The sequence below is a fragment of the Microtus pennsylvanicus genome, chromosome 7, assembly GCF_037038515.1.
Source record: "Microtus pennsylvanicus isolate mMicPen1 chromosome 7, mMicPen1.hap1, whole genome shotgun sequence".
NCBI classification, from domain to species: domain Eukaryota; kingdom Metazoa; phylum Chordata; class Mammalia; order Rodentia; family Cricetidae; genus Microtus; species Microtus pennsylvanicus.
In genome coordinates this window covers 103,630,754-103,919,111 of record NC_134585.1, presented here as the reverse complement: position 1 = coordinate 103,919,111, position 288,358 = coordinate 103,630,754, and positions in this window count along the sequence as shown.

Here is a 288,358-nt window from a genome sequence, read left to right as displayed (position 1 = left end):
CCTCCTATTTAGGCCCATTCCATGTGATCACCTTTAATCAAAATGGCAGTGAAATCAAGTACTCTAGCACAATGACAATCCAAAATCCAAAATGGAATCATGCCTTTTGGTTTCTTTAAAATTACCCATGCATTATTTTTAAATTATCAATTCCCCCGTTGCTAATTAACTTTTAAGTAGTTTTTTTTTATTTTAACAGATTTTGACCATATCTAACCAAATAAGCTTATAAATCTGAAGGTACAAAATGATCACATAAACTAAGTCCAAATTTCTTGACTGTTCTGCTTTGTTTTCTTCTCTTTATCATTGTGTCCAGGGCTCAGACTGACAAAGTATCAGAAAAATATTTTAAATAAACATTGGTCTAGCCAAAGAAAAGCCATAATCCAACTCTATAGCCAGATTTTCAATAAAGAGCATCATGAAACAGTTTTAACATTATCTATTTCAAAAAGTCATCTGAATTTCTGCTAATGAAAATCTAGTAACCTGAGCTCAGAGATAAATTTTGAAGTTAGCCCATATATGTGGCCACAGCACTGATGGGTGGCAGAGACAGAAAAATTATCCAAACCATTTCTATCTCAGCTTCATGCTTTCAGGAGGAGGCCACTTGTTCATCCTGGCCACCCAGAACCAAAATAACAGCACAGAAACTGTATTAATTAAAACACTGCTTGGCCCATTTGCTCTAGCTTCTTATTGGCTAACTCTTACATCTTAATTCAACCCATTTCTATTAATCTGTGTATCACCATGTGGCAGTGGCTTACTGGCTAAAATTCCAGCATGCCTATCTCTGGTGTCAGCTTTATGGTGTCTCTCTGACTCCATCCTTCTTTCTCCTAGCATTCAGTTTAGTCTCCCTGCCTACCTAAGTTCTACCCAATAATAGGCCCAAAGCAGTTTCTTTATTCATTAACGGTAATCACAATATACAGAGTGAAATCACATGCTTGCAAGAAAACTTATGTAGACAAATATTTTAACAAAATAAGCATATTCAATATCTGCAGGTATAAGAAACCATATCAAACATAGTTCAAATCCCCTTCTGGCCTTCTATAACTTTTTATATACCTCTTCCTGTTTTCATTCTTTCAGTCTCTTGTTTCCTCCCTTGCTTTCCAGACAACATAAAAACTCTTACCAATGTCTGTCTTATTTCTCTGACAACAGAAAAACCACAGCCAAACTTTTCAGACAACACAAAAACTCTTATCAAAGTCTTTCTCACTTTTCAGACAATGTAAAAATTCTTAACCAAAATCTTTCTTGTGGTTTCCCTCAATATTTTAAACAAGAACAGAAAACATGCAAGTTGGTATTGACAAGAGGACTTATGCTCTCCACCTGTCAGTTTACCGCTTGATTCTGGATGAAAAGACGCAGTAACAGATTGTTTCTTTTGAATGCTTATTTGATTTTAGAGGTCTTCTGCCATATTTACTTGCCTGGGAGATATTTTACTTGATCCTGAGTGATGATGCAGTAAGGCTAGAAAATTTATAAGGTGCACTATTAATTGCAAAATTATTAAAAATTCTAATTGAGGAATTGGTGCAATAATAATGTATACATATAGAATTTGTTTTAACTAAATAGTTGTAAGAGTTGAAGAAAATAGTCAGAGTTGAAACCATATTAATGCATGATCATGTTGTTTTTAGAAGTACTTAGTAATATACACATGTACTCTTCTATGCTTCTCAAACACAAAGACAATATCCACTGATATGCAATGTATACTTCAAAATAAATTTTATTCTAATTGTTTTTAACTTGGTCTTTAGAACAATTTATTAGAAATATTAGACATAAAATGATCAAAATTTAAGTGTGGATAATCTTATCCATATCTTACAGTAAAATGAAAACTAAAAGTTTGATATAGAGTGTCTAGAAATATTAACATGTAGCAAAGTAAAGCTGATATAATTGCAGCAATAATCAAGCAACCTTTGGTAATCCTAAATGGGTAATATTTATCAAACTAAAATAAAAGTTCTTATAAAGCTACATAAGGCAAAGTGGAAAGAAATGTGTCGATAATTAATGCAATCTGTTTCCTGCGTGAAATCCATAAGTTTCTTGTGATTTTCATCCCTGAATTGATATTAAAGTCAGCAGCTATCACAGACTCTTAATTTATAACTTGTTCTTCAGGGACATAAGAATAAAGATATACATAGAATGTTGAGGTCCTTGTTCTCTAGTGACCTACTTATAGTAGCTTTGCTTTTTATAATTTATAAATTTATAATTTATAAAATATAATTTATAATTCTAGTGATTTAACATAGTCTATACTTTCATACTCAAAAAATTTAAGATATTTTTCAAATTTGTCATTATATTTTATGTGGATCAATGTTTTGTCACCACATATGTATGGACAACATAGTTTTACAGTGGCCCCAGAGACCATGGGAGAGTGTCTAAACTTGAAAGTAGGTTCAGACAAATACACGACATTCAGAGCAACATTGAAGATGCCAGGAAGTGTAGTAATAAGGGGAGCGGCGGGGCTGTGTTCCCCAACACCCCAAGCCACCTGCCCGGCTAGCTTATGCCCCAAATAATTACACGGACACTGTATTCTTTTAAACACTGCTCTGGCCCATTTCTAATAATCTATGTAGCGCCCCTAGGTGCGCTTACCGGGAAGATTCTAGCCTAAGTCCATCCTGGGTCGGAGCTGGGGCATGGTGTGCGTCTTCCCTGGAGCAGGCAGCATGGCGTCTCTCCTGCGTCTGCTCCGGAGAGCGGAGCTGTGGAGTCTGACCTCACTTCCTCTTCCTCCCGGCATTCTGTTCTGTTTACTCCACCCACCTAAGGGTGGGCCTATCCAATGGGCCTAGCAGTTTCTTTATTGCTTAACCAAGGAAATCAACAGATTGATATATGACACTCCCCCATCACTTCCCCTTTTTCTGTTTAAACAAAAAAGAAAGGCTTTAACTTCAACCTAGCAAAATTACATATAACAAAACAGTTATCAAGTAAAAGTTACATCAGAAACATTTATACATATAACAAAATTGACCGTAAATCTCTATCAATAAAGCAAAATCTATACTAATGCAAATTATTCATGTCTATATCATATCCCCCTTTAAATGTAAAAGAACATTTATAAACTATATTTGGGAACATGGGCGCAGTTTTTTCTCTCCAAACTGCTTCCTGCTGAATGGGGGCGTCGTTAATGATTTTAGGGTGTAACCTGTGTGCCAGGTTTATCTCAGTTGGCAGTTGAGCAAGGCAATTTTCTGAAGATGTTCACAGCAACCCTTCAGGAGGACGTGGTCCATCATACCAAATCGGAATAGAAGAAATCCATAGAGTCTCATCCTCTGTGAAAACAAAAGAAGACTCTCTCCAAAGCATCATATCCTTAGACCCAAATTCTGAAATCGTAATACCCTTATATCCATTCTGGTTTAGCTTGGCAGCCCATGTAATGAAATATCTCTCTGTACTTAGCTCCTTCACAGTCAAAAATTTTAAAGAAAACACAATAATACAAAGAATCCAGACTCTCTGTGAATTTTTCATCTTTACGCGGCTTATTTTTACTCTATCACTTTACTTTATTCTGTCTCTTTAAAGACTTTACCTTTTTTTTTTTAACCATTAACTTTATTCTCTATATTCCTTTTCTTCTCTCTCTCAAGCCTACGTACATTCATCCAACAGTGTGACTCGTTTAGTGGTCTGAATCTGTCCTATTGTGAATCTGCAATTTTTTACTATCCAAGAGCACTTTTGATTTACACCTTTAAATCACTAGGCGCTAAGCTGCAACATTTCTAGGTTAACTTTTTGCTTTTTGAGCGCATATCTGTAGACCAGGCTGTCTTTGAACTCTCAGAGATCCGCCTGTCTCTGCCTCCCAGGCATTGGGATTAAAGGTGTACACTACTATACCTTGAACTCACAGAGATCTGTTTATCTCTGCCTTCTAAGCACTGGGATTAAAGGCGTGTGCTACCACACCTTGAAGTCACAGAAGTTTGCTTTAAGAATTTTAACTTTTAGTCTGCATATATTTTTAACACTGTAAATCATTTAAAATTTTTCTTTGTCTTTGAATCTCTTTACTGTATCTCTCTCTGTTTTTCTGACCACATGAGTCTTTAATTTACCAAGCAATATCAGTAGGACTAAAGGCGTGGCTTTGCCAGCTAGATCCAGTCCATTCCTTAGCTTTCCAGCCTCATGGCGGAAATACAGGCTACAGCCATGTTTATAGCATTTCAAGGTCCCTGCCAGCCAGCGAGCTACAACAGACAACACTCAAGTCCTCTCTCGGTAGCCGGCCCTCCTGCCTCAAACAGTCAGAGTTTGCCCTGGCAGGATGGCCCAGAAAGCTGGCATTTTTAAACGGCGCAGCTTTTTTCCTGCTACGGCTGAAAACCGAAAAGCATGCGTTCAGCTTTTCGTCAACACCGTTTAAGTGTTTCGTGGCAGGACCTCTTAATGAGCTGCAGGGTTTTGCAGCTAAAGCTGAGTCAGGAAGCCTCTTGAGGCTACCAGGTAGGAGCGGCACTCAGCACTTTAATTCTGAGACTGAGCGTGCAGCACAGAAATTCTTTTCATCCAAGTTACATCCAGATCTGACACGCAGAGCACTACGCAGTCTGAAAACACATCTCTGTATGGCAGCAGAAATCCGCCATGCTCTTCCGCCTGCCTAAGCCTGATTCTGCCTTCTGCCCAGGAGCAGGCGCGGAGCTCTGAGTCATCGTCAAGGTCTCAGAGCACTCTCCTTCAGATCCCAAGCGGGAACACAAACATAAAGCCAGAGTTTGCACTGGCGGCACAGCCCCAGGAAGCCACTCTTTGAAATGACACAGCGTTTTTTCTGCTGCTGTTGCCGAATCAGGAAATCTCTCTACAGCACGCCACCAACAAACAGCAAAAATCTGTGTTAAACTCTCTCTCCCTTATTTTTAAGCCTTCTCAGGTTTTTTTAAGTGGGTTTAGTCCATCACGTGGGCGCCATTTGTAGTAATAAGGGGAGCGGCGGGGCTGTGTTCCCCAACACCCCAAGCCACCTGCCCGGCTAGCTTATGCCCCAAATAATTACACGGACACTGTATTCTTTTAAACACTGCTCTGGCCCATTTCTAATAATCTATGTAGCGCCCCTAGGTGCGCTTACCGGGAAGATTCTAGCCTAAGTCCATCCTGGGTCGGAGCTGGGGCATGGTGTGCGTCTTCCCTGGAGCAGGCAGCATGGCGTCTCTCCTGCGTCTGCTCCGGAGAGCGGAGCTGTGGAGTCTGACCTCACTTCCTCTTCCTCCCGGCATTCTGTTCTGTTTACTCCACCCACCTAAGGGTGGGCCTATCCAATGGGCCTAGCAGTTTCTTTATTGCTTAACCAAGGAAATCAACAGATTGATATATGACACTCCCCCATCAAGGAAGTATTCTTTTTTGTTGTTTTTTTTTTGCATTCATACAATGAAATTTATTAAAATAGAGTTAAATCCAGAGTAATTTGATAGAACTAAAAATATTCATCTTTGGTGAGGTAACCCAGACCCAGAAAGACAAATACAGTATATATTCTCTTTTTTTTTCTTTTTCCTTCCCCCACTCCTCTCCCCCTACCCCCACTCCTCCCCCTTCTTCCTCCTACTCCATTCTCCCTTCCTCTCCAGTCTGAAGAGCAGTCCAGATTCCCTGCCCTGTGTGCAGTACAAGGTCCTCCCCCCTCCATCCAGGTCTAGGAAGGTGAGCATCCAAGCAGGGTAGGCTCCCACAAAGCCTGTTCATGTAGTAGGATCGAAACTTAGTGCCATTGTCCTTGGCATCTCATCAGCCTTCATTGTCCACCATGTTCAGAGAGTCCGGTTTTATCCCATGCTTATTCAGTCCCAGTACAGCTGGCCTTGGTGAGCTTTCAATAGATCAGCCCACTGTCGCAGTGGATGGATGCCCCTCCCCCTTGTGGTCTTGACTTCCTTGCTCATGTTCTCCCTCCTTCTGTTCCTCATTTGGACCTTGGGAGCTTAGTCCATTGTTCCAATGTGGGTTTCTGTCTCTATCTCCATCCATCCCCAGATGAAAGTTCTATGGTGATATGCAAGATATTCGTTAGTATGGCTATAGGATCGGGCCATTTCAGGCTCTCTCTCCTCAGCTGCCCAACGACCTAGTTGGGTATATCTCTCTGAACCCCTGGGAACCCCTATAGAGTCAAGGGTCTTGCCAACACTAAAATGGCTCCCTTAATTAAGATATATACTTCCCTGCTCCCATATCCATCCTTCCATTATCCCAACCATCCCAATCCCCCAAGTTCTCCCTATCCTCCCCTTCTTACCCGGATTTTAACCCACAAACCTTTGAACACCTGATTTTGGATAAATAAGCTAAAAATATACAATGGAAGAAAGAAAGCATCTTCAACAAATGGTGCTGGCAGAAGTGGTTATCAACCTGTAGAAGAATGAAAATAGATCCATATCTATCACCATGTACAAAACTCAGGTCCAAATGGATTAAAGACTTCAATATCAGTCTGAACACACTGAACCTGATAGAAGAAAAAGTGGGAAGTACTCTAAAACATATGGGCACAGGAGACCACTTCCTACATATAACCCCAGCAGCACAGACATTAAGGGCAACATTGAATAAATGGGACCTCCTGAAACTGAGAAGCTTCTGTAAAGCAAAGGACACTGTCACTAAGAAAAAAAGGCAACCCACTGACTGGGAGAAGATCTTCACCAACCCCTCAACAGACAAAGGTCTGATCTCCAAAATGTATAAAGAACTCAAGAAACTTTAAAATGCTAATCAACCCAATTATAAAATGGGGCACTGAGCTGAACAGAGAATTCTCAATAGAAGAAGTTCAAATGGCCAAAAGACACTTAAGGTCATGCTCAAGCTCCTTAGCGATCAGGGAAATGCAAATCAAAACAACGTTGAGATATCATCTTACACCTGTCAGAATGGCTAAAATAAAAAAACACCAATGATAGCCTTTGCTGGAGAGGATGTGGAGTAAGGGGTACCCTCATCCATTGCTGGTGGGAATGCAAACTTGTGCAACCACTATGGAAAGCAGTGTGGTGGTTTCTCAGGAAATTCGGGATCAACCTACCCCTGGACCCAGCAATGCCACTCCTGGGAATATACCCAAGAGATGCCCTATCATACTACAAAAGTATTTGTTCACCTATGTTCATAGCAGCATTATTTGTAATAGCCAGAACCTGGAAACAACCTAGATGTCCTTCCACGAAAGAATGGATGAAGAAAGTATGGAATATATACATATTAGAGTACTACTCAGTGGTAAAAAAACAATGACTTCTTGAATTTTGCATGCAAATGGATGGAAATAGAAAACACTATCCTGAGTAAGGTATCCCAGACCCAAAAAGATGAACATGGGATATACTCACTCATAATTGGCTTATAGCCATTAAATAAAGGACATTGAGCCTATAATTTGTGATACTAGAGAAGCTAAATAAGAAGGTGAACCCAAAGAAAAACATATAGTCATCCGCCTGGATATGGGAAGTAGACAAGATTGCCGGGCAAAAACTGGGAACTTGGTTCTGGGGTGGGATGGGGGTAAGGAAAAATGGGGTGATAAAAGCCAGCAAGTATTCTTGAGTCTTTTGTAAGAAAAGCAAACTTTCTTAATCTTTGAAACTTCTTTCTAGTCCCTTTTCTAACATTTATAAAGTATTATAATTTTCTACACTACGGAGATGTTGGTTTTTAATAAGAACTGAATCATGAAAGACCAAAAGTAGTAATAGTTATTCTTAATCTCATGTATAGTTCTAACTTATATAACATTTAATGTCACATAGCAATTTTCCTTCTGTACACATATACACTTTTATATATAATTTTGATTTTATAGAACATTTTAAAGTATTATAACACTGGGCAAACACATAATAAATTATAATAGATCCCTCAGATATTTGCTAAAATAATAACAGTTAAAAATAAAGTCTCAGATAAAGATACAGCTTCTGAAGACAATACTCACTTTTAATGCCTGATGCAGAGAACTCAACCTGAACTAGCAGGGACAATTTATTTTTTACTGACTCACTTGCACAGTGCCATTAGGTGCTAAATATTTTGCTGGTAGAAAAAATTAACAGCAATGCTTGAACCCTGGTCTGAACCCTTCACTCTCTAATGCTGAGTAAATTCTGTGTAGAATCACTGATGTTATCAAAGAGCAAGTTGCTGAAAGAGAAGGTGACGAGGACGATGAGGTGCCTTAAACCTTTCGAGGAACACACAATATCCTTCTGATGTGGTGGATATTTACCGAGTGCCATTTCCCAAATGCTGAGCCACTTCTTAGCAATTTCTTAGAAACAACACTTGAATTACAAATGGACAATGAAGGTATATGAAAAACGATGAAGCAATGTAATAATTCAGAATAAAGACAGCTGAGAATTAGAGAAACATAATTTCAAAAGTGCAGGTTTCCAAGCAATAAAGGGAAGATACTGATACCAAGAAGGAAACAAATAATTTTACCAACAGAAGACACATTTAAAAATGAGGATTTGAGGATCTTTGGGGCCTCCCTGACCAATAACTGCTAAGGATGGATCACATGCCTTGAGCTGGGATTTTTCTCTTATTAACCTGTATCCTATGGGATCTGCATTTTTCCCTCCAATAAAGGCATAGTCTATTCAAACCTTCTCAGTTTTAAAGTCTTTTTTTGAAATTTGTTGAGCACTGGGTTTACACAGGGTTTCTCGTACATCCTTAGTTTTGGCTAACCCATTCCCTTACTCCCTTATCTTCCTTCCTCATGAGTAATCCTTTAACATTCAGAAGTACCATCTCTTCTTTCTTTTCACATAAGACATACTATTCTTCAATTTATATTTATTTTTTTCCAAACTGGATTGTGAGATAGTGGTAGGCTGCCATACTGCTCTATATGCCCTATGTCTTGGTTTATCCCTTCTTTTCCCTTTGATTTAGTCTATATTCTTTCAACACTCCATGATTAAGCCTTCCTGCCACCAGTATTTTCCCCCATTAATTTTGTCCTTATAATCTACAGTCATATACTCCTTTAACATGCCCTCATTAAAATGTAACTCTCTACATTCCTGGCTTTCACTTAGGTTCCAAATTAAAAATTTAAAAATAATATGCATAAGCATCTTGAATTGTTTCTTCAATCTAATTTTTTCATTTATATACATTTACCTTTTGATATCATAATTTTAAGTTATTTTAAAGAGAATAATATCCCATTGTGTATATGTGACTTTTTATTTAGTAATCTCTTAATGGACAATTAATTTATGAGTTACTATAAATATAGCATCAATGAATATGGATTGTAAGCTTCTCTTGTCATTAGAAATACAGTCTCTTGGGTCATACCCATGAGTAGTAGAAGAGGGTCATTTGGCAACTCTGTTTCTACTGTTTTGAGTAACCACTAGAATTATTTACATGATCTGTATAATAATATATACTTCCATCAAGAGTGTATTTCTGATCCCATTTTCCCACATACACACCAGCATTTGTTGTCATTTTTGTTTCTGATGATGACCATTTGGACTGGATTGAGATGCAATAATTAAAAAGTTTCAGTTTTCATTGTATTTATAGGGTTATATTATTATTATTACAAATTTTCACCTCCTCCTCTCCTTTCATTTCCCTCCCCCTCCCCCAATTTTCCCTCCCTTTCCCTCTCCAGTCCAAAGAGCAGTCTGGGTTCCCTGCCCTGTGGGAAGTCCAAGGTCCTCCCCCTTCCATCCAGGTCTAGGAAGTTGAGGATCCAAACAGACTAGGTTCCCACAAAGCCAGTACATGGAGCAGAATCAAAACCTAGTGCCTTTAAACGTGTTTTAGAGTCACTTGATTTTCTTCTTTAGAAGATTTTATTTTCAGTTCTATTACTTGTTATTTTTTAACTTTTGTTTTCTTTAACTGTTATTTTCTTAATATTTTTTGAGTACTGTCAGATAAATAGTTGGCAAAGACTCTCTCCTATTCTGTGGGCTTCCTACTTATTTGCTTTAAAGTATTCATTACTCCACAGATTTTTTGTTTGTTTTTTCATGGTATTACATTTGTTGATTGTTGGTATTATTTCCTGTGCTACTAGAATCATAGAATTGTTCTTGCCTGTGTCTATAAATTGAAACATTCTCTGTCCTTCTAGAACTTTAAAGGTATAAGGTCCTCTGTTGAGGTTATTCATTCATTTGGCATTGAATTTGTGCAAAGGGAAAGGTAAAACTGTATTTGTTCTGCATGATGAATTTCAATTGCCCCATCACCATTTGTTGAAAATATTGTCTTTTTTTCCAGTGAACATCTTAGATATCTTTGTCAATTATCAGGTAACTATAGCTTTATTAAGTTATATATGGATCCTCAATTATATTCCACTGACAGACGAATCTGAGTCTATAAAAGTACCAAGCTTTTCTCTCTCCTTTAAAAATTTGTTATGTCCGTTGGTTTCACACAATGACTACATGGTGAGACATTCTTGCTGAAGAAACCATATACTTTGTTTACAGGATACAGAGAAATAAAACTTCAATTGATAAGGTAAATTCCTCCCTGCTGGTTAACATTTATAGTAACTACCACAAGATGCTATTCAGAGTAAGAGGGGTGGAAAAAAATCAAAGTTCTTAATCAGTACCAGAAGTTTCCCTCTATATTAGTGACCTATCAGGCAAGATGTGCCTATTGATGTATTAATATCACATCTCTTATGGGATGACTAACATTTTGATAATTGTATTTTAGGATTGATCTACAGGAGAGAATTTTATGGCAGGTAATATTACTCTAATGAAAGGTCATGGGTATGGGTTCTTAGCCCCTAGGCTAGATAAGTATTAGTTATTCTGATTGTAGTTCATGTTTGTCAACTAACTATAAAAATATTTTTGCCTCTTCTCAAAGTCCCAGGCCACTCTCAACTTCTTTAAAGAAATTTCATTTTGCAATTGCATTAGTATATTCAGTGATATACAGTTTGTCAATTTTGAGAATAAAAGCCTAATACAAAGTCATAAGTGGGACTTATAGTTTAATAATCACTTTTGTCTCCACCACATATCTGGCATATCAATGAAACTGAGTCAGGAAAAATATAGGAGACAGAGAATGAAAAGGAGTGTTGTGACATTGTATGTTCTAGGCAAGAGAGAGATTTTGTTGCCATAAACTCATATAAGCTATGGTTATCAGAGGAACCATAGATATAATCTGTATAATTATTAATATAACAGAAAATTGCCTATAAATGAATTCTATGGAGAAACTTCTGCACTAATAAAGTTTAAGTAATGTGAGAAGCCAAACAAAATTTATGAGGTATATTAATAAAAGAATAACATTATTTTTAACTAGATTTGTTCCAGTTTTTTTACAAAACTAACCTATGAATTCATATAAATTATAATTTTTCTAAAGCTATGAAAGAAAAGATAAACCTTATATAGATGTGAAAACTAAAATCTACATATAAGGGAAACCATATACTAATTGCCTTTTGGGGTCTTGGTTACTTCATTTTGAAGGATTGGTTCTAGCATCATTCATTAAATTTCAAATTTTATATTATCATTTTTAACAGTTGAATAATATTCCAAAATGTTTATCCTTAATTTTTCTTACCCATCCATCAATTGATAGGCATCCAAGATGTTTCTAAGTAATTGCAATTATGAACAGATAAGTTACAGTCATTAACAGGTAGTATGTTTTCTACAGGACATTGCAGAGTTCTTTGGGTATATACCCAAGCATCATATAGCTGGATCTTGTGCTGGACAAATTTTCAGGTTTTCGAGGAATGATCAGATTGATTCACATACAGATTGTATCATTTATACTTCAATAATCAATAAAGAAGTGTTTTTCTTTTCTCAAATTCTAACAAATATCTCTGTCATTTGATTTATCTTGGTCATTCTGACTGGGATAAGATTAAATCACAACTTAGTTTAAATTTTAATTTCATGAGGGTGAGACTATTCTACATGTTTCATAAGCATTTATACATTATCTCCTGGGAAATTTCTGCTTGGATTTCATTCATTTTTAATTTTTTCTTGATGTTTAGTTTTGTCTGTTTTTTTTTATATTCTAGATAATAATACTCTATCAGATGTGTAATTGATAAAGATTTTTCCCATTTAGCAGGCTGTTGTTTTGTTTAAATATCTGTGTGCTATTTGATCAGAAGTTTTTATATTCATATTATATCACTTACTAATTGTTAGCATCTCAGTATAGTATTAATAGGCATTCAATGCATTGTATAACATTCCATAAATAATACTTTTTGAAAAATTCCTTTTCTCAGTAGATATCTTCATTCCTCAAGTAGACATGTTACTCTATACTAAATATATGATTGCCCTGGAATTCTCTTTCAGGATATTCTACCTGATACCCAAATATCATTTCAGGATATCTCAGCATTCATTACACATCTTGTCATCCATTTCAGTAGGGTAAGACATCACATTATGTCATATCACATGCAATAATGTAATTTATGGTATTTAATCTTAGATAGATTTTTCTCTTTTGTATATAACAGTACAGATTTAATGCCTATCCAACCACTTCTCCCTACTCATCTTTGATTCTATCCATTCCAGTTCAGATAAAAATTGTGTTGCATGATTGTTTCTGGAAAATCTCAAACTTCTCAACACAGGTTAAATAATATATTATAGAAAAGTCCAAATATTTCAGGTTCCCTATCCTCAGCTGCCCAAGGGACTATCTGAGGACATCACCCTGGGCTCCTGGAAGCCATTCTAGGGTCAAGTCTCTTGCCAACCCTAAGGTGGATCCCTTAAATAAGAATTGTGTTTCCATGTTCCCCTGTCCAACCTTCCTTTATCCCAATCCTCCTGTTTCCCCAAGTTCCCCCCTTCCTCCCCTTCTCCCTTTTCTCTCTCCATCTCCCCTTACCCCCATCCCACCCCACCCCCAAGATCTCAATTATCTCCCCGGCAACTTTGTCTACTTCCCATAGCCAAGAGGATAACTATATGTTTTTCCTTTGGTTCACCTTCTTACTTAGCTTCTTTAGGATCACCAATTGTAGGCTCCGTGTCCCTTATTTATGGCTAGAAACCAATTATGAGTGAGTACATCCCATATTCATCTTTTGGGTCTGGGTTATCTAACTCAGGATGTTTTCTATTTCCATCCATTTGCATTCAAAATTCGAGAAGTCATTGTTTTTTACTGCAGCGTAGTACTCTAATGTATGTATGTATATATATATGTATATATATATATATATATATATATATATATATATATATATATTCCATACTTTCTTCATCCATTCTTCCATTGAAGGGCATCTAGGTTGTTTCCAGGTTCTGGCTATTACAAATAATACTGCTATGAACATAATTGAACAAATGCTTTTGTCATATGATAGGGCATCTCTTGGGTATATTCCCAAGAGTGGTATTGCTGGGTCGAGGGGTAGGTTGATTCCGAATTTCCTGAGAAACAGAAACACTGATTTCCACAGTGGTTGCACAAGATTGCATTCCCACCAGCAATGGACCCTATCCTATAGCAATAATGACGAATATCTTGCATATCACCATAGAACCTTCATCTGGTGATGGATGAAGATAGAGACACAGACCCACAATGGAGCACGGGACTGAGCTCCCAAGGTCCCAATGAGGAGCAGAAGGAGGGAGATGATGAGCAAGGAAGTCAGGACCACGAGGGGTACACCCACCCACTGAAACAATGGGGCTGAACTATTGGGAGCTCACCAAGGCCAGCTGGACTATGACTGAAAAAGCATGGGATAAAACCGGACTCTCTGAACATGGCGAACAATGAGGACTGATGAGAAGCCAAGGACAATGGCACGGGGTTTTGACCCTACTTCATGTTCTGGCTTGTGGGAGCCTAGCCAGTTTGGATATTCACCTTCCTAGACATGGACAGAGGGGGGCGGACTTGGACTTTCCACAGGCAGGGAACCCTGACTGCTCTTTGGACTGGAGAGGGAGAGGGAGAGGAGTTTAGGGGAGGGGGAGAAGGGTGGGAGGAGGGTAAGGGAAATGGGAGGCTGGGAGGAGAAGGAAACTTTTTTTTTCTTTTTCTCAATAAAAAAAAAAAAAGAGAAGTCCAAATATTTGAACTGATAAAGTCCCTAGAGTTTATCTCAAGACTATTGATTAGGGGTTATTTATTAGAATGTGGACATCTCAAAGGCAGTTTAACCACAAAGAGTCCTACTCCAAAAATTATATTGTCTGTGGATATTGCAACCTTGAAACATTATTTATCACTTACAGGAAAAATGACAGGTTGAAACATTCCCTCACCTAGGCAGGTGTTAATGCTCATATAATACCAGCATAGTGATGCCTTTGAATCTAGCAAGTTTCAGGAAATTCTAGAAATATCAGTTAATTATATCATAAATCTTCATAAGCATTCAGAATTGAAATATTCAATTCAGAGAATATTGTTTAACAACATGAGATTCTAAGGTTTTTGTTATGAGTAAATTAAAAAAGAATACTTTTTCTTCTTAATATAAGAAACAGAAGAAATGATTAAGTTTTACAAAGGACAAATTAAGAACATGTTTTGATAGGTATTAAATGTGAGATACTTACGAATAACTCATAGTTTTACATTCAGTATAATAGCCCAATTATGAAGAAAAATAGACCAATTCTAAGTGTGAAATTACAATATAATAGTGTATTTTAAAACACTCTTTCTTAGCCTCAATAGGAAATGGTACATGTCACCAATCCTGATGATCTTAGTTCAATTCACAGACCAACATGGTTAAAGAGAACTGACTCCTTCAATTTGTCCTCTGATAAGTATATTTATGCTTTGGCATGTGCATGGCCACACACAGAAATAAAAAAAATGTTATTTTAGAAAGTCATACAGACTATATAACATCATCTAATGTTGTGTAAGCAAGAAAGTATAGATCAAATATTAGTAGTCATAGATGAGTTATTTCCATGAATAGCCACAATTGTCCCTGAATCCAAGAAAAAAGAAATTTTTATACAGTTGTAGGTTTTATATGAGTGTGTAGGTGTATATAAGAACATGTGTATGTGGGCTTGTTTGAATTCTTCTTTGTATCTGTATGTGTATCTGAGTAAGATAATGTATTAAGTAATAAAGTAATATAAATATATAAACTAATAAAATATTTAGTTTTTTCCTTCTAAATGAGAGAAAGTAGCATATTTATTCTGTCAATCAAGTAGAATCCTCTTTCATTTCTCCTTTTAGAATCAGTGTTCTTGGAAAATATCTCGGCTTATTTTTGGTGAAACTCACTTCTTTTATTTGATGTTCTGAGTGTTTACTGCAAGCCGCTCTCAGAAGCCATCTCCCTCCTGTAAACAAGGTGCTGCTCACTTTGTTTGAATTCCCCATGCCTTGTCATTGCTGCATACAGGCATGCCGTGTTGATGATTTCTGAGTTCTGTCTTTGCACTCACCTTATCCCAGTGTCTCTGCACAACACAGTTGGATGTTCAGCAAGTGGCAGTCCTTCCAAAGATGTACTGATTTAAAGTTCCAAACGTCTCATAGTTTTAAGCAAGTATCTGTCATATCTTCCATTTTTGACATGGACTTAGAAATTAAAATGGCTTCAGAGTGATTTTAAAGTCGTAGTGAAGAAGCACTGGAGGATGAAAATATATCATTTTCTGGCTTATGATAAAAGGATTTTATTTATTGTTTCAGGACATATCTGTCCTTTGTTACTCTTGCTACTTCAGGACAAAGAAATATTAACTTGGTTTGACCTTAACAACAGCTTATGAAGCTGTACAGTTTACTTAAATTCTCTTTAACTGACCTTTACTAGACTGAGTTAAGATGGATTATCCTGCTCTCACTTGAAGAATAATGTTAACTCCTAAGATGTCCTTGTACACACACACACACACACACACACACACACACACACACACACACACACACATATTCTCGAGAGTAGCATTATCAATAATGTGCTGAATATACATTTTGAATTCATTTATTTTCATTGATTTGTAGAGTTTCACTGCGAATGATTTATGCTCCAAGATGCAGCAGGTTTTACATTTCTTTTGCAATTACTTCATGTCCCTGACCCCAGGCAGTGTGAAACACTGAGCTAAAGTTCATCCGCTGCCACACAAATGAAAAATTTTGCAAAATATCTGATTAGAAAGTATCTTCCGTATAGTGGGTAAAAATAAATAAATACAAATCCAGCATTTTCCAAAACCTGAAAAACAATTTGACTATATAACTATCAAATATTGGTCTTAAGGTTTTTATATCACTACGTGCTAAGCATTAAATTCTGTGTATTATTTTTTTTGCATTTCAGAGAAGTATAATATATCATCTACTTTTATGTCTATGTTTTTATATGATTTGCACAGGCTTTTAAATCTACTTATTTTATCATTCCAAAAAGGAGTATAGACAATTTTTTTTAACTTTTCGTTTGAGTATTTTCATGTAATTGGCTATGGTCAGTAAACATTTGTTTGCTTTTACAATGTTCACATATAAATGGTGGTGTTTATGTTTGCTAGGTATGATTAACTAGTGAAAAATTCATCAAGCATCCTCAGATCTGCAGAGCTTATTTAAAAATTATGTATAAAGTTTTGAAGAATAAAAATGGTTTGACAAGTAGGCAGCCCACAAAGAAACTGACACATCAAGGGAAGAAGATCAAACAGGAATATAGCTAGCATATTCACACTGTGGGCTCCAGTGCCTGGCTTTGCTCCAAAGGGGTTGAAAGAACAGACAGAGATGAAATACAGAAAAAGAATAGAGATGTGAATTTCAAGGTGCAGAAAGGAAAGACCATTTAACATTCAAAAATGACTTTTTTATTTTACATTTTTGACATACAGTCAATAAATTCACATCAGTGTATCTTAGATACTTCAGTGCAACTGCTTTCCTAAGCCTGAGCAAAGATATTATCAAAAATTCTCACATGAGAAAAACATAACTTTATAAACTTTCAGAAACACAAATGGTATCAGTGGATTATATTTTCAAGTCTGAATTTAGCATGCCAATTTTCAGTTTCTTATTGTTTTTGTTTTGTTTTTTTTTTTTATTTTTTGAGACATGGTTTCTCTGTATAACAGCCCTGGATGTCCTGAAACTAGCTTTTGTAGACCATGTTAGCTTCAAACTCACAAGAGATCTGTCTGTCACTGCCTCCTGAGTACTGCAATCTTTATTGTGTCATATTTACTTTATTGTTTTAAACATATATTTTGATTTTTCAAATAATATATGTATAGAATGCATATATTTAATCACCCCCTTTGCCATCAGTTCTGTCAAGATAATCCATCAACTCCCTCTATCAATTGTACATTTCTTTTATATTTATGTAAATTTTAAATAACCTTTTCATACAATTCCTATTTCTGAAATTCAGTGGCTGTACAACATCCCATAGGATTGTGGGGAATCTACAATGAGAACACATCAACATGAAAATGTTTTTTCATTGTCAAATAAGCATCAACTTTCTGCAACTGCTTAACTTGTTGTTAAACCATGGAAGTCTTTCTAATACGTCTTAAGAAAAAAAGCATAACTCTTTTTCAAAAGTGAATATAATAGCCATTCAGGTCTAGAACCTATCATCTGCCTGAATTTTCCCCAACCACTTGTCTCTTACAGACTTTCTAGTCTCCTCCACTCCCTACTTCCTTAAAGTTCTCTGAAACTTGGGGAAAGGGATGTGATATACATGCATTGTTTGGGGATGAGCAATCCACAGTCTCCTATTCTCTGAACTTTGACCTATTTATGAGCATTTTTAAAAATATTGCTTTGTACATTTATTCCAGTAACATCTCCTTGTTTAACAGTAGTGTTTGAGGACAGCCCTCTTAAGGACTCATAATTGGATGTTCCAGCATCCAAAATGACATTTTCTCTGTCTATCAGAGGATGAACAAACAAGCTGTGCCATGTGCTTTTCCAAATAAGTCTTGTTATTCTTCTACTTCTATTCCAATTCTCCAGTCCTATTTCTAATTCTTCCTAGCTTCTTCTCCCTAGTTTCTTTCCTCTAGCATAAAACTTCTTTTTCCTCCTAGGAATCTTGAAATAATAAAAACAAATTACAAGAGTTGCCTCTCATTGGTCAAAAGTACTTTCCTAGAATAAGCAATAAGGAGCTGAGCCATTATGATGGCAAAACAAGTTTCCAGGGTTACAGCAATAAGACTGTGATGAAACGGGATTGGGTAGCACAATGCACCATGACAACCTTGAGAGATACATCTATTATTACCAGACTGGGAAGTGAAGAATTAGCATGGTTTTCATAGGATGTTTTGCATGGTTACCTTGGATGGACGTCTGCGACTCTGATGTTGTGCATAGCTGTAAGGTCTTTTTTTTTTTAATTTATTTATTTATTAAGGATTTCTGCCTCCTCCCCGCAACCGCCTCCCATTTCCCTCCCCCTCCCCCGATCAAGTCACCCTCCCTCATCTGCTCGAAGAGCAATCAGGGTTCCCTGACCTGTGGGAAGCCCAAGGACCGCCCACCTCTATCCAGGTCTCCTAAGGTGAGCATCCAAACTGCCTAGGCTCCCACAAAGCCAGTACGTGCAGTTGGATCAAAAACCCACTGCGATTGTTCTTGAGTTCTCAGTATTCCTCATTGTCCTCTATGTTCAGCTAGTCCGGATTTATCCCATGCTTTTTCAGACCCAGGCCAGCTGGCCTTGGTGAGTTCCCGATAGAACATCCCCATTGTCTCAGTGTGTGGGTGCGCCCCTCGCGGTCCTGAGTTCCTTGCTCGTGCTCCCTCTCTTTCTGCTCCTGATTTGGACCTTGAGATTTCTGGCCCGTGCTCCTCTGTCTCTATCTCCTTTCATCGCCTGATGAAGGTTAATATTCATGAGGATGCCTATGTGTTTGTCTTTGTGTTCACCTTCTTACTTAGCTTCTCTAGGAACATGCATTATAGGCTCAATGTCCTTTATTTATGGCTAGAAACCAAATATGAGTGAGTACATCCCATGTTCCTCTTTTTGGGTCTGGCTTACCTCACTCAGGATAGTGTTTTCTATTTCCATCCATTTGTATGCAAAATTCAAAGTAATGATCTACTTATAAGAAGTGTTTAGTTTAGTTCGAATTTTTCTTGAGGTAAAAGTAAAAGCTTTTGTTATACTCAGAAAATTGTTAATTTTTGATATTAGTCTGATTTGAAAGGAGGAGAGTATGCTTTTAAGTGTCCACAGTCTTCATGGGACAAATAGATCTACTTATCAAGTATGTTCTAATAAATATCCTATATATCAAAATTATACATGCAACTGAAACATCATCTTTCTGACCATCCACACACATATATGTTATCCTAAGATTGAGATGTAATCATGAGATTGCATATACACATCACATGACACTACACACAACAATGCACATATTGGGAATATACCAATCTGCTTTAACAATATTTAGCAACAATCTCCAGAGCCAACGATCCTGCAGACCTTCTCTGGACAGGATTTATCTCCACTAGATACTCATTCCTCTGGTGGGTTGATATCTAAACACTAGTTTTCACCTGTTGTAACACTCATGGCCCTGAGACTTATACTTTTGGAAATTTGTATTGTTTCCTATATATAGGAACTTTCTATATGTATGAATGTATACCAGATGCATACCTGGTATCCTTAAAGGCAAGAAAATGATGTCAGATTTGCTGAATTTTAGCTATAGTGGAAGCAGCCATTTGGATGCTGGGAATTGAATAGGGTCTTCTGGAAGATCAATCAATGGTCTTAATGGCTGAGCAAACTCTCTAGATCTTTAGCGTTTTGGATATAATTTAGCATATGTGGTGGTTTTAATGAAAATGGCCCCATAGGTTCTATACCCCAGCAGCACAGAATTAAGGGCCTCATTGGGACTTCCTGAGACTGAGAAGCTTCTGTAAAGCAAAGGACACTGTCACCAAGACAGAAAGGCAACCCACTGACTGGGAGAAGATCTTTACCAACCCCTCAACAGATAAAGGTCTGATCTCCAAAATGTATAAAGAACTCAAGAAACTAGACCGTAAAAGGCTAATCAACCCAATTATAAAATGGGGCACTGATCTGAACAGAGAATTCTCAATAGAAGAAGTTCAAATGGCCAAAAGACACTTAAGGTCATGCTCAACTTCCTTAGCGATCAGGGAAATGCAAATCAAAACAACTTTAAGATACCATCTTACACCTGTCAGAATGGCTAAAATAAAACACACCAATGATAGTCTTTGCTGGAGAGGTTGTGGAGAAAGGGGTACACTTATCTATTGCTGGTGGGAATGCAAACTTGTGCAACCACTTTGGAAAGCAGTGTGGCGGTTTCTCAGGAAATTCGGGATCAACCTACCCCGGGACCTAGTAATACTACTCTTGGGAATATACCCAAGAGATGCCTTATCATACAACAAAAGTATATGTTCAACTATGTTCATAGTAGCATTGTTTGTCATAGCCAGAACCTGGAAACAACCTAGATGCCCTTCAATGGAAGAATGGATGAAAAAGTCTGGAATATATACATATTAGAGTACTACTCAGCAGTAAAAAAACAAGGACTTCTTGAATTTTGCATGCAAATGGATGAAAATAGAAAACACTATCCTGAGTGAGGTAAGCCAGACCCAAAAAGAGGAACATGGGATGTACTCACTCATATTTGGTTTCTAGCCATAAATAAAGGACATTGAGCCTATAATTGTGATCCTAGAGAAGCTAATTAAGAAGGAGAACACAAAGAAAAACATATAGGCATCCTCTTGATTATTAGCCTTCATCAGGCAATGAAAGGAGACAGAGACAGAGACCCACATTGGAGCACCGGCCAGAAATCTCAAGGTCCAAATCAGGAGCAGAAGGAGAGAGAGCACGAGCAAAAACTTAGGACAGCAAGGGCTGCTCCCACACACTGAGACAAAGGGGATGTTCTATTGGGAACTCACCAAGGCCAGCTGGCCTGGGTCTGAAAAAGCCTGGGATAAAACCGGACTCGCTGAACATAGCGGACAATGAGGACCACTGAGAACTCAAGAACAGTGGCAATGGGTTTTTGATCCAACTGCACGTACTGGCTTTGTGGGAGCCTAGGCAGTTTGGATGCTCACCTTACTAGACCTGGATGTAGGTGGGTGGTCCTTGGACTTCCCACAGGGCTTGGAACCCTGATTGCTCTTTGGGCTGATGAGGGAGGGGCACTTGATTGGGGGAGGGGGAGGGAAATGGGAGGAGGTGGCAGGGAAGAGACAGAAATCTTTAATAAATAAATAAATTAATTAATTAGAAAAAAGAGTTGTGGGCTTGTTAAATGATATGTGTGATTTGGGGTTGGCTTTGAGGTTTCAAGTGCTGAATCCAGGCCTATGGTCTCTCTCTTCCTGCTGTGTTTTGATCGTAATATAGAATGCTCGACTACGTGTCCAACGTTATGTCTTTCTGTGCATCATCATGGTGATAATGGAGTATACCTCTGAACTGTAAACAAACCTCAATGAAATGTTTTCCTTTATAAGAATTGCTGTACTTGGGCAGCTGAGGATAGGCAACCTGAAATGACCCTATCCTATAGCAATACTGACGAATATCTTGCATATCACCATAGAACCTTCATCTGGTGATGGATGGAGATAGAGACAGAGACCCACAATGGAGCACTGGACTGAGCTCCCAAGGTCCCAAAGAGGAGCGGAAGGAGGGAGAAGATGAGCAAGGAAGTCAGGACCACGAGGGGTGCACCCACCCACTGAGACAATGGGGCTGATCTATTGGGAGCTCACCAAGGCCAGCTGGACTGTGACTGAAAAAGCATGGGATAAAACCGGACTCTCTGAACATGGCGAACAATGAGGGCTGATGAGAAGCCAAGGACAATGGCACGGGGTTTTGATCCTACTTCATGTTCTGGCTTTGTGTGAGCCTAGCCAGTTTGGATGTTCACCTTCCTAGATATGGACGGAGGGGGGCAGACCTTGGACTTTCCACAGGGCAAGGAACCCTGACTGCTCTATGGACTGGAGAGGGAGGGGGAGAGGAGTTTGGGGGAGGGGGAGGGAAATGGGAGGCTGGGAGGAGGCGGATACTTTTTTTTCCTTTTCTCAATTAAAAAAAAAAGGATTGCTGTGGTCATGCTTTCCCTTCACAGTATATCTTTTTATTAACATTACAGAACCCATTAGTTATTGATATCACTGCATGTAACCTATTTGTCTTAAATGTTTTATGTATTTACCAGTCATCCATGAATTTGATTTTATCATTTGAATTAATGTTGGCTTTGTTCTAAATTTCAAGGCTACCAAATATATACATGGCCTCATTATTTCTTTGAATTTATTCACTTATAATGCCCTTGAATTAAAGCATACAAAGAAGACAGTTGGTTAAGTAACCCATATACCATGTCAACTAAACTACAATAAATTAAAATCAGACAGACTTTATATTGAATTGTCTTTTTATAAAAGATGGCTTTTAGGTAACATCATGTTTTTGGAGTTTATACTTCTTGTTTATTATTGTTGTATCATTTATGTAGATTGGGAATTCCAAGTTTTTGTCTTTTTATTTAGAAATCTTTTTATATCAATGTCATATTTTTATTAATTTTTTAATTGAGCTATTTTTCTTTGCTTTTTTCCCTTCCTCATCTCTCCCTTTCTACCTTCTCCCATGGTCCCCATGCTCTCAATTTACTTAGGAAATCTCTTTTTTCTACTTCACATGTACATATATACATATCCATATATATCTCTTTTAGGGTCTTCTTCGTTGTCTAGGTTCTCTGGGATTGGTAATTGTAGGTTGTCTTTTCTTTACTTTATGTTTAAAAGCCAAATATGAGTGAGTACATAAGATATTTATCCTTTGGGCTCTTGGTTACCTCACTTAATGTGATGTTTTCTAGATCTGTCCATTCATTTGCCTGCAAATTTCAAGATGTCATTTTATTTTTCTGCAGTGTAATACTCCATTGTGTAAATGTACCACATTTTCTTATCCATTCTTCAGTAGAGGGGCATTTAGGTTGTTTGCAAGTTCTGGCTATGACAAATAATGCTGCTATGAAAAAAGTTGAGTATGTGTCCCTGTGATATGATTGTGTATTTTTTGTTTTTATACCCAAAAGTTGTATTGCTGATTCTTGAGGTAGGTTGTTTCCTAACTTTCAGAGAAAATGTCATACTGATATCCAAAGCAGTTGTATCAGTTTGCACTACAACCAGCAATAGAGGAGTGATCCCTTTTCCCCAATCCTCTTCAGCATAAGTTGTCATCAGTGTTTTTGACCTTGTTCATTACTGGTATAAGATTGAATCTCAGGGTTGTTTTGATTTGCATTTCTCTGATGGTTAAGAATGTCTAGCATTTCCTCAAGTGTCTGTCAGACATTTTAGATCCCTCTGTTGAGAGTTTTTTGTTTAGGTCTGTACCCTATGCTTCTGATATAATATAACCTTTTTTAACTATTGGTAATTAGGCAAGTGTAATTACTCTTTGAAACTTCTGTAGTACTAGGGATATGATTTCTAGATTATGATAGATATTGGCAAGGAAACTTTCCCAAAGGTTCTTATGAGTTCGAGTTAGTTACACTAATTGTCTTCATTTTTCCAATGCACAAGCAATAACCATTTATTGTAAATTTCTAGTTTTAGTCATAGATAATTTCACATATTTATAAGACTTTGACATGTTTTGGTAAATAGTTCATATTCTTATTGGTAGCTCATGTTTATTTTTGTTAATTAACTATTCTCCTCATTCACAATTTTAGCAAAATATTTATTGCTTTTCCAGTTAATATTTATTGATGTCTTGTAATTTAAAAGTGATTTTATCCTACTAATACATAGTAAATAATTGCATATTTTAATTTCATTTTCCATGAATTTTTATCATAGTAAATAAGAAAATAATATATTGCAATACTTAGTTTTCACATTAATGTGTAAGCACACAATATAATCCATTTTCCCTAATGCCTATCTGAATACCTAATTCATAAAGAAACTTATACCTACTTCTAGAGTTTATCATTGAGTTTGATTACCATTTAAAAAAATCACTTCTTGCTACATTGTTGGAATGATTTGAACATGTAATAGTAATTTACATTTTTAGTGCAAGTTTGATCAATATCATGACAAGAACTTTAATATCATCAGATTATTTTCCCTAATTTTTGGTTTACCTCACTGTCCAATATAAGACTGCAAATTCTTTTGTTTTGATCTAATGATTCTGAGAAATATTTCCTTTGACGTGCACCATGAAACTTTTTGCGAATCAATTGAAGGCTCTCTCTCTCTCCCACTCTCTCCATCTCATCATATCTGTTTCTCTTACTTTCTTGCTTGCTTACCTAATTTTTATTGCTCTCTGTAATTACTCCTGTACTTGAGTTCTGGAATATCTGAAAGAAAGCCAATAAAGCTCATAGGTCTTAAGGTACACATTCAAGAAAAGAAAACTTGTTATTTTCTTAGTTAACAGTTAAATACAAACATTATGGCATTGGTGGGAAGTTGTGCTGTTTAACTTAGTTCTGCTTTAAAATTCTGGTTCCTTATTGTTTCCTTCAAATGGAAAGCTATGGCATATGCATTTTAAAATGCTACTTAGTGTTTAAAAATGAATGTATTTGCTATTATAATGAAACTGTAAATATGTATATGCATGATACTTATGTGGAGTCACCTATGCTGCTGCATGTGAGGAGTTCACAATATAATTCTGCATAGTAAATTTTGTTAACCTTTACTTGGGTCTTGTAGCTTGAACTCATGCTTTGGGATTGGTTGAAAAATACTTTTACCTGTGTCCCCTATTGTTAATCTTATCAGAATTTTTGGGGAATATTTCGCCTGAATCAATATTCAAAAATATATTATCTTAATTTCATTTTAAAAAGTGGATATTATTTCAAATAAAGTCAAGCAATTCACTTGGTATATCCATAATTTTAACCAATCAGAAAATGTCTGCTATTTATCTACGATGCTTCAATGCATTTTTATTTATGCAGAGGAGTAAAGGTTTGCCTCAATGGACCAATGTGTCAAAAAAGGGTCAAGTTATTGCACTATAGGGAAGAGAATGTAGCCAAATCTTTGAGTTCACTGGACCTGTATATTATACAATAAACTACAAAAACAAACAAAAAATATATTGAAAACAATATACTAAATATGTTATTACCAATATAAAGTTTGATAATTATATCCATAAATCTATGAAAATCTCAGCCATCTGTGAATATATGAAGAAATGTATACTTTCTAAATACTGTAAAATAAAGTAGATTCATATCAAGTAAAATCATTTGCCATTTATGAAATGAGTATAATTATCGGAATAACCCTTGGCATTAAGTCATTACTAATGTCCCATTTACTTTTTTAAAACAAAAGTTTAATAACTTGGACATCATATTTTCAGAATTAAGAAGTAGCTATGGCTATTCATATGACTATAGTATGGCAGTGATGAATACCCGCTACCGTTTTTGTTGTTTTGCTTTGTTTCTTCTTTTGCATGATTATGAATTCTACACTGTTTTTTTTTTACTTCATTAATTTTATTTTTGCTTTGTTAACCAGGATGTTTTAATTAACAGCAGAGTAGGTGCTGTTCGTTTTGGCTTTCTCTCTTAATGCCTTCATTTTAATAGGTTCTCACTATAATGTTTAACCAATAGACTCTATTACACTTCATTTATGATCAAAGATCTGCTTCAAAATGTTTCCTATTCTGTATCTTGTTTTGATATTCCCAGTGTTGCTTTCATTTCTAACAAGCTTCACCAATGGAGAGTTTCAGCAATGTTAGTGATAATGCATGTTCTTCAGTAGCATTTTCACTAAATATAAACATATTAGCCAATTTAAAAAGTTTAAACCTATGAAAATCAATTTGCCTCGTGTACTTTTGACCTACCATTTTTTTCCTTCATGAAAGATGCTACTGTCTCTTCTGTAATGTTTTGACCTTTTTTTTTTGTTTTTCTATTCAATCTAATTTAAGTTATAATTGAATCTAAATTGCACTCACCTTATTCATTATAAATTTGTGAGGAGCCTTTGGTTCAATGTTCAAAGTAACCTTTACTCTTTTCCATAAAGTTATAAATATGCAGCTTTTCCTTATTTGGTTGGGTATGCAAATCCTATAAAAACAGAAAAGAATTATTAGCATTATATAGTATGATTTTTAAGAAAAATAAATATTGACTGAAGTATGAAGTCTAAAATAATAGTAACATAAATTTATTTTCTAAACGAGCTTATTTTTGTTCTTCATAGACTACTTTATTCTTTAACATTTGGCATTTATTTATTTTATATATTCATATTTTTAATTATAGAAATATAATTTAATTCATCCAATCACTACATAATTTTAAATTTTGATTTACTTTCGAAACACCTTTTAACCTAGCATATTTTATTGATATTTATTGAACTTTACATTTTTCTCTGCTTCCCTCCCTGCCTTTCTCCAAAATCAGTGTCTTTTGCATCTGTTACTTATGTTACTTTTCATGATGTGTAATATTTAATATAAAGAATATTATACTGTCAACTTTTACCTAAATGGGAGAATTCCAGAATACATTTTAATACTATTTGCTATCACATTTATGTAATTAAATATTTACTTATATTTGCCTGTGTATAGGAAGAAATGTATGACTATATTTGTTGAAAAAAAGTGATATATATATATATATATATATATATATATATATATATAGTTAACCTTGTAGAAATTATAAACTAGTGTCATAAGTATGAAGAACCTATCAATATTTTGTTAAGTAAATAAGGTTGATGAAATGTACTCTCAACATGAAAGCAAACATATACTCCAGATGTAACTGTCTTACTTTAAAAAATCTATTTGTTATCCAAACACCTTCGTTGTTCTTATGTTTATGTGTTGTATGTCCTTGTAACTTTTTGATGTTGGATAATGTCTTCACAATAGTCTTCCTTAATTTCTTCTGACTGTTGACTATTTTCTGTTTCATCCTTTTTCTCTTTGGATGTCTCCCTGTCAATCTTTGCGTGTCTGTCTGTCTCTCCTTATCTATCCCTCGTTCTCTATTAGGTAAGGTCTCCTATGTAGAACAAGCTGGCCTAGTCCTCCGAGTTCTACCTGCATATCTTTGTACCTTTGTCCCTGCATCTCGAGTGCTGTTATTAAAGCTACCACATCAGCCTAACTATATGACATTTTATCAAGATCTTTAATGAAAGTCAGTATTGAAGATTAAAAGCTTTGAGGTTAAAATTTTGTTAGAGTTAGTCATTATTTCAATAATTTGAGTTAAGGAAACTAACCAAAGACAAATTTTAGAGTGTCCATTAGATATAGAAGAAAGAGACCTTATTTTTGTCAGAACATGCAAGATATTAAACATACCCCAATCCTAAGAACTAGGCTTTGAAACTATTCCTTAAAATGAATTGTCTTTTTGGCATTTTTAGTGGGGTAGTTTGTGCCTATTTACTCAATTTCATTTTTCCCATCTGAACAACTTTCTCATGTACTAGTTCTCTCCACAGGTTTTTGGAAATTCTCCCAAATATCAGCTGTTATGAATATGATTGCCAGAACAACGAAAGAAAATAAAATACATTTCACTAATTTACAGACAATAAATTATTCAAGTTCAGTAATTATTAAATAAGAATAGGAAAACACCGTTGTCTATATAATTCTATAGGCATTTTTGAATAATCTGGTCTATCTAATAAACTGATTCCTCTCTATTTCTCTTCCTCTCTCTTCATTATTTTTCAAGGAGAATGTAAATTTCCTAAAATGGATGTAGATATTTTTTTATTTTCAAGGTCACCCATGTTTTGCTTATTTTATCAAATTGCCTTCCAGAATTCTTAAAGTTCTTGTTGAATACTTCAAAGTCAATTTCCATAAAGATCATAAAATGATTTACATCGTAAATTTTTCATAGTCCAAACCTTTTATCTGCGTTCTTGTTTCTTGTTCAAGAAGATCAAGAAATTTCAAAACTGCTGCAAAATACTAAGAAAACTCAAGCCCATTTTACACATTATCATGGCTACAAAAGTAGGCTCAATTTAAGGGTAGTTAGAAATATTAAATTAATGTAGTGCATTTAATTTATTTTATTTAATTACTCTACTGTGGTGCTACCAGTATATAAAGCATTTGATTATCCCATGGAAACTTAGTTCCCATAATGACATGGAGCCACCATCAGAGATAGTTAATATGCAAAGAAATCAGATTTACTATATATTGTCTATTCACAATTGATAGTCAATCTCATCCTTTTTAAGTTCACCATTTTGCCTGTCATCCCTTGAATCTTCTTTCTAAGATCTTTCAGTTTTGCTGTATTCTCCATGAAATGAATATTTTTGTCTTATTTATTAAAACAATCTTTTCTTAATTTACATGCTAATCCCAGTTTCACCTGCTTCCCCTGTCCCTCCATCTTTTACCCAACCTTACTCCTATCCACGCCTCAGAGTCAGCAAAGTATGACATTTCTCTTTGAGGCAGGAAGAAGGCCCTCTCTCCTTTATCTAGGCTGAGTCAAGGTAACCCTCCAAAATAAATGGCCTCTAAAATGTCAATTTATGCATTAGGGATACATCATTGTCCTACAGCCAGGGGCACCAGCCAGATACACAACTTTCACCCACATTCAGATGCTAATGGATGGAACTAGAAAAAGAAAAAGAAAAGAAAAGATCCTGAGTGAGGTAACCCAAACCCCAAAAGACAAACACAATATGTACTCATTCATATATGGATGTCAGAGATAAAGCAAGGGATAACCAGCATATAATCCACAACCCCAGAGAAGCTAGGTAACAAGGAGAACCCTAAGAGAGACATACATGGATGCCCCTGGGAAGAGAAAGAGACAAGATCTTCTGAGAAAACTGAGAGTGTGATATAGGGGGGCTGAAAAGGGAGTACATAGGAGAATATGAAGGAACAGGATAGTCCAGATGGGGAAAGGACAGAGAGGGAGAGCATGAAAAGTGGTATCTTGATTGAGGGAGTCATTATGATATTAGCAAGAAGACTGGCCCTAGGAAAATTACCAGGAATCCACAAGAATGACCTCAGCTAAGACCCTAAGCAATAGTGGAGAGGGTACCTGAACTGGCTTCCGCTATAATCAGATTGATGACTGCCTTAGTAGCCTTCATAGAAACTTTATCCAGAAACTGCTGGAAGCAGATACCGATATCCACTGCTAGAATTGGGTTGACCTCCCAGAATCCAGTTGAAGAGAGGGAGGAGTGATAATATGGGCAAATTGGTCAAAACCATGATGGGATATCCACAGAAACAGCTGACCTCAACTAGTGGGAGCTCACTGAATCTGGATGGAAATGGATATTGAAATCAAAGTAAAAATTCCAAAATAGTGAAAGAAAGAAAGTACAATCCCTGTAAGTCAAGAAATCCTCAGCAATGATTTTGGGATTCCAAAACAAATATGGTCAGTGAGAGGAGTCCAGTGTTCTACAGACATGGGTATGCCCTTGCACTGGTTGTAGCGTTGTCATCAAGGATAAACCACTCTCGACTGTACCCAGTTCTTTGACATTGGCTCAGAGACTCCCTGGAAAGTATATGACCTTCTTGCTCATGTGGGCATGGATTTAGTAATTAACAGCTTCACTCTTTCAGAAACCATTCTTCTCACAGCTGAACAGAAAAAAAAACATCCTTGAATAACAGTATGAATGAGCATTTCTCAAATTATTTTCTGTCAAAATACAGAAATCAATATTATTGTAATTGTCAGTCACAAGGTTTGTTTTCTTGTTGTGGTTTTTTATAGTGACCTAAATATCTACTAGATATCCTTAGAGAACATCAGTACTTAACTATATGATACTTATATTAAAGAAGTACAGAAATTTATAAGGACAACATAGAATTGTGTAAAGAGGATCAAGGACCATTTAGTTTCTACTAAAGCTGATTCATAACATTCCCTCTATAACTCTCCATCTCATATACAAAAATATGCCATCTTTATTCTACCACTATTTAGTCTTAGCAGGGGGACTGTGAACAGATAGTTCTCTCAGAGACCCAATACTCAAGACCTATTTCCTTCGCTTACTAAATTTGAAATTGGAGAATTTTGGAAAATTATGTAATATTGTTATATAAATATAGGGTTCTTTATGTTTTGTATTGTTCTGATTTTTTCAGCTCAGCATTGAGTAACTTTGAAACATCAATGGAAACAGAAATATTTTTCCATTCCTAAGTCCTGTAGGTAGCCATGACCTTGTTTCCTTGAATGCTTTATTTTACTTTTTCTATGCTGTCCTTTATTCGTTTGCAGGTGGTTAAGGTGAACTTTCAAAAATTTTTCATATTTCTTCCACTTTCACATGCAGAGTGAGATCCATCTGTCCTATTTTTAACTAAAATATTTAACATTTTGTATTAAACTGATTTTGTTATCCCCTAGATTTCTGATGTCCTCTTTTCTTACATCAAGTTCAGGTGCATTCACATGTGTGTTTTAATGCATGTATGTTGTTTTTGTGTGTCTTTCATCAACTACAGTAGTACTTTTCTTCTGCCCTGCTCTATTTTGTTCCTCCATCTAGGATGATACTGGGACCGCAACCAAAGTGCCCAGAGAAGCTAAGAAGGATGAATATGAGACCAAGGGAAATGCATATTCATTCTTTTGTGTCTGCATTATTCTCTGCCTACTTCTAATGTCTTCCTGTATTTAATGCTCTTGCATCATTTAGAGTCTCTCAGTCATTTATTCATAAATGAGTTTTAATTTTGTTTGAAGTTGATTGTATTATACATGTTATATTTTGGATCTTAAAGTATTAATGACTTCAAAATCAGAGGAGTAAAATTCTTCCCTTCCTTCATACTATATTAGTGAGTTTCTATAACATGATTATTTTGTCCTTAAAAATCTAAAATAATAAATAAATTTGAATTCTGTGTGTCCTTAATTTAAAAACATTGCTTCATATATGTGAGCCATTTTTTTTAAAAATGAGATTCATCCTAAAAATCTAATATTTTATTGTTTTAATAACTATACAGCTCTTAAAAATATTTATTATTCTGGGTGATTCTAAAATGAAACATGTTAAAGAGAGAACTTAAGGAGAACTTTACTTACTACGGTCTTCAGAGACACTTGAGCTCCAAGGACAGTAGCACCTTGACAACACCAAGAATAACTGCTCCTCACTGCCCATGTGCTTATAGCAGTAGAAGGTACTCAGCTGCTATACTTTGCTGTTTGCTGCTTCACCTTGTGGTATGATGGACCCTGAACACTAAATAAATAAGTAAATATGAGTTGAAGTTTCACCTAGGCACTATCACCTGATATTTCCTGATCTAATAACAGCTGATGAATACATCAAAGAAACGAAAATCAATTTAAATACTTTTAAGACCCTTGTTTTAATGTGCCTACATGTGAAAAGTCATTTCATGGCAGCAAAGTTGATTTTCCATAATTAGAAAACAGCTCAATGCCTTCAAAAATGTTCATCTTGAATATTTTAATCATCTTACAAGGAAAGTTTCTACATCATATACTAAAGCTCTATCGTCAATAGTTTATGTTTTAAATTGGTGTATATTGAGCACCTAAAATTGGTTTCAACGAGTATTCCTGGTGTTTTATGATGCAATTTTCTTTCTTGAGACATAATATTAATTAACTTTTCAATCTTGTTGATGTTAGTTAGCCTCAATTTTTAAAAGGATACCATTTTCCCAGGTCATTTGATACAGAGAATGCTTTTCTCCTGCTTTCAGGTAAAATAATAAATGGTAAAACTAATTAAATGCCAACTGTGTAATAAGAACTATGCTGAAAAACATTTTCTTTATTAATTCTCACAGCAACCTCGTGTGGTATTATTATAATATCTGCTTCCAGATAAGGGAACAGTGCAAGGAGGCTTTGTTATTTTCCTGCAGCTATCTGACCCATAAATATTAGGTCTAGTATTTGAATTCATGTTTGCTCTGACTCTAAACTCATGCATTGTGTAAAACTACTTTCTCTACCCTCTTAGGTAACAGTATTCAGGGGTCACAAATAGAACTGATAACTGATGGGTAAATAAGAGGCATGGAAAATAGACTAACAAAAAAATTGAAGGAGCTGCTAGAGATGGAGTCATATATAGTATTTTAACAAAGATCAATAGATCTGGAAAAAATGATAAGGCAAATGAGGGGCTTTGGCTTGCTGGTCAGAGCCATTGACTTTTTATCTGGCATGGCAATCTACTTGAGATATGGCAAATTGTAAGAACAGAAAGTTTTCGAATTTTAGCTCCAGAGATTGCCTCCTATGGCACCAACATGGGAATGGGGTTGTTTGTGAGGGACTCATGCTGCCTGTATTCATGGCTAACGAGCAAAGAGAAAGCAGGCACATATAGAAGGGCATTCCTTTGAGAAAAGGGGACAAGTTGTTGTGCTTTTTCACAACAAATTGTCATGGTTATTGATTCTGTCCTTTTATATCTAACTCACTCTTTTCTGAGTTGATCAAGTGTGCAGAGCTTTAGTCAACTCTCTTAGAATCACATCCATCTATTGATAAACACAATCCTTTGACAAAATCACTGTCATCACATGTCAGTGACTTTACAAGAGACCCCAAGATTCCAGCACATGATTTTTGTTATTTAACTTGTAGCCAAATCATGGCCTATGTAAATAAGCGTACAAGATAAACTAATAAAAGACAAAGCTGATTTTAGGAAAACTTGGTTTTTGAAACCAAATCAAAAATCTGATTCCTGTATCTAGAGATAAGTGATGATTTATCCATTCAAATGTGGCAGCAGATAAGAGACTCATTTTTAAAAGGATGTTTGTATTGTGTCTTTGTGCAGGAAGGGAGGAAGGTGGCTTATTGGTTCTAATTTGTTCTCACATAGGAACTCAAAAAACATATTGAGAATAGAATGCTGTGACAGTGTTTCTTCCACATGTAGTACTCTCTTGTATAAGAGAATAATACATAAGCCATCATTTCATAAAATGAGTTTTAAATATTTTTCATTTCTAGAATTACATGATTACTTCTTTTGTATTCAGTGCTGTGGAGAAAGGATTCTTTCTTTCTTTCCTTGCAGGGTTATTCCAAGAAGGTTATTTATATTTATAACAAAATTTCACTGAAATTTATATAAATGAGAATTTTTTTATTGATCTTGCCATCAGTATGACAAAAACACCCTCATTTCATAAACAACATGCATTTATTATTCTTCAATGTGTTTCAAAGAACAGCATCACATTACCAAATATTTTAAGTTCTCGGAAATAATCCTTGCTGTCATCTTTTGTAACATTTAGTCTGGAATTTGATTCATTTTCTCCTTTTCTTTCAAACTCCCAGAAAATATGCAAATATTTTAAGGTCTTTGGAACTTCTTTTTCAATAGCATAACCAAATGGATAAGCTAATGTAAATTCATGTTTCACAGTAACTCCAAAAACATCAAAATTATAAAGCTTTCTGTACTTTCCTGAGTGTTGCATTTAAAATGTTACATTTGTTGTCTGTCTGAAATTTGGATACCGCCAAACCATATAATCTCATATTCATAATAATCAAAACCAGTTTACTATTGAAAAATTCAATACATTATTCATTTATACTTATGATGTTGTATTTCATGTGTATATGCCTGTATCTCACTATGTAGCCATGGCTGCTTTTAAACTCTTTGTGTATTCTAAGCTGAATTCAGAAAGAAGAGTTGTTTCTGCCTCTACTGCATAAATGCTGGGATTAAAGACATCTGTCAACGTGGACAGCCAGGCAGTGCCTCTTAATAAAATTAATAATAGTTTTAGTATATTTCCATGTCACTGTTTTATTTGGTGAAACTAAGCTATAAAATATGTTTGCTGTTTAAAATGATGAGTACATGTATTATTAGTGAGGAACTTGAAGAACATCAAATGTCACTGAGATATATGTAGGTTTTTTTTAACCTGAAACAAGAAGACCCACTCAAAATTTTCTATATAATTGAAGGAGGATTCCGTACTCAATAAAAAGAGGTTATAAACATGGACTTAAGCATTCATTTCTCTCCGTTTCCTGAATGAGGATGCAATGTGATAACCTGCCTCTTGATCTGCTCACATTCATTAATACCCATGATGGAGTTTATTTCCAGGAAGTATTAAAATATGCCTTTACCTTCCCTTCTATTATTGTGCCAGACATTTTGATACAGTAATACAAAAAGTAACAAGCAACAAAATGTAAAATCAAGATACTTATTTCTGAGTGAATTATTTTATTTTATTCTTTTTTTAAATTTATTTATTAAAAATTTCTACCTCCTCCCCATCTTCCATTTCCCTCCCACTCCTTCCACTCCCCCTCCTCCTCCCTCTCCAGTTCTAAGAGAAGTCAAGGTGCCCTGCCCTGTGGGAAGTCCAAGCCCCCCTCCTCCATCCAGGTGTAGGAAGGTGTGCATCTAAACAGACTAGGCTCCCAAAAAACCAGTACATGAATAGAATCAAAACCCAGTGCCATTATCATTGGCTTCTCAGTCAGCCCTCATTGTCAGCCACATTCAGAGAATATGATCTGATCACATGCTCGTTCAGTCCCAGTACAGCTGGCCTTGGTGAGCTCCCATTAGATCAGTCCCACCGTCTCCTTGGGCGGTCCTGACTTCCTTGCTCATATTCTTCAGCTGGACATTGGGGGCTCAATGGCTCCAGTCCTCCAATGTCGGTCTCTGTCTCTATTTCCATCTATCGCAGGATGAAGGTTCTATGGTGATATGGAATATTATTAAAATTTTCAGATATTGGCAAAGATGATACCATTTCAGATGAAAAATTGCATTTATCTGCCATTAGTGGTTTCTTAGTAGACTTGAAGGGTTGCTGCTGTATTTCTGTTTAAAGAGGTGTTGTCCTTCAGATTCATAATCAAAATGTACTAAAGCATATGTAGAATTTCATTATATTACATTATTAAGATATTTGTAGAAATTTAAAATTGTAACATATTTTAATTTACCACTTTATATATTAAGTTAAAATGTTTATCTGAGCCAGAAAATTATTTTTGTTATGTTTATTTTTATAGCAATACAAACTGTTTAATTTCTAGAATATGTATTCTAAGTTCTACTATTTTGCTAGTAAAATTTTTGAAATTCAATCAGAGAAATGGTTAAGACAACTGGCTGATTTTGGAGAAGTCCTGAGTCCAATTCCCTGCACCCACTTGATGCCTCACAACCATCCATAACTAGTCTCATAAGATGTCATGTGCATACATACATACATTCAAGCAAAACATCTATGTACATGAAATATATAATTTATTTTAGTGAAATGTAAATTTACACATAAAATTCAGGTAGGAATATTAAAATGTGAGGTATTATTTTAAAAGAGAAACAAAGGATACTTTCAACTTTGTGGATGATTGGTGTTTAGCAAATATCTTGGATTTGGAATAGTGCATCTTAGAAGGAAACTCCTTTAAACTGATGAAATAAACAGCTTGCAGATCTGAGGAAGTATCAAGAACTTAACAGATTCCAAATCCTCTCCCTTCCAAATAATACTTAAGGAACAAGGAATGCTGAGATTAGACTCTCTGGTCTTTCCTATGGCAAGAAAATCCTACAGAATGCTTTAATAATGTAGCTCTCATGGGTTATTTCATTATTCAACTGTCTGCAAGGCAACTATATTCCTGCAAATATTTTAATCCTCAATATCTTATAAGTAATTAAAATAAAGTCATTATTCATATCTCCCCAGTAAATGGCTCAAACAGCATTAATCAAGAGTGAATATTGGAAATAAATATTTATTGAGCATTGCTGTTATTTTTCTTATATTTTTTATTTTATTGAGCTTTGTATTTTTCTCTGCTCCCCTCCCTTTCAACCTTCCCCAAAGTCCCTTTGCTCCCAATTTACTCAGGAGATCTTGTCTTTTTCTACTTCCCATGTAGATTAATATATATATATATATATATATATATATATATATATATATATATATATATGTCTCTCTTAGGGTCCTCATTGTTGTCTAAGTTCTCTGAGACTGTGACTTGTTGACTGGATTTCCTTGCTTTATGTTTAAAATCCACTTATGACTGGGTACATGTGATAATTGACTAAACCCACATCAGACAGAGGTCTGATCTCCAAAATATACAAAGAACTCAAGAAAATGATTATCAAAAGAACAAATAATCCAATGGAAAAAAAAATGGAGTACAGATCTAAATGGAGAACTTTCAACAGAGGAATCTAAAATGGCTGAAAAGTACTTAAGGAAATGTTCAACATCCTTCGTCCTCAAAGAAATGCAAATCAAAACAACATTGAGAATATATCTTACACCTGTAAGAATGGCCAAGATAAAAAACACTGATGACAACTTATGCTGGAGAGGTTATTTGGTAAATGGAACACTTCTGCATTGCTGGTGGTAATGCAAGCTGTTAGAGCCCCTTTGGATGTCAGTGTGGTAATTTCCCAGAAAATCAGGAAACAATCTTCCTCAAGACCCAGTAATACCACTTTTGGGTATATATCCAAAGGATGCTCAAACATGCTCAAACAAGGACATGTGCACAACTATGTTCATAGCAGCATTATTTGTCATAGTCAGAACCTGGAAACAATCTAAATGCCCCTCAACCGAAGAATGGATAAGGAAAATGTGGTACATTTACACAATGGAGTACAGCAGAAAAAAATTATGACATCTTGAATTTTGTAGGAAAATGGATGGAGCTAGAAAACATCTTTTTGAGTGAGGTAAACCAAACAGAGAGAGAGATCATTACTTTTAATACCTCAAATTTGTCTTCAAATTATGGCCATACCAAATCCAGAAATTCATTTTTAAATGCACTTATTATTTGAACAACCATAATTAAACAATTTTGTAATTCAGGGTACAAGTTTATTTTATAACAAACAATCATTGAATCTCAGTTAATTCAGAAATTATAAGACAATCCTCTTATAATAAAACCTTAAAATACGTAATTCTTCAGCTGGAAAAAGTCATTTATTAAAAGTTTACAACTAGTTATGTTTTGTTTTAAAGAATGCTTTTCCCTAATACAAAATTATGTATTCCTTTCTCATGATCACAACTCTCTTAGAAGGTCAGTACATCAAGGTTTATTCTGTATAGTATTTTTGAAATTCTAGCATGCCAACCAGACTAAGAGGATAAATGAATATGATCCTGAAGAAAAGGGAGGAGAAATTCTATATCTATTAATTGATGTCATGATTTAAAAGTAGAGATCTCTATGGTTCTCATATGTAGACACAAGCCCACGAGTGCCTTCAAAGAACAAGCTTAATCTTATACTACAGACTACGAAAGTTGATGAGTTGAACTTGAAACCAATACTCATTGACAATAAGAACCACATAGGATCAGTTCTATCATGTGAAATATACCCTACTATTTTTTTTCTAAAATTAGAATCAGTAACCTTAATGAGAGTATCTTTTTAGAGTGTGAATTATGATTTTGAAGCCAATGTTGAGACCTATAATTAAAAAGGTTTATTTACAAACAGTACTGTTTATTAACAACATAATTAATTACATAGAGCTTTAATAGAAAGGAACAATTAAATTATTTGATTCTTTTATTCCATGATTAGAAGTTCATTTGTAACCCGTTATTTAATATATCATTTCAACATTCAATTACTCTACTCTTGGAAATAATTTTTAGGGAATAATATCTCTTAATCTTTGAGGAGTACTTTATTAAAATTTAATACATATATAATATACAATAATCATTTCATAATAATTATTTAAACTCAAAATAACACTAATTTTTGTGCTGAGGAATTTATTCTTCCATTTAATTTGAACAATTTCATAACAAACAAAAATAGCACCATACATTACTAGAGATAAAGAAGACAAAATCCTCACATCTGTTTTGATGTCCATAAGTGATTTCTTTCCATAATTCATTCTTCATATATTTTTTTCTTGGCCCCTATTCCTCTCAAGTCATCTAGTATATTGACCAGAAATCCATTTCATAAAATCCTACTTGCTATAAGAAATCGTTATTTGAATTGGTCTGTACAAAGTATGCTAAAATAATCTTGAGAGTATTATCATTTTAGCCAACACTTAGGAGCATAGGTGCTACACGGGAGGGTGCCAAAACACAACCTTTCACAGGTACTTAGAATGAGGGCGATTCAGTGTTAGTAGATAAAAATAAAGTTTCTTCAAGTGCTGCGCAGGAACCCTGCACAGGTGCTGGAAAAGGAAAAGAACAACAACTTGAATAGATCGTAATGTCAAACTGGATGTAAACCGAAGAAAAAGTGGGAGTGGGAGGCAAATATGATCAAAGCACTTATGAAATATAAAAACAATCATGCAAAAAGCACAAAAACAACAATGCTCAGAGTTGCCTTGCTTCTAATGAATTTCCTTCGGATGTGATTCATGTGTGTGTGTGAGTGTGTGTGTGTGTGTGTGTGTGTGTGAGTGTGTGTGTGTGAGTGTGTGTGTGTGTGAGTGTGTGTGTGTGAGTGTGTGTGTGTGAGTGTGTGTGTGTGTGAGTGTGTGTGTGTGAGTGTGTGTGTGTGAGTGTGTGTGTGTGTGAGAGGGGGGGGGGAGAATCTTCTCATGGAGTAATGATTAGTGTTCTTGGAATTCCAGTAAGAGTTTTATAGAAAATTAATGTTTAAATCAAAGGAAATGTTTGAAGTGGTTGACTCAAGTGTAAAGGAATCTTTACTAAATGTAAAAAATAAATTGGTAAATGGCACAGGAAAACTGATCTTGCACACCACACTGTTTTAAGAAAATTATCACTTATTCTTCAAACTTAAAGATCAATGTCCTTATCATGAGTAGATAACAACATAGAGGTAAAATCCTTCACCCCTAAATAAAAGTGTACTACAGTGTGAAATAGCAGATGACTTAATATTTATTTGAAGAAAATAATTTTCACGCTGAGAATACTCCTTTTAAACATAGTAACAGTACACGTAATTTGTAGCACGAAAAGATTAATACATGAGTTGAACAATCAGAAAAGGCCTTTGACTTGCTTCTGCAGGGTCCTTGCTTCAGTGACAGCTGGACCTGGTAAGACTCTGTCACTGAGGTATGCCACACTTTGCTCACATACCTTAATGAAGATACTGGAATCCATTAATTCCTTATGAAATACTTACATTTTAAGTATGTGATAGACTCTTTTGAACCCTCATAATATTTTTAAGGCTCCGTCACAAGGAAAAAAATTATAACTGTTCTTTCAAGAGACTATAAGAAGTGTTCTCCTCCAGTTTTACCTACATAGAGGCACAGTCCAATTTTTTTTCTATTCTTTGTTTTATCAGTATGTTCAAATATGGACATATTCAATATTGTAAAGTCAAATGATTTTAGTTAAGAAATCGAATTTTATATATTAATGTTTTTCATAAAAGGCAAAGATGGTCAAACAACATTTTTCCTACATTATCAGAGTCTAAATCTGAAAATAAAAATAATTTGATAACCTGATAACTCTTTCAACATAAATGAATTCCCTAGTCTGGAGATGTGATTTGTCCTCTTTTGAAAATGGTTTGAACACAAATCCTCAAATAAAATGAACAAATATTTATGCTTTTGTTATAGGTATGGATTTTTTTTTTTTTACTGATGCTCTCTGATGCCCTAGGCAATCAGTGACATACTTCTGGGAATATAAAGAAATAGACTTGCAAAAATATTACTGATGTGATACTTAATGTATTGGGACAGAAAATTTAATTAACCTCCAATATTAAAAATGACCCTTCAGAGGTAAATATACTGCCTGCATAATTTTCTGCTTTTAAAGGTTATAAAATTTTGGAACTATACAAAATTAATCTTACATTGATTATCCATAAAAGCCTGATGAGTGTTGAACTTTTAAGATACTCAAATGATATTCACAACAAACACTGAAATGTAGTTTGGGTATTAAGTACCTGTGGTACTTGGAGTATTTTGGCAAGCCAGTACTTTTTCTGGTTTATTTGTTACTTAATCCTGCATCTCATTTTAACATTATTGAACTAAGAGCTACAAGTTTATATTGCAAACATAAGAATTCATTTTTAGATTGACTGAAGTCATAATTCTTGTTGATTATATATTACATTAGTTTGTGTCATTGTTTATTTAAAGTTTCTTATAAAGGATAAAATGATATATCTTTAAATAAAAATATCTAATTTTAGTAGAACTAGATCCTTTTATATTCTATTTTGTGATAATTCTAATTTGGAATTATAATAATTGATACTATTTTAGTTTACAAAATACAAACAGGTACAGTGAATTGATTGTTTTCATTCTGTAACATACCACAGAAGCAACTATATTCTTGTCAAATATGTTTTGGCATTCCTTCTGAATATGCTCGCTCATATTTTTGAGTAATTGCTCTCTGAATTTTTATCTTGTTCAATTTAAATAATAAATATATTGGTTTTATAATTACAATTTGAAACAAAGCCTGACAAAATTATTCGTAAGAGCCTTAGTCAGTACAATAACTTTTAATTCCATTTTAAATGCAAATGTATACATTCAGCAACACATGTATCCCCAAGATTCCTGAAAGAGTTTGATGTGCTAGTCAGCATTACAGGAAAATGGTATGCACTAAGCATTCTGCTGATTTGTTTTAATAAGATAATGTAAATCTTCTTAGGATGTAGCATAATCTCATTCTGAATGCCTAGATTTGTAGCATGCTCCTGACATCCTAGGTAGCCTGAGGCGAGTTAATTACCCTTTCTGTTTAACACATTTTTAAATTAAGAACAAGAATGATCTTAAGAATTCCTAGGAAGTTTAATTAGAGTAATATGAGTAAGATGATTGACAAAGAGCCTGACACATTAAATTCACTTTTAATAAATATTAGTTATTCTTATGAAAGTACTAATATGAATTATATATTAATATTATTTAATATACATAAAAATTCCAATAAATATGAGCCTTTCTTTTTGTCTTGGTTTATGCATTACTAACTTGCTCTAGCTTAAGGAAAATGAGATAAGTTTTGTATATTTTTAAAATATGTAAAAACCAGGTGATTTTATAATTAATAAAAAGATTTAGGTAGAAATCAGGGACAGAATATAAATAGTTGTTAAGATATGTGACCATATAATGTGAACTAATTATGCTTAATAAATTCCCAAAGATATGACTTCTCAAGAAAATATATTGAGTAATAAGTAAAAAGGAAATGTGCCACTCAACTGTGTATTGTACTCTGTAATTCAGTTGAGGAACTGACTAGGAACTGTTAGATTACCCTGTGTTAAGAAAAAAATGTTATCAAAGTTTGATAAATCCCAGCAGAATATGATCAATGCAAAAACTGGTTTTTGTGTGTGTGTGTGTGTGTGTGTGTGTGGACTTATAATGTCAAATGTAAAGCACGAACATTTGCATTATGAAAAGCAGATGGCTACTTATCATGACTGAAGAATATATGTAATTTAATTATATAGGTAAGAGTTAATCAATAAGAAGCTAGAGCTAATGGGCCAATCAGTGAATTAATTAATACAGTTTCTGTGTGATCATTTTGGCTCTGGGCAGCTTCTTATCATGACTAAAGAATAGTTCATTTAAAGGAGACATAAGAACCCAGAGAAGACTCTGAGTCACTTTTAAATAAGCTATATCTACCTCAGAAATTTGGCTTTGATTCTCACTTGAGCTTTGAGTCAGTATTATTAATTAAACAACTTCTTAATTAATTTAATTTGTGTTGGGAGTTCTTTTACTTTTTTAGTGATTGTCTTACTATGTAGGCCTGACTCACCTGGTCAGATCGGAACAGACTGGCCAGACTCATAGAATTCTCTTGTCCTCTCTCTCTCTCTTTTTTTTTTTTTTACTGATATTAAGTGGAAATATCACCATGATTGGCCCTGGAGTTAGTGTTTATTTATATTTTATTGATTGGAAAGAGAATGTGAGAGGTGAGACAAAAGAAACATGTTCAAATTGAATCATAATATATTTTTCAAAACATTTTTTAGATTGAATAAGAGGAGCTATATAATGAACTCAAAAATTTCTAGATAAACAGAAAATTAATGACCTCTACCCTCTAAGATATTTGGTAGAACATAGTTGTTTTTGAATTATTTTCTAAAATATATATTTATTTAATTTCCTTTTTTCATTTTCATCTATCAAACCTTACCATAAACCCTTGCATCCTCTTTTTTTTTTCAAATTTATGGCATCTTTCATCACTAATTGATGTTACATACAAAGATATATGCATATATACACACATACATATGTATTAAATATGTATTAATATATTAAATTGCATATATGTCCTAAATCCTACCTCTTCAGTCTGTATAATGCTACTTGCAAACATTTTCAGGCCTATCCATTTGTTTTGAATACCAAATTGGTGTGCTCTTCCCTGAGTCAAACTACTTATCCAAATCTCAGCATCTTTTAGTTATCTGTAGTACTTTGTATAAAGTTTAAGGAATAATAAAGATAATAAAATAAAGGTGAAATCCCATTGTATGTGACTACTATATTTTGAAATATATTAAGTATAACATATATAACTATAGCATATATATATATTCATACAAACACAAATTTATCTACATTCTTTACTTCTTTACTTAATATTTAAAGAAATGATGTGAGTTAATTCTTATGGTTTGTCTTCTTGACTAATTTTTATTAAATGCTGTTAAATAAATATACATATAATGATAGGCATATATACAGTACCCATTTTAGAATATATCCATTGCATATTAAAATTTTATGACCTAAATATTTTATAACCTAAATAATTCCTAAATATAATTAGCAAGAAACATTCCCTCAACACTTTCAGTGAATATCATATAGATTTTGGGAGTCTAATATTGCCAATTTATCTACAGAACATGCAAAATCCTTGTGATTTATGCACTTAAAATATTAAAATATGACAATCAGAAAAGACGACTTAAATTACAAATCAAACATGAGCTAAGTTTTAACAGTCATTGAATGATCCCACTAACATTTCTGATTTTTGGATAGATTGTCAGAAACATGAGAAAGCTTTCACCATGTGCTAGCAGAAAGAGAAATCTGACTTATCCTTTTTCTGAGTTTTACTTATTTTATTTTTTACACATTGGTGTTTTGCTTGCATGTATATCTGTGTGAAGGTGCCATATTCCCTGGAACTGAAGTTAGATACAGTTTTGAGCTGACGTGTGTGCTGGGACTTGAACCCATGTCCTCTGGAAGAGCAGCATAAACTCTGAGCCATCTCTTTAGTGCTGTGAGTTGAGTTCAGCCTTTAAAGTGGAGCTGTTTCTTACTACCAAAGTAGAGGGAGGTAACTGTGCACATCTGGAAAGAGGAATTATAAATATGGCTCAAGGAAGTAGATGAAACTTACAACATGAGTACACAGTATGTTAGTTTATTAATTCATTTATTTATCTGTGTTCTTAAATTATTTTGAGATGGCAACCATAATTGTTTATATATTGCATTTTTATTATATCTTTGTACCATATTATGTATGTATAATACCATTTTTATATCTCCCATCTTTGTGGGTTATGTGTTGTTTCTGTATTCTGACATAAACAAGTGCATTTTTTAAAAAGTTTATGTCAAATGATTTCTATTGCTGAGTGAAAAAACATTTATTTTTTTTGTAAATATTCAATATTCACTGACATGAAAATGGAGAGCCTTAAAATAAATCTAATTCAAATAAGAAGATGTACATATCTTGATTAACTGGTTACCTTTCCCTCAACAACTTCCAGTCACTGTCAAAGAGAACAGAATATAAATTAGAATACATGGTCCCATTGCTAACCAAAAAATAAATTAAAGCAGTAAAGACTTTGGCATTCTTGCAGCATATTTTTGGATATATATGTATATATATATATATATGCACCTTTTTTGCTCTTATGATCAAAAGCTAAATCTTTCTTCTGTTAAATTTAGCAGACCACGGCATTGTAGCATACATTCGGAAAATTTTGTATAAGCTTCTTCAATTATATAGTAGTATAAATTAACAAAACACGAACATTTTAGAATATCAGGAAAGGCATTGGTAAACTTATGCATAACTTGGATTTCGTTTTATCTCCTCCATGCTTAACTGACTCAAGCTGAATGTGTGATTGACTCACAGACCATTTCCTATAATGTATTGTTCAGCTTGGTCTTCGGTTTTAGACTATTTTGAGAATTAGTCATTGATTTTGTAGGGAAGTGTTGTTGGCTCCTCTAGTAAGGTTCAAATTTCTCATACAAGTACTCATCTTACTTCCATAGTTAATACACATGACAAATTCAATTCCTCTTTTACAAAGGCAATTTTTGATTTTGGCTGAAGATATTGATTCAAGCAATTCTTTAGTTTTTTCCTTTATTTTCACACAGAAATGTACAAAACAAGAGAAATAAAATTCAAGCTACTTTGTATATATAAATGTACAAATGTTTAAATTGTGTACATATATGTAAATATACATATAAAATACTATGAGATGCAATTTGTAGTTTGGAGTCATTGACTTTTATATCTTTTCAATCTTCTCTCACACTCTCTCTTTAAGGGAAAATTCAAAGAAGAGGATGTAAGAATGGAGGACAAACTACCCTCTCTTCCTCCCCACTCTCTTTTTTTCCCTTTCTCTCATATATATATATTTTATCTATCTAACATAGATAGACGAGAGAGAGAGACAGTTGTTGACAATGCTCATCAATAGTCTTAGAGTTTCTACAAGAAATGCCAGTGCCTTGAAAGAAAAACTTGGCTTTGAGTTGTTGATCAGAGAGATCTAAGAAACTCAAGAGACTTCAAAAACTTTGTAGTTCTTCTGCAATGTTGTTGGTTTCCTTTGAGAACCTGAAGGTAATATTGTATTACTGAAAGCACTATACTAATGCAGACACAGGACGTGGGTTTATAAGATGAAATATATAAGCGGGAAGCCATCTGACTAGAGCCTAGGTCACTTAGTATTACAAGTTGCTATATGAGTTCTCAAGGGAGGAAGCTATTCCTACAGACCTGCTTCCATGTGTGGTACAGTTATTTCATTAATATATTAGGGTAAACCCACAACTGTTTAATTGTATTTCAAGATTATTAATTTAATAGAAATTAATTTCTGAAACTGTAAAGATAACCATCTACCCTTGGTTATAGAGATCATTTTTTTGAAGCTTCCCGTAAGTCACTGGAATCACAGAGCAATCTACGATCTGCTCTGTCTAAGAATACAAAATGTATCTTGAAGGAGTTTATATACAGAATGTCCATGTTACAATTAAATTTAGGAATACAGAATGGGGTAAACTAAAAATCAAGTGTTGTTTGAGCATCTGTTGAGTAAACAAATACATGTGTCACCTTGGGTTTTGATTAAAGGCACTCTAATTAAGTAGATAGATGGAAAGGAATTAATGACTTGCTCACATAAAAATTATAGAAGAATGATTTGCCGAAGACATAAAACTACCTGCTTTTATTTCTCTAAACTTTACCTCTAACACATGGAAGAGTCAAATAAAGAGAATGTGAATAATATGTTGTCACCCATGCCCACAGGAATTAGCCAGACTTGAGCCAGTGCCCCTATATCCAAGCACTCTGAGATGTCTGGCCAAAAGTGAGATCCCAGGCTTCAACTACTCCTATATTTAAATAGTATTGAGTGTAATATTGAGTTGGAAGCATCACTCCAGTCCCTGGTCTAGGAGTTGCTTTGGTATTAACTCCAACTCCCAGCCTGATGAGTGCTGACTCCTCCCTGGGGAATGTCAGAGCCACTCCAACAGGGTATTTAGGCTCAACCTTGAAAAAAAAACACACGGTCGTCAGGGTTTGCGTGGGTTCCTCTCCCTGCCATGCTGTCCTGATCCACTCAGGAGTGTGACATTTATTAAAGGTGAGCATTTTAATTTGGTCTAATCAGGTCTGATTGGAATTATTTTGTGTTGGCAGAGAGGCTCTTGGAAATATTCATAACACATAATCCCCACAAATTAGATTTACAGTTATCTAATGCATATGTATCGCAAAAGGTAATATGTTACTCATAAATATAAACTCGCAATCTACATACAAATATAAATACTTTTATGTTATTTATTAAATTTATTTTCAAATGTGTTATATATAGTTAAAGATAATATTAACAACTATTTTATCTTTTCCTGCAAATTACTAGCTATACCACTATTCCTCATGTATGGAGAGTTGTGCGTTAACCCCAGTGTCCTATGGACACTGGATAATCATCATCACAACAAACCTCATTTCTAGTCTGGCATATTCCCAGATTTCAAATATATTTTTGAATGGAAAGAGCTTAGTTCTTTTTTCAGGCATTCATAAAAAAAAAAAAACTCCACTGTCAACTTTATGCACACTATATAAGGACTTTATTTGTAATTAACCTTTAGAAGTTGTTTATCACTTTCTCCTTCTGTCAGAAACCATGGTATTTATTCAAATCTCAATATGAAAACTAGTTTCCAACTTTCATTGAATGAATTAGCACTTTCAAGACTTAAGGATAGGGATATTTCTTCCAATCATCCATGATCTGAAGAGATATCTCTAACTTGGATATGAAAAACATATGCTATACAACAGCTCATGTTTCTTATGAGATTTTGAATTCTTATGTTTCCAGATATCAAGTAGGGAAATAAAGAATGGGTAATATCAATAGTATAAGCATGTTTTCTAAAATGTCTTTTTAAAAAAGAATCTTTAAGTCTAATACCTTTAGAAATTTTAGAATTTAATCATCTGTCAGAAGAATAGTTGGCAAAAACTGTCCTACTCTGGGCACTGCCTCTGTATTCATTTGATGATTTTTCTTGCCACAGACCATATGGCTGATGATACCATACACTTTGACTGTGAGACATAAACAAATTAATCTCAAACTGACTGGAAAACATCCTCCCTGTTGGGTATCTTTCATAATGCCAGAGGATCTATACAAGTTGTTGAAAGAGAAAAAAACATCCATAGTCCTAAAAGTACTGGACTCTGCATGACACAACACTAAATTGTCAGACAGGCTATTCTAAATGATGCAACAATAGTAAGATGTTTATGAGATAATCAGCTGCCTCCTGTTTGGATTTGAGGCCTGATCCAGTGAAGGAAACGTGTGCTTGGTACGGTGAATGTAGTCAACAGTGCATGATTAGGCAGATGTAGGTCCTTGAGTTGAACCTACTGTTACTATTTTTTCTAAACAGTCACATTATGTAACGTCCTTCTAAATATATATGTGTACACATATATATTTGTGATACTTTCTACCTTGGATAGATGAATTTGCTTTCAAAATAGACTAATAACCATTCAAAGTATTGAGAATATGCAGATTAAAAGTGATGGGTTAAATTAACATGTAAGAGTTAGCCAATAAGAAACTAGAGCTAATGGGCCAAGCAGTGATATAAATAATATGGTTTCTGTTGATTATTTTAGGTCGAAGCTAGCCAGATGGCTGTCAACCAACAAAAAGCCCTTCTCCAACAGGAGCTAGTCAATAATAAGCCAGCACTAAAAGCTAAACAGCTTGTAATTAATATAAGTCTCAGAATTGCTACTCCAGACCTGGTGGGTAGGAAAGAAACATCCAGCTACAAATATATTCATATATTGTATGTTTTATCAGATATTTAAAATGTATTGAATATGAAAGTTTTCTCTATTATCATAAAAATGGTTTATAGGTCTGGAAATGCATAGAATATGAGATTTTTTATCTAAAAACATTTTTCTTAGTTAGAGAAAAATAACAAATTGTCTGTATTATCTTTCATTGAAAAAAATAAAAATATTTCCTTCTTTCATGTTCTTAATATAATAGGTAGAGGAATCATTTAAAAGACAAATTGATCCTGAAATTTCTAATTCATTCTGCAAGAAATTTGTTCACAAAATCCACAATTTTCATGAAACCTGTGGCTTAGGGAATGTAACGTTATACTCAACAGTGTTTTAAATTTTAACTTTGTATCATTTAAAATGCAGTACTGATTTTAATCTTAATGATTAGTGTTTGCAATTGAAATTCTAAATAATTCTTAGCCCAGATTTTAAGGTAAATTATATAAAAAACCCAAATCATCAGGGAATTTATTTTATTTGTTTATTTGTGAAAGCATTTCACTCAATTAACCAAGACTGAATTAAAAGTCACTATTCAGTTCATAGTATCCTCGAAACTCAGAGATTTCTAAGTCCTTAGCAAACACTTTCTTTAGGACATTTGACATTGATAAGCAGTGCTGAACAGCATTCCCATTATTTACTATAGTGATGGATAAGAGGAAGAAGCAGAGGTGAGACAAACATGAGCTCATTCATCTTCCTTCTACAAGGTAACCTCATTTTCTCATAGTGCTTTGATTGGTAGTTTTTCTGTTATACATATTGTTTCCCAGAATCTGGTTGAAGCAGAGTTGAAGACTACCCCATTTAAGTGGATACAAAATAACCAAAATTATAAAATATTTAAACAATAGAAACTTCAAATTATTTTCCTAAATGCTTTACTTTCTTTACAGCTCTTACACAGTAAGCCTACATTTTATCATGCATTAAATAAAAAAAAAACCTTAAAGAAGAAATTTTGAAATAATACAAAGTAAAATGTGACATGCATATTTAACTTAATTTTATACAAATTGAAATAATGCTAATTTTAAATAGAGAGAATCATAATCATTAGTATTAATTTCTGTGTTGTATTTATAGGTGGATCTCCTCACACAAAGATTCTTTATGTTTTAAATTGATCATGGTTTAAAAATAAGTCAATAAACTGGTTAATTCTTTTGTATTGGAGAAATAAAATACGTCTTCCTTGATTAATCCAAAAACGCATCTTAGGGCATCTACATATTTCTTTACTCATGTAAAATATATAACATATACAAATGACAGAAGGATATACTTAACATATGACACTGAAACTGTTGAGTTTCCCATAGCAACTCTGATTCATGTAACCTATCTGTATTAGCATGTACACATAAAAGTTTCAAACAGCTCACTGATAACAAACTTTAGACAACATACAGTTTAAAATGTATGTCTCAATTCTACTTATAATAAGTAATTCTAATATCTTAATATATGCTTGTCATTGAAAATAAGCAGTATTTTCAGCTAAAGCATGCTCCTAAGAGTGAAATTATTATTTAATATCTGTGCAACAAATTTAAAAGAAGGGAATTTTTTCTGTTGTATGTAGCCTACTTTACAGTTCTTCTTATAACATCTATGAATCAATAGTTTCTAATATTTCATATGACCAACATCTCTATTTTCTAAAAATTGACCAGACTTAAATTATAACTGACTATGGATATATTTCCCAGATATGTCTTATATGTAAGCATCACATACTTTCTGTTCTCTGAAATCCTGCTAATTTATTTCGCTAGTCATAAGTTTTGGTACTATCCACTAAATTTTTGATTTTATAGAAATTCTTTCAATTTCTCTAAGACTTTGGTCATTGTTTATTTATACCACTTTCTGCCTATTTTGAAATGTATATTTTCAATTTTTCAGAATAGACAACTGGAAACGTCTTCTGTTAAGAAGCATGGCTACTAAGCTCACTACGCTTTGCTAAAACAAATTCTTCCTTTATCAAATTGCCAGTGAGTGAATATTTCCTTAGTAGAAATAAGGCCCTACATTCAAAACAGCACCGGAAATTTGATCAGTTATCAGCAACTAATCTGTTCATCAATACTGCCATAATCTGATCATTTTTAATGTATTCTAATATATTTCCTTTAGTTAATTTTATGCTGGAGACTTGATTGCATTTAAAATTGTGTTCAGTCTGTCCAGAAATTATCATCTGCATTTGGGATTTATTGTCAGATACCATTTTTTTGTATTGTTTCCTTCTCTTATTAAGCTTCCAAATTAGTTCTCTGAGAAGATATTTCTGGAATGCACATTCTGTTCATCCTGTCCATGCTCTTTTTCCATTGATTATTTTGTTTATGAGAATGAAAATATTGCTTTGTAATATATCAGACTTTTTCTATATTATTAAAATTTGAAATAACCCTTACCTCACTTTATCGCTTGCTTTAGGGTTAAATTTGTATCTTCTCATGTATCTTCAGAACCACTTGTCCTTTTTGAATGTTTCTTTGATCAGAATGAAGCACTGTTAACCATCCTAATTAATTTTAGTTTCAAGGCTATTTGGTATGCTTTAAGATAGGGATACATATTTGGTTCATGTTCCAGTTTACGTAAAATACTCTTTTTATCATTTTACTCTACATGGTATTATCTTTAAGAAAAAAATTCTTATATTTAACAAAATTATAGGTTTTCTTTTTTTTTTTCTTTTTTCTTTCTTTTTTTTTTTTTTTTGGATTTTCGAGACAGGGTTTCTCCGTAGCTTTTTGGAGCCTGTCCTGGAACTAGCTCTTGTAGACCAGGCTGGCCTTGAACTCACAGAGATCTGCCTGCCTTTGCCTTTGCCTTTCGAGTGCTGGGATTAAAGGCGTGCGCCACCACTGCCCAGCCTATAAGTTTTCTTTTTAAGTCATTCAAGTAACCTTTGTCTCTTGACTTTTGACAATTAATGTTTAGTTACTATTGATAGGTTTACATTATTATACTTTTGTTGTTCATCTTGATGTTTGTGTTTTAAGTCTTATTTGTGTTTTAGTAGTTATAAGTCTAATAGTTTCCTCCCTGTAACTCCTTGGGTATGCTTATTACCTTCTCTTTAGCCCGAGGAATGCCTCCACTATTCTCTATAGGGCTAGTTTGTAGAATGTGGATTCTTTGAGTTTGTTTACGTATTGGAAAGTTTTTTCTCTCCCCTTTGTGGTGTTCTGAAACAAAATGGCCCCAAAGGGAGTGGCACTATTCAGAAATGTGGCTTTGTTGGTGTCAGTGTAACCTTTGGAGGAAATGTCACTGTGGAGGCTGAGGTTGATAGTTCATATATGCCCAAGCCACTGCCAGTGTCCCAGTTCACTGCCTGTTGCCTGTATGAAGTAGGACTCTTAGCTACTTCTCCAGTACCATGTTTGCCTGTACACTACCATGCCCCACCACCCTGATAATGGACTAAATCTCTGAAACTGTAAGCCAGTCCATTGTTTTCCTTTATAAGATTTGCTGTTGTCATGGTGTCTCTTCAGAGCAATAGAAACCCTAACTAAGACCGTTCAAGTGTAGGAGATAATTTTGCTGGGAATATAGTCTATGTTCATAAAGTAGTCTTTTACAATTTTAGATACATTTCTTTTCTTTCTTTTAAAAATTCTATTGAAAGTCAACTACTAATTTAATTAGGATCCAGAAAAAAAAACTATAAAGAATGGTTTAATTCAGATGTAGATGAGGCAAATAGTCCCTGAGTATTGCAACATGCTATGTTATAAAATTTCATGAACTCCAAATCAACGTACAACTGTAAAAGTCTATTTGGTCAGTGACAGAAACAGCAGATGCATCTTTTGCTATTGTTTTTTAAGTTAACACATATAGAATTGCATCTCAGTCTGCCATTTGTATTTAAATTAAATGAAAATGGTGGTTTATATAGACAAGGGCATTTTAGAATAAGCACAATGATAGATTGTGTAGACATGACTATAATATTACTTTTTGATATTAAAAGCTAAAGATATTTATGTATATGCTTAAGGTAGAGTCAGTTTTTAATTATATTTTATGTTTTTTTGTGGTTTGGGATTTTGGCTCTGTATCAAATTTTAAAATATAATACTGGGGCATGAAAAAACCCAGAAAGAGGCAGAGTCTAATTCAGAATTTATTATGTCATTTTTCTCTTAGAATCAAAATGTCTCATACAAATTAATTTTCTCCTTTCCTTTAACCAATAAATTCATTTTTAGTTCTGTGTTTAATTGACAGGAAATAAAATATGAAGACAAGAACATGAAGAGTTGCTTTGCATTGACATGTTGTAATATAGTGCTCTTGCTTGAAAAAATAAAATATGATTAATATATTCATTTGAGGTATTGAATTATTAGTATATATTTATTTTATTCAAATTAGCAACTCCAAAGTACAAGTATTTTACAAAAATATGCTAAACATGTTATTGATAATTGATATCAATAATAAAAGTATGTTAGATATTTTAAAATAAATGCCACTAGAGAAAATTTATGCATTCAGAAAAATTTATTTTAAGTAACACTGTAAATACATGTTGCACAGGTGAAACTAAAGGACAATATAAATGTTTCAGTGTTTGAGGATTAATTTTTATATTGATTTTTAAATACTCAATACTTTCTTAACACTTGTTTCAGCTAGGTAACCATCACCCTATCTTAAAGAATTTTGAAGAGTGACCTACCTTCTCTTATGATTCCTCCAAGTCAATGAGATATTTACTTTCCCATGGTCTTGCCTGTCCTCAAAGCGACTACTGACCCATGGTGATGCCTCTCCTGGGGGCCCAAGTACTGGATTTGGCAAAGGTCTAAGTTTTCATTTCTAATGACTTCCTTGTTCAGTTGCAAAAGATGACTCAGAATATAAATTTTGGGTATTCTGACTTTAAAATACAGGCTTAAGGATTTAATGCTTTGGAAAAGAGGTTCTGCTTTTGTCTCTACAGATGATGAGACAGAGACCCCCTGATATGTTGCTGTAAAATACCCTCAAAAATGCATTACCCCTGCTCAGCAGGAAGTAGCCAGACAGGTTGACAACATCCCAATGCCCTAAAAGATTGTTAAAATGGGGCCCCTTCAGTAGTTCCAAGACAGTAGGCTTGCTTCCCTGAGTTCTTCTCCACTCCATGCACCATTTTGAACTCAGAGCGAATGTCGCTGGGGCCAGAAGGCAGCTGGAGCAGAGCTTTAGTAGGTGGCTGCTCAGAAGGTACTTTGCCCCTGCCCAGTCAGTGCCTGGCCTGAGGGACATTGTGATGGTGTTAGAATTATCAGCAGAGGAGAGATTTTGGAATCACCACATTCGTGATTGCTGTTATTGCTATCTCTGCCACCACAGCTACTGCTGCCGGAATTGTTCTCTTTCAGACTGTGCAGATGGCTGAGACTGTCTACCAGGTAGCTGATATTGATCTTGAACCAACAAGTGGCTCTTTTTTCAGGAGTAAGTAAACTATCTTTGAACTTTTCAACAGTTAATCATATTATGTGTGTTATTCCTAGCACTGTATTGCATGCTTCTGCTACTGTTATGGAACTCAACCATCATATGATGGTTCAGGTTCTCCTTCCTTCTGCTCCTTGGATGGAGGAAGGGTGGATATGGGAGCAGGGAAGTATATATCTTAATTAAGGGAGCCATTTTAGGGTTGGCAAGAGATTTGACTCTAGAGGGGTTCCCAGGTGTCCAAGAAGATGTCCCCAGCTAGTTCCTTGGACAGCTGAGGAGAGGGAGCCTGAAATGGCCCTTTCCTATAGCCAAACTGATGAATATCTTGCATATCACCCCATAGAACCTTCACCTAGCGATGGATAGAGATAGAGACAGAGACCCATATTGGGGCACTGGACTGAGCTCCCTAGCCAAATTTATTTTTATCATACTGTATGCATGCATGCTTCTACCTCTGCTTAAAATATTTGGTATATTGATACAATTTTAGAATACATTTATCATATTGCAATGTACATTTCTACCTCTGATCAAGATATATATACATTGTTTACATTTTGACGTCATTGTCTTCATTTGTTACACAGTTGTTTATTGTATAAACTTCTAATATAAACTCTTAGTTTTTAAGTTATTTATGTATTAAGACTTATATATCAAGAGTCATTTATGTTTGTCATAGTTAGACTAATCAGTTCTTTAGAAACGTAGAGATTGTTTTCTGAATTGACAGATAATCTTGATCACTTCAAAGAAGTGTAGAATATGGCATTTAAATAAGTTAAGGTTCTGTTGACGTGAGACACAATTGCTCCTGGCAGCACTGATCCTCTTGAGAGAATGTTGAGCACCAAAGATACTCCACTTGGAGCTTGTTTTCTTCTTGGAAAAAAATGGCCTTTGGGCAGAGAACTGCCCATGCCTCAGCCGCTGACAATGTATTTGCTATCCATAAATGGATAAGCAGTACCCAAGGAAAAAGACTGTCACATCTTTCCAAGACAGGATAAGATGATTTTGTAAATTTACCTCTCTCTGAAAATCATATGTCAGTTATGGTAGGCCTTAGCCAAAGTTGGTTGCTTCAACTTTACAAATGAGTAAATGGGTGATTGCCCATATAGACAGTTGTCTATGTCATTTGTTGTGCATTTTTGGAAGCCGCTAGATTGTACTTCCTGCTTACTCAAGTAATATTATTTCCCTTCTCAGATCTCCAAGGGGGTTGAAAACTATATATTTGTAGTTACCTTTTTTTCTCATGACTTGGACAATTTATTATATAAGACTTAAAATTATTAGGATAAGATAATTATTGAAACGTTTATCACATATTTCTTGTTTGATATATTTTCCTTATTGTATATAATTTTGTATTAGGGTTAGAACTCATATTTAAACAAAAAGTGGAGGTGCTGTAGGAAACCCTACAGCAAATAACCTTTATGTTACCTGTCCACTTGGGCGTGGCCTCTTATACTATTTATGCTGATGTAAAACAAACCTCCAGTCTCTTTCTGGCTGCGGAATTCAGTTGCTGTTCTCCATTCCAGCAGAGAATTTGTGACTTGTGAGTCTACCTTTTAAGCATCCATTTTTAATTCTGTTTGTCCAGGTCTTGGAAAGTTTTATATGTTGTAGGGGACTGTTTTCAATATTGTCTTATGGAGTGTTGGGGAGCATAGATAAACCCTAGTAATCATAGTCCTACTACTCTTGATATCTAAAACTGAATAATCTTTTAAAGAGGATTCATGGGGAATATAGTAGGAATTGTGAAGCATAGGTCCTCAGCACTGAGAACTCTGAGCAGCAACACTACAAAATCCAGACTTATTAATACTCCAATGACTGGAAAGGTTGTCAATGTTGGTAGAAGCCCTAGGAAGAATGTGTTGAACTTACGTTTTCCAATATTATCTACCCATCCTTCTCAAGCAAATAATAAAGTCGTGACTTTAAAATATATAAAGTTCCTTATTAAAAACAGCAAGAAAGAAAAAATATATCGGGTTGCCAAGCCATCCTGTGTCTTCTATGCTCTTGCCTTTCTTAGAAGTTAAACAAACAAACAAAAAAGATGCTTCAAAGTCAATAATTGAGCTATGTCAGGAACAAAGCATTTAATAATTTTTGAGTGTGTATTCAACACTTTTGAAACTCAAAGCTTGATATTTTATTACACAGCTTTGTTCTGCCAACACTACATCCAATTTTACATTTAAAAGTTTCAGTGAATTAAATATCAGTGTTTTACAAAGAGGTTATAAGTAAAACGTACAATTCATTAAGCAAAGGATTCTGGTTCTCAGGAGACCACCCTATCTATTCTTGCTTTTCAGAATTCACTTAATCTATGGGTTTAATCTCTATAAGGTGTTATGAATAGTGAGTCAGAGTCCAAAATAAAATTCATATTATTCCAAGAAAGTTATAAATTACATATATGCTTTGACAGTAGTTGCTTGGTATCTGTTTTTTGCATAGCACGTGCTATGTCCACCGACTGATTTGCAAAGGCCCTGTACTCAAATTTATAATGTGTTGTTGAAATTGAATTGTATGACATATATTCTTTGATATATACTTCTGTTAAATTATAAATATTCCATTCTTATAACTATAGATCTCCACTAGTTTTAATTTCAACAGTTAATCTATTTTTCTACAGAGAACATTGCATTTTAATGATGAATTTAAACATATAGGTATGTAAAGTACTCACATTATGTTCAACAACTATTAACACTAACTTGATCGATATACAGTAAAGAAGAGTTTTTTTGGAATTGGATTTTTTCTAAAGTTTCACTATCAAATTATTCTTATAATTATATATTCTAATAATAATATATTTTAAAGTAGAATATATTAAAACAGATTAATTAAAAACTATGGTAATTAAATAAGTTTGTGTCTTCACAGAAATCAATGAGAAAGTTGACCCCATTTATTTATCAGGATAAGACAGCCTTTCTTTACAAAAATGAAGGTATGTAATGCATTGCTATTATAGAGAAAGATTACTGACAATTAACTTAGAAAATATTTATTTCATTCTTCAAAAAGATAGAATATTTGAGTGGGAGCAAAGCAATTGAAATGTCAGATAAAATTATAGCATAGAAAGGTTATAATGTAAATTGAAATACTGGGGAAAGCATATTTTTTCAGGTAGGCCAGAATTTAAAAATTTGGGAAGATTGCAGGGACATGCTATTGTCTGTGATATGCTTAAAGTGTTTGTGACCATATACAAAAGTAAAGGAATGAATAATCTTAAAACATATAAATTAAGATTAGAATTTATAGAGTTTTCAAAGATGGAAAGGAATGACAATGTTAGGATAATCTGGTGGATTACCACTGACCTGGAAAAGAAACCATCATAGACTTCAAGGGAAAGCAAAGCTATCCTACCCTGCAATAAGTGGAATAACAGCATTTGAGACTGAAATACAGGTTTTTTTTTTGTTTTGGTTTTTGTTTTGTTTTGTTTTTGTTGTTGTTGTTTTGCTATTAAAAGCTTATCTGCTTTTCTGGAGTGAGGAGGGAAGACGAAGAGATGGTGATAGTTATTTTGTATAGCCTACAAAGTCTGAACAAGACAGAAGTGTTTCCAAAGAAAACTAAAACAAGGTTAAGATTGATTCTTACCAACTTTTATTGTTTCAGTCAAAGGTTCTGTATTTTTCTGGAGAATGAGGGAAGGTGGAATCATTTCTATTATACTCAGTAAACATGAATGTAATAAATCATTTTGGGTAGGAAATATCAAAAATTAAAAACAAAATAACTTTTATTAAAGCCAATAGTACTATGTGATTTTCTAGGATATTACCATGCACATAATTTCATGATTTATGATTTTATCCTTTCCACTTAAGGAAAACTGATGTGAATATAATGATGATGTATACAATTAAGTTCACAAATCTGTAATTGCAATATACTATTATTGGCTTTTAACATTTTAGTATTCCTTAAGCACATTTATACCTAGATTTACTTAATCATATGAATAATGTAGGTTATTAATCATATGAATAATGTAGGTTATTAATGCCAATTACTACAAACAACAAAGCTAATGGGAAAAAGGAACTATATACAGCAGTTCAACCCTGTATTTGCACCATAGTCCAATGAGTCCTTCATGTTGTGGAAAATAAGAAAACATATGTAGATTATGTATATGTATTAGTTATTTTTTTGTTGCAATAAAAAAGCTGACAAAAGCAACATTACAAATAAAATAGTGGTTTATTCTGGCTTACTGTTAAAGTGATCAGTTCTTCACAGCAGGAAACGGTTGTGAACTTCATGAATTCTGGAATTAAATAAAACTCAAATGGCTAGTTACACCTATAAAGAATTTTTATATTTACATCAGTTGAAGTGGTAGAATGAGGCAGGCATGGGACTGAGACCTTATATATCCTCTTCTTATGGAATGTAGAAGAAAAAGACAGAAAGAGTCACTGAGAGAGAGACAGAGAAAAAAGTATAGAGACCACATGTGTGTGGCATGAGCTTTGATACCTGACAGATTACCCCAATGACTCACATCCTTCAACAAGGCTGTGCCTAGGCCAACAACACAAATTGTTCCTGAAAAAGTAGAGGAGAGTATATTAATTACCTAGGCTATAAGATATGTTTATAGAAAGTTCTACCACAAAAAGAGAGAGAGGGAAGAGAGAGAGGAGAGAGAATAATGATGTGCAAGAGACAAGAAAGACAAGAGAAACAAGGTTCAGAGACATAAAACCTTAAGTTGTTTATATAAGAAAATATTCTGAGCTCTTAAAGATATTTTTCAGGTTGGCCATACAGTTCTGATAGAAAGTGTTTGAGGTATAAAACTTTGAGTTCACCAAAAGTAGGAAAAGAAATAGAATACTTTCTGAGTTTGACAAATAATAGTGGGCTAGACATTATGAATTTAATATTCACCTGATAATTGTTCCTATTATATTTAGTTTTACTGTTAAGAGTTAACAAATTTCCTTTCTATTTAGGCAATACCTGACATTTCTTCTCATTGTATACACTTATACTGTTAGAGTAAAACCTTTCCTTTTAATTTAGACAAAAAAAATCCATAAATATTGTGGGGTTTGTGATAACACTGGAAAATTCCGATTGTGTTAATAAAATTAACCATGCATCAGATGTTGGCTTCAACAACTAGTTGATAGTAATTAGCCAAAGAAAGTACAGGGACACAAGAAGAGGAACCAAGTGATGCAAAGAGAGAAGGAGGGAACGAGTTAAGTTTGCATGGGCCATTTTTTGTTTGAAACAGTTAGAGATATGCTCTCTTCATGGATCTTTGGCCATAAAAGAAATTTCACTGCTAATTTCTTTGCTTGTCTGAGGTAGTGTGTTTTTACCACAACATCTGACTCCTGAGTCATTATTGGTAAATAGAACAACTTAAGTAAAAATACCAAGTTTATACTGGCCACTCTCATTCAACCACCAAAACCATAAACTATTTTGGTCAAGTCCCTCTGTTTCAAATCCTCCCACATTATCCCACCACTTTTTCTTTTCATCTTCCTGCATTTTTGCTTGATTGTTTTCTTATTTTAATTCATTTCTTCCCTACAGTGCTGTCAATATGTACTTGTGTATTTGCTCATCTGCAAGATTGAACAAAGAACTCTGCTCCCAATGAGTGCCCACGTTATAAATAAAAATGGATGAATATGTAGGAAGTTAAGGCCTTCCAGGCTGAGAGGAACCAACCTGGCAATGTCAGTGGTCCTGATACATGACTAGTCAATGAAGGTTGACCATGCGATGCTACCTGAGGGCTTGGCAACAGGTGTCAGAGGACCTGATAGTGTCTAGCCAGTAAGAGCTGACCATGCAATGTCAATGGATCAGAGCAGCTGGGAGGATATATACGTTTTTACCCATTTGTTAAATAAAAGAGTCTGGTGCATGCCTTCTACTTGACTCCTGGTGCCTGAGACATAGAGGCTTCTCACTTCCTCCCCCAAGGCAAACATTAGAGCCCTGCAACATCGGGCAAGTGTTACAGGGACTTTTAACAAGGGTTCTGAGTTGCCTGGTCGGAGTCCTTTTTAATTGTTATTGTGACTCTAATCTCTAGGTTTTTCATAGAGCTGGTGTTAGTTATCTTCCTTTCTCGAATTGTGGCACTGGACAGTGCCCTCAAGATAGTGTAATCTCAGTGAAAATGCCCCTCAGTCCCTTTGGCAGGTGAGCTTTGGTACCCCCCCCCCAATCCTTTCCTTCTTTTTGTCTCGTCTGTCTGTTTTTTCCCATTCAGTTAGGAAGGCTTCTTTTTTGGTTTGGTTTGGTTTGCCCAGCATATGCACATAAGGGCTGATCCCCCAAGAAGCAGAACAGTCTTGGCTCCTAAATGCCATCCCTCATCCAGAGACACTCTGTGGGTATACAGCTGTGGCCTAAAGAACCACAGAAATTCTCCACTAATCAGAAGACATAAATGTCCATTACATTTCGACCCCTGTTGACTAAGGGTCACCAGCTGCCCTCTCAGAGGGGTGCTGATGCATAGAGTAAAGTAACCTTCTTTCTGTGGAAGTGTCGTTTCCTTCTCAACAGGTTGAGCTGCTGTGTGGCTGGCAGTGAGCAGCACAGGAGTGAATACCCTCAGGCCACTGCTGGCCAGGTCCAGAGCCTGAGGCCCTGGGCAGCACATTGAGTGTGGACTTGCTAGGGCTGCCGGGTCAACTGGCACACACCTTTGTGCTTCTGCTGCCAGTGTACACCCTTGGTTACCTGGGTTGATCTTTAGTTGGGTGCTGCTGGCACGTGGGCTTCTCACTTGGTATTACTGGAGCTACAGCTTCAAGGACAGCCGCCTGTGCCATGCACTGGGGCTGAGCCATGTGCTTGGGGGTTTGCATCTGCAATCTGCACACCTGGATTCATTTTCCAGACACTGAAAGAGTAGAATAGACATAAGACAGAAAAGCATAGGTGGCCCGTTCTTTTTGTCAATTTATGAAGAAGCTCTTTCAAGAAACCATAGAAACTGCTGTGTGGGAAGCAAATGCCTCCTCATTATCTTCACTTTCACAAAAGTGAATGTAGATCAGCACTCCCTTAGAGCCAAAGATGTTGAGATTTATATTAAAAATGTAGAAAAAAGACAAATTATTCTGGACCTTCAGATTAGTTTTGTAGGAAATTGTGAGACTGATTTGAAGATCAAGTGATATTTTTGAAGAGCTGGTATGAAAAATATTCAGATTTATGAGACAATGTGGATGATCCTGGACACCTTGATTGGAGGTATATATCCAAAGGATGCTCAATCGTACCACAAAAATATGTGCTCAACTATTTTCATAGCAGGTTTGTTTGTCATATCCAGAACTTAGAAACAAGCTAAATGCCCCTCAACTGAAGAATGGATAAGGAAAATGTGCTACATTTACATACTGGAGTACTACACAGCAGAAAAAAATAACGACATCTTGATTTTTGCAGGAAAATGGATGGAGCTAGAAAACATTATTTTGAGTGAGGTAATCTAGACACAGAAAGAGAATTATCACATGTACTCACTCATAGTTGGTTTTTAAACAAAAAGCAAAGAAAAGCAGCCTACAAGCCACATCCCAGAGAACTTAGACAACATGAGAATATTAGGAGAGCCTTACATAGATCTGATCAAGACAGGAAATAGAAAAAGACAAGATCTCCTGAGTAAATTGGGAGCAGGGGACCTTGGGGGAGGGTTCAAGTATGGTGGGGAGAGGCATGGAGAGGAACAGGGAAAAATGTAGATCTCAATAGAAATCAATAAAAAATTAACCATGAAACACAGATTTATTGTAATAAATGGAAAAAATTTAAAGGAAAAATTCTGTGAATTATCTGGTTATATATATTACACTTATATATAATATCTGGATATATTACATGGTTAATATTAAGCAGTTGCTATTTATTGTTAACACATTTCACAGGTATGCAAATTTTCACATAACCTATTTTCAGAGAGCCTAGATATGCTATTTCCAGTAGTCACTGCTTTCTGATGGCAGAGGTTAGGTATTGTGAACAGATAAAAACAGTTTTGTACAATTATCCATTTTTAACTGCATTAAATAAGATAAAGAAGCTGGGGGAATCTTTAATGTTCTCTGCTGTTCATGCTGTAAGTTCTGAAGAATCCATGTCTTTATTATTTTTTGCTTTACAGTTCTCTCTCCTTATTTTCAAGTTTGCATCCTCAATCCTGTCTTCTCCCAGGAGAGACTTCAACCAAGAGACACAGATTATTTAAGCAAAAAGTTTACTAGGCAAAGCAAATTCCCACAGGAGCAGATAAGCCACAGGAGTGATAAAGTTAAGAGAAATATTGAGGATCCTTTACATTCATCCGTACATAGAAGTTCCTTTACTTTTAAAATCAGGTTTATTAGATCCTTAACCCTTCTGGATTAAAAATAAAACTGAGCTCACTGCATTTTCTATGCATTAAGATATTGTCAGTATTTTATTTTTATTAATTCTAAGACAAAATATTTCAAATAGTTTTACTTAGAAAACTTATAAACACACAACAGTCATTTATAATATTTCCAATACTCAAATCCAATTGTATTATTTCACAGAAATAATTTACCAAGAGTGAGTTCACAGCACAATGATGTACAGTCATCGGTATATCAATCTCCAATATGTTCCCACAGGGCTACACAAATACTATACTCTCATTTATGCTCCTTAGAGCAATATATCCAAAAAGAGCAATTCAGTAACATTAATGGGCATTACTGCAATCATTGAGAAAATTGTTAACATTTCAAATATTGTAACTTATCTCCCTGATTATTTATCATTGGATTCAATAGCTGATATATCTGTAGAAAAACATGTTCTCTTATTAACTTATTTGAAGTTGAGTATGTTCATATGCATCAATTTTAAACAAGCATCAATCAATAATACATTTTCAGGATAATACATCTAAGATATTTAATATAAAAAAGTACCTTGTGTTAATTTTTCCAGAACTTTGTGGAAGCATCAAGGAGGTGACCTTCTGTTCCAAGTGATTTGTGACTCTGAGTGTATCACTGGGGGGTTAGTGTAGCATGTATACTTTGCATTTATTTACAGTAAAAACAGGGTTTTTTGTTATAAGAATTCTCAGAGTCTTTATCTTTCTGTAAGAATATACATCTTGATAAAAAAATTAAGGTTTCTTATATTTTCTTGTTTGAAAAAAAAATATTTTGAGGTTTTCCTCCCCATCAGCCTCTTGCTTTATCTGCACCAGAATCAGATTTTAGCAGGTGCAAGCATTTTTGAAAACAACAATAAGAATATTTTATGAAAGCTCTACTACTTTTATATTGTGACTTTTTTGAGTTCTAATTTGTAAAAGATCTCTTGATGCTATAACTTTCTGTAGTATGAGCACACCAAAGCTACTTTTTTTCACATATATTTTTTCTTTTCATTTCTGCTAGAAAATTTGAAGTTTCTTTGCAAGGTTGTAAGACTGTCTCTTGTGAACTCTCTTTTATATGTTTGGTTTTGGGTTTAATATAAAGGGTTGAATATTTCTTACTGTTTTCTCATTAGATCAGTAAGATGCACAAATCATTTCCTTTGCTTCTACCAGCAGGTTACTGAATAGTGATTTTTCTCTCCCATGGAATTGTTCGTGATTAAAATATTGCTTCTGTAGGAAAAAAATTATTTCCCAAAATATGGAAAGATTATTTACTTATATTTACACATCTGCTGTTATTTTTACAGTTTTCAAATTTCCTAACATTCTAAAAGAATACAGACAGTTTACTTACATTTACTTACATCTTATTTGAAAGATTATTACACTGGACGGATAGTTTGCACCTGTATGTTTTTCTTTAAAACTTAAGGAAAAACATAAGTATTTAGTTAGATTTAGGGTCAAAGATTGTATAACCCTAGTGAGAATTTTGGCACTCAGTCAAACACCTCAAGGGAAATGTAAAGAGATTTTAGCTCAGAATTTCAGGATTATAGTCCATTGCTGGTGGATTTCATTTCAGTAAGGCAGGCCTGAAGAGTAGAGAACAGCGTGCATGTGATGTCTACTTTCTGAATTCCCAGAATCAAAGATGAAGAAACACAAAGATAGACCTTGTACAATATATTGAACCTAAAGGTACATCACAACTGACCTACTCCTGAGTCAAAATTTTAAGCATGTTATGACTTGCAATAAATGTCATCAAATTATATACCTACCAGAGGAAAAAATAATTAGAATCCATCAGTTACTTCCTGGTCCAATGACCTCTAATTAACTATCTGTTCACCATACCTTCAACACATGAGCTCTCAAGGGGAAGGCTACTTCATATCTCAGCTATGAGAAGAATTTGGCTAAAGTGACCAAAGGTACCTTGTGTAAAATATTGAGCAATAGTAAAATAGTGACTTAGACCTCTGTGTGGGAGACAGGAAAATCTAATCAGCACCTATATTTTGTAGCATTATAATTTAATAATATAAAGATGAGTAAATTTTTGGCTATACTTCATTTGCTTAGGTGTTCCCTGTAGAAAAGGTTTTGGGTGATATTTTACTAAGCTTTGGTGGCTCAAGCGGGACACATTTTTTTTTTTCTGACTTCTTAGTGGCTCTCCTACAGTCTACTGATTTGTGAAGTTAATAAACTACTTATTGTTTTCAGATGACACATTTTATCATAGAACTACAAGATTAAAACACAATAACCACATAAAAATCAAAATATAACACTCTCTCAGAAATTCTTGAATTGAACCAAATCATTCACTTAAGACCAACCAACCAAATCAAACAAACAAGAAGAACAAAAACAGTCAAAACAAACAAAAACATTAGGATCATTTAGAACACATATTTCATGGCTTGGTAGGTGTGACAATCAATTCCCGTATCAATTTCTTAGAAACCTTATGAAAGATATGTCCAAAGGTTTTGTCAGATTGAGCAATCAGTATGCAAGCCAGAAACTGTGGCATCTACAACCAGAAAATAACATAATTTAGCTGCAACCAGAAAATAACCTAAATTGTCTAAAATTGGATTTTTGCTGTCTTTTAAAGTTTGCATTTTCCCGAAGTATTTTCTTGGTTGAAAATTGTGAAGGAGTCCCTGTATCTTGTTTGTACACATCCATACACCAGATCCAGTGTATATTTTTACATGGAAAATTAATGCTACAGAAACAGAATTTTAAAACTTATAATGTGCTTAAAACATTTGTTATATACAATAGGGTCTTACTAGTGTTTCGTAAATGAATTTATGATACGGGACAGTCTTTCAGCCATAATGAAATTTTAGTTAATGAATGGTTCTATATATAAGAGTGGCAATGTTTTACTCATTATCAATGATAACCCATGTTATACATGGAGTGTCTCAGTGTATGTAGGCTGTGTTTCATTTTTTACATGAATAGGTCATATCAAATGTCTGACCTACCATATATAGGTCTGCAGAATTCTGTTATTCTTACATAATGGCAATATCATTTAACAGGGAATATAAAATGTGCCTCTTTCACTCAATAGTGACTGGTTTTATAACTTAAAAAATACACAGAATATCTACAGTGATTAAGAGATTAACATAAAGGCAGCATCCCCATAACTATGTGACACAAAGCAACTGCATAGACAGATGTTGCAAGAAACATCTGTCAACATTAGACACATCCTCAGTGTTTAATTCTTTATCTCTTGCTGGAATTTCTAAAAATTATTTGAGTTTCTAGTAATATTATTTTTTCCTCACCCCTTCCATTCAAGACAAGGGTTTCCAGAGAAGCCCTGGATTTCCTGGAACTCGCCTTGTACACCAGCCATACAGCAACATACTGAACTTGTTTTCTTTGGGGTTTTTTTTTTGTTGTTGTTGTTGTTGTTTTATTTTTCGAGACAGGGTTTCTCTGTGGCTTTGGTTCCTGTCCTGGAACTAGCTCTGTAGACCAGGCTGGTCTCGAACTCACAGAGATCCGCCTGCCTCTGCCTCCCGAGTGCTGGGATTAAAGGCGTGTGCCACCATTGCCCGGCTTTAACTTGTTTTCTTAAGTTATTAATTTTTCTTTTCTTTCATTAATCTTAGGTAGAATTGCCAAACAGCTAATTATCCATATTCTGATATTAACTATTTCATTTTGTATCTTGCTTAGGTGTGGAAAATTATTTCATGACATCATATTTATTTCACTGATAGGAATTATAGTCTTCCATTACGAATTATCTTATTGTCATTAAGCAATTCATTTTTTATGCCTAAGATACACTATTTTTGTCATAAACATATCACATAGATAATACTAAATGGATTTGCTAGAATATATGTTGCATGCATTTTTATATTTTTAAGACAATTTCCATTTTTCATAGAGTATTTAACTAAAACATCCTTCAAAAATAGATATAAAAAGGTATTATGCTATAACTTATTACATATATATGCTTGCCACACAGTTTTAAATTAATTATTAATTTATTTGCTAAGTGACATTCTTATTTTTGCAGTTTTCAAAGAAATTAGTTAGAAATTTAGTTAAGACATTCTAGCTTAAAACTTTTTATCATGTTATAAAGAAATACTTTCTGGGAGTATAAACTTATAATCCTATAAAGTGAATCTCAAATAGTTCATACATATTTTGACATGAAGGATGGAAGAGTAGGCAGTGATATAAGCTGATAAATGGCAAATTTGAAATGAAAATTAAGGAGTGGCGCTCAATTTCTTTCTAACTTCCTGAGGTATTCTTAAGAATGACATCTTCAGGACTGGAGAGATGGCTCAGAGGTTAAGAGCACTGTCTGCTCTTCCAGAGGTCCTGAGTTCAATTCCCAGCAACCACATGATGGCTCACAACCATCTGTAGTGAGATCTGGTGCCCTCTTCTGGTGTGTGGGAAGCAGAATGTTGTATACATAATAAATAAATTAAAAAAAAGAATGACATCTTCAAAGGCAATCAGAATTTAAGCCAGAATGTATGATTTTTACAATATTATCTACAAAACCAAAATTTACTTCATTTATATTCTGTTGGTCATTCAAATCAGCTCAATTTGAATGTAGTACAGAGGCACACATATCCCAGGAAATAAGGCTTACCTGGGGCCATCCAGAGGTCAAACACGTCTACATTCTTCCAGCTAAGAATGTTGTTTAGGCATGTGAACTTGGAGTGTTTATAGGTCTATGCGCTTATTTCTATGTTCTTCTTTGCTGGATGGATACATTATTTGTTTGGTTTCTGTTTCCTCTCTGGTCTTCTGTTTGGAGTTGTCTGTGGTTAAATAGAGGGTCTTTGCCTTAGATGGGTGCTGGACTTCTGATGGCCTGTATGTCCCCTAGTTCTGCCTGTGTTTGCTATCTAATGGTGTTGAAGTTTTGCTGATGTGCGTGACATCAGATCTGCCCAGGCATCCTCTGGTGTTTAAAACACTGGGCTTCTGGTGAGATAGGAGGCTTCTGTCTGGGTTTAAGAACACAACCTTGGTCTTTGAGGTTCAGGTTGCTTTTCTGGCCTCTGGTAGAGTAAGTGTCTTCTACCAAATGTGTGGACTAGAATATAGTTATCCACACTGTATAATACTATATCATGTGAAGTAGTTGCTTCATTGATAGCTTACAGCTTATGTTTAAGTTGAATTATTTTCCAAAGTTTTTATTGCATGCTACCTCTCTGTCTAATATTTTTTGATGTAATGTCCTCAATACTAATAAATTGACAGTAAACTTAGCAAGGAAATTTCCTTATAGCATGTGACCTTTTATTCAACTATTGGATTTTACAGGCACTAACAGCCCCCCAAAATAATTAGAGACATACTTTTGGAAATACTAGAGTCTTATTTTTACGAAATTAATTCATGCACTGTATAGAATCATCTCAATTGGGTGCAACTGTTTGCAATTTATATAAAATAAATTGTAGAAAGCTTTCATTTGCTTATGTGCAAAACATGCCATGACTAAATAAAAATGACTCCTAATCCGATAACTATATTTTGTTGTTTAAAAAATAATACCCTTTTCATATTTGCCTACAATGGAGTACTAAAATTTTAAAAGTACTTTTATGTCATAGTGCACCATTGAGTAAGTCAATTTTTGAATATAATTGGGGTATTTTTTAGTATGTAGTACAATTATAAAGTTTTCAAAATCACAACTAATATGTTTGCATATGGTAACAATTACTCATGGCAGTTTAAATATGATATTTTCAGTATGATATAGTATTATACAACTAAAAAATGCAATAGAACTATCACTGGCCTCAAACAAAATCATTTCAAAAACTTTATTTCTTTTTAAGAAAACAAAATTTGTTTCCTTGTCAATCATGTTTATTGTTTAAATGCATCCTTTGTCATTTGATCATAATCAAGTACTTTTGAAATCTCAAAGCGTTTTCTGAGTACTTTTTCTCCGCATTCAGGCTCTTGTCTCGGTCTTTTCAACTGTGGACTTGTGAAAATATCAAACACACCTTAATTAGACAGAGACTCTTCTTGGATTTCATTTTAGAAGCACTTTATTTTTATTTATTTTAAGTGTCTTAACCACATAGCTTAACAGAGTCATTTTCCAGGGATTAGGGATTGGACATATTTATTAGGATTATTATTAGTTTACCTCTAAACCAAGCTCCGATTGTTCAGTAAATAATCACAAGCAGTTAATATTTCAACCAGATGAGAATGTCTGTGAACAACAAAAATATCATTTTTGTGATACTATGAAATAAATATGAAGAAATAATTTCATGAAAATTTGCATTGATAGAGTAGGGCTTTCAAAATTTATGTATAGTTTCAGTCAATAAAGGAAAAAGTTCCTAGATTGTCATTATATATTTACATCAATAACACAACCTACTTAGTGTTGTTTTGTTATGCTATACATGGGATGTTTTCCTGTATTTTCTATGGCTATATTCTTATTCATTTAAACCTGGGACCTATGTACTCAAAATTCTAATATTTAAATTATCCCCACATAAGTCATGTGTATTCCTGACTCTGTAATGTTCTTTGAAATGATGGTGCATAGTCTTATTATAATCTTATCCACCTTAGGCTTTCTTTAGGCATCATAGGCACAAGCAATAATCCTTTTAAGACATATCCAAATTATTCTGGTCATACCTCAATTATGGGCATTAATCCACTGAATCCTATTTTATCCCCTATATTTCTCCTATTAATGAGCTTTCTGATCTCTGGACTGATGACTCATCTTTTCTGTCATAAGGCCTAATATCATAGCTCAAAGTTAGTATGGAATTTTTTTGCATAGAATTGAATTAATTATTTGAATATGCACAAAAGCAGTTTGTCCAACCAAGAAATATTACATAATATTTACTGTCAATAAAATGGACAAATATCTATGCTTATATCTGTGAATTTATTCTTTGGTAAGTATGTAAAATACACTTAGGTAATTTAAAAAATAAGGGAGTTCCTTAGATGGGATATTCTCTGATTTTCATGTTGTGGTAGTAATGTTTCTGTGACACCTGATATTTCTACCAGACTTGGATATCAGAAGTTTCAGGTTTTTGTTTTATTGATTTGTTTGTGTGCTTGTTCTTCTCAAATATTACATCTCAACTTTAGTTTCTTCTAGTTCCAACTCTCTCAGTCCCTCCTTCACTACCTTCCCTTATCCACAGATCCACTCCTCCTCCATTTTCCTTCAGAAAAGAGCAGTCCCCTCCCATGGATATCAATTGAACATGCCATGACACATTACATCATGACTAGGCACAAGCCTTCATATCAAGGAAGAGTGAGACAACACAATAGCACGAAAGGGTCCCAAAATCAATTTGCTCAATTTTAAGGGTTAATATATTTGAAACATTTTTGAACCATATGTGAAATCCCTTTGAACATTTTGAGCTAAGCATTATGATTCTGCCATTGTATATTAATGGTCTCAATTTATTTTTTTTATGTATTTTTTTTATTGGTAAAAGGAGAATAAAGAAAAGAAAGAAAAAAAAACAAATTTCCACCTCCTCCCAGCCTCCCATTTCCCTCCCCCTCCTCCCATTCTTCTCCCCCTCCTCCCACCCCTCTCCCCTTCCCCCCACTTTTCTCCCCCTCCCTCTCCAGTCCAAAGAGCAGTCAGGGTTCCCTGCCCTGTGGTAAGTCCTAGGTCCTCCCCCTTCCGTCCATATCTAGGAAGGTGAACATCCAAACTGGCTAGGTTCCCACCAAGCCAGCACATTGCATAGGATCAAAACCGCGTGCCACTGTCCTTGGCGTCTCATCAGCCCTCTTTGTTCGTCATGTTCAGAGAGTCCAGTTTTATCCCATGCTTTTTTTGGTAACAGTCCAGCTGGCCTTGGTGAGCTCCCAGTAGATCAGCTCCACTGTCTCAGTGGGTGGGTGCACCCCTCGTGGTCCCGACTTCTTTGCTCATGTTCTCCCTCCTTCTGCTCCTCCTTGGGACCTTGGGAGCTCTATCCAGTGTTCCAGTGTGGGACTCTGTCTCTATCTCCATCCATCGCCAGATGAAAGTTCTAGGATGATATGCATGATATTCGTCAGTATTGCTCAAGGATAGGGTCATTTCAGGTTCCCTATCCTCAGCTGCCCAAGGAACTAACTGGGGGCCTCAGCTTGGGCACCTGGGATCCCCTCTAGGGTCAAGTCTCCTGCCCATCCTAAAGTGGGTCCTTTAACTAAGAAATGGGGTTCCGTGCTCCCCTATCCAACCTTCTTTTATCCCGATCCTCCTGTTTCCCCAAGTCCCCCCTCCTTTCCTTCTACCTTTTCTCTCCCCATCTCCCCTTACCCCCATCCCACCCCACCCCCAACATCCCACTTTTCTCCCCGGCAATTTTGTATACTTCCCTTATCCAAGAGGATAACTATATGTTTTTCCTTGGGTTCACCTTCTTACTTAGCTTCTTTAGATTCGCCTATTGTAGACTCCGTGGCCCCTATTTATGGCTAGAAACCAATTATGAGTGAGTACATCCCATGTTCATCTTTTTGGGTCTGGGATACCTCACTCAGGATAGTGTTTTCTATTTCCATCCATTTGCATGCAAAATTTGAGAAGTCATTGTTTTTTACCGCAGCGTAGTACTCTAATGTGTATATATTCCATACTTTCTTCATCCATTCTTCCATTGAAGGGCATCTAGGTTGTTTCCAGGTTCTGGCTATTACAAATAATACTGCTATGAACATAGTTGAACAAATGCTTTTGACATATGATAGAGCATCTCTTGGGTAAATTCCCAAGAGTGGTATTGCTGGGTCGAGGGGTAGGTTGATCCCGAATTTCCTGAGAAACCGAAACACTGACTTCCACAGTGGTTGCACAAGATTGCATTCCCACCAGCAATGGATGAGTGTACCCCTTCCTCCACAGCCTCTCCAGCAAAGGCTATCCTTGGTGTTTTTGACTTTAGCCATTCTGACAGGTGTAAGATGATATCTCAAAGTTGTTTTGATTTGCATTTCCCTGATCGCTAAGGAGGTTGAGCATGACCTTAAGTGTCTTTTGGCCATTTGAACTTCTTCTGTTGAGAATTCTCTGTTCAGTTCAGTGCCCCATTTTTTAATTGGGTTAATTAGCCTTTTAAAGTCTAGTTTCTTGAGTTCTCTATATATTTTGGAGATCAGACCTTTGTCTGTTGTGGGGTTGGTGAAGATCTTCTCCCAGTCAGTAGGTTGCCTTTGTGTCTTAGTGACAGTGTCCTTTGCTTTACAGAAGCTTCTCAGTTTTAGTAGGTCCCATTTATTCAATGTTGCCCTTAATGTCTGTGCTTCTGGGGTTATACCTAAGAAGCGATCACCTGTGCCCATCTGTTGTAGGGTATTTCCCACTTTCTCTTCTATCAGGTTCAGTGTTATCGGGCTGATATTGAGGTCTTTAATCCATTTGGACTTGAGTTTTGTGCACGGTGATAGATATGGGTCTATTTTCATTCTTCTACAGGTTGACATCCAGTTGTGCCAGCACCATTTGTTGAAGATGCTTTCTTTCTTCCATTGTATACTTTTAGCTCCTTTATCGAAAATGAGGTGTTCATAGGTTTGTGGGATTAAATCCGGGTCTTCTATACGATTCCATTGGTCGACTTCTCTGTTTTTATGCCAGTACCACCCTGTTTTCATTACTGTAGCTCTGTAATAGAGTTTGAAGTCAGGGATGGTAATGCCTCCAGACAATCCTTTATTGTATAGGATTGTTTTGGCTATCCTGGGTTTTTTGTTTTTCCATATAAAGTTGATTATTGTCCTCTCCAGATCTGTGAAGAATTTTGATGGGATCTTGATGGGGATTGCATTGAATCTATAAATTGCCTTTGGTAGAATTGCCATTTTTACTATGTTGATCCTCCCAATCCAAGAGCAAGGGATGTCCATCCATTTTTTGGTATCCTCCTCAATTTCTTTCTTCAATGCCTTAAAGTTCTTATCAAATAGATCTTTCACTTCCTTGGTTAGATTTACCCCAAGATATTTTATGCTGTTTGTGGCTATCGTGAATGGAGAAGCTTCTCTGATTTCCCTCTCTGCTTCCATATCCTTTGTGTATAAGAGGGCGACTGATTTTTTGGAGTTGATCTTGTATCCTGCCACATTACTAAAGCTGTTTATCAGCTGTAAAAGTTCTTTGGTGGAGTTTTGGGGGTCGCTTATGTACACTATCATATCATCTGCGAATAACGAAAGTTTAACTTCTTCCTTTCCAATTCGAATCCCCTTGATCCCATTATGTTGTCTTATTGCTATTGCTAGAACTTCCAGCACTATATTGAAGAGGTATGGTGAAAGTGGACAGCCTTGTCGTGTTCCTGAGTTAAGCGGGATGGCTTTGAGTTTCTCTCCGTTTAATTTGATGTTAGCTGTTGGCTTGCTGTATATAGCTTTTATTATATTTAGGTATGACCCTTGTATCCCTAATCTCTCCAAGACTTTTAACATAAATGGATGTTGAATTTTGTCAAATGCTTTTTCAGCATCTAATGAAATCATCATATGGTTTTTTTCTTTCAGTTTGTTTATATGCTGGATTACATTGATAGATTTTTGTATGTTGAACCAGCCCTGCATCTCAGGAATGAAGCCTACTTGATCATAATGTATAATTTTTCGGATGTGTTCTTGGATTCGGTTTGCCAGTATTTTGTTGAGGATTTTTGCGTCGATATTCATGAGTGAGATCGGCCTGTAATTCTCTTTCCTGGTTGGGTCTTTGTGTGGTTTTGGTATCAGAGTAACTGTAGCTTCATAAAAGGAATTTGGTAGTGACCCTTCTGCTTCTATATTGTGGAATACATTGAGGAGAATAGGAATTAGGTCTTCTTGGAAGTTCTGGTAGAATTCCGCATTGAAACCATCTGGCCCTGGGCTTTTTTTGGTAGGGAGGTTTTTGATAACAGCTTCTAATTCTTCGCGACTTACAGGTCTGTTTAGATTGTTCACCTGGTCCTGGTTTAATTTTGGTAAATGGTATTTATCTAAAAAAGTGTCCATTTCTTTTACATTTTCCAGTTTAGTGGCATACAGGCTTTTGTAGTAAGATCTAATGACTCTCTGAATTTCCTCTGTGTTTGTGGTTATGTCCCCCTTTTCATTCCTGATCTTATTAATTTGCGTGTTCTCTCTCTGCCGTTTGATTAGTTTGGATAGGGGTTTATCAATCTTGTTGATTTTCTCCAGGAACCAGCTTTTTGTTTCATTGATTCTTTGGACTGTTTTCTGTGTTTCTATTTTGTTGATTTCAGCCCTCAGTTTGATTATTTCCAATCTTCTACTCCTCCTAGGTGAGTCTGCTTCTTTTTTTTCTAGAGCTTTCAGGTGGGCTGTTAAGTCTTCAATATGTGCTTTCTCTGTTTTCTTTAAGTGGGCACTTAGTGCGATGAACTTTCCTCTTAGGACTTCTTTCATAGTGTCCCATAAGTTTGAGTATGTTGTTTCTTTATTTTCATTGAATTCAAGGAAGACTTTAATTTCTTTCTTTATTTCTTCCTTAATCCAGGTATGGTTCAGTAGTTGACTGTTCAGTTTCTATGAGTTTGTAGGCTTTCTGGGGGTAGCATTGTTGTTGAATTCTAACTTTAATCCATGGTGATCTGATAAGACGCAGGTGGTTACTAAAATTTTTTTGTAACTGTGTAAGTTAGCTTTGCTACCGAGTATGTGGTCAATTTTCGAGAAGGTACCATGAGCTGCAGAGAAGAAGGTATATTCTTTCCTGTTCAGGTGGAATAATCTATAGATGTCTGTTATGTCCATTTGCTTCTTCATTACCTCCATTAATTCTCTAATTTCTCTGTTAGGTTTCTGTTTGATTGACCCGTCCATTGGTGAGAGAGGAGTGTTGAAGTCTCCTACTATTAGTGTGTGTGGTTTGATGGCTGCCTTGAGTTTTAGTAATGTTTCTTTTACATACGTGGGTGCTTTTATATTAGGGGCGTAGATATTCAGAATTGAGACTTCATCCTGATGAATTGTTCCTGTTATGAGTATAAAATGTCCCTCTCCATCTCTTCTGATTGATTTAAGTTTGAAGTCCACTTTGTTAGAAATTAGTATGGCCACACCTGCTTGTTTCTTAGGTCCATTTGCTTGATAGGCCTTTTCCCAGCCCTTTACTCTGAGTAGGTGCCTGTCTTTGTGGTTGAGGTGTGTTTCTTGTAGACAGCAGAATGTTGGATCCTGTTTTCGAATCCAATCCCTTAGTCTGTGCCTTTTTATAGGTGAGTTGAGCCCATTGACATTAAGTGATATTAATGACCAGTGGTTGTTAACTCTGGTCACTTTTTTAGTAGTAGGGTTTGTGTGTTTCCCTTCTTTGAGATGCGCTGGTGAGAGGTCTCTAGATGACTGAGTTATTGTGGGCATTGTTGGACTCCTTGGTTAGTGATTTTCCTTCTATAATTTTCTGTAAGGCTGGATTTGTGGCTACGTATTGTTTAAATTTGTTTTTATCCTGGAAAATTTTGTTTTCTCCATTTATAGTGAACGAAAGCTTGGCTGGATATAGTAGTCTGGGCTTGCATCCATGCTCTCTTAGTTTTTGCAGTACCTCTATCCAGGACCTTCTGGCTTTCATGGTTTCCATAGAGAAGTCAGGTGTAAGTCTGATAGGTTTACCTTTATAAGTAACTTGGCCTTTTTCCTTTGCGGCTCTTAATATTCTTTCTTTATTCTGTATATTTTGTGTTTTGATTATTATATGGCGAGGGGATGTTTTCTTTTGATCCAGCCTATTTGGTGTTCTGTATGCTTCTTGAACCTTCATAGGTACCTCTTTCTTCAGGTTGGGAAAGTTTTCTTCTATAATTTTATTAAGTATATTTTCTGTACCGTTGAGCTGCACTTCTTCTCCTTCTTCTACTCCAATTATTCTTAGGTTTGGTCTTTTTATTGTGTCCCAAATTTCCTGAATGTTTTGTGATGAGAATTTGTTGGTTTTGCTGTTTTCTTTGATCAGTGTGTTTATTTTCTCTATGGTATCTTCAGTGTCTGATATTCTCTCTTCTATCTCTTGTAATCTGTTGTTAGTACCTGTCTCTGTCATTCCTGTTCGTTTACCCAGATTTTCCATCTCCATTCTTCCCTCGGTTTGTGCTTTCTTCATTGCTTCCATTTCATTCTTCATGTCTTGAACCGCTTCCCTAACCTGTTTGATTGCTTTTTCTTGTTTCTCTTGGTTTTCTTGCGTGTCTTTGAGCGATTTATTCATTTCCTCTACCTTTTTGTTTGTAATCTCTAATTGTTTATGGCAGTTTTTCACCTCCTGTTTAAGGTCCTCTATTATTTTCATATAGTTAACTTTTGAGTCGATTTCTTCTATTTCTTCAGGAGTAGGGTGTACAATTCTTCTTATTTCGGGATCTCTGGTTTCTGGTGGTGTCATGTTGCCTTTCAGGTTGTTGGAGGAATTCTTGTATTGGCGCCTTCCCATCTCTTCCTTCAAATGGAGCCAGGAGAGGCCTGGTCTCTTGGTCCAGTCTTTGCTGTGATTGACTCTCTGGGTATATCTCTTCAGTGTAGAAGTAGGAACCGTTCCCGCCCCTGGATAGCACACACTCACCCGTCCTGATGGGATTCCTCAGCAACTAAGCAGGGCCGCCAGTAGCCCAATGATCCAGGGCCAACAGGATGAATGGAGCAAGGGGGGGATGGTATCCAGGAGCGCGCAGGAAGCCTGGCGCCAGAGCTGAAGGTGCCCGGCTCCCTTACAGGGGACCCTGAGGTCTGCCCGGTAGGCAGGCACTCACCGCTCTGGGTGGGTCGCCTTAGTTTAGGAGCTTAAAACTGTACTTGAGCACTGGTCCTAGCATACAGCAGGGCAGGGTTGGGGAGGGGTGCTGGGGGGGCTGGATCGTGGGAGAGAAAGACAGCCCTGCAGAAGGAGCTGGGGGAGGGGGTTTGTGCTCTCTTCCGGGACAGTCCGCCCCTGGATAGCACACACTCACCCGTCCTGATGAGATTCCTCAGCAACTAAGCAGGGCCGCCAGTAGCCCAATGATCCTGGTCTCAATTTAAAAATGAGAATTTTACTATCTAAAAAGACGGAGCCTTTATTATTAAATTAATATCATCACTAGAATTTATGCCGGAATTTCTAAATAATAATGATTATGATCTAGGTAAAGTGCATATCTTTCTAATTATTTAATAATAACCTGAGTATGCTCAATAAAATGTAATTATTATACAAAGCACTCTAATATTTCATAAATTAATATCAACAATTAATTTTTCCTTTATATTCAAAGTTTTATATTTAACTATTCAAACTACTTGCTGATTAAATAAATAGCTCTAAGAATACTTTTTCACAAAGGAAAATTAGCAATGATAAATAGTTTATAAAATGGCTTAGTAAATCTCTAGAAAACCTTAATTCAAGTGCTATATGTAATATGGTGTATTATGTATTGCTGGGACAAGGTAAGTATTTAAAACTTATAATTAACCATTATCCATCTAGTATCCTGTGCAGAATCTCCAGTTTCTAACAATGGAAAGGTTCTGACCTTACTTTATTTTTTTTTTAGATTTTTTTGAATGAATAAGAATGTCTTTATTATATTTGTGGGTACAAGCTTTTTTTCTTTGTATCTTTTTATGTATTTTGCATATCACCCACAGTTTCTTCTTCTTTCTCTCTTCCTGTTTCTTCCCCCCACCTCCTTTGTAAACCCTGTCCATTGCTCAGAAAGGCTAAGGCCTCCCATTGAAGTAAACAAAGCATGACATTTCAAGTTGAGGCAGGACCAAGCTCCTTCCCTCTGCATCAAGACTGAGCCAGATGTCTCACCATAGATAATAGGTTCCAAAAAACCAGGTCATGTGACAGGGACAGATCCTGGTCCCACTACTCTACAAATAGTTTGAGCTACACAACTGTCCCTCACATAAAAAGGGCCTAGGTTGGTCCCATTCAGGATCCCTACTCTCTAGAGTCCATGAGATCCCAGGAGTTAAGCTCAGCTGTCTCTGTGGGTTTGCTCATCATGATCATGATTCGCTCCTTGCTCACACCTCTTTCTTCCCTTCAACTGGACTCCCAGAGTTTGAACCAGTGGCTGTAAATCTCAGCATCTGCTTACTGTATGAAGGTTTTATGATGACAATTATTGTAGTCACCAATCTGATTACAGGAGAAGGTCAGTTCAGGCACCCTCTCCACTACTGCTAGGAGTCTTAGCTGACACCATTGTTATGCATTCCTGTGAGCTGCACTGTCCGCAAGTTTCTCTTTAACTCCATAATGACTCCTATCAAGATATCTCTTTCACTGCTCTCCTCCATCCCTCCCCCAATTCAACCACCTGGATCCCTCACATTCCCTTCATCCACTCCAGGTTTTCCCAGAAGATCAAATCTAGCTCCCTTTCCAGGGCAGTCTAAGCATCTCTCTTAGGGTCCTTTCTTTTATTTAGATTCTCTGGGTCTGTGGATTGTAGCTAGGTTATCCTTTGCTTTACATCTAATATCGACTTATGCGTGAGTATATACCGTGTTTGTCTTTCTGGGTCTGGGTTACCTCACTCAGGATTTTTTTTTTTTAGTTCAATCCATTTGCCTGAAAATTTCATGATGACAATTAATAAAGACAACCTCCTGAAGCTGAAAAGCTTCTTTGAGGCAAAAGACCTTACTTTAACAGTGGGTCATTTTAAACTTATATCAAAAGTGTACTCATAAGTTTCTAGCCCCAAATAATTCAAAAGCTAATGCCTTCAGAGAGGGTAAATTCTTTCATGCACTTAATAATGTAGATACTACTAAGGACCAACAGGAAGCTATTGATATACTAGGAAACTTTGGAGATGCTGCAGACATTAGAGTTTTAATTTCTTATTTGATATCTCTCAAGAAACCATATCATACTTAACGTAGTCAGTTGCAAAGACCCTGAGCTGTGGTAATCATACAGATGTTGGGGAGGTAAACACAGCATGAGGGGAACAAAAATGATATTTGGGTAAAATGTGAGGCTTCTGTATTTCCTGTATTAGTGAAAAACACTTTATTAAAAAGACAACCAGCAAGAAAAACAAAAAGTAATATTTCCAAAATTATTAGTACAGGAGACAAAGAAGATTGGAGATTGTTATGCATGTGCATAAAGGCAGAAATAATATGTGTTATTGTGACTATCTCCTAAATATAAGGACATTTGATGCATTTGGTCTCACATTACCCTTAAATCATATAACTCAAAATAGGAGCAGCACCCTGTTAGAGAAAACAAAATTGGATAAAATTCAATCTCAGTATCACTGAGGTGTACCAGAATGAAACCTAAAATCTCAATTCAAATGCAATGTACTTTGATAATTGACACACACACACAGAAACGCACATAGACACAGAGATGTACATAGACACACACATATATGTGTATATATAGTCTATATAGACAAACATAATAGTATTAAAAAGAGACATAGAGCCATGACAAGTTGAAAATTCAATTAGGTGAATAAAACTTATCACATTTCTGACATTCTCATTTTATCAGATTTACTTGGAAATAAGTGAGAATTGCAGTCCTACTAAGCTTTAAGTGTTCATATAGGTGAATTAAAGAGTACTGCATTTTGATGTCCTTTCTAATCACGTTGAGTAAAATTTAGTTTAAAATGAAGAAAATTTTAAGAAGTGTAATTGGATATAATTTCTCTATTTCTTTCTTTTTGATAAGAAGAAGCAATTTATAGCAACTTCAAGGGCTACCTCAAATTTATGTTTCTTTATGGAAAAATATGTTAGAAGTATGAGATGATATAATTAGTAAAATATTGTATTAATGAGCAAAATTACAATTAAGTTTAGTAGTGGTAGAAAATAATTTTTAATATTTTGTTTATGACTACAAAATTTGCAGAATATATATGTTTTTACTGAATGCATCATGAAACTTGAAAGTCAATGAATGTATAATTCCCAGTATTGTCTTTTTTATATAGGTGTTGGCACAGGCCTAATTACAGAGAAATTTAGTGGCTTGTAAAACGACAATATATGGACTGGACTCTGTAGTCACCTTCCTTTTCCTGCTAAGGAAAGTTCATATCATGCAATAACTTTTGGGGTTGTCTGTAAGTAGAGATATCATATGAAATTTCAACAGCCATGTGGGAGCTTAAAATGAAAGGAGGGGCAGTTTTGAAATTAACTTTAAAAATAGTTCTTGTTATGAATATTTGATGGAAAATGGTTCCACCAATTAGCTCCTAGGTGTGCAGAGCCCTGATAGTGGGATGCTGCCCGAGGCACACATGACATTTGGAGAATAACCAGCTCTGGAGGATTCAGGGGACAGGATTTAACAGGAACACGGATGAAGTTATACAACTTCAGCTTCTCAGTTCTATTTAAATTTGCTAAGAGATCGTAAAACCTAATTCTCAGTGGCTGGATCTGTGTAATTGCCTGGATACCCACGAACAAGAAGACTGGCAACAGATGTTGGTCTTTTATTCTCACCCTATGGATTATGTCATCTGAATTTATTATTGCTTCCTTCAAAATAAGTGCTCACTTGGGTTTAGATTAGAGAGGAATCTTGGCATGCTGTTTTGCTTGTGAATCTTGAGATCAGAGGGTTTGGCAAATGCCTCTCTCTGTTGGAAAATTCTTCAAATCAGAGTCTCCCAGTGGACGTGTAAGGAGTAGTTATTTTCTTAAAACATGGACGCATTCTATGATAAGGGAAATATTCTGAAGTTTTATATTTAGATGTTTCAGGTTTAAAGGGACTCAAAGTTTTGCAATGTTGCAAAGAAAGCTGGAGAACTGTCCATCACATTTTTCAATTTTGTAGGAAATTCATTTTGATATTTGGAAAACATATGTACTGATAATGGAGCACTTGCTCAGATCTTCTTTCAATTATTAGTTTCACCCTTCATATGTCCATATACATTAGTTGTTAATGGACATTTGGATTGTTTCACTTTAGATAGTTCCCATTTATATAGGCTATTTTGTTCAGAACTTTGGAATTTCACTTCTATTCAATTTAATGTGGCCAGCATTCTAAATGTATATAAAAATATCATGTTTCATTACTTTAGCTATTACTGGTAAATGATATCATAATATAATAGAGAAAGGTATACCTAAAATAACATATAATAAACCTTACACCATCAATTTATGCATTAACATATTTATCTGTGATAATTTATAATTTTCCTTTTATCCTCTTTGTATATCATTTTCTGGGGATCCATTATGAAAATCATAGTTCTGTACTAACAAAACTTTCAGTTTAATTGGATTTAGGAGTTTTTACATGTATGGATATAAAATTCTCTTTGAATATTTTTTTCTAAGAGAAGAATCAGAAACCTGTTACATTAATAGAAATGGATTTAATCTGGTAAATGGATCTCAAATTTATTACTGTTTGTTTAACAATGATATTAGGCCTCAAAATAAAAAATATTTGCTTATTAAAATATGCACATGACTCTGTTTTACACATTACACAAATAAACAATGCCAAAGTGAGTTTCAACAGCCAAAATTTAGACCATGTTGCAGTATGATTGATTGAAGCATAGGAAGCAGACCACCTGTAATAAGCAATCATCTAGAGGTGGACAGAATCCTCTATGAAAATGGTGTAAAACTTGACTAAAGAAATCTTTATTAGAATCAATGAAAGCCATGTACAAACTTGACTAAAGAAATCTTTACTAGAAATCAATATTTGCTGAAGGAGTCTTTCATATAATGGATTGACTAAAAACTCTTTCTTCTGAACCCTGCATAAAACTTCCTCCAATCAGCCATCTCTTTTCTCCCCATGCAACCATTTGCCTTTATTTCCTTAACATGTATTTGATCCTCCTTACTAACTTTTTTTTGGAAAGCTTTATTCTCCCTTTGTCTTATACCACCAAAATTATTAAAGGCGTCTGAAATATCCCTTCTCCAGTCATATCAAATTATTGTTGTTTCTAGATATGAGAGAGAATAAAATATTTTTTTCCTAATTTAATTTGATAGAATACTCTCTAGTTACATGGATGTTTCTGTGTATCACAAGATTTTTTTCTATTATTATTTAAGAAATACCAAGAAATTAAACTTATTACTTCATTATAAAGATTGTTCTAGGGGCTGGAGAGATGGCTCAGTGGTTAAGAGTACTGACTGCTCTTCCAGAGGATCTGGGTTCAGTTCCCAGCACCCACATGGCAGCTCACAACTGTCTGAAGATCCAGTTGCAGGGGATCTGACACCTTCACACCAATGAACATAAAATAAAGTTAAATAAACCATAGAAAATATTTAAAAAAAAAGATTGTTCTATATGATAAAGTTGGATTTACTTCAGGCATGTGGAGTTGTTACAAGAAGATAATAAATGACTTATGCACTATGCCACAAGAATGAGGGTTAAAAATCATGTGCCCATTTACAGTTGTAGAACAAATAAATAAATTGAATACTTCTTGATAAAAATTCTGGAACAATTTCAAGACAAAAGGAACATATTACTTTAATAAAGGATGCATGTGATGATCTCACAACATTATTATACTGTGTTGGGAAACACTAACAACTTTTCATCTAAGTTCTAAGACTTGGAAAGAATACCCATTGTTTTCTATTGTCTAACGTACAATTTTAAGTTCTAGTACATGCAATTATCAAGACCGAGGAAAAAAAAAACTAGAGCAAGAGAGATACCTAAAGTTTAAAGGTGGTTGCTGACACTCTGGTCCACCTGAGTACAATCCAAAGTCCCAGATAGTCGAAGGAGAAAACCTACTCTAGTCATACTTAATCTCATAGAAGAGAAAGTGGGAAGTTGCCTTGAATGCATGGATACAGGCGAGCACTTTCTAAATATAACACCAGTAGCAGAGATACTGAGGGCAACATTTAATAAATGGGACCTGCTGCAACTGAGCAGCAATAGAGCAGAAGCTTCTATAAGGCACAGCACACAGTCAATATAGCAAAACAGCAGTCTACAGAATGGGAAAAGATTTTAACAATCCCACAACACACAGAAAACTGATCTCCAAAGTATATGAAGAACAAAAGAAACTAGACTTTAAAATATTAGGTAATCTAATTAAAAATTGGGGTACAGATCTAGAAAGAGAATTCCCAAATAGAATAATCTCAAATGACTGAATGACACTTAAGAAATTGCTTAACATCTTTAGCCATCAGAGAAATGCAAATCCAAATGACTCAGAGATACCATGTTACACCTGTCAGAAAGGCTAAGAACAAAAGCATCAATGACACCTTATGCTGGAGAGGATGCAGAGAAAGGAGAACACTCCTGTATTCCTGGTAGGAGTGCAGACTTGTACAGCCACTGTGGAAATCAGTATGGTGATCTTTCATAAAATTGGGAAGCAATCTACTTCAAGATTCAGCAATATCACTCTTGGGCATATACACAAATGATGAACACTCATGCCACAAGGACATTTGCTCAACTGTTTTCATAGCATCACTATTCATAATAACCAGATTCTAAAAACACCCTAGATTCCCCTTAACCACAGAATGGATTTAAAAGAAAAATGTTGTACTTTTATACAATGGAGTATCCTCAGTGGCAAAAGCCATGACATCTTGAAATTTGCTGGCAAATGGATAGAACTAGAAAAAAAAAACAACCTTAGTGATGTAACATAGACCACAAAAGACCAATATGGTACATACTCACTCATATGTGGATATTAGACGTAAGGCAAAGACATAAGGCACAATAGACTATTGCCTATGATCCCAGAGAAGCTAGGTAACAACGAGAATCCTAAGAGAGACATACTTTGATCCCCTTGTGAAGGGAAAAGGGACAAGATCTCCAGAGAAAATTGGGGTTGTGGTGAGGAAAAGGAAGGGTGGAAAGGAAAGGTAAAGGGGGAAGTGGACGGGGAAGGACAACAGAAATGAACAGGATGGTAAAGATGGGGGAAGGACAGAGAGGGCGATCAAGGAAAGAGTTGTCTTGATTGAGGGAGCCATTATGGGCTTAGTGAGAAACCTGACACTAACAAAAGTCCCAGGAATCCACGGGATAACCGGGCCTAAGATCCTAAGTAATATTGGCGAGGGTGCCTTAACTGGTCTTCACCTGTAATCAGATCGCTGACTACCTTAAATTCCATCATAAAGCCTTCATTGAGCAATTGAAGGAAGCAGATGCAGAGATCCACAGCTAGGAACTGAATTGAGCTCGAGAGTCTAGTCGGAGAGAGAGAGGAGCAATAATTTGAGCAAAGAGGTCAAGACAATGATTGGGCTACCCACAGAAACAGTTAACATGAGCTAGTGGGAGTTTACCGTATACAACCTGAATAGGATGAAACTACCTAGTTTGTTTACCTGTGGGTTACAGCTATGTGGCTTTGGCAGTCTGTGGGGCCGCTGGAGGAGTGGATGAGGGGTAGGTAGGAGAAGCTTGGGGAGCAGGAGAAGGGGAGGGAGGACTTTAATTGCTACATTTATGAGAAAAGTTGGTTGTAAAATAATTTTTTTAAAAAAAAATTAGAAAAGATATGGGGCTGGAGAGGTGGCTCAGAGGTTAAGAGCACTGCCTGCTCTTCCAGAGGTCCTGAGTTCAATTCCCAGCAACCACATGGTTGCTCACAACCATCTATAATGAGATCTTGTGCCCTCTTCTGGTCTGGTGGCATACATGCAGACAGAACACTGTATACATAATAAACAAATAAATCTTAAAAATAAATAAATTAATTAATTAAAAAAGATAGGATGGAAACTACTATATGACAGGGGCATCTCCACACACATGATTTGTATGACCTTGAATTAACATATAATATAAACATATGGACTCATAATAAAATGAAAGTTGTAAAAATATAATGTATATATATATATATATATATATATATATATATATATATATATATATATTAGATTTGTGCTTGGGATTTTTCTAAGTTAGAATACTTTTAAAGTGTGATTAGACAACTTAAAAAAATTTCAGTAAAAACAAAACCAGAATTTTACAAATTGAAGAAAGCAATATTCTAGGATATTCCAATAAAAATATGCATATAACTCTCAACAAAATACTAGAGTGAGTATACATGTCTCAGATGTTGAATTAAAATATTTATTAAATAATTTTTTTATTTATACTTGAAAGTGTTTAATCAGTGTGTCTTAAATACATAATTAATAATAAAACTTAAATGCAATTTAGATAATTATATATAATTTTGGTTATTTACAAGGGTAAAGTTTCACTTTTCAACTTGATTAAATTAATGTTATATATTTTGTCCTAAAACGATTATTACCAAATTATTTATTTATAGAATGCAGTTCTTTGTTTTAAACAGGCAATCAGTCATTATATATGTATATATATATATGTCTAAAGAAGTATTTAGCTATTGTTTTTATATTTTTACAAGTTGACCTTTGATGAACTATTTTATTTTCTTTATGTAAATTAGATTTAAAGTAAATCAGAAAAAAATAACAGTATGTAAAATTATAAACTGGTATCCCCAAATGTCATAGATGTCTCAGCAGTTAAGAACAAAAAACTGCATGTCTATAGGACTGAATTTTGCTTCCCAGCACCACAATTGGGGGGTGTAGGTTCTAAATTGACTGTAAGTCCAGCTCCAAGGAATCAAATGCTCTCTTCTGGATTCCCTGGAGAAATGCACACATGAAGAAAGACAGACAAACAGACATTGATCACAATAAAGCTAATATTAAAGAAAAATTATAATAACCGTTTATCTTCCATGACATGAACAGTCTGAAATAGAATTCAAATAGATATAAGCCGTACACAAAACATTCCCTTTTTTTGTTTTCTGAATTCTACAAGGGTTCCATATTAAACACCTAAAATAAGACCTAGTAATAACAATAATGTAAAACACATGGTCTGTGTGTCTGTGTAGTTTTGATTTATTTCCTAGTCTTGTCCATTGATCTACAAATTTTATGATTGCATTTTCTCTTGTATACAAATCAGTTCAGTTTTAAGATTTCCCATTTTTCAATTGTTAGCCTTAATTCCTGACTGTCTTTCTAAACATATAAATCAAGATGAATGTGAGAGTTACATTAAGTAATGTGAGAATTAATAAGAGCATAATATCAGAAATGAGTATATTGAAGACACTCAATATGCAGGGAGAAAAATAAGGACTCCAAAGCTAATTTCATCATATTGAAAATTACTAAAAAAAATCTATGCATCCATTTTTACAAAATATATAATTTATTCTTTTGATCATCTATCAAAATTATGAAAACAATAGTCTTATTATTCACAAAGTAGCCAGATATAAAAAGACACCCATAAAATTAATTCACATCTATAATGTGCTCTTGAAACATTAAAAGATATCTTACCAAAGCAATAAAGGTTATAAAATATGTTACTTATAATTGTAATTTTGTGCTAAAATTAATGTTAGTCATTTATTATTAGAACATAAGTGCTACAAAATAATGCATTTATATAAAACCGGCAAAGATTCAATTGATTTTTTTAATTGCAATGAGGTATTCTAATAAACCTTTGCAAATATAATCCATCTGGTTAAACAGTATCCAAATAAAATAATGTTCAGCTTACTCCTAGAATATGACTGAGAACATAGTCATACAGAATTTAAATCTTGAAATTTTGAGAATTACAGTTCATAATGCATTTCAGCACAATGTATTTTCAGTTATTGTTCTACACAAGGCAATGGAGTTCCCTAATTCTTTCCATCACCTACAATGCACTGAAATACACCTGAGTAGTTCATGGTTATATCTAATTAAACTGTGCAATTGGAGAAAATTATAATGATCTGTGCCGCTCAGGTACAATATTTACTTATAATTAGTGAAATTACCTTTGAGTTGTGGATAATAGCATTCGATTATTTTGTGACAATGTTATGTCCTATTCATGCAAATTGTTTTAATAATGTTGATTTCATAATAGATGACTCAAATTACTATCAATAATACTAAATACTTATAGATAATCTTTGTTGTCTTCATGCTAACTAAGAATTTGAATCATTTTATCAATAAAAGTAAAATAACATAATTAAAAATAAAACAGCATCGATTAATAATAAGAGAAGTGTCAAGCAATCTGAGATTCTCATGTAACGCAAAGATAAGTGAGTTTGAACAATCCAAGAGAATATTGGATGTAGGTAAAGCATTACAATACTGAAAAAGCCCCAAATCAAACAAATATAATAACTAAAATAATACAATTAGCCGGGCAGTGGTGGCACACATGTTTAATTCCAGCACTCAGGAGGCAGAGGCAGATAGAGATTTCTGTGAATTCAAGGCCAACCTAACCTAAAAGAACTAGTTTCAAGACAGGCTCTAAAACTACAGGGAAACCTTGTCTCAAGAAACACACACACAAACTAGAATTATCTCCTATATTAACATTTATTTCCATGTGAAATAAGTGGGTTTTGATAATATATACTAATAGATTGCTAACAGAGGGTTACTCTTTTGGTTTGCAGGCTATTTTATGCACTGCTAATTGTACAGAGTAGTAAGTATTTATAGGCTTTCTCTCCATTCTTAAGCCAGCCATGCCTCTTCAATTCACACACTCCATTTTAAATACAATGCATCTAGACAAGCATGTTGCATCATTCCTTAAACACAATCACTCAACTCATTAATGGCTAACAGTTTCATTAGGAATTCATCATTATTTTCCAAGTGTATCTAATTGATGTTATTTGTTTCTTCGGTGTTGGTGTTCAGTCAGTGCGCAAAAGTAAGGAAATGAAAGGAGAGGAAGATTTATCTTGTTCTCTCTTTCAAAGGTATCAATCGACAGTTTGTTCACCTCATTTCAGGGTCTGGATTACTCAACACAGTATTCCAAAGAGCACTTGAGATAGAAAAGTTTCTCACCTCATAGTGGTCAGTGTCTCTGATAAATTATGACAAAATAGACAGAGATCTTTATATAAACTTAGGGTTTAGAAATCATCTATTAAACGAATAATTTGCAGAAATAGCATATGCTCATATTTTTTGAAATTCCATAATGTTGACTTGGTCAAAATCTCTCAAAATACAACTTTTGTGTTATGTTTCCTGGAAGACAACATCAAGATAAAAAGGCTCCCCCCTTTAATTTAAGTAATTGAAGACAATTGACATGCCAGGATTCTGAGATAATACTTGTTAAATCACACATGTTATCAACAAAATAGGACTTATTTATGTTCTTTGCATATTATATAAAGCTCATGTGACCAACAAAATTTATTTATATTTTAAGTATATGACAAGTAGGATACCATGTTAAAAATGAAAACATGGAAATTAAGGAGCAAAAGAACAACAAAGTTTAAGAGAAGATATCTAGATTCAGAATTTCATTTGGTATTTAACAATAATAATGTATATATGAAATTAGTTGCCTTATGTATTTTACTAAAACAGATGAAATTGGTTTTTAACGCCTTCAGAATGATTATAGTTCAACTCTAGTTGTGAATAATTGGGCTCTATATATTTTAAATATGAAGAAAAGCGATTTAAATGGAGTTTGTAAGTACTTAAAAGAAAAATCAGAGTTCGCTGCAAAACTAATTCTATGAAAGAGGCAGGACCAACTCTGTGAAGAGGTTTGCAATGCCAAGTGAATTAAAGATTTATAAGTGAATTAAATCACTCTAAGGAGATAACTTCCCTTCCAATTTGAAAATCATTCATGCATTCTTTCATCATTTGTGTTTTTAATCACTATTCTCTACTGGGCAATCTTCAACACACAAGAATGTGTCATCGAAAAAGGAGAGAAAAAACTCTGGCTCTGATATTTTTCTTGTGTTTTGGGAATGAATTAAAAATAAGACATTTCAATAAAGGGCTAAAATATAGAGTTTGAAGGAAATAACTGAACAGTAAAAAGAAAAGTCATATATGACAAATGTTATGGAGAAAAATATTAAATAACACAGCAATCCGTAGAAAAAGATCTGAGCAACAACAGAAGTAATCAAGTAATTGAACCTTGAGGAAAGAAGGAACGAGTTCATTACAGGAGCATTAGTAGCACGTTTTCTGTATGGTGAGTGTGTGTATAGCTGTACCAATGTGCTCTGTTGAACAGAAAGAGTGGGAGGTTTTTCTGATACATCAGTTGGAGTCCAATATATGACACTGACACTTCTTCTGCAGAACTTGAAGATCTAGGGGCTGGTATTGGGGTGGAGAAAGAGTTAATCAGATTTGCCTTTTAAAGAAGTACTTTTTGTGTGTAGTGAGTATGAGAGTAATCTCTTCTGGGGCTGGGGGAGAATGCAGAGAAGATAACCAACTGTGAGTCTATTGACAGTGTATTACTTGAATGGAAAAGAGATGGAGATACTTTTTGGATGTTTTTAACTTGGGCATCTGTATCATTTACTGTTTGACAAAATAGAGGTTTCAAATGAAATGAGGAATAAGGAACGAACCCTGCGTTCTGTGTGAATGCAGTAAGGAATTAATCCAGTGTTCTGGTTGAATGGCAACGACAGAACATTTATGAATTATGATGGAGGCCATACACGGACCATATGTGGGTCACAAAATTTTTCTCCTTTCTTCCTACTTTCCCTCTTTCCTCCCTCCATCTTTCCTTTCCTTCTTCCTCCTCTCCCTCCGTCCCTCCCTCCCTTGTTTTCTTCTACATCTGGACCACAGTTTCCCTTCCCTTCTATCCTTCTTTTACCTCCCCAACCTCTACTCCCTGTCCTTCCCCTAATCCACTCCTACTCTGTTTCTACTCAGAAAGGGGCAGGCCTAACTGTGGATATCAACTAACGTCAAGTTGTCATGTTGCAGTCAGAATAAGCACCTCCCCTTGTATTAAGGCCGTGCAAAGCACTCCAGTATGAAGAATAGGTTCCCAATAACCAGCCAAAGAAAGCAACAGCTTTCTTTCAAATCTCCTATTGTTAGGAGTTAAAAAGTAGACCAAGCTACACAATGTTCACACACATGTAGAGGGCCTAAGCTGGTCCCTTTCAAGCTCCTTGGTTGCTGGTTCAGACTCTGTGATCCAGGCTAGTTGTTTCTGTGGGTTTTCTTGTTATTCCATTGACACTTCTGGTTCCTATAACCCTTCCTCCCTCTCTTCATCAGGGTTCCCTCAACTCAACCTAATGTTTGGCTGTGAGTCCCTGCATACGTTTCCATTAGTTACTGGATCAAGGCTTTTTATTGAAAATTGGGGTAGTCATAGGAGATGCATAGTTCAATACATGCATTCTATGTATTGTTAGCAGTCTTAGCTGGGTATATCATCCTTGTAGATTCAGAGAAGTTTCTCTTCCTTTAGGTTTTTACCTGACCCTGAAATGTCCTTCCTCCTATCCAGTCATCTCTTTCAGTAAGTCCCTCCAATACTCATCCATTACTTTTTTAAAATTTCCCTTTCCCAGGGAGACCCATGTATCCCTCTTTGTGTCCTCCTTGTTACTCTTGTTTCTTAGCCTCCCTGTGTCTATGGATTGTAGCACAGTTATTCTTATATTTTTTTTATTTTTTTTTTACAGTTAAGTTCACTTACGAATGATATCATGTTTGTCTTTCCAGGTATGGGTTGATGTTTTCCAGTTCCTTCCATTTGCTTTCCTTTTTAAAAAAAATATTATCGCTATCTTTCTTCTCTATGTATATCACTCGTAGCTTCTCCAGTTTTGTGTTTTTATGGGATTCCTCACCATACAACCAAGTGGGTCTCTGGCTCCATATCTATTTTTTGTACCATTTCCTGTGTTCTTTTTCTTCTTTTTGTTTTGTCTTAGTTGAATATTTTTGTTTTCTATATTATATTTAATTAAAATATACTTTTCATATTTAAATATATATTTATAGATTATGTTGTATTATATCTTACTTTCTTCTTATCTTTTAAAATGTCATGTTTTAGCTTGTTCATATTAAGTATAAACACATATTGGACATCCAGCTTGCCTGCACCTATACACATACAATGTTACATGTAGCAGTTCATTTACACTCAGACAATAAATGTGAGCCATTACCCAAGAATTAACACAGTCAATGATGGCTCTCCATGTTTAAACCCATTTCCCACCAAATAAGCTCATCTGTTCTGACTGTGAGACTGATCTTGAGAGTGGTTTAGTGGCAGGTCAGAGCAGGAAATGATCTCAGGAAGCAATTCTTTAAGTGGCCCAGTTAATGAATGTGAAGGAAACCTGTGTAGCCTCACTGCATGCTTTGTCCATAGCATAAGCCTGTAGTAATAGGAGCAGTGGGGCTGTTTCCCGCCACCCAGCTAGCTTTACCCCTGAAATAATTACACAGAAACTGTATTCTTTTAAACACTGCCTGGCCCATTAGTTCCAGTTTCTTATTGGCTAGCTCTTACATATTGATCTAACCCATTTCTAATAATCTGTGTAGCTCCACGAGCTGGCTTACCAGGAAAGATCTTAACCTGCATCTGTCTGGAGTGGGAGAATCATGGCGACTCCCCAATCTACTTCTTTCTCCCAGCATTATGTTCAGTCTACTCCACCTACCTAATTTTCTGTCCTCTTAAAGGGCCAAGGCAGTCTCTTTGTTTAACCAATGAAATCAACACAAAACAGCAGACTCCCACATCATAAGCCCCCAATTCTGGGCAATTTGAGAAATTAAAATTTCTTTAAAGATCAAAGGGAAGAGGTAATCCTGAAAAGCTCTTGGATATGGGCTGAAATATCCCAGGTCACAATGGAAAATGAAATGGAAGGCAAGAAACTGGAATGATCATGAGCGTTCTTATTAATAGTGGCACCTTTACAGATTTACAATTCTCTAAAGACTTTGATGCTTGCAAGATTTCAAAACTGTTAGATTTTATATAAAGTACATATATTTACACATATATAACAAAAGTATAATAAATTAACTTTCACAATTACTGATGAGGCTACTACATAGTTTTTAAAAGCAGTTAATACTACTATGATTTTGTTTAAAATTAGAGAATAATTTTACTTATATTTTAAAAATAATGAATTTAGCACATCTTTACTGCAATGTCTTATAAAGGAAAGATAAAATATATGCTAATGAAATAAAGTATATGATAATATGAATTAAGAGATTAAATTTACCAATAAGTGTCCACTAAAACTTAAACAGTTTTAATTAAAAGACCAACCTTAACACGGGAATTCTTTGAATATAAAATCAAGCTAGACTAAACTAAGTAAAGCCCAAGATGTTTTAGAAATCATTTCTACGTCATTGGCCATAGATTATTTCCCACATAATTATGGTATTAAAATTTTTGTTTTAATATTTGATCACAAGAATTTGAATCAATATATAAAGAAATAAATGGATTCAAAACTCTGCTTATGCATTTCAATACATAAACACTATATATATAAATTATATGACATGTGAGAAATAAAATCACAGATTAATATTTTCGATTAACTCATAAAATCTAATGTAAGATATATTCCTTTATCTACATTTGGAGTTTGAGACAGTGTCTTACTCTGAAGACCACACAGCTTTTCTATGCAGCTGATTTTAGCTTTGAATTTCTCATTCTCTTGCCTCCATTATATAATTGTTATGATGGCTGACCTGTGCCATCCTACCCAGCCTTAAATATCCCTGCTTCACAAAACGGGATCTAAATGTAGTATTAGGGAATATTATTTGCAAGATTAATTAAAACTATTTAAATGTGTTACAATAACTAATGCTGGCCTATCAGTCACCTGAGTCAGTATTTTTGAAATGAACTTATACTACTTCTCAAGTACTGTATTTTATTTTGGTGAACAGATATGCTACATGACTAATTTTTTTTGAAATTTCATTTTATAAACATTTTATCCTTTTTATTTATTATATAAATTTATGACATATATTTACATATGATGTGATAAGATAATTATTGACATTATAATATGTCAATAATTAAAAGATAATACTATTTATGGTAGTTACACATATGGAATATATTTTCATTATAATATCATGATTTAGTTGAGAACCAATTTATGCACTGCCATTTTCAGTTTATCAAGCTGATCTTCAAAATACTGACTTTTATTTTTAACCCTTCTACTTTCCTGAAGGTAGACATTTAAAACTGCCTATGAATGTAAGGAGGGCATTCAATGGAGCCCCATTATTCTGCCCTCTGTGTAAAGTCAACAGAATCCTCACACTGTTAGAGTGAGTTCAGAGACAACTCATTTTCCATCTAAACCAAGACACCTAAGGAAATTTGGTGCAGCAGAAATGATGGAAGACTTCTCAAAACTTGACTATTTCTTTTGAAATATTTAGGGTGGCTTTCAAAACTACACCCCCCAAAAAATATCAGTGCATTTTGCTTCCATCTTATAAGCAGTTTCAACTGATTTTAATTCCAAGTGTTAAGTAAAAGTAAATATTTTATCTCTTTATTTAGGCAGATAAATGAATTTACTCTTGGAAGCTCATACATGAATTCTAGAACATGAGAGAGGTTGAACACTGTAGGTGATTTCCAGTTCAGTCACCACCTGTCATGTCCTGCTTTAGGTTGAACAGAATGGGTTGAACTATCAAACACTTCTTATGAAACAGAATAAATATCAAGGTTTCCTATAATAGGGTCCAACATCCAGTAGCTAAATAATGATAAATCTCATTGTAAATACATTGTCATTTCCACATTAAGACATTCAGAATTATATAAATTTATGAAATTAAAGTAACTTCTGTTTACAAAAAAACCTAGGAATACACTAATATCAGAAATATTTTGATAGTTAGTTCTTAAAATAAGATTGGCAGCAAAGTGAAATCTGAGTTACTATATCCATTGTTTAAAATTTTATATGTACAGAACTTACTACTATCACTTAGAATATTTTTTATTTAATCAAAATATAAAAAAAACATATTTGGTATCACTTTGGAACTATAGTTCTAAAAACAACAATTTCCAAGAATAAGAAATTATTTAAATTAATCATGAAAGAAACAACTCATATTATATACATATATAGTTTTAAGGTTAGTGTAATTCTCACAGATGAGCTTATAAGGATGTTTAAAAATTAATATGTAGAGTTAATTAAAAATAAGACGCACAAATACTTCAAACAGATATTATAAAAGCAAGAAAAATAACTTTAATTAAAATGATATGATTTTCACAAATCTACAAGTTTTTATACGTAAGAAAAATAAGAGTGACCCCATGAGCTGTCCATTCTGTTAGAAAGCAGAGACTCAGAAAGCCCACAGTTTTCCAATTTTAATATAACAATTTTTAAAATTAATTTTATAAATTTGTATTTAAACAGAGACTAGTTTCACACAAACAAGTATCAAATATTTGTGAAGAGGAATTAGTTATTTTTCAAATATTAAGAAAAGTAAAAGTAGCATAAAAGGTTTATTTTTTTTTATTTTTCAATATAGGGTTTCACTTTGGAACAGCCTCAGCTCTCCTGACTCTCTGTTTAGACCACAAAATCATAGAGATCTATCTACTGCTGCCTGCCAAGTGCTGGGATTAAAGGTGTGTGCCACTTATGAAATAAAGCTTATTATGCAAGTTTTTAAATTATATTAAGTATGAAAAAATAAGTTATGTAAAAGCATTTTAATGTTTTATTAAAACAATACCTTGTGACAACTAGCAAGAAAGCATAGTTTTTTGTTTTTTTTTTTTACCATCATGACTGCTTTTCTAATTTCTCTTTGAAGGACTGAATGCATTCGTTTCAAATACCCTTTCCAATCATACCTTCAAGTCAATGAAAAGTTACAGCAACTACATTTACAAACATAATGTGCAATAGTTGGTATTAGGACTTGGTGCCTGCACCTCTTTAAGTGGAGACTGCTCTTTCATTTCCTGCCCACCCAGACCTAAATAATCACACAGAAACTATATTAATTCCAACACTGTTTGGCCAACCACTCAGGGGCATAAGTAGTTAGCTTTTATATCTTAAATTAACACACCTTTATTACTTTGTATTGCCATGAGGCTGTGGCCTACTGGTAAGGTTCTGTCCAGCATCTGTCTCCTTCGGCAGCAACAATGTGGCTACTCAACTTTAATAATTGTTTCTACATATCTCTGTTTAGATGTCCTGCCAGGCTTTACTCAGCTAAGCCCCTAGTCAAAAGAGATTCTTTATTAACAAATGGTAGAAAACATATTTATTGCATACAGAGGAGAATCCTACATCATCTTGTTTGGGTCTGGGAAGGCAGGAAACATTCAAGAAATCTCCACTTACAAATAACGTCAGAACGACTAAGTAACAGGCATGGCCTAACCTCATCCACTTTGGTTCCGGGTCTTTGTATAACCACTCAAGTTTATGAGGAAAGACGCTGAGAGCATGACAGTAACTCAGTACTCCCTGCCTGGGCAATCAGTTGGCTTGGGTCTGCTAGGCGTGAGCAGACAGGAGAGCATGGCAGATTCCCACACAGAGATATTTCCAGGTGGTGCAGTGCACTGCATGGCATATTTAGCTTTTACTCAGATCAGCTCCTCCCCAGACATACCAGAGTTTGTGGTAACGGTACCACTGCCATACTGAAAGGCTGAGTGAGGCCGACTATGCATCGAGGGCTGCTGTGACCACACTGTTTACAATTTTAAGAATGTTCTTTGTCAGAAAAGAATTTCAGGTACACAATAGGGCAGAATCAAACATAAAAGACCTCTAAATGAGATATAGTGTGTTCAAAAAGTGTACAGACTTGGGAGAGAGAAGAAAGAGAATTTACACAGTTATAAAGAGAAATAAATAGCTTTAAGAAAGTTTTAAAAAGTCTTTAAAAGGACAGGATAAGTAATTTAAAAGAGTACTAATAGCTATAGATTAAAGGAGTAAAGAAAAATAAGCCATGTAAAATGGAATATACACAGAGATAATGGATTATGCATATTATTGTATTTTTTTGATTTTTTGAGTTTTTAAGGTATCTTGCTTGACTTTAAATTTAGGTTTAAGGATATATTCCTTAGAAAATAGGTTCTGCTAGAAGATAAGAACCTGTGGATTCCTTCCAAGCTACTGTGGTTTAATGGAACAGGAACCCCTGAAAGGTCTTCATGAACCCTAAAAGTACTTCACCCAACAAAAAGGAAGCAGTTTGAAGAAAACTGTGCCCAAATTCTCAAAATGATTGTTTATAAATGTTGGTTGTCATTTAAAGGGGGTTGATTTTAAGTAATTAATTTTCACATTTTCTAAAGCAATTTCTTAAAAAAACAAAATAAGGGAGAAATGATATAGAGATGAATACATTGTATTGGTATGGATTCTGGTCTATTAATGCAAATTTCAGGTCAATTTTGTTACACTCTGTGTATGTATTTCTACTCCTATTTAATGTATTATATTTGTGCATCTCATTTTAATGTAATATATAATTTAAAAATACAGATTAATAGTCTCCCATAATAATAAAAATTTTAGTCATTCTAGGTAGGTTTTATAGGTATATATAGAGAGATATTTCAGTTAGATAGATACTCGTCAACACTTCAGAGACCTGTAGAATATAGTAATTAAAATGTTTTATGAACTTAGACTTTTCTTTATGATGACACATGTCTGCTCTTGACAACACCAAGTACTTCAATTGGAAAATGGGCCCAATTAGGCAAGAAATTGCTCTTGTCTGGATTACTTGATGATATGCTCTATGATATAGACATGTAGGAGGCACATAAAAGTGACTGCTGAACTTTCTAAAAGATAGGTTGGCTCATCAGGGCTCCTGATTCACAGAAGAAACTGTCAAATATTCTGCAGGACACAGGAGAAAGTAACTGATGAACTTTGCCATTACAAGACTGGACAGATCTTCAAATTTCCTGCTTTGTGGAAAAGTCTGCTGGATACTATTAGCCTGTAGGATGAGGATGCATTTCTCAGGGTTATTGAAGAACTTTGGGTGACTGTCCAGGCATCAAGATGTCTCTGTCAATTCTAGAATTTTGAAGTTATTTACAATGCACTCCTTTACTTTGGTAATGCTATATTTTTCCTAGGTATTTGAATAAATGAATACAGATAGTTATAATTTTCCATAGTTATGATAAAAGATAAATATAAAACTTTAGACTTACAAAGAAATACTATAAATAGATGGGTGATGATAATGCATGATTTCAATCCAGGACTTGGGATGCAGAAGCAGTCAGAGGTTTTTTTTTTTTGTTGTTGTTGTTTTTTTTTGTTTTTTTTTGCATTTGAGGCCAGCCTAGTGTACAAAAGCTAGTTACAGGACAGGCTCCAAAGCTACAGGGAAACCCTGTCTCAATCCACCCCCTCAATATTGTAACTTTAATTCTCATTTTATAACAGTTTTGTCTATGTAACTCTGCTGTGTTGAAGTAAAAGTCTTTCTTTTTAATTAAACATAAAAAGGAAGATGATGTGGGATGTCATTCTGTATATAGGTTATATTTATTGATTAATGAAAAAAAAACTGTTTGGCTGTTTGGGCTAATGATTTAGCAGAGTAAAGCCAGGTGGGAAATGAGAGCAGAAAGAGAGAGAGAACAGACAGAGTCAAAGAGACATTGGGTAGCTGCCAGAGGAGAAACATGACCTAAACCTTTACTGTTAGGCCACAGGCCTCATAGCAATACACAGATTAATAGAAATGGGTTAATTTAAGAAATAAGAGTTATCCAGGAATATGCCTAAGCTATTGGCCAAGAAGTATTGTAATTAGTATAGTTTCTGTGTGATTCTTTGAGTCATGGAAACTGGGAAATGAATAAGCAGTCTTTGTTTGCACATCTCTGATTAAGACCAGGAGCTTTTATAAGCTAAAGTAACTATTCAACACTGTACCATGTCAGGAGTATAAAACTTTTCTGTTTTCAGCATGTGATAGAGTGACTCATGAGTCATTCTTACTAAAATTACTTTCACCCACAAATAAATACATCAACTATATAAAAAGAGCATGCTGCCACTGCTTTTGTCTTTCAGGAAGTGCTCAGCAGGGAAAGAATTTAATATAAAGCTTTTATTAAAAGACAACTGTGGTTTAATATAGAAGGTAATATATGATTTCATTGAAGGAAGGAAAAAAATTAAACCTGCATCAAACTTTCCAGGTATATTGTCTGCACTCCCACAGTTCCTCCATCCTCCCACTGATTTCTTCCTTGTATTCACTCTTATTTGGGATTTGTGAGGATGATGATAACACTTGTTTTAAACTGCAGCCAAATAATGTTGCCAGTCTTGTATTAATTCATCTTAACTTTGCACAAATCACCATTTGTGTCCTTGAGTAATTGTGGTAGTTATCTAAAATCCTCTATTTATTTAATTTATAGGTGAGATATTTAATTTTTTATAAATAAATACTAAACACTTTGAAACTTTCATTAAAGAAGTAGTTCAGAAACAACATACTTCGAAGCACCATGGTTATTTAAAAGCTCCATGTTAGTTTAAAAGATTAAACTAATAAAAATTGCTTCATTTATCTTATAGAAAAATACATGGCTGAAAACGTAGTTAGATTATTAATAACTATCAGATGGTTTAGTTTTTAAGGAAATTATAAAAGTACATAAATATCATGTGAATAATATGGATAGTCATACGATGTAGGCTTTAATTTAGCATTCATGTTAGTAATATGAATATGAAGGTTCTTATTTCAGACTTGCTAAGGAACTCATGCTGTATATTTTGGATATTTGCTTGTTTGTTTTGATAGCCATGTATCCATCAGAAAGCTTTCAACTAAAACACTTAATGTTTATGAATAATTTTTAAAGACACAACATTTTAAATAAAACTTTATGACAGAAAAAAGGAAAAAGTAAGTAGTGAAATCAAAACGCACAAAACCATAATCATTTAGCAGAGTTAATACTTGCCTCTTTAACATTCAAGATTCATACATACCTTGATGAGGGTACAGAACATCTGAGACCCATAGTCAGGATAAGAATTGAGAATAAACCGAGGATTTTAAAATATCAAGTAAATCTTATTATCATAGAGAAAAATGCTTTCAATCTCTGTTTTCCATTTTTGGATTTTAAATAAATTCATGTTTCAAAATTATTAAAGGAAGGAACATACATTCACATCAAGTTGAAGCCTTGTCATAGTATTACTGTGCTCTAAATAATTTCAGAATAGTTTGTAGTTTTGTGACTGATCACCCCTAAAGCCACAATAAACTAGATATAAAGTTATCTTAAAAATAATTGGTTATCACTGGAAACATACTTCCAAAATAAAATATAAGAAAACCAGTAACTTGAACTACTTTTTAAAATATGGAATAGACTAGTTAATCAGTAAGTGAATCATAGAGTCTCCCAGAAAAATATATTTTCTCTCTCTCTCTCTCTCTCTCTCTCTTTCTCTCTCTCTGTGTGTGTGTGTGTGTTTCTATCACACACAATACACTCATACATACTCACAAATAAGATTAAATTTAAGTGACTAACTTTTTCAAGTATCTAATTAATGACTAAGACTATAATAATGCTATTTGTGAAGTATTAATTTTGTCAGAATATCTAACACATTGTGCTTTGTCTTGTATTAAAGTGAATGCAATTGTTGTTAATATTGTGATAATTGTAAGTCTTCAAGATATTAGAAATTAAGTACTTTGTTAATTCACGAAAAGTATAGCAAACCTAAAAGTCTTTAAAAGCAGGAACAAATATAATTTAAACCATGAAATTTAATGTAGAAAGAAAATAGACCCATTTATGTACTTCTGCAACACAGGATCACTTTCAATAAATTTGTCCTGACTTAATATACTAATGTATATTAGAATTGTGTCATTAGGTGACAAAGACTTTTTGTTTTATTGTGTTTTATTTAGCTCATCTATGTCAAAACATTGAGGAATCAGAAACTTAATTTTAGGAGGAAAACAGCAAGTTATTCTGGGATGAAGTTGGCGGGATACTAAAATGTATTGAGCTGGGGAATCTTCTACATGACCTTGGATAGCTTCTACTTTTGAGCCTCATGCTTGTAGGTCTTTTTCAACATGAAATAGGCTTAGACATACATTAGGGAACCTCAGCTGAAAATTTTTCATTGTCATATTTGCCTGTGAGCAAGGCTTTCGACCCTTTTTATTGATTGTTCTTGCCTTGATTTTTCTTAGTGATAGACTGGGATCTGAATGTGAAAATCAAAACCTTTCTTTACATATAGTTTGTGTGTGTGTGTGTGTGTGTGTGTGTGTGTGTGTGTGTGTGTGTGTGTCTGTGTGTGTGATGCTTATCATGGAAATAGAATACAAACTATTTAAACACTGCCATTTGGGTCTTACTTATTCTATTTATTACACAGGAGGTCTTTTGTTCATTAAAATTGTCACATATTTTAAGACAACTCTTTAAAAATGTCAAACACAAATTAACATTTGACATATGCATTTTGTTCTGGTTGTTGTCTGGTAAGACGTTCACTATGAGAAAAATAAAGCTATGCTCAACCAAAATTTTTATCCTTAATGTTATAAATTAAAAGTTAGGCAAATAGCCTAAGAGTACTTGCATATTTTTTCCATCAATGATCTTTACAACATATTTATATGTTTATTATATATCATGTATCATATTACATATTATAGACTATATAATAGTTTTATACTTTATGTCTAGAATATAAAATGAATTCAATAGCTATAAAAGTTATTGGTAAGTTTTAATAAAAGCATTATTAAACACCAAGGGGGTGATTATAACCTGTCCAGATGTTTATAAATAGTTTGTTAGGACAACACATAGTATTTTACTTAAATTTTTCAATTTTGACATAAAGTGACAGAAATTTTATCCCAAAGGCAATGATCTTCCAAATGGTGTAACAGTGTGAGCTAAACCAGGAAAAATTACAGCATTTCATACATCATTGATTCTCAATGTTTTTGGAGCCATTTTTCAGTATCCTGTGGATGCAGTTAAGAAATTCATTACTGTAGAATATTAAAATATCTTTACCTCTTAAAGTTTGTTTAATTTCAAACAAGTCACCATGTCATAAAATTACTAGTGATGATCAACTACTCTCATTTTGGATGGAATATAAATAAAATATAATTTGGTACAATATTTGCTACAGAAATCACTTTTAATTATATACTGTCCTTTTACTTTATTTACAATTATATATAGTTATTGTATTGAATTTTGCTTTGTTACCTGTTTTTTTAAACTCAAAACAAATTTTAGAAATTATACTGATGTTTTTAAATTGTAAACATTAAACCTTTAGAATACCCACATTTTAAAATAATATATATATATGTATATATATATATAAATTTTGAGTACAGTTTTAAGGTTTGAAGAAAATATAATTTTTAATGGCTAGATATGCTACAAGGTATGTTTTTGTCATAGGCAGTCTTTAATATGGTAGAATAAGATCCTTCAATTTAGGGAATGTATTTCAAGAACAATATCAAATTATTTCCTCTAGTGAGATTTTGCTACTTTTCTCTTTTAAATTTGACGTTGTTAATATGTGCATCATAATTATTAATTTTTATCATTCCTTGCATCAGTAGGATAAGCATCACATTTTACAATGACCAGATGCCTTATAGATACATTCTTTGATGTTATTTACAAATATCTTTTGTTGTTGTTGTTGTTGTTGTTTTTTGTTTGTTTGTTTTTTTGAGACAGGGTTTCTCTGTGGCTTTGGAGCCTGTCCTGGAACTATCTCTTGTAGACCAGGCTGGTCTCGAACTCACAGAGATCCACCTGCCTCTGCCTCCTGAGTGCTGGGATTAAAGGTGTGCGCCACCACCACCCGGCTACAAATATCTTTAATATAGTATGAGGATATTATGCTATATTATTCATCAGTGATATTTCAGTCATTTTCATTTTGTATCTTTTTATTTAGCATCAGGATGATGTACTTTAAGAAAAGAAGAATATTGATCTTTATTTTTCTTCAAATGACTTGGCAGACTTATGTTTTAAAAAGAGATGTACTTCCATCAGTTGCTGGATGAAGGTTCTAAGGTAACATTTAACATATTCATCAATCTGACTACAGGGCAATGACAGTTTGGGCCACCTCTCCTCAGTTGCTTAGGGCCTTAGCTGGATTTGAAAACTTCTCTTGTGCCAGGTTTCTTGTTAACCCCATAATGACTCCCTAAATCAATATATCTCTTTCCTTGCTCTCATCTCTGCCCTTCATCTACCTTGAATATTCCATTAGCTCAAGTTTGTCTCCCCCCTCCATTTCTGCCTTTCTCTTTCCCTTATACCCTCCCTTCTCCTTCTATTCCCATGTTCCCAAAATTGTCAAGTGAAATATCACCATAGAATGTTCATCCAGCAACTCATGGAAACAGAGGCAGAAATGCACAGCAGAGCACTGGACTGAGTCCCAAAGTCCAGTTGAAGGATAGGGGGAGTCAGAATATGAGCAAAGAAATCAAGACATGATTGTGACACCCACTGAAACAGTTTTCCTGAGCTAATGTGAGCTCACCAACTCCAGCTGGAGAGGGAAGGAACTAGCATAAGACCAAACTAGACCCTCTGACTGTGCATAACAGTTGTATGGCCTGGTGGTGGTGCACGCCTTTAATCCCAGCACTCAGGAGGCAGAGGCAAGCAGATCTCTGTGAGTTTGAGGCCAGCCTGGTCTGCAAGAGCTACTTCCAGGACAGGAACCAAAAGCTAGGGAGAAACCTTGTCTCGGAAAAAAAACAAAAACAAAAACAAAACAACAACAACAACAACAACAACAAAACAGTTGTATGGCTGAGGCAGACAACTAGGTCACTGGCAGTGGCAACAGGATTTATCCCTACTGCTTGTACTGGCTTTTTGGGAACCCATTCTCTTTGGATGGATACCTTGCTCAGCCTAGATAAAGCAGCGGGGTACTTGGACCTTCCACAAAGCAATGTGCCTACCCTCTCTAAAGAGTGGATGAAGGATGAGGTTGAGGGTGGGGAGGAAGGTGCATGGAATGGGAGCAGGGAAAGGAGTGGGAACTAGGATCGGTTTATATAATCAAAAAAGATAAAGAGATGTATTTTGACTCAACTTCATGAATCTGCCAATGGTTTCTAATTCTTCATGATTCAATCTTGATAGTATATAATCTTCTAAAAATTTACTCTATTTACAATAACGGTAGAAGTCATTGTCAGAATTATTAGGGAAGACAAATAAGCATGTACCCCAATTACAGAGAATTACCTCAATTGTCTCCATTTACAGGTACAACAGCATGTATTTGGAAAACTCCAGAGAATCAAACATAGTTGAATAAAGAGGTACAGCTTCATACTACATTCCAAATACACAAAACCGTGCAATACTTTTAATTAAGTAAATAAATGACAACTAAATGTTTTATTTAATTTTTTATATAATACATTTTGATTGTATCATATAGCATTGTCCAGAATCTCATGAATTCTCAACCTTCTTGACCTTACAAACTCATGCTCCTCCTTTGTCACAATCTGCCACCAAGCACCAATAATGACAAGATAAAATAAACAAACTAATATCAACCATACTCATGACAATTAGATAGCCAACACAAAAAAGCCTCCATGTTTGTTATGATTTTATTTTGTGCATGTATAAGATTTTTATTTTGTTTTGTTAGAGTTTATTTTTGTCTTCTTGTATTTTATTATCTTGGCCTCGATTATCTGGAACTCATTATGTAAACCAGGATTGCCTTGAACTCAACCAGTCTAATCTACATGAGAAGTAGCAAAAGACAAGATCTCTTGAGTAAACTAGGAGAAGGGAAATAATTGGAGGGACAAAAAGAGAGGGGAGAGAAAGAAAAGGGAGCAGGGAAAAATATGTAGCTCAATAAAAACAATTTTAAAAAAATCATAAAGAAATCAACTCAAATAAAAAAAAATGTAAAATAGGCCAATAATCTGAAAAAAAAAACCTTTCAAAGGTTTTTTTATAAAACATTAGGTTTATAAAATTGGTAAAAATTACCCATCACTAATATGAAAATCAAATCTATAATCTGCCTTCAGGGGGTTGAAGCAGGATTGCTAGGATCAAAGGAACTGGGAGAATGTGAATATTCTCTCACTGTTTTTATTACTATGAATTTAGTAAAAAAAGCATTAAACACTACTCCAAAATATATATAAAATCACAGTGAGCCCAAATGTCATTACTAATTATGTATCTAAATAATTTGATGCTCATGCACTTCTAGGAGATCATTGAATTTCTTGCAGTCCTTGCCAGGGCTTCCTCAGACAAGACAACAGTGCTAGTGGGTTGGTGAAGGGTCCAGAGACATATCACTATGAAGCCAGTTTCTGGGAATGGAGTCTGCTTCATTGCACATGATCAGCCACTTAAATAGTGAACGCCCATCCACTATGAGAGGTTAGCAGATTATCTCATAGTGGAGAGTGAGCACTCATACCACCAGTGTCTATGTGGAAAAAAAAAAACACCAAAGCAGATGAGAAGAATGCAAACTCATCTGCAGGCACGCTACTTAACTACTTAAGAATTGTGTTTAGAAAAGTGTTTTGAATTCTGGAACGTGGTGTTCATTGCTTGATAATATTTAGAAGAATATTGGGGCTGCTAGGTCATGCCTGGATTTTCTATTACTGTTCTTATGTCTTTTAAGGCAGTCTTCATAATAGCCAAATTATGACATGAGCATTGTATCTATTACTGATAAATGAAATAAAAAATGTGTAAAAAGATGAACTGATTTGAAGAGAAAAATACTTATTTTATCGTTATACATTTTTTTCTGATCCCCTCCTTTCCTCTCCCCTCCCATTCAACCCTTTCTCATGGTCCCCATGCTCTCAATTTACTCAAGAGATCTTGTCTTTTTCTACCTCCCATTTAGACTAGATCCATGGATGTCTCTCTTAGGGTCCTCATTGCTGTCTAGGTTCTCTGGGATTGTGATTTGTAGGCTGGTTTTCTTTGCTTTATATTTAAGAGCCACTTATGAGTGAGTATATATCTTAATTGTCATTCTTATTAAGTTACCTCATTCAATAAGCTATTTCCTAACTCTATTCAGAATAAATAATCCAATAAAAAATGAGGAAAGACATAAACAGAGAACTCTCAACAGAGGAATCTAAAATGGCTAAAAGACACTTAAGGAAATGCTCAACATCCTAAGCCATCAAAGAAATGCAAATCACAACTCTGATATTCCATTTTACACCTGTAAGAGTGGCCAAGATCAAAAACACTGATGACAACTTATGCTGAAGAGGTTATGGGGTAAAGGGAATACAAAAAAATAATGACAACTTGAAGAAATTTTTTTTATATTATAGCATAGCCATATCATTTCCCTTCCTGTTCTTCCCTCTGAACCCTCCTAAATACTCCTTCATCTTCAAAATATACACCCACAGCAATTAATGAAAAAAAGGTGTTATTTTTAATGAACTAAATCTGTTACACACAGCCCTATACCAAGTAATTTCATATAAATCTATGTTTTAAAAAATCTGTCTTCCAATGGCAGAAGGCAGTTCTGGGAACCAGGAATTGGGGAAATGATCAGGATAAAAATGGCACAAAGTTTTAATTAGTTGGGGGAACTGAGTTCAAGTGATCTAATTATAACACAGTAGCTAAAATTAAAAATAGTGGCTTCTTTAAAATTGCTGAACTTGGACTAAGAGTAATTTCCCAGCATAAAAAAGAAGCTCATACAAAGCACTAGGCATCTTAATTAGCTTGATTTAGAATGTCTACATTAGGTCATGCATCATAATACAATTTGTACTTGTCAATCACAACTTAATTAAAAAAATAAGCTAAATTAGAATTTTTTTATTGAATGGATGCCCTTTATACTTTCAGGAACACATTTGAAATAATAATTGCTGCAGTAAATTTATTTGATTAAAGGAGAAAACAGTTTAAATTAAGGTAGGACCAAGCCCCTGCCCCTTCATTAAGGCTTAGCTTCACTTACTCTGACTTAGAATTTGTTGACTTTCCAAGAGAACCTTTATATATTAAAAGAAGGAAATGAGTGGTGGGTTGGGGGACAGGTGAGGGAGGGCAGGATGAGGTTTGTGATGGTGAACTCTGCTTGGAATATTACATAAGGGGGAAAAAGGGTAAAACACTTTATATTGTCTTACACATCTGTGTCAAAGGACTGAGCCCATGTATAGTAGTGAAACTTTCACGAAAGCTTTGTAGGGCAGCACATTTGTTCAAACAGAGGTATAAGCAAGAAGCTGATGATGTCTACACTCACTCCTGATACATCATATTGTGTCTCAATATTTGCATAACTTTAAAAAACTAGTCATAGTTAGTCAGTTATGCTAAAAAGTTAACCTTAGTTATGCTAACAAGTTAACCTGTCAGTGAATAAAATAGATTAAACTTCAGCTAAAGCATCTTTCGGTATACCATCCTAACTTTAGGAGGATGATGGAGACATTTAAAGAGGAAATGAAAAAGTTCCTTAAAGAAATGGAGGAAAGGACAAATAAAAAATTGGAAGAACTCAAGAAATCTCTCAAAGAAACCCAAGACAACCAAGCAAAATCAATCAGACAGGTGAAACAAACAGCATGCAATTTCATATGGAAAAACAAAATTTACAGAAAAGCCTAAACAATCCTGTACAATAAAGGAACTTCCGGAGGCATCATCATCCCTGATGTAAAGCTCTATTATAGAGCTACAGTAAATGAAAACAGATTGGTATTGACATAAAAACAGAGAGGTTGACCAATGAAATAGTATCAAATACCCAGATATTAATCCATGCACCTGTGAACACATGATTTTTGAGAAAGACACTAAAATTATACAATAAAAGAAAGAAAGCATTTTCAACAAATTGATGCTGGCATAACTGGATGTCAACAGGTAGAAGTATTAAAATAGATACATATTTATTGTCATGCACAAAACACAAGTTTAAATGAACTAAAGTTCTCAATATAAATTTGCCCACGCTGAACTTCATAGAAGAGAAATTGGGAAGTACACTTGAATGCATTGGCATAGGAGACTACTTATTAAGTGTAACCCTAGTAGCACAGACACTGCAAGCAAAAATAAATAAATGGGACCTCCTGAAACCAAGAAGCTTCTGTAACACAAAGGACACAATCAATAACACAAAAAGATACCCTACTGAATGGAAAAAGTTCTTCACCAATCACACCTCAGAGAGATGACTGATATAAATATATAAAGAACTTAAGAAATTTAAACATCAAAATTCCAAATAATCTCATTAAAAACTGAGACAGAGAACTAAGCAGAAAATTCTCCACAGAGGAATCTCAAATGGCCAAATGACATCTAAGTAAGTGTTCAACATCCTTAGTCATCAGAGAAATGCAAATCAAAATGACTCTGAGATGCGATCTTAAACCAGTCAGAATGACTAAGTTCAAAAGCACAAATGACAGCTTATTCTGGAAAGAATGTGGAGGAAGGGGAATACTTCTTCATTGCTTGTGTGCATGCAAGCTGGTACAACCACTCTGGAAATCAGTATGATGGTTTCTCAGAAAATTGGGAATCAACTTACCTCAGGATCTAGCAATACCACTCTTTGGTATTGTTCAATTATAATACAAGAACACTTGTTCAACTATGTTTATAGCAGCATTATTTGTAATACTCAGAAGCCTGAAATAAGCAAGATGCCCATTAATGGAATAATTAATAAAGGAAAGTGGCACATTTACACAACGAAGTACTTCTCAGCGGAAAAAAAATGACATCCTGAAATTTGCATGCAAATGGATGGAAGTAAAAAAAATCCCAATGGAGGTAACTCAGACCAAGAAAGGTGAACATGGTATGTACTCACTCATAATTGAATAATAGCTGTAAAACAAAGGATAACAAGGCTATAGTTCATGAAATTAGAGAAACTATGTAACAAGGTGAACCCTAAGATAAACATACATAGATCCACCTGGAAAGGCAAAATAGATAATATCACTGGAAATATTGGGAACATGGGGGTAGGGAAGAACGGAGGGTAGAAAAGGAGGGGAGAAGAAGATGGGTTAGGAGAATTGAGGGAATGAGATAGATGAAATGGAGCAAGTACAGAGATGAAAGCAAAGAAATAGATATTTTGATTGAGGGAGCCATTACACCGATAGCAAGAAACCTGACAATAGAGAAATTCCCAGGAATCCACAAGGATGACACCAGCTAATACCCTAAGGAATAGTGGAGAGGTTGCTTGAACTGACCTTTCCCTGTAGTCAGATTAATGAATATCTTAAATGTCACCATAGAACATTCCTCCAGCATGTGATGGAAACAGAGGCAGAGACCCACAGCAGAGTACTGAACTGAGCTCCCAAAGTCTAGTTGAAGAATAGGAAGAGTAAGAATATGGAGCAAACAAAGAAGTCAAGACCATGATGGGGACATCCACTGATACAGTTTACCTCAGCTAATATGAATTCACCAACCCTAGCTGGACAGAGAAGGAATCAGCAATAGGGCCAAACTAGACCCTCTGACTGTGGGTGACATTTGTATGGCCGTGGTAGACTATCGGACCACTGCCAGTGGCACCAGGATTTATCCCTACTGCTTGTACTGGCTTTTTGGGAGCCAATTCTCTTTGAATAGATATCTTGCCCATTCTAGATACAGTAGGGTGTGCTCTGGACCATTCCCATGCCTTACCCTCTCTGAGGAGTGGATAGGGTTGGATGGGGGATATAGGTGAAGGGAATTGGAGGAGGAGAGGGAGTGGGAACTGGGATTGTTAGATGGTAGGAGGAAGTCAAGGTTTCATATCATAGCAAGTGCCCAAATATGGGACATGAGCCAATAGATCCTATATTCTTTTTGAATAGATGAAGGATGACAAAAGAGAAATATTTATATAAAAATTTCTTCTTACGTATCATATATGGCAAAAAATGTATGCATGTGATTATTTTTACATAAATGTTTTACCGTGTGCTTAAGAAGTATGGAGACAGTTAAAAAATACATCCAAAATGAATATATTATATGATCATCCTGTATCCTAAAGCAAAAGCTATTTCATAAAAAAATTATTCTTTTCCATTATAGCCAAATTGATTTGCGTTTTTCATACTGCTTAGACAAATACGATAAAATAATATTTAAATATCTTCATCAAATATTAATATCTCTAATGCTATAAAGGCTATTCTTCAAGGGCAGGATATAATTACCTTTTCTTATTCCTTTTTTTGTGTTTCTAAACTTTGTGTTATTAGTAATGAATTCTTAACAAAGTAATATACAAGAAACAAGAACTTAGTGTTAAAGGCCAAAAGTGAACATGAGTCAACTGTGACCAAAGTGATGGGGCCTCCCATAAATGTAGAGTGAGAGAAGAGAAAATCAAGCACATCAGTTCCGAGATAGTGACACATACGGAAAAACAGATGAGCATTATTAAAAAATAAATTTCTTGAATGGAAACATCTAATAAAGGAAGACAGAGATTTACCAGAATATTTCAAGTCTTGGAGAAAAGACTTTAAAACAAAGCTACAGGTCTGTTCATAGAGTTATGCATATATTTGAACAATTTTTAATAATGCGTATTTTTTTCTGAATGAGTTTTTTGGGGACTCATTGCAGGAATACAGAAGAGGTGGTACAGGAGTCGAAATGACTCAAAGGCATTTGAATCACCAAACGCTTGTGCCAGCATATTTGACAATTCACAAATGTTGGAAACCTGGAGAGAACTACAATAACTGGCGAGCAGCCCACAGGGAAGAAGACTTTCATTTCTAGGAACTTTAGTTTCCTGAGCCACTTGCAAGTACCTTGGGTGACCTTTGCTTCTTTTAGAAGGCTCATCTGATCTCGGTGGCACTGCTAGTCTGCATATTTCTAGATAGTTCAGCGTGTTGAAGAGTGTTACTCAGTAGTCTTTACTGCCAAATATTTGCCTAGGGACAAAGAGTCCTAGTGAATCTGTCCATGCTAGGATGCCTCCTGTCTTAAAGACACATCTGTAGCAGATGTGGAGATCCACATGCAAGCACTGGGCATAGTTCTTGGAGTCCAGTAGGAGACAGGGAAGAGTGATTATATGAGCAAGGAAGAGTCAAGATCACGATGGAAAAATCCAGAGACAGCTGACCCAAGCTAGTGGGAGCTCATGTCTCTGGACTAAGAACACGGGACCCTGCATGGGACTGAACTAGGTCCTCTGAATGTGGGTGACAGTTGTGTGGTTTGCCTTCTATGTGGATCCCTTGGTAGTGGGTCAAGAATTTATCCCTGGTGCATGAAATAACTTTTCGGAGTCCATTCCCAATGGTGAAATACTATTCTTAGTCTTCATACAATGGGATGGGCTTGGTCCTGCCTCAAATTTGTTGACTCTCCATGGAGGCCTTACCTTCTGTGAGGAGTGGATGGGAAGGGAGAAAAGGGGAAGAGAAGGAGGGGGAACTGTAGTTGGTACATAAAATGAATACAAAATGAAGTAAAATAAAATAAAAGATTATTTCTTAAAGAACTTACATCCTGACTGGGAAGTGTTGGCACATGCCTTTAATCCCAGCACTTGGGAGACAGAGGTTGGTGGATCTTTGAGTTTGTGGCCAGCCAAGTCTACAAGAGTTAGTTCCAGGACAGGTGCCAAAGATACAGTCAAACACTGTCTTGAAAAACAAAAAACAAACAACAACAACAACAAAAACCTAAACCAGAACTTTCCTCCAATTAGGCAGTTTTACCTCATTGAATATATATCTCTTGAAGAATGAAATAATAATGAAAAAAACATTTTACAATAGCATTTAATTCTCACAATTCACTACTGTCATGTTTTTCAACTTTGTTTAAGCAAAAGATCACTAAAGCTTCCTCTTATTACATTAAAAATTGATAAATAATATAATTAATATTGGGAAATAAAACTGATTTTCAGCTATAATGTTAGGAAAATATGATGGTAATGAGTGTAATTCTTATGAAGAAAAGTTGTTTTCAAATTTTTTCAGACATCTCTTACTCATACATGATCATAGGCATTTTCCATTTTTCAAGTGAGCTTTCACGGCAGAAAGCGTACACACAAACTCATTAGAACAATGTGTGTCAATGAGCTATGACAGTGGAACTGTGGGATCAGTTTAGGAGGGGTATGCCTGTGGGTACACTATGTGTTTTAGCTTTACACACATCATATAAAACCACATACACATTCACAAGCACAAATATATTTATAAACATAAAGGATATACTAAGCTAAATAGAAGGATATTTTCTGATAATTAAGTTGTAAACAATAAAATTACATTAATAGATGATAAAGACTGTGATCTTATCTTTTAAACTTGAATCAGTTCTAAGTACATAGACTTTTTAATAGGTTTTACAATTTTAGTAGAGAGGAAAGTACACATAAACATCATAAGCTTTGGTTCTGCAGCTGGTAGGTCTATAATCTTATTTCCTCTGAGGAATACTAGCATGATATATGGGTACTTCTTGGAAATTAGTTTATATAAGATGGAAAAGTTGATTTTTTACAGAATATAATAACAGCCAGATTCCAAAGTGCTGACAATAAAAGATTTAAAAATATATGCAAACATTTTCTGTCAACTTCAATGACTTTTCTTCTATATTTCTTCTTGTAATGATATATTTATTTCTCTTAGGATATAAAAACAACACTAACTATATCTGTTTTGGTTATTATTGTGGTATATTTTCATTGTACTGCAATAGCTGTCAGAGTATTAATAATAAAATATGATTTTTGTGCAACTTTACCTGTGATGCTACAAAAGTATTGTGTTATTTACAAATATATTTAAATAAGGAGATTTTCTTTTAATTTTCTGGGTTTTTATTAGCAAATGAAATATAGAATGTTACCCCATAATTGTTAAGTTAACATATTATAGTTTTTATATTTGGTGCAGTGAAGACTCTAGTACAACACTCAGAGTTTCTATCTCATCAAAGTTCTTGCGAAAAAAAATTTACTTTTCTCATAACAATTTTATCTATATTGTATTTTTCATTGAATGTATGTCTCTATGAATAATGTTTATATTTTCCCCAATGAACGACAGATTTTCCTATGGTAAGCTTTCAAGTTTCTAGGAAGAATATGGTGCCCCACAACAACAATTTCACTTGGTTAATATAATGCCATGATGCTGATAGTGCTACATTAAGATAGGTTTTGGGTACCAGCTGCCCAAGATGGTTCGAAATTTGTTAGCTGAAATGGTGCACATTCTTACAGTGTTCTGGCCAGAACTCCAAATAGAAACTTCAGAAAAAACCACCCTATTGATAATTTGCAATTATACCAGACAGTAATCTTGAAAATTAGCTATCATTTTACTTTTACAGGACCCCATAGAAAGAAAATTGCCCCAATGACAACAAGAAGTTTTTCTAGAAGATGACATTCCCTCTCCTCAAAAAGTTTTTCCTCAGGGTTCATCTATTGGGTGTTCATTATAATTGGTATAAGTTTGAGGATTAGGGAAGAAGCTTTGTAGGTTCAGGTATCTCTTTGAAATAAAAACAAAAATTGGATGTGATAATAGATTAGTGTGAGCTTATTCACACTAAGAATAACAGTGAGTAATAGAATGAATACTTGTGAGATATTATCTATAGGTAATTTACATTGGTATAGATTCTTGTATATTGATAGAAATTAAAATTTTATTTGAATTGCCTTAACCACTTACAAAATTCATGATGTCTGGACAGGACAAGCAGGATACAAGAAAAAAGACAGCCAAATCTTGCCAAGACAGGGTAAGATGGCAATGAAATTTTTCCTGCCTTAGAAATAAGTCTGTCAGTTATTCTAGGCCTTAGACAAAGTTGGTTGCTTCAACACTGCAAATGAGACTTTGGGTGATATACCCAGGTATCCAGCTATCTCCATCTATCTATGTATGTATCTATGTATGTATCTATGTGTCTATCTATTGATTGTCTTTATGTTAATCACATGCAAAGATCTCACATACAAAAAAATACACACACACACACACACACACACACACAGAAACACACCACTTAGACTCCGTGCTGTGAGAAAATTAGGATAGTTTTTTTTTTCCAATGGAAAGTATACTGTAATAATATTAACTATTTCTTACTCACTTTAGCCATATAAACGTTGGGAAATTTTTCTATACTTAACTTAATTACATGCAAATTCCAATTTATAATTAAGATTTTGTTCTTGGGTTTGCAAAATCCACTAACATAAAAAATGTTTCAAATGAGTATTTTCCTGCACCACCAACCAATTAAACAATAAACAAATAGTCCAGCAATGCATTATAAAACATTGTGCTTTTGTACAGTTTGTAAGCTAGATTTAATATTTATTTCAAATACTTAGAAACAATTAAAGTATATACAATATCTCATTTATTATAACAGAGTGACTGGTATAAATGAGATATAGTATATTATAATTTAATATTATTTTTGTTATCCTCAAAACTGTCATGTGTATACATTGAAATAAGATTTAAACCACTTTCAAGTACTCCCAATTAACTCTACCAAATTGACCTCAGCAAATCCCATCTCATATTCACATCTTCTCCTTTAATATTAATATTAATTGTACTTGAGTATGCTACATAGGTTTACAATTAAACATAATCATATCTACCAGATTTTTATCTTACATCTGCACCCATGTTTTCCCCACATCACACCCTCAAATTTATGTATTTATATCCCAAAGCCTAGTAATTCTACCTAGTGTTGATCACATGTGTATAATTGTAGGGCCATACTCAGGAAATGAATTGTCTATCCTTAGACAGATATGGAAAAATAATTATCTGTCCCTGACAGCTATTCACTGCCAATAACTCCTGCTGTGTATGGGATAGTGCTGGAGAGCAAATTCTGCATCTATGCTGTAATTCATATTCCTGTCAGTAACCACCCAAAAAAACTTATTGGTTAATTTAATTGGACGTTGGTAATAGCCATATATTCATCTGTAGTTTCCCAGTGAATATAAATTTATTCATATCTTACAGGCAAAGTGTAATACAAGAAGTGGATGCTAAGAATGCATGTTCCATAGATATTTACATTATATTGGGCTCTATATTTGCATTTTTATTGGTTTCATTGTTTTTTAATGGTCTCCTTTGCAGTAAGATTCCTTGACATAACTGATTATAGTTATCTTACCTATATATGGGTCAAAGTAGAAATATTTAGAAATTATATTGCTTTAGTCAATGTTGAAGCTGTAGGTTTCTTCACTTCACCATCCCTGAGTAGTTAGGTTTCCCAAATCAAGCATAGTTTCCTAATTTTTAGGTGAATCTTAAGGAAAGTTGAGACTTTTTGATAATCTGCAGGGCACTGTGCTACTATTATAGTCTTGGGTTACTGTGTTGTGCCAGTCATTGCTGCAGTTCATAGGCATGGTAGATGGGTACTACTTTTGGTTGCTTCCCTTCCCTAGAAGCTTGCATGCTTCCTTCTGACACTAGGAAAACTAGTGCTCACAAAGGAAGCACTCAGGTCACTGACAGCTCCAGGTTCTTTGTACTCAGTGTCTAAAGTTTATGCTCTCTTCAGCACTAGGGACTTACCTTAGATGACTAGGGGAAATTCGAGGATAAATTTAATACTTAGAAGATTTTCTTGGAGAGTTCTAATCAACAGCTCTAAAGAAGACCTCTTAGGGATGGGGATATGTTTTTTGTTAAAACTATTTGGCCTCCAGATGGAGGATTGTCAATCCAAGTGAGACCATTTCATTTAAAAGTTAAATGTGTATTTATACACAGCTTTGCATGTGTTGTATTTTAGGGGGGATTTAAAAGTTTAGCAGCATTTTTCAGACACCCTTACAGTTACATTTCCCACAACTCAGTTTCTCCCTTACTTATCTTCATACATTTTCCCTAATTAAGTCATTTTAGTGAAACCACAAAGCTTTAGTTTAACAAAAATCACATTTTTATAAAATGGAAAGAGATTGAGAAAGATGCTTGATATCAACAACTGATCTTTACATACATAAATGCAGGTGCATTTACCGGCATGCACATGAGAGACACCACACAAATTTAGAAATAATACTGAAAATTAAACACTGTGTTTATGATTTTAAAACATATTTCACTGTTTGAAATAACCATATTTCAAAGTTCCTTAATCTAGTATTTCTATACTATATGACATTATAAAAGAAAATATTGGTAATATTATGAAGGAATATTTAGCAGGACTTATCATCATCACTTCAATCTTTTCTGAAAATATAAACACGACACTGCAACAGACACATTTATGAAAAGCAAAGTTGCCTAGCTACACTGTAAAGTATTTTAGATTTATTGAATCCCATTTTTTATATTTCATCATCCCAAGAGAAAAGTGGAATTTGTTATTGTATTATTAAAATTAGGCTTTTAGTATATTTTGCATACCCCAAGTTTTTCAGTATTATGACATTTGTTTACTTATTCAATATTTTAAATTTCGCTCTTATGCATCAAAGCCTCAGGAAAGGATGGATAAAACCTTCGATTAAATATTTAAATAAGGAGAAGAAACAATCAAACAGCAACATTATAACCAAATAAACGGGCTCTCAGCATAAAACAACAGATCTCACTTATTGAAACACGCTCCTATTTACAACACAAGACTTGTACGTGGTTTCCTTACTATGATGTATTATTTATGCTTAAATTGAGTACAATAAAATATGAAATTTTTAGATGCGATTTTATCTTCAATTATTAAAGAAGTTGATCAGTTTGTCATTCCTTGGCTTACTCTTTACCCAATTTGTTAAATAATTTAAACATTCTATTAACAAAAAATGATTTATGGATAGATCTTTTATAAAATTTATTCTGATTTGATGAGCAATTGTAAGAAAAATAAAGCTCCTGAAATAGTTTCGTACATATACAAGACTTCCATCTTACTTATTGACGTCATCATATAATGTGTGTGATCGCAAGATAATATGATAGTGAAACACACTCAGAAGAATAAACATTTCTGGTTAAATGATATTCAGGCTAATGAGATGGATTGCTTTATCAGTTGTTCAGAATTTTACATGAAGACTTGTATGTTCTCTCATGACTCTTTAGAAGGCAGACTAGTATGTACCAGCTTTTCAATAAATATTAACTTCCATGAAAACATCCAAGAAGATTATGTGTATTAAGAAAATGTAATCATTTAATATGGGAATAGATATTTTTGCTGCATCATTTTGCTTTTTCATATAAAACATTTTCAGAAATTTTCGTCACATGACTGACATTTACTTAAAATTTTCAAACAAGTATGATTACCAGGAATTATCTCTTTGTGTACAAAAGTAGGATGTTAGATATACTAGTAGATGATTTTAATGTTGAATTTTACAGAGACTCTTAATCATGGCCAAATTTTTAGGCTATTTCCAAAGACTTACATTTATAAACGGTGTGAGTCTATTAAAAGCGAGAGAAGCAAAAGAATGACATGCACTTTGAAGTTAAAGGAAATCTCCCAACTTTGTAAAGGACATTGTAAGAATGAATTATTGAGAGAGAAAGAGAGAGAGAGAGAGAGAGAGAGAGAGAGAGAGAGAGAGAGAGAGAATGAGAGAGAGGGAGAGAGAGAGAGAGAGAGAGAGAGAATGAGAGAGAGGGAGAGAGAGAGAGAGAGAGAGAGAGAGAGAGAGAGAGAGAGAGAGAGAGAGAGAGAGAGAGAGGTCTGTAAAATGCAAAGGGTATTGGAGACTGTGCAGAAAAAGCACATGGTAGGGGCTGCCTGAAGGCAGTGGTAGATGGTCTAAGACAGGTAAGTCTTGTGGCCTTTGGTGCCCCAGGTTTGTCTGGAGTTTTGATGGCAGCTGGAGTTTAATATTACAAAATAGTTGTATTATATCACACCAAAGAATCAGAAAAAAAGTGCTCCAATATTTTTAAGCTAGAAAAATAATTGAGTATATGTATTGTTTTATTTTTCATGTAATATTTTAAATTCATCAATAATCTTATAGTTAACATGTTTTCTATTATGGTGTCTTCAAAGACTTATAAAAGTTTCAAATGAACGATGAAAATTAAAATATTTCAAGTATTTCCCTCCAAACACTTAACTTCATGCTTCTAATAAATTAGACAAAAAATATATAATTATTGACTGAAACTAAAATTGTGATTTATGACGTGATTTCTTATTCTTTTACCGATTAGTTGGAATATTAATTTAATTGTTATTTCTTAGTTTCTTATATTAAAAATAAAATAAGTCATTTCTTCGAAACAAATTTAAAAATTTGATGATTCTGCATTAAACTGATAAATAAGTGATTAAAAATTCATTAATTTTGATATATTAAGTGTTTTTTGATATATGAGTGTTAAGTCTTCTTTTAGTATAATCTTATTAAGGAGTGATGATATGGCAAATTTCTAGGTAGGAGGAAATGCTCCCAGGTTTTACACTTCCCAGTTGTCATCTGTTTCTACTAAAAATAGAAACTGTCTCTTGCCTTTTCTGACATCATGGATACCTAAGTCCCTGATAAAAGTATGTTGCCTGAAAACAATCTAAATGCCCCTTGACCAAAGAATGGATAATGAAAATATGGTACATTTACACAATGGAGTACTACACAGCAGAAAATAAATTAATGACATCTTGAATTTTGCAGGCAAATGGATGGAGGTAGAAAACATCATTTTGAATGAGATAACTCAGACCCAGAAAGACAATTAACACATGTACTCACTCATAAGTTGTTTTTAAACATAAAGCAAAGAAAACCAACACACAAAACACAATCCCGGAGAACCTAGATAACAATGAGGACCCTAAGAGAGACATCCATAGATCTAATCTTCATGGGAAGTAAAAAAAGACAAGATCTGAATAAACTGGGAGCATGGGGACCTTGGGACAGGGTTAAAGGTGAGAGGAGAGGCAGGGAGGGGAACAGAAAAAAAATGTAGAGATCAATAAAAATCAATAAAAAAATAATAATTTTAAAAAGTATGTTGTTTTTCTTTGTATTTTGTCTCTCTAAATGCTGTACGTTCTCATTCAGGTTTACTAAGGTATTTTCGAACAATGACATCATTCTCATTTTTACCTAATCTGTTATTATATCATTTAACAAATATAATAAATGATGTTATATTTTTAATTGCCAAAATAAGTTAGACACTTTAATTTTATTAAATGCACCATAGAATATATTTTCTGTAAGGATATCTTAGATGTTGCATGCTTTTCTGAACACTGTGTATTAACACTATTCTTCTCTCTATGTCTCATTATATTCTCTGTGAGGCTGATATAGCAGCCACCATATATTTAGGCTTAAAAGAAAAACAGGCAGATATCATTCACTAAAGGGCATATACTCGATTTAAAAATGAAAATTTCCACTCTTTTTTGTTTTATTTGTTTTAACTTCCTATATGAAACCTTGATGATCAAGTAACCTTTAACCTTGAAATGCAAAGATACATAACAAAAAAGAACATTGTTTCACACAAAGTATGTTTTGTTTTATGTATGTAAATTCACTTTGCTATTTCACAGTACTACTCAAAGCAGAACATTGCATTTTCAAACATGATGGGGCTAATTTATGGTGTAGGGAAGGCACAAGCTTGATCTCTAGCAGCAAATTTGATGTTTCCATTTCGGCAATAATGCCTAACACAATAATATCAGGACAGCAAATCTTAGCTATAAGTTAAACTAACATGATCCATCGCCTTATACAGCTCAAGTACCCTGTGGAATCATTCTGAATATGTCAAGTGATTTTTCAAAATTTAATCATCCTAAATGTCAGATAAAGGTGCATTTGCTGTCATTCTTTAAAACTGAAGGGAAAATCCCAGTTGTCTACCATTCATAGAAAAAGCCTCATCTTAATTTACAAATTAAATAAACATTATCCTCTATAATCACCTTTTAATATGCTATTCATAGTATATACAAGTATAAATAAAGGAACAAAGCAAGTTCAAGACAAATAGGTGCTTTACAAAGGTAAAAATGCAATCATATTTCCAGCAAAACAACAATGTCCATTTGCTACTAAGTGAATCCGAACTTCTTTTATGTCTGATTTTTGATGGGCTGACATAATATGTTATCTTTGCAGATAGCTTATCATTATCACAAGAAATGTTATTTTAAAATCATTTTGTGTAATGATACTCTTTTCTTACACTTAGTACAAAGTTTCATGCAGAAATGCTTTGACAGAAAGGCATACATACTTTTATTAATCATTTAATTAATATTGGTATATAGGGTATGTCTGTGTGTGAGTGTCATGTGTGTGTGTGGGGGGGGTGTTTCTGTGACTGTTTATAGGATTGTGGCAGAATAAGTGAATGTGTCCATATACAAATGGTACAGGAGGACAACTGAAGTCTTTGTTAGCTCTCTCTTATGCCATTGGATGCTCTCTCAATGAAGTTGAATCTTGTGATTTGGCCTCCACAAGCTAGGCAAGGATAAACTCAGTTTCCACCTGTTTCTGCTCGTCAATGCTGCAGTCATAAATACAGGCAGCCATGTCCAGAGCATATACCCAAAAAGTTGATTTTAGAGGATTAAATAACTTGAAAAATCAAACAATTCAAATTGTTTTGTCTTTGTTGTGGGAAGTACTACCTACAAAATTATTATCAAAATTGCATTAAATATTGATCATTTTTAAATTATTCCAAGATCCTTTAAGAGATCATATAGCAAAAGAAAAATAATTCAATACACAAAATACAAGTCTAACTCTCAAGTGGAGTTATTTAATTTTATAAATCAATTTATCAAGTTATTTACTTATATAAAGTAATCATTGTCTATCAACACTTTAATACTTCAGAGTGACACATTATATTAAATTTTAATAAAATATCGATATGAACAATATGACCACTTTTTAGAATTTATATTATGTAATCAGTTTTACTGAACTGCTTTTATATACAATATACTCATTAATTATTGGCAGGCAGTTTAATGAATTTCAATAAATAAATAATACAGTATAATAATGACACAGTATTTTTTGGACAAGAAAAAATATAGTCATACGAAACTCATTCTCAGTGTACATTGAATTCTCATTATAGGTTTCCCAACCCTCATAAGGAGAATCCTTTTTATTTAAGTTCTACGTTTGTGCCTTCTACATTGTGGAAGTTGATGTGTTTCTAGAACTGATGGATTGGTCACTTTTGACAATGCTTAGGTGGTCCTAAACAGCATTCCTTTTCAAAGTATTTATTTTATTGTTGTTAAGTATATGCATGTGTACCCAATTGTGGGTCTGCATACGTGAGTGGAATGCCCACTGAAAACCAGATCAGAACATCAGTTCCCCTGGCGCTGGATTTAGTGGTGGCTGTGAGCTGCCAGAAGTGCTGCAGCAAACTGAATTGGAGTTTCTGCCAGGGCAACAACCTGAGCCAGTTTTGTAAATCTCTGTGAATTTTTTTCCTACCTCTTTTTGGATGATATTAATATTTTATATATTCTCACTTACCAAGAAATTTAAATGCAATAAAACCTTTTAAACAATTTTAGATTTTAAACTGGTATCAACAGAAATTTTGTTTCATGTAGTTTCTTACTGCACATGAGTCCACCCTTCACTTCACTGTAGCACCAATTTTCTGACAGTGACTTTATAACCTCCAGTTTTTTTAATATCTAGAAATATGAAAATAAAAAATGCCCTATAACTTCCATGTGCGTCAGAAACTGTATAAGAAACATATGAGACCTAAAATAAACTCTCTGAAGTCACAATAGTGGTTACTATTTATCCCTGATTTCTGAGAAACAGAAACAACAAAAAGCATAAGAAAGTTTACCAACGACAAATATTCTAGAACCTTAAACTACTAATTCCATCATGTGAACAGACCAATTGACTAAGATGTTTAAAATAGTAATTATCTGACAACGTTTTTGATGTAATTAACAAATATTCTACGTTTTTGGTACATTTTGAGAAGGAATTGATTAAATCCTGAAAAATCAGGTAGAGGTTTTATTTCATTTTATTTTCCTATTTTAATGTTGCAAAGATAAAACTATGTAACTGCTTATGAATACTGTCTATCAGCAAAAGACATGTAGTGAGAGGTCATTAAATCCACCCCCCTACCATGCCCAGGTGTTTGAAGATGCAAAATACACTTGCACTCCCACAGTGTTGTAATGTCATTTTACCAAGTGGTGAAGTCTTAAGAAGCCTTGAACAGCTCAAAAGGATACAGTGTGAATTCAACACATACTTTACAACTCCAACAAGTTTGCCGAAACTAGAACTCAAATATCATTATTGTCTAACGATGAGAGTTATTACATTGGGTCGTCACATGTTTTGCCTGGTGATTGTTTCCTGACAAAGAGGCTTTAATGTTTGAAGAAAGTTTATTTTCTTAGAGTAGTGAAAACAGAGAAAAATATTTAATCTGTGCATCTTTACTAGATGTAAACTATGAAATATAATATCTTCTAGAATCATAGGTTTTATACTTCAGTTGAGCGCTACTTAAACATGAGTTAAAAGTTGGCATAATAAATGGGAATGGGTTTGTTATTATTTTATTATTTTGCCCTCTTTGAGGATATATTTTATCAGAACTTGAAATACTTGTAGATTCATGCAGTTTTGTTTTAAGTGAGCTCCAGTATATGTAAATATACTACTTTAGAATACTAATATTTTTTCTTTGCTCTTGCCATTTATTAATCTAAGTAAACATTTTGAAAATGGTGTGTTCAATGAAATTATTTATGGAGGCATATACAATGAAGCAAATTTAGTAAAATTGAAAGTCATTTACTTATCCACTCATGATTGGATGAACATTTGGGGTCTGACCAGTTTTTGGTTCTCATTAAATAGCTACCTTGATGATTTATGAGCAAGAAACAAGTCCAAGAGCCGAGAGAAAGCACACGTTTCTACATCTGTTTTTATAGTACCCCAAGGCCATGCCCAAAGTTGTCCAGCATTGCAAAGGCCATTGGCTGAAGGAGTTCCCACAGCAAGGAAGAAGTTCTGAATATCAACTTCACTAACATAACTCCACCAACTGGGCTACATATACAAACATATATACATATCTGTGTTTGTTTATGTGTATTTTAAACCTGTCAGAACACACCAAACAGCATTATTAAAACTTAAGTATCTCTTTTCCTGAGCATTATGATGATATTAATACTTCTAAATTTTTATTTGGGTGATAATTAATGACATCCTGTCATTTTTATGAGATGTTTATATTTTTTATTTTAAATGAAAATTTATAGATATTAGGGTCCTAGGAAGGAAAGACTTTCAGGCAGATTTTCTGTAGATAATACAAAAATTTTAATCTCTCAGTTTCATAATGTGCATTCTTGTTGTATTTTACATATGCATATTATAACATAATTTATATAGAAAAAATCTCGTATGGTAATTGATATGTGTTATTCTGGAAGAAAAATATTTTTCTCTTATCTGCTTTTTGGATGATACAAATATAAAATAATTGAATTTGCTAAAATATTAAGATATTTTGCTATGATTATAAAATTTAATAATCATAGAATCATTAATTAGCATAGCTGAAAACAAATAAAAGAGAGAAGAGAATCTTTGCTAACCGTCTGGGCTTATTATCTTAAGAAGCAGGATGTCTTTCAGTGGACTAGATTAAATACAGTCATGAATTTCATTGAATGCCTAATTAATTCAATCTGTCAATAGGAATATTGCAAACAAACTAAATGTGAACTATTTTAAGGACATTTATTGTTAACTGTTTATCTTTATTGTCTTGTCAAAAGTGGAAGTAATTAATTGATTTTTCCAATAAAAATGTTAGCATTCCTGAGTGGTAGTTGGTAGATAACATTGTATTTAGTTTAAGCATAATTTTAAATTAATATCGTTAGTTTCATTGTACAAGTTAATGAAGTAACTTTTATTTTGAAAAAGCATATTTCATATAGACCTGTGTGAATCATTTGTATGATGATGTTAGACTCATAATTGGAAAGACTCATGATGCATGTTAGAAATCATTATATGTGTGATAACTTATCATTGCGTTAATTGGACTCAATTGAGATATCATTGAAATATCTCATTGAGATAACTTGTACTTTTTATATATTGGAATAATTACATAGGATGAAAGAATGGGCTTCTTTCAGGAGCAAATATCACTTATTTGACATCTCATACTTCAGAAAAGACGACTATTCCATATAAGACATCTTTTAATTTCCTATGAAAGTCATTCAATAGTTTATGCAATAATCTAAATTCTTCACAATAATATACCTTTCCTTGTTTTTACTCATTCAAAAACTTGGCACCTCATTTTTAGAAGTCACCACTGCTTTTTTATAGTCATCAAAATTGGTATGGGATGATAACTCATATTGCTCTTTATTTATGTCTTGTTGGTTGTTAGGGTATTAACCTTCTAAAATATACCTGTTTTTACATAGTATATTGTCAGATGTTTTTGCATTTGTTTATGTTGTGAAATATTTGGTTAATGATGAAAAGATGTGTTGCATTCTATTATCTTGCTTTTGTTTTACTTTGTGAAGCTGTGTTACTTTGCCTGTTTAAAATACCCTATTGGTTTAAAAAAGAACCAAATGGCCAAAAGGGGGTGGATTTCAGGGGGTGCAAGGTATGGGGGACTTGGGAGGATCTGTTATACCAAAATGATGAAAAGCATTTCCAACTAGAAAAACGAAAACATGTTATTTCACCTCAAATTTATAAATATATGTATTATTATATTTATATACTTTATATACATATAAATATTTTGAAATATAATTTATTCTCCCCCAACTACTATAAACAACAAAAATATAAGAGGTCAATGAAAGAATATGAGACACACATATAGACAGTGGGACACAAACAGGAAAATAATAAATCGAATTCCAAAATCATGAGCTATTAGAAAAAATACCCGTAAAGTTAAAAAATAGGAATAAAGATAAATACAATTCTTCTATAACTGAGGCCTAAGCCTAATAAAATCTTAATTTAGAAAAATGAAAGAAAATATTAACATTTTTCTGTAATATCTTTATTCATTGTATACTTGTCAAGAATTTATTGACCACATATAATGGAGTAATGTTTGATCCTTCTAATTTTTCACTAATCCAATTGAGGTTTTACCCATATTTGTTTGTTTTCTTTATGTTGTGGTTTTGTTTTCTTTTGCTTTGTTATTCCCTCATATACTACTACGTCCTGACCTCATTCTCCACTCAGTCTCCTACTTCCAGTTCCCCTTTGCAAAATCCACTGCTCCTCTGTTTCCCTTCAAAAATGAACAGGCTTCCTATTGCTGAACATTTGATCACACAGTGACACGCCAGACTCTTAATCAAGTTAACTGTAACTCAGGGGCAGAGCCAGTTGACTAGAGGACTAGACTTAGCCATAGAGAAGCCAGGAATACTTGTAGAGCAGATGCACAGACAAGAGTAGGGAGGAACTTAGAGACTTTTATGATCTCTTCAGTCCTGTAAGTGTGGAGAAGATCAGCTGGTTGCTTCTCAACCACTTCTTTGATATATCAGGTTTACACACCAATAACTAACTGATTGGTCTATAAGGAATCAACACATTCCCTATTAAATATCCAATCCAATTATTTACAAACCTTGAAAGAACAATCCTCAAGCCAAAAAAAAAAAAAAAAAAAAAACAAAAAAAAAACCCTCAGGATAGTTGAAATAATACTATACAATAAATGTCTAATAAAGAACATCTAGCCGGGCGGTGGTGGCGCACGCCTTTAATCCGAGCACTTGGGAGGCAGGCGGATCTCTGAGTTTGAGACCAGCCTGGTCTACAAGACCTAGTTCCAGGACAGGCTCCAAAACCACAGAGAAACCCTTTCTCGAAAAACAAAACAAGAAAACAAACAAACAAGAACATCTAGAAGTATCAATATTGTACCGTGAATAATAAAAATCCAAAGACAGATAATGGAATTCAACTCAAAGATCAGAAAGGCAAACCAGCCAAACCATTAGAAAATTCTTACATTTATGAAACCATCAGACTGAAAAAGAGCATATCCCTTTCTCATACCATCTTATAGTCCTCTCTAGTACTGGGGTTAAAACTTTGCACTACCTCTGCCCCACCTCTTTGAATAACTAGTGTGGCTTATTTCTTCTTTTGGTGACAAATTTCTTTATTTCTTTGTATATTTTGGAGATCATCCCTCTGTCTGATGTGCGGTTGGTGAAGATCTTTTCCCATAAAGTAGGCTGCCTTTTTGTCTTATTGACTTTACAAATGCTTCTTAGTTTCAGGACATCCCATATATTATCTGTGCTACTGGAGTTATATTTATGAATGCCAATGCATTCAAATGTCCTTCCCACTTTCTTTTCTATGGGGTTTCGTGTGGTTGATTTTTTGTTGAGGTCCTTGTTCCACTTGGACTTCAGTTTTGTGAATGGTGATAGATTTGGATCTATTTTTTCTTTCTTTCTTTTACTTTTTGTTTTGTTTTGATTTGCATTTTGGGTTTTTGTTTGTTTGTTTTTTGAGATAGGATTTCTCTGTAACTTTGAAGCCTGCCCTGAACTAGCTTTTGTAGACCAGACTGACCTCAACTCACAGAGATCCACCTGCTTCTGTCTCCAAAGTGCTGGGATTAAATGTATGTACAACTACCACCTGGCTTTATTTCCATTCTTCTACTTGTCGATATTCAGTTACACCATCACCATTTGTTGAATATGATATTTTTCCATTTTATGTTTTTTGCTTCTATTCAAAAATCAGGTGTTTGTATGTTTGCGGTTTGATATCGAAGTCTTCCATCTTAGGTTCCATTGGTTTTCCTGACTATTTTTATGCCAATGCCAGGCTGTCTTCGGTAGTGCAGCTCTGTAGTAGTTTGAAATCAGGGATTGTAATGCCTCCAGAAGTTCCTTTACTGTAAAGGATTGTTTTAGCTATCCTGGGTTTGTTTGTTTGTTTGTTGCTTTTGCTTATGAAGTTGAGTATTGTTTTTCCAAGGTCTGTGAAGTATTTTGCAGGGATTTAATGGGGATTGAATTGAATCTGTAGATTCCTTTGGTAAGATTGCCTTTTTTACTATGTTAATTCTACCAGATTAAATTGAAAAAATCAGTAGCCCTCATTTACACAGATAATTAATGTGGGAGTCCCCTCTGTGTGTTGCTTGTATTGGTTAATGAATAAAGAAACTGGCTTGGCCTGATAGGGCAGAACTTAGGTAGGCGGAGAAGACAGACTGAATTCTGGGAGAAAGAAGACAGAGTCGGAGGACACTGTGGATCCGCTGGAGAAGATAGAAATGCTTTGTTGGTAAGCCATTCCCACATGATGATACTCAGATTAATATAAATGGGTTAAATTAAGATGTAAGACTTAGCCAATAAGAAGCTAGAGCTAATGAACTAAGCAGTGTTTTAATTAATATAGTTTCTGTGTGATTATTTTGGTTCTGGGCAGCCAGGATGAACAAGTAGCCCTCTCCCTCCAACAGATAATTAATGGACTGAGAAATAAATCAGAGAAACATCATGCTTTACAATAGCCACAGATAACATAAAATAATAACTTGGAGTAACTCTAACCAAACAAGTGGAAGACCTATATGATAAAAACTTTAAATCTTTGAAGAAAGAAATTGAAGAAGACACCAGAAAATCGAAAGATCTCCCATGCTCTTGGGTAGGTAGAATTAACAATGTGCCTAGTATTTTTGTAACATTTTAGGCCATGTTGAGTGGATATCTCTGATAGACCTGCTTTTTGTTTAAGTAAAGAGAGGAGGACTGGTTGTTGGGGACAGAGGATGTGGGGGGGAAATAGGAAGAGTGGAGGGAGCTGAGACTGCTGTCCAGATGCAATTCATGAGATGAAGAATAAAAGATAAAAAAAGGTAATTATCATGTAGTAACTATATGAGATGTCTTATAAGCTAAGGCTTATATAAATCCTTCAAATATTCTCATTTTAGCAATTACTGTTTCAGGCAAGTAATAAATAATTGCTCTCTTTCACTATATTCTGAGATGATTGTATAGCATATAAAATTTTATTCTGAGGAGCAAAATGTCAGAGGTATGTAATCATAAAATTGGGAAAAAGACTGAAACATATTTAAAGATCATAAACTGCTCTAATCATAAAATATAAATTACTATAATTTTTAATCACAAATTATTATTTATGCATTTAATATAACATGCTAAGCTTTCACCTCTTCATAAATTTTGTGATTATGCATTTTTCCTTCTGCTTTTTATTTTTTATTTTTATTTATTTATTTATTATTTATTTATTATAGATTTCTTCCTCCTCCCCGCCACCACCTCCCATTTCCCTGCCCCTCCTCCAGTCAAGTCCCCCTCCCTCAGCAAAATTAAAATACAATAAAAAAAAATTTGGGAGAGGGGTGTTTTTTTTGAGACAGAGTTTCTCTGTAGCTTTGGAGCCTGTCCTGGAACTAGCTCTTGTAGACCAGTCTGGCTTAGAACTCGCAGAGATCTGCCTGTCTCTGCCTCCCAAGTGCTGGGTTTAAATGAATGCACCACCACTGCCCGGATGAAATACAATGAAATGTAATCATTTTTAAACTACGTATATTATAAAATTTTGGTTTTAAATTACAAAATTATTATGTGAAACTTAACTGATAGTATTGTGGTTTTACTTTGTTTGTGATTTAAGAAATAAAACTTGCCTGAAGATCAGAGTGTGGGGAGCTAGCTACACTAGTTAGTCATAGCAGCTAATGAGTAGTTACCTTTAATCCCCACACTTGAGAGGCAAAGACAAACAGCTGTCTGTGAGTTCAAGGCCACAGGGGGTTATTCAATAATAATCAGTCTCAAAGAGAAGCAGAGCCAGATGATGGTAGCTCATACCTTTCATCCCAGCACTGGAGAGGTAGAGATGCTAAGTGATAGGGCTGGGTGGAGAGAGGACTATTAGTTGGGAGGAGACATTAGCTGAAGTTTCATTCTGAGGTTTTGTAAAGATAGCATTAAGTCTGAGGACTTTTAGAGAGAGGAACCCCGTTCAGTCTGAGAATTTTGTAGAGGTAACAACTTGTGGCTGACTAGTCTGCTTCTCTGATCTTTCAGTTTTCACCCCTAATATCTGACTCCAGTTAGAATTCACAAAACATAGTGTTTTAAATAAAACAAATATTCTTCAGCCTGGAGTCTAAGATATTTTATTTTACTTAAAAATTAGAATTATTGACCTCAAAATACAACAAATAACCTAAGTTCTACTCTTCGTACACAGCCACAGGTGTTCTCAACACAATGCCATTCTTGTATGTATGAATAAAATGTAAAATGACATGAATTCTTTGAATAACCTATGAGCTATTATGAAAAAAAGGAGTAAACATATACCTGCAGCAATTTCCATAACTCAATGCTGTAGTCTTTAACCAGAAAAATTAATTCAAATGATAATGCACTTACTTGTAGAGAAATATTCACAGCTAATTTTTTTTTTAGTTCAGAAATGAAAAGGACAAAAATGACAATTATCAAGTAAGTCAGCAGCAAGCTTATGGTATTATACACATTGAGAATCTCATCTGCTGGAAAATAAACTAAAAGTGAACTGAAATCTATCTTTGAAAACCATACAGAGGCATTTCTAAAACATTCTAGATGAATAAGCTATCCCCGTTTACAAAAAAAAGGGAATCATCTTTATTTATTTTTTTATTTTTCCATTCAAAAATTTACACTTTCTCCCCTCCTCCCATTCCCCTCCCTTTCTCCCACTCAACCTCCTCCCTTCCCTCTCCCTGCTTGAAAGAGAGCAGGGTACTCTGCCCTGTGGGAATTCCAAAGTCCTCCCCCGCTACATCCAGGCCTAGGAAGCTGTGCCCTTTGAAATTAACAGTATAAACAAATATGTAGGTATTTATTATTATGTATTTCATTTCAGAGTTTCTTCGTAAAAAAGTGCCACATTGGGTGGAGTAGAGGTTATTTGGACAAAATGGGAGTAGGGTAGGGAGTGGGAACTGGGATTGCTATGTAAAATGAAAAAAGATAGTTTGCTTTCTTTTTTTTTTTTAAAAAAAAAAAAGGAAAGAAATTTGAAAAAAAAGTGCCACAAAGTTTTTTTAACCCTCTTGTAATTTTATCGCATTATCTTTGTGCTTGATAATATTAAGCTTGTTTGTTTCAAGTTTCATAGTTCTAAGTTAAAGTGTATTCAGTATGAAATAAAGAAGGAGCCCCTTAATACTGAATCTACAAATAAAACCACAAAAGGTTGCTTCGTCTTATGCACAAAAATAGTTTTGCTAAAGTTTCCCCTTACCACTATAATGTTTACTCATTGAAATATTGTGATCCGTATAAAAATAAGCAAAGTTTACTTTTCATCTGCTAGATACAAATCAAATTACAGTGAAATTTGAAAGTTTAGTTGGTTATTATAAAATAGACAGAGTTAAATACACTGGAAAGACCACTCTAATAGGGAAGCACTTATAAATCATCACTGCATGTATTGTAAGTTCAGTCACTATAAAATTAATTGTCTTTCAAATATTAAAAAACAACAACTGTAATGTGATGAAGAGAGACGCAGAAGCACACACCTTATTTGTTATTGAGCAGACTGAGGAAACATAAAAAGCAAGGATCATCTTTCTTTCTTTTCTTAACATGACATTTCACAAATCCATGTCTTTGCTTTATATCATAATCACAATTATTATACGGTTATAGAACCATTAAACATGATAAAGAGATATAAATGTAATTACTTTGACTTGACCTATGCATATATATGTATACAAATATATACTTAGATAATTTTTAATATAAATATGACATGTAAGCTAGTTAGAAGTTGAAACTCATATTCAAAAAATACATATTTGTTTACACATTATATCCATTTTATTAATTTAACATTTTTAAAAGACCAAGTCATAACTCCATATTTTATTCAATTTTTAAAATAGGAATACTATTAATTAGTATATATTAAAATTATATATGGTGATTATAGCATATTATATTAAAAATGCATACTTTTTAATAATACCTTTCACTTTTAAACGACCTTGGCAATATGACATTTCCGTTTGTGAAAATTTAATGTATGTCTTGTTTGAAGGCAGTGTTGACCCCAAATGCAAATTCTAAATTTACATGATTTTTTTAAAAATGTGATTTAACATTTTGTTTTATTATTCGATAATCAGATTAAATCTTCTCTAAGACTTTTGAATGTAATTACTTATTAATCCTAACCTTTATTGCTTAATAACTTCTAATAAGTAATATAATTTAATTTAATTCATAAAGATTCATTTCAGGTGACTAACTTTGATACACAATTAAAAGCATGCACCAGAACTTTGAATGTGAAGTTACTGTTTAGCCTCCTATGGATAATCAGATTCACCTTTCTAAGTAAATCCACTTAGACAGAGCATCCCCACAGACTTACATCATGAGCCCACCACAGCTGGTTTTTATCCTCTACAAAGGTGAGATGTGCGGTACTTTGGCAGCTCTTTTATTACCATGATACAGCTGTGTGATTTTTGAGAATAGAGACCGTTTGTGTTTAAGTGCTTTGTTCTAAACTCTCAGGTTTTCCAGACACTCAGTGTGTAGTGATTAAAGATGTTCAAACTTCCTGGAAATAAACAAAATTGTGACTCACTAAGAAAACATTCAACATGAAATAGAGGAGGTTGTATGACTCATATCTTTGGAGATGTCATTATACTTCCATTCCTATTAAAGTTCAAAGCAGGAAGAGCAAGATGTTTGTAATCTCAGCATTTTAGAGGCAGAAGTCAAAAGATTATGAGTCTGAGACATGATAATTACAAAATAGTAAGACCCTGACACAGCACTAACAATAATAGCAAGAGTTTTATCCCGGTTAAATATTTAAACTTCTTTAATGTTGTTAAATTTATGCTCTTATTGCACACACAACCTTCTTTATTAAAATAAGTAATTACATACAGTAAGTAATAACAAACATTGAACTATGTATTTGAATATATTTTAGCTGCAATCATTTGCATTTATTGTTTCATGTGATTAATTTGGAAAAAAAATGTGTCCACAAAACTCAAAGTATCTAGGAGTTTGCTATTATAGCCCAGATTTTAACCTTCCTGGGCAATGATCAAGTGAGGAGATTGTCAATGTGAGTTCCACAGCATCCACTAATTAGTTATTTATTTTTATCATTATTTTATAATGATAAAATCAAAGAAAATGATTTTCACTCTCCCATCTATTCCTGAAATAACATCTGTTCTTTTGAAATAACTTTATGGGATCTTCAGAAGTATAATTCAAAAGCAAAAGGTATCATCTATCCTTTACCTTAGTTGTCATTAGAATCTTCAGAAACAAAAAGCTTGTATATTCATTTTATGTTGAGAGAAGACAGGGTTTGGATTAGTAATATTTTGGCAGGCTTCATTCAATGTATTACAGACAAATGAACACACTTGTATGTCATGGTTTTGTCATCCTTGAAATTTCTCATGTTCACAGTACCAGTTTCCTCTTGGATGCTCGTTCCTTTATATCCTAGATGGCATAGGCTAATGATTATCACAGAATTCAACAAATTAAATTCAATTTGTGGTTTTATGTCTTCACTATTACACTGTAAATGCAAAGAACTACATGAATATTCCTATTTTTACTTTTGTTCATTTATGTGTTCCTGTTACTAAAACACCCACCTAATTAATTCAAATTTATCCTTTATGTATTACTAAATTTAACTATGAGAATTTAAACTTTGATTTTATATGCACCATTTTAAAGTAATTTCATACTTAAATAAGCATCTTAGGTATTTTTTCTCTTGCTACGGCAACCATTCCTAAACAAATGACTATCTTGCACTGCTTTAAGATTGGTTCCATTTCATATAAATTTCAAGTGATTTTTTCTTTTCATATGCAAAGGGAAATTGATTGAAACATGCAATTATTTTGAAAATGGGATAGAAATCTGTTAAATGTATTAGATACTTTTTTTATACCAGTGAAAAGAACTTTGCTTTATCTCTACTAGAGTATATTACATTAAGCTTAAAACCAGGTCACAAAATTCACATGAGTACACTTGTTCCTCAAGAAAAATGCATACTATAATTGTTGCTGTGTTCTTGTGTTAAAAAAAAATCGCAAATTGCTCAGTAAGTGCAGCCTGACTTTTAAGATTTTTCAAGACATATGTACTGTAAATATGAGAGTATTCAAAGAAGTTAACGTGCAAATAGGATATTTAGTTTAAATACCACTTCTCTCATTTTCATTATCTTTGAAGTGATGGGGGTTTTCTGTGCTCTGTGACAAGCCCGTTGTATCTGTCAATAGAATTTATCACTTAGAATAGCAATTAAGCTCTTCTCCATCTCTGTCTCCTTTCTGAAACTGAGGCAGGATGTTTATGCACCATTTATTCTCTGGTTGTAAATTTTTTTCATGTGGTTTATATTTATATGTTTTCCGCCATCTTCTACACCATACTCAAAGTTCTGCAAAATGTTTGGCTCTGCATCTGATCATATAAGTTTCTGAATGAAATCACTCTGATAACAACTATTCCAAGCTTAGTTCTACAAGTATAGCAGAGTATTTTTAGGAATCATTTCATTGAGTTTTTTGTCAGACATGTCTGGTTCTTTCCTATCTCTCTCTGGTCTACCCATGCTCTGATTCCCAGCCTTTCAGATAGTGTCAGACTTGGACTACCTCTCATGGTGTGGGTCTCAAATTGGTCCAGTCATTGGCTGACCACACCCACAAGTACTGCACTATGTTTACACCTGCACGTCTTGCAGTCAGGGCAAATTGAAGATCTAAGGTTTCACGGATGAATTGATGTTCAAGTCTTATACTACTGGAAGTCTTATATGGTTACTGTATATGGCAAGTTCAGGCTGTTTATCTCCCATTACTAAGACTTTTCACTATAGTCACTTTTATAGATTTCTCTGAGGTCCCATTGCACTATGTTACTACCTCACCTCCAAAATGCCCCCAAATTCCACTCATCTGTCCCAGTACTCTATCCCTCCACCCACACCCATCAGTTTCCCCCCTCACTGTTCCAAACCTGATCTGTGACCAGAACACCATCAAATTCTATTTTCCCTTCCCAGGAAAATCCATCTGCAGCCCTGAAGAAAGTTAAGGCCTATAAAGCCAAAAAGAGCCAACCTGGAACCTGCTTGTCAGTGTCAGCGGTCCTGATCATGCCTAGCCAATAGGTAGCAACCACACTGTTGTGATCCAGCTGCCCTCACTCCCCCTGACAGCAGAACTTCCTTGTGGTCTGTAATTGACAAGAATGTTTGTGTTCTTTCTGGCCGGTGGGTCTCCACAGAAAGAGGAGAGATATAAAAGGTGCTGGGCAAAATAAAGGGTGAACATGCATTGTCAACAGATCAAAACACTTGGGTGCTGGGAGAGTATATAAGGTTTTGCTTGTTACTAAATAAATGAGTCTGTTGTTCTTTCTCTTGACTCCCTGCATCTGTGACTTGGATGCTGAGACTTCGCACCCCCTCCACTGAGGAAACTGTTATGATCCAGCAATATTTGTTACCCAGAACTGTGACTTCTAACATAGGTTTTGAACTTGCCTGGTCAGAGTCCTTTCTTCATTGAGGCTATAATTTTTGGGTTTTGCCTGAAACTGGTGTTAGTCATCTCGCTCTCCTTACTCGTGGTGCTGAACCAGTACATTGAATTTCATTGAGAAGACCCCTCAATGTGTTCTCGGTCCCTTTGACAGGTAAGCATTAGAACCCAGTCCTTTCCTTCTTTTGTGTTGTCTCTCGTGTTTTCTGCCTGTTTAGCTGACAAAGCACATTTTTCTGTTTTGGTTCAACCTGTGCCTCTACTAAGCATAAAACATGAAGGCCTGACACAATTTTCCACCCCCGTTTACTGCCATATTTTTCTGACTCTTGCCTGCCTGCTATCTCCCTCTACAAAATGGGTAACCAATCCATTATCTTCACATTTCCATGTCTTATATCTTTATGACATCTGATGATTGATGTGGAAGTCCCCTCTGTGTGCTGTCATTACCATTAATGAATAAAGACACTGCCTTTGACTGTTGATAGGACAGAACTTAGGTAGGCAGGGAAGGCAGAACTGAATGCTAGGAGAAAGAAGGGTGGAACCAGAGAGACACCATGGAGCTGCCGCCGCCACAGTGAGACGCGCCAAATCTTGCCAGTAAGCAACAGTCATGTGGCGATACACAGATTAATGGATGGGTTAAATTAAGATGGAAGAGTTAGCCAATAAGAAGTTGGAGCTAATGGGCCAAGCAGTGATTTAATTGGTACAGGATCTGTGTGGTTATTTCAGTTCTGGGTGGCGGAGATAAACAAGTTCTTTGCAACAGATGATAAGGGAGCAGACAGCTCAAACTCAACAAAATATGCTGAGGAGAGTGAAACCACAGTTAAGGTCACCTGTGCTGCGTCCCTGTCAGCTCAATTCCTGCCACTCCACTGCTCTCCTCCACCCCTCCACTACCAGATGCTTGGAGTAAAGAGCCTCAATGTCCACCTGCAGCTGCAGGCAGAAATTCTGTCACACTTTGGTATAACCCCCAGATGCTGCAGCATCCTCCATCTCTTGCCTCGAAGGCCAGCAGAAGCCTTCTTAGTCAACCTGGGGTGAAATGGCATTAACCAGACCTGAATTCCCACCCACAACATTGCCAATATGGTTCCTGGTAAAAAGATTTGCACCTGACCGTGGATCAGCCTGCTTCTACGAAGAAGAAAATAACCCAGAATGGGTAATGTATGTACTCCCCTTTATCGTTCTCATTGCCTCCTCCCCCAAAAATAACTTATTAAAAGCAGAGGTTAAGGCTTTTGACTCTTCATGTTTTGAAAAATTTTGACATAATATGAAAAGGCTATTTGATCCCTCCTAGCTGCTCACATATGCATTAATTGGTTGTTGGCCTTGTTAATCCTTATTCTCTTTAAATGTCTCCAGCAACAGATCTGACATCAGCAGGTAGCAACTAAGGTGACTCTCCAGGAATGCATCTTAGGCATCCTTCTCGCAGTCCTCTGCAGGAGGTTATGCATGTCTGTTAATCTGAAATTCAAAAGGCTACTTCCTAGTTCTCCAACCCTGGCAGCAGCTCTCCAGGAAGGAATGCTCATGCAGGGCTGTTAGTCAATGACAGGTAAAATCTTGTTAGACAGGCCATTCTAAAACAGAAACCTTTCAGTTGCTGAGCCCTCCTGAAGTGAGGTTAATAAAATCTGAGCAAACAACTCTGGCTCCAGCTTAGCCACCATGTAAAAAATGAAAAATGATGGAAATGTAGGAAGCTAAGGCTTACCAGGCCAAAAGGATCCAACCAAGAGTCTGCCTGGAGCTGTCATATGCCTGATCATGCCTAACATGGCTTACATAGAAATAAATTTATGGAGATATGATTAATATTCCTTCCGTCTGATAAACAAACCATAACTAATGAGTGTTTCTGCTAAAATATTAATGGTATTGTAAAAACAGTCACTGACCATTCAGGTTCTACAAGAACAGGGCACAACATTGATGCGCATCTTTTATTGCTGTATGTCTGAAGTGTTTGTTTTATTTTATTTTTTATGTTCATTCATTCGATGGAAAACAACTATATGTTTTACATATTTTGTCTTTATATATGAAATGCATTTTCTTTCTTTTTGTTTGTTTTTTTTTTTTTTTGAGACAGGGTTTCTCTGTAGCTTTAGTGCCCGTCCTGGAACTAGCTCTTGTAGACCAGTCTGGCCTCAAACTCCCAGAGATCCGCCTGCCTCTGCCTCCCCAATGCTGGGATTAAAGGCGTGCGCCAGCACTGCCTGGCTGAAATGCATTTTCTTATAATTGTTAATGATAAAGCATTATTAATATTGATTAATACTGACCTTTGAAGCTAGCAGGGTCCTATGGCTAAGCTATACCACCAGTTTTAGTCTTCTTTTGTAATGTGTTACATGCTGCTTTTAATGTGGGTATTTTATTTCAAAAATTAAATACATCCACTTACCCCATCTACTTACCTACAAGTGAAAATCAATTTCCTTAACTTTCTGTTACCACAATAAGGTAGCATTTTATATAAGACTTTAGAGGGAGTTTTTTTTTTCTCAGAACTCTTTAAGGATATATTGGTGCCATGCTCTAAATGGCCATTAATATGAATGACATTATAATAATATAATTGCACATAAGAATCTTCACTGGTTTACTTCATTTTCTGTTGGTATAAAAGAATAGCCGAGGAGCACATCTTTATTTGTGTGTAAATATGTGTGAGTATGTGTGTGAAGGAATTAGGAGAGCAAGAAAGTTGCACCCGCATTGTTTTTTGTCAGTGCTTATAATGGAACTCATATTTCTATGCCTTTCCTGCAAGCTCTTTATGCATAGATACCTTTCCCAGCCTAATTATTTATTTTTTAAAGTTTATGTCATTTATTTTTCTGGAGGCTGAGAGACCTAAAACTACTGCCTCAATATCTGTTTCATTTTGGATGCGGGTTTTGCGATGACTCAACTGATTACAGAAAGTGGAAAGAGTAATAGGAACATTCCAAGTCACAAAGAATAGGGAATAATATCACCCAATAAGACCTGTATTTAGAGTAATTAATCCAGTGTGTCCTGAAAGAAGAGGCAATCATTCTTACACAGTAGATAGTAACCAAGCCAGAAAACTCTGTCCTTTGGATCAAGTTCTTTCATTGTCATAAATTTCTTAACACTACCTCACTAAGCACTTATTTGATTGTTTCTTATTACATTTTTTTCAGGAATTATTTTAAAACAGTATCATTATTTGTAATAATTGTTGTTTTGAGTGGGGTTACAGTAAGAATATGAATAGTGCTTTTCTTTAAGGACTTATTTTTGTTGATGTGCATGTATTTGGGCTTATTGGGCAAGTGAAGGTGATTATATATTTCCACAGAGACCAGAAAAGGTCTTAAATCCCATGGAACTGAAGTTATAGGTGACTGTGAGCTGCCCAGCATAGGTGCTCAGAACCTAAGTCTTATCCTCTAGAAAAGCATCAAGTATTACTCAAAGTAGGAAAATCACTCCAGCTCGTCGAGCAGCATTTCGATATTTTTGTTTTAAGAACTCCCAAAAGTTTTTACTTTACCTATTCTATTGGATTTTTGCATTGTATACTGCAGTATTTTATCAGTCAGTTTGCCAGAATGTCTTATCTGTCCCATCTTTAAACCTTCCTGCTTCAGTTCCTCCTGAGAGATCATATCTCACCTCTCTAACATCAACAGTAGACTGATCCTAGTGATTGCTTTAAGTTGTAAGCAGGGATTTGTCTTAAATGGAAAGGTGGGATGAGCTCTCTAAGACAGCTTCACTTTCATTTTTCAAAAGTGGATGTGCCCATATATGTGAGTTTTTTTCATCCCCCACTGTGTGAGAATCATTTTAGGTGGAGGTCATTTAAGTGATCTAAATCCATCATGCTGAAACAGAGTCTCTTGAAGCAATGCCAGTGTTAGTATTTACATATGCTACAGTGATTTTCCTGAATGAGAAGGAATGGTAGTCTCATTGGTGCCTCTGTGACTACTCTGAAGTTCTTTCTACTTATTGGACCTTCTCTTTGTGCAACTGTGTGGGTCTTAAATAACCCTGCTTGTCTTGACCACAGCTGTAGGAACCAAAAAGGGAGCATCTTTTCATTTGTCCACTCTTTAAATTTTGAAGATGAACACGAGGAGAGCAGAACTTGCGGTCAGTTTTCCGAATACAAGTACAAGATCCTGTGCCATAAAGTCTTGTCATCAAGACTTTTAAATTGTGATAAGTCATCACATTTAACTATGAGCAAAGCTAAACCCTTATTTATCTAAGTTTATTTTGTCAAGCATGTTGTCATAGCAAACAAGTAAAATAACAATGAGACAGAAAACTACTTCTAGGTAGAGGGATCTTTCTGTTTGGTTTCAGTCTGAGGATAGGAGAAAGTAGAAGGCAATGTAAATGGGATTCACTCTTTGCTTGCACAGCTATTCAGCTTCAGCAGGACATTGACAGGACGCCCATTCAAACCACAGAAAGCATAATTAAAGCGGAATGCAGATACTGCAGGTGGATAGAATTTCTCTCAGTATCTGACTATGGACGCTCAGGCTATCAGTCTAATATATTCTTGGATTTTAAAATCAATTAAAACTAAAATTTTATACTTCTTACTTTTTTTTTCCTGATAGGTGATGCTCAGTGATACCCCAAACAATGATTAGAATTTCATTCATTGACATTGTCTTTCAAGAACTGTATGTGTACTAGTTGTTCTATAACAGCAACTTTTCAAGGGTCATGAAAAATCCTGTTCTTCATATGAGGCCTAGATTATTATCTAGTTAACATAGACAAATACCATTGTGCTTTCTGATTATTAGGCAGCAACCACATGTTCATCGGAATGACCTTTAACTTTTCAGGCTTCTGTGACTTTTAATTTTTAGGAATTCTGCAAACACATCAACTTTGCACATATTAGACAATCATATTTGATCATATATGTGTTTCTATACAACTAGTGTTTCTATGTCTTCTTCTAATATTGGAGTATTTTACATATATGTTTCAAACTATACGAAAATATTTGTTGATAAAGCTTCATAGAATATCTTTTGATCTAGTGGAGGTTAAAACTTTCTATTTTCTTTTCTCTCATGTTAAAAATTCAAAGATTTTAATCCTTCCCTATAAAGTTTAGATAGGTTATAATGAAATAGAACATTTTTTTCTGGTGTAAATTCTAGGAATATTTGCAATGATGAGATTACCTTTAAAATTTAGGGTTATCACTGAGGCTTCTGTCCTTTTTGCAAAGATGAGAGGTTTTATTTTTCCCAATTGCATCTCTGTGATCCAGAAGCTAGCCTCTACATAATCCACATGCTAAATCTTTGTTCTTGTATTTCTGTTTGACCTTTGCTACTACTAACCAAAAACTAACAATCAGAATATGCCAATGGTGCAAAGTCAGGACATGCAAAGCTATTTATTTATTTATTTATTTATTTATTTATTTATTTATTTATTTATTTATTTATTATTTTTTATTTATTTATTATTTTTTATTTATTTATTAAAGATTTCTGCCTCCTCCCCGCCACCGCCTTCCATTTCCCTCCACCTCCCCCATCAAGTCACCCTCCCTCATCAGCCCAAAGAGCAATCAGGGTTCCCTGCCCTGTGGGAAGTTCAAGGACCACCCACTTCCATCCTGGTCTAGTAAGGTGAGCATCCAAACTGCCTAGGCTCCCAGAGTGGGACCGGACTGTGGTGATACTTGATTTCTTGTGGATGTCCCTCCGTTGTTGAAAACTTGGTGTCTACACAATAACCCTTTAATGTGCTAATTTCTTCCATAGACATGCAGATTCTGACCCCTCTTACTCTTTCTTGAGCTTCTCTTGTGGGTTTTCCTTAAATTTCTGCAAAGCATGTATTATATCCAAAGTCCATAATTTGAAACTACCGATCACTTTACCTCTTTTCAAAACAATTTTATCACTTTCTTTCTTCAATTGTGCCTTGGCTTATTGGATCAGAATTATATATATATTTGAGACAGGGTTTCTCTGTAGCTTTGGAGCCTCTGTAGACTACGCTAGCTTCAAACTCACATAGATTCACGTGTCTCTACCTACCAAGTGCTGGAAAAAAAGGCATGCACCACCACCACCTGACTATTTTGTCTCTTCCTTTTTTTTTCTTTAAATTTTATAAATTTTATAACATGACTACAGCAATGGGTTACACAATGATGTTTCACTCACCAGTGAACCTAATGTTCCCTAAGATTATAAAAGATTATAACACAGATTTGGTATATGGCAGGCTTCATTATCTCGGTTTCCATAGATACATTACATGTTATTTGTACATATAATGTACAATGTGGTGATACTTTGTTTATGCTTTAACAAATAAAGTTTTACTGGAGATCAGAGTAAGAACTAGCCACATTAATTAGCCATAGAGGCCAGGCAGTGGTGGCACACACCTTTAATCCCAGCACTCAGGAGACAGAGGCGTACAGATCTCTGTGGGTTCAAGGCTACCATGGGCTTCATGAGATTTAATCAGTCTAAGAAACAGAACCAAGTGGTGTTGACTCACACCTTTAATCCCAGGTGTAGGGGGGGCAGAGATGGAAAGTTATATGGCTTAATGGAGACAGGAATATAAGGTAGGAAGAGACATGAGCCCAGAATTCACTCTGAGGCTTCATTGAGATTTTATTAAGACTGAGGACTTCTAGAAACAGGATACCACATTTGTCCTCAGGATTTTATGGAGTCCAGAACTAGTGGCTAGCTGCTCTAATTCTCTGATCTTTTAGTTTTCACCCTCTGATATCTAATGCTGTTATTTTTTATTAAGACCAATAAGATTTCATGCAACAACTATATCTATCATTAAATGAAGTACAAAAGAATTTTCCACTACTTAAAAATTGAATAGGTATACTATCAGGTATAATTTGATTAAATTTTTATTTTTCATATAATTAGCAAAAACTTTAGGGTTGGAGAGTGTGCTAGATTACCCGCATGAGTATCTTAATTTGATCCACAGAACCTACAAAGACATATAGGATATGGATTTACATGCTTTAAATTCCATTGCTAAAGGGAAAAAGACAAGGTGATTGATTCTTGAGGCAGTCACCAGTCATTCTGGCATATGTGCTAAGCTTTAAATGAGGTAAAGGCTCTATTTCAAAGAAGTCATGCCAAATTTGGAGGCATCTGACAGAAAACTTGCATACCCACCAATACAAACACTGTATTGGTATTTCTGTACTACATTTCAATCACTTGTGAGTTTCTGGATTATCTACTACATAAAGAGCCATCTTGGAGAAGATCTGAGAAATATACTATAGATATTATATTTTAAAATGTTCATACCAAGGAGTTTTTTATTGTGGGAATACCATTATAAATTAGCATAATTAAAGTGCTTTATATAATGAAAATCAGTCAAACTATACTAGTTTCCAGTTATTAATATAATTGGCTAGAAAGCAACAAATTTTGTAAATGACAGTGATAGCATCTAGGTTTTGTGACATTTAATAGTGAAATTACTTGAAATTCAGTTTGTAGACTTTATTGGCCTCATTTGAGAAATGAACAAGTATCTTCTATAATTTGAAATTACAGCCATTTCAAGATGTATAATTTTTTTAATGAAGAGGTTGGGATAGATCAAATATTTATAAAGGAAAAAATGTGTTATATTATCCATTTCAAAGTCAGACAAATTATATTGATCTTTAATGTTTAAATAATTTTAGTTAATTTAGTGTTACCATATAATAAAAATAAATTCACCTATTATCTTCTCGCCACTTTTTAGCCACCGTAGCTTTTGATTCGAGTTCTATTTGAATGAATCAGTGTCATATTTTCTCTCCAATATAGACTCCCACTCAGTGCTAGCAAACATGATAAATTCAATACTTTTCCACTTTTACTACCTAATATTTTATATTCAACATGTCTTCAATGGAGCAAAACTGGATCACATATAAAACCAATCCTATTTTAACAATTTTACACCGTCATGCATGGGAGTTCAAGATATAACCGGAAAATGAATGTTATAATTCGGGTTTCCCCTAGAAGAAAAATTTAACACAATCACTTATGAATATCATTTTAAAACTTTCAGCTAATCCTGAGTAAGTTCTATGGGTTGTCTTCTGATTTCCATATGCATGTGCAAAGTGCAATATCATAAAACTAGCAACTGATTATTGGTAAATTAAGTTCCTAGGGTACTCAAATTTATCAGGATCTAGAATACAGTTATTGCAAAATCACTAGCTTTTTAAGATGGACATAGGACTGAAAAGACACAGCTAATGATTTTTTCATTGTAAATGCCAAATATAAATTAGAATAGAAGGAATATATTGAGAAAGAGAGATATATTAAAGTGTGATTTTTAGTACTTAAAAGTCTCAATAATTCTTCAGTCAAAACAGCATAATCAGAATTTAAAAGACTGAATAAACTAGCCCCAGAAATTAAGTCAAGAATAACTTGACTTGCAAAGCATCTCTGCATGTGAATAGCTTAAAGTAAGCATGAATGAGAAAGTTGGTGAGCTGAATTGCTGTCCCTCAAAAGAAAATCAATCACAAAAAGACAAAGAAATACGAATAATAAACAGTAAGCTAAACTCCACTCAGTGAGTGGAAGGTCTTAGGAAGGTTTGCGTTTTAGCAAAGCTCTAATGTACTTAGGTAATGTTACTTAAATCTTCTGTACTGTATGTCAAGTACTTAGTTCCGAATCAGTGGACCTGGAATACCGATTGAAATGCAGTTCAGGAAGCAAGTAGCCAACACTTTATCCTCCAACAAATACCTCAGAGAAGGACACATCAATTGGTTCGCATATCTACTTTTTTTGTAGTCCTTCCTTCCTTCCTTCCTTCCTTCCTTCCTTCCTTCCTTCCTTCCTTCCTTCCTTCCTTCCTTCCTTCCTTCCTTCCTTCCTTCCTCTGAGTATTTATTTTTAAAATAACTATCTTTTCTCATTTTACAGGCCAATCCAGTTTCCCATTCCATCCCCCAAATTCCACCTCCCATCTACTTCTCAGAGAGGGTAAGATTTCCCATGGGGAGTTACCAAAGTTCAGCAATATTACCCATCTCTTCCTTCAAATGAGGCCGCAGTGTCTTTGTGTCTTGATCCAATCCTTGCAGTTACTGTTTGGAACTTTTTCTTGGTCTGCTCTGTACTGTCAATGTCTGTCTCAGAAAGCCTCTGAGGTCTCTATATGCCTGCTCTCTTGATCTTCTCTTCTGGTTTGCTCTCTTGTTGCTCTCTCTTAATTCCCTCAGTGTTATAGCAAGTTCGTTGTCCCCTCAGTAGCATAGTAAGCTCTCAGCTCTTATGTGAGGTGTGGTTAGTAGCTTGCGGGATCCAGTGGATGGGTTTGGGTTTTGTGGTAGCACAGGCACAGGAAACTACCTGCTGGCTGGCCAGGAAAGCTGAGAGAGTTAGGAGAGGGTCCTGGGTTTCTTTCCACTGTGGAGGTCATAGAGAGTGGGGCGACCTGCCATGTGACTGTTCACTCACCTCTTAAGTCCCTTCAGCATTGGGGCAAATTGTGTGTAGGAGGATAGGCCAACATCTGTTATTTTCTTAGTTCTCTGTTAAGTTTCTGTCTGGTTGACCTGTCCATTGGGAAAGACTATGGTATTGAAGTTTTCTATTATTAGTTTGTGGGGTTTGATGTGCAGTTTGTGCTTTTGGAATGATTCTTTTACATATGTGGGTGCTCTTGTATTTGGGACATAAATATTCACGTTTGAGACTTCATTTTGATGGATTTTTCCTGTCATGAATATGAAGGTCATTCTCCATCACTTCTAATTGATTTTAGTTTGAAGCTATTTTGTTAATATTAGGATCGGTACAGCCACTTGTTTCTTGTGTCCATTTGATTAGTAAATCTTTTCCTATCTCTCTAAGGATAGGAAAAGATTGTTACTCTAAGACAACGTCTGTCTTTGAGGATGAGATGTGATTTTTTGTACAAGAGAAGAATGGATCCTATTTTCATATCCATTCTGGTAGCCTTTGTCATTTTATAACGAATTGAGTTCATTGATATTATGAGATATTAATGACCAGTGATTTTTAATTTCTGTTAATTTTTGATGGTAGTGTTTGTGTGTTTTCCTTCTTTGGGGTTTTCTGGTATGTGGATATCTGTTGCCTGTGTTTATGTGGGTGCAATTAGCTTCCTTCAGTTGGAGTTTTCCTTCTAGTACTTTCTGTAAGGCTTGATTAGTGAGTAAGTAGTGTTTAAAATTTGTTTTGTCATGGAATGTCTTGTTTTCTCCAACAATTGTGAATGAAAGCTTTGCTAGGTATAGTAGTCGGGTCTTGCTTCTGTGGTGTCTTGGTGTCTGCAGCAAATCTATTCGGGAGCTTCTGACTATGATTGTTTCCATTGAGAAGTCGGTAATTCTGGTAGATTTTTCTTATATATTACTTGACCTTTTTCCTTTGCAGCTCTTAATATTCTTTATTTTTTATGTTTTATGTTTTGGTTAATATATGGCAAGGGTACTGTTTTTAGTACAATCTATTTGATGTTTTGTAAGCTTCTTATACCTTCATAACATATCATCCTTTAGGTTGAGTGTAATGTGTCCTTTGTTTTACAGAAACTTTTCAGTGAAGGTTCCATTCATTTATAGTTGCTCTCAGTGTCTTTACTACTGAGGTTATATGACTGGTAGATGTCCATCTTCACATCCTGATATGTTACGTGATGATTTAGTTTGAAACTTATTCCTGTTTCTGCAGTATGTGGGTCTACGTAAGAAGAGGAAATATTATATCCTTATGGGGTCTTTGATGGAATTAAACTCAGATAGTTGTATTTATAGTTTTCCTTAGTTATGATAAGAGATAGATTAGATATAATACGTTCCAGATACAAATAGACTAAATATTGTAACTGTAGTTCTTACTTGATACCTATTTTGTTATATGTAATTTTAATATGCTAAAGTTAAAACCTTAAATTTTATTTAGACAGAATAAGTAAGATTATGTGGGATTATTCTCTGTAAACTATGATTATGTTTTTTTATTTATTTTATTTTTTATTTTATTTTATTTTATTTTTACCATTGGTTAATGAAGAAGCTGTTTTGGCCTATGGCATGGCAGAATATAGCCAGGCAAAAAAAATATACAGATAGAATAGGCAGAGTCAGAGAAACACCATGTAGCTGCTCCCCCAAAAGAGGTAACAAACCACAATTATGGAAAAGTAGAACATAATAGAAATAGGTTAATTTATGATATAAGAGCTATCTAGAATATCATTTGACTTTGAACAAACAATGTTGGAATTAACATACTTCATGTGCGATTATTTAGGTCTGGGTGGTTGGGAAATGATGCAGTCTTCATCTTCGAAAAGAAATTAAAATTTAGATATATTTTATCATATTAGTAACTGTTAAATATTTAACAACATGTATTTTCAAAGTTATACAAATGATGACAATGGTATCTAAAATTGATATTTGTTAGCTCCAATCCGCAAGGTGATAAACCAATCAATTTGGAGAAATGTTGTCTCTTTAGGGCTCATTCTCATTTTATGATATAGCTTATAATCTCTTAACTGATAGTATAAAGAAACAACATTAACAAAATGGATGTATTCCATCTTTGAAATAATTCCTTCAAAATTCAAGTTTTGGCTTAATTTACTGAAATTTTATAGCATAGGTCCTGACTCTAGATCTGACTCCTCAATTCTGACCTCCACTTTATTGTCTTGAGTTCCTTCATCTTATTATTTGAAATTTCTTTGAGTGTTTTTGAATAATAATTGCTTCTTATTATTTTTAACATTTGAATTGTCCAGCAAAAGGGTCAACTCTATTCCACCCTAGAGAGATTAACGTTTAAAACATGAAAATTTGAGTGTTATGTTTTTCTTTTTTTAATAGTTGTTTTCATTTTACGAACCCACTACTATTCCCCCACATACACACTCTTCTTCCACCTCCCCCAACCCTACACTGCACTCCCCATCTCCTCAGAAGCAGTAAGTTCTCCCTTGGGGAGCCAATCAAGTCTGGCATAGCAAGTTGATGCAGAACAAAGCCCTTCCTTTCTGTATTAAGGGTTTGGAAAGTATCCCTCCCAGAAGGAATGGGGTCCCAAAACCAGGTTATGCACTCAGGGTAAGGTCTGGTCCCATTGATAGCTCCTCCTATACCAAATCAAGCCTCATTAGGGACATGCATACTCAGAGGACCTAGTTTGACACCATCCAGAATACCCAGCTGTCAGTCCAGATTTTTGATCTCATACTAGCACATGTGAGCTTTCTCTGTTGGCTTTCCCAATTATGATCTTGATTCTCCTTTACTCATATGATTCCTCTCCCTCTCCTCATCTCAACTCCAGGAGCTCGGGCCAACGCCTGACTGTGAATTACTGCATCTGTTTCTATCAGTTACTGAAAGGAGGTTCTATGATGACAAATAGGGTAGTATTTGATCCGTCCTTGTGGATTCATGGGAATTTCCCTAGCACCCGGATTCTACCTAACCCCATTATGGCTCCCTCTAACATAGTAGTTCTTTCATGGCTACCGTTTTTATCCTTCCCCAAACTCAGCCATCTGGAGTCTTCATCCTTCCACCCCACCCATCCACTCCCTTCTACCTCTTCCAGTTTACCCAGGACATCCTAACTATTTGACCTTCCTAGGATGCTCCCTCTTATGTTCTACCTTGTTACCTAGCTTCTCTGGTTTGCTATGGATTATAGCCTGGTTTGTTAGAAGGAGGCCGCTAGTTAGTTCCCGGTCACTTAACCATGAAATAATCACACAGAAACTGAATTAATTAAATCACTGCTTGGGCCATTAGCTGTAGCTTCTCATTGGCTAACTCTTACATATTATTTTAACCCATTTTTATTAATCTGTGTATCACCATGTGACAGTGGCAAAAAGTTTCAATGTCTGTCTCCTGTGGGGCTACAAGGGTCCTCCCTGATTCTATCTTCTTCCTCCCAGCTTTCAGTTTTGTTTTTCCCACCTAGGAAAAAGAGTTCTTTTTTTTGAACTTCATGATGGCTGAGAATGTTGAACAATTCCTTTAGTGTCTTTCAGTAATTTGGGATTCTTCTGTTGAGAATTCTGTTTAGGTCTATACCCCATTTTTACTTGGACATGTGGATTAATGGAATCCAATCGAAGACCCTGACAAAAAAAATCCACACACCTATGAACATCTGATTTTTGAAAAAGAAGCCAAAAATATACTGGTATGAGACAGAAAGAAGAAAGAACTTAAGAAAATTTTTACTTCTTCCCATACTTATTTTTATCACTAAGCAGCTTTCAATGAATATATGGCTATATGAATAATGTTTAACTTTTCCTTAATGAGCAATAATTTTCCTGCATTAATCTTTGTAGTTTCCAGGAATAATATGGGCTCCTGCAACAACAATTTCACTTGCTTGATATGACATCATGATGCTGATAACACTACTTTAAGATCGGTTTTGGGTTACAAGCTGTTCATTATTCCAACTTGGCTAGCTGATAATAGTGTATCTTCTTGCAATGTTCTGTCCAGAACTTTAAATAAGAACTTCAGAAAAACTCTACTGACTACCCAGAGACTATTTGCAATTATACCTGGCAGCAGGCTGGAAACTTAACAATCATTTAATTTTTTTATAGGATTTTATAGAAATAACAGCACCCCATGCAGCTGGAAGTAATTCTAGAAGATGAAGTCCCCTCTCCCAACAAAGTTTGTCTTCACAGTCAGGGTCATCTATTAGGGATTTATTATAAGTTGTATAGGGTAAGAGGTTGGGATAGAAATTAAGTAGGGTCAGGGATCTCTTTTGAAAAAAGAAGAAAAAGAATTTGGATGGGATAATAGGTGGATTAGTATGAGCTTACTCACACTAATAATAATAGTGAGTAATAAAGAGAATACTTGTAAGCTATTATTTATAGAAAATTTATGTTGTTATAGATTCTTGTATATTGAAACAAATTCAAATTGTATTTGTTGTATTGAATATGCTCCTATTTTTGTCTACATTATTTGTGACCTATGCAAAGTTATTTTGTCATATTGTATACATGCATGTTTCTACCTCTTCTTAAGATATTTTCTGTATTGATTCAGTTTTAGGATATATTTGTCATACTGTACTATACATTTCTACCTCTGATCAATACACTTAAACACTGTTTGCATTTTGAAGTCATTGTCCTCATTTGCTGCACAGTTGTTTGAAGATTGTTTAATATTCTAATATGAAGCCTTAGTCTTTAAACTAGGTATTAAGAATTAGAAGTCAATAATCATCCATGTTTGTCATAGTTAGTCTAATCAGGTTCTTTAGATGCATGGTATCTAAACTGGACAAGTAGGATACAAGGAAAAAGACTGCCAAACCTTGCCAAGACAGGTTAAGATGGGTTTGAAATTTTTCCTGCCTCTAAAATGGTCTGTCAGTTACTACAGACCTTAGCCAAAATTAGTTGCCTCAACTTTGGATGATTGTCCAGGTTGACAGTTATCTCTGTAATTTATTGCACCTTTTGGAAGCTGCTTGTTTTTGCTTCCTATTTGCTCAAGTATTATTATTTCCCTTCTCAGGTATTTGATAGGTTTGAAGACTAGATATAGTTACTTTCCTCTGATGACTTATCTAAGTCAATTCTAATATAAGAATAGGATTCCTTAGGATAGGTTAACTGTTGAAACATTTAGCATATGTTTCTTGCTTGATATTGTTTATGCTGATTGCAATTCTAACTTTTTAAATAACTTGGTATTTATTTTTTATTATATATAGTTTTGTTTTGGGCTTAGAACTCTCTTATTTAGACAAAAGGGAGACATGCTTGGGAACTCTTTCAGTCAATAACCTTTTGATACTAACCTACTTTTGTCATGGTCACAGAGAACTGATGATCTGTGTGTCCACTGATAAATAAATAAACCTTTATTATACTCTATTCTGGGCTAGTGTGGTGCTATTTTATTTCAAGTTGCAAAAATATACAATGAAAAAAGAAAACATCTTCAAGAAATGATACTGGAATAACTGGATAATAGCATATAGAAGAATGCAAACAGACATTTATTTATTGCCCTACACAGAAATTAAGTCCAAGTGGATTGAAGACCTTAACATGAACCCATTTACACTGAAGCTGATAGGAGAGAAAATAGGAAGTAACATTGAACACAGTAGCACAGGAGACTACTTCCTGAATACACCAGTAGCACAGACATTGAGATTGACAATAAATAAGTGGGAACTCCTGAAACTGAGATGCCTCTGTAAGGCAAAGGACATATCAGTAAGAAAAAAATGGGAAAAGATCTTCACCAACCCCACGTGTGATAGTGGTTTGACTTCCAAATATATAAAGTACACCAGAAATGAAACATCTAAATAACGAATAATCTAATTCAGAAATGTGGTAGAGATCTAAATATAGAATTCTCAACAGAAGAATCTCAAATTATGGAAAGACATTTAAGTAATTATTCAACATTATTTTCTTTAAAGCCTAAAGGAATTTCAGCATACCAAACAATACTAATGAACCAACATTTGTGAATTGAAAACAGTTTGCCTCTTCAAAAAATACTCTGACATTGCGTGTTTACTGCTGCAGTTTGGGTATATCCTAGCTGCTGCTGAGTAAAAAGCAGTAAACAGAAGAATCATTTTATTTCCATGCTTACAATATTCTTGGTTACATCTAGAATGTTTAAATATCATCTATTTTAGTGTCACTTCAAATTGTTAAAATAAATTAAACAGGTTAAAGAAATAATGAGCAATGAAAAATATTCAATTTAAAAATTGATCTTTCAGAATAATGCATAGATGAACTTCAACAAAATATCATTTATTTTAAAATGACTGCTGGAAAGATGATTTAGTAATGTAGATTAAATATTTCTCTCGCAGAGGATACACATTTTATTTTGATCAGTTACAGGATGGTTCCCAACAATTCTTACTCCAGTTCCAGTGATCTGTAGCCCTCTTCTGACCTCGGTAGACCCCAGATATACACCCAACACATATAGATATATGCTTGGAAGATATTAATTTACTTACAATTAATTAAACATAAGATAAAATAAAATTGAACAAAAATATGTATTACAGTCTGGAAAACATATATCCAAGCCAGTTTGATCTTTACTATTCTCTAAGATCAAAGAAAAGATTTTGATTTTATTGGGAAATGATGGCAATTATAAGTTATTGGATGGAAGTGATCTGGTTCTTGTGTCTCTATTTGAGAACGGGATGAGAAGAACTGATACTAACATTTCCTGGTAGAGAGTTTTATTTGCCTGGGCTTGTCTCTCAATGTGTAGAACAATCATTCTGGTGTAAGTGAGGAACTTCTCGTGCTGTAAACTCTTTTTGTGTGTCTCATGCAATAAACCATGATTTGGAAAATTTTTTGTGGCATTTCTATTCCTTTCAAACCACCTGTGAGAGCTTTACTGACATGGCCATTCCAAGCTTCTGTTGCCTGCAGTTGACACAGGTGACTTCAGCTGTGTGTTACAATTTTAGCAAAGATCAACAAAGGAGGCAAACAAAAATCTAAGCAGCTATTGGAAGAAGAATGTCCCTACTACAGCAACAAGCAAATACAAACCACAGGGGAGGAATTACTACACAAATTTCTTCAAAGATGCTAAAATACTCCTTCTGTTCCTTTGAATTATATTCAAAATTGTCTCTTGTCCTGAATTTTCATTTTTAATTTTGAAGATGTATTTTACTAACAATACATCTATTAATATTTAATTCTCATCTATCATAATCTTTCAACAGCAATGTAGTTAATGTTATTATGTAATGACCTAAGTAAGAGTATAGAATGGCTTTTATGCTCTGCAGTATTGCATGGCTTTAAATAAATAGTTTTATTTTACACATAAAATTTTATTTCCCCAATACACACTGCAAAATGATTTTAAATATATTTAGTCTAATATTTTAAGGAGAGAAAGAATTCAATTATTGTTGTAAGTTCTCCCACTTTGTAAAAATATAAGAATGAAAGGAGTAGAAATAGTCCAGAAATGAACTAAAATAGCAGGTTTAAGTAGAGATGTAACCTTCCGTGCTTCTGTGGGATTTATGACCCATTTAAAAGAGGCACAGTTAAAATAGGAAATATGCTTAAGAAGAACTTGAACATGAAAGTGAAATGGCTAACTGGAAAATTAACATTGCAGGTTTCCACACAGTTAATTTGGTTAACCATGAAATTATGACTTTCTGCACAAATAGAAGAGACTATAAGAGACTATAACAGGAAGGCAACCAGAACATAAGCAAGGGCCTGAAAGCTCCTGACTTCCTGGTATAATGAACTGAAAATTTTCTTATACTTCTGGAAGTGATGATTGTAAGATTAGGGAGATGGCTGAAAAAGATTATAAAATGACACCTAGTATTGAGTTATTCAAATAGTTTAGACAGAAAATTGCATTATTTGGAAATTTATTAAACAAGGGTGAGTTTGAATATGAGGGTAATATTTGAAGAAGGAGCTAGTTTAGAATTAAGTAACAAAGGGCAATTGTTTAGAGGTGAAAGTTGTCTCAAAGTAGCCCTCTGATATATGTACATGCATTAAGAATTTTATACTTTCGTGTGTGTGTGTGTGTGTGTGTGTGTAGTATCTATTTTTTAAAACAAGGAAGGGACATGGTCTCTCCTCATAAGATGGCTTTGAATATTTGTTTATTAATACCACATTCTGTGAGTCCAGATCCAAGGGAAGCACCCAGAGTAGTAGAGAGAATGCCTTTAAAGTATCAGCGCTTAGTATATTTTTCATCTAAAGGTCTTTAGGAATAAATTTCTATCTGAGAGAAAAAGACTCGCATATGCAATCTGAGGATAAAGCTCATTTTATTTCCAGCCCTCATTCTCCAGTTTCAATTCTCCAGCTTTAATTCTCTTACTCCAATTTTCTCTCACTTTATTCTTCACCTAGCTTATATATACACATTCAACAACAAACTTCTTTCAATAAAAAGGTTACAAAAGCTACATCTGAGGTGTATGAGTAACCATGGCAATGCCTGATCTCAAGGTTCCTGGTGTGTAAGCATCAGCTGTGTATAGGCATTAGCTTTTGTGACCTTTTTATTGTGAATCGTTAAACCCACAGTAGATAAGTTTCTTTTGGATGGGAACTAGCATAGCTTAGAAATGGGCAATGGGTATAAAGTAAAAGGTATTAGAACACTCATTCCTAAGAACAATGTTTCATAAAACTATTTTCTCAGGTCTTTTAGGTCTGTACAAAACAGGTGGAAAAAGATTGCTAAGAACCAGAGGTGATGCGTGATTCCCAGTAAATAGTGTCTTCCAGACATAGTAAGACTCATGTGCATATGAATTCAAAGATGGTGGAAGCATGCACAGGGTGTACACAAAGCCTGCACAGGTCCAAGCCAGATGGTATCCCAGCACTAAGACCATCAAACTGGCATGGTTTTCCATCCTTAAGATGCTACCTGAAATTGGAACCTGCTTATAAAACAATTAGAATGTGACTTACTATGTACATTAAACACCACACCAGGAGAATGACCAACATAAAACAAACTCAATGGTGTAATGGTATGGTGTAGGTTTCTTTATCTTATATGGGATTTTGCATACATTTACTTGTTTTACTAATCTTTTGATTGTTTGGATTTTGTGTGTGTGCATGTGTGTTGTTTGCTTTTTTGGGTCTGAGTTTTTCTTGCTTTATAAAAGAGAGAAATGAGGTGGAGTTGGATGGGTAGGCAGATGGAGAAGATTAGTGACGATTGGCAAATATAAAACACATGATTAGAATTTTTTGCATGAAAACAAAATTCAATTACAAAGAACCTCTGTAATGATAGACAGCAATGTTTCCTTCTTGGATTCCTAGCAAAATTTAATGAAGAACATTATTGTCAAGATATAGACATCATTATCCAAATAAGAAAGCAGTTGGAATACTTACATATTTTTGCTCACTTAGTAGAAATGTTATGGATTAGGTTGTCAGGTGACTCAGTGGTTGAGGGCACTATGGCTCTGAAAAAAAAAAACAGATTCAATAATAAGGACCAAAATATTGGCTAACTACCATCTGTAACTCCAATTTCAGGGGATCTAAAATTCTCTACTTACCTCTCTGGTTCAGACACTCACATGATAATACACTGATACATATGCAGGCAAAACACTAATCCATATAATATAAAAAATCCAAATCTGCAACGACTTAAGAATTGATATGTTAATATGTGAACACTTGCCTAGCACAGGTGACTATTAAGGTTCATGATTAAGAAGTTTAAAAGATAATCTAAATATGCTAAATATTAAGATTTTCTGCAAAGACAATCAATACGACATGTTTGTTCTGCAAATATTTTTGTTCAAAGTGGACTGGAGACATAATTTAATTAATTTACCCCTTTGGCATATTTAATCTCATTGTGCCTATCCATCCTTCTCTCTTTACCAAGGACATTCTTCAAAGCTTAAAATACTTGAGTCACAATTTAAGGAAACTTTCTAATAGGAAATGATAAAGTTTTAATTAAACATTACTTTTCATTATTTTCTGTACTTTTAACTTTTTACAAAAATAAAAAATAATTTTAAATACCATTTAAACAGCCTTTGTTTATTTATTAAAAAATAATGTATTCAATGCAATTTACTATGTGTTGCTAACTCTTACATTGGAAAAATGAATACAAATTGTTAAAACATGATCCTGATCCCCATGAAACTGGAAATCAAAAATGTATAACTGTCCTCAGAAAGGTGTAATGGAAAGGGCTCTAGGGAAGTTTTGCTTCAACTAATCAATTCAAAATGCCACAATCATGTTTCCACACTCACATTGTAAGTCTACTTTCTGAACATTAAATATTAGTTTTGAAGTCTTAATATATTAAAATGAATGCAAATTATCTCATAGTCACTAACTAGTTTGAATTTTCAATTACTTGCAATAGTCACAGGTATCAAATATTCAATATCTAGGTGATCTGTGAAGACACATCTTATACTAATTAATTTTGAGATCTGAATAGATCTAGCCTAAATTATTCTTTTGAAATTTTCTGTCTCAATCTAAATTAATAATATGATATAAATAAAAATTTTACTTGGATTAAGCATAGAAAATTGTTAATAGTGAAGAATATTTGCTATAATTACTCAGATAAAAATACCAAAAGGGTGGAACTTGAGCTCAGTGGATAACTGTCCGCCTGAGAAGCTTTCAGTTCATTCCATCTAATGCATAAAAACAAGTGTTGCAGGCACGTCTGTAACTCCAGAACTCAGGAGGTAGACAGAGAGTGATGAGCAGCGCATGGTCATCATAGTTTCATACGTAGAGAGTGAATTTTAAACCAGCCTGTGGCTACCCGAGACTCTGGCTATAACCAAATATGATTAATTCAAGCTAAATATCACATGAAATATTAACAATTAAGTAACATAGAATGTAAAAAGGGTTTTTTTCATGGTGTTCTATTAGAAATTTTATGCAATATTAAGCCTAAACAGTTGTAGGAAAAAAGAAATATTTTAAATTTTAAATATATTAACATTTCCATAAATGATGGCATTGAAGTGAATTCCCCATATAAGGGGTATACAAAATTGATTTTAATATATATGTTTATGTAAATTATATTAAGTATATAATTTCTTTTTCTCTAACCCCTTCACCATTTAGTTCCTCTCATTCTCTCTCTCAAATTGACACTTTCTCTTTTTTTTTAAATTATTGCATACATATGCATACAAATTTGTAAATTAAACCTGCGGAATCTATTTTTGTTGTTTGCATATATATGATTTCGAGTTCACTTCTTTGCATTGGATAACCATTGGGGTGTCCTATTTCTGATGAAAACCAATACACTCACACTCAGCATTCTACCCTTATAATTTTATATAATGGTTGGCCACAAAGAGATTTCCCCCTTTCTGCAGTAATATGTCTTTTCATAATACTGTAAGTGTGCAGGTCTTTTTTATGTAGCAATTTCTAGGAGACACAGTCTATCAACAGAGTTCCTAGTCCTCTGACTTGCAATCTTTCTCCTTCCTCTAAGAAGTTCCTTGAGAATTAAGTACATCATATATATGGTTGTACTTTTACAACCAAACATAAAATCAAATTTTGAAATAATCCATTAATGTCACTACCTCAAACTGAGCCATATGCATGCTTAGCATTCTACAGTGGCAAATACAGAAGTATTGCACATTTGTAGCTGGGAAAAACTAAATAATGAGTTGAAGGCCAGTTTGAAACTCTTATATAAATTTACTACTCATAGTTATTTGTTGCAATGTTTAGCCATTATAATTTTCAACTGTATTTTTCTCCCAATTCTAAATGTTTTGTATCATCCAATTGTTTATTCACAATTTCCATGTATTATCATTAATGTTAATTATCCTTTAATCCAAAACAACTTTATTTATCAGTAGTGATACCTCAAAAATTTCAAACTTCAGTTTTCAGTTTATCACCAATATTGCTTTGGCTTGTCCTCTATTCAGGATTCATCATCACATTCAATGAGGATTCAACATCACATTCAACCATAATCACACGCTTGGTGGAGATCCCACTGTCTCTCAATTTTTCATTTAATAAATGCATTATAGTATGACTTGTCCATATACTCTTTCACCATCCTGAGTAGTAAATCATTATTTTTTGCCTCCCATCAAATACCCAACATCTCTTTCCCTGTTTTTACAGCACCTGATATTGTTTTATGTTCTAATCAAAAGTAAAATTATCAGAAGAACTTGAATAAAAAGGAACAATAATTGACCTGAACTCAAATATATAGTTGTATACAGATACTTTTGTAGCCAATATCTCAAGATGAGAACAAATATTTTACATTCTAAAATCCAAATTTTTCAGTACATGGGCATTAATAACCCTACCCAAATTCTCATTTTATTTATTAATTAAAGCTCATTTAAACAATTGTTTCTTCCTACTTTGAATCAATCAGAAAATGAAATTTAAGTGGATTAATGACTGAAGTTGTCTTTAGATTATACTATAGTGTGGACTAAACACTTAATATATAATTTTTAAAAAGCTCAGAACACATAATAATGTTTCCAATGATGGAAGATATTAAATGTTAAGTGTATTAGTTCCTCTTATTTCTTAGTCGTCTTCATTGGGGATTTCTCATAAGCACACATGAATAGGACTTAACATAAAATATTCTACCTATGGCACATTACTCATTTTTAGAGTTTAGGAGACATACGTTAGTGAACACATTTTTGAAGGTGTATTTATTTTGTATTAAAGCATTATCTATAAGTAGTTGATAATATGGATTTATCAACCTCAGTGTAAACATAGTTGGCTGTAATGCTCCCTCCATAAGAACCTTAGTCCCATGCCAGTAATGGAAACACTAAAACTGAAAGGCACAGGCAATATAATTTTATCACCTATTTTCTTTCCTAGTTCTTTCACAGACATTCATGAGGTTAATGCATTTTTTACTGCTGGGTATTTTGTAGACTTCTTGAATTCTGAATGTGGGTTTGGAATATACGTATCATATATTTACTTAGAAATAAGAGGGAAAATGCGTTAAAGATGAATGACATCACTTTTCATAGTCTTATTAGATAACCTTTCTTTAACTTAGTTATAACATTAATTTAAAGTACATACTTAAAGATAATTAAATACATGATGCCCTTGAGGCTTTGTTATGGAAACTTTGCAGACCCATATCATGGCATCTTCACAATAAGTTTGTGGAAGAAACAGTATCAAACCTTTCATTACAATTGTAAATATTTTAGATTACTTAAGGAAAATAACACTTATTCATAGGCCATCAGTGGTATATAGATAAGTGGTATAATCAGAGGTTACACCTGATATTTCTTTTATGAATCAAATGGAAAACTTTGAATTATAAATTCATTTATTGATACCAAAATGTAGTTAAATAATTTCTCCTTTTCCCTCCCTGCAAATTTTTCACTTAACTTCCTTGCTTTAGTAAATTTCATTGGAAACATTATTATGTGTTATCAGCTAATTGTACTTAATACAAATATGTATAAAGTATATATGACCAAACTTTAAATATATCAATTAATATACTTTTTCATGTATTATGTGTTTTTAGCAATTAGTTATAATTATGAATCTCAATTATATTTGTTTTTAATTACATGATTAATTATCTTTTTTTAAAAACATCTTTCTATCCACAAACCTAAAATTGCATATAATTAAACATGTTAACTGGTAAATGTATCATTCTCCTTTAAGTTTAATTTTATGTATTGCTTATTTGTCTCTAATACTTTTAAACAATTTAAATTAAATAGTACTAATTGGACACAATCAACTGACTTTAGTTCTTCAATATACCATTTTCTGGTAAGTATGTATACTCTTTCATTTTCAAATTTTTTTATTATATACACCTTTTCATTTTTAAAAATTTTTGAGAATTACACAAATAAGTACTATATATGTAAAATTTATGTATATAGTCATAGAGTACATATTTATAAATCATGCTTTATGTACTTCTTCATTTCCCTTTTCTATTTCCTCCTGTATTTTTCCTACTTACTCTCAAATTCAAGATCTTTTTTTAAATTGTCTATATATTTAAATAGATATATACTTATACGTTTCCCATTTAAAAACATTAAATGGATTCTGCATTTTACGTGTGTGTGTATGTGTGTATATGTGTGTGTAGGATTTGCTACTTATGATTAGATAACTTATTAGAGATTATATACCTGGTAAAAACCTGATAATCGGTAGCTCAAAATATATTGTTTTGGATAGAGTCTTGTGACTTTTTCCCCATCCCTACCAACGTGTCATTGATTCTTATATATATATATATATATATATATATATATATATATATATATATATATATATAAATGTCATTTTCATAGTTATATTATTTGGTCTTGGGCATCAACTTTTCATTGGTTGCAGCCACTTAATATGTTCTCATTTATCTATTAGACTCTAAGGGATGAGAACGGCATACATGTACATACACCTATTTATATGTATAAAGTATTATGTGTTCATATATATAAAAGTGTATGTGTGAATACACATATAATATATACGCTATATAATTTATTCTATATATCATGTGTTACATTTATACATTTTAAATTTAACATGTAGAAAATTTTGCTCATTTATATTTTACACATTTAGATGCACTTAGTTTTGCAACAGAGATATCAATATTATGGCAAATGCTGGGATAATACTCAAGTGCAAAAGTGGTGTGGTAGTGTGCTAATAGAAACTCACTGAAGAACAGTTCCTGGAAATTTCTTCTAAGGGTGGCAATTTCACAGTAGAAGTCTTTCTATAAAATTATTATTAATATGTAAAATGATAATTTTAATTTATAGTTTTTTTCAAATAATTGCTTTATGAAGCCAAGGATATTAATGTACCCAAAGGACACCTTTCTTTGCAATTCTTGTCCCATAATCTTTCTATGACAATGTGCAAATCGCTATTAAGATTTTACAGTTTTCTTTTTCAATAATACAATTGCACTACCATCTTTTATTTTATATTATTACAGTGAAGGGTATATACAGGGATTTTAAGGTATTTTATTTGTAAACTATTAAACTAATGAAAACTATATAGACAATACTCATAGGATCCAGAAATCAATAGAATAGATTTGAGCTAGAGTTATGATTTAGGTTGACCCTTGACTATTCATATCAGAAAATGGATAAGAGAATTTTTTTATGCTAGAATGATAAAAATTTTGTTTGCCTAAAGGGAGACAGCCACCAACTTAAGCAATATCTTTTATATGATTCCTATAGCACACATTTGGTCATATTGCAAAATGTCTGTAGAAACAAACTTGCATTTTCACTAAAAAATTTAAAATATTATCTGAATTTTCACATGTAATGAGCCAATCCAAATATTAATGGAAACTAGAGTCATAATGTTATTATGGATTTCATTTATGCTCTGATTAGCACATGTTTGTATTTTATTTTTCTAACTTCAAAAATGATAAGAAGCCTTAATATATTCAAACTTATATACATTATACTAGATTAAAAGTAACATAAATTTTACTCCAAAAATTCATAAAGGAATTTTGACATTAAGATAGAGGTCTGTATTATGATGAAGAATAGATGTGCAAACATGTACAAAGGTCCTATTTTCTAACCATGATTGGAGGACATGAATCCTCTCTTGAAATCTGCCAATTACACTCCTTAGTATCTTAAAACATATTTAATATTATTCTTTATGCATTAAATATTTTATCATAGGTTTTAAAATTGATTCTAATTATTCCTGAGTTTTTTACATCTATTCATACATGTCAATAAACGATTTAATACATGTATAAATGCAACATTTATATATACAGCATAGATTTTATTGTGATAGTTGCAAAGCTTAAAATATTTTATAAAAAAATAAGCATTATTTAAGGAAAGTTCTTAAAAGGCAGTTTCACTACTTACGAAACTCAATAATCCACTGCTTCACTGAACTTTGCCAAAATTAGTTTAAATTTTATACAGAAGGCTCCCCTTTGAGTCACAGTGATCTCCCGTGCAGTACAGGTAGGGAAGTACCTGAGAGGTTAGAAAAACAGTTTGATTAGGGATTTCTTTTAACATGGAGTGAAGATACAATTATAAAAAAACCTTGCTGAAAGCTTTTGCAAAGCACCGTGAGAGCCAAAACATTCTCTGGAATCGTGGAGTGGCATTTTGTTTGCTTTTACTTAAAGTGTATGACGGTCAGTTAGAATCTGGGAGAGACTTGATTTTTGTTCGGCTCAGCAGGCCATTCAATTAAAACACTGTGTTTCATTTTAAAAGGTCTGTTTGTATGCATCAATGGCCTTCTCATTTCTGACTGTGAAACTAGAACTTTCTCTTTTTTTTAATACCTTTCATAGCATATATATTTTGGAGGAGGAGTATATTAAGGCATCACATAAACCATTCCTATGGCTCATAAATCAGTATGTAGATATTTTTGTTATGTTCTACTATTATAGTTTCTTAGAGGCATTAGTGCATATGAGATCTACAATACTTCAAGACAGAACAAATTGAGGTGAATTAAATTAATTTTGTATACATCATTAATATATAAAAAATAATTAGTTTATTTTAATATTACCCTAAGAAAGTATGATCAGTGGGAATTCTTATCTTTACAGCATTCATATATGAACATTTTAAATAGCTGAAGTTATCTTTTCCCAAATATTTTCCTGAAAATATTATTTAACACATAATACTCAGAGCTAGATGGATTATATAAGTATTATGAGAATATAAGCAAGTTCTCAATGAATCTCAAATACGCAATGGATACTAGTTGATAAATAGACATAACTATTTATGGAACGTACATTAGGTAGGATGTAGAAAGGAGTAAAAGTAGATATTTCATATTTCACATGTCTTCACCATGAGACAAATCTAAAATATTATTGCTTTTACAGATTTCCATATTTTCAGGTGCTAATATTCAGTAAGTAGATACTTAATCACCTCAGTTCTGATTATCTTGCATATCTATTGGTATTTGAACATAACAAATACAATGGAGAAGACTCAAACATCACTGATAAATAGGAACGTTATTAACACTATGTGAGAAACACAGATACAACACATTTTGTACAATACAGACAAGAAACTTGAAAAAGAAGACATATACCAGTTGGAAATTACCTCCATGAGAGTAGCATTGTCAATATACAGAAAAACAAATAATTTCCATTAGAAGCAGAGCATGAAGAAAGCAGGAACTCGTGCTGGATAAATGGTGCGCTGACAAAAAAATAAAGATGTGATAAAAACTGAGATAAAATAAGCTTAATAAAATTTGAATGCCAGTATTATTTTAATGCTAAGGATTATCTATTACTTAAAATATCACAATCATTAGGAATAAAAAGTTCACCACAGAGCTGAGAATTCCACCCCATTTTAGGCTGCATCATCATTAAATGGAGCAATTACAAGACCTTTATAGGTTGGTTGCAAACCCCAGAAATAATAGAAGTAAAAAGGAAGAACCTGAAGATGAAAAGATTGTGTTACAAGCACTGGTTACTCTTCCAGAGTAGCTGGATTCATTCCAGCATCATATGTCAGTTTAAAGCCCTTTGTAAGACCTGATCCAGGGAGCTCAATGTTCTCTTTAGACCTGCACAGTCCCTACATGTATGTGGTTTACATAATAGGTGCAGGGAAATTAGTTATAGATATTGAATAATATGAAATAAATTAAAAGTGAAACATAGGAAAATATATTCATACTATGAACAACACTTAATGTTGAAATGTTTTCCTCATTCATGGAATATTAAACAAATAAGAGAAAATTACACTCACTCATACACACATGTATTAAAATCATATATGCAATGAATATTAAACAAACAGAACATATAATCTTAAACGTTTGAGAAGGAATTTTAGGCAACTATCACAAAACAACTGACAGCAATTTCCTTCAGAGCAATATTTTTCTCAGTATTTAGATTAAGTTTTAAAAATAAAGACTGAAATGTTTGTGCTAGAAAAGTATTTTCACTTCTTTTACAACGTGGAACGTGAAAATGTGGGAAGCGGAGGGTTCAGAGAAAGAACTGTCATTAGAATGAGAAAGGAAATTATAAAAAATAAATAAAAAGAGAACAGAAAAATGGATTCATATTTTTATTAACTTCAGTAGCATCTTCCACTCCCTATTCATCTATTTCTAATAAAGCTTACATGCGAGATAAGTGAGATAAAGACACATTTACTCCTTTCACGATTTACAAATCATGACTGGAACTTAAAACAGATAACAGAATCCCCAATTCAGAGCTAAAATATCAATTCTAACAATTAGAAAAATTTCAGAAATAAATCTTCATGATTTTTAATGAGTTTTGAGGCGGTTAAAAGGCAAATGGTGCGAAATAACAATTGTAAATAACATATATATTGTATGTGTTTGTGTCTGTGTGAATTTGTGCATACAGATACATAAAAGGAAGCATAAAATAACTGCAAGGTAATTGAAATAGACCAATAATTTAAACATATTATTTAAGTGATAAAGTCAAAATAAATAATATATGTCTTTTGCTCTGTTAAAAATATACTGTCAAGAAGCAATAATAATCACTTAAAGGAAATTATCTGACACCTTTTAATATTGTTGCTGTACTGTTTGTATAATAAAGAATATTTCAAATACATTATATAGATAACATTTTAGTAATCTCACTGAAATTGAAAGTAAGATAGAGAGTAGAAAGGAGATAGCAGATCACGGTTACATATAAGGAAAGTCTAGTCTCTGAAGCATTTATGACGGTATTTTCACTCAGTAATTGCGCTTTCAGATTGAGGAAAATAAAAACAAAAGATGCTTGGAATTCATAGCAAGGAGGAATGCATAAGTAATGGGTTCCTTCTAACAAAATTAAAGCTGATCACTCATGGTGGAAGAGATGGACAAGAAATTAGAAGGAATGGAAAGTCTTCTCTTAATGTGAGAAATAACAGATCAATGCTAATTTTAAAATGTCAACTACAATAATGACTGAATGTTTACAAATCCAATCAATGGGATCCAGTGAGCAAAACGTTTTACAGCATTAAAATGTAGGATCTGGAAAAAGTATCTGGTCTTCAAGCAAAATAAAAGACAGAGAAGGAAGTGGAATGAGACCTATATAAGCATATGGCTGGAGAAGGTGAAACATCTGGGGACTTGTAGGGCATTTAAAAGCATTCATATTTATATTCTGAGAAAAGGAAGCTGTGTGGAAAATTCTCATTAAAAGGATAATGTCTGTATATATATTTTTATCACTTGGTTTATTTATCATCAGTCAATGATTTTATCTTCCTAGGCATGTATATTGTGTATCTGCATCCTGTACTGACTGTCTGTGTCTGAGTAGTAGACGGCATTCTTCTTTTGATTAGGTTACTGTACCTGCAAGCACTGGTTAGAACAGAGTATTTCCATAATCATAAACACTAGTCAGATACACCAACTAAACATGAATGAGCTATGAGCTGCTGTCACCAGGAATAAAAGATGCTGAGGAGGATCTGTACGAATTGAGTATGAGTGGATATAGTACAGAAAAAGGCAAAAACAAATGTGGAGGAAATAAGAGAAACAAAGGTTAAATCCTATTAAGACATGCAAGAGATTTCAGGACAAGGCATAAACAAAAAGCAAAAATTAAAACTTGAAAAAAAATAAATTAAAAAAAATTAAAACTTGAAGGCAAAATTTCTTAAAGTTTTTAAACATACTACAAATGCAGCAGATTTAAGCAACTATATAAGTGCTACATGGGGTAAAATAAAATAAGTCATATTATTTATTTTTCAATTTAGTTTTCCAGCATGTGCTCCTGAAAATTCCATCAGAAATGTTCTCAACCTGCATCTCATGACCAACAAATCAGGAACTCGGGATTTAGGGCAGAGTGTTGTGTTTTTACAGCTCCCTCATGGGATTCTGTATCCAAACAGTTCACCAGGATGACACTTATGAACTAAAACTTTACGTTTCAATGTCTTGTACTCATTTTGTCTACAGCACAAATAGGAGAGAATATTCTGTGGAAAGACACTCTGAGCATTACCTAACTTTCTCATTTAGTGAAGGCTGTGACAACTAACCCCCAATTATATACATGTATATATACTAGCTTTAAACTAGGAAGTGAATTATCTAAATTTATATAATCTAATTTTCTGGTGATAAACTATCTATATTAGTATAATTTTGTGGTGATGAGATTAAACCTAGTCAAATACTATTCTGTTGAACTATGTCCCCATACTTTTCAGGTATTAAATGTAATTATTAGATTGATATTTTTCACAGTCAACATTCAAACCCCCGGAGGCATATAGATAGACCGGGAAAGAGACACAAACACACACAGAAGAGAGACGCACAGGCAGGTAGACTGTAAGACAGATTAGTAAGATAGAGAGACAGAGATCAAAAAGGTGACAAAACTAAATATTAATTAAAATGAAAACAGTATTTTTGGTTGTGAGTCTAGTCTTTGATCCAAACAAGACTGGAAAGAAATCAATGCAATGATTCCTAGTAGTGGTCTGCTATATTCATAAATTGGTGCCTAGCCCAGTTATAATTTTCACCAGAGAGGCTTCATTCAACAACTGAAGGAAACAGATGCAGAGACTTAATTGTCAAACATTAGGGTTCGGGAACTCAGGCCTGCTGCTGGATTGTAGGACACTAATGGCTCAAGGACACACACACACACACACACACACACACACACACACACACAAAACATCCAAACTGTGGCCTCATAGGGGCTTACAGAGACTCAACTGGCAACGAGGGAGCCTTCATAGGACCGACCAAAGCCCACTTCATTTATGTCACAGTTGCGCAGCGTGGTCTTCTTGTGGAACTCCTGACAGTGGGAGCATAGGCTATCTCTGACTCTTCTGCCTGCTTTTGGGACCCAATTCTTTGACTAAGTTGCCTTGTCCAGCCTTAATATCAGGATGTGTGCCTGGTATTACTGCAATTTGATATGCCATGTTTGATTGATATTCCTGAGGGGCCTCTGCTTTTTGGAGAGAAACAGAGGAGTGGATGGAGAGGAAGGCCAGCAATTGTGCTGGGGAGTGAGGACTGAGATTAGAGAAAGGAGGGGAAACAGCAATTGGAATGGTTCCTACTCTCTTTCCGTATGAGGGTTTGAGTTAGGGATTCCAGCGCCTACATGACTATGAAGCCAAGAGATAGCTTCAGTCGTACAAAAAGTATGAGAATAGTTTCTTTTCAACCAAAAGTATATGACCATCACCTACAGCATGTGTTCTTCTAATTTCAAATTTTATGGATAAAAATCACAAGTGATTGTGGCAAGTTGACTGATACATTTGATTTGGCTAAAAATGATATTGATGATAGATAATTGAATATTAGTCGGGAAGGACAAGTACGAAACAGGGCATTCTCTTGGTTATTCATGACTGTATGGGCAACAGTATCCCTACAAGTAAATTTTGGGTAAGTGAAACTCATCTTCATATTGTGACTGCTGTTCTACATACTCTTCTATCAGGCCTAGCAAGCTCCCAATTAAATACTTCCTTTTATAAAACTTGACTTGGTCATGGTGTGTCTTCATGGCAACAGAGCAGTAACTAAGATAAGAAGGAAAGGGTATTTGTTGCCAAACCTGTTGACCTGAGTTCCAGCTACAATATCAATATTATGGAAGGAGAAGAATGCCTAAAATTTCTGTAGTTTGTCTTCATATATTCACACTATGTAACATGTGTCTATAATTCACACATAGATAAACAGATAGATATGTAGGAGGCGAGTTTCACGTAGTTCAGGCTCGTGGCAGCATTGTTATAATTTGGAGTATTTGTCTGGACTTCTAATTTTTTAAACTCCTACCTACCAAGTACAAGGATTGCATGTATTTATGGCTACTTTTGACAAACCTGAGAAAATTTTTATAAAAAAATTTTCAAGTAATATACTTCATATATTTAGATTTATTATTTTAACTGAGAATCTTAAATTCATTGATTTTAAAGGCAATTAAAAAGTTATTATATTATTTTAAATTAAATTATAAGGATTTAACGCAAGTGATTGTAGTCTGAAAATGATTTGAGAGCTTAATTTCACATAAAACGTTAAGGACACACAGGGCCCTGTGACACTGGACCATCATGGTTTAAGAGTCAACATATTTCACAATTAGTTATTGTTTATTCTATTGTCAAATTAAAATATTTTAAATTGGCTTATAAAGTTTTAAAAGACTACAAAGAATATATTTTTAGATTATAATTTGTAAGTTTATTTATCTGATGGTGGCTCATCAGTTTGCCATGAAAAATCAGAAAATATTTTTTTAATGTGATTTGTATGGCAAGCCTGACACCTCAGTTAGGTGGAATTTTGAAAACTAATTATCTACAACATATCTAATTCATTTATAGTCTAATTTCAATCTATCATTGTCAGATAAAATAAATTATTTTACTTTCTAGTCCTGATGTCTTAACAAGCTTCTGATTGCTGAACTGGAAATTGTCTCATACTGTGTTTTGAGCCTCTGGAATAACACAGCTGCCAATATTTCTCTCCTTTTAAAGAAATTACTATATTACACAAATTTGATATCTCTAATTTTGGTACTGTAATAACTCTAAAGCGAATTCATGAAAAGTAATCCTCTCCTTATTAAAAAATTACATATGACTAAATGAATCATAAAAATAACATCGCAGATCAAATAAATCCCATAGTTAAGAAAACATGATGAAGCAATTATGTTTAGAGAATCAGGTAGAAAGATAAACTTGCTCGCTCACTAATGTGTAACAGTGCCTGTGTCTAGGGGACAGAAAGAAAAGATGTTAACATTTATCACAAATTTGGAACCCATTAGCATTCTGATTTAGTATCTATACTGATGGCATTAGCAATAGAGGAACTGACCTATGACTTAGAGAAATACTATCTTTAAGTATTATCTTTGATGATTTTTTTCTGTGCAAATACAGAAAAAGTCAAATATCATTTTCTGATACAAAAAAAACAATATTTAAAACATAACCCAAATGAAATAAAAATATAACCTTGGAAAATAAATCTCTAATAGTTATATCAGTTAGTATAGCATACTAAGCAAATGTATGTGGAATTTTGCATAAAACCCCTTTAGTTTGTATATTAATTTAAAAAAAAAATAGGTCGGTCAGAGGGCTTAGTGGGTGATAGCTTTTGCTTCCAATAATGACACCAGGGGTTCAATCTTTGAGTCTTCCTTTGTAGAAGGAAAGAAACAAAATTCGTAAGTTGTTTTCTCATGCTCATAGATATATTATTGAGGGTGTGTGTGTAAAAAAAATAAATAATTGTAATATTAATTAAAAAACGGAAAATTAATGGCATCTGGGAGAGCTAGAGTCAGTTTTCACCAGAAATGAACCCCTCAATATTATAGATTCCCCATTGGGAAACCTTAAATCAATGCATATATGAGAAATATGAAATGAACTCTTCAAGTTGCAGTTTTATATACATGTCTGTCTGTAAGTATGTAACAATAATTATGGGAGAATAGGTCATGAATTTGAGAGGAAATAGAGGGCATTAGAGGACTTGGAGAAGAAATGGGTTGTGATGAAATTATACAAATATAGTATTTGTATATGAAAATATCAAAAATTAAATTTAAAAATTGAAAATTAAAGACACTCTCCAAATGATTCATTATTTTCTTTCCATTACCCAATCAAAGATAGTGGTTAGTTTCACTTAATTAGTGAATATAAGTTTACTTATATTACTAGGCAAGGCAAATTTCTACCTATATAATATTGTATATATACTATCTGGACTGTTAATATATGTGATAACTGCCCACTGTCCTGTAAATTAATAAAAAAACATTTGGATTAATGAATATTTTTGCCAAAAGATAATAAAAATGTGCACTAGTCAAAACCTATTAGTACTTACTTTTAAGATGACTTATCACAGAAGCTAATTAAATCATATTTTGATTTTATACATAAGTATAAAAAATCACTGGTGCTCTTGAAGATCAGCAGAGGTTACCCGGATTTAAGTTACATGTAATTTTGATCTACTGAATGTTTCTGTGTGTGGCTGAACCCAGAGAATCTGATTAGGTACAGCTAACATTTTATATATTGAAGGCATAATCTCCTACCAAACAGTCTTGTATTTAATCTTACAGTCTCAGCTTAATAATTATCCTAAAGAAAACACAGTATCTATTCTTATTTGTATTAAGTCTAAACTTTCTTAAACCAAAGCAGTCAAGAGATATTGACATTAATTCTGATTAAACAGTTTTGCAGTAATTTATTTTCAGGCTATTTAACACTTTGATATTTTAATTCAGAGTTGATAGAGACTTCGCTAGAAGCTTTAAAACATTTAAGTTTTATTTCAGCCTCATATATCATATTTATTTTCATAGATGCTGATTAGTTCTTTTGCACAGTCAGGAATACCTTGCTACTCCTTAAAAAGTACTTTCTATCACAACAATATCATGTCTTATCAAACAGACAGAGCCAGGATATGATGTCTGGAAAACATCCAGTCTCAAGTTGTCTATGGTAGGGAAAGGTCTAGTCACAAGCGTATGGCAAACTTCCCTTTGCAAAGGGTGAAGGAAATTAACTGTCTAGTTTTTCTAGCTTGGTAGGTTTTAGTCCCTGCCTTTTGGAAAAGAAGCCTTTCAACTTTATCTTCTCTGTATTACCCTTGTGTTTTAAAAGATTAAATATTATAGAGTCTACAGAACAGTAATTGAGAAATAAAACATTCCCTTTGCAGGTGCAGTCTGTCAGATTCCGAACGTTTAGCTGAGCATTTACAGGGCTCTGGAAAGCTTTGTGAGAAAATGAAGCCCGCCATTGTGGCAGTCACTTTAAGCCATGCTTTGAAAAATCTTCAGAGGCATTACCAGCTTTGTCCTAGATCAGATATGATGCCGGTGCTCAGATACATACACGATCAAATATATGCAGAAACATGAAGGAAGGCATGTCACAGTCTGTCTTTCATAACAATTTTCATGGAAATAAATTCAAACGTCCTGAAAATTTCTTTTGAAATTACCATTCTCCATGGATGTACATGAATCTTATCAAAATATAAATATACTATTTTAGCACGGTAATGTGTTTTATACATTAATTTTATTCTGCTTTCTTTTCTTTGGTTTATAAATTCAACAGCTATTTGATCTAAAGTATTTGTGAGTCTCAAGGATTAGCTCTTACGTAAAATTTGCAGTTATTTTTATCATACACACACACACACATACACAAATTGTACTTAAGAAAGATATGGGAGCAATTTTTCTTAGTAATTACAAGGTGATGACACAACTGGTTCTGTGCGATTAAAGTTTGTAAAATAACTTGATGCTAAAGTGAGAAAATACATGAAAGTATAATATAATGGAAGAGAAATAAACAAAGTGTCATGATGAAAAAATAATTTATGCCTTAGGAAATTTTTATTGTAAATAATTTTTAAATGTACTAGTGGATTTCAGTCATGTTTTTATTTTTCAATAAATTGAAATTGCAAATTTAAAGTTAATAAAGTTTCCTATTGGTTATAAAAATTTTAATTAAAATACAAGATGAGCTTTAATTAACGTCAATGAATATTTTTAAACCATGCATAAATATATAATACATTTAATACATTTTAAAATAAAGTATTGAAAATATGATTTCATAAATAAAATATATGAAATAACATGTATGTATGCTTTACATACCTTGGCTATCTAGTTTTAGGTTCTTGGTCACCTTAGCAATATCAGGTATAAGTTCTGTATCTGGAGTGGCTCTTAGATCAGTTCAAATATATTTTATTAAATCTATAGAGTGAATATAAATGTAGCATGAATTAATAAAATCCTGGAGACCGATATCAGGGTTCAACCTGAAGGTCAGAAAAGCAAAGCAGCCAGGCTCTTACTTTTACCTCATTCCAAATGGTGATTCTGTCTCCAGGAATCCTCAGAATAAGACTGACTGAGAGCAAGAGCTGTCTTCTCCTTTCTTATATTTCTCTCTAGTGCTGGGATTAAAGGTGTGCACACTACCGTCAGATTTCTGCGGCAAGCTAGTGTAGCTACTAGGATTAAAGGTATATGTCACCGCTGACCTGTGGGGCTGTTTTATTCTCTAATCTCCAGGAAAGCTTTATTTATTAAAATACAAATGAAAGATCACTACATATTAAAGTCATATCTACATTGAAAGAAATGTCACCAGGCGTGGTTCCACATAACTTTTTTTGTTGTTGTTGTTGTTATGATTTTTCGAGACAGGGTTTCTTTTTTTATTATTATTAAAAATTTCCACCTCCTCCCATTTCCCTCCCCTTCCCCTCACTACCCTTCCCTCTCCAGGTCAAAGAGCAGTCAGGATTCCCTGCCCTGTGGGAAGTCCAAGGTCCTCCCCACTCCATCCAGGTCTAGGAAGGTGAGCATCCAAACAGACTAGGCTACCACAAAGCCAGTCCATGCAGTAGAATCAAAACCCAGTGCCATTGTCCTTGGCTTCTCAGCAGCCCTCATTGTCCGCCATGTTCAGAGTGTCTGGTTTGATCACATGCTTTTTCAGTCTCAGTCCAACTGGCCTTGGTGAGCTCCCATTAGATCAGCCCTGCTGTCAAGATAGGGTTTCACTGTAGTTTTAGAGCCTGTCCTGGAACTAGCTCTTGTAGACCAGGCTGGCTTCGAACTCACAGCTCACAGAGATCTGCCTGCCTCTGCCTCCCAAGTGCCGGGATTAAAGGTATGCGCCACACCTGGTGGCACACAACTTTAATTCTGGTACTTGGGAGGCAGAGTCAGGGTTCAAGGTCAGTGTGATCTTGAACGTAAATTCCAGGACAGCCAGAGCTGTTACACACAGAAACCAAGTCTCAAAAGAGAGAGAGAGAGAGAGAGAGAGAGAGAGAGAGAGAGAGAGAGAGAGAGAGAGAGAGAGAGAGAGAAAGAAAGAGAAAAGAGAGAGAAAGAAAAATGAAAATATCATAAGCATATTATAAAGTATTTATGCATAAAATCATTTTAACAACAAAACTTGTTATTTGAAATTATTTTCATTATTCATAAGATATTTTCATCTACTTTTAATAGTGTATTGTAAAACATGTAAAGCATTGATTTATTTTGATGTTATTTGGGGGGAAAAGATCATATTTTTTGAATGATTAGTACCAATGAACATATCAAATTTTCTATTAACGTATCAATTATTTGCAGCTTTTCAAAAAACAACATTGTATCTTTAAGTGGCTAAATGTTGATAGTTGTTTTCATATTAAAAGAAAGATGCTAATAAATTTAGAATTTAATAACACATACATAAGTTATGTGATACTTAGGGAAATTAGTAGATGTTAATATGAAAAAATACTAAACAACAAATACACTATATACTATACTGAAAATTTATAATCCTAACGGTTAGAAATCTTATATTTTGTTTTACACTAAACTATGATTGCTCATTAGCTGCAAAATTTGATTACACTATTTTCATTAAAAATGAAATATTTGTCAAAGAAATATGTCTCCATATGACATGGGAAATGTGAACTGTAAAATACACATACTAGGCTGTGCAAAATAATCAGGAAAAACATTAAGATGTCATCAAGGTATCAAGTATAATATTTACCAACACCTCTCCTTAACATTTCTTTCTTTTTGTTCTAAAGTCATGGGTGGACTCTTACTCTTTTCAAACTTACATTGTGAGTAGAGACTTTTATTTTTCAAATAATATTACATTTTTATATCTAAAGTAAGTTACTTCTTATCTCCTCCAAATTCACTCAATTAATATAAAATTATATTTTCTCTTCAGTGAAGAAAAAATAAATGATGATTGTACTTTCTATCCAGCCAATTGTAATTTGTTTCTGTATGAGATCTCTGGAATCTGGTTGAACTCAATTGTTTCAGTATCCTATCAACTTTTACAGAGAAAAAAAAGTAAAACCCATTTCATTATTCTACTGTTGATCCATATGCTTTATATATAAACTTGCTGATGTAATGCTATTTCTATTAAGTGGATGCTCATTTTTGGTGTTTATAACTGTTATATTTTATGTCTTATATCTCCTGACAACTAGTCTTGTCAAAACAATCAGTGATGTACAAATATTAGTGCAGACTAGTGAATGTCTTTATTTTTCATATGTCATTAGATTAATAAAAAGTGATTATTTTTTCTATTATTTTGTGTATGTTACTAGATGCATTTAACAGAGTTGATTACTGATTTATTTTCTTGTGCCATTTCCAGCTTTCTTCAGATTATCTCTGTAACTATTTCTGATTCTTTAGCCTCCATAGAGATTGATTGATTTACTTCTCGACTAATGGCTTATAAATATTGGGGTACTTAGGGTTTGATCCTGAGATTTATTTTCACTGTATATATAATTTTGTCTTAGGAAATCTCATTGAAAATCATAGTCTATGATAATGACTGAAGATATGTTGTTTAGACATTAATCTTTTAACCTTTTTAAGATATCTAAATGTCAGCCAATACTTTTTTTAGACATACAGGGTTTTACTATGTTGGAGTAGAAACATAGTGGATAATAAATCAAATTACACATGTTTTTTATATATGAAGATTAGTGTCCATAGACAATACTGTAAAGTTAATGTCAGACACTGCCATGTCAAGTACACAGCTCAAGAATCTCAGCAACAACTAGGATGTATAGAGTCAAGTCCAGATACTAAGGGGGTGAGCACATCCCTATTGGCACCTTCATTTTGAATTTTGATCACCAGAGCTGAGACAGAAAGCCCTTTTTGTTCTATGACTCCACGACTTTGAGAATCTGTCACATGATCTACAATTGCTATTTGGTGTCTGATAAGAATTACAAAGTCATATCAATATTTATTCTTTTGCTCATGTTTTATTATTCCACAATGATTCTTTTTTCAAATTTGCTTGGATTAGAAAATATTACTGCCAAGTTCTCTTTAAACAAAAATTCAAGAGACTGAACGCGTCTTTCACCACTAGGTGTCTCATACAAACTGATCACATCCACTAGACTCTATTTTCTTTGTAATATAAAACTGACCCTTTCTCAGATGTTATTTATATAAAAAATTAAGACATCATATTCTGTAGGACTATTGTGTAACTTGAGTTGCTGATTTTCTTTAAGACTTGCCCCTTCCCTAAAGTCCCTCAATGCTTTTTCCAACTGAATCAAAAAAATGAGAATTTCCTATCTTATATATTTAAATATATTTAGATATTTTTCGTTACCTTATGACAGCTTTTGTATTTGTATCAAAATGATGTTGCTCTCCTTTGCAAACACCAAGCAACCTCAGGTCTTGTTTCCCATCTTTAGCCATTTCCACTTTAAGTGCAGCAGTTACATAGCTACTTCAATTAATTCTTATGATATATTCCTGAGAACTTGAGAAATAGTGCGACAATACATGACACACTCATGTGTGCTCACAAGATATCATTTTCCTTGTTCTGAAATATCTCTTTACATGTTATATGGTAAACGTGTGTGGTCTATACCAAAAGTAAGCATACCACTTTCGTAGGAGTTTTCTTAAACTGTTTGATATTCAATAATACTCATTCAAGGTTTCCTTGTACTGATTATAGCCCAATAGCACTCATTTACCTAATCAATAATTAATGCTATTATTTCAAATATCATTATGGAAGAATGAGTTTTCATAGTAAATAGCAAAAATATGTTTATTATGTTTACAAGATGACTTTTGGAAAAGAAAGCAGATGCATTTACATAAGATAGCTACTAATTATATAAGTATATGAAAATAATTATCATTTAAAATAGCATCAAAAGTCAATGACAAGATTAGAAACAACTTATCCAAAATCTTAATAAATAATCAAGGAAAATATAGAAAAATCTTGATTTTTAACTTAAGAAGAATTAAAAATTCATGTGAACAACTTTGATTATTTTCTTGTTTTAATGTTTTTATCTGTTCTTTAAAAATGCCATATCGTTGTACAATGTATTTCGATTATATTCTTTCATTCTGAGTTTTATTTAACTCATTTAAATGCCTCCCATTCTATCTCTCTCCAAATTTCATATTTTCTATTTTTGCCTTTTATTTAGAACTACCTCAGTCTAATTTGAGCTTCACACATGTGCATAGAGGCGAGAACTGTCCACTCTCTGAGGTATGGGAACTCTATCAATAGTCACATCCACAAATTACAGAAACTGGTCCCAAATCATTTTTTTTTGATGATGATGAAGAAGGGAAGAGCAAGTAGACATAAAAGCAAAGGGAATAATAAATGGAACTGTGTTAAAATCACCATTCTGATTTATTAAATTTTAAACATTCTTTTTATATATTTCTGTGTCTTTCACATGATGCATCTCGATCCCATTCATTTCCCCATCCCTTTATCATGACTCCTTCCCCCCAAAAAAATAAATTTAAGAGGAAAAAATTAAAGGAAAAAAAAACCATCTTATCAATGAAGCTGTAGTGTAACATAGTAAGTCCCAAAGTAAATACTTTTATCCATGTATCTTTGCTTAAGATTGTTCATTTCAAAGAATCATTGGTTGGTACAGGACCTCTGGTTTCTGCTATACTATCGATGTTGGACCCTTACTGGGACTACTTTGGGTAAACTTGTTGTCGCCCTGTGTCGTGTAACTCCTACAGCTTTGGGTATGTAGGACAGGCACTTTCATGTGCTTCGGTAGATCATAGATGAGTGGATGTTGGCATAGGTCACCTTATAAACCTGGTTCTGGGCCTGGGTGGTTGCAGGGTTGGCCATCCCAGCAGCTCTTCTGTATCCTCACTATGAGGATAAGCTCTTCAGTATAGCCCTGTCTAGTTCACCCCTTGCAGCTGTGAGTAATGAGAGGGGACCTTCCTTTGCTTTCCTGCCCTCAGGATTGGCACTCCCATACCTACACCATTAGGGCGTACTCTACTGTGTTTTCCAGATCAGATGAAGGGGTCACTAATCTGAGTGATGCAACTGATGACGGGCAGGCACAGCTCTCTCTCTTTTATGACCTTAGGACCAGCTTCCCCGCCTGCCACAGGCAGCAAAGGACAGGGGTACAGGAATTTGCCATATGGCAAATGGGACATTAGGCCAGATATCACATACTCATGGCCTCTAAAAAGTTCACCACCTCCCACCCTTGTCAATAGCATCTTATCTACTGTGGTGCTAAGTCTATATGCACAATCCTCTTCACTGGATGTTGCAGCTGGTAAGTGGATGTCAACTCCCTTGCCCACTACAGATAGTAGGAACAAGGAGCAGAGGGCATCATTCTCTTACCTCATCACCACATGGCAGCAAGAAGGGTGTTGCCTGTTATCTCACTTTCACATCTAGTTCATCCATGCTTCAGCCAATAGAGTCAGATGTACTTTGATGCCCAGGGAAGGAGCAGGGCCCTTATTTCTGAGCTGAGTGTTGCAACTGGTAATTAGGACGGTCATTCTTTTGTCTGTCACAAACATGGATGGACTAGGAGTAAGGAGGCACCACTTCATCTTCCACACCTCCACATGACAGATAATAGTGAGGACAGCTCTCCCATGCACAAAACTTTAAGGCTGGCCCACCCACACCTCCAGTAACAGGGTCAGTTTTACAGTACTGCCCAGGCAAGAAGCAGGGCCTGCTCTCCTGAGTGCTGCATCTGATGAGGGGTAGGAGCATCTCTTCCACTCTTAGGACCTCAGGGCCAGCTATACCACCCACCTCATGTGCAGAGGGGTTTAGGATCTCTCCCCCACCCATGCCTCCACGCATGAGGGGCAATACAGACCTCTCATACTCATGTTCATGGAACAGCTCACCCCTTCCCTGTCAATTCGGTCATCTCCACTGTGCTTCCCACATAAGGGGCAGGACCTACTTTTCCAAGTGGGTAGTGTCAGCTGCCTCACCAGGTAGAGGTGGCAAGAGCAGGGTGAGGGCATGTTTTGATCACCTGCTACACCACCCCACAGACAAAGAAGATGGTACCAGTTAAGACCCTCTTACACCCTCAGGGTTGAGTCATCTGCACCCTTGTCTGTAGGGTAAACTCTATAACCGTGACCAGGTGAGGCTCGGGACCCATTTTCTGGAGTGATTCACCTGGTAAGGTGTCTTAGATCCCCACCTGCTTCAGTTTGAAAAAGGCACAGGAAAGAGTGTATCATTTCCTCACCCATGCCTCCTCTTGGCAGCCAAGAGTGGAGTGATCTTATCTCCCATTATCATGTATCTGGACCAACTCTTCCATGCTCCTGTGAACCAGGAGATATAAAACCTTTCTCCTGAGTGCCTCAGGCAGTTAGCGGCATAGCGGCAGGACCGGTTTTTACTAGTGTTGTGTTTTTGCCAATGAGAGGTAGGGCCAACTCTTTATAGCCCTATCTTCTCATCCTTTGGTGGTATGAAGAGTCATGGATAGCAACACAGGCCATTGCTACACCAAGGCCACAAGCCCAGATGTGGGACCTGTCAGAGCAGTCCAGGCCCAGATATACCATGGCCCTACATAGCAGTTAAGCTATCCATCTCAGCCAACTCTGCATTGCTTTTACCTCTTCACATATGCCTTTGTCCATAGGACATGAACCATCTCTCTCTCTCTCTCTCTCTCTCTCTCTCTCTCTCTCTCTCTCTCTCTCTCTCTCTCTCTCTCTCTTTCTCCACAACACATTTGCTCACCATAATAGGGCACAGGGCATGTCTGCCTAGTGCCACAAGGGAAGGCAGGGTTTCTCCACTAGAGACAGAGCAGAATGTCTAGTTGCCCAAGTCAGTCCATCATGATGCTGAAAAGGACCATGGTTTCTCCTCAGAGTACACGGTGGTCCACTTTGGGCCTGATTTTGGATCTAGTTGTCCCACACAGTCCATTATCACTGGTCATGAGCATGCTTTGTCCTTGGAGCCTGAGGCGGTCCACCCCAGGATTTCATATCTGTCATCTATCTTAAATATTAAATTTTTCCCCAAGGAACAAATATAGACCAAATACAGACACAGAGATCCACTCATTTGCACACTCAGGAATGTCATAAAAACACACAAAACTGTAAGACTAAACATATATTCAGAGGATCTGTATGGTTAACAGAGAGACAGAGAGTGGGGAAGAGCAATAGAGAGAGGTGGGGAGGGATAGAATAGTTCTAAAATTAAGCTATAATGAATGAAAATTCCTTATGTTTAATGATAAAGGGAAACGCAAAACAAGATGTTAAATTTGTTGCTGTTGTTATTGTTGTTGGTCATCTAGTGTGCATGAGGCCTACCCTTAAGAACAGTTTGTCTCCCCAGCGGGCATCACTTAGAAGAAAGTAAATTTTCATTTGCAAGTGGTTATCAGCTGGAGACAGTTTCTAGGTTAGGAATGGGAGTGTGTGTCCATTTCTTCTCTTACCTCTAGGACTCCCTCTGGCAGTAATGTCCTTCTAAGAATAACTACTTCAAAGCATCTAGACTACAGTCTGTAATTTAATTTTGGAAACTTGAATGTTGATAAATAATTTTTCAATGTCATTGTAAGTTAAACTTTTTAAGTCCATTTGTAAGCTCACTCTCCTACATGACTCCTTCTAAACCATTACCACTACTAATTGCTATAAGAGACAGGATTAAATGTCATTTTAAGTTATTAAACAACTTCAAAACATATTCATGTTTATTTATATTCATATGATTCTACTGTAAGTACTCATCTCTGTTCTTTATCAATTTCAGTTAATTTTAAAATTATTTGAAAATATGTTTTAAGGATTATTACAAAAAACCTATTTTTAAACATAAATAAAGATATCAATTAATACATTCATCAATGAAATAAATATAGATTTTCATTAGGAAATAACTATTTAATATTTACATAAGTAATATACATAACTGTAAATGTTAGTCATTTGATGACATTTTCCCCACTATATAGATACTATTTGGGTCCAAGAAAACTATGTTTCCAACATTTCACATGATTCTCTTTGCACATATTAGAATGTCAACTCAGCTACCTTATACCTAAAATTCTTATTTGTATACCTAAAATTCTTATTTGTCTTCATGAAGGATTTCTAAATCTTTTACAAAGTAGAAGATTTAAAAAAAAGAGTATTTCTCAAACAAAAGCAGATGAGGTTGAAAACAAATGACCTGCATCAAGGCCTTTGGGTGTTATAAACTTTATCTCAATTACAATGGTTGTAATATTTTGTGATACCCCATAAATGAAACTCACCTCTGAAAGTTGGCTGCTATGAGAAGATTGTGTATTGAGCAAAGCATCAGTTTATTGTCTGGCAAATTATCCTAAAGGTCTCTGTATCCTTGCTTATATATGTCCTTCATTTGTGAATGGAATTTTAAAACACGGCTTACATTTAGAGAGAAACGACATTGACAGATGCATTAGTTGTTTAAAAACTACTTTTAGGTTTGATTTAAGAATGTTTAGAATTCTTCGTAACCATTATTACTGAGAATTACCTCATATTTTTCATAATTCAGCAGCCACAGTGACTGACATTTAAGTATATGGACAGTAAAGTTGTTTTTCAGTCTATAAACTAATGATAGGTACTAGTCTTTAAGACTATATTTTAGTTAAGTTCACTCTGCCTACAATTATTATTATGTTATCACTATAGATTTTCCTTTTCAAATCAGGATTTTAATGAAGAAAGTGATATATATTTTACACAAATTATTAACAGATGGCTAGGAAGCTGCAATTCCAGGTATCTGCTTTTCTTGGGAATTATTGGTTTAATGTATCTTTTTTTTTTTTTTAGTTAAAATATGTGTGGTGTGGGAAGTACTTCTGTCCATGTGCAGCTTTCCTTGGTTAATGAGTAAAGAAGCTTCCCTGGCCTGTTGATAGGGCAGAACTTAGGTAGGCAGGAAAGATGGAATTGAATTCTGGGAGGAAGAAAGCAGAGTCAGGGAGACACCATGGATCCACTGCCAGAGTAAGACATGCTGCCGAAACTTAGCCAGTAAGCCACTGCCACATGGCGATACACAGATTAATAGAAATGGGTTAAAGTAAGATGTAAAAATGAACCAATAAGAAACTAGAGCTAATGGGTTGAGTGGTGATTTAATTAATAGGGTTTCTCTGTGGTTATTTCGGGGCTAAGCTAGCTGGGAGGCTGAGACAAACGAGTGGTTCCTTGCAACAAATGTTTACTTTATTTACTTAATATTTCTCTTCCTTTGCTTTCCCCAATCCTTCTTATACGGCCTTAGGTATAATCTTATGAAATAACAATTGCTTTACTGGCAGATACAAATGAATTAGAAGGTGTCGAAGCCTTAATGAATATGAGGGTGACATTGATGAATCAGTTACATGCATGCCTTATTTCCAATGAAGTAACTTTGTTTTACTGTATTTAGAAAATTAATTGTCTGCAGTGTGTTGAATATTAACAAAAAGTCGCATTTGTTAAACCAAGGTTAGAATAAAGCAGGGAAAAGTTTTGATTTCCTATAAACTATCATACAGAAAATATTTTAAAACTAGAAAGTCATATGGTGTTGTGGTAAAACTAAAATTAAGTAATACAGAGGAAATAGTAAATGTACAGACACAGCCCTATCCTACAAAACTATAATTTACAATAATAAAGGTGAAATGCGTTTGTTACTGGAGCCAGTGTTTACTGAGTCTGCTTAAAATGGCATTCTTAAATTTATGTAGGCAGGACTAATAAAGAGCTTCTATTATATTACTTGATGTAATATAATATTACTATTATGCTACTTTATGGCAAGGGGAATATGCATTATAATTAAAATGAAACAAAACAAAACAACAATCAGCAACAATAAACACAAAATAAACCTACTTCTTGATCATGCCACAAGAGGGAGCCCATTACTGACACTGCCTGGAACATTGAGACCCAGATGATGGATGGCCTAGAGACCTAGGATAGGAACCACATACAACTGCATTAAAAGAGAGAAAGAAAGAAAGAAAGAAAGAAAGAAAGAAAGAAAGAGAGAGAGAGAGAGAGAGAGAGAGAGAGAGAGAGAGAGAGAGAGAGAGAAAGAAAGAAATGAGGGAGGGAGGGAAGGAGGAAGGAAGGAAAACATGAAAAAGAAAGAAAACAAAAATAAAATGTCAATGCAATGATGCCTACCGATATTCTGTTGTACTCATAAATTGATGCTTAGCCCAACTGTCATTAGAGAGGCTTTATTCAGCAACTGACATAAAGAGATACAGAGACCCCCCAGTCAAGCATTACATAGAGCTCCTGGATCCTGAGGAAGAAGGCGAGGAAGGATTGAAGGAGCCAGATGATTCAAGATACCTTAAGAAATCCCACCAAATGAACTAACTTGGGCTCATAAGTACTCACAGAGACTGAACTGACAACTAGGGAGCCTGCATGGGACTGACTTAGGTACTCTGCATATATGTGACAGTTGTATATTTTAATCTTCTTGTGGGACTCCTAACAGTGGAAGCAGGATCTGTTTGTGGCCATTCTGATGACTTTGGGACCCTATTCTTCATAACTGTTCAACTTTTCCAGCCTTAATAGGAGGAGAGATGCCTAGTCTTCCTGCAACTTGATATGCAATGCTTATTGATATCCATGCATAATTGGAAGCTGTTCATTCATTCCCCAGCCTCCCAGACCTTAATAACCGCACAGAAACTATATTAATTATAACACTGCTTGGCCTATTAGCTCAAGATTTTTATTGACTGTCTCTTATATCTCACATTAACCCATATCTATTATTCTGTGTATCACCATGAGGCTGTGACTTACTGGGCACAGTTCTGGCATCTTCCTCCTTTGACAGCTATATGGTGTTTATTTGACTCTGTCTACTCTCTTTCTATATCTCCCTTTTATCCAAGTAGCCCCACCCACAAAATGTTCATTCCAATGAATCACTGGGTGGTACCTGAACTGGTTCTTCCAGGCCATTAGGAGAGGGGCAAAACCAGGTGTCTCAGTTCCAGGTAATTGGCAGCAACTCTCCTCTACCTGTGGTGAGGGGTGTGGTCATCTCTCCAGAGTCCTCTTCCATGAGGGACAGCATCAGATCCTCTGCTGCAGAGTCCAACAGGAGGCAGGGCCAGCTATCCCTGAGGAAGCCCCACCAATTTCTTAACAATAATATTTTGAAGTACAGACAATTTTCCTCCAAGTGACATTTTAGCAATACTACTTTTCTCTCACATTTTCCAACCTGTTATTTAAATTAAAGTACCGAAAACAAAACTTTTTAATATTATAAATAAGTAATTTGATGATAAATTTTAAAGGAAAAATATTTTAGAGATAATGATTTCAGTATAAATTTTACATTTTTATTTTGCTTTCACAAAATAAAGCTTTCATCTGTACAAAATAATTGGTGATATTAATGAGATATAATCATATTTTCAGGTAGGTATATATTTGATGATCAGATCAGGATGATTAGCATGTTGAAATTTAAAATAATAAAATTAAAATCATTATCATTTCAGTTTTCATTAGATGTAAAATAATGTTAAAGACACAAAAATCATAAATGTGGTTCAAATGAAAGTTTAATATATTGCTACTCAATGACTATGTAGAGATATTAATTAAAATTTCTTGTCGAAATAATAAGCTATTCAGAATAAAGCCTGTCAATTGCCTATGGATGAAAGCATATCTTTCAACTCTATGCATCATGGCATAAAGACACTGGTCTTTAATAATTAATGTTTCTCTTTGACATTTAATGTATCACAGTCTCATGGAGAAATGAGATTAATATAAATCAAATACAAAGATACAGTCTCTTTATTACCCTCTTCAATATTAACTGGGAATTTATCCTAACATGTGACTTCTTAGGTTTTTTTTGTTTACAAAATATTTTCTGTATATAGAAGGCCTTTACATAGAATTTTTTAAACAGGTTAAAATGTGAAAATAAATAAATCATTTTAAAAGCATATGTGTTTTTACATACTAAATAAATGCCAAGAATAAAAATTATATTAATATACATAATTCCTATTCATTTTATAGTAATTCACAAAGATGCAGAGTATTATAAATTTATAAAGCTTGCTGTAAAATGCTACAAGTATAGAAAATGAGCTGAACAAGTGTGTAACTTAATTGAGATATCTCAAAAGCTGTGTGTTTCATAATATGAAAAATCATGGTAACTTCAAACATAAGCTGAAATCAGAAGATTCATACTGTCTTTCCACATTGTAGTCATGGTTTTCCAACAGAGCATATATCATAGAAATTATATATATATATATGATTTATTAGAGTGACTTATAGGCTGTTCTCCAGTTAGTCCAACAATTGCTGCCTACCATTGGAAGTTCCAAGAATCCAGTAGTTGCTCAGTCCTTGAGGCCGGATGTCTCAACTGTTCTTCATATATGTTGGAATCCCACTGATAGGTTCTAATGACAGTAAAGGAAGGAGTGGGCACAGTCGACTTGGAAGTTAAAAAAAAATAGGTAAAAAGAAAGTCAACTTCCTTCTTCCATATCATTTATACATGCTGAGAGTAGAAGAAGTGTATCTATCATATGTAAGAGGCATCCTCCTCCCTCAAAAGGTTTTTATTAAAAGTGGATTTTCCCAACTCCGATATCTGGATTAGAAGTAGGTCTTTCCACTTCAAATAATTTACGGGGGGAAAAATCTTGATAGGTGTGTTCAACCATTTGGATTTTAGTTAATTTCATATATTGTTAAATTGGCAATCTAGAATAGCCATCACACCTGTACAATTTATAAAATGAGCAAATAAAATAGATGGAGATGTATACCACTTATTAATTTCTAATGCAATTTCATGATAATATACACTTTAAAAATTAAGCATTATTTTTAACCCACATCAAGTATAGTAACCATGTTAACTCAGATATTCAGTTTTCTATTATGTATATAGTGTCATGTCATTTTGGAGTAGTTATATATAGAGAGATTAAAACCAATTATTAATAGTTCTCACATTGTATGAAGATTACACCCTTAATTTACAAATTTTATTTGAAAATATCAAAGTAAAAATTTTACTGTATATGTATATAAACAGTACTAAGTCAGTGCCAATGGGTTTGTGTGTTTATATGCACTTCTGTGTGTGTTTGTGGGGTTTTTTTTCTATTAAAAAGATTATCTTATATGTGATTTGTAAAACTTAGTTGCTATATTGACTCCTGCTAATACTACTTTGGCACAATGCATCATATATTTAAACTTAAAATACTTAAGTAAAAAAAGCCTTAAAATTCCAAGTAAAATTGTAAGAGGTAAAAGGCTTATCCCTTTGAAATCAAGACAGACTTATTATCATTTATAATTCATTAGACCTTTTAAAAGCATGTCTGCATGCATTTCCTAGATATTTTGATCAGAAAAAGTTAAATGCATGCAGGCACAGTACTGCTTCATGAATTTCTTTTGTGCTTGTCACCTGCAGTCATAGGCTAATATGACCTTGAGGGAGGATGTAATCGAGTATCACCAAGTGTCTTTATAGATATGAGTGCAATTAAGCAAGCAATCGCTAAAACCTGGACATTCTAGAACTCTCTTAATGTTGCCTAATCTTCTGAATATACTACAACAAGTTCCCTATTTCATTTTTACAAAGACATATTTCAATTTTATCACACACTCTTTTAACTCTTAAATAGAGCAGTGAAGGATATAGAGAAAATGCTAGGCAAGCACACTATTAATGGAGAACTCCCTAGCCTAAAAGAGCCACAGCAAAGCTGAGTTTAAATCAACACAAAATTACAAGTGGGAAAGATTAGGGTGGCAAGAACAAACCCATAAAGCTATAAAAAATGAGGTAATAACTGCAAAGCTGTGAGATGAAAAGTAATGTTTATTAATTGTCTTGTGGCTTTTCTTCAATTGGGTCTCATCTCTCCTTTGAAAAGAGTCTAAACAAAAATCATAGCATTTGCTTTTTCATTTTTTCTTCGACAAAAGCGTCTGTGGCATGGTGTATTTTCAGCTACCATTCTGAATCCTAAGCAATTGTGCACATGACTCATTATAACAACAAGCATATACTTTGAAGGGAAAACAATATTTATTCAAGTAATTTTTATTTATTTATTTATTAAAGATTTCTGTCTCCTCCCTGCCACCGCTCCCATTTCCCTCCCCCTCCCGCAATCAACTCCCCCTCCCTCATCAGCCCAAGAGCAGTCAGGGTTCCCTGACCTGTGAGGAGTCCAAGGACCTCCCACCTCCTTCCAGGTTTAGTAGAACATCCAAACAGCCTAGGCTCCCACAAAAGCCAGTACATGCAATAGGATCAAAACCCAGTGCCAGGATCGTCTGGAGGCATTACCATCCCTGACTTCAAACTCAATTACAGAGCTACAGTATTGAAAACAGCTTGGAATTGGCATAAAATCAGAAAGTCAACCAATGGAATCAAATAGAAGACCCAGCCTTTAACCCACAAACCTATGAACACCTGATTTTGGATAAAGGAGCTAAAAGTATACAATGGAAAAAAGAGAGCATCTTCAACAAATTGTGCTGGCAAAACTGGATGTCAATCTGTAGAAGAATGAAAATAGATCCCATATCTATCACCATGCACAAAGCTCAAGTCCAAATGGATTAAAGACCTCAATATCAGTCCGAACACACTGAACCTGATAGAAGAGAAAGTGGAGGTACTCAACAACACATGGGCACAGGAGACCACTTCCTAAGTATAACCCCAGCAGCACAGACATTAAGGGCCTCATTGAATAAATGGGACCTCCTGAGACTGAGAAGCTTCTGTAAAGCAAAGGACACTGTCACTAAGACAAAAAGGCAACCCACTGACTGGGATAAGATCCTCACCAACCCCGCAACTGACAGAGGTCTGATCTCCAAAATATATAAAGAACTCAAGTCATTTTTTTCTTAATTCAGGGAACATGATTTTTTGTCATACATGTAAGACACAACTTAAAGATACTTAGAAGTTTATTCCCAGTCATTCCCAAGTGTCTTAAGTCTTAATCATAGATTGTGTTAATATTCTAAATCTTTGAACTGGTCCCATGCTAAAGTTAACGTGACTAAAACTTCTAAAAAATAACAGAGAAAATTATTAATTTTAACATCTAAAACTCTGATGTAGTGCTTTATTAATTTGTGCTACTTACTTGGTTTAAGAGACATTTTATGGTCTCAAGTAGTGCTTTATTAATTTTTGCTACTTACTTGGTTTAAGAGACATTTTAGGGTCCATAGTAGGCATATGCCGGTAATAAAGTTGAAAAGACTCCAGAAAAACAAAAAAACAAGGAAAAAAAAAACTTCAGCATTGAGGAAACCTGAGTTATTGTGGGATAGTAAAACAGTGTAATATTTTTAACTGGTGAAAAGAATGTCAAAATGATCTGAATATATTTGAATGATGTGAATAACAAGTAAAAAAGAAATTCTGGGTGGCCGTTCCCTGTGAGCTTCATGGAATCCCCCATACATCCTGCGTCCAAACTTGGGGGACATCGGAGGTATGTAGGCAGCAGTCCTGTGGCTCCGAACCCCCAACTCCCTAAGACCTCCACGTGGGAGAAAAACCAGTAGCTCTTCTCAAAGTCCCTCAGCACTTTGAGCTGCCAGCAGGGAGCCTGCCTGTTAGCCATCTATCCACCCTGCCCCCAATCCACTTTCCCTGCTAGCTTCATGGAACCATGCCATACATCCTGCCCCAATACTTGGGGGACATAAGAGGTCCCTAGGCATTTCTAGCTGCCAGCAGGTAGCTTCTCTGCTAGCCCTCAATCCACCCGGCCCTCACCTGCCGGTCCCTGCAAGCTCCTTGGAACCCTGCAAAACACAGCCTGCACCAATACTGAGTGGACCAAAGAGACAGCCACAGCAAGGATTAGACCAAGAAGCCAAGACACTGATGGCCTCGTGTGAAGGAAGAGATGGGTAGGTGCCAATGCAAGAATTGCTCCAACATCCTAAAAAACAACCATGGGTAACACCAGAATCCAGCGGACACACAACAGGAAGACTATATCACCCTAACCCAGAAGATGTAGAAGAAAACAACTTTAAATGTAACTTTATGAAAATGATGGAGACCTCCAAAGAGAAAGTGAAAAACTCCCTAAAAGAAATAAAGGAGACGACAAACAGAAAGCTGGAAAAAAAATTAATAAATCACTCAAAGAAACCCAAGAAAAAGCAATCAAACAGGCGAAAGAAACCGTTCAAGACATGAAGATAGAAATAGAGGTAATAAAGAAAGCACAAACCAAGGGAACTCGGGAAATGGGAAATCTGGGTAAATGAACAGGAATTACAGAGACAATTATAACCAAGAGAAATCAGAGAAACATCACACTTCTCAGTAGCCACAAATAGCATAAAATATCTCAGAGTAACTCTAACCAAACAAGTGGAAGACTTATATGACAAGAATTTTAAATCTTTGAAGAAAGAAATTGAAGAAGACACCAGAAAGTGGAAAGATCTCCCATGCTCTTGGGCAGGTAGAATTAACATAGCAAAAATGGAAATCTTAGCAAAAGCAACCTATAGATTTATTGCAATGTCCATTAAAATCCCAAAATCCCGGCAAAATTCTTTGCAGACCTTGAGATAGCAATACTCAATTACATAAGGAAAACAAACAAACAAACAAAATAAAACAAGTAAAAAATAAAAAAAACCCAGGATATCTAAAACAATTCTGTACAAGTTACTATAGGAACTTCTGGAGGCATCACAATCCCTGACTTTAAACTGTACTGCAGAGTTACAGTACTGAAAACAGCCTGGCATTGAAATAAAAACAGACAGGAGTACCAATGGAACCAGATCAAAGACCTGGATATTAATCCACACATCTCAGAACACCTGATTTTTGACAAAGAAGCAAAAAATATCAAATGGAAATAAGAAAGAATATTTAACAAATAGTGCTGGTATAACTGGATATCAACATGTAAAAGAATGAAAATAGATCTATATCAATTACTGTGCACAAAACTCAAGCCCAAATAGATCAAAGACTTCAACATAAAGCCATCTACACTGAACCTTTTAGATGAGAAAGTGGGAAGTACTCTTGAATTCACTGGCACAAGAGATCACTTCCTAAATATAATCCCAGAGGCACAGACACTGAGAGAAACAATTAGTAAATGGGACCTCCTGAAACTGAAAAGCTTATGAAAGGCAAAGGATACCGTCAACAAGACATAACGACAGCCTACAGAACGGGCAAAGATCTTCACTAACCCCACATCAGAAGTCTGATCTCCAAATTATACAAAGAACTCAAAGAAATTAATTGCTCATAAAAAAATATAATCCAATAAAAAATGGAGTACAGACCTAAACAGAGAACTCTCAACAGAGGAATCTAAAATGGTTGAAAGACATTTAAGGAAATGTTAAACATTCTTAATCATCAGAGAAATGCAAATCAAAACAACTCTGAGATTCCATCTTATACCTGTAAGAATGGCCAGGTCAGCATAACTAGGTTACCACGATGAGATTTTAAACAGATGTGACCCACTGCTTTCTGAAATTTCTGGATTCTTCTCTGCTGAGATAGAAATAGCCTCTTCCACACATTATTTCTTTTGTGAACTATTTTAAAATGCTGTTCTTTCTGTAATGGACTGAAACTTTTTGACACCATATACCTTCCCCTTCTTCGAATTTTTCTTTTAGGTATTGTGGTTATAGGTATTTAAAAGTGACAAATACACACGGAAAAGGAGCAACAATCTATAGATCATTTGTCTGCTACAGAAGAAAGATCCAAAAAAAATATTTAAAACAGAACTCCACAATGTGAAAACAACAATCAAAATCAACAATCACCAAGGAGTGAAAAGACATTTCTCTACAGATCTCTAATTGAGAGTGACAACACAAAATGATGCACAGTGCCACCCGTCATCAGAGAAAAGCACGCCAAAGAGAAGTGGCATGTGGCTTCAAACCCGGGAGAGCAATTGTAAGTACAAGATAAATTAGGAAATAGCTCCCTACAAAGAAGGGAGATATTAGAATGCTTAGAATTCTTGGGAGAAGAATAAAGTGGCAAAGTGACATTGGAAACAGTATACTATTTCTTCTAATATATAAAAATAGAATTAATTTTGATGATTATTCCTTCCAAGATTTATAGTGCCATACCTAAGAGATTTTTTAATAAGTACATGCACTGCACCCTAACTTAATAAATCTAAAAGATGTAAATTTTAGCAATATTCATTAGTACACAAATGAATAAGCAAAAGATGACGTATACACAAGATAGAATAAAAATAATGATGTACTAGGAAAAGATGTTGAGGTATATCATCAAATAAATGAAATACAAGAGTGATGGTAAACAAAAGGTGTCAGTGAGAAAAGTAGAGATATTGAATGATACTTACATGATCACTCAGTCTTCCAAAGAATGAATGGAAAGAAGAGTAGTGACAAGATTCTTGTGTGGCCATTGTTATTATAGTTCAACTGCTTTAAATGCATCAATGTTTATTATGATTTTTCATGCTAAGTGGTATTTAAAGTATTTTGTGTTGTTATAGTGTCTTTTAAAATACCATAATAAAATTTTAAACAACAATATTTTAAATCAAAATATTTTCTTCAGAAATATGTTTTCATGTTCTTGATCTTTCAGATAGTCAACATTCATATTCTTGGTATTATAAATTCTGTCTTTAAGAAAGATGGTCTGAACTGAAACAAAATAATGCAGATTATATATATTGTTAGAGAAAATGTTATACTTTTCCTATTTTTGGTTGCTGGGAGAAATATTTGAGAGAAACAATTTAAGAGAAGAACGATATATTTCATCTCATAGGTTCTGCAGTTTTCTGTCATGATCAGTAGACTCCGTTGTCATTCAGCCTGCTTTAAATCAGAATATATTGAAGTATAAAAGAAAGCCATTGAAATTATTGCAGCTAGAAAACAAAATGGAGAACAAAAAGGCACAAAGGATGAGTTATAACTTTCAAAATTACACTCCCTGAAATCTGCTTGTTTCAAAGTCACAATATTGCCTCATGTCCTTCTTTCAAACACATGCACAAAATAAGGGAAAGTTATGACTCTGTCATGGAGGTAATCAAATTATTAGGTCATAGCAATAGAATCAAGTACTATTTCAAAGACTGGGTTTAACATCAACAGGTCACGATATCTGTTTGAGTCCTTCAAGAGACATTTCATATTCAGAAAACAGAAGTCAATGAATAATATATATTATATGACATTAAGTAAATGATTGAAGAAAAATTATAAAAATAGGACATAATTATAGGGAAAAAGTTTTCCAAAATCCCCATGATTCCTGGAGATTTCTGGAAAAGTTCACTGCCTTAAATAAGATGATTGTTTTCTAATTTCTATCATTTTAAGATTCTCTGTGTGTAATTTGTATGTGTTTGATTTATGACATATTTATTCCAAGATGAACTATTGATATATGCGATCAATATGTACAATTTATACTCTAGACTGGTGTTAAATTGTTTTTACTAGGGCTCAACCAGTAGGTGGAATTTTCTTACCCAGCCGAAAGTCCCAAATAACCCTACATAGGCTTATATTAATTGCAAAACTCGATCTGTAGCTCAGGCTTCCTTCTAATTAGCTCTTAAAGTTCAAATTAACCCCTTTCTCTTAATCTGTATATTGCCATGTGACTCAAAGCTTTCCTTGTGCTCCTGAATATCCTGCTTCCTCTGGTTCTCCTAGAGACTCAACTGACAGCACCCTTCTTCTTTCTACCATTCTTAGTTTGGCTGTCCTGTCTATACTTTTTGCCTGGCTATCGTCCAATCAATTCTTTATTAAATAATAAAGTAATATACATTCAGCATAAACAGAGGATTATTTCATACCATGAAACATTGTAACTAAAGCAAAATAACAGAAAATTGTAAGAAAAGTGATTTCCACAACATATTAGAATTACTGTGTACATTTTTAGAATCCAAATTTACCTAGTTACATCTAATTTACTTATTCTAAGAAAATTTCCACATGGCATTTGATTAATGCCTAGAATTTATCAACATATCAGTTTGGTTTTTTTTTTATTTGGAGTGTTTTCCAGTCATTTGCAACACAAGTAGTTGCTTTATAATTTTTTTCTTACTTACTTGATTCATGTTCATTTTTACAAATGTGAATCAAAGGTTAGATACTCACTGGGTAGTGGTGGCGCATGCCTTTAATCCCAGCACTCGGGAGGCAGAGGCAGGCAGATCTCTGTGAGTTCAAGTCCAACCTGGTCTACAAAGGCAGTTCCAGGACAGGCTACAAAGCTAAGGAGAAACCCTGCCTCAAAAAAACCAAAAAAGAAAAAAAAAAGAAAGATAAAGGTTAGATACTCATTCTCAAAGCTTGCTTGCAGTATTATTACATTTTATTAATCATGTGCTTGTTTCAAAAATTATTGGTAACACCAGTTAAACAAATACCATGTTGAATTCTTTACATTAATAGTTATTTGGACTAAACTTACAGCATCCGTTGGTACCCTGCTGTACATTCATGACTCTCTGATACAAAAGGATCAAAAGTAATTTCCTAAGAGCTGAAATATATTAATATGCTTTTGAGTTTCAGCATCTCCATAGGAAAAATAATGAACATAAAGAAAATTGTTGTTTTCATTACTAAGACATGGTGCTCTTTTGAAAGTTTACAACAGTGACACAAAAGTCTATTACAATATCAGCAGGGTATAGACCTGACATTGTATACAGTTATAATTGGAGCTATGAATAAAGAACTCTTATAAACATTTATTATTCTTGAAACATTCTGAAATTTTAGATTTAGCCAAAATATTAATATCACTAAAGCTATCTTTATTATACACTTTATTTTTACTGAAATAAATAATTTTATTTTTTTAAATTTCTAATTCTTTCTTTTTTTAATTGTTTTTATTGAGAAAAGGGGAAAAAAAGTTTCCGCCTCCTCCCAGCCTCCCATTTCCCTCCTTCTCCTCCCACCCTTCTCCCTCTCCCCCTACTCCTTTCCCCCTCCCTCTCCAGTCCAAAGACGAGTCAGGGTTCCCTGCCCTATGGAAAGTCCAAGGTCCTCCTCCCTCCGTCCATGTCTAGGAAGGTGAACATCCAAACTGGCTAGGCTCCCACAAAGAAAGAACATGAAGTAGGGTCAAAACCCAGTGCCATTGTCCTTGGCTTCTCATCAGCCCTCATTGTTCGCCATGTTCAGAGAGTCCGGTTTTATCCCATGCTATTTCAGTCTTAGTCCAGCTGGCCTTGGTGAGCTCCCAATAGATTAGCCCCACTGTCTCAGTGGGTGGGTGCACCCCTCGTGGTCCTGACTTCCTTGCTCATGTTCTCCCTCCTTCTGCTCCTCATTGGGACATTTGGAGCTCAGTCCAGTGCTCCAGTGTGGGTCTCTGTCTCTATATTCATCCATCACCAGATAAAGGTTCTATGGTGATATGCAAGATATTCGTCAGTATTGCTATAGGATAGGGTCATTTCAGGTTCCCTATCCTCAGCTGCCCAAGGAACTAACTGGGGACATCGCCCTGGGCACCTGGGGGCCACTCTAGGTTCAAGTCTCTTGCCAACCCTAAGGTGGCTCCCTTAACTAAGAATTGTGCTTCCGCGCTCCCCTATCCAACCTTCATTTATCCCAATCATCCTGTTTCCCCAAGTTCCCCCCATCCTCCCCTTCTCCCTTTTCTCTCCCCATCTCCCCTTACCCCCATCCCACCCCACCCCCAAGATCTCAATTTTCTCCCCGGTAATTTTGTCTACTTCCCATAGCCAAGAGGATAACTATATGTTTTTCCTTGGATTCAGCTTCTTATTAAGCTTCTTTAGGTTCAACACTTATAGACTCTGTGACCTTTATATATGGCTAGAAACCAATTATGAGTGAGTACATCCCATATTCATCTTTTTGGGTCTGGGTTACCTCACTCAGGATGTTTTCTATTTCCATCCATTTGCATTCAAAATTCTAGAAGTCATTGTTTTTTACCGCTGAGTAGTACACTAATGTGCATATATTCCACACTTTCTTCATCCATTCTTCCACTGAAGGGCATCTAGGTTTTTTGCAGGTTGTGGCTATAACAAATAATACTGCTATGAACATAGTTGAACAAATGCATTTGCCATATGATAGGGCATCTCTTGGGTATATTCCCAAGAGTGGTATTGCTGGGTGCAGGGGTAGGTTGATCCCGAATTTCCTGAGAAACCGAAACACTGATTTCCAAAGTGGTTGCACAAGATTGCATTCCCACCAGCAATGGATGAGGGTACCCCTTCCTCCACAGCCTCTCCAGCAAAGGCTATCATTGGCGTTTTTGATTTTAGCCATTCTGACAGGTGTAAAATATATCTCAAAGTTGTTTTGATTTGCATTTTCCTGATTGCTAAGGAGGTTGAGCATGACCTTAAGTGTCGTTTGGCCATTTGAACTTCTTCTGTTGAGAATTCTCTGTTCAGTTCAGTGCCCCATTTTTTAATTGGGTTAATTAGCATTTTAAAGTCTAGTTTCCTGAGTACTCTATATATTTTGGAGATCAGACCTTTGTCTGTTGTGGGGTTGGTGAAGATCTTCTCCCAGTCAGTAGGTTGCCTTTTTGTCTTAGTGACCGTGTCCTTTGCTTTACCGAAGCTTCTCAGTTTCAGTAGGTCCCATTTATTCAATATTGCCCTTAATGTCTGTGCTGCTGTGGTTATACCTAGGAAGCGATCTCCTGTGCCCATCTGTTGTAGGGTACTTCCCACTTTCTCTTCTATCAGGTTCAATGTATTCTGACTGATAGTGAGGTCTTTAATCCATTTGGACTTGAGTTTTGTGCATGGTGATAGATATGGGTCTATTTTCATTCTTCTACAGGTTGACATCCAGTTATGCCAGCACTATTTGTTGAAGATGCATTCTTTCTTTCATTGTATACTTTTATCTTCTTTATCGAAAATGAGGTGTTCATAGGTTTGTGGGTTAAAATTTGGGTCTTCTATATGATTCCATTGGTCGACTTCTCTGTTTTTATGCCAGTACCACCCTGTTTTCATTACTATAGCTCTGTAATAGAGTTTGAAGTCAGGGATGGTAATGCTTCCAGAAGATCCTTTATTGTATAGGATTGTTTTGGCTATCCTGGGTTTTTTGTTTTTCCATATAAAGTTGATTATTGTCCTCTCAAGATCTGTGAAGAATTTTGATGGGACCTTGATGGGGATTGCATTGAATCTATAAATTGCCCTTGGTAGAATTGCCATTTTTACTATGTTGATCCTCCCAAGCCAAGAGCAAGGGAGGTCCTTCCATTTTTTGGTATCCTCTTCAATTTCTTTCTTCAATGCCTTAAAGTTCTTGTCAAATAGATCTTTCACTTCCTTGGTTAGAGTTACCCTAAGATATTTTATGCTGTTTGTGGCTATCATGAAAGGTGAAGCTTCTCTGATTTCCCTCTCTGCTTCCATATCCTTTGTGTATAAGAGGGCGACTGATTTTTTTGGAGTTGATCTTGTATCCTGGCACATTACTAAAGGTGTTTATCAGCTGTAAAAGTTCTTTGGTGGAGTTTTGTGGGTCGCTTATATACACTATCATATCATCTGCAAATAACAAAAGTTTAACTTCTTCCTTTCCAATTCGAATCCCCTTGATCCCCTTATGTTGTCTTATTGCTATTGCTAGAACTTCAAGCACTATATTGAAGAGGTATGGCGAGAGTGAACAGCCTTGTTGTGTTCCTGAGTTTAGTGGGATGGCTTTGAGTTTCTCTCCATTTAATTTGATGTTAGCTGTCAGCTTGCTGTATATAGCTTTTATTATATTTAGGTATGACCCTTGTATCCCTAATCTCGCCAAGCCTTTTATCATAAAGAGATGTTGAATTTTGTCAAATGCTTTTTCAGCATCTAATGAAATGATCATACGGTTTTTTTTCTTTCAGTTTATTTATATGATGGAATACATTGATAGATTTTTGTATGTTGAACCAGCCCTGCATCTCTGGGTTGAAGCCTACTTGATCATAATGGATAATTTTTCTAATGTGTTCTTAGATACGGTTTGCCAGTATTTTGTTGAGGATTTTTGTGTCAATGTTCATGAGTGAGATTGGCCTGTAATTCTCTTTCTTGGTTGAATCTTTGTGTGGTTTTGGTATCAGAGTAACTGTAGCTTCATAAAAGGAATTTGGCAATGCCTCTTCTGTTTCTATATTGTGAAATACATTAAGAAGTATAGGTATTAGGTCTTCTTGGAAGTTCTGGTAGAATTCCGCATTGAAACCATCTGGTCCTGGGCTTTTTTTTTTTTTTTTTTGGTAAGGAGGTTTTTGATAACCGCTTCTAATTCTTTGTGACTAACAGTTCTATTTAGATTGTTCACCTGGTCCTGGTTTAACTTTGGTGTATGGTATTTATCTAAAAAAGTGTCCATTTCTTTTACCCTTTCCAGTTTTGTGGCATACAGGCTTTTGTAGTAAGATCTAATGATTCCCTGAATTTCCTGTGTCTGTGGCTATGTCCCCCTTTTAATTTCTGATCTTATTAATTTGCATATTCTCTCTCTACCGTTTGATTAGTTTGGATAGGGTTTATCAATCTTGTTGATTTTCTCCAGGAACCAGCTTTTTGTTTCATTGATTCTTTGGATTGTTTTCTGTGTTTCTATTTTTTGATTTCAGTCCTCAGTTTGATTATTTCCATTATTCTACTCCTCCTAGGTGAGTCTGCTTCTTTTTTTTCTAGAGCTTTCAGGTGGGCTGTTAAGTCTCCAGTATGTGCAGCTCATGGAACCTTCTAGACAATTGACCACATACTCGGTAACAAAGCAAACTTCCAAAGTTACAAAAAAATTATTAGTAACCACCTGTGTCTTGTCAGAGCACCATGGATTAAAGTTAGAATTCAACAACAATGCTACCCCCAGAAAGCCTACAAACTCATGGAAGCTGAACAGTCACCTACTGAACCATACCTGGATTAAGGAAGAAATAAAGAAAGAAATTAAATCTTCTTTGAATTCAATGAAAATAAAGAAACAACATACTCAAACTTATGGGACACTATGAAATCAGTCCTAGGAGGAAAGTTCATAGCACTAAGTGCCCACTTAAAATAATTTTATTTTTAAACTAAAAAAAGATTCTCCACATGGTAGAGAAAGATCTATTTTTATTTTTGTTAATAGAAATAAAACAGTCAAGGAAGATGAGATATTTTTTAGCACACTTTTACTAAGTATAGTGAGGTTGTCTTTTATTATTTTTTTGCACAAAGTTAAATTTTTGACATTATAATTGGTTGTTTTATTAATTGGATTATTTTAACATTAATAATTGTATGCTACAATTGTCAGATTTAATGCTATATCCCTTTGTGAATGTTGATATGAGTCTGTTAGTGAAAGGCAGAAGTAAAGATAAGAAAAAAACTCCATCCGTTGCTGGACACATATTACAATTTGAAAAACTATGAACTCTGCTATTAATCAGATAAATTCACAATGTTTAGTCCATTAATATTTGACAATTAAATACTCCATTATCTATCCTATCTTGATGAGTCCAAAGTTTTATAGCTGATTTATACTATATCAAAACTATGGAAGCACCAACACCAACTATCCAATTTTTTTTGCTTATTTATTTATTTATTTATTTATTTATTTATTTATTTATTTATGTATTTATCAAAGATTTCTGTCTCTTCCCCGCCACTGCCTCCCATTTCCCTCCTCCTCCCCCAATCATATCCCCCTCCCTCGTAAGCCCAAAGAGCAATCAGCGCTCCCTGTTAAATTCATCAAAGAGTCATGAAGTACATAAAATTACCTGATTAAACAGGAAGCAACTTCCAAAAAAAAAATGTCAAAGACACCAGGCAGACTAGAAAGTTACACCAAAGTTTCTCTACAACAAGGGGTACTCAAGTTCAGTCAAATGTCTTTGTCTTAGGGACTTAACAGCGCAAAATAATGAAGTCCTATATACACTTATTGCCTAGTTATTGGCTATTTAGCACTTTATTAAGACAGTCCAAAGGTGCCTTGTCAAAAATATATCTTTACGAAGTACTAAAAGATTATTTCACAACACCTTCCCTCTATTTCTTCCCATTCGTCCCCACCTCCTCTTCCCTTTAAGTCTACCTCTTTTCTGTCCTACATCAAAAAGGAACAGGCTTCTAAGAGTCAACAAGCAAACAAGACTAAATAGAATATAATAAGATGAATAAAAAACCATCATATCAAATGCAGATGCCAACAACCCAGCAGGAAAATATTCCCAAGAGCAGCCAAGAGATTCAGAGATCCACTTGTTTTCATGGTCAAGAGTCGCATAAAAATACTAAGCTAATAGCTATAATATATACACAGAAGACCTGGTAAAACATATATAGGTAATGTGTTTTATGCCTTGAGATTTTCAAATAGAAGAGGGAACATATTAAGAGGACCAATTTTTCAGAATGGGTTAAGAAATTAAGTGAACAATCAGTGTAAAGCCATAATTGACATCCTTCCTAATGTTGTAAACATTTACTAACATCCTCATTTTGTAGTAATCCCAATACAAAGTTATTATCTTTGTAACATTACATCTTTAATTTTATTGTTATACATTTTATATTATAAAACACTCTATATCTGGATCTATATTATCTATATTATATTTATATCTAAATCTATATTTACAGGCTCGATATCTCATAGCCATTATCATAGAAGTCTAGAAAACAAAGCCAAGTATAATTTTGTGAGTCTGAGGGCAGCCAGCCTTACATAAAGAATATAACTGTTTAAAAAAAAAAAAGCAAAGAAACCAAATTTTAAATCCTAAACTCTACCTTTTTCTTATTGATATCTTTGCTATTCTAAAGCTGCTTGAAATTCGAAGGCCACATTCTCTACATTCCATGCATTCATTACAACATCTTCTCTTTTGCTTTGTGACTTTACACTAGGGCTTTACTTAAAAACATATGTTTACAAGGTTTGCTTAATCAAGATTAAAAACTAACAAAACCTGTTATTTAACCTAAATTTCACAATTCTTTCCAATGATCTCAACTTTTAGGTTTTTCATTTTTTTTTTTTTTTTTTTGGTGATATATGATGGAAAAATTTCATCTGTCCCTGTTTTGTCTTCACAATGAATATACTAAGTACTTAATGTATGGAACATCTTACCTACCACATTTTTATACTTGTAATGTACCCTCAAATTAACATATATGAATGATTTTTATTATGAAGAGTAAAATTAAATGACTGCAGCTAAGTGAATATATATATATATATATATATATATATATATATAACTTGTTAATAATATATCTATAGTATCTTGGTCAGAATAGCCATTGTTTGGTGGTATACTTAAAATATTTTAATGCTAATGTAATTTAATATATGCATAATTAACAACTTGAAATAGAAGCATGTCTTCAAAAACTGTGCAGTGCCAATTTATAATAAGTACTCGAAGTGTTCATAAATATTTTTAGGTAACAATGCTTTTAAAATGTGACAAATACTAAAATTATGCCAATACCCACTGCCTCCTCGATGGTATTCCCTTCCAATACAATATGATCTCCATTATAATAACCTACTTTATGAAGATTAAATGCTTTTGCAATTCAAACATGGTAAAATTGGCTTAAAGCAAAATCAAACAGTAGTTTGCTGGTTCAGGATTTGAATAGTGGAATGAGAAATCTCTCTTATATTGCTATTGTGCCCTGGTCAGCTAAGAAGTAATTGCTTTTTATAAGGCAAATTTGCTTTTACTTTTCTAAGGTAATGAAATGAACCTGAAACATTTCCTTCGATATCAAAGTCACTATCCCTGAAATGTCACCAGGCAAATTCCATCATATAGTTTTGGCAAACACGTAATGAGAAAGTTGGACTAGGCATTGATTGACAGAATTCTATTAGAAAGACTTTTCACACACTCATCCATAATTATCTGTGTAGTAAATCAGTACTGATTGGCATTGAGGGAAAACAAATCAAGTGTATTTTATAGAGGAAAACTCTCAAGCAAAAGTGTACTTGTCTGTTAAGATGTATGATCCAGTGTAACTTTACTAAAAGTCCTAAGAAGAAGATACACATGCAAATACTTCTGTAAAAATAATTAAATATTTCTACTTATTTATATAAATTTTATTTTAAGTAATAATACAAGCTTAAAATAATCTCAATGTGTTTGTTCCTCTTGATGATATTCTCATTTTGGTTGAAAGTAATAACTAATAAAGATGATATTTACCTTAAACTCTGTGTGTGTGTGGTTCATGATTTCTGATGTATAGTTTATTCTTAGCAAGATAGCAGAAAATGCTCTTTCAAGAGCAAATATAAGTTACAGATGAGACATTTTAGATACATGCTGTACTTAAACACTCCTGTGAATTAGTCTCCAGGAAATATCTATTTGCTTTGCATTTCTTAAAAATCACATATTGATTGCAATAATTCTATTAATATAATTTTGTGAAGGTTGTCTTGATTTGAAAATCTTTCTAGCATATAATTTTGAAACATCTTCATTGCAAGAGAATAAAAGAAATAATTGAATATATCAACTTTAAGGGATAAATATAAAGTCTTCCTAGAATTTACAAAATCCACACCATGGAGAAATTTAAGATAAATATATGACTTTAATGCTGACACATCTGTGAATGGAATGCATCCACAACTGTGGCTATACTAGTAACAAAATGGCCAATGCCTGTGAACAAAGCAAATTCCTTTTCAGTCAGCATCAAACTATGAGACCAGCTACACTCCATGCCATTTTTCAGTATCCATTAACCAATGTTGCACAAAACTGAAGTCACTTGTTCCTGTGCATATTATAGGACAGCTGATTCCTCCCTCTCTTCAAGTTATGCCTGGCTTCACGATTTAACAGTTATTTAGATAATGGTGTTTTATTGTTTTAATTCACAAATTACTACCTACATTTTCACCCGTTCATTTCATTTAACTCTCCAGCTAGTTAAACAAAGAATCACATGGTCTTTTCCTGTAAAGCTTTAGTGTCACTAATTATACTTGATGTTCTAAATATGTGGCAGAAATAATCCACACATACAAATTGTAGAGTACTTTGGAAAATTGATCCTCACAAAATTCACACCTAACTCACTCTTTGTATTATCAATTTTTCTTCAAACACCTTAGTTTCATGGAATAAAAAGTTATGTAAACAAAATTACTTTCAGAAAAGATTACATAGAAATAATACATCATGATACAAATTCTCTGGCAGAGCAATGGATCCAAACACAGCCATTAAATCTGCCATTTTGTGAAATGGGAAAAGGATTGACAAGGGTTTCAGCAGTATTTTAAAATATAATTTACTACTGTGTTCATTGAAATTCTTAGCTGTTGATTTTGGGGACTGAATTTTAAAATATTGATGTGGTTATTCCCTTTCACATATGTGTTGCTTTTATTGGTTAATGAATAAAGCTGTTTAGGCCAATGGCTTAGCAGAGTAAAACCAGGTGAGAATTCCAAACAGAGGTATATAGAGAGAAAGTAGGCAGAGTCAGAGAGATGCCATGTAGTTACAGAAAGAGAAAGATGCCCATGGGAACCTTACCTTACTGGTAGGCCACTAACTTGTATTGATACACAGATTAACAGAAACGGATTAATTCAAGATGTAAAAGCTACCTAGAAACATGCTTTAGTTATTGGATGAACAGTGATGTAATTAAAATGGTGCCCAAACGTGGGGAAACTACATTCACATAAAACATGAGATAACTTGGGAAGGAATTCTAGAAACAAAACAACAGAGTTAAGTACAGCTTTTTGGTAGCCATATTTTTTCAAATAGACTCGCTGGAAGCAAGCAGAGGCAGGGCTTCTTTAAGAGAAATCTTCCTGAGTCATTGTTAGTGGTAAAAAAAATTGATGACATCTTTAAGATCCAGTTTCTTGACTAGTCCTGAGAGAGTAAACTCTGGCTTTTTTAAGAGGTCCTGCACTTAAATGGGATGTGTGAGCAACTTGTTACAAATTGTTTAATGGTGACATAGACACACTGCATCTCTGGAGCTGGAGTGGTGAGCATGGCTCGCAGATCTGACAAATGAATATAACTCCACCATGTTAGAATAAACAGGCAGGGCAGTGGAATTGGTCTTAGCCATGCCTGCTTAGCATTTAAAAAATACTAGCTTCTGGTCTGAAAATGACTGGTGATACATAATAAATACATATTCAGACAGAAATGAACCTCTTAATGGATCAGAGTGTTGGATAAATGTATATAGGCTTGGGACAAAGAAGTAAAAGAGTATAGACAGTTATTAAAAAGAATAGGCTTAAAGAATAAAAGTCTTTAAAGAGAGAGTAAAAGTAATATAAAAGAGTACAGACTAAAGGAGTAAAAAACGAGCCACATAAAGATGAAAAATACACAGCAAGTCTGGATTATAAATATTGTGTTTTCTTTGAATTTTTGGCCTGCAGAGAGACATTTGTTTCTGGGACTAATAAGTTAAACAAACATGTATATCTTAAAGGTATCTTGACTTCAAAATTTGACTCTAAGGTTATCTACTTTGGAAAAAAGTTTCTGCCTTTGTTTCTACCAAGGATGAGAACCTATGAATTTCTTCCAGGCTAATGTGGTTTGATGGAACAAGACCAACCCTCCCAAAAGGTCTCCATGAACACTGAAAATGCTTCAGCCAACAAACATAAGGAAGCAGTTTGGAGAAAACTATGCCCAAATTCCCAGAATGTTTGTTTGTAAATGTTTGTTTTCATTTAAAAGGGGATATGATATAGATATTAATAATTTGCATTGGTATGGCTCTTGGTTTATTGATAAAAATTTAAGGTCAGTTTTATTATATGTATTTTTGCCCGGTTTAAGGTATTATGTTTAGACAGCTCATTTAAAAATGTAATGTATAATTGAAAATTATAGTTTAATACTTAATCATTTATAATAGTCTAACTTATAGTCATGTTAGATAGGTTTTCTAGATATATAGTGATATATTTTTGTTAGATCGATAATCTTGAACACTTAATAGCCATATGGACTATGGCATTTAAAATGTTTTGAGAACTTAGACTTTTCTCAACAGTGAGACATATCTGCATCTGGCAGCATCAATTACTTCAGAGAGGTTGATGGGCATTGAAGAAAATCATTATGAAATTTGCCTTAGATATGATAAGGCTAGTCATTTTGGAAAAAAAAAATTGCTCTTGCCTGGACTGCTTGATGGTATGCAGTATAAACTGGACAAAGAGAACCCATAGAAAAGTGATGGCTTCATCAAAAGATAAGGGGGGTCCTTGAGGATTCTTGCCTAACAGAAGAAATTGCCAGACATTCTGCAGTACACAGAAGAAAGCAACTGATGAACTCTGCCAAGATAGATGAAACAACGTTTTAAATTTCCTGCTTTATGAAAAAGTCTTCCAGATACTATGGATCTATAGGCTGACGATGGATTCCCAAAAAATAATAGAAGAATTTTGAGTGACTGTCTATGCAGGGTGATATCTCATTCATTTCTAGAGCTTTAGCATTCTTACATCGTATTTCCTGCTTACTTGGGTCATATTATATCTTTCTGGGGTCTTTGAAGAGTTGAAGACAGACAGTTATAGAGTTTCGTAGTTATGATAAAAAGATAAATATAAAACTTTAGACTCACAAGGAAATATTATAACTGTAGTTCTTGCTTTATAAATGTATTGTATATGTAATTTTTACTATGTTAAAGTTAAAGCCTTTCTTTTTATTTAGACAGAAATGGGGAGATTTTGTAGGATGTCCTTTTGTATATGTATTGATTTTATTGGTTAATGAATAAAACTGTTTTGGCCAATGGCTTAACAGAGTAAATCCAGGATGGAAATCAGTACAGCAGTACATAGAGAGAGTATATGGAGTTAGAGATATACCATGTACCTGCCAAAGGAGAAAGACCCTCGATATAATCTTACCTTACTGGTAGATCACAACCGCATGGTGATACACAGATTAATAGAAATGGGTTAATTCAAAATGTAATAGCTAGCTAGAAATATGTCTGAGTATTGGCCAAACAGTCTTGTAATTAGTTTATTTGTGGTTATTATAATTTGTGCAGTCGGGAAATAAAAGAGCAGTCTTTGCCTATAAAATATGTCCAAAACATTTTTTTGCTGTCCATTTTGTTTTATGTCAATGAACGCTTTCTTGCTTATTTGTACATGGATCACATCCGTGCCAGGATCATGGAGAGTTTGGAAAAGAAAGTTTGAGCACATAAACCTGAGGTTTTTTTTTTTTTTACAGTTATGAGGCATCATGTTAAAGCTGGAAGCTTAACTCAGATATTCTATAAGAATGACAAGTACTTTTAGCTTCTGAGCAATCTCTCCAGCCCTATTTTTTTCAAAATAATTTACTAATTTTATTGCACTAAATCATTAGCTACAAATGTATCCTTATAGACGGACATATTGGAAATGTTTGTGATTAAGCCTGTGAAATGAACACAAATTAAGTATGACATGGACTGTATGAGAATGCTATAGAAAACTTCAAGGATAACTGTTTTAGTATATATTATATAAGATATATATTTAGTATACATTGTATGCTGATTATTATTTTAACTTGAATATGGTAATCAAATTTATTTCCATTAATAAATTAAAACATCTATTGTTCAAGCAATTTTTATTGTTGACATAAAATTTCAATGAAAAATAGTACCAATTACATAAAAGCTAATATCATAAAAATTTAACTTTAAATATAAAATTTTATACATAGAAAAGTGCTAAGTAATAGACTTAAAGTAAATTCATATGCTTTTCTTTCACAAATGTACTGAATTGCTATTTCAACATTTCTCTGAGTTACTTTTTCAGGTCAATTGCATCATGCAGCTGCATGATTCATATTAACAAAAAGAAAACTCACACAGCATGTTGAATTCTTTATTCCAAAGGTCATTTTGTGCTGTATGAGAGTGTTTCTATGTATGTTCAAGCAAATTGTTGAAAGGAATGTCTCATTTAAAACTTTTCTGTCTCAATTTCATTCCCAAATGAGATCAATCAATAATGCTGTCCAATGAGTTTATCTTAATTCTGCCTTACCAAGCTGATATTTAAAGCACAAAGGTGGTTAGACCACCTACAAGGATGAAAGCAAAGTTAAAGTCAGCGTAGATCTGCTTTAAGTTCCCAATCTATTACACCATGCTTTTAGTGTAGGAGAGGCTTTGTGGCAATCAATTAACCACTATGAAGTCCTCCTAAAACACCCAGGGTTGCATTGGCTGAAGAAGGAAAAAAATCATTAGCTTAAAGTATATCATTGAAAGAAGAAAAATATTCCTAGTACCTGAAAATACTTTCTATCGTCTTCATAGGTTGCCTTGTATGAAGCATATAACTTTAAAATCATAGTTACATAATAGTATATTATTCTGTAATCTGGATGTAGAGTATGTATTGTTATAGGAATTAAATATGCTGAAGCTCACCTCAGACACTTAATCTTCATGTAGCTTTCAAGACTTATATTCTGGTAATTTATTAAGAATATACATTTTGCAAAATACAAATAAAAAATTATTACAGTATAGCAAGCCTCATAGAAACTTTATTTAAAAATGCATTGCAGAGGACTATGTACAAACACAAACATATATCCACACACACATTTCTATATAAATATACAGTATGAGAGAGAAAGAGATAATTACTTGTATTTTTAAAGTTATATTCATTTTTACTATAAATACATACTTGCAGTAAAACAAATGAAATTCAGTCAGCAGCAAATTTTTAAATTATAGTATAATTAATAATTATATTTAAGAAAACATGATGACTTTATCAAATACTATTTTATTATAATAATTTGAAACAACTCCAAAGAAACAGATTAACTCTGATTTCAGTGCAAGAAAAATATTGTTTGTGATACATACATATATATGTATGTCACAAAGGTTGAAATGAAAAAATTATTGATATATTAAAGAAAATTTATATAAAAAATGTGATAAATAATATATATTTATCACTTTTGATGAGAGTCATTTCTCAAATCATTTGGTTGTTTTATAACAAGAAAAAATATGTTGTATGTCAAAATAATTTAGAATAATTTGTTTTTCATTTCCTTTGTTCACATTTTTTCTTTTAAAATAAAGTTAATATTTTAAATAAACTTCTGAAAACAGTTCATTGTATAACTAATTCTATGTGAGATGAAACAAGTCTATATCCCATGTGCATATTTGTATATAGATTATCAGGTGTTCCTATTACCTAAACATAAAAAAGTGAAAGTGAGACTGTTGCTTTAGACTTTTTCTTACACACAGAAGTACTAAAGGGGAGGAAACTCACTGTTAGACATGTTAGTCATGAGCATTTCTCTATTCTACCTGATAGACTAGCTTAGCATCCAAGTTAAGACTCCTCTTAACTCTTAGGTATTCAGGTTAAGATTCTTTATATCTTCATGGCCCACTCAGGATTGCCATCTAAAAGGGATTGATTGAAAGCACCGTTTAGTATGGATTAAACTCAAGTTCCGCTTTATTCATCTACTACACAATATACAATGGAGATGCAAAAAGATTTTTGTCAAGATATCCAGTTTATATAAATAACATACTTCTAAAATATTTGTATATATAGCATGACAGCATACTGCATTCTCTGTCAGACTACTTATTCTTTTTAAAGTATTAAGACCTCATTATATTGCTGATGGTATGCAACTTAACTTCTTGTTTTGGACTCCAAGGAACTCTAAAATATATAATTCTATAATCATGATAAAATTATATTATTAATTTTTATATGATTTCAAAAATTACGATCCATACACATTGATAGGATACAAATCTGATGTGTGGAAAAAGCCATTTAAATTAGCACTTTCTTATAGTTCCAAAATGGGAAGGCAGAGATCAGATTTCTGGGATTGGGGTTCAACTATGTCTACTCTGAAATTTCCAGCCAAATAAGAAGGCTTTTATAAACCAAGAATACACACAAACAAAACATATATTATGACCATTCTACAGAGTTCAACAAATTCTGGGAAGCCCAACAACAATAGATACATCTCCAATACAACTCATGCCACTAAAGTTCTAGGAACATCCAAGTAGAGTAGGTCAGATAGTTTTACATGCCAGAGGACCAGGTAATCTACCATGTGAATGTGTCTCCTAGAAATAACAGGGAAATTACAAACATGATCTCAACAATATGGTAGACAAAGTAAAATTTAAACAATGAGAAAATCAATAGTCATGATAATATGCAAGTTGGAAATGTCATAATTTTTTTGCTTACAGACAAAGAATTAAATGTAGATGACAGCTGGGAGAGAGATAATAAGCTCAGACTCAGATTGAGGCCCATACTTAGCTATCTAATAAAATGTAGTCAGCCTCAAAATAATATATGCAAAACCCACATTATATTATTCATCAGGCTGTATTTTCATAATAATGTAGATAAATGTGTGTTTGTCTACATTTGTTTGCAAGTAATAATAATTAAAAAAACTGTATTTTTGAATGGAAAGAGGAGTTAGGGGAGGACAAAAAAAGAAAATGATATAATTATATTTAATAAAAATTTAATAAGAAAAGGGGATAACAGCTGAAGTTTAACACCATGGATTTTCTTCTGGATTCCACAATGCAAGGCATGTGTGTGTGTTCAAACATTCATATACAAACACCTGCATATACATAACTGATAAAGAGTATTTTAAATATGTACAATATTTACTACTTCTTTATATGTTAAACTAATAACAATGATCACAACATAACTTAATACAACTGAAATTCCTTAGGTTGATTTGTTTTAGGAAAACTGACTTTATATGTCATGAAAATAACTCTATTTATAGTAAATACTTTGCATATATATATATATTCAAGAAAATCAATAGCCCTCCTATATACAAATGATAAAGAAGCTGAGAAAAAATCAGACACAACTCTTTTAGAAATTCACGCAAAAATACACAAATTGAATAAAAATAAAAAATGATTTAGTTATTTATTTTATTTTGTTTCTTATTTGTTTGTAAAGAATAAGACAATTTTATATAATATGTAAAGTCACTAGCTCTATAATTTTATTGTATATATTGCCATTAATTATGATCAATTACACCAGTATTTTGGCACTCTCCATGTTTTATTTTATAGAAACACAATTATTTTTTCCTAGGTGGTCACAAATTCATTGAATAAATGGAACTTCTAGTTCAACTCTCTTCTAACTAAAAGAATGACAATGCATTAGCAAAATTAATAATTACACATTATCAGTCACAATAACAATTATATTTAAAATATTGTAAAACAATATTTATCAGTTAAATTACATATAAGTTTATTAGTAATAAACCAACTTTAGTGTAATCAACATATCTAGATAATTTCCAAACAGCTATCTCAATGAGCTAATCTGAATATAATTTTGCATATGAAAGCACAAGATGAATGGGATAGTTCAGTTAAGTTTAGTTAATATTGCTTACAAGTAAACAAATAATAAGTCGAGGCATCATTCACACATTTCTTAATTATTCATATCAATGAAAAATTGCACCAGACCTGTTGACTGTGAAAATGCCGAACATACTTTTTTTTCCCTATTTAAAAATTTTGTCTAGCAGAAGGTACTTAAAATGTTAAGCTACTCCATAAATACTACTGAGATTTTTGACAGCGTATTTTATAGAAAATCATAAATAATCCTTCAGCAGCAAATCAGAGATAATTATCCCATGGCATGAACTCCATTGCTTTGATTTATTGAGATTATAGAAGCCAAATAAACTATTACCTATCACATCTAGCTACTAACCTCTAACATGTTTTTTATTTTCCTTAAGGTCCATTATATTTACTTTTGTCTTTGTTGTTTTAATGATGGTTTGCGTTTCAAATGTAGACACACTTAGGGATTTTTCCGTCTTTTCATAACTGGAAAAAAAGTATAAGAAAAATATGGAGTTTTCTGACAGTTTCCAGTCTGTTGTCTCTGGTTTTTGGAAAGAAGGGTGGAGCACCAAAAGGTATGACTTTTACATATACTGTTTTCATGATTTGATATTCTTAAATAATGTTTAGAAACACTCTGCCTTTTCCTGCATCTTCATATACAAAAGATAATTTGATAATTTAATCACATGCCCAAAGTTTATATTAGTACACATAATTCTTAAAGAAGCTATAATTTCTAATACTTCTTTCTAATTATAAGCCAGTTTCACTGTGGATTTTTTTCTTGATAAAGTTGTAAAGGAGGGGTTAACAAAATGAAGTTTTATATGGATTTTAAATGTTTATTTTCCTGTCATACTATAGTTTAACCCTTATTCCTTAGGAATCCAGATATAAACTGTGCCTTCAAGTTCGTTTTTTGTACAAAATTTCTGAGGTTATTTTTATGGATTGAATTGGCATAAACAGTTCTTTTTTTATTTTTTAAGGAATTCCTATTACTTGAAATCAAAGTGATTGCATTGTTCTGATTTTAAAAGTAGCAACTAGTATACTTAAGATTTTTATAATTTGGGTGACTTATTCACATAATTGGCCCTATATGGTTATTAATTTATCATTATAAATTATAATACTATATATGTGAATCGACATTCCTAAAATATTACTAAAATTGAGATATATAAGTATCTCCATTCTACCTGTAGTCTCTCCAACTTTTCCATCCTTTCTCTCTTCCTACATGATAGGTAGTCTAGGCTAGATAGTAAATATGATTTTTTACAAATTAAGAATTTGCTTGCAAATTTAGTGTGCAAAGTTATTTATTCTTAATCTATTTTGTATTCATTGATTATACTACATGCTGAACTGTGTAACAAGTGCATAGTAATAGTCATTTTCATTCTCTGCTCTTCAGAGCACTTTTATGTCAAGAATATGTGGTTTTAAGTTTAAACAAAGAATAAATAAATAGTCAGTTAACCAAAAGAGTTATAGCTTCTCAGAAACAAAACTTCCTCTGAGAACATTTGTAGATATTGTGGAGATGTTGCATATGCCTGGAATGAGTTTTAATAAATGGGTAAGTTTTGCCTATATAACATAATTTTGTGTACGCATAATGAGAATTTGAACAATATATAAAACAAGTAAGAATGTTTATATGTTTACAAGCTTTTTTATAGTTTCTGATAAAATGTTAAATTTATATTTAAAATAGACTGAAATAATTTGAGTCTTCATGAACATTTCAAATGCCAATATTTACCTAGTTATACTCTTTAAATTCTTTGAGAGTATTTTATATCTTGTATAATTCTATAATATGTTTTGGAGATAGTCATATATTTTTCCCTATTAAATTTACAATATTTTAGATCATATGTGTTGAGAATGAAAGTACTAAAAAAATGCTATGTAACTTTTAAAGTTATTTGTAACCCTTTATCAGTATGATATAAACTTCCATAATCTTGGATATTCTTGTAAATATTGATAAAATCAACAAATATATGCACGAATCTTATGTTTTGCTCATCTGGATAGGAATGATAAATATGCTCTTGATAGCAAATTAAATTTTCTCCGTAATATTTTTCAAAAATTTTCTCATAAAGCAATAGTGCAAACAATCATTTTACTCCTTTACAAGTTGATAAAAATCTGTCAGCTCGTTATCTAACATCTGAAAACAGGAAAATTAGAAGTTGTCCTCCAAGGATAGAGTCCTGGCATACCTCAACAGTGATAAAAAGTTCTGAATTGGCATTGTCATAGATAAATATTTTATTTTATTGGAAATTCATATGAAGCTTAAAAACACACACACCTACATAATTACTCGAATGTAATTTTGTTTTACTTCGCAATGACACAAAACCAAAAACTGGTAGGCATTACAAGTAAAAACACGAAGTATTGCCCTGCCTTGGGCATTGTCTTTCCGTTTGTTGTATATGACCAAAATATAGAAGAGTTAAAATTACTCCCTTGGTTAAGGGACTGTTCCTTTCTATTTTTTCATTCTGCATCTTCTATGCACACTAAGAGTTGCTCATTCTTTTCCCAGAAGGGTTTTTCCTGTACCTTTTGGAGCGTTGAACACATCAATATATCCTTTAAACAATGTCAGTGTTACCTACATTGTGATCTCTATGTAAACATGCAGTAGAACACGTACTTGTAGGATGAACTTGAATATTTTAAAGTCCCTCATTTGCTGATGCCTTCCAGGCTATAAGATGCTCATTTTCAGGAGGTATAACAGGAATGCAAAACCTTGTCATTGGAAACAAGTCATAAACAGAGGTAAGTGAGTCTTGTGTAGGTCACCTAAAGATGTGTCACTTTACGAATTTCCATTTTGGCCACTTTTCTCTCTTATCTCACCAACCCTTCACACTGTTAACTCATAGATCTGCTGAGAGAAATTATTTTCAGTTATGTCCATATTTTTGCATGTAAAGATATTTAACACCCTTTTAAATCTGAGTATCTAAGCATTACATGTATCATGCTAACTGACTGCATCTCCCTAGTGGACTGCGTTTTATAGGAGAAAATTAAGTCCCCTGAGAAAACAAGGGCACATCCTGTATAAATAAAAGTGCTTAATTTTATTCATTAAAATTATTTATTTATTTTACTTCCAACTACATATCCCCTTTCTCCTCTTCTTCTATTTCCTCCTGTGCCTTCCTTATTTTTCCCCACCCCAATCTTCTCCTACTTTTCTGTTCAGAAAGGAGGAGTCCTCCCATGGATAGCAAAAGTCATAACAAGTGGCAGTAAGACTAAGCACTTCTGCTTCTATTAAGACTGAGCAAAGAAAGGCAATACGAGGAATAGTTTCCCAAGAGTCCATCAAAGTGTTAGATATAATGCCTGCCCCCACTGCTACAAGTCCTGTAAGTAGCCCAATCTACAAACCTGTCATATATATATAGAGGGCCTAGGTCTGTCTCCTGCAGTTTCTCTGGTCGTTGTTTCAGATTCAGTGAGCTCTTCTGAGCTGAAGTTATTTAATTCTTTATGGTTTCTTGTGGTGACCTTGACCCATCTGTCTCCTTCAATTCTTCCTCTCTATCTCCAACGTATTCTCTGAGCTTGACCTAATGTTTGAGTGTGTGTCTCTACATCTGCTTCTGTCGGTTATTAGATTAAGCCCATCTGATGATAATTGGAGTAGTCACCAATCTATGAGTATAACAGAATATCATTAGGCTTCATCAACTTGACTTTATTTCTTCTTCTATCATGCTTAGGTCTATCCTAGGTCTCTGGGCCATCTAAGTTCTGGGTTCTGGCAGTCCAGGCATTGTAAGCAGTGGGTTCATTCTAGTGGCATAAATTTCAACCTGGACCAGTCACTGACTGGCAACCTCCTTAACCTCTGTGCCACCATTATCCTAGCACATTCCACAGGCAGGAACAAAGCTTATGTGGTTGGGTTGGTGTTCCAATTGCTCACCATGTTTGCCTTTCTGGGTCTGAGATACCTTATTCAAGATGATTTTTTTTCTGGCTTCATCCATTTGGCTTCAAATTTCATGATATTATTAGAGTTTGAATTAAATATTAGAGCATTTAGGTAAAAGACATACTATGTTATCTTTAAATAAACTGAGAAAAATGTCAATTATGAACTATTTTCTCTTACATATAAAATTATGTTTTATACACAAAATGTAATTAAAGATATAAATCCGGTGCTGGAAGTCTGGAGGGAAACTTCTTAAAATCTAAACTAATGTGTGGTCTAATGACCAGGGATATTGGGGATTCACTCTTTTAATGAATTTATGTATTAACTTATTTTATATTCTAGCCCTAGATTTCCCTTCCACTTCTCTTTTTAGTTCGTTATCCTTCATTTTCCCTCTATTCCTTCCAGCAACCCAAAAGAGCAGGTCTCTCATGAGTTTCAACAAACCTGGTAAATCAAGATGTAAATAAGACTTAACAATTTCCAACATATTAAGGTGGAGCAAAGTGGCCCAATATGAGTACCAAAGGCCTGTAAAAGAGTCGAAAGTAGACCCTCTTCTCACTCTTATGAGTTCCCCAAGATGACCAACTATAACATATATGCAGAGTGCCTGTAAAAGAGTCGAAAGTAGACCCTCTTCTCACTCTTATGGGTTCCCCAAGATACACAACTATAACATATATGCAGAGTGCCTTGGCAAGTCCCATGCAGACTCCCTTTTTGTCAGTTCAGTCTCTGTGAGCCCTGATGAGCCCAGATTAGCTAATTCAGTGAATTCTCCTGTGCTGTCCATGACCTTTTGGGCTCCTACAATTCTTTAGGTATTGTACCAAATTCCACATAATGTTTGACTATGAGTTGACATCTGTTTACGTTAGTTGCTAGATGCCATGTCTCTGATTACATTTGGGCTAGGCACCAATCTGGTTAGAGGAAATGCCCAGTCAGGCTACCTATCTGCTATGACTAGGGGTCTAAGCTTTGGTCTTTCCTCTTCCTTGTAGATTCCTGGAAGATTCCCTTCGCCTAAAATTTTACCTAACTCTGAAATCTGTCCCCATTTCAATAGTCTCTTTCAGTACTCTCCTCATTGGTTCCCAATACCTAATTTCTCAGATTTTCATCCTAACCCACCCAGTCCATTCTTGAAACCTCTTCTCTATACAACATGGCATTTAACAAAAACAGTGATGACAACTTATGCTGCGGTTGTGGGGAAAAGGCAAAAATTCTGCATTGCTGGTGGGAATGCAAGCTGGTACAACCTCTTTGGATGTCAGTGTGGCAATTTCTTAGAAGATTAGGAAACAACCTTCCTCAAGACCCAGTAATACCACTTTGGGTATATATCCAAAGGATGCTCAACAGCGCCACAAGGACATGTGCTCAACTATGTTCATAGCAGCTTTGTTTGTCATAGCCAGAACCTGGAAACAGCCCAAAATGCCCCTCTACCAAAGAATGGATAAGGAAAATGTGGTATATTTACACAATGGAGTACTACACAACAGAAAAAAATAATGACACCTTGAATTTTTCAGGAAAATAGGTGGAGCTACTTATTTTGAGTAAGGTAACCCAGACACAGATAGACAATTATCACACGTACTCACTCATAGGTGGTTTATAAATATAAACCAAAAAACAAAAAACAGCCTACAAACCACAGTCCCAGAGAACTTAGACAAAAATGAGGACACTAAGAGACATAGATCTAATCTACATGGGAAGTAGAAAGTAGAAAAAAACAAGATCTCCTGAGTAAATTGGGCGTATGGGGACTTTGGGAAGGGTTGAAGGGAGAAGGTGAGAGGCAGGGAGGGGAGCAGAGAAAAATATAAAACTCAATAAAAATTACTTTTTTTAAAAAAAGAAAAGAACCTAAACAGAAATTGTATGCAGCTATGGTGGCTTTGTTTCATAATGAAAGCATTTAGGAATGTAATATTTACTTAACTCTGGATGTTACTGTGTCCTGTAATTTTTGAAAATAAAATCAATAATCTTTAAAAAAGAAAAAAGAATATGGCATATATAAAGTATTTTGTTATTATGAGATTTTTATGACAATGAGGCATATCTGCTCATGGCACAACAAAATTTAGAGAAAATGATGGATGTCAAAGAAACTTCATAAGAGTTTGCTTTCAGTGTGACAAGAGTAGCCATTTGGGCAAGAAACTGCTTTTGCCTTGACTGCTTGGCAGTACGCTGTATAAACGGACATGCAGGAATCTCAGGAAAGTGACCGTTGAGCTTTGCAATACAAGGTGGGATGGTCCTTCAGGATTCCTGCTTCACAAAAGATTCTGACAGGGATTTGGCAAGACACAGAGAAAAATGGCTGATGAATTTTGCCCTCTCCCTATAACAGTGTTTTTGTTCAATCTTTGCAGTGGTTGTCTGAGTGTTTGGGAGTTTTTCTTGGTCTGCTCTGTACTGTCAATGTCTGTCTCAGAAATCCTCTGAGGTCTCTGTAAGCCTGCTTGCTTGATCTTCGTGCTCTCTTGGTGCTCTCTCTTAATCTCCTCACTGTTGTAGCAAGCATCTTGGTTCCCTCAGTATTATAGCAAGCTCTCAGCTTTCGGTGGGGTGTGGCTATTAGCTTAGGGTGTCCAGTGGATGGGTTTGGCTTTTGCAGGAGCCTAGCCATAGGAAACTCCCTGCTGGCTGGCTAGAACTCTGAGGGAATTGGGGAAGGGGCCTGGAGTTTTGTCCCACTGGGGAGGACCTGGATAGTGGGACATCCCACCCTGTGACTGCTCATTCAACTAAGTCCTTTCAGTATTGGAGCAAGCTGTGCTTCAGAGTTCCACCTAGGTTGCAGGAGGATAGGTGGATTTGGGAACTGGGTGTGTCTAGTAGGCTGTAGGGGTTTGTGGTTTGGGGGAGCCTGTAGGCAGGCAACTCCCTGTTGGCTGCCTAGAAAAGCCTAGGGAGTTTTGGGACTGGCCAGAGTTTTGTCCCACTGGGGAGGAGCTAGAGGGTGGGACATCCTGCTGTGTGGCTGTTCACTCACCTCTTAAGTCCCCTCAGTATTGGAGCAAGCTGTGTTTCAGAGTTTCACTGAAGTTACAGGAGGATAGGCCATTTTCCAAATTCATTTTGAGTTTTCCTTGATTTCTTTATGGTATTTTTCAAATCCTCTTTAAGGATCTCTATTATGTTCTTAAAGTAATTTTAAGGGTCATTCTCTTTTACATCAGTTGAATTGTTCAGGTCTTGCTGTTGTAGGATAACTAGGCTCTAGTGATGCTTTTGTTTCCTAGTTTTGCTTTTTCTGTAATTTATTGTGTTCTTATGTTGCCATTTAAACATCTGGATTTTGGGTGGATACAAGTCTAGATGTGGATTCCTGTGACTATCATTGAATATGGTTGTTTTGTTCCTTGATTTCTCTCTCCTATCTGAAAATTTTGCCTAAATTGCTAAGGTTTCTGGTGACTAGGTTGTCTTTAGTTTGTTGGGGGTCTCTGTATCTAGAACAGCCTCTGGTAAAGCCAAAGTTTTCTTCTGAAGTTGTAGAAGAAGATATGGAGCAGAGTAGAGATGGTGCAGACTGGGGCTCCTAGATCTTTTCTGGCCTCTGGGGTCTGTAACACTAGCTTGGTTTCCAGGACAACTGCTCGTGGTATTGTCCTTCAGCTTGGCCTCTGGTAAAGCAGAACTATTCTTATAAATTTGTAGATCTGGGGGTCATTTGATAGAGTCTGGCCTCTGGTGAAGCAGATGACTTCTTCTAGTATTGCAGACTGGGACATGGAGCCAAAGGTGGGGAAGATGGGGACACAGGAGGGTATGCAGTCTAGGATTGTGGGGAAGATTTTCAAAGGGTTATGTGGGCAGTGGACTTTTTCTTATGAGAAATTCCTAAGACCAACCTGGTCTCCCATATGGCTATTGTTGTTTTGGGACCAAGTATGGAGCCCAAAAGAAGAGAACTGATATTCACTTCTTATTTAGATTTTGTACATGGGATTTAAAATGAAAACAAGGGAAATATATTTTACTTTTACCCAGAAGAACCATAAGTTGTGAGAAAGTACAACATTATAAAACACAAATAGAGTTAACTGTGTCAGCTAAGGCCTTGCTTAGGAAATCAAATTAAATAAAGTTTATTTTATCTTGGATTTAAAATTTTGGTGAATGATCAAACACTTGGGTCTATTGCATTTAGACTATAATGTTGGGGCAAAAGACTGATAGAGAAAATTCTGCACATATTAGAAAGTAAAACAGAAAGACTCTAAGAGTGAGGTTGTAATACCCTCAAATACACAGGTTTAGTGACTTAAATCATTTTACTGGATTCATAGCTACTTAAAAATGACCAAAGTCATTTATAAAGGATACAAATATTATTGGCTATTGTGGTTCCAGAGGCTTAGGTTATGTGATTGTTGGATCATAGTATAGTATAGAAGCAGGCAGGCATAGAATTAGAATAGTATCTGAGAGTATATATACTGAGTCACAGGTTGAAGGCCCAAACAATGAGAGAACTTATAAGGTTTGGGGTAGGCTGTTGAAACCTCATAACTCATTACCAGTAAAATTCTTCCTCCAACAATGCCAAGTTCCTAATTATTTCCAAATAATTCTACTAAACTGTAACCAAGTGTTCAAACATAAACTTATGGTGACTATCTCATTAAAAATTGAAAAATGTTAAACAGAATACTGTGTGGCACAAATTTTGAGTGCCGTGAAATTATATATAAATTATGTAAAAATAGATGCAAGACAGTCAAAAATTTCTAATTAATTTAATCATTCAAAGTCCTATGTTCAATAGAATAGTTAAAGTAGATGCAATATAGTCAAAGAGTTATAATAGCTATTAATCATTTAAAGTCCTATGTTCAATAAAACAGTTAAAGGAGATGCAATACAGTCAAAATGTTCTAATGCATATTAAGCATTTAAAGTTCTATGTTCAATAGAACAGTTAAAGTAAAAAGTAATAGTACTTGTAGGGTAGCATCAGCTGCAGTAACTCTCAGAAATATTTGCAAGATCAAGGCATTGCTCACGCTGTTTGCATATTCATAATTGAACCATTGCATTGGTAAGCCTCAAAAAGAAATCATGATGGAAAATGAATTCAAATTGTATAGCCTGAGATATCCAGATTCACAACCTGGAAAAAAGTAAAAGGCAATGCTTCAAACTGAAATATTCTCCAATCGAATGCATAATTTTATTGAGGAGGGATTATTAATGTATAGAGTGGTAATAAAATATGATTAGGAGAAAATGACTTATTTAGCTCTGTTGTTTGATACAGACTAGTCTCAGAGGTATGGGAGGAAGTGCAATCTGCCCTCCAGTTAGAATGTACAGATGTGACCTTCAAAAATGTAATATCTTTTATTCTTCTGAGAAGCTGTTTTACATTTTGAAGTGCCTTCCTTGTCAGTACCACCTGTCTGCACGCAGTTATCCCCCAGAAGGTTCAGTTCACCGACCAATTGGGAAAATCTAGATATTTATTCTTTGAAAATGGTTGTTTTCCCCCTGAAGGAACAATAGCAATCATGTTTAATAATTTATTTTAATAATAAAGAGAGATTAAAGATTTCTGATTCTGAAATAAATGATACATATAGCAGTTTAATTTAAGCAATGTTTAGAAAATGTCTAGCACATGTCTAACTAAACAGAAATGTAAGAAAATAGCAAATATAAAGAGAATATATTAATTTACAGTAACATCTATTGAACTGGATTAAATTGAGGAACTAGAGAAGGTTAGGAAGTTAAAATTATAACTGATGCTAATGGGAAATAATACTTGGAATGTAAACATCACTTAGGATTTTACTAATATATATGACATTAAGAGTTGGATGAAATTTTATAGAGGACATTAGAGAACTATTATTTCACCCAAAGCAGTTGGTCAATTTCTTTATGCTGTTATGAAAACATGGAGTAGAAACCAGATCTTCCTTTCATGATATTTGCAAACTAGCAAACAATGTTTGTTATTTCTAAAGATCCAGACTCTGATGCTTCCAAGTTTCCATAACTCACAAAAGAACTGATTGTTCTGAGTTCTCACAAGAAAACACACAAGAGAAGACAGGTTTGAGAGAACATTTGAGATAACCTTTTTAAAGAATGAAGCAAATTATAGTTTTATTAAAGAAGCTACAGGCAATTGAATTTCATTGAGAAAAGATACTGTCTTCCCCAGAGTTTGGCCCAATCCCAATATGTCAATCAATCAATATATATATATATATATATATATATATATATATATATATATGTCAATACTAAGAGTAATTGAAAATTATATTCATATATTTATTTTTATAGCTATATATACAAATATATAGAGAGATAGATGATACATAGATAGACAGACAGACAAGAAAGATAGGTAGATAGGTGATAGATGAAAGATTAATAGTTCTGTACTTAAAAAGAAAAATTAATGGAAAGATTTAAAACTATTGAAGAGAGAAGAGATAAAGGGAATATCATATAATTATTTTCAATTAGAATTGAAAAACAGACAAAAGATATTCTTCACTGAAACCATTGATTGAAAAGTCCAAAGAGGAAGAAATTTCAAACCATGAGCTATTCTTAAAAATATCAATAGGTTTCCAAGAAATTAATCTCCATGCTAATATTTATTATAAGATTTATGCTACATATATGTGTATGTGATTGTGTGAGTGTTAATTACCAGACTAATTTTTATTCTTAGTTACTCAAATAGCAAAATTTAGTGTAATATTTTTTACCAGTTACCGAAATAACCTCTACATAAACAGAGAGACAATAAACTCCATCCCAGAGAAATACTGACTAGGTAGCCTATTTGAATTGTTGTTTGCCTTTAATACTCTGCTGTCCTTTTCTGGTTCTACAAGAAGAATGAAAAGAACATTACATGCAAAATTCTGAGGCAGGATTCTTCTCATAGCTCATCACTAATTGATATAACTTTGGCATGGGGTACAAAAGAGGAATGTAATAAAAAGCTAATCAGGCTTCTCTGCTTGCAGTCATGAAGAAAGAAAAAAATTCACTTGAAACCTGTCTTGTAAAGAGACTGTCCATGGACAGGAGACCTAGGTCAAATGTAGAGAGAGGAAAGGGATCCTGGGTGTTTGCTGTGCTTCTTTCTGGTTACAGGACAATGATTACAAATTCTCATCCAATGATAGTCAAATGTGTGTCACTAATGTCTTCAAGAAAATAAATCCTATACAGCACTATAGTCTCTCCAGAGTAAGATCTGATTAAAAAGAGTGGTCAGCTGTTGAGGGGTGAGGATGCAGGTCAAAGAAACCCAACCTAAATCCAAAATATTCTAATTATATTTTCTTTACTTTAAGGGGTAACTCACAAAACAGGAACAAGAAGTCCAATCTCAGTTTTGTAGCATGGGAACTAGAGAAAGCAAGCCCTGGGCAGGTAGGGGGTTTTCCCTGGGTACCCAAAGGTCACACCCTATCCTGGTCCAACCATTTAAACATCATTGGCTAACTGAGGTTCCCCATCACTTCCCCCTTTTGACTAAATAAGAGAGTTCCAACCCCAGTAACAAACTATATACACTAGGAACATATATCAAGTATAAAATTAGAATTATACCCAGTATTAAAAATATTAAGCAAGAAACACATGGTATATGTTTTCATAAATATTCTATCCTAAGGAGTCTAAGTCTTGCGTTGGAAATGGCTTAGGTAAGTCATAAGAGGAAGATAATTATGACTATCTAATCCATCAAAGGACTGAGAAGAGAGATAATATTACTTGAGTAGTCAGGAAGTACAATCAAGCCATGGGCATGCTTGTATGATGATTATGCATAAAAGCATTGGTGACAGCGACTCCATAGCCAAAAACACACATGCCAGCAAGGGTGACAACTTACATTTCTGTATCTCCACATAAAATTGAAGGTAGTTTGGCCAATAAGAACTTCTCCTTTTCCCAACAAATACTTACTTTGAGAAGTAAAATTGTTCATCCTATAAATTTCAAGAAACTCTTTATAAGGTGTCTTAAAGTTAAAAAAAAAATGTTTTATTTACTTTCTGAAGGCTAGAAATTCTTCCAAGCAGGAATGTCTCAATTACAAGCAATCAGTGGCACAACTTTTAGCTATTACTACAGTTAGGACAATTATATTTCAGAAGTCTAATGGTTTATGTAGATGTCATATGGAATTGAGTAAACTTTAATTAGTCTTAATCAATATGGTAGCATATAAACCTTACTCTTAGTTATAATAAGGAGAAATCCAGTTTTTCAATTTTAATAAGATAAAAGTAATACTAACTTTTCAGACAGAACATAAAGTTATTTTAGACCACCGAACAACTGAAAGAAAAGCTGAATGTATTCAAACAACCATTAATTATAAGATAAAAACTAATTTGTGATTGATTGTAATAGCTATTCATTAAATAATAGTGGTGATAAGATTCTGATTTTGTCAAAGATTGATTGAAACCACTACAGTTTATTTTGCTCAGTTATTGATAGATAGTAAAACTCTGGGTGAAATATAGATGAAAAATAAATGCCTCCTTAGTACTCCCAAAAGAAAATAATAGGGGTGGAAGGAAGACTAGTCAAAATTTGAAAATAAATCTAAATAGAATCTACTGTCTTTTTCTGCTTTGTCTTGAAGGCACTGGTCAAAAATCTCTTTGAAAGTGAAACTTTGTAATAGACACCGTCAGCAAAACCAACTAGAGAATATTATCTTATAGCATATCTTCCTTTAAGAGAAGTTGTTCTTTCTTCTCTTGTGGCTATGTATGAATCTTAGATCTCTTCAAGGTGTCATTTTGCTGATGTGCAGGAATACAAGCACTGAAAGTACGGGAGACAGAAAAGTGGACAAGAGAAGACTCAGAGCATGGAGAAAACTACTTTGTTAATTCTGCTTTCATTATTGTTGCTTAATTGTGACAGGAATACCAAGTCATACATAATATTTGGAATGTTTAATAATAAATATTGAATTAGTCTTAATCTTCTGGTAGCAAACATGCGAAAGCAGGCCATGGAGAAGAAATTCCTTTAAAGTAAAGAGCCAGATATGGAGATATCTAGTTTCTTATGCATACAGTATCAGATGAGTCATAACTTAAAGCTGATATCTGCATACTTTTGGGGTGTAAGGTGAGAAATGGACTGCATCATTTTACTCTTCAAGTTAAGAAGAATATCTGGGTATCGAAACACAAGTTTTGAGAACTCACATGTGCACAAATATTTGTGAAATAATGTGGACAAATTTGTTGTCCTCTGATAGTTAAAGGAATATTATTAAGTTATCGAAAGAAAATAAACATCAATAGACAATTGCATATCCATTAAATTCCTTTAGTGAAACAAACTCTACCCAATGAATTAACACTAAGAGAAAAACGGACTGGCTCTAAAATGAATGCTAGATAACCTTCCTTTAAAAGAAAGACAAATTATAGTACAAGAAAACCATGCATTTTAGAGAAGGAAGGACAGAATTAGGGTAAGTATGATATCAAACCTATCATCTGTTTAGTTAAATATTTACATCTGTTGATAAAATGTATTAAATGTATCATAAAGTAATTAAGAATTTTACATGATATGTATCATAAACATCATAAATTACTGGTGCTAAGAAATATATGATTGAGATATATTACTTGAAGTTCTAAACTTTTACATAGGTAAAGAAAATATAGATAGATAGAAAGGCAGATAGACACATACATACATATATACACAAACATTCATAGATAGGGATATATAAATAGATATATAGAAATATAATTATTATAGGTCTTAGAATAAAAAAATCAAGAATTATTATGTATTTTCAAAATAACAATTTAAAATTGTTGGGATTTTCTTTGTTTTACATCTAGCCCTAGTTGGCCTCAAGATCAGAGATTCCTCTTTCTCTGCTTTGACAGTTCTGGTTTTAAGTGCATGTACTACCATGTGAGGCTAGACCAATAAAAATTCTCACTGGTGTCAGGAAAATGGCAGAGGAGTGAAAATAGATAAACAAGCAAGCTAATGTAAGAATGTCATTAAACTATACAAACGCAATAATAATTAAATTAGTCAATAAAATCACTATAAATAATACAAAATACAAACATAATGTGTCTCTAAGGAGGAAACTGATATATATATATATATATATATATATATATATATATATATATATATATATCTTAAATATAATATCACATAAAACATTGACACTATGTACAAGCTGAGTTCTACATTTTTTCATAACTTTTATTTAAAAATAGGTTTTATAAATACATATGTTTATATAAAAATACAGATTATACAATGCTCTCCTATGGTTTGCTTAGAAGCACTAAATTGGTAAACCAATAGAATTTCATACAACAAAATAATTTTTGTCTTTGATCCTATCTCTATTTCACTGTATCAAGAAATAATGTGTATTGTTTCTGTTACTCATAGAGAACTATAGTATAAAATTTCAAATAGAAAGATGAAATATTAAAACGTATGTAAACATTCAAATTTTATGTCACTCTATATAATAGTATAAAATTTTGCGCTTTCCTTTCTCCTACCTGGAGTATCATTCATTCATATACCTACCTTTTACAACCTGTAGTCATAGCTTCCTGATTGTCACTCAGTGTTCTCTTTTGCACTTGCATCCAAGTACAAAAGTCAACAGTAGATAAAATCCATGTCATGTACTATACTTCAGTGTTCAGGTAGCCATAGCGTTGTCTCACATCTTCTTAAAATAGTGACATATAACAATAAATACTACATATAACTTGCTTTATTTATATAAATGTTCTAGTATAGTGTCAATTAATATTGTCATACTCTCTTACTGCATTTACTTCATGAGAAATGAACATGTAGGTCAAAGTGCATTGTATGTATACATTAGAGCTGATCATTGAAAATTAGACCTTCAATAAAAGTCTCATTCATACCCCAGCATTAACAGAACTTCTGAACATGATGATTGAAGGATGTACACTGTCATATTCAAACATTTTGTTACATCAATACTTTAAACTAAGTATATAGTCTGTTGTGTGGTATTTGGAACCCAAATTGGTGGTTAAGGATTATAGAGTACTGATTATTAATAGACCTCATTTGCTTAATTTATACATATTGTCTTGAAAATAAAGTCTAGAGTAATATTCTACAACTTTATTATTCAAATGGGAGTGTTCTTTAGGAAAACAGAAATAAATACAGAAGTACAAATTAGTTTTACAAAAAATAACAGCTTTGTGTATTTTATGCTAATATTTCTTTATGTCTCATAACAACGGTGACTAATTAGCATTTATATAGTAATGAGGATTTCATAAATTAACAAATCAAATATCATAAAAATGTTTTTGTCTTATGAACTATAAACTTTTCATGCTGTATTTAAACATCTTGTTTTCTCCATTAATTCAGTTCATCAGAATAAATTTTAGTCAGGTAAGACTATTATTATGCATTAGGAAATGGAATAAAGTTAAGTGCAAACTGTTTTTCCTACTGATTTTTCACAATCTTTAAAATATAAATTCGTTAATATTAATGAGAGTGGAATGTTCTCTCAACAAAATTTTATTACTTGTGTTTATTCATTTAAAATGTGGTGAAATTCACATTTTAACAAAGAGAGATTTATTACCAGATTCATTACAATAAAATCTATTAATTTAGTAACAGGATTTTGGGAGAAGAGCAAAATGCATATAAATGAGATTACTTATAGTTCATATCTGCCAAGCAATTAAGCTATTATCATTGAAAGAGTTAGTATTAAAAAGAAAAATTCTAGTATTTCTGAGACCAATATGATGCAAAATGATGATAATTTTTAAGTTGTAATGTCCATAAGGAGTTGCTAAAAATTATTATTTTGTGTATCAAATCCAACTTTTCCTTTTATTTTCCCAATTTTTTTAATATTCTGTATAGGTATTATGTAATTTCCTATTCCTTCTTGACTTCTATTTGATATCACACATTTAAAAATAATTCTCAGACCATCTGGCTACTAAAAACACAGGGTATAGGTCAAGAACTGATTCAGCAGAGAATAGCAGGCCAGCTGGTTTGTCACTACGTCCTTCATGGTTTATGCTATCTTTGTTTTAAAAAGACATGTCCTTCCTTTTATTCAGGCATCAGTTTTTGTTGCCTAGAAACATTTAAACTACACCAGTCATTTTTTCATAATTCTTAAAGCAGGGGACTTGACCTTTTCAAATGTAAAATGAAGGCAAATGGACTGTTTGGAAAATGGATTTGATGCATAAAAGGCATGATAATAATGTTAGTATTTCTTAGGTTAACAACAATGATTCTGCAAATGTTACATCCTTTAACTTTGTCTTTGACAATGTTGCAGTAATAATTATTGTTTACACAGCTGAGTATTACAGCAATGTACAAAGAACTCATAAGAGTCTGCGTTGTGGAAACTTGTAAATATGTATCTCAATGTTAATAAATGTCATTGATAAAAATCTGATTGGCTGATGACTAGGCAGGAAGGGATTGGTTGAGACACTCTGAGACAGACAGAATACTGGGAGAAGGAAGGACGAAGTGAGAGAAGCCACCATCAGAGACAGAAGAAGTAGGAGATAAGCCTCTTTTACCATGAAGAGATAACTCAGAATGACAGAAAGTAGAAATGAAAAATTGATTAAAGATAGGCTACACAAGAAATATGGATTAATTTAAATGAAAGAGTTAGATTTCACAAGCCTAAGCTATTGGCCAAGCATTTGAAAGTAATATTAGGCCAATGAATTATTATTTGTGAATAGTTGCAGGACAAAAAACAAAATCTCAGCCTACGAGGTTGGCTTATTTCAGATAATTTAATTGTTATGTAGACTAAAATTGTAAAATACAGAAAATTGAAGTCACCAGTATAATATGAGGATATAAAGTTGCCAATGTCTCAACATATAACTCATATTAATGGTTTGGCAGGTTCTTCTATGTGTTGATTTTATTGGTTAATGAATAAAGAAAACTGGCTTAGCCTATAGCATGGGAGAAGAAGGCGGAAAGAGAAGAAGCATGAAGTCTCTGCCAGAGATAGATGTGCTGAAACTTTGCTGGTAGGCCACAGCCTTGTCGTGATGTACAGATTGATAGAGATGGGTTAAATTAAAATGTCAGAGTTAGCCAATAAGAACCTAGAGCTAATGGGCCAAGCAGTGATTTAATTATTAAAGTTTCAGTGTGTTTATTTTAGGTCTAAGCTATCCAGGTGACTGGGAAGAACAAGAACTGGCAGTGTGCTGCAGTTCCTTTAAGAGAGGTCTTACTGATTCAGGAGTAGAAGCCACATGGTTTCAAAACAGTAGCTCTTGGCCATGGGCCATGGTACTAGCATGACCTCTGGCTCCTTCATGAGGTGGAGCATTCAAATAGGGTTTGTGAGCAGACTCCTGCAGCTCCCTTAATGGCAACATGGACTGGCTGTGTGCCTGAGACTGGGATGGTATGTGTGACTCTCAGAGGCTCTACCATGCTGGACTAGGCAGGGCAAGTAGTAAGTACCTCATATATAATAGTAATGGCACAGCTTGAGTTTTAGATTTGACAGGCAAGCAGAAAGTACCATATTACCTTTAGCAATGGCGCAGCTGAAGTTTTTAAGACGTGCTTAGTATAATATGGAGTCTTTAGAATCTGTTCTCAGAAGTGGTACAATTCTTTCTATAGAGGTATATTCTCATAAATTTGACTTTTTAATAAATATTCACAATATTTATTCCTCTCTTAACAAGAACCCCCCAAATGGAAATGTCCAAGATTCCAATCATTGATGAATAGACAATGAACATGTGTACATATATACAATGGAATAGCAGTGTTCTATAAAAGTTAAATTATGAAATTTGAGGAAATATGGATGGAGCCATGACTAATCTTTCTCTGAGGAGTGGATGGGAGGTGGGATGGGGAAGTGAGGGTGGGAGAATAGGAGGAAGGAGTAACTTGCATTGGTTTGCAAAGTGAATTTTTTTTCATTTTTTATTAAAAAATTACCTTTTATCTTACTTAACAACCCCAGTTTTCCCCCTTCTCTCAACCCCACCTTCCCCCTTCCCTTTCCCCAATTCACTCCCCAGAGGTGATAAAGTTTCCTTGGGGAGTCAACAAGGTCTGGGATACCACCTTGAGGCAGAACCCTAGTCATGCCCCCCTATCAAGGCCGAGCAAGGTAGCTTACTTTAGGGAAAGGATGCTAAAACCTCAGTTCCTGCACATGGAGTAGGTCCTGGTGCCATTGCCAGAACCTCCCCAACAGATCCAGTCACATAACTGTCACCCACATTCAGAGGGTCCATGACAGTTCCACAGTTGTCAGTCCCATAGTCTTTAATCTACTGGCTCATGTCTGTTGTTTCTCTGGTCTTCTCCATAATGTTCTTGACCCCACTTGTTCATATCATCCACCCTCCTTGTATTCAGCTGAACTTCAGCAGCTCAGACCAGTGTTTGCCTGAGGGTCACTGCTTCTGCTTCCATCAGTTACTGGAAGTAGGTTTTATGATAACAATTACGGTAGCCACTAATCTGATTAAAGGGTAAGAACCTTTCAGACACCCTCTCTACTATGGCTAAGATTCTATGGGTCATACTTGTGGATTCCTGATAATTTCTCTGTTTTTCTAAAAAAAAATATCTTTTTGATTAATTAATTTATTGATTATGTATACAATGTTCAGTCTGCATGTATGCCTGCCCAACAGAAGAGAGCCCTAGATCTCATAGATGGTTGTTAGCCACCATGTGGTTGCTGGGAATTGAACTCAGGAACTCTGGAAGGGCAACCAGTGCTCTTAACCTCCAAGCCATCTCTCCAGACCCCCAGATAATTTCTCTTTACACTAGGTTTCACCCTAAGCCCATAATTCCTACTTATATCAAGATATCTTTCCCATTGCTCTCCTTTTTCTTTTTTTAAAAATATTTATTTATTTATTTATTTATTTATTTATTTATTTATTATGTATACAATATTCTGTCTGTATGCCTGCAGGCCAGAAGAGGGCATCAGACCCCATTACAGATGGTTGTGAGCCACCATGTGGTTTATGAGAATTGAACTCAGGACCTTTGGAAGAGCAGGCAATGCTCTTAACCTCTGAGCCATCTCTCCAGCCCTGCTCTCCTTTTCTGTCTCTCCTCCTACTCATCCTTAACTCCTCATGCTCCTACCCCCTCCTTTTCTGCCAATAACACAGAAAATCTTAACTATCTTCCTTCCTGGGGTCCTCAATGTGTGTCCCTCTTAATTATTTAAATGTTAGATATTTGGTTGAAATATCAACTGATAACATTTTATTCAAAATTATTTTCCTCTACAGCAATTGTATTCTTTACCATTTTACAAATAACTATTTCTTAAAATGTCTATTCCTTTAAATTTTCAAAATAGTTTTCAAAAGTAAGAATGCAAACAAATTAGTAAGAAACTTGGCTGTTTTGCTTCATTTAAAAATGCAAATTATCTTTTCATACAAAAATGTATAAATAATTATAATGACTGAATTGAAATTTGACACATATTTCAGAACTATTATCTGTAATCCCTGGATAACTTTAAATTTAAATTATACTGAATATCTTTATGATTATGAATTTTTCTATTTGTTATAAAATGAAAAATATACTAAAGTTATGTAATTAACAAATTCAAGAATAATTAGATTTATCCAACACTACCTCAAGGATAGGATGTAAAATGAAGCTTTTATTGTAAGGAATAATTATCTCATTAAAAGTCAAACAAGTAGAAAAATAGAATAAAGCTTAATGTCTATTCTGTAGGATTGTTCTTAGTTTTTCAAAACTATCAGAAGTAACATGGTTAAATTAGCTTATTTTCTTAATCAAATTAATTTATTCACCAACTAATATCTGTTACTTTACAATGAAGGAATTATGCAAAAATGAATGAAATTTATTTTGAGATTATAACATGGTTAATTCATGAATGTAGAATTAGATAATTAAATCAAAGTATCCCAAAGAAGCATGAAAGTGTTCACAGATTTCTCTTGAACATAATGAATAACTAAAACAAATTGGTAATAAATATGACAGTGGAACAATATTGAGTAAATCTTGTAGAAATGAATTAAAATCTGAAATATATATAGGTAGATACATAAATTGGTGGATGGCTGTAGGCAAACTTATTTCTCACACTTGTCCCCAAATAACAGACACACATATTTATATTAATTATAAATGCTTTGCCAATAGCTCAGGTATATTACTAACCAGCTCATACAACTCAAAATAACCTATTTATATTAACCTATGTGATCCACTGAGGTTCATGGCATTTATTTTTCTAGCATGTCTTAATTATATTGTGCTTGGCTTGTGACTATTCTCACACAATCTTTCTGTCTCCCAACATGCCCAATTTTACTCCCCTGCCTTAATTATCCTATTCGGCTATTAGCCTACTAAACCAATCAAAGCAATACATATTCACCATGCACAGATGGATTATTTCACAGCATCTTTCCCTTTTTAGCTAATGAAAAAGGACAATTTTATCCTTGACATGGTGAAATGATATATGAAAAACAGTTATTAAGTAAGAATTAGAGTTTCAATGTCAAGTCCATTTGTACTTGCCAAATTTAGAGAAAATCCTCTAGTCCCTATCATATCTTTGTGATTCTAAAGTTATATAGCTACTTTATTTTTTATAATAATTAAGGAAAACTTTAGTTATGATTATCTAGTCTTCAACTCCATCAAAAATCTGAGAAGAATATAATATTACCAGAGTACACAGGAAGTATAGAGCAAACAATATGTAAAAATAAGAAATGACAGAAATGGGTACCGGCCTGTCCAGTTTCCTCTGTAATGTTGAGGTATCTGTGTTTGGCCTACAGGTTTAGAATATCTGACAGACTTTTCTGTAAAGCAGAAATTTTGAAGGTCTTTTTTTGTCTTTGCAAGGTTGGGTGGTCACTTTGTTTTTTTATACTGCTTGTCAAACTTGGAGAGCATACTGTCTGTAGTCAAGGTCAGTTTCTTGCCTACAGGCTAAACTTTGGCAGAAAGAAAGAAAATTCCATATAAAGTTTCTTTGATGCCTATCATCTTCTCTGAAGTAGATTTGTGCTTCCAGGAGCAGACATGTCTCATTGTCATAAAAAGTCTTAGGTTATTAAGTATATTAAATGCCATACTCTGTAGATCATTGAAAAGTTTGAAGAACATCTGTATATCTAATTATATCTGTTTATTACGTTGAAAAATACATAAAACGAGTATAAAGTTTGACTATTATAGATTACTATTAATTGATATCTCTTAATTATGTATTTTATTTTTCAATGAGATCCATAATCATACACTAAATGGGAATAGAAACATACATACTGCATAACAAAATTAAATTTGTATCAAGAAACTAAAACCCATAGATTTAATAATCTACCATTTTAACTCATCATATCTATAGTATATCCCCATTTTTTATTTCAAAAGAGATTTTTTTTTCCAATTTAAACCATTAGTTTAGTCCTAGTCTTCTAAGATCAATTTCAATTTGTAAACAGTATCCCTTAAATGATAACAAATATCCATAATGCATCATTTGGTAAAATGTTTATCACTCTCTATACTGTTCTTGCTGTTTGGAAGTGTTTGGGATATTTAAGGGAATCTTGAGAAAAATCAGGATAATTTTTAAATCTTTCTTGGTGTATTCTGTGAAGTGAGATCATCTCAATCAGCAGTCATGAAACTATTTTGGATGCTGGATCACCTGGATCATTAATTTTTAATGCTGTTTGGGCTCCTTGAAAATACATAAACTTTTAAAGGTAACATACATGTCTGTACTATTACAAGTATAGACTGTGGATTACTAACAAGTCAACCAAAGAAGAATTTTTTGTTTCATGTTTGAGTAGGCAAAATATATACTATATATTTGTAGTTTTGCTCAGTTTATTTCTTTATGTTTGTAACCAAGATTATAGGGAATCCTTCGTTAATCAAACCTGATAATCTTTAACCTTGAATGAATGAATCCACAACCTTTAATTTCCTGTGGAAATAAAAGCATAACTCCTTTCCTCTCGTTTTATATATATATTCTTCCTTTTTGAAGTAAAGACATTTTTAAAATACATAGGTTAGTTTAATGCAGCAGTTTTCTTTTTCCCTTCATCTTTTTTTTAAATTAATTTATTTTTTATTGAAAATTTCCACCTCTTTCCCTTTTCCCACCTTCCTCCCCTCTTCTCCCCCCTCCCCCCTCCAGTCCAAGGAGCAGTCAGGGTTCCCTACCCTATAGGAAGTCCAAGGTCCTCCCTGTTTCCTCCAGGTCCAGGAAGGTGAGTCAGTTTGGATACTCCAGCAGTTTTCTTAATCAAATATGCCTTAGCTGCTGTGTTCCTTAACTAGCAATCAGAAAATCTAAATATAAAACAATAACAAACAGAATCCAGACTCTGTTTATTATTTTCATTATGTGACTTTTTTCTTTTATATTATTTTACTACCTTTTATGGACTCTATTATTCTTAAACTATTTTTATATCCTTTCTCTTTACTCTCCTAAGACTAAGTATATTTTTAAACACACTGTGAAGTGTTTAAAGGTTCTTCCTTCCAAATCTGTTCTTACTGTGTATCTGTGTGCTTTTTCTGATCACATGAGGCTTTAAATTATTAAGCAATGTCGTTAGGACATCTGCCTCTTCTTTGGTGCCTTACTCTACCTTGCTGGCTTCCCTAAGAGCCTAGCTTCATGGATGAGTTATGGTGTTAGAATCATTTACAGCCACAACTGTGGGGAATTTTTGAGTCCACACTGCCACCAAGTAATATGTGTAGCTTCATGTCCGTAGCCCTCTTTTGTGTTCTTGCCTATAAGATGTGCAAAGCTTTGCAAGTAGCTCCATTGCATTCTTCCATATGCCTTAATGAGTGTGAGCTCTCTGTTCTCTGATGGAAAGCAGGTCAGTATAGTGTCTATATGAAAGGGATAAAGCTAATGCAAATTGCATAAATGAGAGAAAATGACACAAATAATGATCTGTGTTACCACATTTCCTTTATTATCCCTGAAAATTTAAGAGACAAATCACATAGCAACACAGTCCTAAAAGAAAAAAAAAGTTATTTGAGATTATATCATCATGCTAAAATTCTGTGATCCTTTTTTTTTCTTTCAGATTTTCTTTATATTCTAATCCATGCTTCAACTTCACAGCTTCAGGAGATGACCTCTCTATGAAACTTCCATTCAGAGACACCCCTGAAATATCCCTGGCCTTAGTAACTTGCGTTAAAAATGGGCCCATTTCTTTTATCATTAACTCTAAAATCAGAACATGTGGCCAAAGTTGGCAAGTTCTGTTGATTACTGGGGCTGGAACTTGGCTCCTGTTTCGATTGCATCTTCACCAGCTTACTTGCATTCACTGCCTAAACTTGGCTATCCTGAAACCTCCACTGTAGACCAGGCTGTACTCAAACTACGAGGTCCACAAACTTCTGCCTTTTGAATACTGGGAGTAAAGGTGTGCCCTACCACTCTTGGCTCTAAGGTTTTCTTTAGTTCCTTTTCAATAACTGGAAATATAGATGGGCATGACTTTGTCCTGAGATTACTACATCCTTTATTCCCTTTCTTAATCAGTTTATTTTCTTGACCATAAGGGTTAGCTCTATTCTACTGCCTAGTGCTCTGTCACATCAAAATTATTATTTTGTAATTTACACTGCTGATATTGCTACTTTTCACTATAAATCTTCATTAGAGTTACTACTAATATCCACATGACAGAGTCTATACTGGGTTCTTTTGAGATTTCTTCTGCTAATGTAATTAATTCAAAATTTTCCACTACCTTAGCTAGATTCATACAGACAAGGGCAAAAAGCAGCCACTTCGTCAACAAAATATCATATGAATGTTCTATAGGCATCATTATAAAATTCTTCTCTGAATCCTATTGATCCGGCCTTCAAAAGTTCATCAAATTACAGGCAGCACCACTGTCTTCCATGTTCTTACAGATGGCCCATTAAGCGGAGTTTAAACCATTCACCTGTCTTTCTAACTCAAACTACTGAAGTCCATATTACTTCAAACAATATCATGATCAGGCCTATCACAATACCCAGTCCCCGGTACCAACTTCTGTCTTAGTTAGGGTTTTTATTTCTGTGAAGAGACACCATGACTACGACAATTCTTATAAAGTAAAATATTTAGTTGAGGAGTTGAGGAGGCGTGCTTACAGTTCTTAGGTTCAGCCCATTACCATCATGGAATAGAGCATGGGAACGGAAAGGAAAGGTAGATGTGGTACTGGAGCTGAGAGTATAACCAACAGAAGTCACCCTTCTGTCACACTGAGGGAAGCTTAAGCAAAAGAGGCCACACAGTGACACACTTCCTCCAACAAGGTCATACCTTCTAATAGTTTTCTCTCCCTTTAGCAGCCACTTTCTTTCAAACCAGGACAGATATTTGCATCATTTTTACCAACTTTTGAACATGAACAAAATACAATTTAATAAAGAAATAATACTAGGGCTAGAGAGAAAACTCAATAGTTAAACAAGTATACTGTTCTTTCAGAATACCAAGCACCCACCATCCACCACCCAAATCATTTGGTATGTCTAGTTCCAGAATATCCAGGGCCTCTGTCCTGGTCAGACACTTATATACACGTACAATATCCACTCAACTGCATGCATATAGATAATTATAAATGAAACAAGAAAAAAATGGCTAAAACTATTATTTTATTTATAAATTTAGCCAGATAAAATATATGCTTTCCAATAATCACACAATAAAGGGATATAATAAAATTAGCTATGGTAAGAATATAGAGATCTTATATATTTTTAAGTTTTTTAATAAAAGTGAAAATTACTCACTATATGCAACTATTAGTAAAATTTCACTTTAGTATTTATGCTTTTATCAAAAATTTGTCATAATACACATATGCATATTTGTGCTTCAATTAATGAGCATGTTCAATTTTACTTATGTCAAAGACAAATTAAACACCTACTATAAAAAAAACAAAAGCACATTAAGATCAATCCCACTTCCATATCTATTATTTTCTTTTACCTATAATAAAAATATCTATGTAAATGTATAGATATTTAATATATGAATATTTTAGACTTGAGATATTACATTCAGCTCTAGGGAAAATATCTATATTTATCCACTTTTTAATTAACCTCCCTCAACTGAAATTTGCCCTCCCAATTTTTGAGAGATATACTAATGAAACCTACTGTTAAGAATGCAGCACCTCTCCATTAAAACTATTTTCTGTTTCACTGATTTCTGCGTCAGTGTCATGATCAAATGACCCCAATTGATGAACCCTGGTCTCTATAGGGAGAAAGCTACCATCCTGTGGAAATCATGACCCTTTGTCTTCTCTTCTTCATTTACACTACAGTCTAAATTCTTTGCCTTTCAAAAGAAAACTGAAAAAAAGGAAAATGATAGAGAAAAAAGAGGAATATTAACTGTAATAATGATTATATTATATTTCATAATAATATATAATAATTTTTCCTTTTTCAATATATTTCATTGTTGATTTACTGCTTTATCATATTGAATTTTCCCTTTAACAATCCCATATTCAAATTAATCAAGTCCAGTCATTTTTAAGCATCAGTTCTTATATACTACCATTGGTTCTTGAGATTGAACTCAGGCTGTCAGACTTAGAGTGAACACTTGAGATTGAACTCACATTGTCAGACTTACCCAGCAAACATTTTGATTCGCTCAACCATTTTTCAGACCTCACAGTTTTCTTTGCTTATATTAATCAGAAAATATTTAATGTGTAAAAATCATAATTGTAATACAGATGTAGTATATTTTAGTATGCTAGACCAAGGAGTCAGTATAATATGTAGAAATGATGGAAACTTCTATCGTGCAGTGAGTGTAATCAACAATTCAACGTTCACTAATTGATGCATAGAATTCTATGTGTCTTATTCTTTTAATTTTGACAGTCCATGATGTTCCCCTTTGAAGTATCTTTACTACTCAATGTATAAGTGTCTCTGAAGCACTTGTCATTTTCTCTAGTTTATCTTCCATTGTGATTTTATGTTGCTCATTTCTGACATAATAATACCAACTTGACATTTTTCTAAACTCCAGACAAATATATCCATAATCCAAAAATTTACTATCAATTCATTTTAAGTATTTAATTACAATCGAATATTCAATGTGTTTCAATAAAGTTATAAAAAACATTTCAATATGGAGTACCACATGGAGAAAATAATACAGAAAAAATCAGTAGAATAAAAATAAACTAGACAATAAGTTTTAGCATCAAATTAATGATGTTTTTGTAACATTTTTTTTTGTGCCTACAAAACACATTTAAAATAACTGAAGATATACAACATTGTGATTTAGTGGGTTGTAATACACTAACACACTACCTCAAAATCTCACTAAGTTAACACACCCAAAACTTACTTATCTCCCATTCTAAAAAGGCTAATAATTGCTGCCAGAATATGCTGTAGTAAACAGAGGAGTAAACCATATTTAAAGTGATGAATTTTTTTTGCCTTCCGCAATCCTAAGAATATTTAATTCATATGAAGTAGTTTTAGCTTTAGATAGCTTTCAAATTATGTGGCTAGTAGAAAATGTCTTCAGTCCATTTATTTTAAAGTCAAGTCAGTCTACCCTTAATCTTGGATTATAAACTACCAAAGTCATTTTGGCTCTAATTTTGTCATATTTTCTGAAATGAATATAGGGTTGGCTTATATACTATTTAATAAAAATAAAATAAAGGTTTGTTACAGAACCTTTCTGTAACAGCTAATAGATTGTAAATATAAATGAAACAAACCCAAGAACAATGGGTATAAAAAAATGGATAGAGGAAAGACCACAATTTCTCATTCTTACCAAAAAAAAAAAAAATGAAACCAAAAAAAAAATAGATAGAATTCTGGAAGTGGGGGAAATATTCTTCCTTGGGAAAATCAAAGGAACTGATTATCCAATATCAAATTATCATCCTTGAAAACATACATAAGAGTAAAATTATATACACTGAACAAGTTGTATTTGCAAATATATTAGTAATATGTATAGATTATGTGTATAGCAACAATTAGTGTAACAAAAGACTATAAATTTAAGAGAAAGAAGGAATATTTGGAGGGAGGCACAGGAAGGCTGAAATGATGAATATCACCAAAAGATAAATTATCTGTAGATATTATCTCAGAAAACTGAGTAACCAGAGTTACTCAGTTAAAATAAAATAAAATTATAATCCACTTTAACCAGAGATCCATGAATTAAATGTCAACTATGATAAATTGTTTTCATTATATAAAATACCTATAAGTATATATGTTAAAGTTCATACTAATATAATGTATGTTTGTTTAAAAAATACTATAATACATAAATACAACCATCATAGTTTATATGATTTTACCAATATGTATGTTTTCAGGGCTGACCTTTGATAATAGATGCACAGTTTTTCTAGGGAAGATCAATTCTTGTGCTCGGCATTCCTCAGTTTACTTCAGTATTTTCTGTAGTATTGAGGCCTCATGGGCTTTAGCCTGTAAGCTTTGTCTTGTTGGCTGCCGGCCTTGTGATTATTTTCATATATAACCATGCTAGTGAGATTTTACAGGTAAAGCTTCTTACATACACATACATGTATGTAACAATTTGTCAAAGAAACCATGAATATGAGATACCAAGGAGAGTATATGGGAGGGATGAAGGTAGGAATGGAAAGGGGAAATGATGTAATTATAACTAAAAAGCAAATAAAATAATATTTTTTAAAAATATAGGATTCTTATTTATCTGTTTGTGTGATCTATTAATCTACGTCTTAACTAAAGAGGGATTTTATTATTATTATTTTAGTATATTGTTATTGTAAATTTAGTTAACTTTAAAGATTATAAGACAATATTAACAATTGAAAATTTAAAAAAAGATTGTTTATCTAACAACACATACTCTTTAAAAAACAAAAGTTCAACTAAGCAAATGTACTTAATAGAAAACCAAATACTTTGTTTTTTTCTGATGGCTTATGCTAATAAACTTGTCTTTAAAATAATTTTCTTATGTAGTGCACATGATTTCTTTCTTTCAGGTTCTGCATTTGAACTGTTTTTTGTCTCTCATACAGCTTTAACACGGCTTGCATAGTTTCTCTCCTCTCGCTTTTCTTCAGCCTCCAGGTTCACTAAATAGAAAAGGTGACTTCAAATCTTTTTCTTTCAATAGATTTTTATCTTAGCTGTTTTCCTATTATTAAAATAATAAAATCATGAAAGTCACATTTTAGAACTCAGACCTGTATTCAAATATGTATGAATGTTTCTAGCCAAAGTGGGGTAAAATCAGAACAAATGCACTCAGATTAGCAAAATATTATTATAAAATGTATTGTAATTTTTGGTGACTACTCTCCCTTTACAAGTTGCTAACGAAAGCTCACACTTTTAGCAGTATACTTCTTAACACTAACTGTTCCTAGAGCATTTAGAAAAGTTGTATAGAAGCCGAAGTACCAAGAAAATTACACCATGTCTTATTGGACTCATTTTAAAGAGCTTTTGTAAGACATTATCACAGAGCAATAGTGGGGAACAATTAGCATCCCACAGATTTCCATTAAGTTTTCTGTAGTGTGTCATGATTTGTTATTGTCGCTCTGTCATCTAAATGGAAACAAAATACATAATTATAAATTTTGTTGCTATTGACTAGCAGTGATATGGATTACATGATAACAGGTACACCAGAAAAATGGTGAAGTTTTAATACATTATTATCTTTTGCTCTTTTTCAAATCCATGGCTTCTTTGTTTACCACTAATTACCATTACACACATACACATATAAAAATAGTGTTATTTTTAATTAATTGTATGATTTAAAATGCTCTGATGCATGGATAATGTATACATATTTGTATATTCCCAACTCTGGCATAGACATGAAGTTTTTCAGTATGTAAATATAATAATAATTTTAATTCATCCTGAAATTATTAACCTATAAGGAAATGGACTCAATAATGGCAGTACAAATGTAAGCAGATTTTAATTCTATATTCCTCAAAATAAAATATTCAGTTAAAAATCTTCTATAATCTTCAATTATTTCATTTTAATTAGCATGCCACACACTGCTTTAAAATGATGTTCTCAAACAAAATTTATTGTTACTGATTCTCTTTCTTATCCCTTACTCCTGACCTCTGACTTCCATGTGTGTTCTCCAGCAGTCTCACCAACCATGGAAATATACAAATATATTAAATAATTATAATTTTAAGAATTTTAAATCATGGCTGTGGAGTTGATTCTGTCATTAAAGTTCTCTCTCTTTAAGCATAGAGATTTTGTTTTGATTACCCATGGTCCAAATAAAAATCTGAACAGGGTGGCTCATTTATGTAATCTCAGAATTTATATATGAAGACAGAGTGGTTCAAAAGCCTTGCCTGGTCAGTCAGATTAGCCAACAGGCAAGACCTAATTAAGTGGATATAGAATAATAAAAAACTCTTGAACTCAAACTCAGTCTTTAATTTCTACATCTGAATTCACAACCACACACACACACACACACATGCACAGAGAGAAGGAGAGAAAGAGAGAGAGAAAGAGAGAGAGATTAAATGTGAAATTCTGAAACAATAATGTGCAAGTTATAAAGGAATAGTGTAGGGCCCTGGTCTCCCTTATTCCTGCGGTGCATTTGTGGGGACAGTTGATGATCAACTAACTAAGCTTCCTGTGTGTTTCTGTGCTCTCCCTGCCCCGCCTGGTGGTTAGCTGCAGGGCATTTACTCCATTGTTATTATGGTAATTTCCCACCTGCCTGGGCGGAGATCCTTGTGCTGCAGTCAGGTAGATAAGGACTCCCCCAATGCTGAATAAAGGGGCATTCGGTTGATCTCCTTTCGAATGACCCTGGTCTCTCTGTGTCTTCTTTTCAATCTCCAGGCCCTTGCCCGACTCGCGTTCGGTACAGTGGTGTGGGAACTGTACCGAGGGTGTAACACCAAATCGGGTGTTACAGAATAGAAAGGAGGGCAGAAAGTAGGGTGAGTAGAAAAGCTTAAACTCATCAAGGAGTAGCTGTATAGTGAATATTATCAAAAATATTGTATAAAATTATCAAAGAACTAAAATATGATACGTATTACTATTCACAAGAGTTTGAGACATAGCTTATTTTGGGTTATCTCAGAGTCAATATCCTGATTATTATTCTTCATTGTCTATTTGACTTCATTAGAATATCTCAGCAGATGTGTGTCACACATTTCTTGGTGAATATGTGAGGATTTTTCCAGAAATATTCACTTAAAACAAAATTTATGTACTACTTTCTTATTGTGCTATCACATAAGCAGGGGTACAGACACATTAAAATGTGGAGTCAACTATTTCATATCCATCCCCATTCCTTCTGTCTCTTGTCCCACCATGATTTAAGCATTTCTGCTTTGCCGTGGATTCTTCGCACTTTGGCTCAAATCTTTGAACCTGTGAGCAAAATAATCTTTTCTTCTTGTAAGGTATTTCTGTTACATATATTGATTATAGGAATGCAGTCATAATAATTCATAAAATAAAAAGAAGTGTATTAAAATATTGAAGAAAGAAGAACTATTAACTCATAAGTGCTCAATAGACAATTATTGGTATGAAGATAAAGATGAATAGTAACAAAATAATTCAAGTCATTACCAGAAACTGAAAAAAATAATATTCAACCTATATCTCTGAGAGAAAATATAGCCCTGCTAATATCTAAATTTTAGTTAAGTATGTCATTTTGATCTTGGATTCTAAGACTCTTTTATACTTATTTAATGCACAGTATTTGCACACCAAAAGTTTAAAATTATGAAAGAAATCAAAGATATTCATGTTTCAAAATATCACTAAGTTATTATTGTTACACAAATTTATTTATTGACTTGAACATCCTGACAATTACACCTTAAGATACTATTTTTGTGATAGGGACAAATTTTTCTAGGCACAAGTAAAAGATACAATCCTGGTAAAGGGAAGAGCATAGTTCAGGGACCTACATTGCATCATTTTAATGTGTTTTATATGGAGCTAAATTAGTCGTGATAATTTGCTCATGATGAGATTATATACAGAAATTTGATTGAACAAAAAGAGAAACAGAAAGAAGTGAGACATACGTAGGCTGATTATTTTGATAGAAATGCTGAGTAAATTATATGGGAAGATTATAGTCTTTTCAATATACCATATTGAAAAAATGATGTCTGTTTCAATGTTTTGCATCCATTAGAGCCTATAAATTATAAGAAATCATAATTATGTCTCATGGAATTATAAATATAAGTGAAAATACATGTTTATATTAATACTATAAGATAGAAATAGATGTGCTTACATTTGTTTATACTCTGATAGTGATGAGAACACGTTCACTTGGTCTTTTAGGTAAGATATGCCAGATCTGACACTTCAGTACCAATAAGCATATTGACAGACACTGTTTTGTCTGCTACAGCTATTCTAGAGTTAAATTGAAGAGCACTTCTTAAAGACATGGCTCAGTCAAAGACTTTGTCAACAAATATTTGATAGGAATCAGCTGCCTCCCAGACTATGAGAAGTGAAAAAAAAAAGGCATAATGAAGCTGAAATATTTAGTGGAATTATGTGTCACCTGAAAGAGTTTTCTGTAACTGTAGCTGAAACCATTTTTACAACACAAATAATATTAAAATGCAAACCAAAATGTAAAATACATCTCTGAATTCATACTGATGTAATAAACTTTTGAACATAAATTTGTGCAGTATGCATGACAACATATGATATATAGGAAAACAAGCATATTTTCCTTGCAAAAATTCTCAAAAGGAAATGTTTGACCATAATCTTTATCCTTGTATTGTAGACATTGCATGGCTATTGTGTTTTTTAAAGGTGTATTAAGAAGTCAAGGGAGTAACTCTACAGAGAAGAAACCTGACAGGTAAGATCTCAACTGTTAGTTTTGGCTTTATGTCACTGTGAGTTTGTATGAGAAACAAATTTTAAAAAGGCACTTAATTGTTTCATGATTTCTGAAATTCCTGCTCATGGTTAGCATTCTCATTATTTTGTAGCTGTAGGGAGGCAGAATGTCGTGGCAGGATGAGGGTTAAGTAGAGCAAAGTTATTTACCTTAGAGCAAACAAATGGTAGAAAACGAGAAAGTGTAGAAGTTTATTTCTAAAAATAATTGTCAAGGGCTCACCCTAAATAATATTTCCTTCTGCCAGATCTTGCTTATTAAAAATTCTGACATTACCCTGTATTTCCAAAAATTAGACTATTTTCTTTGATTATTTTTATTACCTGCATACATGTGTTTCTATATATATTGTATATATAACTATATACCACATATATACTGTTTATCAACTATCATCTTTTATCTATCTATTTATCTGTGTGTTTGTGTGTACACAGATATTAACATAATAATTGATGGGTCCATTTTTTTTTGTTTATATAGTCTCAGAACAACCAAAGTTTCTTTTTAAGGGCATTCACATGGAAGGCTCAGTAAGTTAAGAGTAACTTTAGCATCAATAATTCCTCACCTGAGAAAACTGGCAAAACTTTGTGATTGTAGTTGAGATAAAAATGTATAAGTCATAATAAAGTTGATGTGTATAAGCAGATGAAACTCATGGCTGACCTTAATAGATAAATGTACCCTTTTCAGCCTCAAACAAGTATAAATTTAATTATATAAAATAATTTGGATACTGACAAAAATACAGTCGATACATGAATTACACTTGGCTAATGAGGAAGTAAATTACTAAAGCCATTCTGGAAAGTATTTGAAAGTCATCACATATGAAATTTATACCCACGATACAACATATAAATAACATTCCCAGACACATTTTATTCAGAAAAATCAGACTCATACTAATCCAAAACTGAGAATAACACAAATGTCAAAATCCATCAGTTGTTAATGTGAGATACGTGTTTACAATAGTACACTTCAGAAATAAAAACAATAAACTATTGATAAGTATTACAACTTGCACTTATCTAAAGAAATTAATGTGCAACCCTGTCTACAAATATTACATATTGTGCAATTCACTTACATGAAATTCTCAAGATGATGGAAATGCGGAGATGGAGTGCAGCTATGGACTATGTGTGGCTGTTTCTAGAGTGGAAATAGAGTGGCTCTATTCCCTGACTCTGCAGATGTTACATTTCTGGTGTAGATGAGACACTACAGATTTGCAAATTAAAATTAGTGAGGAAGGCTTTAAGGCTAAATAAAACCTCTCCATTAATGTGCAAATGCCTATAATGTTAATTTTCAATTTATAAGTTATTATAAAATTGAAAATATATTTATTGGACCATGTAAAGTAGTTTTATGTATACACACTAGTGTATATACACACAGTGTGTTTATTTGGAAGACAGTGTTCCTATTCAATCATTCCTCAATGGTTTTCTAACTGAGTATGGAAATCTATTAAGATGATCATACAGTATTATTCTTTCAATTTGTTTACATGATGGGTTACATTGATAGATTTTCATATGCCAAGCTATGCCTGCATCTGTGGGATAAAGCCAACTTGATCATGGTGGATGATTTTTTTTTGATTTGTTCATGGATTCAGTTTGCCAGTATTTTACTAAGTATTTTCACATGAGGGAGATTTGTCTGCAATTCTCTTTTATTCTTTTATTCTTGTGTGGTTTGTGTTCTAGGGTACCTGTTTCCTTGTAAAACGGGTTTCCAGCAACTGATGGAAGCAGATACAGAGATCTACAGCAAAGAACAGTGCCGAGCTACTGGAGTTCAGTCCAACAGAGGGAGAAGTGATAATATGAGGAAACTCGTCAAGACCATGATGGGGATACCCATGGAAACAGCTGATCGGAGTTAGAGAGAGTTCACTGACTCTGGACTGGTAGCGGGGAACCTGCATAGGACCAAAGTAGCCCACTGAATGTGGGGGACAGTTGTGAGTCCTGGGCAGTCTGTGGGGACACTGGCAGTGGGACCATGATTTCTCCCTAGTGTATGAACCGGCATCATGCAACACATTTTTTATGGAGGGATACCTTGCTCAGTCTAAATAAAGGGGGAGAACCTTTGTCTTGCCTATAAGTGAGGGGTCAGACTTTAATGATGCCTTATCTTTTCTGAGGAGTGGATGGCAAGGTCGGGGAGAAGGATAAGGGGAGGGAGTGGGAACAGGGATAGCTATGTAAAATGAGAAAAAAATGTATTAAAAATTTTTAATAAAAATATTTTCCTTCTCTAATTTATGTTACTAAATAACATTTGTTGGCAGGACCTCATAAGTATATTACATAATAATTTATTAGGAAATAATTTATTTCATGTAGAGAATGATGAAGTTACAGGAATAAAAGATGTCAACATAGCCGGGCAGTGGTGACTCACACCTTTAATCCCAGCATGCGGGATTATGTCCAATTACTTGTAATTTGCTGTACTGGATTCTGTGGAGCAGAATAAGCTATAGATTTTGCCATGTAAATATCAAAACAATGTAATAACACTCTAAAGAGTTGCCAAATTTCACAATTGAACATAGAGTTGTAATGTAATTTAAAAAATCTAACTGTGAAAATAAAACAATTACATTTTCAAAGAGATATAGAAAATGTTTTGTTACTGTGGAGCATGAAATTACTTCACACAGAGAAAAATAAATATGTCTGTAAATGATTGCCAATATTATATTTATATTAAATATTTTTTATTCCTTAAAGAAACAAATATGAATGGAGGAAAGATAGTAGCTACAGAGCTCTGAAATGTATTTACAATGTATGTAAATAACTTATAAATTATAGACTAAATAGAAATTAAAATTTCTGCATGTTAATTACACAATTTTAAATGCTTTATGAAAACCATGTAGAAACTTGAACATAGGTATGATTATATCACAGTAATAGTAAATAAATAAGAAAGTACCTAACCTGCTGTTTAGACACTGCTGTTTAGTAGAAGAGCAAACATACACAGCTATCAGCACTTGGGAAAACCCATAATTACCTAACTCAGAGGTAGACTCTGAGTAACTTGCCTTCCCAACGTCTCCTAAGTCTGAAAGGATTCATTGCATGCACTCAGCATCCAGAATTCTATCATAGTTTCTAAAGCTTTGAATCTCACAGGATAGCCAGCTGCCTAATCAAATATACGTTTATCACTTGCATTACCACTTCGTTCACTTAGGTATGAGCAAAAGTTGTACTATTTACAGACAAGCAGAAAAGCAAGAAGAACTGTTAGGAACTAATGTTCATAGAGAGTCAAATCCTCTAAGGTTCAGGACAGCTAGGAAAGGAGGGTCTGACCTTTGCAAAGCTTGATTCCAAGCTGAGGGAAGCAGGAAACACTATAGCCTGGCTTCTGTGCCCAAGAATTTATTTCACTTTCTGGGCTGAAAGGTTTTCTTCTGAAGGATGAATAACAATGAAGTGTAGTCTGTTGTAGGTAAGTCCTCTGCATTTCAACATATTTTCAGTACATTTTGCTTGAAAGTATCATGAAAGAAGGGAAGGAGACGTGTTAGCCAGTCCCTGAAGAGAGCTCTTCTCTTGCAATTGAAACATGGAAATTTAAGTCAGGCTATTATTTAAAATGGAAGTAATATTTAATAAAAAAACAAGTATATATATTTTGATGGGGATTTCAATTTTGCAAATTATTTTGGTTTTAATCACTTTTTATTATTTATTATTATGGTGTGACAAACACTTTTATAATTACTATTTTTGATAAGATACAGTTATAACTTTATTTTGATGGTTATCAATAATTTTGTTAATATACTAAGGTAATATATATAAACAACTATCAAAGGAAATTGATGAAAATGAATAGAAGTTATAATAAACCTGTGGGATTTTATTAATTGTAGAATTCTCTGTGAAAATAGTTGATTTGATGTGTATAATGTGTATAGCTAACAGTTATAGAGAATCCAAGCATATGTTAATCTTTTAAATGAACATTTTAAGTGTTAAGTTTTATGGATATGGAGAAGCACTGAGATATCTGAGTTGTCTTTTTTGATCCATCTTTGTATTTTGTGAATTAAATATATAAAATGCATAAATAGACATTTTGTTTATTTCACCTCTACTCAAACTTGATAAAGTGATTTTCGAGGTTGAAAGCACAATGTACCTTCTTCTTATCAAATAGACATTATTATGAAATGCCAGCAAAAGTGAAGGCAAGGACAAGAGTGCCTTCTCACAGGAAGAAACTATGAATTTCAGGATTGAGCCCCAATGTCAAGAGAGCACATGACTGTAACATAGAATATTTAATATAATTTATTTGTTTTCATTTTTTTCATTGTCTTAGTTTACTTGTCACTGTTTTTGTGTTGTTTTCTTCAATGTTATTTTTTAATGGTACAATGAAGCATTTAGTCATTTAATATATGCATGTGTGAATTATATAGATACACAGCGTTAAACTATTTCATGACTATTTCATTATTCTTTTTAAAGGCAGGTTTCTTCTACAAATCTAGCTGACCCATTGAGCGACAGAAATTTAAACACTCATGCCTCCTGAGAGCAATATATGCTTTATGTCACTGAAATATGACTAATTTTCCTATGAATATTAATTTCTTTAAAGGAGAACTCAATTTTAAAGTCAGAAAGATAATTGTTAATGTAATGTATATTTTTAAAAAATAATAGAATTGATAAAATCACAATATTTGTATATTTATGCTTAAAGATATCAGAATGTATTTCTTTTATTATACAAATGAAATCTGAAAGTGGGAAATTTTTATTATTACATTTAAATATTTACATTCTTCCAACATTCTCTACAAAATAGGACATTTATTTAATGTATTTAGTTAAATATTGATACTTTATTAGATTGTGATTAAAGATCAGTTTTCTATAACTTCTTCTGAGATCACCCTACCTATCCAAGCAAGAAAATTTTTAGCCTGAAAATGTCATCATTTTGAGATTAGGTAAACTTATCATTTTCATAAATTTTCTTTCTTTGGTAACAGGAAGACAGAATATCATCTCTCTGGATATCAAATCATGAAAATGACAACAAAAAAACCCATAGCATATTATTATGCTTAATTTTACCATCAAAAATAGAGCCTTTTTTCATGAGGCACCTGAAATCTATGATGATGCTAACACATGATTAAAATGCAAAGCAGAATCCAGTATTTTTAATTTGAAGAGTTGAGATAACAATGACCTCATTGTCAGGTACACATGCTTAGCACTCTAATAACTTCATCTGGTCTTGAGAAAACATTTGTCTTTAGTAATTTAATGTTTGTGTGTAAGAGTGAGACTGTAAGAGAAGATCATGCTACTTATTTCAGATTGACAATGAGGGGTTTAGAAGAGATAGCTCAGCTGGAAAATGCTTACCACAAAACCTGGCAACCTAAATCTACATACCCCTTAAGTAAGGAAAAAATAGGCAAACACAACCACTATGTATAGACAGATACAAGAAGATCTTTCACATATTCTAGCCTGGTTGCCTATACTAAGTCTTGAGTCCCAAGTCCCAGAGAGTGACCTTTTCTCAGAAAGTAAATTTGATAGTTCCCGATGAAGAATCAGAATCAGTCTTTGTATCTAGAATCCATATAAATTACTCACAAGTATATGTGGAATTACACACACACACACACACACACACACACACACACACACACATAATATATAGAGAGGGGGGGACACCAGTGCCCAACAGATTATTGAAGAGGCAGCAAAAACACACAAAAGAACATTTCTAAGAAGGATAAAGTATTGCAATATATTAAAGGGAAAATAACCTCTAGATTGTAGTTATAATGACTTGCATATATCTTCCCAATAGTGCCAAAAATCTTAAAAATATAATTAAGTTGGCAGAAATTAAAAGTAAGATTATTATTAGTGGTGCTGATCGACGGCATTTATCTTTTCATATGAGGTGCAAATATGTTTTATCTTTTGAAGAAAACTTTTATATCTTAATGCTTCACATATAGGCTGCCTCATCTTCTAAATGCCCTTATGGCTATGTTGTATCAGAAGAGTGGCAAGTTCTATGTTAGAGAAAATCATTTTCATTTCATTTGTTCTTGATTTGGTAGGCATCTGGTATCATCTTGAAGTTTTCAGTAAGCTTCAGAAAATATTTTACCTTCAAAAGAAAAGCATTTCAATAAAATATAATGGTGTTTTTTTTTAAAAAAATGATGTCATTTACAGTGAATAGAATAATTGTGGTTTTATTCAACCTTTTTTGTAACTGTAGAGATAATGAAGACATATCATTAGTCATTTCTGTTCATGAACATAAATCTATTTCCTCTAAAGACTCAAATGGTTAGATAAAACAATGGTTTTCTTTGAGGTGTCAAGAATCATGATGCCTTCAATATGATTTTTATTGGTTTGTTCTGGACAACAGTATAGTTAGTGTTTATTATCTACTTGACATTATCTAGGCAATGGACCTCTGTCCATGTCTGTAAAGGGATATCTTTCTTTAGTTTTATCTTATTATTTATCTTAATTTATTAATTGAGGTTCATTAACAGTCCTTTGTGAGTGCTCTACATTTACTTGGTTCGAATCTTGGAGGAAGGAGAGTTGAACATTACCAAAACAGCTCTTATTCGTCTGATTTTTAATTGTGAATGTAAAAATGCTAGCTGTCTTTAGTTCCTACTTACATGAAATTTTTTCCATAATGGTTTATAACTTCAACTATGAGCTTTACTCAGAGTATTTATCATTGCAGCTGGAAAGAATCTAAGGAAATATAGAATCCATTAAGCATGTTTTTTTTTGTTTTTGTTTTTTTTTTTGAGACAGGGTTTCTCTGTAAGTTTTGGTGCCTGTCCCGGAACTAGCTCTTGTAGACCAGGCTGGCCTCGAACTCCCAGAGATCCACCTGCCTCTGTCTCCTGAGTGCTGGGATTAAAGGCGTGTGCCACCCCATTAAGCATGTTTAATTAGCTGATATCATCATCAAGTTGCCTATCTCTCTTTGTTGTTTTGTAAGGTGGACTCCTGTTTAATTTGCAGATAGAATTATTGGGAAATTGATTTTACTTTGACACACCAGTATTAGTGCAGCATGTATCACTATTTTTAAGTATTCTATCTATCCTTATGAGAGAAACTATTTGGTATTTTCAGTATATGATAGCCACTAACGGTATAGGAATGTGGTCATTTTCTTCACCTGCTAATTACTTACAAGTAGGAAAGAGTCTAAAATTGAAGAAAAGATAAAATTTATTGACTGATAAAATTCCCAGTATAATATCTTTAATGGTATAATAGTGGCCCTTTACCTTAGAGATAATCAGCACTGTTTACTTGTATCCAAGATTCAGTGAATAGGAGGGGAGTTATGCTTGGTGCTGTAAACTTAAACTAAACAATTTCAGTACAAGGTAAAAACTACTTCACATCTCATTGTGGATGACGGTGGTGTTACAAGGTGCTGCTCCTAGATTAAGAGGTATGGACAGTCGGGATGTGTGTGACTCTTTATAACTGCAGGATACCCACTTAACACTATGTGGATCTCTATACAGAAGCCAGATTTAAGAAGCAAAGGAAAATGGATTCTGAACAATAGAATGAAGCAAAAAAAATGTGTTTTGTTTCTGGACGTGTATTCAAGTTTTTGTCTTTTCACTGGAGGCTTTCTCTATCTTGAAAACAAACCAGCTAGTAGTGGCTTAAGAATGAGGTAGTCAATCCCCAGTTTCCTTCCTGATCTTCTTTTACAAATCCCCAGTCCCATCCCAGCCTCATAATAGACTATGCGCAGGGGCTTGTCTTCTCTCTATTACCTAGGGACTCCAGAGATCCTTGGAGCAGATGCAACTTTCCTTCCCTCCTATGGACCCCCCTAAATCCCCCTCCCTTATAGCACATTCTCATCACTTCATGTCTGCTTCCCAAAACCAGAAACATATTCTACTTTGAATCCCAAAGGGACACAACTTGCAGGATCTCAGAAGTATTCCTTTCCAGGTAACCAACAACCACCACATTCTCCTGAGAAAGAGGCAGGACCACAGAAGTCACGGAACAGAACAATCACTCAACAAACATAAGATAAGCTTACAAAATGTAGAATTATAATCATATCAAACACAGATACTTAGACATTAGTGAAGAAACCACTAATGCCAACCAGAACAACAGGTCTCTACCAGAAACCAGTAACCTTATTAGAGTTGACTCTGACAAATACATTTCAGCTGAAACTCAAGACAAGAACTTCAAAATAGCTAGTTTGTGTACTTTACTTACCTTAAAGTGGATATGATTAAATATATCAATGAAACCACAAACTGTGGAATGAATTGAAGAAACTGTTTAAGACATGAAAGTAGAAATAATATTACTAAAAAAAAACCAAAATAAATTATAATTAAAAATGTAAAATTTAGAAACTCGAAGAGGAACCTCAGAAAAAATCCTCACCGAGAGAACAAGAGATGAAAGAGAATATCAGGTAATGAATCCCTGATAGAAAAAGTGGATAAAACAGTCAAAAAAGGTGTAAAATCTGCAAAATTCCAGGCACAAAATATCCATGAAATTCTGGACTTCCTGAAATGGCCAAACATATACACTAATAGGAATAGAAAAAGGAAAAGAAACACAAGTCAAGGCATAGGACATATTTTCAACAAAATTAGAGAAGAAAATTACCCCAACAAAAAGAAGGAGCCTAATAATGACCAAGAAGCATGGGTAATATCATATAGGTTGGACTTGAAAAAAAAATTCACTTGACAAAATACAGAAAACCCTGAATAAAATCAATAAAATAAATACCAAACATGCACCAAGCAAACTAGGAAATATTAAGAACTCCCTAACTGGTAATACCCAACCAAATAAAGGAAATATCAGTTTGACAAGATTTACAAATGTTTCCTCTGTGGAAGTATTTTTAAACCTTAGTTTCAGCATTTACATGAAGAGAAAATTAAATAAATCATCCTTTGATTTTGTCAGAAAATATGCTGTACATTTTACATGATTCTCTGATTAATCATATGCAAAATCTGATTTGGAATTTTGATGGAGGAAGGTCATTGGTTAAATTAAAAGAAACTGCTTGGCTCATTTCTACCTAGCATCTTCTAGGCTAACTCTCCCACCTGGACTAGCCCTTTTCTTATCATCTGTATAGCACCGGTCTTACCGGGAAGATTCTAGCCTAAGTCCATCCTGGGTCGGAGCTTCATAGCGTGCATCTTCCCTGGAGCAGGTAGCATGGCGTCTCTCCTGTGTCTGCTCCCCAGCGGAGAGCTGTCGAGTCTGACCTCACTTCCTCTTCCTCCCAGCGTTTTGTTCTGTTTACTCCTCCCACCTATCTCCTAACCAATGAGAGCCAAGCAGTTCCTTTTAATTTAACCAATGATCTTCCTCCATCATTTCCCCTTTTTCGGTTTAAACAAAAAAAGGCTTTAACTTTAACATAGCAAAATTACATATAACAAAACAGTTATCAAGTAAAAGTTACATCAGAAACTTTTATACATATAACAAAATTGACCGTAAATCTCTATCAATAAAGCAAAATCTATACTAATTCAAATTATTCATGTCTATATTATATCCCCCTTTAAATGTAAAAGAACATTTATAAACTATATTTGGGAACATGGGCGCAGTTTTTTCTCTCCAAACTGCTTCCTGCTGAATGGGGGCGTCGTTAATTAGGTCTTTCATGGTATAACCTGTGTGCTAGTTAAATCTCAGTTGGCAGTTGAGCAAAGCAATTTTCTGAAGATGTTCACAGCAACCCTTCAGGAGGACGTGGTCCATCATTCCAAATCGGAATAGATGCAATCCACAGGGTCTGGTCCTCTGTGAAAACAAAAGAAGAAACTCCTTTCCAAAGCATCATATCCTTAGACCCAAATTTTGAAATCGTAATACCCTTATCATATCCGTTCTGGTTCCATTTGGCAGTCCATATAATGAAATGTCTGTCTGTACTTAGCTCCTTTACAGTCAAAAACTTCAAAGAAAACACAATGTACATAATCCAGACTCTCTGTGAATTTTTCATTTTTACATGGCTTATTTTTATTTATATCTATAACTATCTGTACTCTGTCTCTTTAAAGACTTTACTTTTACTTTTCTCTTTTTAAACCATTAACTTTATTCTCTATATTCTTTTTCTTCTCTCTCCCAAGCCAACGTACATTCATCCAACAGTGTGATTCATTTAGTGGTCTGAATCTGTCCTATTGTGAATCTGCAATTTTTTACTATCCAGGAGCACTTTTGATTTGCGCCTTTAAATCACTAGGCGCTTAAGAATCTAAGCTGTGACATTCCTAGGTTAACTTTTTGCTTTTTGAGCGTATATCTTTGACCTGGAATAACCCTGTAGACCAGGCTGTATTTGAACTCTCAGAGATCCGCCTGTCTCTGCCTCCCAGGCATTGGGATTAAAGGTGTTTGCTACTACACCTTGAACTCACAGAGATCTGTTCGTCTCTGCCTTCTAGGCACTGGGATTAAAGGCGTGTGCTACCACACCTTGAAGTCACAGAGGTTTACTTTAAGAATTTTAACTTTTAGTCTGCATATATTTTAACACTGTAAATCATTTAAAATTTTTCTTTGTCTTTGACGTTCTCTTTACTGTATCTCTGTTTTTCTGACCACATGAGTCTTTAACGTACCAAGCAATATCAGTAGGACTAAAGGCGTGGCTTTGCCAGCTAGATCCAGTCCATTCCTTAGCTTTCCAGCCTCATGGCAGATATACAGGCTGCAGCCATGTTTATAGCCACATCTCTATGCCGTTTCAAGGTCCCTGCCAGCCAGCGAGCTACAACAGACAACACTCAAGTCCTCTCTTTGTAGCCGGCCCTCCTGCCTCAAACAGTCAGAGTTTTCCCTGGCAGGACAGCCCAGAAAGCCGGCATTTTTAAACGGCACAGCTTTTTTCCTGCTACGGCTGAAAACCTAAAAGCATGTGTTCAGCTTTTCGTCAACACTATTTAAGTGTTTCGTGGCAGGACCTCTTAATGAGCTGCAGGCTTTGCAGCTAAAGCTGAGTCAGGAAGCCTCTCTTAGATGAGGCGCTTGCTTGCCTCTGGCAAGCAGAGTAGACCCAAGAGATTGCCATAAGAAACATGCTTTACTCTATTCTTTTCCAAGCTTTCTCAGGCTTTTTGTGGACTCAGTTAGCCACACGTCTGGGCGTCATTTGAGCCAAGCAGTGTTTAAATGAATACAGTGTCTGTGTAATTATTTCGGGGCATAAGCTAGCCGGGCAGGCAGCTGGGGGTTGGGGACGCAGCCCTGCCGCTCATATTACTACAGAATTTTTCAATTGAAAAATGAAAAAACTGCCATCTCCTTCCAAAGGTTTTGCATGCATGTCCATTTATATGCTGTACTACATTGTCTGTGTGTTGGCATTTTTTATCATCTTTTGGACAATTTTTACCAAAATCTATCACCAATTGGTTAACAGATCGATTTTTAAATGGATGTAAACACCTCTCTCCAAAGAACAAAGATTCAATACGGGAAAATTTAATAGAGATTTATGATGTTTTATGTTAAACAACTAGCACTTTGCTTGTACTTTCTGTGCACTAAATTTTCACATGAAAGTGATAATATAATCTTTATAACCCCATATTAAGCAAGGCAATGGGAAGAAGTAAAAGCTATGACTGATCTTGCCACACCCTCTTCCAATCCATTAGGAGATGTAGAGTTACCAGGTACTTCTGCAATCTTGAATTTCACATATAATGAGCATCTTAAACACTTCCTGATCACTCTTTCATGTAGATCATAAATATTATCTCTCTCTCTCATTTTCATCCAGGTGGTTTGTGGCCAATTGTACAGTCAACATCTTACTTTTATCATATGGGAACTCAAATATTTTATCAATATTTTCTCCCTGGAATAGCTGAATGATCATAAGGGTCATTCTCAGAAAACTGTGATTATTAAGCATTCTTTCATAAACTATAAACTGAGAATGAAATGTTTGAATGTTTGACTTTCTTTTTCTTTTCTTTTGTTCTTCCTTCCTTCCTCCCTTTTTCTTTCCTCCTTTGTTTTCTCCTTCCGTTTTTCCTGTCCCTTTTCCTCTCATTTGTTACTCTTTTTTTTTTTTTTGGCACCATCATTGATAAGTTGTTAAGTTGAGAAAGTACTAAGACATATGCTTGGCCTTGGATGCTACCTTCCCTTGGGTGCTTTCTGTCTGATTTGAATGGTGACCTGGAGGTCTGGCAATGAATGACTAATATCCTTGGAAATATGAGGAAAATTACAAATACTCTTCAACTAATTAAAAATCTGTAGCAGAGACATCTGCTTAATATATGTAGCAATTCCAGCGGTTGATAGCAGACCACCTCTAAACAGCAAAGGCTGAGGTAGCCTTTTTAAATAAAGTCATTATGAAGAGTAGTGGCACAGACAAGTTTGGAGAGCATCCAAATAGAGTCATAAAATGTGCTAATTGGTATTGAGGATTAGAACACACTAAAAATCAAATCAACAGCACTGACGTTTTACAGTGAAGGTAACTTTTTCTACTTTAGTTCCAGTCTCCTTGCGCTTTACAGTATGTTAGATATTCAGTGACTAAAGTAGACTTGTACATTGCTTAGATTTTATGTGTTTAGTGACAGCCAGAAATTATATCATTTTGTACAACAAAATACCAAATTGGAGAGTTTTCCCCAAAATGTAGAATAGTGACTCTTTTAACACATTCAAATAATACAACACTTTGAGAAATAAACCAAATCATCTGCATTTGAAATAAAAACCCGGTACATATAAGAACACATATTCATACTTCCTCTTGTAAAAATGGCAACATCTTATGTAGTTTAATAATAAGTGAATATAATGTTCATGTACTAAATATTCAGTTGAATCTCCTAAACATGAAAAATAAATCAATCATCTCATCTGGAAATTAATGCTAAGCAAAAAGGAGGAAAACAAGAATCCATTAACTTGCTTAAACCCATATAAAAAAGTGTGCAAAGCTTTAAGAAAGAACAACTAGGATATGTTGTCTGAGGTTTTCTATTCTGCCCAGTCCTTGTTCTGACCAGTTCTCACAGTCATTAGTTCCCAAAGAAAGATGCTCTATTTTACCAATGTATATTTTTTCCTTTATCAAAAATCATGTGTCCATAGGTGTGCAGGTTTATGTCTAATTCTTCACTTCAATTCCAAGGCTTAGGTTTTCTGTTTTAATGTCAATACCAAACTTTTTTTTATTACTCTATCTTTATGATATACCTTGATATAAGGAATGATGAAACCACCTATAGTTCCTTTATTGTTCAGGATCAGGACTGATTAATAATGCTGGTTTTTCATGTTTCTACATGAAGTTGACAATTGTCCTTTCAACTTCTTTGAATTAAGGTGTTGGAATGTCAATGGAGGTTTCATTAGAGCTGTGTCTTAGTTAGGGGTTCTATTCCTATGATGAAAATACTGTTATCAAAAATAAAGTTGGGGAGAAAATGATTTTTTTAGGCTTACTCTTCAGCATTGTTGTTAATAGCTGAAGGAAGTCAGGACAGGAAATCAAACAGGGCAGGATCGCTGAAACAGGTGCTGATGCAGAGATCATGTATGGGGATAGACTTACTGGCTTGCTTCTACTGGCTTACTTAACCCACCTTCTTATAGAACTCAGGAACAGAAGCCCAGGAGTGGCACCATCCACCATGGGCTGGGCCCTCCCCCACTGATTACTAATTGCGAAAATACCTTACAGCTGGATCTCATGAAGGCATTTCCTCAACTGGGGCTCTGATGAGTCTATCTTGTATCAAGTTGACACACAAAGACAGCCAGTACATGTAGGATGGTATTTTTGCAATGTTAATCCTAATTGCCCACGAGTATGGGAAATGTTTTTATCAATAAGATAAGGTTGTTTTCTGTATTTTTTTTCTCCATTTGTTTGTTATTTGCATATAGGAGGACTACTGAATTTTTGGTGTTAATCTTGTCTAGTCACTTTGCTATCAGTTGTAAGAGTTCCCTGGTAGAATTTTCTAGGGTCACTTATGTGTACCATCGCATCATCTGCAAAGAAAAATACTTTGACTTCTTTTTTTCCAACCCCTGATCTCTTTGGGTTGCGTTTCTTATCTTTATGAAGTCTCAGACAGAATGGAGGTGATCCTGTCGCTATGAATACTCAGAATGAATGGACATGAGATCTTGTCTCCACCCTCCTTATATTTCTGTCTCTACCTCTGGAAGCTGGGATTAATGGTGTGAGCCTCCCATGTACTATGATCAAAGACATGTACCTCCCATGCGCTGGGATCAAAGCCAGAAGATCCCAAGTGCTGGGATCAGAGGTTTGAGCCACCACTGGCTGACTGTTTCTCTTTTATACTGGTTCAGTCTCATGTAGCCCAAAGTTGTCTTCAACACCTGATCTTCCTGCTTCCTCACAAATGCTGGGATTAAAGGTGTGTGCTATTAATGCCTGGCCTCTATGATTAACTAGTGGCTAGCCCCCCTTTCCCTCTCATCTCCAGGGAAGCTGTTATGATGTCAGAAGCTTAAAAGAAATCCCACACTAGCTCAGAATCGAGAAATAGATATTTATTAAAGGGTAAACTCACAAATCAGAATCCTCCACTTGACCGCTTGAATTACGGGATCCAAAAGAGCAGCAGGTTCAATTATGTTCATAGCAGCACTATTTGTAATAGCCAGAACCTGGAAACAATTTAGGTGCCCCTCAATAGAAGAATGGATAAAGAAGGTGTGGCACATATATACTTTTGAGTTCTACTCAGCGGTAAAAAAGCAATGATATCTTGAACTTTGCATGCAAATGGATGGAAATAGAAAACACTATCCTGAGTGAGATAACCCAGACCCAAAAAGAGGAATATGGTATGTACTCACTCATAAGCGGATTCTAGCCATATAAACAAAGGACATTGACTCTATAGTTCGTGATCCTAGAAAAGCTAAATAAGAAGATGAACCCAAAGAAAAACATGTATTTATCCTCTTGGATATTGGAAGTTGACAAGATCGTCGGGCAAAAGTTGAGAGCAGAGGGGTGGGGGTGGATTGGGAGGAAGGGGAGATGGGGAGAGAAAAGTGAGAAGGGGAGGATTGAGGAGAACTTGGGGGAATGGGATAATTGAGAAAGAGGAAGGGTGGATATGGGAGCAGGGAAGTTTTCCTGACCAAGGGAGCCATTTTAGGATTGGCTAGAGTCTTGGCTCTAGCCGTGTTCCCAGGTATCCAAGGGGATTTCCCCAACTAGTTCCGTGGGCAGCAGAGGAGAGGGTGCCTGAACCTACAGTCACACTGATGAATATCTTGCATATTACCATAGAACCTTCATCCGGCCATGGATGAAGATAGAGACAGAGACCCACAATGGAGCACTGGACTGAGCTCCCAAGGTCCAATTGGCAAGCAGAAGAAGGAAGAACATGATCAAGGAAGTCAGGACCGCGAGGGGTGCGTCCACCCACTGAGACAATGGGAGCTCACACTGGCCAATAATCCATAAACACCTATCCTTAGAATACCACAAAAAACCCCAATTTTGAATTTATCTTGAGCCTTGGCCATATGGTTAATAATTTTATTTATGGGCCAGATGATCCTTAGTCCTCATGAGGTTGCGACCATGTCAAAATATCAATTTACTTAGGACTTCACTCCATCAGTGTTTCCTCTACTCTCTACAAGTTTGCTGTAAGGAAAAAGAGAGCATAAGATGTTTCATAAGGCTTAGCTTGCTTTATTCATTTTTTTTTAAATCTAGGATTTTCTGCCAAGGGAATAGTTATGCACATAGTCAAGGTGGAGCTTCCACATAAATTAATAAATAGAAGATAATTCCCCATGCCTAAAGGTGTTAGATTATTCAGGTTGATAATTGATAATAATTGTTTCCTTTAAAATATGAAGGTAAAGTTCTCATTTACATCATTTATGTGTGTACATGTTTTGGCACTTTTGCCATTTCTGAAAAATAATAATCTTTATTGTTGTAAACATTTACTTTCAGTCCAGTAAAAATATATCATATATTTTTAGATAAAAGTTCATTAGTTTCACTAGTTATAAGGAACAGTTGAAAACATAATAAATAATTACAAGGAAATGTGTATCTAAAATTTACGGACAATTCTGAAAATTAAGAAGATGAAATGTAATGCCAAGATTAAATTATTTTAATATAATATCCCCGTAGTAGCATATAGCTTAGCTATATATATATATATATATATATATATATATATATATATAATTACATAATTACTGAATGTGATTGTCAGTCATTCAGATTCTTAAATGGTTCCTGGTAATATTAGCTTTATAAAAAGTAAAGATGTAGAAAATTGAGTTATGCTAAAAATAAATCCCAAATGTGTCTAGATAACAGGTTTATACCCATACAAAAATACGAGAGTTTTCTTTAAAAATATTATTTCTGGTACTGGTGGGGAATTGTTAGTTATTCTCTTTATAATAAATAATGTCATATGAATCTAAATTTCCTGTAGAATTTAAATGGAATAACATTTGTACAAAGTATATTTTAATAAGTACTATTACTTTTACTTTAAAGTTATGGCATAATTGAAGAAAGAGACCCAAAATATGTTTTCCCCTTAAGTTGACTGTAATGTTGTGTATATATTTTTAAGCAGTGAAATCAGATTGTCTGCTGTATGTCAATTAAAAAGGTAAATGAATAGCTAGACTTGAAGTGTATGGTTCACATTTTAATTTGTCTTACTTATTTCTTTCTAACTATGGTTATATCGTAATATTGATGATAAATACAGCCCCTTATTTTTGTTCATGGTCAATGAATAATTAATATTAGAGTAACTCTAAAATTGTATGCAACCTTTTATACAATGTTATTTGCTAACATATGCACAATTCCTGTAAGTTGCAACTCATAAATCTTTTTTTGGACATTATTATAATTTATTCCCATTACTAGTTTAGTCTATTATACCTACAGGTTTCCACTTGGTGTTATACACAATTTGACATGGAGTTTCTGGGCATGTGATAGGTATATAATATGACAAGGGCCAACTGTTTAAAGAAAAAAGAATCAATTCATCTCTGTTGATTAAGTTGGAAAAAATATGCTCGAGAAAATCAATGTCCAGGACTCCAGTTTAGTTCAAAGTCAGGACATAAATAACAATAAGGATGCTTGAAAAACACATAAGGAAATATGTTACTTTGGAAACTCATTTAAAATTGCTTATACAATATGTTATACAAGGTTCAAATGGAATTTTGTCACCTCCAAGCATAATAGACTGTCTAACTTCAGTTTGTGTCACATGAAAGAAACCTCCCTTTGTTAGAAGATTTCAAGAGATTCCACAAACAATATGAGCTATTACCATCACCCTTGATTGCATTTTGGAAAGTGAAGACAAACTCTATTGCTGAGTGTACTACATACTTCAGAGATAAAACATGTCAGAATACAGCTGGAACTGACTAGGAAACCTTGTTTCTAATTAATCCTTGGGGTAGTGCAAAATAAAAGGAAAACTTCCTAGAGAAAAAATTAAGCAACAATCCTACCCAGATATAAAGTTTGTGAATCAAAACAATGACCTGACTGGCAAGAAGTCTAAACTTTCCAGCAGTTGCACTTTAATTTAGAGTTGACCAACCATCGTCTGAGTAGATTTAAGACATTATCAACAAAAGGGAATTCATGCCTTGTTCCGTAAACCTAGCCAACCACCTACAATTCGTGAGGACATAGATTGTAGAGAAGAACCTACTTCGGTCACCTTCCTACACCAGTAAAATGTCTAACTGTATTCAACATGCATTGCATTCACAGGAATGTGAGGCTTTCACAGAACATCAAAGAATCTTTTAACAACAGAGAAATGACAGATAGCAACATTTGAAAAAAAATGACCAGTAAGTTACTATGGAGTGTTCAGGACACGTTAATCATCTGCAATGCAACTCCTACACTGAAGGTGCAGGGGAAATTGTGGAACTGTTATGAGAGTAAATATTATAAGATGCAGATGATTAGCATACCTACTTTGAGACAGTATCTTCTAGAAATAACAGATAACATGCCTGTACCCATGAAACCAACAATGTGGTTATCTAAACAAGACTCACTTCATGAAAATTCTCACTTTCATGTAGGTAAGTGGAACCCCACAAGGCCCTCCTCCAACATGACAGATGTGGACCATCAATCTAAGAGAGAGACAAGCAGTTTTCTGCAGGGATATGCTCACTTCAGTGTCATCCATTCTCATGCGTCCAGTCTTAAAGACATATGCAAATGAGAAAAATAAGCTGCTTAGTAGGTTTTAAATATATTAGGCTGTGTATGTTTTCACATATATATCCATATCCATATATTTAATGATAATAATTGCATAATAAGGAATCATAAATTTGAGAGAGAATGGGAAAATGTGAAAGGGTTGTCGACTAGGGAGAGAATAGAAATACTAAAAATATGGTGCTTGTATATAAAATTATAAAAATAAATAAATACATTTATTTTTAAAAAGAAGGTCAGCATAATATAATCCCAATTATGGAATAAAAACAAATATAAATACGAAAAAATACTACTTTAACTAAGCTGATTTCCTTGACCTATATATCTCTTTTCATGGGTTCTTGTGTACTTAATTTATTCCATGTTTTTTATGTCGTTTTACTTTCTTTGTTTGCAATTGTTGTAACAGACTTAGTGTCTAGGCTTATTTTATTTATCATTTTTTAGGGGGGGTGGGTTTCGAGACAGAATTTCTCTGTAGCTTTGGAGCCTGTTCTGAAACTAGTTTTTGTAGACAGACCATGCTGGCCTTGAACTCACAGATATCCGCCTGTCTCTGCCTCCTGAGTGCTAGAATTAAAGGCATGCACCACCACTACCAGGTGCATCTAGATTTTCTTTTCGGAGGATCTGACTTCTAATTTGCTACCTAGGTTAAAGATTAGTCTCTCGTTGATGTGGGATTCCCCACTGTATGCTGTGAATACCATTGGTTAATAATAAAGAAACTGGTTTGTTCTGACAGAACAGAGCTAGGTAGTGAAAACCTAAACTGAATTCTCAGAGAAATGAGGCAGAGAGTCAGGAAGAAGCCATGGAGCTGCTGTTGGAGACAGATGCAATGAAACTTTGCTGGTAGATCACAACCTTGTGGCAATGCACAGACTATTGGAGATGAGTTAAATTAAGATGTAAAAGTTAGCAGATAAGAAGTTAGAGTTATATGTGATCAAACCGGATTCTCTGAATGTGGCAGACAATGAGGGCTGACTGACCAGCCAAGGACAATGGCACTGGGTTTTGATTCTACTGCATGCACTGGCTTTGTGTGAACCTATTCTGTTTGGATGCTCACCTTCCTAGACCTGGATGGGGGGCAGGGAGGACCTTGGACTTCTTGCAGGGCAGGAAAACCTGACTGCTCTTAAGACTGGAAAGAGAGGGGAAGGGGGAGGGGAGAGTGGTAGGGAAATTGGAGGAGGGGAGGAAGTGGATTTTTTTTTTATTTTTACTTAAAAATTTCCACCTCCTCCCCTCCTCCCAAATAATTTTTGTATCTGTGGAGGTTTTTTGTTACTGAATATGTGCTCAATTTTAGAGAAGGTTCCATGAGGTGCTGAGAAGTTATATTCTTTTGTGTTTTGGTGGAATGTTCTATAGATGTCTGCTACTATTTTATTACATCTGTTAGTTCTTTTATTACTCTGTTAAGTTTCTTTCTGGTTGACGTGTTCATTAGTGAGAATGGGGGTTGAAGTTTCCTACTATTATTTTGGGAGAGTTTTTTTTACATATGTGGGTGATATTGTATTAGGGGCATAGATGATCAGGATTGAGAGTACATCTTGATTTGTTGTTCTTGCTATGAGAATAAAGTGTCCTTCTCCATCTCTTCGAATTGAGTTTAGTTTGAAATCTATTTTGTTAGATATTAGGATAGCTTCACCAGCTTATTTCTTAGGTCCACTTGGTTGGAAAAACTTTTTCCAACACTTTACTCCAAGGTAGTGTTTGTCTTTGGGTTGAGGTGTCTTTCTTGTACACAGCAGAAGGTTAAATCCTGTTTTCATATACTTTCTGTTAGCCTGCATCTTTTTATAGGTGAATTGAGTCCATTGATATTAAGCGATATTAATGACCAGTGGTTGTTAATTCCAGTTATTTTTCAGTAGTAGTTTTTGTGTGTTTCCCTTCTTTATGTTGTGCTGGTGGGGGTTATTAGTTGCTTGCATTTTTGTGGGTACAGTTAGCTTCCGTGGGTTGAGTTTTTTTTTTTCTAGTACATTCTGTATGGCTGAGGACCTTCTGGCTTTCATGGTTTTCATTGAGAAGTCCCATATAATTCTGAACCTTTATAGGAGACTTTACCATTTTCCTTTGCTTCTCTTAGTTTTTTTCCCCTTTATTCTGAATGTTTTGCAGCTTGATTACTAAAGGGTGAGGGTGCTTTTTTTTGATTCAATCCATTTGTTGTTCTGTATGCTATCAAATTTCAAGCTTTATGTCTCAGCAAAGAATTCTGGAGGTCATAAAAACTGACTAATTGCATGCCAATCTGCAACTGCAGAAAGCAACATAATATGTTATACTTGAATGAAAATTCAGGATGTGCCATAGCAGGCATAGTGGAATAGGAATATGTGATTTGAAATTTTATAATACTGGAGTGAATATATAGAGCAATCTTACATTTAAGATTCACAAATTGATACGTTATATCTGAAAATATGAATATGATTTTACTTTACTATGCTATGGAAATTGAACTGAGGGAAGAGGCACCAATATTCTTTAAAGACTGTTTGGGCTTCCTTCCATCTGAAGGTTGAAAATCAATCAATAAATTACCAGCTGATATTAATGTGCATAATGGCATCTTCAAAAAATGAAGGCAAAAACTAGGGGGTATATAATTTTATGTAATCTTAAAAAATGGAACATTATGATGGAAAATATTACTTTGACTCCTACATATTTAATGAGGTAAACAAATGCAAGACATATTTATACAGGGAAAATAAGCAGTCAGCTTACATGCCTTCTGTCCTGACCTATCTGAAAGGGCATAAGAATGGAAAAGCAGGAGGAAGGCAGTGATCGTCGTATTTAAAACTCCTAAACTCTTGTTCAGTTTCTGAACTGATATTACTTTTAGATTCATGATCCGGTGATGAAGGTGTTGAGACATTTTGAAACAGAAATATCTTCTGCAACTACTCTAGTAACTGAAAAGAGAAATTCATTTTTGTAACTGAAAAGGCAAATTCTTTTTTGGGTCAGTTGAATACAGATGCTTTGACCATTGATATGACTTGTTATTTTCATGACAATTTTATGCCTTCAATATAATTTACTGCAGATACACTAAAGCATAAAATCCACCTCATTTGTCTAATTCCTAACTATGTAATTGCAATTGACTTTGTGAGTGCTTGGCATAACTCCCATATTGATTGCTGTAACATAACTCCTACCTTTGGTCCTTTCTCATCATTCCCTCATTGATCTTTGACATGAAGGATAAGGTCTCTCTTAGTAAAACAGATAATGTGGAAACACTGAAATCACTACATTTTCGGGGCAATAAGTAGAATACAATGCATCCTGGGACATATGAAGTAAATTTGTAAGGACTGAAATGAGGCAGAGACGGAGGTCTCTACTGTATCTTGGTATAATTTACAGCTTTAGTTTTTGAAGGAAATAGATGAATCAAGAAGTACGAACAGAACTTTTACCAGACAAAACAGGCAGTAGTACCAATTATAGAAATAGAATTATACTTTTTGCCAGAAGAGAATGTAAAGGTGTGGTTTAGATTTATTAAACATTCCATACTGGTTAAGAAATAGTTCCTACATGCAAATAACAGGCATCTATTATCTCTAATGACTTCCATCATTTTATAACACTGAAATATCTGGAATACTTTTGTATCCCATACAATGTCTTATTGACATAGTACTAATAATAGACACACTAGAGAGACATAAATGGGACAAATCCACTGCTACTAGTAGAAGATCAACAATAAAATAAAACCTGGTACACTGTGACTAGTAAAAGCAGAGAACATATCTATTCAGAAATTTCATAATCACAATGATGATGAAATCAACATTCATTGGTCTGAGTATAATAAACTTAGAACCATAAATTTGACTTCAAAAATGAAATTTTAAAATGTTAAAATAAATAATTTGTAATCATAACATTTGTTTATTATTATTATTTGATTGATATTTATATACCAATCCTAGTTCCCACTCACTCCCCTCCTCCTGCTCCCTCCACCATCCCACCCCCTTAACTGCATCCCCCATCCGCTCCTCAGAGAGAATAAGGTTCCCATGCAGTGTCAACAAAGTCTAGCACATCGCTTTGAGTCAGGACCAATGCCCTCCCCACTGTATCTAGGCTGAACAAGGTATCCCTCCAAATAGAATAGGCACCAAAAAGCCATTCCAGCAGTAGGACTAAATCCTGGCCTCATTACCAGTGGCCCCATAGACTGCTACAGTCATACAACTGTCCCTCCCATTCAGAGGGCCTAGTTTGGTCCTATGCTGGTTCCTCTGCTGTCAGTCCAGTGTCTCTGAGCTCCTACTAGCTCAGGTAAGCTGTTTCAGTGGATATCCCCATCATGGTTTTGACCCCTTTTCTCACATTATCTCCCCTCCCTATCTATAATGGAACGTTGGGTGTTCAACCCAGTGCTTCACTGTGGATCTCTCTATTTGTTTCCAACAGTTGCTGGAAGAAGGTTTTATGATGACAATTAAGGTAGTCATCAATTTGATTACAGGGCAAGGCCAGTTCAGGCAGCCTCTCCACTATTGTTTAGGGTCTTAATCGGGGTCTTCCTTGTGAGTCTCTGGGTATTTCCCTATGGCCAGGTTTCTTGCTAGCCCCATAATGGCTCCCTCGATCAAGATATCTCTTTCTTGCTCTCCCACTCTGTCAATCTCCCATTTTGACCATCCTGTTCCCTGATGTTCTCACCTCCCACCCCATGAGAGCCAAACAACCCTGTAAAATAAAGGATTTTCAGGGGCATCATCCTCCTTGACAGTAAGCCCTTTATAAAGGTACAGTAATGAAAACAGCTTGGTATTGACAAAACAAACAAACAAACAAACAAACAAACAAAAACCAGACAGGTGTACCAATGGAATCAAATCAAAAACCCTGATATTAATTTGCATTCCTAGGAACAACTGATTTCTGACAAAGAAACTAAAATTATACAATGGGGAAAAATGTGCATCTTCAACAAATGATGCTGGCATAACTGGATTGTAACATATAGAATACAAATAGATCCATAACTATCCCCATACACAATATTCAAGTCTAGATAGATCAAAGACCTCAATATAAATCCAGTCACACTGAAGCTCATAAGGAAGCAGAAGGTAGCCTCGAGTGCATGTGCACAGGAGACTACTTCCTAAATTTAACACCAGTAGCACAGACACTAAGATCAGCAACAAATAAATGGAAACTTCTAAAACTAAGAAGCTTTTGTAAGGCAAAGGACACAGTTAGTAAGACAATGATAATTTATTAAGCCTAGTAAACAAGAAAAGATCTTTACCAACCTCACATCAGTCAACGAACTGACTTCCAAAATACATAAAGAACACAAGAAACTAGACCTCAAAATACTAATTAATTCAATTAAAAATGGAGTACAGATCTGAACAGAGAATTCTCAATAGAAGAATCTCAAATGGCCGAAAGACACTTAAGAAACTACTCAACATCCTTTGTTATCAGTTCAAAATAAATCAAAATGACACTGAGATGCTATCTTACATCAATCAGAATGGCTAACCTCAAAAACATCAATGATAACTTATCTTGAAGAGGATGTGGAGTTAGGGAAATACTTCTCCATTGCTTGTGGGAGTGTAAACACATAGAGCCACTTTGGAAATCAGTATAGAGGTTTCTCTGAAAATTGGGAATCAACCTACCGCAAGACTGGCAAAGCCACTCTTGGGCATATACCCAAAGGAGGTTCAATCATACTACAAGGATATTTGCTCAACTATGTTCTTAGCAGTATTCTTTGTAATAGCCAGAACCTAAATAAACCTAGAAAATTTGATACATTTGCACAATGGAGTATTACTCACAGTAAAAACAATGGCATCTTGAAATTTGAATGCAAATGGTGGAACTAGGAAAAAAAACATACTGAGTGAGGCAACCCAGTCTCAGAAAGATAAACACAGCATGTGTTTATTCATAAGTGGTTATTAGATGTGAAGCAAAAGATAACCAGCCTATAGTCCATGATCCCAGACATGCTAGGTAACAAGAAGATCCCTGAGAGAAAATTAAATAGATTCCTCTGGAAAGGTAAACACACAATATCTCCCGAGAAAATGGAAGCAAGGGGGTTGAGGGAAAAGTGAAGGTATCATTTACACACCACAGAGTAATAAAATAATGTAAGTGGGATATCGAATTTTAAAAGTCTTAGTACTGATGGATCAGTTAGGTTAATCCTCTCCTGAAATGAAGTAATATTCACAACTTAAAGTGAAAGCAACCACAAATAATTATTATTTCTAATATGATACCTTTAACCCACAATTCTAACTTGACAATTGTATTTTTCTACTCTTAAAGGAGATGTAACAAAAATTTACAAATCATTTCAACATTGTATATTTTTCCAAATCATTAGAAATATCAACTACCAATTACTACACCATTGCTTACTGTAAAAATGCTTCATAATCCATATTTTATCATATTTAATATTATAAAACTGCCCAATTCACTAATACTTTAATAAATACATATATATGTTGATGGGAAGATGTTCTATTTTCCCTTCAACTAACATTAACGCTAAACTATCTATAAAGATCTTATTTTATGTAAAAATCAGGCAGCAATGTAATAGTAAACTGTTGAGATAAGTAATAGGCACACATAAACACACACAAATTGACTGCACAAACATTTGTGTATTTGAGTTGATTTCATTAAACTGAATGTTAAAGCAAATCCTTATATGTTAATGCAGTTTTCAGAAAATATTCATCCCACTATCTTACATAATTTAAAAAAGCACAAGTTTTTGTAGAATATAATTATCACTTACATCTGAACTTGTAAATTGATGAAAGTGTTCATTTTAATCATTATGATAATTTTTCTCAAATAATAATTTACTAGGTTGAAGTTGTTCCCATTGTCCCATTCTAAAGTGTTTGTTTTAAATGAAAAGGAACAGACATAAATGTAATAAATTTCTCTGGAAACACATAACCATCTCTTTAACAAGTTTGTGATTATTTTAAGTAATTTGGTCACAATACAATAAAATATCATTTTTATCAACAATGAAGCCAACTTCCTTACTGAATTGTCATATATTTCCTTGCTTCCTTTTCCATAATATAGGGGAATAAAAAGTAATGCATCACATATTATTTTGTAATGTGCAATCAAAAATGGCCCGACCTTGTGAAGTTATAAGTGCCTCTATTTATAACAAATTTTGCCTGATGGTTCTAAATATATTGTTTCAAAACTAAAAGTCCTTTAAATAGTTAGACTTATTATGATATGGTAAAATTGTATGCTATTTATAATTTATTTATAAGATTAATAATTTGTAAACATTATTTTACTTCCAATTATTTCTACCTGACACTTAAAACAAAAAACCTGGAATTTTGTCAATTCTATGTTTTCTATATCATTCAAAAGGTAGTCTAAGGACTCTGTTACACACAGAGCAAAACTTTAAAGTGTGTTGCTACATTATAAATACTTGTTGAGTGTTTCTAAATTGAACAATTATTGTAAACTGACCCTGACTATAGGATTCACACACCTATATACACTACATTAATATCAATACACTACCAATCAAGTTTTAGAATCTAAGAGTATGTAGAAAAACTAAAGAAATAGAGCCTCTAGACTTTTATTGTAAAATTTATTCTTTCTTATTCTTTTTAATAAGCCCTGGCAGAACAGATACCATAATAAAAATAAAACAATTATTTGAACATCTATTCTCTAAAGGACTACTTATTCAAAAACTTTTATTTACTTGATCTTCCAACTGAAAACATATTTAGAATAAGTAGTTAAACCATAATATACAATATAAGAGATATATAAATATTTAGAAATTAAACAAATAAAGTATACTACAGCAGAAAATTAGCCTTTACTTTGCCAAAACAGACTCCAAATGAATGACTGTAGAGCTTCTGAGGATTTGGTTCAGTAGTTGATTTTTCTTTGTATACAATTTGAAAACAGTTTGAAGGCAAATAAATGGGTCACTTGCTGTGTTATTTAGCTTCTGACCCTTTGCTACTAGGTCTTGCAGCAGCAGCATTCTGTCAAATGTTGCCTTTCTATTGACAAAAGTATCGATTTTCTGATTAATGTACAACTACTTTATTGGCATTTGCTACAGCAGACATCATTTTAATGTTTATGTGATCGATAGTCCCATCAACACAAAGAAACCCTACTGATGGTCTGAATGGTTCTAACTATAGGGAATTTATATTTCTTGATGACTTCATGAAAGATGTAAATATGATCAAAGCAAAGAAAATGGGTATTTTATATTGTATTCAATTATATTTTTCTCTGTAGCAAGAGAAAAATGTAAACACAGCAAAACAAAAAACTTTCAAGCTATTCCTTATAGGGGAAACAATTGAGTAAGGGGTATTTGAGATTGAGTTAAAGTGCAGAGATCTCAGCTAAACCAAGCCGAGATTTCTCATCCAAATATTATATATACATATACTCAAACCCTTCCAAACATCAAATCATCATATTATTCAAAACTATGACCATTCCATTAGTTTTTATTCGAAAATAAAAGAGCATGTACATTCTATCTAGCTATTATATAACAAAGATTCCTTCATTACAATAGTACCGTGTTTCTCATAATTGCTTATATAGACAAAAAACAAAAAAGTATTGTATTTATACTCTAGAGTATAGTTATTTTATCTTCTTAAATTTTTTCTCTTTTTCCAGGATGTTTGGCTAGTAAGATTCAGGAAACTCAAGCCCCTGATGACTTGAATTCCTGGCCATAATGAACTATAACCTGGAACTGAATTAGAATGAACCCGTTACCACCTAAATTGCTCGACTCGGGATATTTTTTTCTTTTTGGCTTTGTTTTCTTTTTTTTATATAAATTTATTTATTTATTAAAGATTTCTGTCTCTTCCCCGCCACCGCCTCCCATTTCCCTCCCCCTCCCCCAATTAAGTCCCCCCCCCCAGCCCGAAAAGCAATCAGGGTTCCCTGTCCTCTGGGAGGTCCAAGGAACCCCCACCTCCATCCAGGTCTAGTAAGTTGAGCATCCAAACTGCCTAGGCTCCCACAAAGCCAGTGCATGCAGTAGGATCAGAAACCCATTGCCATTGTTCTTGAGTTCTCAGTAGTCCTCATTGTCCGCTATGTTCAGAGAGTCCGGTTTTATCCCAGGCTTTTCCAGACCCAGGCCAGCTGGCCTTGGTGAGTTCCCAGTAGAACATCCCCATTGTGGGGAAATGCAAATCAAGACTTTAAGATACCATCTTACACCTGTCAGAATGGCTAAAGTCAAAAACACCAATGATAGCCTTTGCTGGAGAGGTTGTGGAGAAAGGGGTGCACTCATCCATTGCTGGTGGGAATGCAAACTTGTGCAGCCACTTTGGAAAGCAGTGTTTCGGTTTCTCAGGAAATTCGGGATCAACCTACCCCTGGATCCAGCAACACCACTCTTGGGAATATACCCAAGAGAGGCCCTATCATACAACAAAAGTATATGCTCTATGATGTTCATAGCAGCATTGTTTGTGATAGCCAGAACCTGGAAACAACCTAGATGCCCTTCAATGGAAGAATGGATGAAGAAAGTATGGAATATATACATATTAGAGTACTACTCAGCAATAAAAAACAAGGACTTCTTGAATTTTGCATGCAAATGGATGGAAATAGAAAACACTATCCTGAGTGAGGTAAGCCAGACCCAAAAAGAGCACCATGGGATGTACTCACTCATATTTGGTTTCTAGCCATAAACCAAGGAGCCTATAATTAGTGATACTAGAGAAGCTAAATAAGGAGAACCCAAAGAAAAACATCTAGGCATCCTCCTGAATATTAAACCTTCAGCAGGTGATGAAAGGAGACAGAGACAGAGACCCACATTGGAGCACCGGACTGAAATCTCAAGGTCCAAATCAGGAGCAGAAGGAGAGAGAGCATGAGCAAGGAACTCAGGACCGCAAGGGGTGCACCCACACACTGAGACAATGGGGACTCGGGATATTTTATTATAGTGAAAATTAACACATAACATGGAACCAACAGGGCCATTGCTGTGACTGTGTTGTTTTGGACCATGTGACTTTTAAGTCTTTTGGAGCTATTTTGTGGAAGCAGTTTGTAAGAATTTGGAATTTTGATCTGAAAATGAAGTTGGAGGCTATAAGCAGAGCTGGGTGGACTACTATGGTGGAGGTTAAAAGTTTAACAATGTTTGGAAAAATGTGACTAGAAGAGACTATTTTCAGGAGGTTTCAGTGGAAAGCAGGGTCTCTGTTGAGAGCTGGGCTGGCAATCATGCAACTAATAGTTTGTCCCAGAATTTGCTTTTGCTCTGCTTATGTCCTGAGAGTCTGAACGAAGTCGACCTTACAGATCATTGACTAATTTGATTTGCAAAACTTCAGGACAGGTCAGAATTCAGTCTGTTTCTGAATAACATAGTTATGTTGATTGAGAAGGTAACCACCCACCACTTAAAGAGAAATCTCCAGATCCTTTCTGAGACAACAGAGATGATTTCTTGAAGATGAACAACCATTCACCGGAGGCCAAATCTTGTGGAAATTCAACTTAATTTAGAGAAGAGCCCATATTTAAAGTGTTCACTTCTCACAAAAACTGCAAGGAAAAGTTTTCCCAGTATCTGCATGTAGACATTGGTAGAGTTTTGATTCAAGGGGGGAAGGTTATATCTCAGGATAGCAATAGAAACTGGCAAAATTGACCAAGTTGTACAATTTTTACAGCCATGGAAATCTTATGATTTAATAAGTCATGGAGAGAAACTGAACTTCTGTAGTATATAGTAGGCTGTGGACCTTTTGAAAGATCCTGAGAGGCTATTGGATGCTGTGAAGATGTGACTTTAGTTGTGGTAGAAACTCTAAAGTATTTGAAATGCCATGATCATAGAATGTCTACTGAGAGCAGCTAAAGGTATAAGATTTAGCAGACTTAGAGAAGATGCCATGTATGCTTAAGTAATTTTACTATGTTAAAGTTAAAAGCTTTCTTTTTTATTTAAACAGAAAAGAAGAAATGGTGTGGGAGGTCCTTCTGTCTGTGTGTTACATTTATTTGTTAATGAATGAAAAAGTTGTTTCAGCTAGTAGCTTAGCAGAATAAAGCTAGGGGGGAATACTCTACTGAATGCTGGGAAACAGAAGGCAGAGTCACAGAGAAGCCATGTAGCCCTGCCGGAGACAGGATTTTACCCAGTAAGTCACAGCCTCGTAGCAATACACAGATCAATGGAGACTGGTTAATTTAAGATATGAGTTAGCCATATGCGTTTAAACTATTGGCCTAACAGTATTGCAAATAATATAGTTTCTGTGTGATTACTTTGGGGCTGAGCAACTGGGATCAAACAAGTGGTCTCCTACATTAATCATAGAATGTCTACTAAGGGTAGCTGAGGTATAAGATTTATCAGACTAAGAGAAGATGCTATGTATGCTGAAGGTCACAGTACTTGAGAGGTATAGATGCCTAAGACATCAGAAGCCTGGAAAATTACAATAAGATCCTAAGAGTTAATACATGGAGCTGCAAGATTTACAATTTGCTCTGTTGACTTTTGCTTCAGTTTCTTCCTAATGTCCTGAACCATCCCTTTTGAAATAAAATTATTTTTTTTGTTGATAAGTATTTTTATTTAAATTTTTAATAAAATTTTTAGAATTTTACTTACTAGCCACAGTTCACCCTCCCTCCCCTTCTCCTGCCCTCCATCTCCCCCATCCTACACCCTTTCCATTCATCAAAGAGGTTAGGCCTTTCTTGGGGAGTTGACAAGGTCTAGGATACCAATTTGAGGCAGGACCATGCCTCTTTCCCTGTATCAAAGCTGAGGAAGATATCCTACCATTGGGAATGGACTCTAAAAATCCAATCTATGATATCAGGATAAGTCCTGGTCCCACTGCAAGGGCTCCCTCTCCCAAAACATTAAGTCACATAACTGTCACCCACATCCAGATGACTAAGTTGGAGGAGGGACTGATATCTTGATAGTCATCTGGATCCCTCATGTTCCCATCCTCTTATTCCCTCTCTTTTACTTTCCTTCCCAGTTTACCAAGATCTTAGCTACCTCCCTTTTCCAGGGCCCTCTTTGTATGTCCTTCTTAGATTCTTACTTTTTACCTAGCTTCTCTGGGGTTGTGGATTGTAGTCAAGTTACCCTTCACTTTACATCTAATATCTACTTATGGGTATATATGTGTTTTGTCTTCCTGGGTCTGAGTTACCTCATGAACAGTTTTTTTTTTCTTCCAGTTCCATTCATTTGGCTGCAAATTCCACGATGTTATTTTTTTCAATGCTGGGAATACTCCATGTATAAATATACCACCTTTTCTTCATTAATTAATCTTTATCAGAAAACTGGGAGAAAATCTACCTCAAGATTCAGACCTGCACATATGACCAAAGTATCACAATCATAACACAAAGACATTTTCTCAGCTATGTTCATAGCAGCATTATGTATAATAAACAAAATTAAAATAATTTAATTTGTGTCATCATATGTTGGGGATATTCTACTTATATTTCATTTATAGAAATTCAAGTAAAAACACTTTAGACTCATATACTATTGAAGTTGTTAAAGATCATGGAGATTTTTAAAATCTAAGTGAATGTAATGTATATCACATCATGAACCTAAACCTGTGTCCCCAAGGGGTAATATATAATGGCTTAAAAGTGATGCAATTGAGAGTTCAAGTTGGCACAGGGTGGAGGTTCTATGGTATTGTCAACCTAGAATCTAAGAGTTACCTGTAAAATGAGCCTCTGGATACTTGTGACACTGTAATATTTCTTTCTTTTTGTTTGTTTTTAGATAGTGTCTAGTTATGTAGCCCAGACTTAACTAGAAATGTTTTTGTTGATAATGCTACCTTGAATCTCTTCATATTTTTACCTCTGCTTTTTGAGTGCTGGAATAGCAGGTATTCACGCAGCAGCAGGCTTTGATTTCCTTAATACAATTAATGTGAGAAGATCAACAAATCAACTGTGTCAAGACTTATTATATGCAGAAATCTTGAAGGACATAAGAGTGGAGAAATTGAATTGTGCAATAGCATGCATGAATCCATTGCTCTTTCCTAATGATTACAGATATAAAGTGATTAGCTACCTCAAGGTCTTACTTGGCTTTCCCTCAGTGCTGGAAACTAATACCCACAGAGGGACTGATAGAGCCACAAGTTGGTAGGGAAGAAGATGATGCTTGCATCTTCCCCCTAACTGCACAAAGCATGAAGCTAATACTAATATTTCTGAGTGTTGAGATTCCCTAGATATAATCCTGATGTAGATAACATTCCAGGGAGAATAAAGGAAAACATGCCTCCTTTTTACAGTTCAAGCTTTGTATTTTCCAGTGTGCATGATGAAAGTGTAGCATATACTGAGCATGAGTCAAATGCAGGGGTCTTTCTTGTTGTTGGAATCAAATTTTAAGATGATACTATCGCTTACATCATTAATATATAACCTGAATTTCTGTGGGAATGGAGAAATTCTACTTACCGGCTTGCTCTCTGTGACCTGCTTAGTCTTCTTTTTTTTTTTCTGTTTAAAAGTATTATAGTATTATTATTTAACTGAGATATAATTATATAACTTTTCTCCATTCAGTCTTTCCCACTTGCCCTCCCTTAAACACCTCCCATTGTCCCATACTCTCTCAAGTTACAAGCTTCCTTTCTTTGATTATTTTTGCTACAATCATATATAGATTGTGTGTCTGTGTATACTGAGGATACACACACATATATGTATATATTCTGTCCAGTCTATTTTTGCTATCTCTGTGTGTTTGGATAACCAATAAAGGGTTCCTGGGAGAGTCTAATTCTCTTCTCTCAGCAGTACATAGTTACATGTGGGATTTTTCCCTTTTCATGTTAACATGTCCATTGACATTAATTTTGCTGCTTTTGTTAAGTCAACCATTTCAAGAAAGAGTGTTTAAAAACAGACCTCTTGGTATTCCGGCTCTTAAAATATTTCATCCTGGCTTCTGTGATGCAAACCAAGCCACAGATGTGGTTTCTGCCGTGTAGATTTATCTGCTGGTTCTTGTCTAGCTGTGATCTTTGCATTATGTCCAGGTGTGCCTTTTGTGATGTTCTACATTTGCTGTAATTTTTTATTTTCTTTTTGTGCTTATTTTTTAAAACAATATTTTCTGAGAGAGTGGGAGGTCCCTGATTCTGGACTGACAGCAGGGCAACCTGCATAGGACCAAACGCGGCCCTCTGAATGTGGGTGACAGTTGTGTGGCTGGGGAAGTCTGTTGGAACACTGGTACTGGGACCAGGATTTATCCCTACTGCTTGAAGAAGGCTTCTTTAAAAAGGGTGGTAAATACACTTATTTGTGAACATAAGGATAAAATTTAGAATGTAGTCAGGACATGTTATGATCTAGCAAAGTAGTCCACAACCTGACGAGCCCAGGGAAGTTGGCCAGAATTTTACCAGAGATTATTTCTCTCCTGGTGAGTGTGTGTTTGGTTCAATTAAACAGCTATGGTTTGTGAGTGTCGCTTGAACATCTATGTGCATCTTGCAGTGCTGGTCATTGTGTATTTTATAGGTATTATAGCTTGGTTTACTATTTAATCATTTCCCTCTATTGTCAACTTTTGTAGTTTTGTTTGTTTGTTTTATTTTGTTACTTAATTTTCTGGAAGCAAGAAACTTAGACTGCTGCAAAACTGGTTTCAGATCAGACCCTGCGTCCCCTGCATTGATTCTCAGTGGTAGAGAATGGGACTCTGTTACTGAAGAGATAGCATTCTAAGGAACATTGTTTTTCTCAGTGCTTGAACACACTAGATATTTAAGTATTTAAGCCGTAAGGCTGATACTTTAGTCATAGGTAAACTCTGAGTTGATTACCTAGGCATTTTTAAAAGGGTTAAAATATCCCTTTAATAAAGCAATAGCCAGGACATAGCCAGAAATTTCCAGGATATTAGAGGCAAACTAATTAAGACCAAAAATTTGAACTAATCAGTTTGGTAATTAATCAACTGGATAATTCACAAACATATAATTACAAACTGATTGATTGTATTGATATTTCTTGTAATTACTTTGGTTGAAGAACAAATTGGCCTATAAATCTGTTCTTGTTCACCTTCTGCTGAAATAGAAATGGAACAGGCATATTTCACATATTCCAGCACTCTGTTTTAAAATACAGTAATAGTACTTGATGGAGTCTTCAAGAAAGGTAGCTTTAAGTTGTAACAACATATTAGAAGAAAAACTAATAGCAATATATATTCACTACATATTTTATGAATTTTGACATTTTCCCCCTTGTCATACATTTAAATATTGTTTTTCAAGAAATCAGCTTTCCTGCAGGGTATAATTGTGTTATAAAATTGCCACAACTGTAACTTCTACTATTTCCTTAATAATTGTTGAAGACTATTCCAGATAGTCTTGTAATTGTCATTATTTTTATTTCAAAATCAAATGAGATGTTGTCATTATCATTTAGCTATATGTTACTGTTATTTTAATATTAGTATTAAGTTATGGGAAACATAAAATATAAGATTTAATATCTAAATCTGGAGGAAAAGTGTGTTAAGACCTCTTTACTGTCAGAATTACATAGCTACTCTTTTTCAGTGTAACTCTGGCTGATCTGAAGTTGAAGGTCACTGAATCTATTTGGTTTACAGTTCTACAGAGAATAATGAACAAACCACAAGACATCAATCTTAGAATTATTAAAGAATTCATCATTAAAGGGAATAGTAATGAGGCTTTAGCTAGTAAAAAACACATTACAAAATAAATTATTAGTTTCTTTATATAAAGAAAAGAGTAAGAAAAAGAAAGTGAAAGAAATTTTCAAGTATGACCTTAACCTAGAGTTTGCATTAAGTTTTAAAAAAAAAATCAAGCATGATATATGGATGTGTTGGGAGATGGGGAAAGTAAGGATGGTTCAAGTTGAGGTAAGTTGCAGAGGATTGCTACAGGCAGAAAGTAATATTTTAGCCTTAGGCATTTTCAACTGAGATTCAGGTTAGAAAAGAAAATCTAAGTTCACTTGAGTATACATTTTTGAGAAGGAGCCCATGAAAGTTCCTGATTACTAGGAGGTTAAGAAACTCAGAATGAGCACATTATACTATAAAAAGTGATGGATAACAGAAAGGTAGATTTTTACCTCAATCTATAATCACACACAGACTTTGAATATTAGCATTGAGCAATAAGTAGAATGATCAAATATTTTTTTTTAGACTGAAATCTCATGTAGACAATTTAAGAACAAACTTGTGATATATCCAAGGATAACCTTATGGTTATATGTAAACCTGCCTGGCTCAATAATAAAGCATTGTTACCTGTATAGTGACTTAAATAACTGTATTTCTATCAAAATACTACTTATCATCATCTTGTATTATTTTAAGATTATCTGGGAACTTCTGTAGAAGGGATTTGTAGATAAGCTGTTTTGTGGTATTTTCTCCAGCTCGTCAATTTTAATGATTCCCATAAATATTAACCCTCTTTCCTATGGTTCACAGTAATTATGTAAAAGTAGCAAAAATAACTACTTAGAGCAAGCATTTAAATATTAATACGTGGGTTTGAAATCCAAGTAAGTTTAGAACACTCTTTCCACTCAAAGCAATGGCAGTTTGACGTGCAACTTTTTAGTTACAAAATACTTTGATAAAACTTCATTGCTCAAGTGGTTAAGAGCACTTGGTGCTCTTGCAGAGAGTCTACATTTGGTTTGTTGAACCCACATTAGGTAGCTTACAACTACTTGTAAAATCAGCTCCCAGAGATTTGGCTTTATACTCTGGCTCCCGTTCACATATCACAATCGCTTAAGTAAAAAAAAAAAAAAAAGAGCATGAACACATAAACAAAGATAAGAATAAACATGATCAATGTGTAGCACATACATATGTAAAATGTTCAATGAACAAAATAGTAATAACCATAAAAAATCTCAAAAAAGGAAAAGATGCTAATTTTTCCATTACTAACATAGATAGGATAAACTAACCTATATGTCATCTTTGAATGGTTTGTCTTATTTCATAAGACATACCAACAAATGAAACTATCCAGGGAATCTACTTAGTGTTTCTCACTGTCCTCCACCTATTGAAATGTAAAGTATGCTTTCTACATAAGTAGCCTTAATCTAGTGCAGTGAATATAGAAACAAGAAACACACGCACACACACAAAAGGACTTGGATTTCTCAACTAATAAAATAAGCTCATCTAAGATCAGATGTAAGTGAAGAGGGATAAGTTAGTTACTTGTTTCAGTAATGTGGCAAAATATATTACCAAAAACAAATCATAGGAAATAGAGATTAATTTGGCTTATAGTTCAAGGGGACACAATAGTACAAAATAGTAGAGAAGACCCAAATAAATGCATTTACAGTAGGAAACACAGAGTGATGACTGCTTGTTTTGAGTTAACATTTTTCCTTGATTTGTTTTTCTGAAAATAGATTCATCTCTCATACAATACATGCTAACAACAATTTCCCACCCCTACTTCTCCAAGCTTCCCTTTATCTCTCCTTTCCTCCAGTTTAGATCCCCCTTCATTTACCTTCAGAAAAGAGCAAGTCTTTAAGAAACAACAACCAAACATGGCAAAACAAAGCAAAATAGAAGGAGGCAAAAACACTCATATAAATAAAACCATGCATGTGTGTCGGTGGGTTTTTCAACTTAAACTAATATAACTAATCCTCGTGCAGACATGTACATGGGACTCCCTTTCTGGTAATCCTAGATACTATAATGTTAATAATCAATATTTTCCAGTGAAAGTCCTCTACTGAAAAATATGACAACCTCAGTAGATGTAATTCAGATGTAAAATGCATCCAACTCAAGTTCTAAAATTCTCAGTCTTTAAAATTTTCCACACTACTTTAAAAATTGGGTGTCTTCTAAGACTAAATCTTAAGACTAGACTTCTGAGACTAAACTGAGAATATCTATAAAATTAAGATATCAGATATATTTAGATTAACAACCATGGACTAGCACAAAATGTGTCAAACTTGAACAAAACATTGCTTTCAGAGAATAAGATTGATTGAATTTTTCAAATTAAGATTAATTTCTAAAATAAAGAAAGAGTATAAGTTATCCAATGTAATTCCCTAGATACTATTGTTTTAATTGTTAAACATTTATTATTATTATTATCATTATCATTATATGTAGGAGCATATGTGAAGGCACTCAAGGAAAAAGAACTAATATGTTGCATTAATTCTCTCTTACCAACTTTATGTGTATTCTAGAAAATGAACACAGATCTTTAGATTTGGCTGAATGTGATTTTACATGCTATACCATGTCACTATAATACTTTTAATTAAATTAATTTGTTGTCTTACCAACATCTTTTCAAGGCACATTTTGTTGCCTTTCATTCTATGCTACTGATAAGACTCAGAAATTTGAGGAAATCTTCAGATTTTAACAAAGAATATTATATTATGACCTAAAACCCAAGTGACTAGATTTTAAGATAGAATATAAATTTTTCAGGGACATGAAAAGACTTTGTGTTTCCTCTACATAGCTAGGTTTCAGGTGCTGTGGTGAAACATTGAGAGGTACTAATTTGGGAAAAAAATTGGTTTATGATAGTTCACCTGTTACAGCCCATCATATAAGAGGGTCAAGGAAAGAGTTCAAGGGAAGTACCTTAGGAAGGAAACAGAAACAGATCCACAAGGGAACATTACTTAGGGGCTTGGTTTCAGTTCCCACAGAAGTCCATTAAGCTCTTAGTATTCAGTGGTTTTTGAAGCTCAAAGCTCCCAAATCCTTCACTTTCCTCGCACAAAACACTACAAGAAATAAATTTCATATGATCAGGTCTATCAAAGCAAGTTTCTACTGCTGCTGCAATTTCCTTTTTAAATTTTCTTTTCATTGCTGTCATTAAACACTGATTAAAAGCAATTTGGAGAGGAAAACATTCATTTCTTCTTACAATTCATAGGCCATCAACAAAAGCAGTTGAGACATGAACTCAAGATAAAAACCTAGAGTCAAGAACTGGAGCAGAAATCATGGAAAAATGTTGCTCATTGTCTTGCTCCCAGGCAAAATTCATCTATTTTACTATATATCCCAGACCTACTGCTCAGAGATGGTGCCATGACAGTGGACAGGATCCTCCTGAATCTATTATATATATAAAAAATTCACACAGACATTCTCACAGGCCATTCTGTTGGAAGAAATTTCTCAACCAAGGTTTCCGCAGCTATGGTTGCTGTGTCAAGTTGACAAACAAGAATGACCTTCACAACAATCAGTGCTAAAGATGAGAGAGATAAGCACTACATTACAGATACCAGCTGAGAGATTGTTATATGAAATCTATAAACCTACCCACCTCAGCACTTTTGTTTGGTGACAGTGGACAATGGAAATTTTAACTGTATAAAATAAAGAGTGACTGGTTAAAACTTTCAATGCACTTTCATTATAAAGTTTATGAATGCCATAATTTTAAATATTTAATCCTAAGATAACACTCCTTTGAAATATCTAAAATAGATTTACTTTAAATTAAAATTCTACATATCTCAGACTCAATCATTAAGATATTTCCAGCAAATTAATCAAACAGTATGTTCAGCATTTCCAGCAAAACTACCAACTTTATTGAAAAAGATGATAATAAAATAACCATTTTTTGATTAGCTCACCAATAAGTTTTAGGAAAACAGTTTGCAAAAGCAGAGATGTTAAATACTTAACTGGGGAACATTATTTACTGGAGTTGAAAGATTACTATAATAATAATTGCTATTTCTGAAACAGGTTATCACTAGGCAAACTGACTGTGAAATGAACATATTGCTAAGGCTGAACATGAACTAGTGGTCCTCCTGACTAGGATGAACATGAACTAGTGGTCCTCCTGACTAATTCCCCTGAGTGCAGCGTTCATAGGTAAGAACCGCAATACACATTACAGGGTTTGGAACTCAAACTCAGCTCATGTCTTAAGGAAAGCACTCTGACAACTGACCTACATCTCTTCTCTGAAAAACATTATATTAATGAAAATAAAATTAATATATTGATATTGTTATGTGCTTTTCATGTTTGGTTTGCATCCAGCTACCGATTCGTTATTAAAAAGCAACATGATTTTAAAACATTTTACTTTTGACTTCAAATTTTAACTCAAGAAGCGAGTTTATGTTCAAAAGCTGTTGTCAGCAGTAACATGAATACACAAGAGGCAGTTGAAGCTCTGTTACACCTGATGTGAGGTCCTGCCTTGCTTTCAATACTTGGTATTCTTGAAAGAAATTGATGCTGTCTATTCAACTTAGTTGCAGCACTGAACAAAAAGACCAAGTAGAATCTAAATTCAGATTGTATGAGCTATGTAAACCCAATGAAAAATTGTCATTAGCTTTGTTGAATTCTTCTAGGAAATAAATGCATTCAACCGAAAGAATAATAAACATAAGTTACTATTTCATGTTTTTGTAAAATTGATTCAAGATACTCATTTTGGCCCTTGTCATTGATTTGTTAACTCTTTTTCTATATTAAAAGAGAGAGAAAACATAACCTAAGAAACAAAACCTAACATAACTGAGACTTGGAGAATTAAATGATTAGATTAAGTGTATTGATTACATTTAATTCAAGATTCCGTACTATTCAGTAAATAGCAGGATGTTCCCACATAAGATACTTAATCTAGAAATCATTATTTATACTTGAACTATCATAAAATATGTAGGGAACATTTGTTGAAGTGCTTGACATGGCAGAGTTTGTTTGTGTGTATCTGTCTCTGTGTCTCAAAATAAAGCATATAATGCATTTGTTCAGCAAGAATAATTCACATGTGAACTGTATTTTTTTTAAAATTTGTTCAACAATCTCAGTTTTTTGTTGACACTAACAAGTTAATATGAAGAGTCCTAACATTTTTCTCTAAGGAAGGAGACTCACCTAGCTTTAAAGGACAATGTATTCATCGAGAATTCATCTCATTTATTATTTAAATACTCTGTAGAGCCATTTATATGTCTGTTTATTTGACAAAATATCAGGTTAATAATACTGGGGCATCATCTTTCACTTCCGCTCGAATGATTGCAGGAAGGTACTATGGCTGCAGCTGAAATGAGGTCGCTGAGTTATTGTCCTCTAGAGCCATGCATGGGGAATTTAAATCACAAAAGAATCAAGAACCTAAACACTGCCAACTAAGCAAAATCCACACTCTTCACTTGACTGCCCATTAAGCACGCTCATGTAATGGGGTCTCATGCTAGATCTCCAGTAGAATCTTCAGACACTAAAGTGTGCTCTTACTTTCCTCATACAGGCTTCATTCTATTATTCTATTAAACAATTAAAGAATAATGAAGAATGTTATATGAAGCAAAAAGTATGCAGATTTCAAAAGGGAAAATTCTTACAACAGAAAAATAGTCTTGCTGGCAAAAAGAAAATGTTAAGCATGTTAAATGCAGCAAATATTAAAACATTTTAAAAATCCACTTACATATTTTATTTTAATGGGGTAACATAAAAACCTAAAATATTAGGCCTGCAAGTGGAGCTCAATGAGGGATGATATAGACACAAAAACAGAACTCACATTTGCTTGTTTATATTTTGAAATAGTTTTTCTGTGTAGCACTGACTGTCCTGGAACTACACTCTGTAGACCAGGCTAGTCTCACATTCAGAGATCTGCCTTTGTCTCCCAGATGCTAGGATTAAAGGTGTGTGCCAGCACAGCTGGTTAAAAAATACAAGTTGTATCTCAAGGAAATGAGAAATAATTTATTCTGAAACTAAATGTGAGTGACTACAGTCCCAGAAGACAAAATTAGGTTACCTCAAATTTTATGTTCCAACATGGGCACATTTCCCTGAAGATTTTATAGTCTGTGAAATATAGAGTTTTTTTTTGTTTGTTTGTTTCTTTGTTTGTTTTTGTGGTGAGCCCACAAGAATGATACAGTAAATGTACAGCTGGCAGATCTTTTGGATTAATCAATGGAAATTGTATATGTACACAGCCACTTGGACTGACCCGTTTTTGGAGAACTATGGGCTCACCTGTCCTTTGGATAAGTCAATGCCAGTTCTGTAGAAATCTTGTGAAATCATGGCATTTCTACCTTTTATAATATCTCAGCAGTGTATAAACCTGACTTTTCCTGTAGGACAACCAGCTACCTCCCTCACACCATAAAGCTCTGGTGTGAAAAGGATTCACTCAGTCAAGCCTTTTGTTCTCACAGACAAAGATCTACATAAAAAAAAGTCCTCCACAAACCTTTATTGACAGAGCTCCCTGATAAGAAAGGAGGCAGACTCAGGTAGGTATAATCTACGAACCCTTTGTTCTAACTTGACAGTTTACTAAATTATGTATTTACCCTTCACCTTGGTTTCAAGGTATGATCATAACCCAGGAAACTAACTGTTTATACAGGAAAAAGGCCTGCATCACTTAAACTAGCTTCAGAGAGAAAAATCACTTTGGCACCCTGCTGGAGTCAAAAGCAAGATTTCCAAAAGAGATTCCTTTTAATTCAACCAGCTACACACTAATGCAAATCAAGCCCACAGGTTAGTATAGCTACCAACACTGAGTTCCCAGCAACAGGGAAACTTAACAACCATGTCCCTCCCAGACATAAGGTGACTCCTCAGAGTCACAGAATTTTTGTGACTCTATAAAAATGCATGCTTGACACTGTTGTTACCGCCTATGAGATTATGAAGTTGTATGTATGTCTTTATAAACTGAAAGCTTTGTAGAGATCATCCCTTATACCTTATACTGCTGCTTTTTGCTTCTTCTTCATTCCAAGGAATGAAGCCTGTAGTGGTAATGTATATGAGCTGATATTTTTTTTTCTACACTTATACCCAATTAGGCAGGTTTTGGCCTGCCATAGTAAATCTTTTATGACCCTGAGAGGTTTATTGGGCTTAACCCCAAAATAAACCTTGTTAATTTTTGATAAGTTAATTCATTTCATTTGTTCTTATATGTTAGTCACAGAACGTTAAATCAGAATTAGAGGTGGGCAAAAAATATCTTATTGGTTTGCTCAAGATAGTACAAGATAAATTGTAATTAAGATCTTGACCTACATCATCTCAACTTCTCTACAACTTGTACGTTTGTGTGTGTGTGTGTGTGTGTGTGTGTGTGTGTGTGTGTGAATGCATGTGTAAGGTTTGTTATTATTTGTATTAATTACTCATCACATTTCATCTAGGTGTGAAGCCTTGTGAATTTTCTACCATTGATGTTTGCATATTTGTCTTAGGTAGGGTTATTATTGCTGGGATGAAACATTATGACCAAAGCAACTCAGGGAAGAAAGGGTTTATTAGATTTATACTTCCACATCACCGTTCATCATTGAAGGATGTCAGGACAAAAACTCAATCAAACAGGAGAGGAACCAGGAGGCAGGAGCTGCTGTAGAGACCATGAAGGAGTTCTGCTTCCTGGTCTGCCGCTGATGGCTTGCTCAGTTTGCTCTCTTATAAAACCAAGGTACACCTTCCTGTAATATTGAGATAGACTCCAATTCACCCTGCCAAGCACTGGACTCCAATTCCAGGCTGCCAAGTGCTGACTGCTCTCCAGGGAGGGTCAGGACCACTCCCACGGAGTATTTTGGCTGGGACAGGAAAAGGAACACCTGGTTTTAGGTTTGCTTAAACTCCTCTCCCATTTATTAAACATGGGCATTTTAATTTGGTCTGATCTGGATTGACTGGCGTTCTTTGCATAGGAAGAGTGGTTTTCTTAAGATTAAACCGAACAGATAGAGGTCTCACCAAAAAGGGTCTGCCACCACCACCACCACCACCACCACCACCACCACCACCACCACCACCAGCACCCCGCAGGCCCAGGTCCCGGCTGCCTGCTGGAAAACGCCCTTTCTGTGTGCCCTCCTCAGGCAAGATTGGCTTCACTTGATGAGTTCCCCTTGTAAACTGCATTGCTGGTAGAGTCTTGCGGTGAACCATTCACTTTTCAGATTTTCCGCTGAAGATGCAGGCCCGTGCTGGAAGCCTGATCATGCAGCAAAAGTCAGGGGATTTCACTGAGGTGGGACTTGGGTGTGGTGAGATGTCCCCCACTCATTTCTCATGCACCCCCATTCTGACTCAAGGGCTCTGCTCGGTGGATGCATCACAACAGGCTTGAGTCGCACAGGCATGTGCTACTATTGGGTTTCTTGTGATTCCAAGCCAATTCCAAAATGCCCTTAGACGGCATTTATAAAAATCCTTTTAAACTGGGACTATCTAACCTACATTAACAATGCTCTCATCCCGCCCCCACATTTGTCTCTTTGTCTCTTTGCTTATTCATGGCCAGTGGTTTGTCCCGCACCAACTTCCATCTCTCTGGCGCCCACGGGGCTCCTGAACTCCGAAGAAGCACCTGGAAATGCGGCCAGCTCCTGTCCTGTTTCAGATTCAGGTATCTAAATCCAACTCACTTTCCATCAGCCAAGGACAGCAGAAGAAGCCATTGCCCTTCCCCTCAGAACAGCACTCACCCATCAGCTCTTTTCCTGGCCTCTGCTGCCTATGCCAGAATCACTCTAGCCCTGCTCTGCTTCCACCCCCTCCCTGCTGTTTGCTGCTTGGGCAGCCTTTTATAAAAAAAGAAAAAAAAAATCCTTTTAAATTGGGACTAACACCTAACTTAGCAAGGCTCCAAAAGCTCACAGTTTCTGCTACACTCTCCTGCCCTGCTACCCCCTCCCTGCTTCCTTAAGCTGTCTGTTTGTCTCACTCTAATTTTTTTTAAAAAATAAATCAGTTTCCCCCGTCCTTCCACCCTCCTGGCTTCTGACACCTAACTACACCAAACTTTTAAGTTGGTAAGCTAACAGAGGTTTCTAAAAATGTTTTGTTTGTCTGTCTAATGATGTGCCCACAGTATGTCTGTGTAAGCTTATAAATGTTTCTGTGTGTGTGTACTCATTTTAAGGTTCTTTGACTTATTAAAATATTCCTTTTAATCTTCTTACATCTACCAGCACTGATAAACTGTAACTAATTAGATAAAACTACATGCCTAAACTTAGCTTATATGCCTGGTTTAAATAACAGGTAATGGTACTTAGTTCTCAAATGCCTTTACAGATCTGAGGGTATGGCATTTTAACAACAAGAGATTCTAACACAGACATGCAGCTTCTGCATCATCCTTTAGCTCCTCTGAGAAGTCAGAAGACCTTCCACCTCCAGGCCTTGCCTCTGGGTTTGGTAAAACAACCCACACAGCAAAAAACGGGGCCTTTCACCTCTTCAGCTTCCTGGATGCTTCTTCAACTGGGAAATTGATCTTTTCATCCTGCCAAGACAAGCAGACCAAATCTTCCTCCACAGGAAAAATCTTTGCGTCTCTTGGTCTCAGCAGCTAATGGCAAGCACAGCTTCTAAGACTGGTGTTCTCCAAGAAATAAGAAGAGACTTTGGGATTGCCTGCATAAGTAAAATGCTATCTTATTTTTGCTCATTTATCCCTCTCAGATCTGTCTGATGACATTTGACAACTTAAGGTACTGTTGACTTATTACTTCATCCATGGCATTTAATAAAGTTTCTTACTAAAAGACAAACAGGTGTGCCTAACAAGTTTCAGGTAGATCTTAAAAATCCAGGGTTCCTGATTACTTTAATTGTCTTAACTTAAAGCAATAGCCTTTTGCTATGACACCAAGATGTAAATCTCTTCCAGTTCTCACACAGGTTCCTGGTAAAATTCTACTACTGTATCAAAATCAGGTCTGGGGAAAAAATTAAAAAAACAAAAACAAAAACAAACAAACAAAAACAGTCTCCAAAGCCTTTGCCAACCCCAGCCAGTTTCAAGCATATTTTGCATGTCACTCCTGCTGCCTGAGTGAAGACCAACCTACAAAGTGCTCTGCAGTCAACACCAAAGGACCTGAATCAGCTCCTGGGACTTCACCATTGGTACAAGTATTTCTGGATTAAGGACACCTGCCAACAAAAATCTGTTTGTTAAAAACCCAGGGGTTATATGCTATTGTGCCTCATCCAATGGCTAACCCCATTTCACAGGGCCAATAATTACAATATCTTTTTCTCCTAGCCACCTGCCTTCTCATACTCCTAGATGACAGCAAACCAGATGCTGCTCCAGCCACACCTCTTGCTGAGTGTGAGCACATGAACTCCCAGCTTTCCCCTTTTCCATGTCACCTCATGCCTGCAGGAACTAGCCAAACTTGAGCCAATGTTTCTATATACAAGGACTCTGGGATGTTTGGTCAAAAGTGAGATCCCAGCCCTCTAACAACCCCTATTTCCAAAGAGTCTGGAATGCATTTTAAGTAGGACTCCAAGTCTCAGCCTGCCAAGTACTTGGACTCCAATTCCCAGCCCGCCATGTGGTTGGACTCCAATCCCAGCCTGCCAAGTACTGACCCCTCCCCACGAATGGTCAGGACCAATCCCACTGTATATTTAGACTCATACCAGGAACACACGGTTTCCGGTTTAGGTGGGATCCCGCCCTACCATGCTGTTTCAGTCCACCTGAGAGTGCCACATTTATTAAATATGGGCATTTTAATTCAGTCTAATCTGGTTTGATTGGAGTTCTTTGCATCGTTGGAGTGGCTTTTTTTAAAGATGAAACCAAATACTTCTCAGGGATGACTCCACCCACAATGGATTGGGCACTCCTCTATCAATAACTAATTGATAAGTACCCTACATGCCCACATATTGCCTGATCTTATTGAGACATTTTCTTCTCAGTTAATGCTCCCTCCTCTCCAATAATCTAGTTTGAGTCAAGTTGACATGAAACTAGTCAGCACATACATTAACTGATCTTTCCCTTATATAAGTCTTGCTTAGAAAACCATGTTGTTGAGATTCCACAAATACAGTTCCCATTGATATACATGTCTTTTTTTCTGCCTATTTTGCACCTATTCAGATTACCACATGCTTTTTCATCTTTAACTACATTTATTTGATTTGCTATGCTTTTTTACTTAGGTGTTGAACCATTGCTTCATCTCTGAGAAAAGACAATTTAATATCGGGAAATAATCTTTTTGATACATTTCTTTTAATTTACATGCAAGTATATCATTGTGATTAATGGGCAACTAAGTTCATCCGGGATAGTGCCAGTCTTCTTTCTTGTTAAAATCACAGTGACCATTATATTGATGCTAAAGTAAGCAGCCTGACTGAAATAAATACATTATAAAACAACACTATAACTATCAACCTATTAAATAATGGATCCCCCACAATTACAATTTCTTTGTACACCTCACACTGGAAGAAGAAAACCGTAGGCCAGAAAGGGGGAAATTTTTCTCTCTGAAACTTTCCTCTCAAGGAAAAAGAAATTTCCAAACTTACATAAATGATGTTGCTTCAATGATAGGCATTATCACAGCTTGACAGAGACTGCTTTTGTATACATATGACTGGTCCTGTATTTAAATGTCAACCTCACTTCAAGACCCAGAAGTTGAATAGAAAATAGTCACTCCATATGATTGTCTTTCTACAATGTGTCTGAATTTAAAAGTTCTCCCTCTACCTTTTACTTGCATTTTTCTCTTCTAATTTGTTTGTTAATGATTTGAAACTAAACCTGGGTTGTTAGGCACAAGATATGACCCAAAATTGTGTTAATAGTATGATACTTTGCATATAAATAAAATTATGACACTGAACACACATACACACAACTCATAAATAGGTATTATCTCTTTTTATATAGTTCCTTCAGTAGGGCTATCCTGGTCATGGATTGTCTGTTAGACTTAACCTTATCTAATTCTCTCACATGCTATTTCTTTATAATGAACACACATTCACATGATCAACAATTTTACATAGAAGATAGCTGCTAGAGAGGAGGCTTAGACAGACAGAAACCAATGGAACTTTGGAACTGAGTTGTTAGATATTAAGTTGAATAATGAATGGAAGATCCCTACATATATGGGAAGGGATGATGCCAAGGCACCTATGCCTAGTAATTATTAAAGCTATGCAAATTGTCCAATTATTACAGGAATTTCAAGACTTTTTCTTTTTGTAGGACTTAGCATGTGCAGTGGTCAATATGAGAGATATTCAAGTGATTTACTACCTTCTTAAGGAAATTCTGCTTCTATAAAATTATATATCCTTAACCTTCCCCTTTTTTTCTTCTCCTTCCCCCTCCCTTTGGGTAAGTTGAGAAGACCTTGGGGAAATATGATGGTCAAGATAAAGCAGGGACAGATATGAGAGCAAGAAGAGAGATATCTTGATTGGGAGAGCCATTGTGGGGTTGGTGGGAAGCCTGGTTCTGGAGAGATTCCCAGGAGTCCACAAGGATGCTCCCAGCTAAGACCCTAGGCAGTAGTGGAGAGGGTGCCTAAATTTGCATTGTCCTATATTCATATTGATGACTATCTTAAATATCACCATAAAATGTTCATCAAGCAACAGATGAAAACAGAGGCAGAGTCCCACATCAGAGCACTGGACTGAGCTCCCAAAATCCAGTTGAAGAATAGAAAAAATGAGAATATGTGCAAAGCGGTCAAGACCATGAGAGGTTCACCCACTGAAGCAGTTTGTCTGAGATAATGGAAGTTCACCAACTCCAGCAGAACTGGGAAGGAACAAGCATAGGACCAAGCTAGTCCCTCTGAATGTGGTTGACAGTTGTAAGGCTGGGGCAGACTCAAGGGCCACTGGCAGTGGCACTGGGATTTGTCTCTGGTGCATGTACTGGCTTTGGCCGATCCTATTGTCTTTGGATACATACTTTGCTCAGCCTGGATGTAGTGGGGAAGAGCCTTGGACCTTCCACAGGGCAGGGTACCTTGCCCTCTCTTAGGATTGGATGGGGTGGGGTAGAGGGTGTGTGGAGGGAATGGGAGGAGGAAATGAGAATTTGGATGGGTAAGAAAGTAAACATTGAGAATACTGAGACGAACACTTAGGAAGGGCACGTAAGGATTTTAACACTATAATAAAGAATCAGAACCTCAAGCAGAGAGTCAGCTTTTTCTCTCTGGGAAGAAACCTCAGTTCAAAGGAGGGAACTATTTCAGACATCAAAAGGCAAATAGTATTAGTGATGGGTGTCTGCATTCCAGGCACTAGGAAAGGTTTGGTCAGCAAGAGACATAACGACAACAACAAAGTTACAAGTATATGAGATACTTGCCCTCAGCTGCCTTCTTTATAATGCCAAAATCTGGACAATGAAATGCTCCCCAGAACAGCGGCTGAATAAGTTTGAGATGGCATGTCTCAAAAGTATTATTGGTGTCACATGAAGTGATAGACTGTGCAATTATAACATTAAGAAATATCTCCAACTACAGAAAAAAGTAAACTACAGAATGCAGGAACTGTGCTTGAGATATTTTGGCCATGTTATAAGAATGAATGACAGAAAATAACCTAAGATAGCAGGACTTAGAGGAGTGCATAAAAAAAAAAAAAAACAAGGAAGAAGCCCCCCCCACCTCCCAAATCCTAGATAGACAGAATAAAGGAAGACTGTGGAACAATGTGTATGACAATAACACAGACAGCTAGGACTGCCCAGGATAGGCAAAGCTGGAGAACTGCCATAAATGGGCTATCCATGCATGTTTAGGCATTGCCATGGCATACATGATGATAAATGATAATTTTTAAATAATTGTATTCTCATCATATTGTATTATTTTCCATTCAGAGAGTGTTCTTTATTTTGTGGTCTATTTTATGGCTTGATTTTTATCAAAATTAACTGTGTAGTATTTAGGGGGATGAAGTAATCTAAAATGTGTTTTAGATTCATTGGAGACATTGAATTGTTTAAGCCTTGAGAATCCTTTAGAAAGCTCTGACAGTTTTATCTCAAGTCAGTGATTGAGACTTCAAGAATATTTGCAGTTCTTTTAGTTTGTGGCAGATGGTTTGTTCATCATAGGTCTTTGTTTTAAGTGAAGGTGTGTTTATAACATCCACATTCTTTTTTACTTGCTGTGTATTTTATGCTAATTCTATTCATTCTATTAATTCCTCTCCACTTAAGTGTTAAGAGATTATGTTTATAGGATTGTCAGAACAAGTTTCATTGATCCAAGTTAGTTCTTGCCAGTTAGTTCACTAAATGGCCAATTTGTATTAATTTGCTAAATGGTCCATTAGTTAAATGACCATTTCTCTAACTTTCTTATTTCATGCAGGAATTACGTTATCGTTGAGTAATTTTCATTCTGGATTTATGATGTAATATAAGGGATTGTTCAATTTTCTATCTAAGGATGGTATTCCTGGCTATAGTTGAAAACTTGGAGAACAGAAAAGAGATGACTATGAATCACACAATGTCAAGGGAGAAGGGATACAAATAAAAATTATTTTAAATTATTTTGAAAATATTATTTCAAGTATAGTTTTGAAAAAATACATTATCAAGAAGAGCTTAGTGCCTGGGGTCTTTCCATTCCAGAGTGGATGTGACAAAATCGGAATCAAAAATAAGGTAATCCTTGTATATATAGTAAAACCCAGGCTACATGAGATGCTGTGTCAATGACTGAGGAAGTAAGGAAGGAGGAAGGAAGAAAAGAGAGGAAAAAAAATACGTTATTTCCTTCTGTGTGCTCTGGAACCTCAATCAGTTCTATAAACCACTGAGCCTTCTTTGAAACCCTATGATCAATATTCAAATATTAATCTATTTGAAAATGTTTTCTTTGCTGTGGAGAAAGTTTATAACTAAAAGATATTATACATGAGTAAGAATAAAGATTGAACTGTATACACACACAGCCTTAGATAGAGTTACGATTTTTATGAGAAAACACCATTATCAGATACCAAGTTGGAGAGAAAGGGTATCCTTGACTTGTACTTTAATACTGTCGACCGTAATTGAAGAAAGCCAAGACTGGAACTCAAACATGGCAGGTTCCTGGAGAAAACTGGCTGAGTTGCCATGGAAGGATACTGCTTACTTGATTGCTCCAGATGCTTGCTTGTTCACCCTGCATTTTTATAAAACCTGATACCAACATCCCATGGATAGCAACACCTATAGTGGCTGTAAATCACTAATTATGAAAATGTTCTACAGGCTGACCCACTGTTCAGTCTTTATAATGGTATTTTGCTCATTGAGATTTCCTCTTCTCAGATGACTAAAGTTGTGCCAAGTTTACATAAATATAGCATTATATATAGGGACAAATGCAGCTTCCTCAATGTCATGTCTTTCTTTCCAATTTAATGTACAGTCCTAGAAGCTGTGTTACTTATTCATGTATAAGTATCTTTTAGTTATTAATTTTCTCCACAGCAAAGAAAACATTTTCAAATAAAAGACTATACAATATCATGGGATTGCAGAGATGGCTCAGTGGTTTAGAGAACTGACTGAGCTTCCAGAGGAAAAAGGTTAGATACACAAGGTTAAGTTCAGAAACTTGATAGTACACAAACTTTTAGGCAATCCTATGCCTATATGCTAATTGCACAGCACCAGACACATATGTGGTGTACAGAAACTTATGCATCCAAAATACCTACAAATATTAATGAAAGAGGGTTTAACTCAAACATTCAGAATACTTACTGTGTAAAATTTGTTAATTTAGGTATTTTCTTTATCTACAATTTTCCAAATTAGTCTATTGATTTGGGGGGGGGTTATATTTACCATTTTTGTCAGTTTGAGTATAGTTCAATGGAAAAGAAGTTATATGCATGGTAAGTCTTTGTGAAATAAAAATATCTTTTGGTCTCTATATGTATTTGTATGTCAATGTATTCCAATTTAATTTGAAAAATAAGTATTAGATAATCCACAGAATTTGACAGATTTTTTAAGATATTTTAAGCAAGTTTTGTTTTAAATAAGTTAGCTTAACACAAGTGACTAAAAATATTCTAAAATGTTTCTTTGGACAAACAATAATTTATAACTATAAATGATAAATATGTAACTGTGTTAAACTAAACATAGAGACAATCTTCACCAAACCAGGCTTGTTTTATATAAGACATATATTGTATACATTATGAGTCCTATATATTTTTATATGACAAACCTATATATCACATATTTATAAAACATACCAATATAAATACATGATATATATAATATACAGCTATGCCTACAAATGAACATTTTAAGATCAATAAATTGAATATCTTACTTCTGTATGTTTATCATTACAATATATACTTAAATACTTGTATATGTTTTAGATTTTACACATTATACATGTATTTTAAGTTTATTACATAATATAATCATAACTTGTACATATATTCTTATTGCGTGTATGTATAAACACTTAGAATTGACAAAAGAGTCTTAGGAGAGCTTTAAATATACATTACTGATGGCTCTTCTATGTGATTACAATTATATAGCATCCTTGAAATCTAATGCTACTAAAGGCAGGAAAGTCATTTTTCTTTGTAGTTGTGCCTACTAATAATTGAACCATATTCCAATGAATGGCTGGATGCCCAGGCCCTGTGCCAATAGCATTAATTGTATTCATTCTGTTATTCAATCTAAAGGATGACATAAAGTTGGG